This window comes from Megascapheus bottae, unplaced genomic scaffold, assembly GCF_031878675.1.
Source record: "Megascapheus bottae isolate mThoBot1 unplaced genomic scaffold, mThoBot2.hap1 H_1, whole genome shotgun sequence".
Classification (NCBI taxonomy): domain Eukaryota; kingdom Metazoa; phylum Chordata; class Mammalia; order Rodentia; family Geomyidae; genus Megascapheus; species Megascapheus bottae.
Window position 1 is genome coordinate 1,937,647 of NW_028327858.1, and position 288,358 is coordinate 2,226,004.

The following is a 288,358-nucleotide window of genomic DNA, read 5'->3' on the forward strand; positions in this document are numbered from 1 at the left end:
TCATTTTATCTGAAGTGGGGGGAAAGAAAATGAAGGCATTATAAGAATAAACATTTTGAATGTTGCCTTCGTTTGGTGCCTTTTCTTTTTATTTGTATTTTTTCCCTTGAACAGGCAAGAGGAATGGTATGATTTGGCAGTTTCCTACTAATACCATGATTACCCTGGATTACATGTTTGGGGAGAGGAAGAGGAGGTGCAGGGGAGGTTTACAGCTCAGTGACCCAATCCTCTGGTGATACACTTCACAAGAAGACATGTTTTATCAAAACAAGTTGCTCATAGGCTTTTTTTAAAAAAAAATCTTGTCCCTCATTTACTTTCGCTGTTCTCCATTAGGGAAATTGGCCTTCTGGTAATCATATTCTCAGGACTTTCTCAGAAAGTGATCCTACAAGCTTGTGGTTGGGTTGGGGAACAGAAAGCTGGAGGCAGAGATCCACTGATTTTACCGGAAGCTGCCCACTGTGGATCAGCCACTGTTCTAGGCACTGGGATTTAACAGTATCCCAATGAGTCACACCTCAGGGAGCTCACATTCTAAAGAGGGAGACAGACCTCAAGCAGAATGTTAAATGGTGCTAGGTTTTATAGGGACTATATAAGGAAGGGATGAGAAATGGGTAATCATGGGAGATAAAGCTCTAAGTAGACCAAGGAAGTCATTTCTGCAGGAGGTGAAGGAAGAAGGGTGATGTGATTATCTGGTTCAGGCTACATCAGCAACAAAGGCAAAAGCTGTTGCACACTACAGGAGCAACCTGGCCATTCCAGACGCTGAAGGAGGCTTATGTGACTGGAGCTCAGTGAGGAACCTAGCCCAATCAGAGTTTTCCCCTGCCAGGAATGAAATCAACAATACAGCATATACAATGACAAATATTTCTTTTTTATTTTTATTTCTTTTGTTTTTTTATTAAAGAATTTATTAACCTTGATTTTTACATTATATTTCGAATGACACGTTTTTTATTAAAGAATTTATTAACCTTGATTTTTACATCCTATTTCAAATGACGTGTTTAACAAACAAGTGTTTAAGAAGGGAATCTCTATATACAATCACTGGCACTTAGTTTTTAGAACATAATCAAAATTAGGCTAAGGGTTTGTATATCATAGATGCATATTAATTTATGAAATAAAACATTATGTCTATAGAGTCATCGTTATTTTTACTTTTAATGGTTTTCTTTTTTATTGTAATGTATAGAGGGATTACAGTTATATTCACCAGATAGTAGGTACATTACTTTTCAAACTTTGATACTCCTTCTCATGTACAATGACAAATATTTCTTAAGGAAATTTTCCTTGTTGGAAGAGTGGCACATTCCATAAAGTTTGAATATGACATGGAAGTATTTCAACAAATAAATCAGAAATTAAGGATTCCTAATTGACATGTATGTAAAGGGCATCATCTTTTGTCATTTCTAAAGGTATTTACATATTAAAGAACTGGAGGACAAAGACGTGAAATTGAGAAAACGTAGAAAAGAGTTAATAAGCAAGACAGCCACAGACCAATTATACTAGCAACGTTCAGATGATGCTGTAGGCAATACTGCTGTATGCTCATGCTGAGGAAGAGGGTCAATGTCCATTTGGAAGCAAAGGACAAGCTGCTAAATTGTTTGATGAGCCAACTATCAAGCAGGTAAATGGGAAAACCCTGAGAAAAAGCATTTCCTGGAGCTCTTACTGCAGTCCTGACATCAGAGAGGATTACACCGAACAAGATCCACCCATGACCAATTCATTAATGACGTAGGTCAGTTCTGAGAATACTGAAGATGAATCACTTGGAAAGAAACTATGAAATACCCCGAAAAGATAAAGTTCATATGTTTTCTTTCTTTTCTTTTCTTTTTTTTTTTGGTTGGTCGTGGGACTTGAACTCTGGGCCTGGGCGCTGTCCCTGAGTTCCTCAGCTCAAGGCTACCACCCTACCCCTTGAGCCACAGCACCACTTCCAGTTTTCTGGTGGTTAATTGGAGATAAGTCTCACGGATTTTGTGCCTGGGCTGGCTTTGAATGGTGATTCTCAGATCTCAGTCTCTTGAGTAGCTAGGATTACAGGCATGAGCCACCACACCCAGCTTATTTTCGTTTCAATTAAAAGATTTTTTTTATCTCAATTCTGAATTTTTGTCACAGCAAGGCAAAATTAACTTCTGCCAAAGGGTGCACCATCTGCCAAAAATCTGGCAGTTACATGACATTACCAATAAACATCTTGCAAAATGAGAAATATTATCAGCATATGTTTTAAATCAAATTCCCATCAGTGACATGGAAAGGCTGACTTGATTTTAATCTTTATAGAAAATAATAGCAGTGTAGAATCATTGTCTTATAAAGAAGAGATCAAAGAGCAAAACACAAGTGTCTCCATAATCCCCCACAAGTTGACCTCCCTGGAGTCTTGGTGAGCAGCAAGATGGCATCCACCAGCGGGATGGTTCAGCCAAGCCACATACTCCATGAATAAGATTTCCTAACAGAAGGCACAATCCTAAACTCAGTGCATCGGAAGCTTTGGGGTAGACAGTGCTCCTACCTCACTCTTTGGTCTCCCCGCATGCTAAGGGAAGTAAATCACCAGATCTGAGGCATCAGAGCCCTCCAGACACTCTAGCAATATTAAAAACATTACCTCAGAAACAGAGACAGAAACGAGACCTCAAGAAGAAATGGGATTTATCCAACCTGGAGGGCCAGAACAACCATGGAGCTGGCGGTTTATTATCAAAGAATTATCTTCACAGGAAAGGACTTGTAAAATGACAAGTACAAAATATTGTATATTAAACAACCTTGATCAATATCCTGAGAAAATGAAATATAGAAAATATAGCTGGATTCTTGTATCTTGTCTTTATATATCTTGGTCAGCATTTCCACAAGATTACCAAATTGTTTATGTATTTTATATTTATTAAAGTATACGTTTTTAAATGTTAAGAAGTGCCTAGAAAGTATAAAGGGAAACATTTATAAAACTATATCAGGAAGCTAATAACAACAATATTTTTCTTGATTTCCTCATATGGGGGAGAGGTTAGTCAGCTTTTTAAATTGATAATTTGTTGGTTTTATTTTAAGAATAAGAACATTGCTTTTCTAATTCCAGCCTCATTCAGTTTTCAGTGATGTTTTGAATGGTAGTTAGCAACTACTTGTGAGCTAGCTAATTTTTTATCCTTTAGCGTTTTTGATTCTTGGTCACATGTGATAATGACATCCACATCTTGTGGAAAAACACACAGAAAAAAAAGATTCAACATTCAGCCACTCACACAGAGATAAGTACTAAGATTTTAGAATTTATTTATTTCCTACATTTTTTTCTAAGGAAGAATATGGTGTTTATATGCATATAAATATAAATAGAATTTAAATTATATACATATAAAGTAAATTATATGCATATAAATATACATTAGCCCACTCTTTCACTTAAGAATATTATAAGTGCTGGGTGCTGGTGGTACACATCTGTAATCCTACCTACTCAGAAGACTGAGATCCGAGGATTGCAGTTCAAAACCAGCCTGGGCATTAAAGTCTATGAGATTCTTATTTCCAGTTAACTACCAGAAAACCAGAAGTGGCACTGTGGTTCAAAGTGATATAGTGGTAGCCTAGAGCAAAAAAGCTCAGGGACAGTGCCCAGGCCCTGAGTTCAAGCCCCACAACAGACAAAAAAAATCAATAATTAGTAATTATAATAGTAAGAGGAAGAAGAAGACAGTGCAGACAGTGAAGGGAAGGGATCACTGGAAGGAAATCAGGATTCATACAGAGCTTTCCAAACTTACACACTAGGCTTGACACACCAAGCTGTCATCTCAGACATTCTACATTGCCAAATGATCTGGAAATTGATAGGTCTGTGCAGAGCATATGAAAATCCCATTAGCTAATTAGAACCAGAGTTCTAGGTCCAAGGCCAAGGTCCCACATCCCCTTTCCAACCACTTCATATACCAAATAAAGAGATGAGTGGAAGTGATGAGCAAAGACGGAGACCTGTCATTTAGCATGTGTACTCTGTGGGATGGGGCAAGGTAAGTACTTCGGCCCACATTTGGGGAACACTGAGCTTTAGGTTAGAATAGAGGAAGAACTGAGGCAGCAAGCAAAATACCTGCATAACTACTAAACAGTTCTGGTTAGTGGGACCTGGCTGATCATTACTTTTTTGTTCTGTGTTTTAAATTGTTATTATAAGGTTGATGGACTGAGGAATAAAGTTACATAAGTCAAATAAAGAGTGCATTTCTTTTGAATAATGTCACCCTGGTTGATTAATAAGGGGCTCTGGCAATACTTGAGAGGCACAATCTGGAAAGAATGGAAAAGTAACAGTTCTTTTGCTGGTGGTCTGTTCTTCAGAGACTTCAGGGTTCCTTTCCTTGATTTAAAAGAAAATCAAATTTTCATTATTTTAAAATGTTGTATAAAGGGGTTTCATGTCAATTTAAGTGTGCAATGCATCTTGATAAGCGTCACCCCTTCCATCATTCTCCTCATTTCCACTGATCTCCTCTAGTTACCTCTGTCCATTTTCATGGATGTATGAGTATTATGTTATATTCTCCCCATAATTCTTCTCTCCATTCATCTGCCCCCTCCCCTAACTCCTCCTCAGACAAGACAAGTTTCAGGGCCAAGTGTTTGGCCTAGTGGTAGAGTGCTTGCCTAGCATGCACGAAGACCTGGGTTCAATTCCTCTGTACCACATATACAGAAAAAAGCTAGAAGTGGTGCTGTGGCTTAAGTGGAAGGACAGTGTTCAGGCCCTGGGTTCAGGGGCCAGGACTGGCCAAAAAAAGAAGACAAGTTTCAGCTTTCTGGTATTCATTTTGCCAAACTATCCTACTGAACACTCCAACCCACCTGGAACGTGTGTGAGGTCTTCTTCTTCTTTTCCCTAGCAAGCACATGTCTGTTCTCCATTTCACTAATCTTGTCATCTAAGAATACTACATATAAACTAGATGCTAGTGGCTTAAGCCTGTCATCTTAGCTACTCAAGAGACTGGGACCTGAGGCTTGTGGGTTCAGTCCTGGCGGTAGTCTCCTCTTATCTCCAATTAGCTAGTTTAAAAAAAAGCCATAATTGGAGGCATAGCTCAAGTGTTAAGAGAGAACACTAGCCTTTAACAAAAAAAACAAGGGAGAGTGGGAGGCCCTGAGTTCAAATTTCAGCATTTCCTCCCACACAAGAATGATAAATACAAATGTAGTCATATAGTATCTAAGACTGGCTCTTTTGCATCCAGTTAATTCAATAAAGACTCATCCAAATTGTTGCTTATATTGGTAGTGTGTTCCTTAGTGTTGCTGAGTAGTGTGCTGTAGAGTTGTCTGCGGCAAAGTTTGTTTAATTATTATTAAACACATCTGGTTTGTTTTGCAGTTCTCAACTACTCCAAATAAAACTGGTACATTCTTATTTGGATTTTGTGTAAACATTGTCTTAAGTTTTAATTTTGCATTTCCCTAATAGCTAATCATGCTGAATAGTTTTTCATCCTTGCGATTGATACATGCTCTTCTGTGATGTTTCTTCCTTTTTCTTGAAAACAAGATTTCATTATGTAGCTCAGTCTGGTTTCCATGTTGAGATCTTCCTGCCTCAGTCTACCAAGTATTGAGATTATATGTATATGTATCACCTTGCCCAACTCATGACATTATCTTTATGGCTTGCACATTTTATAATGAGTGTTTTTCTTGGTTTGCTGATTTTTAAGAGTTCCCTATATATTGTAGATGCTATGTCATATATATGGTTTGTGGTTGTTTTCTCATATTTTATATCTTATCTTTTCATCCTTTTAATTATTTCACAGAGCAAGTTTTAAAATTTTTATTGAGTCCAGTTTGAAATTTATCCTTTTATGAATCATATACTTGGCTAGCCCTATGTCCTAAAGATTGTCTCCAGTTATTTATATTTAGATGTGTGGTCCATGATAAATCACTTCTCAGTAAGATGTGATATGTAGCTTGATGTTCATTTCTTTGACTAATAGATGAATAATTGCTCAAGCCACGTTTTTTGGGCAGTACTTGGGTTTGAACTCAGGGCTTTAGACTTGCTAGCAGGTGTTCTATCACTTAAGCCATGCTCTCAGATCTCGAGCACTGTTTTTAAAGGCTATATTTCTTTCACTGAACTGCTTTTGTACCACTGTGGAAAATTAGGTGAGTCAGGTTTTTTGTTCTACTCATTATGAGCCTCATACTCAGTACGAGCCCATAAATCCAGTACTATAGCCTTGATTACTGTAGCCATATCATGTATTCATGTAGAATAGCCTGACTTCTTCCATTTTTCTCTTTGTTAAGATTTTGAAAGATCTTTCTAATTCCTTTGACTCTCCATATAAATTTTAGAACAAAAAATGTGTCTACAAACAAAACCTTGTTGGGGTTTTAATAGGAATTTCATTAAACAGATAATCACAAACTGGTAATGTTTTGGTCAATAGTTACATATCACCTTATTGGCCCTGGGCACTTAATGGAGCTGAAAATTTCTTTTCTTTTCTTTTTTTTTGCCAGTCTTGGGGCTTGGACTCAGGGCCTAGGCACTGTCCTCAGGCTTTCTCAAGGCTAAAGCTCTACTACTTAAGCCACAGCACCGCTTCCAGCATTTTTCTGTGTATGTGGTACCAAGGAATCGAACCAGGGCTTCATGCATGCTAGTCAAGCTCTCTACCACTAGGCCAAACTCCTGGTCCCTCTATTCCTACATTTATGGGAACTTTTTATGATGAAACATTGTTAGATTTTTATCAAGTGCTTTTATGCGTGATGTTTTTCTTTTTTCATTTATTAATATGATGGATTACACTGGTGGACTTTCAGTATTAAGCCAGCCTTGAATTCTTAAAATAAATTGTTTAGTCATGATTTATACTTTTGTATGAAATATGAATTATCTTTTCTGATATTTCTTGAAGTTTTGCATCTATTTTCATAAAGACTGTTGGCGTATACTTCCTTTACTGTGCTAATCTGTTTTACTTTTGATATTAGAATATTACTACCTCCATAAAGTGAATTGAGAAGTGTTACTTCTATTCTCTAGAAGAGATTCATTTTTATAGATGCTTTAATAGGCCACATTAATTAATTCTTTTTTAAATATTTGGTAGAAACAATATGGGGTAAATGTTTTATTTGAAGAATTTTTAAAACTATGAAGTTCAATATTTATCAATTTCATATTACACAAGACATGGTAGTTTTTAATGGAATGGCTTATTTTACATTTTCCTTTTTGTTTTTATTCTTTTTTTATTTTTTTATTTTTTATTTTTTATTTTTTTATTTTATTGTAATTAGTAAAAGGGTTACATGATATTTGCCAGATAGAAGGTGCATTATTGTTTTTATTCTTGATCTCATGCTTGTCAGGCACTTGCGCCATATACCCAGCCTTAGTCCTAGTTTTTGAGGTGAATATTTAGAGATATGTATTACAGCTATGAATTTTTCTCTTGGCACTGCTTTAACTAAATCTTTCATATTTCAGTATGTTGTATTTTCACTTCCATTCAGTACAAGATTTACTTGACTTTTAAATTTCCCTGGGGACTTTCTCTTTGTCACATGGATTGTTTAGAAAAGTGCTTAATATAAATGTGTGGAGGTTTTCTTTTTATTTCTGTTATTAATTCTTAGTTTGATTCCACTCTTGTCTGGGATGTTATTACTATGATTTTCATTCTTCTTAACTTTACTGAGATTTGTTCTTTGGACCCTATTTTGGCTCCCACAGGTACTTCAAATGATTACATTCACCTATTGGGTATTCTATAAGTACTTATTCTAGCCACTGCGAAATAGAAAATCTGAAGAATACCAGTTAAAATCATCTCAAATAAAAAGTTAGTGAAACTTTCATCTCAACCAATAAAAGTTGGGTTTGACAGTATATGCATATCTTTCCAGCTACAAAGAAAGCGCATGTAGAATTGCCATCCCAGTCAACCAGGCAAAATATGAAACCCTACTGGGAAAATAACTGAAGCAGAAAAGGGCTAGTGGCTCAAGTGGTAGAATGTCTGCCTAAGTAGAGCTAAGTCTTGAGTTGAAACCCCAGTACCACAGAAAAGAGAGGCATTTAGTATAGAAAATTAAAAGCTACAAAAATATCCATAACTCTCCTTGGTAATAACAAATAATGGTATCTCCAATTAATAAATTGTTAAAGTATGCTGTTTACCATTCCTAATCCCTTTACCCAGAGACAATTATTGGTAATATAAAAAGGTTTTGGAGAGCTAGCTGGAGATGTTATTTTGGTTTGTGTTTATACGAGTCTGTAGTTTTTGTTTTGTTTCTGGAGACTCTGAGCTGCCTTTTCTAGGACTTAATGCTGATGGTGGCAGTTCTTCATGTTTATTTTTGGTTCCACATGCTGTTCTTCAAACCCATTTCCTCTTATTCTCCCCTTAGAAACAGAAGGGCAGCAGTTTCTCACCTCTGCCTAAGATCCTTCCACAGAACTGAATCACTAATCTTATCTTTTGCTTCCCTGGATGAATCAACCAAGGGTCTCTCCTTGGCATTTCAATCTCACTGTCAAATTACTTTATCCCTTGAGGAGAAATGACCAGAAGGAAAACCTACATTTTCTAACTAGTTTATTTGGTTATTGGATCCTTAGCTCCCTGAAAGCAGAGAGCTGGATCTGAAGACTTACAGAGTTTCCTTTCCACTGGGATTCTGCACTTGCCAAAGACTTTCCTAAGCCTTACTGGCTGAATGGCTCAAGAGTGTGGCTCCTCGTAAAAGCCACCATCAAGGCAGTTCCAGGAATTTGCTGGTTACTCAGTGGTGGTGGATCAAGTGCCCAGGGCTGCGTGGGAAGAGATGCAGCTTGTCCCCCAGCTATTTCTCACACTCATCTCACATGGGTGTGAGGGACCCTTAGAAATGTGTTCCTTGGCAAATGCATTCCTTAGATATCCCCTGGGGATGTCAAAGAACGTAGGTTCCTTAGGGGCTGCTTTTACGGAGCTTGGTAGCTCTAGAGTTGGAGCCACTCCATGTTAATTTTCAAGTAGTCTTGATTCTTTCCAAGAAAGCCACTTTTAATGTGGTGGCAATGAGGTGGGGCATTTATGCACCCTGATATCTGGGAACCTGAAATAGCCCCATAACAACTTATACCTCCAGTTCGCTTCTATAGACCTGGAAAGCAGAGGTGAAAGGATTCCACTCAGTGTGACAGCGGCCAGAGACAGTCTTGTGAGCACTCCTACTCAGCAGAGGCTTGAAATGCACACAGTCCTGAGGACTACAAATTTTGGCAGGAAGTGCCCAAGACCCCATTCTTTATAAAACAAGAAGTTCACTACCCACTCTTTGTCATCTATATACTGTACCTCTTTTCTTTTTTTATAGAATGCAAATTCTGCAATTTGTTTATTAGCTTACTTACTCTGTGTTTGGAAAAGATAATTGAAAAGGAAATAAATATAGTTGGTAGTTGATGCCTTATAAGAGGTAACACGGTAGCTAACTTGATGAAGGACCAACACATCAGAGTAACAATTAGAGGTTAGCAAATCGGCCTGATTTTGCAAATAGTTGCTCTGATTGCTCTTTAAAACCCGGACTTCTGCAATCCTTATGGGGCTGTAGCATGTTTGCACAGCCTTAGCCAGATGCTTCATTTTTGTTCATTCAACAAATAGTTACTGAGAGCCCAAAAGGAGCTGTGCACTGTGTTAGGTGCTGGGGGTGTAGTCCCATCAAAAGTTTCTGGACTGAAGTGTGTTGCTTCTCTCTGGGGCAACAACACGGGATGGGGAGGGACACAGGGCCAGCCTGTAGTCCCCCCGGGAGCCGAGCGAGATGGTAAGTATCGATGACCCATCCCTCCCCCAAGTACCGGGGAAGAAAAAACCACGCTGAGTCAGAAGCAGTGTTAACCATGAAAGCACATCAGATCTCTGCTGATCTCTGCTGATCTGATCTGCTGATCTCTCATGCTCTCTTTATTGCGTCAGACAATTAGTTATACACAGTTGTGGTAGGAGAAGGTGGGAACTGGGAAGCTAGCCAATAGGAAGAGGGCCACTGTGCTACCACTAAGGGTCTGGGTGGGGCTTTCAGGTACTGGGCGGGACAGGTGCAGGAAAGCACGGGAGACCTGAGCTGCTGTGAGACCCGAGAAGCTCCGGGGGGTTCAATCGAGTCACGTACACAGAGATGCCTTAAGAGAAGTATGCAAGGAGTGAATGCCTGGACAAAGAAAGCCCTTTAATTGCCGCTGAGCCAGAATCAGGCCTCAGAGATGGAGGCCAGGCCCCAACAAAGTGATGCGCCAAGAATTCAGTGGCTGCAATGAACCATTCCTCTAAGTGTCTGTGACCTGCACAGCTCCTTATCTAATCCTTTCCTGTGTCAAAGGTGCCTGAGATGTGCCTTAATAAATAAAGCGGTGGCATTGATGTGCCAACTCTAATCTTAGACAAAAAGGGCTGGCAATTTTTGCTTTTGAAGTTGTGAGATCGCTCGTGGGTGGAATCCAGCTACTTGGCTGAAGAGGCCACGTGGAAGAGAAAACAGCGATTCCACACACTTAGTTCCAGGCGGGGCCCAGGCTCTGTTTCTGAGTTACTGAGGGGCAGTATTGGTTCTCTCAGGGTCAAGTGGAACAAGGTTTAATAAGGGAAATGCACAGAGATTTAATTTAAAATATTCTCCTCAAAGAGATCCTATGTAAGATTGGAAAATGGATGCAATTTCTAGCAGTCGTCTACCAGAAGATAATTTAATGTCACCCAAGTGAAAGGACAACGACTGAAATGTGTGACACATACTTCTCCTAAGCAGTCTATGACTCAGTTGTCTGGAATTTGCTTTGAAACCTTAATTGATCCACAGGTGACAAATTCAGAATTCCTTGTAATCATTATCCTGAGCGCTGTTAGTGGCCCAAATGGATCGATATTTCCTAAGAAGTAAACAACAAAAGCACATCACTAACATTATTAAAATAATTTACCTCAACTGTTTTCAGTACTTTTATTAAATGCTGCTATTGCCCTAACTATTAGGTATTCATGAACTCCTGGGAAATGCAGAAATGTTTGTCAGTGTATGTTGGTAAGTGTCAAAACCCAACTGGGTGACTCTTATATAATGATGAGAGGGGACCAGGTCTTGAACCATGGAGAAGAGCCAGAGCCCCCAAAGCCTTGTCTTATTCAATATGGTCTGCAGACAGCTAGGAAGGTGGCAAGGTGCTTACTGTCTTTGTCTACATTTATTTACTCAGAGATGATACTGGCCTACCTATTGGTAATTTTGACCAGCCTGGCCTGGCTAATGAAATGAAATCCAATTTATAAATAAGTAAACAAATAAACAAACATAGGCAAAACACATATGCATGCATTTATATGTTCTTTATAAAAATACTTATATAATAAACATGCATGACATGTATGTTGCTTTAAATAATTCTATGACTCACACTGTTAGTGGCCTTTTGCTGTACTTAATAGCTATGGTTTTTAATTTCTTCCTTTCTTTTTCATAATCTTTTATCTTAAACTACCTAGAATAGAATGCAGGATGACTTTGTGTTGCTGGAACAAATCTAATACTGTAGCATTATTTAAATAATCTTTTCAATTCAGATTTATAAGGAGATAGGATTTGTTAGGGGAAATTATCAATTCAGATTTATAAGGAGATAGGAATTTGTTAGAGAAAATTGTTTCTGAGATTTTGGAGGTCCTGAGGGTGAAGGCCCTGGCAGGTACACAGGGGGGAAACAGGGGGAAATGGTGGGAGTTAAGCCTGGTGGACAGAATGTGGAGACTGTTCTGAGTGAGGGAGTCCAGGCACTAATACAGATGCCTGATCCTTTCTGGCACAGAAACAGCTGGAGCAGGCCAGTTGTTTTCTGTTTTTTTCTCCTTTGCCCCTGCCTTCTTCCCTGTATTCTCTCTCGCGCGCTCTCTCTCTCTCGTTCTCCCTCCCTCCCTCCCTCCCCCCTTCCCTACCTCCTTCCTTCCCTCCCTCTCTCCCTTCCTTCCTTTTCCTTTTTTTTGAGATAGTAGCGGGTTTTAGTCCAATCTGACCTCTGAGTTGGGTAGTTGGGTTTCCTACCCCAGGTCATTCATAAGTTAAGGGAAAGAGCCAAAGGAAAAGAGAACCAGAAAAATACACCTGCGAGGACCACAGAGATAGAGCTGAGAATGTGACCACAAACCCTCTGTTCTGATGTCCCACATGGATAGACATAGGGACTAGATTTAGCTCTAGCTAGGAGCCAGGAGAAATCTACTTTAGGCAATTTCCCCAGGATTTGCCCTTAATCTTTGGTAAGTTTCCCTCTCTTCTAATCCTTTCAATAAGCTCAAATAAATAATGAACAGGAATGCCACAAGGCATATTTGGAAATATGAAATCATTCATGCATGCATGCATGTATGCAACCAACATCCATTATTATATTAATGAAGACTACACAGAGACAGCAATGGGTAACAGCAGTCTCCAGGCCTGAAGCTTCACACAGATAGAACATTAATAGCCCCAAACCCTTGCATATAAAACCCCCAAGAATGCTTTAGTAGTTCTCTTGAAAGAATTTTCCCCTTCATTTTTGTACACAGAGGTTCGACACTGAGACTATTTGCAAAACAAATAGTAGGGAGAAACAAAAACCCTCATAGAAAGTAAAACTAAAATTCTCCACAAAAATCCAGAACACAAATCTTCTCTGAAATACACTGTGACAATATAACTGAAATCCTGGTAGCCTCTGAAGAGAATTTATCTCAGTGATGAGTGGGAGATAATGTGGAAGATAATTCATTTGCCTTATGATAGTTTTAGAATCATTTAAAAGCCAAATATAAGTGACTCCTGCCTGTAATCCTAGCTACTCTGGAGGCTGAGATCTAAGGATCATAGTTCCAAGAAAGCCTGGGTAGGAAAGCCTGTGATATACTTATCTCATCTCTAATCACTCAAAAGCCAGAAGCAGAGTTAGAGCTGTGGCTCAAGTGGTAGATGGACCTTGAGCACAGCTTAGGCCCAAGTTCAAGCCCCAGGAGCAGCCCACACACAAAAGCCAAATTTAGTTATATACATACTTTCACATAATTTTGAAAATCCAACCTATAAGACTTATGACAATACCAAAAAACCCAATTAAGTTCATCTAGATCTAACATTTTTCACTCTTTATTCTGGTATCTTCTGAGTAATATGCATTCTTTGTGTTGTATTGGAACAATTTTGAGAAATTGTGTACTGGCTTCTAGTAGTAGTGAGCATCTCAGTCCCAACCCATTCCCATTCCAGGTCTACTGGTTACCCTGGAACAAGCGTTCGAATGGCTTAAGTCCTGAAATGTGTTTCCACTATATACTGAATATTGAAATAGAAATGTACTCGGTGTCCCTGTCTCCCCCCACCTCCTTTTCCCTACTGGCTGCTCTATGTCCAGACATCTGGTTAGCTCAGGACCCAGCAGCCACAGGGGCTTCCAGAAACTTACTCCAGCCTGACCCCAAAATCAGTCCAGTTGTTCAGTGCCTGAGCTGTGCCGAGTGTTCCCCCCTAACCTCTCAGCCTGCCAGTCTTAACTGTCCCAATTCTTCATCAAGACTCAGTTTTGTTATTAGTATGTCAATATAAATATTATTTACCAAGGAACCAACTTGTAACTATGATTTAATTTTCTGGGTTTGCTGAACAATTGCCTGATTCTTTCATTTCCTTGAACATGAGTAATATTCTAAAATAATTCCTTTATGCTGACTTCCTGATGGTTAGCACTATATCGCTTTATGTTGGCAACTGAATCTTCTCCTTCTGAAAACAATCTAATTTGGAGTCTTATATGTTCTTCCTTTAACATCATCTCGCTAGACTGCTGTCCACATCAGCTGAGCAGTATCCTGTCTCTTAACAGTGCTGCTCTCTCTTGGGGTGTGTTTCCCAGATCCCACAGTGAACATTTTGTTAATCCTTTGAACCACAAAGCTGCTTTTCTCCTTTTGAGATTTTTCATATCTGAGAACAGTTTTTGGCTAGTCTCACATTTGATTATTCACTTGACTAGATGAAGTATGCTACAACTCTTTCCTGCTGAGAACTTCAAGATTACATTGCTTCTACATTCTACAATTGTTTAGTATTTCTATGCCATTTAAACTCTCCTCCTTTTATGAGCTCTTCCCTTAGTGGAAGTTTTAGGAACCTCTCTCCCTTTCTCATCCATTGTAGGGCTTGAACTAAGCACCTGGGCACTGTCCCCAAGCTCTTTTTTTCTCAAGGCTAGCCTATCACTTTGAACCACAGTAACACTTCCGGTTTTCTGGTGGTTAATTGGAGATAAGCATGGATTTTTCTGTGGAGGCTGCTGTGATCCTCAGATCTCAGCCTCTTGGGTAGGTAGGATTATTACAACCATGAGCACCAGCGCCTGCGCCTGGCTAGGAATTTCTCTTTATCCTTGCTATTCTAGCATTTCTCATCAAGTCTCGGTGGTTTTTTTTTTTTTTTTTGCCAGTCCTGGGCTTGAGCTCAGGGCTTGAGCACTGTCCTTGGACTTTCTCAAGGCTAGAGCTCTACCACTTGAGCCTCAGCACCACTTCCGGCTTTTTTCTATATGTGGTACCAAGGAATCAAACCCGGGTCTTCATGCATGCTAGGCAAACACTTTAACCACTAGGCCAAACTCCTGGCCCTCGGTGGGAGTTTTTTGTTTGTTTCATGCAATGACTATTCCTGGGTCTTTTCCATCTGGAAACCTAAGTGTGGCACCATAAAATTCCGAGGCAGGGGACTTTATCATGAAGAGGCATATTTAGCTCTCACTTCTTGAAGGCCAAGAGCATGGCACTGGTATTTGCTCAACTTCTGCTGAGCCAATTTTATCCATACATGGTGGAAAAGCAGAAGAGCAAATGGATTTGTACAAAGAAATGGCATGACAAGAGAGGAAGCAAGAGTGCAAGCATAGGAAGTTGACCTGCTCTGCTCTTCTCTGCAAGAACTACCTTCAACCCTACATGGTCGGGCCCCCGTGACCAAATGACCTCTTTAGCTGTCCATGCTGTTATGTCAGGACCAGGTATTTCCATATAGGTTCTGGCAGACACAGCACACTCCAGACCACAGCACTGGCACCCCTCAGTTCTGGGGTTGTTTCTTGTATCATTTCTATTTCTTCATTCTTCATTTTGATTTTTGGTGCCAGTCCAGGAGCTTGAAGTTAGGGCCTGGGTGCTATCTCTGAGTTTTCTGCTCAAGGCTAGTACTTACCACTTGAGTAACAGCTAAACTCCCGGCTTTTTGGTAGCTAATTGAAGGTAAGAGTATCATGGACTTTCCCAACTAGACTGGCTTTGAATTGAATTCTGAAATCTAAAGTCTCAGTAGTTGAGATTACAGGTGTTAGCCACAAGTATCTGGCCTTGAAAGAGAATTTTAACTCTGTCCACTCCACCCTTCCTTTTCCAACAGAGAAATCAAGATTTTATTTTCAGTATTCCCTTTATATTCTTTATGTAATAATAATGTAATTGCTTTATGTAATCTAATGGCATCAGCAATTTTCTGACTTGAAAACTTTCAAAGTAAAGTAAGTTCACATAATTTAAAAGATTATGAATGAGCACTGTAAGAATATCAACCCTTTTTTAGCCCCCAAATCACTGTAAGGGTGGGCACCAGTGGGTTGTACCTGTAATCCTATTTACTCAGGAGGCTATGCTCTGAGGACAAAGGCAGGCTGGACCGAAAAGTCCCCATGAAACTCTTACCTCCAATTAACCACAAGAAAACCAGAAGTGGCACTCTAGTTTAAAGTGATAGAGCACAAGCTTTGAGCAGATAACCTCAGGAACAGTACCCAGGCTGTGAGTTCAAGTCCTAAGACTGTCGGGGGCGGGGGGGTGGGGGAAGAGTGCCTAAGACGATGAGAGAGAATGATGAAAAGCATGACATCAATCAAGATGCACTATATTCATAAACTGATTTGAATGCTAACTCATTTGTACAACTACTTAAAGGTAATAAAAATATAATTTAAAAAATACCTAAGACAACCAGTCCTCATACATTATTTAAATTAGAAACATCCATGCTGACATACACAAGTTCGCAGATCTCAAATTGTAACCTCAAACAGAATGCTAGAATGGAATGAAGTGGCTGTATGTAGGATGGAATCTTCTTTACAGAGACAGACCTGACTGTGATGATGAAGGCCTAGTGAGCAAGACAGCATGACGGCCATGACTAGTGCATGCTTCTCAAGATGGGGGAGGCATCAGACACCACAGGGGAAACAAAGAGCACGTTAAATGCCCTGTCCACATTGTAGCATGTAAGATATATACAGAAGCTTAAAAAACAACAACAACAACAACTACAGTTAAATGTTACAAGTACAGTACAAAATAAGGTTTCTCAGACTTGCTACTAATAATGGTATATGTGACAGATAAATCTCAAGTATGCAATAGTTCAGGATAATTGTATTTGCTGAAAAATGGCAATTTGCTAGTATATCGATACATACATGCGCACACACACCCCTACACACACACTTTGCACTTAAAAGATCTATTTAGAAGTAAATGAGGAATTCTAAAAGGAAATTATTTTTTCCAAGTCATATTAAAATGTCTATGGACAAATGTGGGTAAAATACATGGCTATATGCCAATTTTTAAAAAATAATTCTTGTCCAGATGCCCTACTGCAGATGAATGGACATATATGCAATGGATACAATATATACAATGGAATTCTACATAGCCAACAGACAAGATAAAATAATGGCATTTGCAGGGAAGTGGATGAATCTAGAGCGAATCATGTTGAGTGAGACAAGTCAAGACCAAAGGAACAGAAGGAGCATGGTATCCTTAATATGTGGCTATTAGATCCAAAGAGTACAAGGGCAAGGACTCGATAACTGCATACCCAAAGCTATGGACATGGTATTGGAAATAAAAACATAACTACATAGACATAAAAACCTATGACTCTAAAGACATAATGTTTTATTTCATAAATTAATATGTATCTATGATATAAAAACCTTAGCCTAATTTTGATTATGTTCTAAAAACTAAGTGCCAGTGTATATAGATTCTCTTCTTGAACACTTGTTTGTTAAACATGTCATTTGAAATATGATGTAAAAATCAATGTTAATAAACTCTTTAATAAAAAAAATAATAATTCTTGCACAAACTATAGTCTTCTTAAAACCAAGTTCTAAAATTAATTTCAGGAATACAAATTAGGTGATCCTAGAACAAAGAGAAAGCCAGTATTGTCACTTGCTCATTAGGGAGTCAAATTGCACTTATATGGCACTGATGTTTGTTTTCAGCACTTAGAGAACCACCATGCAGACTATAGCCTTAAAGAAAGATGGACACCAAGGAAACCCAACAGAACACGCGGCTCATGAAATTCCACAAGAGGGTAAGACAGCCTAGGCTGGATAGTATTTTAGGATAGTAAGTGTATACTATTTATGTCCACTAAGGGGCCTTGTGGCAATACTATGGATGAAATATTGAAATAAAATATGTGTCGTGTCCAGAATAGCAGTTAATGTATCTATATAAATGAATTGGTTGTTCTGTTAAATGAATTCATTCCAAGTGACAGGCTGCAATTAGATGTTGATAGCATCTATTTTCATCTGCCACAACCAATGGTCACGTATCAAGATTAATTCTCTTAGGCCTTAGTGGATACTGTTTTCTTTGTGGGCAGTCTTGAGCTTGTTTTCTTTTAAGTACCACATTAGAGGTTCTCCTGGAATCAGTCTCTGTTGGTGTGGTTTCTACTTGTGATAGAAGGCTCTCAAGCTTGGCATCTGGCTTCCTGTGACAACTGGAGAAGACTTCCTGGTGGATCCTTTGGAGCTGAATAACAGGCTGCATCTTTAAGACTTGGGAAAACCCATCTGCTTGTTCAATTAGTGCAGGTAAGGCCTACAAACAAACAAACAAACAAATAAATCTAACATTTAATCTCAGGCTAGCTTAAATGCAGAGATGGGCACAATTTATTTTCTCTTTCTTTCTTTCTCTTTCTTTCTTGTCACTCCTGGGCATTGTCCGTGGGCTTTCTCAAGGCTAGTGCTCTACCACATGAGCCACAGTACCACTTCCGGCGTTTTCTGTATATGTGGTTACCAAGGAATCGAATCTGGGTCTTTGTGCATGCCAGACAAGCACTCTAACACTAGGCCAAACTCCTGGCCCCAATACTACAAGTCATTTTTTTTTTTTTTTGTCGGTCGTGGGGCTTGAACTCTGGGCCTGGGTGCTGTCCCTGAGCTCTTCAGCTCAAGACTAACACCGTACCCCTTGAGTCAAGTCCCACTTCCCATTTTTTAGAGGTTAATTGGAGATAAGAGTCTCAGGTCCTTTTGTGCTGGGGCTGGCTTTGAACCAGGATCTTCAGATCTCAGCCTCCTGAGTAGCTACGATTACAGGTATGAGACACCACACCTGACAAATATTACAATTCTCAAATCCTAGCTTTTGGAGGTTATAAATATTCAACTTTATATATTAGTGTGAGGATTTTTTTTAACTATAAGGTAAAACCAGAAAGACATTCTTTTCCTACAATAACTAGGAATGTTCTCAGCTATTCAGGAGGCTAAGATCAGAAAGATCACAGTCCACTGCCAGCCCAAACAGAAAGATAGTGAGACACATCATAAGAGATAAGCTAGATCTGGTGGCTCATGTCTGTACATCAGCTAGCAGGGGGCTGAAGGTAGGAGTATCATAGTCTGAGACTGATGCTGGGGGAAACCATGAGACCTTATATAAAGACTAATAAAAAAGCAAAGAAACAAAAAAAAAAAAACCCAAAAAACAAAAATGTTGGAGACATGCCTCAAGTGGCAGAGTGCCTGCCTGGCAAGGATGAGCTCTCAAGTTCAAACCCTATTCCCAAAACAACACAAGCATGTCAGCACTGTTATATGAAAGGCTGAGGCAAGAGGACACAAGTTTAAGGTCAGCCTGGGCAACACAGTGAGACTTTGTCTTAAAAATAATAATAATGGGCCGGGAGTTTGGCCTAGTGGTAGCATGCTTGCCTAGCATGCACGAACACCCAGATTCGATTCCTCGGTACCACATACAGAGAAAAAAGCCAGAAATGGTGCTGAGGCTCAAGTGATAGAGCTCTAGCCTTGAGAAAGTCCAAGGACAGTGCTCAGGCCCTGAGCTCAAGCCCACGAGTGGCAAAAAAAAAAAAAAAAAAAAAAAAATCTGTTTGTTAAACATGACATTTGAAATATGTAAAAATCAGTGTTAATATTTAATAACAATATTAATAATAAAACAACCAAACCACAAGAACCTAACTGTGCTGCTGTAGCGTGTCAGAAACAACAGATGCCAAGTAAATGAATGGACATGTTGTATTCCAGTGCAGTTATATTTACAAGAACAGGGGCAAGGGGTGAATTTTAGCCTGGCCCACTATAGTTTCCCAATTCTCAATCAAAAGTGTGGTGAGTGGTGTAATGGACAATCTTCAGAAAACAACCACAAAAGAATGTTATCAGGGGCTGGGAGTTTGGCCAAGTGGTTAAAGTGCTTGCCTAGCATGCACGAAGACCCAGGTTCGATTCCTCGGTACCACATACATAGCAAAACGCCAGAAGTGGTGCTGAGGCTCAAGTGGTAGAGTGCTAGCCTTGAGAAAGTCCAAGGACAGTGCTCAGGCCCTGAGCCCAAGCCCAGGACTGGCAAAAAAAAAAAAAAAAAAAAAAAGAATGTTATCAAAAATTAACGCCAGTAGGAATTTACACTAGAAACCCCAATGTTTTCTTGCTTCTGTAAACTAAATGTCAAAATCTAAACAACTTTACTGCAACAATAGGAGGCTTCCCCAGATGCCGAAGTATGTCTTCTAAGCAGAAGGAACACAGAATATAGGTATGATACCCAGGCCTTTGAACCTAGCTGTCACCTCTGCTTCTTCATCTATATAATGGGGTAACAGTCTCTCTCACAAGGTGAGTGTAAGGAATAGATAAAGAACTACATGTGAAGTAGGTGGATGGTGCCTGATTCACACCAAGGTTCAATAAATGTCACTGTGATTACCTAAAACTGATTGATGGTCCAGGAGTTTGGCCTAGTGATAGAGTGCTTGCCTAGCAGTCATGAAGACCTAAGTTCGATTCCTTGGTACCACACATACATAGAAAAAGCTGGAAGCAGTGCTGTGGCTCTAGTGGTAGAGCTCTAGCCTTGAGAAAGCACAAGGAGAAGGGGTGCTGTGGCTCAAGGGGTAGGGTGGTAGCCTTGAGCCAAGAGTTCAGGCCCAGAGTTCATGCCCCATGTCCAACACACACACAAAAAAGAGAAAACCCAAGGACAGTGCTCAGGCCCTGAGTTCAAGCACTGAGACTAGCAAAATAAATAAATAAATAATTATTTGATCGACTGCTAACACTAAAGAACTCAAAATAACAACCAACTTTTTTTCTTTTGGATGTTTGTGGGGATTGGACTCTGGACCTGGGCGCTGTCCCTGAATTCTTCAGCTCAAAGCTCAAGGCTATCACCTTACCCCTGGGCCTGGGCATTATCTCTGAGCTTTTCAGCTCAAGGCTACTTCCCTACCCCTTGAGCCATAGCCCCCCTTCCGGTTTTCTAGTGGTTAACTGGAGACAAGGGTCTTATGGGCTTCAGTGCTGAGTTGGCTTTGAACTTAAATCCTCAGATCTCAGCCTCCTGAGTAGCTAGGATTACAGGCATGAACCACTGCATCTGGCCAACAACCAACTTTGTAAAAATAAAAGGTGAACTGCCTGGCGCATAAGTAGGTGGTAAATGGCACTCTGAATGTTGCTGTTGCTCAATAAACTCACAAATGATCTATTTAAAAGACCCCTAAGTTCCTGTCATTGTCACAGAAACACTTGGCTATTAAAGGCAGGTATTGAACCACAGTTTATCATTTTATACTTTAGCACACAGCTTTTACCTTCATGACTCCACTGATCTCCTTGGCTAGGCTTTCTCCTCTGCATTTCAAATTTTCCACACGGGAATCTGCAAGGAAACCATCAAACAGTATTTTTAGGTGTTTTCTTTCTTCTTTCTTTTCTTTTAATCCAATAGCCAATTTATAAAAGGCATTTATTTACATGCTACCTGGACACAAGCAATCTTTCAGGGCTATTCACCTTAGCTTTTTTTTTTGATCTTGAACTCTGGGCTAGGGCGCTGTTCCTGAGCTCTTTAGCTCAGGGCTACCATCCTACTCCTAGACTGGACTGGGTGTTGTCCCTGACTCTTCAGTTCAAGGCTACCTCCCTGCCTCTTGAGCCACAGCACCACTTCCCCGTTTTCTAGTGGTTAATTAGAGATGAGTCTCATGGACTTTTAGTGCCCTGGCTGGCTTTGAACCTCGATCCTCAGATCTCAAGCCTCCTGAGTAGTTAGGATTATAAGCTTAAGCCACTGCACCCAGCTCACCTTAGTTTTATGGGGCTTTTTCTTAGGCGGGGGTGGGGGGTGGGGAGGCGGGGGTGGCAGAAATTGTTGGGGGATAATGTGTTTGAACTCAGGGCCTCATGTTTATACAGGCAGGTACTCTACTGCTAATCCATGCTCCTAACCCTTTTTTATTCCAGTTTGGTTTTCCTACCACTCCACTAGGTTTTGTTTTTTTATCCAGGGCCAGTCTTTGATCCTACCTATACCTCCCATATAGCTAGTATTACAGCCATGCACCAATACATTCAGCTTTTCTATTGAGATAAAGTTTTACTCATGTTTTTCCTGGGCTGGTCTGAAACCATAATTCTCCTGATCTCTACCTCCCATTTGCCTGTGATTACAGGCATCAGCCACTGTGTCTGGCCTCATCATATTTTAAAATAAATACAAGGTACTACTTAATTACTATGAATTTTATAGAAGAAAAGCATTTTGAACATAGAATGTACTACACTCTATACAAAGCAAATCCCACTGATGAGAGATTGCTTCTCTCATCAGTGGGATTTGCTTTTAGTCTTATTTATTTTTATGCTTCTGCAATATTGGGATTTGAAGCCAGGGCCTCACACTTGACAGGCTGACACTCCCCCACCTGAGATGCATCTCCCTCCACTTTTTGCCCAGATTTTTTTTTTTTTTTTTTTTTTTTTGCCAGTCCTGGGCTTGAGCTCAGGGCCTGAGCACTGTCCTTGGACTTTTCTCAAGGCTAAAGCTCTACCACTTGAGCCTCAGCACCACTTCCGGCTTTTTTCTATGTATGTGGTACCGAGGAATCAAACCCGGGTCTTCATGCATGCTAGGCAAGCACTTTAACCACTAGGCCAAACTCCCGGCCCCTTTGCCCAGATTTTGAACCATGATTCTCTGGACTTCAGTCTCCTGAGTAGTCAGGGCTGCAGATGTGAGCCACTGGCATCCAGTTGCTTAATGTTTTTATTAATAGCGCTGATAACTATATTCACTGGTTTGTCTAAGATTCTTAGGCTATGTGCTATCAATGACTAATATAAAATGCTTCATATTTCTTTTTTTTCCTTTGGTCTTTAAACTCATATTGATGAACAATAACTGTTTTCCAACTGTTGTTCAAGTAATGATAACGTAAAAAGTGCAGAGGCTATTTTGGGCTTGTTTGTAAAATGGAATTAAGAGCCTAGAATTAGATAATTATAAACAGATTTTTCCCAACTGAATGCCTGGGGGGACATTCTAAAACTGCACCAGACATACAAGACATTTAAGTGTTCCTGATCTATGAACAAAAAATACCAGCTATAACTTCCCTACCCAAAAAATGTCTTTCAAGGGGCCAAGAGTTTGACCTAGTGGTAAAGTGCTTCCCTAGCATGCACAAAGACCTGTATTCTACTCCTTGGTACCGCATACATAGAAAGAAGCCAAACATAGTGCTGTGGATCAAGTGGTAAAGCTCTGGCCTTGAGAAAGTCCAAGGACAGTGCTCAGGCTCTGAGTTCAATGTCCAGGACTGGCAAAATAAATAAATAAATAAATAAATAAATAAATAAATAAATAAATAAATAAATAAATATTTAAAGATGTCCTTCAACTTTCTCAAAAGGGCCACTAGGGGGCACTATCAACTCCAATGAGTACCTTATTCTCTGATCTTAGAACTGAACAGTTTATGACTCTACAGGCAGGTGTCCTGAGGGTCATGATAGTGAGAATTAAAAGGTGCAAAGTGAGATGAGGGAATGGAAGGAAAGGAAAATCAGAGCATAAGAGAATTATAGGAGTAGTTAGTGCCAGATGGGCTGGAGAAAGAGAAGGGCTTAGGAGGTTGGCAGAGGAAGTGCTATATCAAAACAAGGGAATAAATCAAGAAAACAGGAACCAGGAAACATGGCCTAAACCAGGAGAGAAGTAAAGGAAATTCCCAGAATAATGATGAAAGGAGCAGACAGGATGAAAGCTTTACAGGCAGCCCAGACTGAAATAGAAGACGAATGTTCCCAGAGGATTATCTCCAAGAAAAAGGAAAGGGTCTAAATATGGGTTTGATGGATAATGTGAAGTGTTTATCACACTGAATTCTGGTGAAATGTTTGGGAAATAACCACTAACAAAGAACCAAAAGACTAAAGGTAAACAGAAAAATAAAACAATCATTCCAGAAAGGGAAAGGAAGCTGCTCAGGAAAGAAAATAAAATCTGACTATTGGAAAAGCATTACATGGGGCCAGGAATGTGGCCTAGTGGTAGAGAGAGCCTGTCTAGCATGCATGAAGCCCTGGGTTCAATTTCCCCAGTACCACATACACAGAAAAAGCCAGAAATGGTGCTGTGGCTCAGGTGGTAGAAGGTTAGCCTTGAGAAAACTCAAGGACAGTGCCCAGGCCAAGTTCAAACCCGAGGACTGGAAAAATTTTTTTCCATGGTCATAATAATCTAAGTACTGAATATTTGATTTTTTCCCCCCTCTAGTCCTGGGCTTGAACTCAGGGTGTGGGCACTGTCCTTGAACACTTTTTATACAAGGCTAGCACTCTGCCACTTGAGCCACAGCACCACTTCTGGCTTTTTCTGTGTATGTGGTTCCAAGGAATTGAACCCAGGGCTTTGTATATGCTAGGCAAGCACTCTACCACTAGGCTACACTACTGGCCCCGGATTTATTTATTTTTTTTATTTTATTTATTTTTTATTTTTTATTGTAATTAGTAAAAGGGTTACATGATATTTGCCAGATAGAAGGTGCATTAATTCACATACATTGATACCCTTTCACATGTCTTGGTACCCATTTCCTTCCCCCCCCCCACACCCCCCATCCGTCTTGGTTTTCCCCCTTTCCCTATCAAATTTATTTATTTTTTATAAGAACATGAGATATTAAAATTTTGGCTGTTGGAGTAGAGATGAAGTTCTTTGAAAAACTTGGCTATAAAAGGCAAGAGTTCAGCAGAGAGGAGTAAAGATACCATGAGCAGGCACTTTCTGTACTTGTTCACTGATAACCATAACCTACTCTTATGATAGTTGGGATTATAACACATTCACAGCCAATCTCACATAATTTTTAGCAACTCTGTAACCCTTCAAGACAAGCCTCCTTTTTTTGGGGGGAGGGGGGAGAGTCCTGGGGCTTGAATTAAGGGCCTGGGTGCTATCCCTTAGCTTTTTTGCTCATGGCTAGCCCTCTACCGTTTGAGCCATAACTCTACTTCCGGCGTGTTTTGTGTGTACGTGTGCATGTGTGGTTAACTGGAGATGAGTCTCCGGAACTTTTCTGCCTGGGTTGGCTTCAAACCATGATTCTTATATCTTAGCCTCCTGAGTAGCTATGATTACTAGTATGAACACAAGCTCAGCCTCCTATTATAAACAAAAGATAAACACTGAATCTATAGCTGACAAACATTACAACTCATATCTGCTGGAATCCAGAGTAAGCATGACATGTGATATTCTTCATATTTACATCATAAAATACTTGGTATCTCAGTTACATTGCAGATTAAATAAGCCTTCAGAGTAACCTGAAGTGGGTGGCTACCTGCAAATGTTGGAGCAGTGGCTTGGACAACACAGTAGTATTAGGAAAAAAAGAAATTGCCTGCAAGTCCTGGGCTTGTAGGTCAGTAGAGAACTGGAAATATCATTAAGTCTACTGTATAAACAATATAGATCCTGCCATCACATGTTTAGTGGAGAACAAAGGGGAAAAAAATCTCTTCAGTTAGTTTCAAGAACTTTTTTAAAAAGACAATATATAAGTAACTATTTATACTAATAAGATTACAAAAGATTAAAAACAAATGAGAATTATATATTATTGGCTGAATGCTAATTAATTAGTAGATTGCTGCAGATATTTTTTAAGTTTGCCTTTAAAAATGTGGAAGTTAAAGACTCTTGAGAACACTGCCTTCCCTAGTCACTTGCTTTCTAAAACACAAGGGAAGGAAAAAGTGGAAATGAAAGCTTGAGTAATCAGCCTAGTTTTGCTTTCAGCTCACTGCACTGACTAAACTAGGCAACATGAACTTCCAAAGCCTGCACAAATTCAGAAATTCAGCAAAAATACATGAACAGTGATTCCTTTTTACTTCCAATGGATTTTATGAATGTAGGCAAGCAAGCATGTATAACATAGGATACATAGCTTCTACTGATTTCCAAAGAGGTACTAGAGTCATGAATAGAATCACGACTGGGAAAAAGCATTGCTAGGAAAAATGGAAACAATCCCTTTTTATTTTCTGGAGAACCTTTAAGATCTACTGCAGCCACCTGCTTTGTAGCCATTTTCATAAGCATGTGACCATCACCTTCAGTGGTCTCTTACAGCACTTTCCATCACATTTTTTACCCTTCTCACCTTAACTGACCTTGGCCAGGAAACTGGCTTTTTCTCTCTACTCCTTCCATCATTTCTTGGTGGTCTTTCGTTCCATGAACACTAAAACACATTCCTGACAAAAGGATTGCTGTTCACATTCTCTCCTCTGTATGTACAGTTCTTCCTCTAGACCACAACCAGATAAATTTCTTTCTTTACTAGCACACAAAGCATTACTATCCGTGAGCACTGTCTTAACACTGAAGTCACTGGTTATCTCTGGTTATTTTTCTTCCCACTAGAATGTACCTGGCCTACTGTATTTCTGAAATCTATTTTTAAAACCATGCTTTTTGGTGGGTCATGGTAACTGATTAAACACTAGGTCCTAGGTTAATTTTTAAAGTCAAACACAGTGAAGAGTGTGATTTCAACCAACTTCACAGCCATGTGTACTCCCATCTTGGTTTATCCCATTGACTTAGGAGATCTGCGAGTGAAACCTGTGTTAAAAAGTAATTGAGGGGATGGGAGTATGGCCTAATGGTAGAGTGCTTGTCTGGAATGGACAAAGCCCTGGGTTTGTTTCCTCAGTACCATATATTCAGAAAAGGCTGGAAACAGCACTGTGGCTCAAGTGGCAGAGCACTAGCCTTGAGCAAAAAGTGTCCAAGTGACAGTGCCTAGGCCTTGAGTTCAAGCCCCAGGGCTGGCAAAAAAAAAAATGTATTTGAGAGGGAAAAAGGTTCAGAATTCAACAAAGCCACTAAGAATTGCTATTCCATGCAAATAAAAGATTTAAGGGATTCCTTCCTCTACTCTTAACCATGTAGAAATGGTATTTTTTAATGTTAAAGGCAAAAATCCAAAAAGCGTTTCAGCATTTTAAAATGTGAGCATTTATAAGTCATTTAAAAACATCTACAGCCAAACCAGAGACTGGTGGTGACTTGCACCTTCAATCCTAGTTACTCAGGAGGCTGAGACCTAAGTATCATTGCCCAAAGTCAGCCCAAGCAGGAAAAATCTATGAGCTTTTAATCTCCAATAAGCTACCAAAAAGGCCAGAAACCAAGCTGTGGCTCAAGTGGTAGAAGAGTAGCTTTGAGCAGAAGAAGCTCAGGGACAGCACTTAGGCAGAGTTCAAGTCCCAAGAACGAACGAATGAACAAAAAGAAAGAGAGGGAGGAAGGCCGGAAGAAAAGAAGGAAGGGAGGAAGGAAGAGAGGGAGAGAGGGAGGGAGGGAGGGAGAGAGGGAGAGAGGGAGAGAGGGAGAGAGGGAGGGAGGGAGGGAAGAAAAATCCACAGCTAGGTGCTGGTGACACATGCCTACAATCCTGGCTACTTCAAAGGTTGTTGTTATCTGAGGATCATAGTTTGTAGCCAGACTAGGTTAGACAAATCTGCAAAACTCATTTCTCCAACCAATCAGCCAAAAGTGAAGGTGTGACTCAAGTACAGAACAAATGAATGAGGCCAAGTGTGAGGTGGCTATAATCCTAGCTACTCAGGAGGCTGAGATCTGATGACTAGAGTTCAAAGCTAGCCCAGGCACTAAAGTCCATGAGACTCATATCTCCAATTAACCACCAGAAGTGGCCCTGTGGCTCAAGGGGTAGGGCGGTAGCCTTGAGCTGAAAAGCTCAGGGACAACACCCAGGCCCAGAGTTCAAGCCCCACAACAACAAAAAAACCCAAAAATGAACACATGAATAGAAAAGCCAAACCCAGAGTTTAAGCCCCAGCATCAGCACAAAAAAAAAAGAGGCCAGGGGCGTGGCCTAATGTTAGAATGCTTGCCTAGTATTCATGAAGCCCTGAGTTTGAATCCTTGGTATCACATACACAGAAAAGGCTGGAAGTGGCACTGTAGCTCAGGTGGTAGAGTGATAGCCTTGAGAAAGCCCAAGGATAGTGCTCAGCCCCGGAGTTCAAGTCCCAGCACTGGCAAAAGAAAAAAAAAATCCACATTATTTAGCATTGCCAATTGTTACTGGTAACTTTCAATCAGTTTTACTTGATGTGTTTTAGACAATGCATCTAAATGGAAACAGAATTAGATCCAAAGGCACAATTAACATGTTTGTAAGTCCAATTTTATGTTTGTTTGTCTTTTTATACTGTTTTATCTTGTGAACAGGAGAAACTGTGTTAGGTGATGGACTATAATGAAGAGCAACATATGAGCAAATGCTTTAATAGTATACCTTTTCCTGTAATGCAAAGGATAGTAAAATAGCAGAGGAAAAAAAAGGAGGGGAGAGGAGTATTATAATAGAAGCTAGAGATAGATGAAGTTCAGATTCCTAAGGCCAAGCTCTAGAGATTCTGTAAGCAGATTTAGAACAAGTTCTCAGAATTCTAAACAAAGAGCTAAACATGGATAATCAGTAGAAACCAGAAGCAATGAAAGGAAAAACAGCCATGATGCTACTCCTTCAGAAGAATGTCAAAAACTCACGATTATCACAAGCTGATACTTCATTTTTACCAAGAGTAAAGAATAATTTACGGGGGTAGGGGGAAGGAAATGGGGACCAAGACATGAGAAAGGGTATCAATGTCTATGAAGTAATGCACCTTCTATCTGGTGAATATAATGTAACCCTTCTATTAATTACATTTAAAAATATATGAAAAAAAAAGAATAACTTACCTGAATCTGGCTCATATTTCAGGTCCAAAGATTGTACAACAGGTTGAAACTTCTTCTAAACATAATACAAATTAAAACAGATTTAATGTAATCATTTAGTGCTTTATAAGTATTTCTTCTGGCTAGTGTAAGCAAATATACTCAAAACCAACAGTACTATTCTTTGGGGAAAATTTGTTTAGATTCTGAAATCTGCAGGGAAGGGAAGGAGGTAAGACTACAGTCTGAATTACAGCTTCAACAGTACTGCCACCTACCGCATACACTAAGAAACAGCAACATAGAAATTATAATCAGAAAAAATCAAGCAAATTAAAAGGTAGAGTGATGGAGTTTTATGTTTAAAGCACAAGATAATCCAATATAAGTGGACTGTCTTCAAAAGTTCATTTAGGGGGGCCAGGAGTTTGGCCTAGTGGTAGAGTGCTTGCCTAGCATGTACTAAGACCGGGGTTCAATTCCTCGGTACCATATACATAGAAAAAAAGCCAGAAGTGGTGCTGAGGCTCAAGTGGTAAAGCTCTAGCCTTGAGAGAGCCCAAGGACAGTGCTCAGGCTCTGAGTCCAAGCCCCAACTGGCAAAAAAAAAAAGTTCATTTAGGATGACTCCATAGACATAATGTTTTATTACACAGATTAATATGTATCTATGACATACAAACCCTCAGCCTAATTTTAATTAAGCTCTAAAATCTAAGTGCCAGTGATTGTATATAGAGATTCCCTTCTTGAATATTTGTTTGTTAAACGTCATTTGAATTATGATGTAAAAATCAATGTTAATAAATTCTTTAATTAAGAAAAAAAAAGTTCATTTAGGGACAGGCACTATGGCTCGCACCTGTAATCCTAGTTACTTGGCAGTTTAGGTCACAGTTAACTGCAGGAAAGCTCTAGTTTAAGACTAGCCTGTGCACAAAAGTTCACAAGACCCTCGTTTCAACCAATAAAAAGCTAAGAGTGGTGATGAGGGTTTGTCATCCTAAAGATACAGGAAGCCAAACAGGGAGATTGTCGTCCAGGCCAGTTTGGCCATAAATGTGAAACCACATTTTAAAAAATAATGAAGTGAGGCTGGGAATGTGGCTTAGCAGTAGAGTACTTACTTGCCTATCATGTATGAAGCCCTGGGTTCAATTCCTTGGTACCACATACATAGAAAAAGCCAGAAGGATGGTTGGGAGTTTGGCCTAGTAGTAGAGTGCTTGCCTAGCATGCACGAAGATCCGGGTTCGATTCCCCAGTACCACATGCATAGGAAAAAAAACAAGCTGGAAGTGGTGCTGAGGCTCAAGTGGTGGGAGAGCTCTAGCCTTGAGAAAGTCCAAGGACAGGGCTCAGACCCTGAGCTCAAGCCCAGGACTGGCAAAAAAAAAAAAGAAAAAAAAAAAAAAAAAGAAAAAGCCAGAAGGAGCGGTGTGGCTCAAGTGGTAGAGTGCTAGCCATGAGCAAAAGAAGCTCGGGGACAGTGCTCAGGCCCTGAGTTCATGCCCTAGGACTAGCAAAAATAAAACAAAATATTTTAACAACAATAACAAAAAATAACAAAAGTCAAATGGGTCCAAGAATGATAGAGTTCTTGCCTGGCAAGAACAAGGCCTGAATTCAAACCCCACTATTACCCCAATCCACAAAAGGTTCATTTAGGACAAGTATTAGGAGCTCAAAATTTGATTTCCACAGAAACTAAAGAAAAAAATGCAAGGCTTGCCACGCGAGGTGGCTCACACCTGTAATCCTAGCTATTCAGGAGGCTGAGCTTTGAGGATCATGGTTCAAAGCCAGTCCCCGCACTAAAGACCATGAGACTCTTATCTCCAACTAATCACTAGAAAACAAGAAGTGGCGTAGGGCAGTAGCCTTGTGCTGAAGAGCTCAGGGAAAGCACCCCAGGACCAGAGTTCAAGTCCTAACTGCTCAAAGAAAAGAAAAAAAGGAAGTGCTATAGTATTCTCATTCCACCCATTTTACCGCTCTTCTTTAAACTAGCACAGTCGTAGTGCTGTAACTTTCTTTCTTTTTTTTTTTGCCAGACCTGGGCTTGAGCTCAGGGCCTGAGCACTGTCCTTGGACTTTCTCAAGGCTAGAGCTCTACCACTTGAGCCTCAATACCACTTCCGGCTTTTTTCTATGTATGTGGTACCGAGGAATCGAACCTGGGTCTTCATGCATGCTAGGCAAGCACTTTAACCACTAGGCCAAACTCCCAGCCCCTGTAACTTTCTTTTATGTAATACTGATTTCTAGATCTTAGGGTTTGGGGGGAGGGGGTCTGGGAGAGGAGAAACAGTAAAAACTAATTACACTTTGAATGTTTTCCCTGAAGAAAATTTAAGTGGTTGGGGCATTTCTTTAAGGACTAAACAATAATTTAAAAAAAGAACTATTCTGCTTATTTATTTTTTCCCTAGAATAATACCTATTTTAGACAGATTATAAAGTTTTGACTTTTAAAGGCAAAAAGGAAGTAACTGGAAGGTTTATATGTCCAAGTATGCTAATTAAAAATCCTAAAGGCAAGCAGCATAGCATAATTTAAAAGCTGCATGTAGTTCTTACTCCAGGAGCAATGCTAGTCCTAGGAAACCTTTTCCACATTATATCCAAGGAAGACTTAGGTCTAATTTCCTTGTGAACTTACTTTTGTCATTTATACTAGTCCTAATAAGTCTAAAAAGACAAGAGTATGGCGTGGTTGGTCTTTAATTACCAATGGCAATTACAAGAAGCTGCACTGCCTGTCAAAAAGCTTACCTCGGGCCAGGAGTATGGCCTAATGGTAGAGTGCTTGCCTGGCATGCATGAAGCCCTTGGTTCAATTCCTCAGTACCACATACATAGAAAAATGCTGGAAGTGCTGCTGTGGCTCAAATGGTAGACAGCTAGCCTTGAGAAAGACCAAGGACAGTGCCCAGTCCCTGAGTTCAAGCCCCAGGACTGTTTAAAGAGAAAAAAAAAAAAAAAGATCACCCAAAGGAGCTGACTGTGTGACCTACAGAGTCAGGATTTTTAAAACAAATTATATACTATTTGTAAGGCAACTTTCAGTATTGTGAACTGGTAGGTAGATCAAACAAGTTTCTCCATTAATTTCATTAACAGGCCGGCCAAAACACAGAAATATATACAAATAATATGTTAAACACAACTGGCAAATAGAAAGGGGTAAAAGATAATTTCCTTTCCTTCCTGGTCATCATCAGTGTTCCATTTTCAGTTTTAATTTTACTAAAATCTACGTTTACTAAATACAATGGTTCAGAACAGGAAAAGTCATTTAAGAGGAGTAGTGCTGAAGCAGAAAAAGACAACATATTATCTAAATAGATATGGCTCTTACTTTACTTTTTTTTTTTTTTTTTGGTCAGTCATGGGGCTTGAACTCTGGGCCTGAGCATTGTCCCTGAGCTCTTCAGCTGAGGCTACTGCCCTGTCCCTTGAGCCACAGCGCCGCTTCCTGTTTTCTAGTGGTTAACCGGAGATAAGAACCACATGGACTTCCCTGCCCCAGCTGGCTTTGAACTGTGATCCTCAGATCTCAGCCTCCTAAGTCCCTAGGAATACAGGTGTGAGCCCCCAGTGCCCAGCTTTACTTTACTTTTTTACTGTAATAAAATGAAGACAAAAACTCAAAGGTAGATTATCTTACCAGAACTTCGTGTTGTGCCTTCAAGGTTTTGATGACACATTCAAGGATCTTTCTGGGATATTGTTTGCGTTTAGTCGCTATATCTACTATGACTTCATCAAACTGATCTTCAAGTATTTTGATGTCAGACTCTAGTTCAGAAAAAGAAATCCAAAATATTCCTTCAAACTCACTGTATTAGAATGAAATGGGATAGATATAAACCAAATGTTTTAAATGGTTAAAGAAAACAAATACAACAAGTTAACACATGACTGCACTTTGGTTATTTATTCATTTATTCTCTGATTGATCTATTTGTCTATGTGAGGTCAGGCACAACTAGACAAATACAAAGATGAATATAATATAATCTTAACAAACAATGATAATTTGATTAACAGAACCAAGAAGTATATTCCCTTGAAATTTAAGACTTTAAAAAGAAGTAAAACAGGGTCAGGAGTTTGGCCTAGTGGTAGAGTGCTTTGCCTTGCCTGCCCAAAGACCCAGGTTCAATTCCTCAGTTCCACATTCACAGAAAAAGCTGGAAATGGTGCTGTGGCTCAGATGGTAAAATTCTATCCTTGAGAAAGTCCAAGGACAGTGGTCAGGCCCTGAGTTCAAGCCCCACAACTGGCAAAAAAAAAAAAAAAAAAAAAAAAGTAAGACAGGGCTGGGAGTTTGGCCTAACGGTAGATTGCTTGCCTAGTATGCACGAAGACCAGGGTTCAATTCCTTGGTACCACATACATAGAAAAAGCTGGAAGTGGTGCTGTGGCTCAAATGGTAGAGTTCTATCCTTGAGAAAGCCCAAGGATAGTGCTCAGGTCCTCAGTTCAAGGCCCAGGACTGGCAAAAAAAAAAAAAAAAAGTAAGACAGGGACCAGTCCCTCACAATTATAATCCTAGCTACTCCAGAAGCTGAGATCTGAGGATCATGGTTCAGAGCCATTCTGGGCAGAAAAATCCAATTAACCATTAAAAAGACAGAAATGGCTTAAGTGGTAGGGTACTAGCCTTGAGCAAAAACACAGACCCTGTGTTTAAGTTCCAGGACAGACACAAAAAAGAAAAAAGATGGGGCTGGGAATTTGGCCTAGTAATAGATTGCTTGCCTAGTAAGCACCAAGACCCGGGTTTGATTCCTCGGTACCTCACATACATAGCAAAAAGCTGGAAGTGGTGCTGAGGCTCAAGTGCTGGCCTTGAGAAAGTCCAAGGACAGTGCTCAAGCCCTGAGCCCAAGCCCAGGACTGGTAAAAAAACAAACAAACAAAAAAAAAAAAAAAAAGAAAAAGAAAAAAAAGGGAGAAAGAAACAAGACAAATTCCTAAGTAGTAAAAGATGTTATCTTTTCATCTATTCCCAGCATTTGGCATGTATCCTGGCATTTAGCAGTTACCCATGGAAGAGGGTAAGAAGTCTAGTGTAGTATTCATTATCTCTCTTCACAGTAAAAGCAGGGAAAGGAACAAAGGACAGCCACTCTTTCCCTGGGCTATTGACCTATTAGATCTACAATGTGAAGAACCATGTTCCAACAGAAAGTGTGGGATCAAACAAAAAAGCAATTACAAAGTGGCTTCATGGAATAAGAATTCAATAAAGACTCAATGAAAAGCTATGCAGTTTGAAAGTACTCCCAGCAGATTCTATAAACTCCTTCTCCCTACTAATTGGTGACTATTTTGTTAATATTTAGCAATGCTGAGGCTACTATTTTTATCCTTGAATATATAAACCAAAAAAGTCAATTTTGTTGACATTGAAAAGACAAATATCTTGCTCCCAAGAACTAACAGCAAAATTTTCTGGGAACAGTATTATCTTACTGTTGAGAAGAAAAAATTATAACCACAGAGGGTTGGTTGGCAGGCTTGGAACAAGTTCAAGGGTAGAGATGGATATGTGATCATAAAGCAGTGACATCAAGCTATGCCAGTGCCCACTGACACTTCTGTAAAGGTAGCCCCATTCTGGACACTGTTACACAGGTACTGGGAACTCTGCCCCTTCTCACAATGACTCACAATGATTTACTAAACTGTTTTCTTCCTATATTGATTTAGTGTATGTGTGTGTACTGGGGTTTGAGCTCAGGGTGTGTGCATTTGTGTGTGTGTGTGTGTGTGCTGGGGTTTGAGCTCAGGGTCTAGGCACTGTACCTGAGCTTTTTTGGGTAAAAATATTTTATTTTTAAGATGGTATCTAAAAACACAACTTCATCCTTAGATTGTGCTTACAGTTTAATTTCACATTTCTAAAAATACTTCAGGGGCCGGGAGTTTGGCCTAGTGGTTAAAGTGCTTGCCTAGCATGCATGAAGACCCGGGTTCGACTCCTCGGTACCACATACATAGATAAAAGCCAGAGTGGTGCTGAGGCTCAAGTGGTAGAGCTCTAGCCTTGAGAAAGTCCAAGGACAGTGCTCAGGCCCTGAGCTCAAGCCCAGGACTGGCAAAAAAAAAAAAAATAAATAAATAAAATAAAAATACTTCACTACCCATTCTAAGAATCAGTGAGTTAAAAAAAAAAAAAAAAGCCTAACTGCCTTTATAAGGATCTACAGGAATTTTCTGGCCTGTTTCTTTTGGGGAAAATTCTAGAGTGTTTGCCAATAAACTATTAACAAAAGTAACTTTGAAGATTAATCAGATGACAATCCTGTTTAAAATATCAGATATTATTTTTGACAGTGCAAGGTACCTATTGCATCTTAGTTACATTATAATTTCAATAGTTTTATTTTAGTTTCCTCTGTTTACTTCTCTAGTATTTTTAAATGACATCAGTAGATCCTTAAAATAGCATTCAGAATAAAACTAGCTGTAAAAAATAACTCAAATTAATGACAGAAGTTTAGTCACATACCTACAAAACAATTATCTGCAGCCTCCTGCCATGCTTGCCCATTAATGCTGACATTCTCTTGCACAGATGATTCAAAAGTCTGCAATAAATTCACAGCACTTAAGTATTTAAAACTAGTTTTAAATACTGAATTAAAACATTTTGGCAAAATAATAATTTTAGTCAGACTACTGTGACTGTGACCGTATACTTGGGAAAACATAAGGAAGTTAGAATTTTGGCTCAGAGAATGCAGATCTTGGGTGGCTGCTCTATTGCTTTTAGTCTGGGGCTAGGCACAAATACTATGGAGGAAGGGCATGGCAGAGGAAAGATGTTCACCTCAGGGCAGTAAGAGGAAGGAACCAAGGTGGAAACATTATCTTTCAAAGGTAACCTCCAGAAACCTACTTTCTTCAACAAGGCCACAGGCCTCATCTTCTACAACCCTACCACCTACCAAGTTTGTTAAAAATTTCAATACATCAATGGATAAATTATTAATTAGGTCACAATTCAATTGTTCCTAGAAATACCTAGAGGTACTCTTTTTTATTTGGGGGGGGTAGGTCATGGACCTTGAATTCACCTGGGTGCTATCTCTGAGCTCTTCAGCTCAAGACTACCTTACCCTTGAGCCAAGCCCCACGTCCCATTTTCTAGAGATTAATTGGAGATAAGAGTCTCAGGTCCTTTTGTGCCGGGCTGGCTTTGAACATTGATCCTCAGATCTCAACCTCCTGAGTAGCTAGCATTACAGGTGTGAGCCACCGGCTCCTAGAGATATTCTTTATAATTTCCTCAGCACCAATTAAGTTGACAAGATTAACTATCAAAAGTTGGGCAAGGTGATTTATACTGGTAATCTCACTCAGGAGGCTGACAATAAGAAGATCCAGGTCAGCTCAGGGCAAAAGTTAATGAAACCTCCCTCATCCCAATCAATAGCTGAGTGGTGTGTGTTTGTCATCCCAACCATGAGAGAAGCATATAGGACAACAGTACAGAATGGTCCAGGGAAAAATAAAAGACCCTGTCTTCAAAAATACCTAAAGTAAAAAGAGCAAGTATGGTTGAAGTACCAGAGTAAACTCAGTGCTTTTACCTAACAAGAGCAAGGCCTTGACTTCAGCCCTCAGCACCATCAAGGGAAAAAAAAGAAAATATCACAAATAATTTCAGACATGTGACACAGGATACAAATAAAAATAGTAGACTAGCCCATTAGTATATTTACTCTTTTAAGATTTTTAAATTATTATTCTTAAGATTGCACTTGAATCATTGACTTTACCTACATCTTAGCTGGGAGTCATTATGCTGTCCACAAGAAAATTTGTAACTTAATTTTAGAATATTTCTATAAGCAATAAAAATGAACTTTTTAAAGCAAGGAAAGAATAATGCCCAACTCAGTTGAATCAGGGGTACAAAGAGTATGTATATATACTGGTGAGAGTCAACAAGACATGCTTAAAAGAAAATGAAATTATTAGCTGCATAACTGCATGTGATCCCAGCATTCAGGAGGCTGAGGCAGTCGGATCATAAGTTCAAAGCTAGATTGGGCCATACAGTATAGACTGTGGTGTCTCAAGAAAAACATGCAGAGCTCTGACTCAATGGTAGAGTGTCAGCTGAGCAATCAAACTGAGTGAGTTCAAAGTCTAAGTTCATACTCTAGGACCAGCCAAAAACAAAACAGTAAAAGCTAAAAGCTATAACTCTATAAAGGACTACACTTTTTAGAGATGTATCTAAAAGTATGTAGGATGCAATAACTCAACATTTGAGACTTGCTTAGATCTAGGCCTCGAGCAACAGCAATGTATCATTTATTTTAGACTTATTAAACCTGTTTGTTTTTTTTGCACTATTCAGATGTTCAAAGTAGGCAAAAGTCAGATCTCAGGCTGACTTCCAGTATTATACTTTCCTACAGAATTGCTCATAGGGTCTGCATGCCTGCACCGTTCACCAGCGAAGTCACTAACCCACTTCGTACTTAGCCAGTCTGAAAGGAGATGCGCTGTAAATAAAAGTCACTTAGTGTGAAACGCACGCAACGCAAGACACCCCATTCACGCGTCCACTACTACTGTGCACGCTGGAATAAAGAAAAGATTGCTTCCGTCCGTTTCCTCTGACTTTAACACCACGTCCTGTGGCTCGCCCTGCAGTTCTACTGCACCGGGCGGGCCTGAGGAATAACACCAGGAGACACCGCTATCTGTGCCCTCCCCACTCGCCATTCTCAGGCTGTTTTTACCACATACGGGGACCGCGCTAACTACCCCGAGGCCTAGCGTGGGGTCTTTCGGGAAACTTGGGGTGTGGGACAAGGCAGAGATCAACCGCGGGGCGGACGCGGCCCGTACCCACTGCAAGTCCCGCAGCGCCGGCTCCCGGATCTCCTCCGGCAGCGCGTCTCCGAGCTGCTGCACCAAGCGGCCGCACAGTGCTAGCACTTCCGCCACGGCCCGCTTGGAAGTGCAGGGCACTCGGAAGTCCTCTCGGGGAAGACACGAGGCCGAGGCCTGAAGGGCTGTCCCGGCCACGGACTCTTCGTCCAGCGGAGTAGCGGTGGCCACAAACGCGGGAAAACTCGCCATCTTCCCCGTTCGAACTATGGGCGGGGACTCCGAAAGCGGAAGGAAGAGTTCCTGGTGGTGCCAGGAGCCCGCGTCCGGCCGGAAACACAAGCCGCTACCGCCACAACGTTCCAGTTCCGGTTCCGGCTCGGGCTCGCGCTCCGGTCCCCGCTCCGGCCCGGTTCCTCGGACGTGTTTCAGGAGCTGCCACGGGGGTGGTTGGCATGGGGCTGGTGGACTGTCACTGTCACCTCTCCGCCCCGGAATTTGACAGCGTACGTGAGAGCCGAGGCGAGAATCGGGGGTGGGGTGGGCGGGGGCGGTTTCCGGTCCCTGCCTTTAAATTACCTTCTCAAAACGACCCCCGCCCCGGTCATCCTCAGGCTCTGCTCGCTGCCCCCTTTGTGACATGATGGATATCTTGTGGCACTTCAGTCATAACTAATCTTTCTTTCTGATCGCCATAAAGCTTGTGCTTGCGGTTTCTGGTTTCAGGAACCCTTCCTCCTATTCCCTCCCCCCCCCACCCCGTTTATTCCAGCCCTCAGTTTACCTGACTCCCCATCTGAGACTTGGGTCTCCAGGTCTGGTCGGGGAGAGAAGCAAACCAAGGAGTGAAGCGCAGAGAAACACACGCATACACATACTGAGTTAGCAAACCAAAGACTGATCATTGACGAGAAGTGGGCATGTATTTCAGGGGAAATTTTAGGAGATGACATTTAAGCCTGGGAAGCCAGTTAGCCAAGCAAGGGGGAGAATGTATTGGGTGAGGAAAGCAGGCAGGTTGTAGTCCCCACCCTCACTCCCACCCCTGCCCCCAGCCAGACAGCATAGAATCTGACCTAGTTACCAGGAAACTGTATGATCCTGATGAATTAGAAAAATACTGGAATGAAACTACACTGGAGCTGTTTGCAGGGGAGGGGCAACATAGAGATCTGTAATAAATTTGGATCACACAAAAAACACAATTCAAATTCATCAAAGTTTGTGTTGTTCTTAAGAAAAGCTGGTGATGGGCCGGAGTTTGGCGTAGGGGTAGAGTGCTTGCCTAGCATGCACGAAGACTAGGGTTCGATTCCTCCTTACCACATACATAGAAAAAAGGCCAGAAGTGGTGCTGTGACTCAAGTGGTAGAGCTCTAGCCTTGAGAAAGTCTAAGGACAGTGCTCAGGCCCTGAGCTCAAGCCCAGGACTGGCAAAAAAAAAAACAAAAAACAAAAAACAAAACAAAAAAAAAACAAAAAAACAATGGAAGACTCATCTCCAATTAATCACTAGATAAAGGGGAAGAGGGGCTGTGGCTCAAGTGGTAGGGTGGTAGCCTTGAGCTGAAGAGCTCAGGGACAGTGCCCAGGCCCAGAGTTCAAGCCCCTTGACCCACAAAAAAAAAAAAAAAAGCTGGTGACAAGAACAACAAAAAAACTGACAGGATCTCCATTTAAAGACCATTTTGCTACTGTGTGGGAAATGGGTGGAGGAGTGGATGCTAGGACCAATTAAGAAGCAGTTTGCAGCATAATAGTTAAGTACAGCAGGGGAGTCTGAGGGAAATAGGTATAATTTATGTATATTTATATATTATAGATGTTTTATATAAATTTTGGGCAGATATGGGGCTTGAACTCAGGGCCTGTCTTGGCACTGTCCCAGAGCATTTCTGCTCAAGGCAAACACCCAACTATTTTGAGCCTCAAAGTGCCACTTTTAGTTTCTGATGGTTAATTGGCGGTAAGAATCTTATGGACTTTCCTACCTGGGATGGCTTCAAACCTTGATCCTTAGATCTCAGCTCCCTGAATAGCTAGAATTACAGGCATGAACCACCGGCACCCAGCTTCAAGGTATATTTTAGAAATGAAACCCAGACTACCTGCTGAGGAATTGGACGTGGAAGCAAAGGTAAAGGAGATATCTAAGATGACTCGGACGTTTAGCTTATGCTGTAGGGAGGACTTGGAGCAATTTACGGAAATGAAGACCAAGAATGGATGAAAATGGGGAAGTGAGCAGGAGGGATAGTTTGTGGGGAGACAAGATTTATGTCAGGACACATTGGAAAGCCTGATCCCACCACAGTGAAGAAACTACATAAACATTTAAAAATGTGAATTATAATTTTGGGAAAATTAAAAGCTAGATATAGAAGTTGGGGATTCTATATAATGATATTTAAAATCATGAGAACAGATGAAATTATTTCAGAGATCCAGTCAAGGAGACTGGAAAATAACCACAGGGAGAATTAATGTTGTGGAAGCCAAGAACAGGAAACAGGATGAGTAGGAAAGAATAGACAAGTGAAGGATCCAGAAGCTGCTGAAGAATGGAGTAAGAGGAGGACAGAAACGTGTCCTTTATTATTTGACATTAGAGGCATCTGTTTAATGCAGTGGGAGCAAGGGCCAGGCTACTGAAAGAGTAAACAGGAGCTAGGTCAGTGGAGTCTTTACTTTCATCTACCCAGTTGCCACTCTACATTGATATACACGGCCAAAGACCAGTTACTTATTCACCTAAAACAATTGTGATTACTTATGTTTATTTTAGGATCTGGATGATGTGTTGGAAAAGGCCAAGAAAGTAAGTTAATTTCTATAAAATTGTCCTCCCTCTTTGTTTTGTTTTTGTTTTCTGCTAGTTTCAAGTTGTTTTAGCTGGATACTATGTTGTTACATCTGAATAGTATGTATAAACAAGTAGCATTTATTAAGTGGTTACTATGTGTTAGGCACTAATCTGAGTCCTTTTCTGAGAAAGCTAATATTGTGCAACTCTGTTTGATAGATGAAAGTAAGGCCTAGATACTTGTAACTAGTCCACAGACACAGAGTAGTGAAGAGATAGAGGAGATAGCTTAGTGTGAGTTCAAAACATGTTCCTGTGGCCACTGTGCTTAGTCACACTAAAGAATGGATTGGTCCATCTGGTACTTTTTAAATTCACAGCATTATGGACATCTGGGATATATACATACATATATGTATATATATGTATATAGAGATATATTTTTTTTTGGTTGTTTGGCTGTGGGGCTTGAACTCTGGGCCTGGATCCTATCCCTGAGCTCTTCAGCTCAAAGCTACCACCCTACCCCTTGAGCCACACCACCACTTTCTGTTTTCTGGCAGTTAATTGGAGATAAGAATCTCGTGGACTTTAGTGCCCAGGCTGGCTTTGAACCACGATCCTCAAATCTCAGCCTCCTGAGTAGCTAGGATTACAGACAGATCTGAGCCATCATATCTAGCTTATGTGGGATATATTATAAAAGCTTTCTCAAACACTTTTACTTATTAGAAAAAATGATCATTATTTTAGTTGTGTTCATGAAGTTAACTGCAAGTAGAGTTTTGGCTCTTCTCAGACAGTGAAAGATTCATGAAGGGTTATTAGTTTTACATATAGCCAGGTTTTACTGTGGAGGGTAATTAGGCATGTAGGCTTTTTGCCTTAATGAATTACATAGGCCTAGTGATCTTAGGCATGCAATTTAACTCTATCCAGAACTGACCTCTGATTCAATTCCTTCTGACTTCTGAATTCAATTCAGAGTCAATGAGATAGCATTATTTTCATTGAACTTAGGGTATGGACATAGTAAGTTTTTATTTAATGTGTGTATTATTTGACTCCCCCCCCTCCTCTTCCTCGCTTTCTCTTTTTCAGGCCAATATTATGGCCCTTGTGGCAGTTGCTGAACATTCAGGAGAATTTGAAAAGATCATACAACTTTCAGAAAGGTGCTACTTTTAATTAAGATTTTTGTTGTGTTTGTTGTGTAGCTCGAGCAGGTCTTGAACTCATAGACTCAAGTAATTTTCATCCGTTAACCTTTCAAATACTGGTACTGCTGTTGGCTGCCATTATTAGATTTTATGATTATAAAAAGAAGCTCCTGATAGGTCAGGAGGCATGGTTCAAGTGATAGCACAAGGTCCTGAGTTCAAACCACAGTGCTGCCAAAAGAAAAAGAGATGCTAATAAATCTAATGTTAGGTTTATAATCAAAGATCTCTACTTCATGCTTTTTGTAATTAATTGGAGATAAGAGTCTCAGGGTCTTTTCCTGCCTTGGCTAGATTTGAATTGCAGTCATTAAATCTCAGCCTTCTGCATAGCTGCCACCAGTGCAGATGCATTTTAAAAGAGAATGGAGGTGGGGGCACAACATCATAGCCCTAAAAAGAAATTCTTTTGTACATATTCAATGACACTATAGTCTCCTAGAAAACTGTTTCTGCTTTCTTAATTTATTCTGCATTTTTAGGTACAAAGGGTTCCTCCTGCCATGTTTAGGTGTTCACCCAGTGCAAGGACTTTCACCAGAAGACCAAAGAAGTGTCACATTAAAGGTAACCAGTCACACTAAACAAAAACCATTACAATTAATAACTTTTTTCCCTAGTAAACTTTCTATTTCTAATTTATATTCTAAAAAAAGTAACCCAAAAAGAGAAAAAACTCTACCTTTTTTCAAAATAATGTCTGTTGGTAGTAGAGAAAAGTTGAAATAGTCTAAAGGCTCAGAATTATAGATATCATGAAATAATTTGTAGCATCATAAAATATAATGCATTTATTAGGAAATGAGGATTATCTATTATGTTCTACCTCCCTCTTCATAATTCTCTCTTATTCTGTTTTTTTTTCCTGTTGTTTTTGTTTTGTTTTGTTTTTGCCAGTCTTGGGGCTTAAACTCAGGGCCTGGGCACTGTCCTTGGACACACTTTACTCAAGGCTAGCACTCTGCCACTTGAGCCACAGAACCACTTCCAGCTTTTTCTGTGTATGTGGTTCCAGGGAATTGAACCCAGGGCTTTGTGCATGCTAGGTGAACACATTACCACTACACCTCGCTCCCAGCCCAATTCTCTCTTATTCTGATGATCCTCAATAGAATTATTTTGCAATGCATATATTCTAAAATTAAAACCTACAAAGTAGTCTTCTTCCTTATTTGGAAAACAATGATAACCTTCGCCCCACCCCTTCCTACTCCCTCCCCGACAAAATAGTTTAAAAGTTACCCATAAGCCATTTTGCATATGTTTGTCTTTCCCTTGCCTTAGAAGCAAGCTGTGACTGGATTGATACTCTTACATGGGAAAGGTGGCATGAATAAAATCCACTGTACACAGTTCCTTCAGTAGTTAATGGACAAGCAAGACTATAAAGACAAATGAAATCAATGAAATAAAGAACAAAGCGAGCCTGGGATTATGGCTACTATAAGTTTATTACCAGTAGTACTATAAGAGAGCAGAACACAAGATGGTCCCCAAAACTCAAGTGCAGTGGTGACCACTTGGTGGCTCACTTCTCTCTTAGCCGATCCAGGAAATCCAAATCATACCTCCCATCAAAGATGCCTCCAACACAGGAGGCAATGTGTAAGTGGGAATCTTCATAAGTCATAGTTTTATAGTCTGGGTAGATGTGTGATATGCTTGTACTTAGATTTATAGATAAAGCTAGTCACAGTTATAAAAAAGATTACTGTTCCTACTTCACTGACCGGTTCAATGTATTAAATGTATGTGAAGCATACATAGCATAGGCACATAAGAAATGCTCATTGATTATTACATCTCTTCTCTTTCCATATTAACAAATATAGTTTTTTCTCTCTCAGGATTTGGATGTAGCTTTACCCATTATCGAGAATTATAAGGATCGGTTGTTGGCAATTGGAGAGGTAAAAACCCTTTAGCTGATCAAATAACTTATAATCTAGATCTGCATATGATATATGAGTAATCTTTGGTTCAGTTTTAGTGACTGTAACTGACCTGGATAATTATATTCACCTTGTTTCAGCTAACTAATAATGCGTTCATATTTTGTCAGTAAGCAAGAATATTTGGGGATGAAACTACACAAAGCCTAACATAGGCTTGTCTTAATAGGAAAAGGCCATGCTAGTAGTATTTCTAAATACTTTGCTTTTTAAAGTAAGTTTAAAGCAAGTTTAAGTAGGCTACCATTTTCAATTAAGGACCATTTTGTTTAAATTATTTATAATGGAGAACACTTTAATCAATTAGTAAAAATTCCATTTCTAATTGAAGATCAAAGATGAATAATGATTAAATTCAGAACATAGGTTACAGAATGCATCAAAAATCATATCAAAGAACTCTACTGTCCAGTGCAGTGACCATTTAAACTATGACTAATCCAGATTAAGATGTGTTTTTAAAAGTGTAAAACACAGGGGCTGGGCATTTGGCCAAGTGGTAGAGTACTTGCCTGGCATGCATGATGACTAGGGTTTGATTTCTTGGTACCACATGCATACAAAAGCCAGAAATGGTGCTGTGGCTTCAGTGGTAGAGTGCTAGCCTTGAAAAAAGCCTAAGGACAATGCTCAGGTCATGAGTTCAAGCCCCAGGACTGGCAAAAAAAGAAAAAGAAAAAAAGCACAGGGTATTGTGGCTCTCCTAACTACTCAGGAGGCTGAAATCTGAGGATTGAGGTTCAAAGCCAGCCTGGGTACTTAAGTCTATGAAACTCTTTCCTCCAGTTAACCACCAGAAAACTGGAAGTGGTGCTGTGACTCAAGAAGGCGGGTGGTAGCCTTGAGGTGAAGAGCTCAGAGACAATGGCCAGGCCCAGAGTTCAAGCCCCATGACCGACTTAAAAAAAAAAGTGTAAAACACTATGAATTTCAAAGTTTTAGTTCTCCCTCCCCAAAAGATGTAAAATAACTCAAATATTTACAATGATTACAAATTAAAGTAGTATTTTAGATCTATTGGGTTAAACATTATTAAAATTAACTTCACTTTTGTTAATTTTAATGTAACTACTGTAAAATATAAAGTTACATATAGCTTCTAGTTGTGGCTCATGTTATGTCTTTATTAGGTAGTACCTCTTTGAGAAGGGATCACTGAATCATGTCTTCTCTACTTTTTCTGTTGTAGGTTGGATTGGATTTCTCCCCCAGATTTGCTGGTACTCAAGAACAAAAGGAAGAACAAAGACAAGTTTTGATCAGACAGGTCCAGTTAGCCAAAAGACTAAACTTGCCTTTGTAGGTTAATTAATCATATTTCTATGCTAATAGTCAAAAAAGCAAATTGAGCTTGATGCTGATGGCTCATGCTTATATAATCCTAGCTACTGAGGATGGTAGTTTGAAACCAACTGTAGCAAGAAAGTCGGTGAAATTCTTATCTCCAATGAGCTACTCAGAAAAAGGGTGGAAGTGGTGCTATGGCTCAAGTACTAGAGTGCTAGCCTTGAGCACAAAAAGGCTCAGGGACAGTGCTCAGGCCCAGAGTTCAAGCCCCAAATTCAGGAGAAGGCAAATTAAATAATAGTCCAAGAGTCTTCCTGAAGTGGAGCCTTATGCCTCTTTTTCTGTGCAGTACTGTAATACATTAAAAATAATATTTTGGGGCCAGGAGTGTGACCTAGTGCATGCCTAGCTCGTACAAGCCCTGGGTTCAGTTCCTTGGTACCACATACACAGAAAAATCCGGAAGTAGTGCTGTGGCTAAAGGGCATAGTGCTAGCCTTGAGAAAGGTCAAGCTCCAGGACTGGCAAAAAAAATTTTTTAGTATTCTCAAAAGTGGTGCTGTAGCTCAATTGGTAGAGTGCTAGGCTTGAGCTGAAGAGCTCAGTGACAATGCCCAGGCCCAGAGTTCAAGCCCCACTCCCAACACACTCCCACAGAAATATAATATTTTCATAATACTTCAGGTTTAAACAGTAATTTCAACTTTAAAAGGAATTTTGTTGTTGTTAAACAGAAATGTCCACTCACGCTCAGCGGGAAGACCTACCATCAGCCTCTTATGTGAACAAGGTATTTAGGGTTTTGAGAAAAATGTGCCTATTGGTCAAATTTAACAATTCCAGTTCGGACTTCCATAGAGCAAACAGTATTTTAATTTTAATGGGGAAAGAGTACAGATGGAAATAAGCTAAAGTGATTTTGCCCATCAGACTATTGTTTACGAGGATTTTAGTATGATTATACATTTATCGGGTCAAGACAGAGCAAATGAAAACTTAAGTAATTTAAATTCTTTTTTTTTTTTTTGTATATCTGCCAGTACCAAGGCTTGAACTCAGGACTGATGTTCTCATTTGGCTTTTCTACTTAAGCCTGGTGCTTTACCACTTGAACAACATCTCCTCTTCCAGCTTTTTGCTGGTTAATTGCAGATTAGAGGTTCACAGATTTGTCTGCCTGGGCTGGCTTCAAATCTTGACTTTCAGATTTCAGGTTCCTAAGCGCCTAGCCTTACCAACATAAGTCACCTGTACTTGGCTTAAATTCCTTAATTTAAAAATTAGCATCTTAGATTCTAAATCACTTTATTAATAAGAAAAAAAAGGACAAGGAAGGGCAACAAACTGCAGTCACATTGGATCACCATTATTCTATGTGTTTTCTGGCTGTTGGTATGGATAGTAGGTGGTACAGATTGTGGCTCTCACATAAAAAGTACAGTGGATTATCATTATTCATATTTCAAAAAAATGCCACCTGTGGAAGAAATATACTTTTAAAGTTCATCTGTACATAAGGAAAACTGACAGAAATTCATGAGGGTACATACAGGTGCATATGTGTTTACAAGAGCACACATTGGTTGCTTGTGACCTAAACTGATTATGTCATTCATTGTGGTTACAGCACACTAATAGTCACACCATTGATGTAATTGACTGACCCAGGAAAGTATTTTGTTCTCAGTGATGAATACTAAACTCTTCAGAAATCACTGAAAGCGTGGGGATTTTTAATAAAAGTTTTTATTAACACTGAGTTTTTAATCATATTTCAAATGTCATATTCAACAAAAAAGTATTCAAGAAAGGAATTTCTATGTGCAATCATTGGCACATAAATTTAAGAACAGAAAATTAAAGTCTTTGTATGTCATAGATACATGTTGATCTATATATCAATATATGTCTATAGAATATATCCCATCATCGACTATATGTCCATATAGATATATATATTTGTATCTCCAAATTCATGTCAATGACCTGGAGTACCTGAGTATTGAGTCATCAGTCTTGGGTTGTTTGGACTACTACCCACATATCAAGGAGACCATGTGCTTTTTGTTCCTTTAATCTTGGCTTACCTCACTCAACAAGATTTGTTCTAGTTCCATCCACTTCCTAGCAAATGCCATTATTTTATCTTGTCTGGTGGCTATGTAGAATTCCATTGTATATATGTACCACATTTTTTTGTATCCATTCATGAAAGCGTGGTTTTTCATTCAAAGTGAGAGACTGTCCTTTAGAAGCTGGAGTTGGTAGGACTGAGAATGCAGCTCAATGGTAAAAAGCTTACCTCACATAGACCAAGCTTGTTTATGTGGTGTTGAGGATCAACTTGAATTAGTTTTTGAAACCAACTTTTCACTAATTTGTTAGTCATTTAGCTCGGTCTTCTACCATTTTTGTTTGGGAACATCAATTTAACTGCCTAAAATTCTGTTAAGAAGTGATAGTTTTGTGGGGCCGGGAGTTTGGCCTAGTGGTTAAAGTGCTTGCCTAGCATGCATGAAGACCCCGGTTCGATTCCTCGGCACCACATACATAGAAAAAAGCCGGAAGTGGTGCTGAGGCTCAAGAGGTAGAGCTCTAGCCTTGAGAAAGTCCAAGGACAGTGCTCAGGCCCTGAGCTCAAGCCCAGGACTGGTAAAAAAAAAAAAAAAAAAAAAAAAGTGATAGTTTCACAATTTACAGACTTACAGAAAAGATCTGATGGTACAGGAAGCTTAATTTAAATTGTATGATTCTATTTTAATAATTATATTCTAATGGTTGTTTATTTTTCTACTCATTGAACACTATGTACTTACACTTTAGAAGTCATAGACTCTCATTTTTATTTCCTAAAGACAAGCATCCACATAAGTTTCAGATCTCCTTTGTTGGGTTTGATTAGTGACAAACTCTTGCTAAGGAAATATGTCTTTCATTTGGGAGGTGCTGACAAGGTGTTGCTGCATGCGTTTGATGGTCGGCCATCCATAGCCATGGAAGGAGTGAGAGCTGGGTTCTTCTTCTCAATCCCGCCTTCCATCATAAGAAGTGGACAGGTAAATTCTTCCATTAAAACCTACCCAACACTTTGTAAAGTCCAATTAAAAATACAAGTGTTGAGGCCAGGAGTTTAATCTAGTGGTAGAGTGCTTGCTTAGCATGCACTAAGACCTGGGTTTGATTCCTTGGTACCACATACATAGGAAAAGCTGGAAATGGTGCTGTGGCTCAAGTGGTAGAGCACTAGTCTTGAGAAAGTCCAAGGACAGTGCTTAGTCCCTGAGTTCAAGCCCCAGGACTGGCAAAAAAATAAAAAAATGCAAGTGTTGAGCTAAGTGCCATTCTCTCTCAAAGGCTTTTCTGTCTACATTTTCTTCACTGTAAAAACATTCATAAAAAGGATATAGTAATTGGAGCTGGGCTCAGTGGTTCACGCCTGTAATCCTAGCTACTCAGGAGGCTGAAATCTGAGGATCAAGGTTCAAAGCCAACCCAGGCACAAAAAGACCTGAGACTCATCTCCAATTAACCTCTAGAAAATGGGAAGTGGGGCTTCGCTCAAGGGTAGGGTGGTAGCCTTGAGCTGAAAAGCTCAGGGACAACGTCCAGGCCCATGACCCACAAAAAAAAAAAAAAAAAAAAAAGGATATAGTAGCTGGGTGCTGATGATACAGCTACTCAGGAGGCTGAGATCTGAAGATCTGATCAAATGGTAGAGCATTAGCTCTCTGTTACTACGTCTAGCTATCTAGCTCTCCATAGCTCTTACTATACTATTCTAGTTACATTTTTATTTATTTTATTTTATTTTATTTTGCCAGTCCTGGGCTTAAGCTCAAGGCCTGAGCACTGTCCTTGGATTTTTCTCAAGGCTAGAACTCTACCACTTGAGCCTCAGCACCACTTGAGCCTTTTTCTAAGTGTGTGGTACCAAGGAATCGAACCCAGGTCTTCGTGCATACTAGGCAAGCACTTAACACTAGGCCAAACTCCAGGCCCCTCTAGTTACATTTTAAAAATTAATCTCGAGACTCTGCTGCACATAGGCACACACAAAAATTAAGTTCAATGCTTGGTGCTGGGGGCTCACATCTGTAATCCTAGCTGCTCAAGAGGCTGAGATCTGAGGATCATCATCCAAAGCCAGCCCAAGCAGAAAAGTCCATGAGACTCTTATCTCCAATTAACCACAGAAAATCAGAAGAGGTGCTGTGACTCAACGCCATAGAATACTAGACTTGAGGAAAATGCTCAGGAATAGAGCTTACGTTATGAGTTCAAGCCCTATGAGGGGAGAGGGGGAAAGAATGATAAGAAAAAATACTGAATGTGGCAGTGATGGAGAAGATGACATCTCTTCCTTGTATCAGTGAGCATATATGATATTAGATGTTTGAATGTCTTGCTTGGGTATTCTGTGTTGGCTTTTTTTTTTGCATTATAAGTTTATTATCTAAGTTGTACAGAGGAATAATCATTTAACAAATGATATATGCCTACTTTTTGTTATGGTTACTACACTTTGGTTTCCTGAAAGTTTTGGACCATATTTGTCAATGAGTGTTAATATATTTTAACATAACTAATAGTTAATAATGGAATATTGTAAATACAGTAAACATTTGGTAGCACTTGAATATTAAAACATGATTTTTAGATTCTTGCGGAATGAGGCATTTCTGATGCTTTAAATTTTATTTTCTCTAAGAAGCAGAAACTTGTGAAGCAGTTGCCTTTAACATCTATCTGCTTAGAAACAGATTCTCCTGCACTAGGGCCAGAAAAACAGGTAAGTGTTTTTCTAATTTTTAGATTAGATTGTAGCTTTCATTTGAGCTATTTTCAGTTTGGCTGTGTATTTCACTATTGTATAAATACAATTGAATCCTAATGCTTAGTTGAGGGTTCATATTAACTTAGTGTTCTTTTCTAAATAACTGTTGTCTCCAGAGGATTTGATAGGGGACATAGCCTAATTTATATACTAGTAACTGTAAGTAAAAAAAAAAGTGACAACAATCAAAAAGACTTCAGTCTTGTTAGCCATCAGCTGACTTCGTACATGACTTAATCTCTTTGAAATTTATTCATGTATAAACTGTTGATATAATAATGTCGTACTTTAAGGACTATGTTATGTATCACACAAAGGAATCTATGAGAAAGTGTGCAGCAGTAGCTGGTAGTAAGTAATCATTAAATGTCCATTCTTCTTTCAATCAGCTTCTTGTAGTGAGATTCTATTTCTTTTAGTACAAGTATTGATAAAACGATACATTTACTTATGTAGTGTAACATTTTGTAATTAGAGACCACAAAAAGTCTTATTCTAAGTTTGTTACTTTTTCATATAGCTTCTGTTCCAGATGATAATTTTCTAAATTGTAACCACATTCTCTGCTTTATTTGGTTTAGATAATGCCTTTTACACTTAATGTGCAATTTAACAAGATCTGGGACTGGTCACCAGATCTTCTTCTCCATGTTTTTTGCCAAAGAACTAGCACTAGGAATTGAGAGGTTTTTTAGAAGCAGTGGAGATTAGGTATGACTAGTAGGAAATGAGAATTACTTGTGAATGAAGTGGATATTTGATAAAGTCCCAGCTAATTATACATATTATAAAAATGTGTGAGAGAATGAATGAGAATGAGAGAATAGAAGACTGTAATGCTAGTTATTTCTATTTGAGTGTATAGAATTGCCTTCCTGTTCAATACAAAATGGAAAGGAAAGAACCTAAAGCAGTGTGTGTGTGTGTCGGTCATGGGACTTGAACTCTGGGCCTGGGCATTGTCCCTGAGCTCCTCAGCTCAAGGCTACTGTTCTAACCCTTAAGCCACAGTACCACTTCTGGTTTTCTAGTGGTTAATTGGAAATAAGTGTCTCAGCCCAGTGCCCAGGCTGGCTTTGAACTGTGATCCTCAGATCTTAGCCTCCTGACTAGCTAGGATTACAGGCATAAGCTACCATGCCCGACAGGACCTAACAATTTTTCCACTAAACAGGAATAATTGTTTAGTGTGTGTCCATCCTGGGGCTTGAACTCAGGGCCTGGGCACTGTGTCTGAGCCTTTGTGGTCAAGGCAAGTGCCCTACCATTTGAGCCACAATTCCACTCCTCGCTTTTTGGTAATTAAGAGTCTCACAGACTTTCCTGCCCAGGCTGTCTTTTCACACTTCGATCTTCCACTCAGCTTCCTGAATAGCTAATATTACACATGTGAGCCACTGATGCCTTTAGCAGAAATAAACCTTGAATACAATTGTAACTCTTTTTTTTTTGGTGCCAGTTCTGGGGCTTGAACTCAGGGCTGGGCACAGTGCTCTACTACTTAGCTACAGCTCAATTTCTGGCTTTTTAGTGGTTACTTAGAGAAAAGAGTGTCATAGACTTACCTGCCTGGGCTGGCTTTGAACCATGATCCTCAGACCTCAACCTCCTGAGTAGCTAGGATTATAGAAATGAGCCACTGGCACCAGGTGCAAGTCAATTTTATATTTATATTTTTGTCAGTTTGATATAAAAAAAGTTTGTAGCAACATACTCAATAAACATTTATATAAAATTTTCTCTGATTGTGATGGTATAATTCCAGGGCTTGTGAGCCAGATTGTGCTACATAGCATGGATCTTTCTCAAAAACACAAAGAAAAAGCCAGGCATGGTGGCTCATGCCTGTAATCCTAGCTACTCTGGAGTGCGAGATCTGAGGATTGCCGTTCAAAGCCAACCTGGGCACTAAAGTCTGTGAGACTCTTATCTCCATTTAATTACCAGAAAACCAAAAGTGACGTTGTGGCTCAGAGTGGTAGAGCACTAGCCTTAAGCTGAAGAGCTCAGGGACAGAGTCCAGGCCCTACAATTGACAAAAAAAGAAAGGGGTAGGGGGGAAGAAGGAAGGAAGGAAGGAAAAAAGAAAAAGATATACAAGTTAGAAAACAGAAAAATCATAAGCATGAAAATAAACGCATTGAAACATTACTACCGTATTATAGAAGGTAGGAATATAAGTAAAGTTCAATTGCTTGGGTGTAACTCAGCTGGACTGCTTTGTAGCTGCTTTGAACTCCTTGCCTGTTAAAAGGGATATTAATGCTAATTGTACTTATCTTAGAGCTATATTTTTTGCCTGTCCTAGAGCTTGGACTCAAGGCCTGAGCACTGTACTTGGGCTTTCTCATGGCTAGAGTTCTACCACTTGAGCCACAGCATCACTTCCAGCTTTTTCTATGTATGTGGTACTGAGGAATCAAAACCGGGTCTTAGTGCATGCTAAGCAAGCACTCTACACTAGGCCAAACTTTTTGAGGATTAAATGAAATATTCCATGAGACGTTTAGAACAAAACCTCATCTACAAAAAGCTACTAAATATAAAAAGCAACATAGACTTAGAATCTTGTAATCAATATAACAGTCATACTTTTCTCTCTCATTACCTGCCCCAATTTCAAACTAATAAAATAAAAATAAAAGCAGGGTACTGGTGGCTCATGTCTATAATCCTAGTTACTCAGGAAGCTGAGCTCTTAGGATCACAGCTTGAAGCCAGCCAGGGCAGGAAAGTCTAGGAGATTCTTATCTCCAATTAATTCCCCACCGCCACCACCACAGGAAAGCCAGAAGTGAAGCTGTGACTCAAGAGATAGAGCGCTAGCCTTGAGCAAAAAACAGAAGACATAAAATCTCAGAGACAACACCTAGTCTCCGAGTTCAAGCCCCAAGACCAGCTCAAAATAAATAAAGCAGAGCAAAAATAAGGGAAACAAAAAAATTATGTGTGCAAAAATAAAAGGGGTTCATTATCAGTTGTTATGAACCCATTTTCTTCTGTTTAGTCTCTAAGAATCTGCTTCCTTTTTGATGTTAAGATTGTAGTCTACTTTGCTCTGTTTCAGACACGGAATGAGCCCTCCAACATTTCTGTTTCCGCTGACTATATTGCCCAAGTGAAAGGAATCTCAGTGGAAGAAGTTATAGAAGTGACAACACAGAATGCATTGAAACTATTTCCCAAACTTCAATATCTGCTGCAGAAATAGCATCAAAACCACCCACTTCAGGACAGCAGTAGGAGGCAGCATTTGCAAAAAGGAAACATTATGAATCTGTATTGAAGAAGCCTATGGGAATACCAATTATAGTTTCAGATAAATTATCTTAGAGACAGGACAAGTGAAACCTTAGGTTCTGACTCTAACCTCTGCTACTTTTCACTTCTCCAAATCATGGCAGGAGACTGGGAAACACTATTGCTTGCTTTTCCTTACCCAGACCACTAAATAGAGTCACTGTACCATGTGAATCAGACAGTCACTTCTAGGAAAGAAGCTCTGCCAGATAAGGTGTATCATTCTTGTGATAAGTGGAGAGCAGGTCAAACTCTGATCCTTCACACTTGCTTAGCTTTCATAGGATTTAACCAATAAAGGGAGTGTCAGTTTCTTATGCTACCAGAAATCTCTTTTCTGAGTTTATAAAATTTTTAGTACTGACTTCTCTTTAAAAGCAAAATGTAAACGATTTTCACATTGCTCTTAAGAGTTTAACTCCTGAGGCCAATGCCTCGTATAGTCATTATTAAATAATGACATCTAAAAGTTTACTTAATAAACTGATTTTAAGTTTCAATCCAAGTTTTGTCAAAAAAATTAAAATGTAAATGGCACTATTAAAATGAGTATGACTTTCTTTGTAACAATACTTTATGTTTTCACATTTAAAAAATCTTATGTGTAAAGAGTTCTACAGTCAGGAAATGGTAGCTCATGCCTGTCATCCTAGCTTCTAAGGAAGCAGAGATTTGAGGATCAAGGTTTGAAGCTGTCCTGAGCAGGAAACTCCAGATTTTTGTCTCAATTTAGCCATCAAAAAACAAAGTGGAGCTGTGAAATGGAGTTATGACTCTGTAAAACATTAACTTTGCTTGAAAATTAGAGAATGAATTCAAACCCCATTAATGGCTTAAAAAATAATTAGTTCTGCAGGTAGATGGTTGCCCAACAATGTGAATGTACTTTATGCCATGACTCAACGCTAATGATCTTGGTCAGAGTCTAGCTTGGGAAGGCTGCCAATGTTGCCTGCATTGTCTAGCTCCAGTAGCTAGGTAGGTGGATTCTTTATGGGTCCAGTTTGGTGTCAGGAATTTGTCTTTTCAGCCTACCCACAGATGATTCAGTTTTCTGATATTTGAGGATTCTCTCCCTGGAAAGTGAACATGTCGACCTTATTCCTCCACTTTTCTTATGGCTCTGACAGATTTTTAATTAGAAGCAAAACTTATTTCCAATTAATCACTAAAAAAACAGAAGTGGAACTGTGGCTCAATGGAAGGGCAGTAGCCTTGAGCTGAGGAACTCAGGGACAACACTCAGGCCCAGAATTCAAGTCCATGACTCACAAAAAAGTAATAATAATAATAAAAGAAACAGCATCTCCTGTTGTTCAAGACTTGTTCTATAGAGCACAAAACAGGCTTGCTTAAGTTCCTGATAATAACTGTCTCCTTCAGGCAAAGGTTGGGTTGCTTACCATTAGGGACCCTGAGTTATGAGGTATATCCTGTATGTGTCCCATGTACCCCTAAGGACTTCGTGGCCTGAAAGGACTTGAAGCAGTGGGAAAAGTCAGTCCAAGCATGAGGCTTGTGCTGTACTCAGTATAGTTGTTTGGCTCTGTTAGTGCCTGTGAAACTATGGAAGGCCAGCTCTTCACAGTCCCTGAATGTAGACATGTGTATTTGCCATTTGGAAAGTGAAAACTTATTTAGGTTTGGGCTCGATATTTATTTCTCATAGTCTTTGTTTTTAAATGTAGTCCACGCTGGCCTTGAGCTGAGGACTGGAATCTTGGAATCTTGGAATCTTCCCCCTTAACTCCCTGAGTGCTGCTGGGATTTTCAGATGTGGGCTGTCCTGCCCTTGGAGTCTTTCCCACACTCTGCTATCCTAGCTGAGCCAGGGGTGTAAGCCAGGTGGCTTCTCCTGATCTGTTTCTCAATGAGAATACTTTGACTTTCTATGAATATGAGCTTTTTATGGAGACAGAGTAACCAAGTAAAAGGTGAATGTTTGATTAATGTGAAGACAAATGCCAAGAAGCAGCTTGGTTCCAGGCCCAGCAGTGCTTTGCTTGCCATATGGAATAGGCTTATTAATTACAAAAAAAGAACACAAGCTGAGTGGAAATTTGAAATGCTGCTCTCTAAGAAGCAATGAGATCAAGCCAAATATGATTCTAGCAATGCTCATTTGGAGGATGAGAAATGAAATATAACAAAACCCTCTAACTACCAGCAACATATTTAATCGCTCCAGGATGTGCAGTAGTCATCAAAACCATAGGTCTGACAAAGTAATTTAAGTAATTGATAATTACAATTTAGAAGCAAATGTTAAATTTGAGCAAGTACCAACCTTCTGACCAGTGGAATGGATCAGCATATTCCTACAATCTATAGAAATAAATGTGAACTAATACTTAACTGCCGGGGCCAGCCGGCAGCAAACCAGGGTTCGCAGATTGGGGTTCCTGAAATAGGGGGCAAGGACTAGGAAGAAATAGAAGAGAGACAGACACACAGGGTCCGGGATGTCGGGATGTCTATAGCCCAGGTAAAGACTGCCCGTTTATTGTCAACTCCAGCTTATATCCCTTCTTGAAACCAGGCAACTTCCAGCTGTTACATTCATATGGTAAATCTCAGGTAATTTAAACAGAATAAGGCCATAAAACAATAAGAAAATAAAGCCATGGTCTGATGCAAATCAAGGTACAATTTGATTCTACTCTGGCTCCCAACACTTAACTATTTTAGATTAGTAAGCAGTATGTCACTGTATATTTTAAGTCATTTCATCTTTCAAAAGCAGTGTAGTAATTCAGACCCTGTTTAAAACATCTAACTCTAAATACTACAGTGGGGTGTATGAATATGTAGTATGCTTTACATGACTCAAATTTTTGTGAGGATATAGTTAATTATTTTGCTCTTTTTTTTTTTTTTCTGGTCCTGGGGCTTGTACTCAGGACCTAAGTGTTTTTACTCAAGGCAAATGCTCTAGCGCTTGAGGCATACCTCCATTTCTGTCTTTTTGTTGGTTAATTGGAGGCAAGAGTCCCATGACTTTACTGCCCAGGAAGTTGTGGCTTCTTATTTCAAACCACAGTCCTCAAACCTTAGTGTCCTGAGTGCTAGTTTTCTTTTATAATTAGTATTTCTAAATAATTCAGGCAGACATTAAAGAACCAAAGAACCTTTATTTGTATGTTTCTGGAGATGCACTTTATCCAAATATGGCATTACCTGAAAAATAAAAAAAAATATTTAGATAACTTATTTCACAGTTTTTAGAACAACCTGAAGGGCAGAGAAGGTGGATATATTTTTGTTTGTTTCTTTGTTTTGTGGCCCTGGGGATTGAAGCTGGGTTCTCATGTGATCTCATGTGCTCAGCATGGACCATGTCACGGAGTTATATTGTACCTGCAGTTCCTGAATACTGGTTTAGAGATACAGAAACTAAGACTTAGAAACACTACATGACTACATAAGTTAATGGCAGAAACAGATTCGAACCTGTCGTCTGTTTTTAAGGCTTTACATTTAAGCATACTGTTCTCCTTTTGGCCCTGCATCTCCAAGCAGAAGACTAACGAGAGATCTCTCTGGCTAAGAAAATTCCTTCCCTAGTCTTGACATCGTTATTGACAAGAGCAAAGAGGAACCCCAGAACTCCAATTGCTTATAGCAAAATCATAACCCTCCTCCCTTAGGGTTCTTAGTACCACCTTATGACCTCAAACCTTATAGGTTTGATATACAGGGTGACTCTATTGGCAGTGGTGGAACCTTTAAGAGGTGGAGCTTAGTAGGAGGTCTTTAGGTCAGTGGAGATCTGCGCTCAAAGGGGACTGTGGGACTGTTGGCTTATCAATCTCTGTTGCTCCTTAGGAATTATTTCAGCAGTTTTTCTCTGCCATGCTCCCCCCCACCATGCCATCTTGTGCCCCAAAAGCAATTGAGTTTCCTGATCATGGAACCTGAACCTCTAAAACTATGAGTCAAATGAACCCTTTCTTTTCATTTATTGATTATCTCAGGTATTTTTTATTGTAATGGATGGTATATATATTATCTCAAGTGTTTGTCATAGTAATGGATCATCTAATCCACCGGGTTAGACCATCATAAGGTTAGACTATCAGTACTAATTTTTTTCCTCATACAGTTGTTGGGGCAGCAAAGCACCCTCCTGTCTCCCCTCCACCCCCCACACCCATGCTAACCCATGACTTATGTTTTCCATAGCATGTAATGGCCCTATCCAATAAAATCTAAACATCTTGAGGCAAGAAATTTGTTCATTATAATATTAAGCATATAGAATAATGCCTGACATAAAGTAGGCACTCATCAATAATGTTGAATAACTGAAAAACAATTTCTGAGTTGGATACTGATGGCTCATACCTATAATCCTAGCTACTCAGGAGACTGAGATCTAAGAATTATGGTTCAAAGCCAGCCTAGGCAGGAAAGTCTTTGAGATACTTATCTCCAACTAACCACCAGAAAACGAAGTGGTGCTGTGGCTCAAAGTGGTAGAGTGCTAGCCTTGAGTGAAAAAGCTCAAGGACAGTGCCCAGGTTGAGTTCAAGCACACACACATACACACACACACACACACACACACACACACACACACACACCACTAAAGCCTTCTGTCCCTCACACAGATATCTAAAGGAAGAGTAAATGTCTAAATGTCTAATACTTATTTTATGTATCCAGAAAAAATACCTTTCAACCTCTAAAGATTATTCTATAGCAACCAACTGAGATTGTGGGAAGTTCTAAGCTTGTAAGCCATTGCCCAATGCCATGACTACTGGGCTCAAAAAAGATCCACCACTACTTCTATAAAAACTATCCTAGCTGGGCGCGGTAGCTCACAACTATAATCCTAGCTACTTAGGAGGCTGAGATCAGAGGGTCAAAGTTCAAAGCCACCCCTGGCACAAAAGGACCTGAGACTCTTATCTCCAGTTAACCTCTAGAAAAGGGGAAGTGGGGCTTGGCTCAAGGGTAGGGTGGTGTAGCCTTGAGCTGAAGAGCTCAAGGACAGCACCCAGGCCCAGAGTCCAAGCCCCACAACTGACCCAAAAAAACCCTATCCTATGGGGCTGAGAGCATAACCTTGTGGTAGAGTGCTTGCCTAGCATGCCCAAAGACCAGGGTTCAATTCCTTAGTATCACATATACAGAAAAAAGCCAGCAGTGGTGCTGTGGCTCAAGTGGTAGAGCGCTAACCTTGAGGAATACCCAAGGACAGTGCTCAGGCCCTGAGCCCACGCTCTAGGACTGACACAAAACAACAACAACAAACAACTATCCTAGGCAAGCACTCTACCATCAGGCCAAATTCCTGGCCAAAGAACAAATATCCTATGGCTTGATATTTGTCCAATCAGCCAACAAACATTTTGTGAGTTCATAATGTGCCAGTGCTATTTTAGTCTGCAGATTAAGCTATCAGTACAATCCCTGCTTTCAGGGAACTTAGCATTTGTAAGGGAATGAAAAAGAAAGCAGAGTAAAGAGCAAAGCATGTTGAAATGTTACCTAGCATAGTCAGGATGGTTTCTGATAAACTGACTTTGAGCAAAGGTAGAGAAAGAAAGAGAGGGTAGGGGCAGAGACAGAGTGGTGACCAAGGGAAAGGAAGTAATATGTGCCAAGTTTTGGATGTGGGAACCGGCTTGGGCTGTCTAGAGGAGGAAGAAAGCAAAGGCCTAGTGGCTATTGTTGTTGGCCTTAACATCTATTCAGAATAAAGTAGGCACTCAAAAAAAAAAAAAAAAAAAAAAAAAAAAAGCCAGGCACTGGTGGCTCAGACTATAATCCTAGCTCAGGAGGCTAAGCTCTGAGGATAGCAATTCAAAGCCAGCCCAGGCACAAAAAGTCTGTGAGACGCTTACTTCCATTTAACCACCAGAAAACTGGAAGTGGTATTGTGGCTTAAAGTGATAGATCACTAGGCTTGAGCAAAAGAGGTCAGGAATAGCACCCAGGCCTTGAGTTCAAGTCCCTGAATTGGTACCTGTGGCTTAGGCTGTAATCCTCGCTACTTAAGAGGCTAAGATGTGAGGGTGAGGGTGTGCAGGAAAGTCTATGAGACTCATCTCTGACTAACCACCAAAAAGCTGAAAGTAGAGCTGTGACTCAAGTAGAACACAAGCCTTGAGCAAAAGAGCTCAAGGACAGTGGCCCTGAGTTCAAGCCCCTGTACTGGCCCACACATGTGTGCATGTGCACATATACACACATACACACCCTCAAAATGTATATGTACACAAGTTTCTCTGTGTCCAGGTACTTTATACTTGTGAAAATAAGAAAATAAAACCCAAATATCAGCCAGGTGCAGTAGCTCACACCTATCATCCTAGCTACTCAGGAGGCTGAGATCTGAGGATAGTGGTTCAAAGACAGGCAGGGCACTAAAAAGTCCATGAGACTCTTTATCTCCAATTAATCTCCAGAAAATTGGTAGTGTCACTGTGGCTCAAGGGGTCAGGCAATATCCTTGAGCTGAAGAGCTCAGAGACAATGCCCAGGCATAGAGTTCAAGTCCCATGACTGACAAAAAACAAAAAACCCAACTATCTCTTTTTTTGTACTTTATGAGAAGTAATGTTGAAACTAAATTTTCAAGTAGAAATTAGACAACCTTGGGGAAAGTTTTAATAATACACAGCCTTGAGTCAACAATTACCTGTATTTTGCTTAGTGATTCTCAATATTTTTGGACTCAGAATTCATTAGATTCTTAAACAGAGGACCCTACCAAGCTTTTGTTTACTATTTCTCATTCTCAGTGTTTACCATTGGAAATGAAAACAGATGTGTGTGTATGTATGTGTGCATGTGTGTGTATATGTATGTGTATGTGCATGTGTGTGTGTGTGTGTGTGTGTGTGTGTGTGTGTGTGTATGTGTGTGTGGTGCTCCTCTAGTACCACAAACCTACTGCCTTGCACATGCTAGACAAGTGCTCTACTATTGAGCTTTACCCCAAACTCCTAAAACAGAAAACAGTTTTAAAACTTCAGGAAGATAAGTCTATATTCCCTTCATGGTAAGAGTAATGATGTCAGTGAACACTATACTCATAAGAACAAATGAGAGAAGGAAGAAAATAATGTACCATTCTTGTGGAAATACTTTTGACCTCATGATCCTTCCTACCTTTTGAGTCTCACTTAGTCTCTTTGCCAACACTTGAGTCATGCTTCTAGCCTAGCTTTTAGCTGGAACTCTACCACTTGAGCTGTGCTTCTAGCCCAGCTTTTTGTTTAGTTAATTGGAATCTCACGGATTTTTCTGCCCAGTCTGGCTTCAAACTCTGATCCTTTGATCTCAGCCTCCTGAGAAGCTGGGATTACAGGTGTGAGACACACACAGCAAGTTAAGTTATATCTTTTCAAGTAACACGTTCGTGATTGTTACAGATTGAACTTACAACGGAGCATGTTGGCTTTCCATGTCAGACTGTACTACCTCCCTAGGCCATTTACTGAGCACTGAGAAAATGCAAAGTCATAGTCACATCAAAGAAGTCAAATCTCCAATGTAGGCCTTTCTTTTGTTCTTAAATTAAATCATAGTCAAGTAGATTGAATATAATCAATTATATTTATTGAATAAATACAAAAAGTTATCAGTTGTCTACCTTGGCTAAGAAACAAGTGAATACTTTCTTAGCCAAGAAATAAGTATTCACTTGTTCCTTAATATTTAAAACAGTCTTTACCTTTTCCTCTTCCTCCTCCTGCAAAATAATAACACCAACCCATATCACTACCCTCTACCCAAATGCATTTTGATTATTGCTTCTTAGGGCATTTTGGGATCTTTGTGGTAGATCATAATTATATATAATAACTTTTCCCAAAATGTGAATTCATTCTAGTTGGCTGAGAATACAGAAATCCAGCAACCAGCAATCCCCTGGAAAATGAATTATCCCATAGCTGGAGCCTGGGATCCTGCAGGCACCAGAAAGAGAGAATCTGGGCTGTTTAATCTAAACAAAATATAGGGTATATACTGACACTTTTGCCTTCAGCTAGATTGCCTTTAACCTAGTCCAGTAATCTTCAACTCCAGAAAGTCTTCCCAAGTTTTCTTATAATTCTCTCCTACAGATTGGATAGGAATTCTCCCATAATATCTTACTTTTTGATGGAAAGTGCCTTTTCTCCTTGTGAAAAGGTAGCCTCTGGTTGATCCAGGAGCTCCTGTTACTTTCAGAAGCAACTTCTTCAGTTTGGACTTGGGTATAAGGCAGACAAGTAACACTGAAATGCCTCTTTTGAACTCTCAGCAGGTTGACTTTATTGCTTCTTTCCACCAGACAGTTGGACTCACGCCTTTCATTTAGCTCTTCCAGGAGTTTTTTTCTGCTTATTTTAGGGCTTTTAATCCCCTGGCTGGTTTTGTTCTCAGATGCCATTATTCTAACAAATGGATGATAACCAAGAGTTAAAAAAAAAAATTAAAGTCCTATCGTTGCTGCTTAAATGTCAATACTCCCTACTGTACTTACCAGAGATCTTCTTTCTCTTTGCACAAAGTAGCCCCACCACCACTGCCCAATCCCCACACATCACCCCAAAGTTTTTGATTTTGTATTTTGGTTGTGGGGCTGGAAGTAGAGGCCGGGAGTTTGGCCTAGTGGTAGAGTGCTTGCCTAGCATGCACGAAGACCCAGGTTTGATTCCTTGGTACCCCATATACATAGAAAAAGCCGGAAATGGTGATGTGCCTCAAGTGGTAGAGCTCTAGCCTTGAGAAAGCCCAAGGACAGTGCTCAGGCCCTGAGATCAAGCCCAGGATTGCCCCCCTCTAAAAAAAGCTGGAAGTAGCTCTGTGGCTACTAGAGCTGGTAGAACACTAGCTTTGAGCACCCAGAAGCTTGGGAACAGTGCCCAAGTCTCAAGTTCAGGATCCAGGGCTGGCAAAAAAAAAAAATCACTGAGGCCAGGGTGGTGGCTCACCCCTGTTATTTCAGCAATTGGAAGAGAGCAGAATTGTGTTTCCTGAGCTCTAGAGCATCTCCCTGGCTGGCCTGGAACTCCCTTTGTAGCCCAGTCAAGGGACTGTGGGTTTGAGGCAAGCCCTGAGCCACATAGCAGGTTCTATCCCATCCTAGACTGCATAGCAAGTTTCAGCCAGTCTAAGCCATGTAGCAACTCTATCTCAAGAAACCAAACCAAACCAAACCAAAACACAGCTGAGACTTTCAAGAAGGGGCAACAGAGCATTAAGCCAAACTGAAGCGCTTTTGGGCATAGAGACCTGGTATGGCTGCACAGGTTGCCAGCCTGTTAAACTGGCCCTGTGTATGGCTGCTACGGGAAGGTCAATTTCCAAAGCCAGTGCTCCCAGTTTTACAGTCTCTTAGATTGGAGATAAGTTAGGTGCCTACCTCAAGTTTTTGAAGAGATCTGAAACACTAGGCCATAGTTCAATTGATAGAGGATCTGCAGAGCAAGTATGGGAAAAGAAAGGGAGGGAGGAGAGAGAAAGAAAGGAAGGAAAGGTAGGAAAGAAGGGAGGAAGGAAGGGAGGGAGGGAGAGATTGATTCAGAAAGGAGGGAGGGATGGAAGAAGAAAGAAAAAGAAGAAAATTAGGACCAGGAGTTTGACCTAGTGGTAGAGTGCTTGCCTAGCATGCATGAAGACCCGGGTTCAATTCCTCAGTACCACATAAACAGAAAAAGCTGGAAGTGGTGCTGTGGCACAAGTGGTAAAGCTCTAGCCTTGAGAAAGTCCAAGGACAGTGCCCAGGCCCTGAGCTCAAGCACCAGGACTGGAAAAATAAAAAAAGAAGAAAAATGATTTGAAAATATTAAGCATGTACACCAAACCCCATGACCAACAAAAAGAAAAAAGAATAAACACCCCCATTCAAAAAAAGGAATCCAATCTCCCTAGGCACATTATTATAAATTACCTCTAATATGCAGCAATCCGAAGTCTAAGTCCACTGGTGTTGGTGAGCCCCTGATACGTTACCCTAGTGATGGAATGTTCTCATTTGGGCCATTCCAACCCTGTTCTACCTATAGAATCCCAATTAAGACAAGACTACCAATCATATGTGCTTGGGTAAATGAGTCAACCCCCCAGTATAAGGAAATAGCCATCCTTACTTCACTGAGTGGTATGTTTGCTGTGGAGGAGATAAAAGGGGGAAGGAGCTGGGTTAAAACGAAGTGTACATCATGCCTACCCTCAATTTCTCCCACATGTTCGCATTTCTGAAGCATCTATCAGTGTCTACTGCCATTAGGGTCACTGGGACAAAGAAGTACCTCTTGGAGAGCAATCATAATCTAAGAGTTTGCTTCAGGTTCTCAGTAAATTATGGCTGCTTGTCTTTCTCTCTCCTTCCTTCCTTCCTTCCTTCCCACCCTCTCTTCCTCCCTCCCTCCTTACTTTCTTTCTTCCTTTCTCTTTATTTTTGCCAGTCCTGGGACTTGATCTCAGGGTTTGGGCCCAGTCTCTGAACTTCTTTTTGCTAGTGCTGTACTACTTGAGTCACAGTATCACTTCAGATTTTTTTTCCCCTGAGTAGTTTATTGGAGCTAAGTGGCTCAAGGACTTTCCTGCCCAACTGGCTTAGAACTGCACTCCTCAAATCTCAGCTTCCTGAGTACAGTGCATCATAGGCATGGGCCACAGGTGCTGAGCTAATTGTAGCTATTTTTATTATAATCTCAAGCTAGGTGTGGCAATCTGATCCTGAAGTTTCAGCTACCCAGGAGGTTGAGGCAGGAGGACTGCCTGGAGTCTGGGGCAAGAGCAAAATCTCATCTCAAAAAGAAAGGAGAAAGAAGAAAAGAAGAGGAGGAGGAGGAGGAGAGGAGGAGGAGGAAGAGGGGAAGAGGAAGAGGAGGAACAGGGGAAGAGGAGGAGGAGGAAGAGGAGGAGGAGAATCCATACTTCATACAGATATTTTAGTCATATATCTATTTTATTGTAAGAGGAAACCTCTTTAAGTTTTTTTTAAAAGGCCTTTGAAATTTTAGAAATACCAGAGTCAGAATTCCTTTATCTCAGCAGAATTAGTGATAAGGGAAGGCATCAGTTTACAGTGTCAGTAGATCAGTCCACTGGAGAATAAGGCAGGTTACTCTGGAGGCACACTGAACCACCCACCTGAGACAAGCCTGGCACATGGCAACCATGAGACACCATGGTTTAGAAGAACAAAGGACTTCTTGTTTTTTAATTTATCTTTTATTCTGCTTATAACAAGCCCCCCACCAGATAAAAAAGAAGGGCTATCAAGAGACCAGAAGTCCCCTGAGCACAATGCTGGCACTGGGCATTTGGGTGGCTGGGAGGTTAGACTAGATTTCCCTTTCTTCCAATCCAATAAGGAAGATTTCTGTATCAGTAGCTTCAGCTTCCCCTAAGTATAAGATGGGGCTCACGCTGATACAGAGATGTTACTGGAAAATATAGGCTGAAAAGTGTTGAACATTTTGAAATTTTCTAAAAGTAGATTAGATTTATTAATAAAGTTTTGTATGCTGTACTCGAGTTTTATTGTCATTCCTTTGCAATGTGATAATATATCATGTAAGAAATTTAATTTGGATTATCCTTAAATTTTCCTTCCTTAGGTTGAACGCTACACTATTATTTATTTATTTATTTTTCCTTTTTTTGTGGGTCATGGGGCTTGAACTCAGTCTGGGTGTTGTCCCTGAGCTCTTCAACTCAAGACTACCAACCTACCCTTGAGCCAAGCCCCACTTCCCATTTTCTAGAGGTTAACTGGAGATAAGAGTCTCAGGTTCTTTTGTGCCTGGGCTGGCTTTGAACCTTGATCCTCAGACCTCAACCTTCTGAGAGGCTTACAGGCATGAATCACCATGCCCAGTTCATGCTACACTATTCTTATTCATATTTTCTCAGACTTGCTCTGGTTTTCTACCTTCTCCAAGTCTTAACTGAAGTCTTTCTTCAGCTCCACTCTTAGGTTACAAGGATACAATAATAGATGCGTACTCTGTGGCCAACCCCCCCAAAAAATAGAATTTAAACTAAGTTTAGTTACATTTCAGAGGAAGAGAGGGGTATAATTGGACTTGTGATGTAAGTTAAAATTAATTTTGCAGTAATAGGCTGGGCATTTTCATACTACTAGTTCTTGCTCCCAAAATGGATTAATTACTGAGTTAAATGCAATATCCTGTATGGCATGTACTATTAACTGAAAGGCATGTTTAGGTACTGAGTGGTTATAAAAGATGATAGATGATCCAATCCCTAGAGTCAAGATGCTTAGATCTAAATAAGAAAACATGTAAAGAAAAAGCAGTTACATTGCCAGGAGTGGTCTTGAGAGAGCCAAAGATCTCTTGGACTCCAGTGTCGGAGAAAGACCAGAGAGGTAGGATCTATGTTGGCTTGGAACATAAAGAATAGATAGGATTCAGTTGTCAAGAGAAGATGGGTGAGCATTTGCACTCAAAGAAGACTACATGATAAGCATTGGCCCAGAGGGGTAAAGTAGACCAGAGTGGTTCAATTTCATCACCACTCTTCCACTTCAGCTGTGGTACTAGCATCTCTAGCATGCATTCTGAGCCATCTCACCAAGGGATCATGTGTACAGGCACCTTACCCAGGCTGGGAGAACCAGATGTAGTTCTGTGATGGTAGCTAATAAGTACTTATTACTGTACCAGTGATATTGATGCATGCACTGAAAACTTTTTTTTTTTGCTAGTCCTGGAGCTTGAACTCAGGGCCTGAGCACTGTCCTTGAGCTTTCTCAAGGCTAGAGCCCTACCACTTGAGCCATAGCATCATTTCCAGTTTTTTCTATGTATGTGGTACTGAGGAATTGAACCTAGATCTTCATGCATGCTAGGCAAGCACTCTACCACTTGGCCAAACTCCCGGCCCTCAAAGATGTCTTATACACTTGCGTCATGGTGTATTCAAGTAACCTGAGCACTTAGCAGGCTAAGGTAGGGACATTAAAAATTCAAGGCCAGCCTGAGCTATATAAGATTCTGTACCCCAAAAAAGTTGAAATAATTGTTTATCTTATATAAAGTGTTATAAACTTTAAAAAATGACTTAGATAATGCTGTTTTCAAGCAGTGGTGGAAAACTAACATACATTTCTAATGCTAATTATTATAAATATACTTGCATAGGAAAGAGAAGTGACACATGTTTCCTTGTGAGCTGCCTCATTTTGTAAACAATCTAGAGTTGATTAGTTTATCTGCTCTCTTATACTTGCTATACTGTTAAGTCTTCCAAATTCTTTTTTTTTTTTTTTTTTTTTTGTGGGACATAGTGCTTGAACTCGGCCTGGACACTGTCCCTGAGCTCTTCAGCTCAAGGCTACCAACCTACCCTGGAGTCAAGCCCCACTTCCCATTTTCTAGAGGTTAATTGAAGATAGGAGTCTCAGGTCCTTTTGTGCCCGGGCTGGCTTTGAACCTTGATCCTCAGATAGCAGCCTCCTAAGTAGCTAGGGTTACAGGCGTGAGCCACCATGCCCGGCTAGTCTCCCAAATTCTTGAGGTAATATTATATTATATTATATTATAATATAATATAGACCATTCATCAAATCTTTAGTAAGTATGTCTGAAGGTGTGTGTTACATTGTCTACTAAACACTTTTGCCTTCTCTTTTCTACCTCAGATTCGCCTAGCACACTAAAGTAGGTTTAGATCATTTTATTTCTATAATCAAGAATGTTCTTAAATGTTTAGAGAATGATGTTCAAGTTCACTAACTGACATTCAAAGGCTCACACAGTTTAACCCCAAACCAGTTACATGGCAGCCATCCCAGTGCTTTTCAAATGCCAGTGTGTGCTCCCTTACCTGTGTGCTCCCTTTCCAAGCTTCTGATATCTCATCACCTATGACCTTTCTCATGTGAAGGAGGTTTGTGAGATCATACAGAGAGTGTGTGCACACCAATGTTGTTTCCATTGCTTGTTCCACTCTTCAGATTAGAATGTTGACTTTCCTTATGGCCTGCCTCCATTCAGCATTTACCCTACATACAGCTTTCAAGAGCCATGTGTTTTCTCAACTCTAGCAACTACAAGCCTAAAGATTCCTCTGGGCTAGGCAGAGAGATTAGAACTCTATTTTGTTAGCCCAATCCCTTTATTGAGGTTTCATCCAATGTAACAGCAGCAGTGAATCAATAGCTGGATGTGGGGGAGCACAGGTTTATACCTGTCTCTCTGAAGCCTTTGGACTATAGTATACCTTTGTTCTAGGGCAGTCATATCACTCCAATAGCATCTTGAACCTTGGCTTCTGGATGCTGTTCAGATTTCCTATCACTGATTTGGGTGTGGTGGTGTACATCTATAATCCCAGCTACCTAAGAGTACAGAAGCAGAAGGATCATGGACAAAGTTAGGAGACCCTCTATCCAAAAATAAAAAACCAATATAAATAAAAGGGATATTGGGCCGGGAGTTTGGCCTAGTGGTAGAGTGCTTGCCTAGCATGCACGAAGACCTGGGTACGATTCTTGGTACCACATACATAGAAAGAGCTGGAAGTGGTGCTGAGGCTCAAGTGATAGAGCTCTAGCCTTGAGAAAGCCCAAGGACAGTGCTCAGGCCCTGAACTCAAGCCCAGGACTAGCAAAAAAATAAAATAAATAAATAAATAAAAATAAAAGGGATATGAGTGTGGTTTGACTGACAGAGTGCTGATCTACCAAGTATGAGGCCTTGGGTTCAATCTTCCATACCACAAAATTATTATTTTTTTTTTTTTTGCCAGTCCTGGGCTTGAGCTCAGGGCCTGAGCACTGTCCTTGAACTTTCTCAAGGCTAGAGCTCTACCACTTGAGCCTCAGCACCACTTCCGGCTTTTTTCTATGTATGTGGTACCAAGGAATCGATCCTGGGTCTTTATGCATGCTAGGTAAGCACTTTAACCACTAGGCCAAACTCCCGGCCCACAAAATTATTTTTTAAAATCTCGTTTTAAGCCAGGAATTGGTGGCTTTATGCCTGTAATCCTAGCTACTCAGGAGGTTGAGATCTGAGGATTGGGGTTCAAAGACAGCTGGACAGGAATATCTGTGAAACTTATCTCCAATGAACTACTCATAAAAAGCTGAAAATAGTTCTATGGCTCAAAGTGGTAGAGCACTAGCCTTGAACACAAAAACTCAAACAGCAACCAGGCCTGCAGACTGACTTTCTCTCTCTTTCTCTCCTCTCTCCCTCCCCCCTTTTCTCTCTTTCACTGAATTGTTAGTATTCAAATCTCTCCAACTTGACCTTCTATATTCATAGTGTAACAGTATCATCTTGAATCCTAGCCAAGTGATGCTTTCAGCAGTATCCTTTAAGACAGACTAAAGCTCATGTTATTTTATACATCCCAACATATAAAATATAGCTCAGATCTAAACCGGTTAACTATCACTAAAGTCTTCAGAGAAAGCATTCAAGGTTCAGGAATTCAAATGGCACTCCAGAGATACTGCTGATTTTGCTCTCAGAATGTACTCTGTTCTTTATGGTACTTTGTTGAAATGGACATGTGATTTTTATCTAATTCTGCTGGGTTTTAAGTTATTATTTGTGTGTGTATGTGAGTCATGGGACTTGAACTCTAGGCCTGGGTGCTGTCCCTGAGCTCTTCAGCTCAAGGCTACCACCCTACCCCTGGAACCACAGCCCCATTTCTGTTTTCTAAAGAATCTCACATTCTTTATTTTATTTTGCCAGTCCTGGGGCCTGAACTGAGGGCCTGAGCACTGTCCTTGGGCTTTCTCAAGGCTAGTGCTCTACCACTTGAGTCACAGCCCCACATGAGGCTTTTTCTGTGTATGTGATACCAAAGAATCTAACCAGGTGTTAGTGCATGCCAGGCAAGCACTCTTACCACTAGGCCAAAATCCCAGCCCGAGTCTCTTGTCCTTTAGTGCCCAGGCTGGCTTTGAACCAGGATCCTCAGATCTCAGCCTCCTGAGTAGCTAGAATTACAGGCATGAGCCACCATACCGGGCTTTAAATTGTTTGTATTATCTTCAAGTGGTTGTACAAAGAAGTTACCATTCAAGTCAACGCATCTTGATTGATGTCACCTCTTCATTGTTCTCTCCCCTCAACTTTCCTAGTTTCATAGGATATGTATTGAATAGTGACTGCACTGTCTGCCCTTGAGTTTTGTCTAATTCTTTGGTTGGAAACATCTTATTTCACTTTTCATAAATAACAGCAATGAAATCAGAAGAAATCTTAGAATTCACATAGCTCAATTTTCCATAGGGTTTAGAAATTCCATACATAACACACCTGTACTGACAGGTGTTTTTTTTAAATGTTTGCGGGGATGAGATTTATGATCGACTATCCAGATACATCTATGGGGGGGGATCCATTCACTCCTTTATCACCTTTCATGAGAAGTACCTCGTTAGACTAAGGGTCATCAGGATGAGGACACTGCCCTTTAGAAGAGATTTCCCAGAGGTTTTTCTTTTTCCTCTGCCGAGATAGCGGGAACTGTCGAGAGGCAGAGTTGAAGCCAGAGTCCCCGCTCACGCACGCGGGGCTGGGGGCCGCATTCGCCCCCGGACTTTGGGAAGCCCCTCATGATAGTGAGATGGTGACAGCCTCCGGGTCTCCCCTCATCCCAGTCCGGAGCTGTCCCATCCGTGGGCCGCCCCCCGCCCCCACTTCCCGACCCCGACTTTCAAGTGAGCCCTCACCTTCCGTGGGAGGAAAGCACCCTGTCCCGGCTTCTCGTGAGGTCCGGACGTGTACTCTTGCTCCGCCCTCCCGGCAGCTCTGCGATTGGCTCACGAGCCGGGCGAAGGCGCTCTCTGATTGGCTGATGGGATATTACCACAGAGACGTCGCGCTCCCGGGGCGGGGCTTGACCCGGAGTGACGGCTAGGCCTAGCGGAGCGCACGGAGGACGAGCGCACGGAGGACGACCCCAGGTGCCCGCTCCGGTCAGCTAGGAGAGCCAGGGTGGTAGGCCCCGGAGAGCGCGGGAGTGGGGAACCGGCAGGGCCTCGGGCTCCAGTCTTGGGGTTCCAGCGTCGGGCGGGAAGGCAGCGACCCGAGGAGGCGGCGGGAAGCCGGGTGACATGGCGCTGCCGGACGATGAGGAGGGGGCGGCGACGCCACCTGGACACCGGCTCTCCAATGGATACCTTCCGGTGCCGCGGGGTGCCCCGGCCGCCGAGGCGAGCGCCGAGGTGCCGGGCAGGCCCCAGGCCACCTGCCCGCTCCACAACGGGGGTCCTCAGGACGGCTCGGTCTCGGAAGACCTGAGCGGGCCGCCGATGCGGCTGGCCCCTGAGGAGGAGACCCGGGCCCGGCTGCTGCCCGCGGGCGCCGTGGAGGAGGCGGACCCCGGGGGCGCGGCAGCGCGGCCGCCGCGGACGGCGCTCTCGGCGCGGCGCTTCGTGGTGCTGCTCATCTTCAGCCTGTACTCGCTGGTGAACGCCTTCCAGTGGATCCAGTACAGCATCATCAGCCACGTGTTCGAGGGCTTCTACGGCGTCTCCCCGCTGCACATCGACTGGCTGTCCATGGTCTACATGCTGGCCTACGTGCCGCTCATCTTCCCCGCCACCTGGCTGCTGGATACCAGGGGTCTGCGGCTCACCGCCCTCTTGGGCTCTGGTCTCAACTCTCTGGGTGCCTGGATCAAGTGCTGCAGTGTCCAGCCCCATCTCTTCTGGGTCACCATGCTGGGCCAGGGCCTGTGCTCTGTCGCGCAGGTGTTTATCCTGGGCTTACCCTCCCGCATCGCCTCAGTGTGGTTTGGACCCACCGAGGTGTCCACAGCCTGTGCCACCGCCGTGCTGGCCAATCAGGTAAGGACTGGAGTGAGGGTGCGTCCCATGGTGAAGGGAGCAGGAAAAGCCCTAGGCCATGTGAGCTAGATGCGCTATCTATGGTGCATTTGTCTATAAAAGGACTGGAGGTGATGGGAGATAGGAATCAGTCTTAAAGACACTTTTAGATTTCTTTGTTAGGACAGCACTTTCAAACTCTCAAAAACATTTTAAAGAGACCACTTTGGTTGTCTTCCTTTAAAATTGCCTATAAATTAATTGACTGTATTGGCCTATAAGATGGGTAACATCATAGAAAATTTAGCAATACACTAAGCAGCTACACTTGTTTTGTCACCAGTGTATCCTTTGCAAAAGGGAAGTGTTGGAGTCTGGAAAATTGGTTTCTATATTGAATGTCATTGTAAACAACTCTTATTTAATTTTATCTATTAGTCAGACACAAAATGGACATGTACCAAATGATTGCTAAATAAATATTGTGGTGATAAATACTTCACAGCATCGCTGAATCCAGTTACCATTTTCTATACAACAATAAACCAATGCAAGAAGCCTGTAATCCTAGCTACTCAGGAGGCTGAGATCTGAGGATCATGGTTCAAAGCCAGCCCAGACACTAAAGAATATGAGACTCGTCTGCAATTACTCACTAGAAAACAGGAAGTGGGACTGTGGCTCAAGGGGTAAGGTGGTAGCCTTGAGCTGAAGAGCTCAAGGATAGCTCCTTAGGCCCAGAATTCAAGCTCCATTATCCATCCCATCCCCTCCCAAAAAGCAATTCATGACAAATTACTGATTATGAAATAATCTGTGGCTCAATATGCCAACCCTCAATTGAGAAATGACCTTACTTTTTGAAAATTTCTTCATAAATTCAAATGCTAGTAGTATTGCAGATGGTTTACTAGATAGAATGCTAGCGTGTGTGCTTTTTAAAATTGCAAACTAATTCTCTATAATACTTTAAGTTCTGCATGAAGTACCATGACATCTTTTGTAAATATACTGAGTGTTCATTGAGTTTGAGAAGAATCTAGTTAAAACTTGTGCACCAAAAAACTTTACCTGTCCCACTGTAACTATGGAGCAAAAGAATGCTTCTTTCCTTTTTTTTTTTTTAATAGTGTGGATAGTGGGGGTTGAACTTGGGATCTTACCTTCTGGCTTGGCTTGCTTCTTGCTTGCCTTCTTTCTTGGTTACTCCCCCTCCCCCACCCAAGACAAGCACCCCACTACTTGAGCCACACCTCTACTTCCCAGAAGGATACTTTCTTTTTTTTTTTTTTTTTTGCCAGTCCTGGGCTTGAGCTCAGGGCCTGAGCACTGTCCTTGGGTTTTCTCAAGGCTAGAGCTCTACCACTTGAGCCTCAGCACCACTTCCAGCTTTTTTATATGTATGTGGTACCGAGGAATCGAACCTGGGTCTTCATGCATGCTAGGCAAGCACTTTAACCACTAGGCCCAACTCCCAGCCCGAAGGTTACTTTCTTCAAGTCTCACTTGTGTCATTGTGTCATGATCACAGTAAGATTTATCCAGAAAACTTGAGAGGACTATTTTACATTTGTAAAATTCAGGATTAACATTTCATTGAGCAAGAATATTATCAACTCCATATCTATGCACCATCAATTTTATGGCCAGTAAATGGAAACGGTTACTCATAGGCAGACTTGCCCCTAACAGCAGACTTCTGGGTCTTCTTCCTATATTCTCCTTAGGTGTTCTCATCACTTCCTTGGTTCCATTAATTATACAGTTTGCTCATTACTTCCAAGTATGCGTTTCAACCTACTTTGTGAAGTGATCATTGATAATACTCAGAAATATTGAGCATTCATGGGCAGCCTGACAACATGCCAAGCAATATCTGTGCATTGTGTCATTTAACTTAATGCCACAAGGTAGGTACTAGGAATCTCCTTACTTGTTAGATATGAAAATTGCCACATGAAGGAAATTCTTTTTCAAAAAAGGTCGTGCAGCTGGCGAGTGGTGACTCACACTCAAGTCAACATGTCTGGTTCTTGAATGATAACCTTTTTTTTTTTTTTTTTTCCAGTCCTGGGGCTTGAACTCAGGGTCTGAGCACTGTTCTTGGGCTTTCCTCAAGGCTGACACTCTACCGCTTGAACTACAGCACCACTTCTGGCTTTTCTATGTATGTGTAGCAAGGAATCAAATCCGGTTTTCGTGCATGCTAGGCAAGCACCCCCTAAATAATAGCTTTTAACATCAAATGTGGACTGCATGTTCCTAACCAGAAGGAATCTTAAAATATAGGGTACATCATGTTATTGCTCTGCTTTGATCTTGCCATTGATTTTATGATATACTTAAAAAGTAAACTGAATTAAATACAAAACTTTACTGGGATATCTTCTTTAATTTCCTAATGACACTGAGCTGGACTTGCTTACTGGCCCTGGCAGACATTCATTCTGCCTAGATTTCTGTTCTTCCTCTTATGATTACATGATTATATCATTAATTTTATGTTTACATTTGTTTTGAATAGCCCATAGCATTTCTTGAATCCATGAAGAATTCTCTAGTGCTCTTTTATTATACCATCAAAATTTCTGTCTGCATATAGTGCTCATCGGTCTCATGTTTACAGTACTATTTACAGTGCCTGACATGTTGTAAGCTCTTCATACACAAACAGGTTTTGTCAGACTCACTAGGTACTGGACAGGTGTTTGTTTCCATGTATCTCTGCAGAGCCCACCCCTCAAAATGAACCTTGTCTTCTGGCTCACTTCTCTTTATCTCCATTGTTAGAGGCTTAACTTGGGTCACTCCCAGCACCCATGAGCAGCCCTGATGCTCTTTCTCTCTGTCCTCCACAGGCATCTGGTATATCCGTTCTGACTTGAAGGGGCACTCCTTTGCCCCTTGCAGTGGCTTCCTGCTCCCCTTAAGATTCAGTTCAGGAGCTAGGAGCATGGCCTAGTGGTAGAGTGCTTACCAAGCATGCACGAAGCCCTGGCTTTGATTCCTCAGTACCACATACACAGAAAAAGCCAGAAGTGGTGCTGTGGCTCAAGTGGTAGAGTGCTAGCCTTGAGAAAGGCCAATGACAGTGCTTAGACCAGTCCCAGGATTGGACAAAAAAAAAAAAAAAGAAGGAAGAAAAAATGAAAGATAAAGTTCAGACTTTCTAATGTGACTTGCAAGACATTTCCATATGTCTCTTGCCCACTCTTTGGCCTCATTCAGTTCTAATACCTGCCCCTACCCCTCCAACACACACACACACACACACACACACACACACACACACACACATTCTTTTTCTGCTCACAGCTAGACTTCATACCAACAGTTTCTCACAAGGTCATGTTCTCTCTGTGGCCTTTGTACATAATGTCCTGTGGTTTAGAACACTTCTCATTCACTTGGCTAATTTTGGGTTCTTTTTTAGATCTCTCCTTCTCCAGAAAGCTTGCTTGAATCCCTACTTTATGCAAGGTGGTACTACAAAATGCTGTCCTACCCAAGGTGACCGTGTGTCCCTAGTGACCTGGGCAAGTCTGGATATAAACCTACTATTTGGCCTAATTACTACTGGAGTTCATTCAGAACAGTGCTCTGGCTTACATGACAAAGGATATGAGTTTTCCTGTCCTAGAACTCTCTACATCTCTGTCGTAGTACTTTGATATAGTGTTCTTTTGTAGTTATCTGTCTCTAGTCTTTTGGAAATAAGATATTTGGCAAACATTATTTGCCTCTGCTTCCTTGATACCTTGTTTGGGACTTTTCTCTTTACCTTCATGATCCCCCAAATCCTATCCTACCATTGAAATTCCTTAATTTTTAACTTTCTCTCTTGTGATTATTTAGTCTTACATTCTTTTTTTTTTTTTTGGTGGGTCATGGGCATTGAACTCTGGGCCTGGGCCCTGTCCCTGAGGTCTTCAGCTCAATGCTACCACCCTACCCCCTGAGCCACAGCCCCACTTTCTGCTTTTTAGTGATTAATTGGAGATAAGAGTCTCATGGTCTTTAGTGCCCAGGCTGACTTTGAACCGTGATCCTCAGATCTCAGCCTCTTGAGTAGCTAGGATGACAGGTGTGAGCCACCATGCCCAGCTTTAGTCTTATATTCTTTTTTTTTTTTTTTTTTGCCAGTCCTGGGCTTGAGCTCAGGGCCTGAGCACTGTCCTTGGACTTTCTCAAGGCTAGAGCTCTACCACTTGAGCCTCAGCACCACTTCTGGCTTTTTTTTTTTTTTTTTCTATATGTGGTACCGAGGAATCGAACCCGGGTCTTCATGCATGCTAGGCAAGCACTTTAACCACTAGGCCAAACTCCTGGCCCCTTTAGTCTTATATTCTTAAGATGAATTCATATAACAAAATGAATTTTTATATTTTCAGTTCATTGGTGTTTCATTCATTTACAATATTGTGCAATTGCTATCTTTTTGGGATTCTAAAACATTTATCTACTCATGAATAAGTCCCAATATCCACTAACTCACCACTAAGTGATAGTATCTCCTATCCTTTCCGCATCTGGTAATAGCTAGTCTGCTTTCTCTCTACATGGACTTACAAGAAGAAATGGAGTTATATATTGACCTTTTGTTTCTGGCTTCTTTCACTTATACTTTCAGAGGTTACCCATGATTAGCACTATATCAGTGTTTCTTTTTTTTTTTGTACCTGAATACTGTTTCATTGTATGAATGAATATATCACATTTTATTGATTTTCCTGTTGATAAACATTTGAGTTTTGCCACATTTGAATAGTATAAATAATTCATATTCATGTATGATGTTTTTTAATATGTAGTGTTGGTTTTTGGAGTATAAAATTAGGAGCAGAATTTCTGGGTAATGTGGCAATTTATTACTTTTTTCAGGGCCTGGGCACTGTCCCTGAACTTTATTCACTCACCGTTAGTTCACTAGTACAGCACCACTTCTAATTTTCTGGCAGTTAGAGATAAGAGTCTCATGGACTTTCCTGCCAGATCTGGCTTTGAGATCCTCAGATCTCAACCTCCTGAGTAGCTAGGAATACAGGTGTGAGTTGCTGGCACCTGGCTTGTTGTTTGTTTGTTTGAAATTTTTTGTTTTAGTTTTTTGAGACAGAGTCTTAAAAATGGAGATTGTGGAGCCCACGCTGCCCTCAAACTCACAGTCCTCTTGTCTCAACTTGCCAGGTACTAAAATTATTAGTGCACACCAAAACACCTGGCTCTGTGTTAAACTTTTAAAGGAACTGCCAAACTTAGTCAATTTTTGTTCACAGTTGTATTGCCACTTTCATTACCACCAGCAGTGTACAGTACTTTTTCCTTATATAAAAACTTGTTTTGGGACCAGGAGTTTGGCCTAGTGGTAGAGTGCTTGCCTAGCATGCATGAAGACCCGGGTTTGATTCCTCGGTACCACATACATAGAAAAAAGCCAGAAATGGTGCTGTGGCTCAGGTGGCAGAGTTTTAGCTCAGGCCCTGAGCTCAAGGTCCAGGACTTGGCAAAAAAACCCAAAACCAAAACCAAAAAAAAACTTGCTTTGTTCTCATGTTATTATTAGAGCCATCCTAGCAGATAGAATCTTCTTATGATTTTTATGTTCTTTCTTTCTTTCTCTCTCTTTCTCTCTCTCTCTCTCTCGCTCTCTTTCTCTCTCTCTCTCTCTCTCTCTCTCTTTCTTTCTTTCTCTCTTTCTTTTTTTCTGTCAGTCATGGAGCTTGAACTCTGGGCCTGGGCACTGTCCCTGAGCTCATCAAGAGCTCAAGGCTAGTGCTGTACCACTTTGAGCCACAACATCATTTCTGGTTTTCTGGTGGTTAATTGAAGAGTCTCAGACTTTTATGCCTGGGAATGGCTTTGAACTGCACTCCTCAGATCTCAGCCTCCTGAGTAGCTAGGATTACAGGTATGAGCCACCATCACCCAGCTTCATTTGCATTTTTCTGATGACTTAGAATATTAAATATATCAGGGCTGGGAGTTTGGCCTAGTGGTAGAGTGCTTGCCAAAAGTGGTGCTGTGGCACAAGTGGTAGAGTTCTAGCCTTGAGAAAGCCCAAGGACAATGCTCAGGCCCTGAGTTCAAGCCCTGGGATTGGCAAAAAAAGAAAAAGAAAAAAGAATATTAAAGATCTCATATATTCTTTTTATTGTTTGTATATCTTCGGATAAATGTCTATTCAAGTCCTTTGCCCATTTAAAAACTGGGATATCTTGAAATTGAGATTTTTTTAAATTGAGTTGTAAGTCTTATTCTAGGTGCTAGTCCTTTTTCAGATTATGATTTACAAATTTTTATCCCATTTTGTAGGGTGCTTTCTCCTTTATCACATTTTACATACCTGTAGCACCCCTTTATTATTATTATTATTATTGTTATTACTATTATTAGTATAAGCATCTAAATGCTATCTGTGTCTTAGCTTCATGGTAGAATTATCAAGATAGTAAGGACTCAGTAATGTTTGTTGCAAAAGAAAGAGATCAGCAATTTCCCCTTAACAATAGCAAAAAAAATATAAAAACAGATTTTAGAGTTTATACTGCTTCTTTATGTTGCTTGAATGCCAGTATTTACTTTGTCTTCTTCCTCTAATGATAGTAGCGGTTAATAGGACTCTCTATATTACAGCTTGGAACTGCAGTTGGCTTTTTGTTACCACCTGTTCTAGTGCCCAACACACAGAATAACACAGAACTGCTGGCTAGTAACATCCGCACCATGTTTTATGGGACATCAGCTGTTGCAACATTTTTATTTATTTTAACCGCAATTGGTAAGTGCATTATTTCCTCCGATGCTTAGATAAATCCATGACAAAAGATATGAGAATAATTAACCCTGAACATTTTTTCATTGATAATATCTCAGTTGCTCTTTGCTGGTTTCATTCTTGCCATGCACGTGTTGCTCAGATAATATATAAACACTGCAACCCTAGGAATATGTTATGGTCCACTAGGTGCATTTAAATACTGGAAAGGCTTGAAGACTAATCCATTTCATTTATTTCATTACTAACTTAGCTTCCTGGTGAGTCTTGGTTTCAAACATACTCCCTATCTCCTCTCCTCATTTTTGTCTACACAGTCTACATCTTGCATGTACCTAGCCAGAAACAATCCATGTCATGCTCTGAAACAACACAGATAGGATCTCATCTTTTTTTTTTAATATTTATTAATTTTTTTTTGCCAGTCCTGGGCCTTGAACTCAGGGCCTGGGCACTGTCCTTGGGATTTCTCAGGACTAGAACTCTACCACTTGAGCCACCATTTCTGGCTTTTTTTTAATGTATGTGGTACCGAGGAATACAACCTGGGTCTTTGTGCATGCTAGGCAAGCACTCTACCACTAGGCTAAACTCCTGGCCCCTCATCTTTTTTTAAATGATAAATCCTCCCAAGAATGCCTAATTTAAAATTAACTTGCTCTGAGAAATGTTGACCAGTGAATTATTCTGGGCAGCAGCAGGCTGTTCAGCAGAATTTCAAACTGCGGCAACTACCTGCTTATTAGGCCCCTCCAGCAAGGCACAAAAGCCACCATCAGTCACTGAGTCTTCTCATCCTGGGCCTGTCTCTTGAAGCAGTCAGTCAAACTCAGCTGCAAACAGCCACCAGCAGTTTGGAAGAAGCTTTGGGAAGGTCTGCTTTTTATAGTTTTTTGTTTTTTTTTTAAGGGAATCAGTTTTGATTTCAGAGAGAAGATAGGTAAGGCATTTCCCAGTAATATATCGCTACCATAACTCAGGTATTCTGTGTGTCACAAAATGTATTTAAAAAGGAAAGGCACCATAAAACTGAAAGGCCATCTTGTTATTGTAATCAGTGAACATTTATAAATAAATGCATTCTAGTGGGAGGTTTTAGATTTATATATTACCTTTTATTATGGCTATGATAGTAATGACACATTCATATTTTATGATCTCCAGATGTGAAGTTCTCAGTTTTTAGAGAAATGTGTGCTGAAGATTCTAGAATGTTTCAGTAGAGACTGCCTGGGTAGGTGAACTGCAGGATTCAGGTAGAGGAAGCTCAGCCCAAACACTTACTTTCCCTTCAAATAATGAACAGAATGTTCTCTTAGTAGCATATAAAGTATTCCACCATGTCCAGTCTGTGGGTTGGTTTTTATGTTTTAAATTAGTTAGGGTACAGGCATTTGAAAAAGGACAATTTTCCTTGTACTGTTTCAGCAGTTTAAAAAAGCTATAAAGGTATCTATGATGGTTGTTATGGTGGAGGTGTTGTTGGTAGTATCTTTTTAAATCTACTTTTCTGGTAGCCATATTTGCTAGATGAAATAGGAAATATTATTTATGTATATTTTGCATAAATTGGCCATTGTCAATATGGATCTTGAGAAAAAGTATAAAATCCTCTTCCTTTAATTGCTTATATGTCATCACATTCCAAGTTTTTAAAAATATTATCTCCAAAGAGACAACCAATTATTATCTATAAGATACCTATTTGTATGAAATTATAATACAGTATGTATGTGCATGCAAGTTTAACCTGCTACAAATAGGCAGTCTTTATTTGTTGCAGGAAGGGAGCAAAATAAAAGATGTGGCTATTAGCATATATTCCTGTGTTTTTTAAGAAGTTAAAAGACCAAGCTATTTATATACTTAATTAATTAAGTATTCAAGACTTCCTGGTAGAAAGTTAAAGTAGAAATAAGCAAAAAGAATAGCAGCAGTGGAATAAAAGACTTAATTTCAAATTTGCCATGGTGACCTGTAATTTTAATCATAGGATGCCAAGGACAATATAAAAATAAGATAGTAGAGCTGGGAGTTTGGCATAGTGGTAGAGTGCTTGCCTAGCATGCATGAAGACCTGGGTTTGATTCCTCGGTACCACATATATAGAAAAAACTGGAAGTGGTACTGTGGCTCCAGTGGCAGAGCTCTAGCCTTGAGAAAGCCCAAGGACAGTGCTTAGGCCCTGAGTTCAAGGCTCAGGCCTGAAAAAACAAAAACAAAAACAAGATAGTATAGAGTTGTGATATGAAACTCTTATGTTGAAAATTGTGACACTTAAATGGAAAATGTTTTTGTTTCCCTTATACTTAGATAGTTGCTGAGGAGGAAACTTTCTATTATTTATAAAATTCTTACTTAATGCTTCTTACATCCTGAGAGATTATCCTACTTCCCTCTAAATTCCACCCATAAAAACTGGGAAACTCAACCGCATCTTTGTAAGATAATTTAGTTAGGCTGAAGGGTATTTTTTTTTTTTTTTGGTGTTTTCTTTTGGTTTTGGTTTTTGTCAGTTGTGGGGCTTGGACTCTGAGCCCAGGCACTGTCCTTAAGCTCTTCAGCCCACTTGAGCCATAGCGCCACTTCCCCTTTTCTGGAGGTTATTTGGAGCTAAGAGTCTTATAGACTTTCATGCCCTGGCTGGCTTTGAACTGAGATCCTCAGATCTCAGCCTTCTGAGTAGCTAGAATTACAGACTGTGAGCTACCAGCACCCAGCATAGGCTGAAGTTTTAAATGGTATCATGTTCTGAACTGGTATCCTGTAGGCTACCTAAGGTAGCCATGTAACTCTGTTCCTCTCTCTTACGGAGTTTATATGTGAATACAACCCATCTGGGACTCAGGAATAAATCCTAACTCTGCACCGCATTTCCTAGAACAACCTCTTTCTCCTTGTTGGAACTCTAGGGTAGCCTCTCAAATCAAGGTTCTTATATACCATGCTGCTGACATGGCTATAAATACATGCTCCACTGGATCTCACTTAATCCTCAGGGTCCTTTGAGAAAGGTCCTGTTATTATTTCTATTTTGTAAGGAAACAGGGCCACAGATCTGAAATACATTTAATTTTCCAATGTTGCTGTTAGTAAGCACCCAACGTCAGATTTAAGCCTAAGCAATATAATTCCGCTTATAAAATATTATACATTTAGGGGCCGGGAGTTTGGCCTAGTGGTAGAGTGCCTGCCTAGCATGCACGAGGACCCGGGTTCAATTCCTCGGTACCACATACATAGAAAAAAGCCAGAAATGGTGCTGAGGCTCAAGTGGTAGAGCTCTAACCTTGAGAAAGTCCAAGGACAGTGCTCAGGCCCTGAGCTCAAGCCCATGAGTGGCAAAAAAAAAAAAAAATATATTATACATTTAAATAGATCATTTAATATTTACTTGCCCTTACTTTCATTTTTTTTAGACATCAGTTCCTCCTGTTTTAAGCAGTAGAACACTAAAGTATATAACTTGAACTAAAGTATATCCGTTACAAAGTTCCTTCTTGCTGGACACCTGTGGGTCATACCTGTAAACGCAGCTATTCAAGAGGCTGAAATCTGAGGGTAACCGTTTGAAGCCAGCCTAGACAGGGAATCTGTGAGACTCTAGCTCCAATGAAACACCTAAACAGCTAGAAATTGAACTGTGATTCTAGTGGTAGAGCTCTTGAGCGAAAAAGCTCAGGGATAGTGCCTAGGTCCTGAATTTAAGCCCTATGATCAACACATAAAAATCCTTTCTTGAGTTGCTGAATAGATAACAGAAACCAAAAGCAGTGTCATTAAAAACATTTAATAGGGGCCAGGAGTTTGGCCTAGTGGTTAAAGTGCTTGCCTAGCATGCATGAAGACCCGGGTTCGATTCCTCGGTACCACATACATAGATAAAAGCCAGAAGTGGTGCTGAGGCTCAAGAGCTAGAGCTCTAGCCTTGAGAAAGTCCAAGGACAGTGCTCAGGCCCTGAGCTCAAGCTCAGGACTGGCAAAAAAAAAAAAAAAAAAAGCAAAAACATTTAATATAACAGTACTAAATGCAGGACATTATAACATGTATATGCAGTAGAGTTTTATATATTATAAATATTACATAAATATGTATAACATATATATTTTACTTGATGCATAAACATTTTAAGTCCTTGAGGCAAAGTCACTGATTTTTTAAAAGATAAGTATTCCTCAAAAAAACACATTTTGTGCAGTACTTAATCATCACAAAATTCTACATATTTTACGTAATAAAATGACGTTAATAATAGTTTTTTTGTGTGTTGATTGTAGGACTTGAACTTAGACCCTAGCCTCTGATCCTGAGTTTTTTCGCTCAAGACTAGAGCTATATCATTTGAGACACAGCTTCTCTCCCAGTGTTTTGGTAGTTTATTGAAAATAGAGTCTCAGATGTTTCCTGCCCAGCCTGGCTTCTCAACACAGGAGAAACAGTTGTACTATGGTCACTAAGAATCTTTTGGCTATATTGTGGATATGCCTATTGCCACTGTGGACAAAAGCAGTTTCAATAGTCAAAATGTGGGTGTGGGAGGGGAAGAGTAGGAGACCATTGTTTTTCAACTTCAAAGGAGAAAGGAAAAGCTGCCTTTCATCTTGTAAAAATAGCAACTGTAAGTAAACAAGGTCATAGACCAGTGACTTTTCTTTTTCCCTTTTTGCTTCATGTAGACTCAAATCTGACTTCACAACAGCATATAGCTGGTGGATACAGGCTTGATTTTGCCAAATCTGGCCATCTGAAACTTGAAGATAATACTTGGATTCAGAAAGTAAAGTTAATGGAGTTTAAAGACTAGTACAGATCATTTTGCTTTTTGTATGAAAATAAGAAAGAAATTTAAGATACACTAAATACCTATGATCACCTTGAAATCATAGATTTTACAGTCAAACTTTGTTTTATTACTATGAGAATTCTGTATTACCCATATAAATAAAAAGAGATCCACCTTGTCCAACTAGGAGCATGCCAGGAGACTTTCAGGAAAAAAACATCAGCCATCCTAACAGTGCAAGAACCAAGGTGAGGGACCGGGAGTTTGGCTTAGTGGTAGAGTGCTTGTCTAGCATGTATGAAGACCCAGGTTTGATTCTTTGGTACCACATACATAGAAAAAGCCAGAAGTGGTGCTGTGACTCAAGTGGTAGAGCTCTAGCCTTGAGGAAGCCCAAGAATGCTCAGGTCCTGAGTTTAAGCCCCGGGAATGGCAAAAGCAAAACAAAACAAAACAAAAAAGAAGCAAGGTGAAAGGAAGAATTATAGCAACATAAACCATTTATATATTTTAGTTCTCCGGTGTAAGGTTACTAAATATGAAATAGTTAGGAGTTATATCTCTGTAAAAATAAGTTATGTTTTAGTTATCTTGTAATAAATGTTTTGGCTAGCAAAGAACTTCCCTTTTAGCAGCAAGCAGGAGAGTTAGAGAACAAGTTATTTTGTGTAAGTTAAAAGAGTTATTCCTTTCCCAGTGATTCTCAAACCTGACTGCTCCATTGATAACACTGTGGGGGAGAGTTGTTTAATACATATTCTCATGGAGGTTTTAATTATTGAATCTTGAGTAGAATCTCAAAATCTGTGTTATTTTTAAATTCCCAAACGATTCCAGCTGACGACCAGATTTAGCTGTCCAACAACAACAAAAGAATATTAGCTTCTTTTCTTGGAAAAAATTGTTATGAAAAGAAGGAAAGGAAAAAGAGAAAAGAGAAAGCAGGAATTAAAAATTGCCACAAAAGAAAGAGAGGAACAGAGAAAGAGACTATAAGGAAAGAGAGAAGCAAGAATTATTTTATAATTATTTTAGTATTAGTGTTCTGAAACCATTTACATCTTTTTTTTCTTTCTAAATGTATCTTATTTGATCAACTCTGTGGTCATAAGATCAGATATTGATATGTCTTTAATAATCGGTGACATCTAAATTAGTGATAATAGCAACCTGGCTATGGGAAAACCTTCTATTGACCCCTGTCAAGATCACTGAATGTAAGCATCATGGAGTTAGTGATTCAGCACCTTTCTTTTTATTGTATTTAAAAGTTTGAGTGAATTAGTTTAAAGGTTTGAGGCTTACAAAAACTAGATTTTAACTGGGTGTGATGGTGCATGCCTGTAATTCCAGCTCCTCCAGAGTTAAAGGGATAAGGAATCTGAGTTTGAAGTCAGTGATATCTGATCTCAAAAACAAAATACAAATGAAGGGTTTGAAGCCTAGTTATGTGAACCTGCCAAATCTCTTGGGTTTTGGTGAGTTTCAGAGGCTGAGATGATGATATCAAACCTTTCAAGCAATGGAAATGAAAAACACACCATAAGCAACTTTCATTCTCTCTTTTAAGCTTAAACTTGAATTCTGTCCATGTCATTACTTATTGTATGAGCCAATATGCGACACATATATTAATCATATATAATCTTTTTCACATATGTTCCCAGCATTCAAAGAAAAACCTCCATATCCACCAAGTGAGGCTCAAGCAGCTCTTCCAGACAGTCCTCCTGCACAGTACTCCTATCTGAAGTCAATAAAAAACCTGTTCAAGAACATTCCTTTTGTTCTTCTGTTGATCACTTATGGTAAGTGGATTGCATTTTGTTTAGTTGTTTGTTTGTTTGTTTTGGAAGGCCAACCAATATTTATTTCATAAATTGAAACAAAGTAGGGAGAACTAGAAGACATAGAAAGGGAGGGACCGGGGAAGTGGCTCTGTGGTTCAAGTGGTAGAGCGATAGACTTGAGCTGAAGAGCTCCAGGACAGTGCCCAGGCCCAGAGTTCAAGCCCCATGACTGACCAAAAAAAAAAAAAAAAAAGAAATATAGCTGGGAGCAGTGGCTCAAGCCTGTAATCCTAGCTACTCAGGAGGCTGAGATCTGAGGATCGAGGTTCAAAGCCAGCCCAGGCACAAAAGAACCTGAGACTCCTATCCCCGATTAACCTCTAGAAAATGGGAAGTGGGGCTTGTCTCAAGGGTAGGGCAGTAGCCTTGAGCTGAAGAGCTCAGGGACAGCACCCAGGCTGAGTTCAAGCCCCATGACCCACAAAAAAAAAAAGTGGGGCCAGGAGTTTAGCCTGGTGGTAGAGTGCCTGCCTAGCATGCACAAAGACCCGGGTTCCACATACATACATACATATGTACCATATATATAGAAAAAGCCAGAAGTGGTAGAGCTCTAGCCTTGAGAAAGCCCAAGGACAGTGCTCAGGCCCTGAGTTCAAGCCCTAGGACTCAAAAAAAAAAAAAAAATAGAAAAAGGAAGAAATAGAAGGGGAAAGAGGAACTAGGCGCTGGTGGCTCACATTTGTAATCCTTGCTACTCAGGAGGCTAAGATATGAGGGTCCTGGTTTGAAGCCAGCCCAGGCAGGAAAGTCTGTGAGATTGTTATTTCCAATTGATCACATAAAAAAGCCAGATTTGGTACTGTGACTCAAGTGGTAGAGTGCTAGCCTTGGTTAAAAGGAGCCCAGAGACCATACTTAAGCCCCAGAACAGGCCAAAAAGGCGGAGGGGAGGGCGGGGGGGGGGGGGGGGGGACGTGGAGCTTAGCCTAGTGGTAGAGTGCTTGCCTAGCATGCACGAGGACCCGGGTTCAATTCCTTGGTACCACATACATAGAAAAAAGCCAGAAATGGCCTGAGGCACAAGTGGTAGAGCTCTAGCCTTGAGAAAGTCCAAGGACAGTGCTCAGGCCCTGAGTTCATGGCCCAGGACTGGCAAAAAAAAAAGGGTGGGGAGAAGAGTCTCAGAAATTTACATTTTCAACTAAGTACAAAGAAAACCAAGATGAATTTTTTTACACACTTTTATTATTATTATTTTTGTTATTATTTTTGTGATATTGAAGTTATATGCTTATAAAATAAAAGAAAAAATACATCTCAAATAGAGAAGTACTGCCTTCTTGAGTGAGTTCCCAGTGCGTAGAACAGCTTCAATGTGATACAGTTATGAGCATAGAGGGCAGGAAATTCTGTCAACAGTTCTTTTATTTCATCCTGTTGCACGCTGGCATCCATTTTGACTCCTCCATCAAAACTAAACATTAAATTTGCTGCTTGGGAGGCAGAGATTGGAGGATTGTGAGTAGAGACCATGTGTAATATGTGAGATTAAGTAAACATCAGAAAAGTAGCAATACAAGGGAAATTCCATGGCCAGTGTTTGCTGAAGGCCTACAAGATGCATTCCTGGAAGAGATAAACCAAGGTACAGGATACAAATGTCAGGAAGAACACCCCCAGAGAGTGGGTGCTGGGTTGATGTAGAGAAAAGGGAAGGGGGTAGTAACATTTTCAAGGGTAAGAGATGTGAGCCACCCGCCTCTGCACAACCCAGTTAATTTAAATGGAGAGAATAGACCACATTGCTAGAAGATGTGGGATCAAAATGATGCCAGTTAATGTTACATTGACAGACTGCAGTGGTAGATTGGATTATTGAAAAAGACAGATAGAGAGCCTGGCTAGGAAGTCAAACTGTTTATTCTCCTGAAGGAATTACAAGGAAACGGGTTAGGAAACTCCACAGAGAATCCAACAGTGTCGCCTATCACACGTGGTACATCTCTTGGCCTCGGGTCCTTTACCAGTGAGATGCAGAGTTAGGGATCCGTTTATGAGGGTGACATCACCTAGTCATTGGATGAGCATTCTCTCCCACTCCACCATGTATTTCATACACAAGATCAGAGTAGTCTCACACATAGTATACCTTGGGATCACAAAGGCATTCCTATGTCATATTGTATGGATAATAATATCCCAAACTCAAGAACCAAATGGAAGGAGCTTTTTCTGAGGTTGAACTATTTTGGGGATGGAAGGGGAATGATTCTTCAGTCTCAACTGTTAATCATGAGAGCATTATTAATCTTTTCCTATGGAAGTGCCCCATGATCTAATTGCCTTGCTTTCCATCCCACCTTGAGATTTTAGTGAATGAACCTTTGGGGATACACTCAAACAATACCCAGCCATATATAAGTTACAGTGTTCAATTCATTAGTCCACCTCCTTTTTTTCTTTTTGGTTGAGAACAGGTATTCTGTAGCCAAAGCTGTGCACAAACTCGTCTTTCTGTGACCTCTCAAGTGCTGGAACTATAGGCGTACAATGCTGTACCCATTCTAAAAGAGAAGGGAAATAGATTTTAATGTTGTCAATGAACTGCCAGCTTACATTTTCAAAATGTCCTGTAGTATTCCATATCACTTCATGAATTGGTAAAGTATGCATTTACAATTTCTTTCCTTATTATAGGTATCATGACTGGAGCATTTTATTCAGTTTCCACATTGCTAAATCAGATTATAGTGTACTATTTTCAGGTAAGTGTCTGCTTTTATCATTGCATGGTTGGCCAAGACTTTGTTGTTGTTGTTGTTGTTGTTTAGTAATGTAATTCCTATTAGTGTGATTGTAAGCCTACCACTTAGCTAGATGATAGGCGTATTTCACTGTGCCAGCTATGAAGAAGGGGTCTTGAGAACTTTTCTTTTTTTCAGCTGTCCTTTAACCATGATTCTTCAATTCTCAGCTTTCCACATAGCTAGGATTATAGGCATAAGCCACTGCTACCTGGTTTTTATGTGTCTTTTACCTGCCCGCCCAACTCTAGCCTATATAAAATCTTTCTTGTATGCTTAAATTTTTAAATTATTTCCATTTATTTATTTATTTATTCATTTATTTATTCATTTAATTATTCCTCTACTATGTAGAGGTATGATAATATGAAAAATCCACTTGAATTAGAAATATTGATTAGTTTGCTGTGCAAATTGTCTTCAGGAAAACGTGAATGCTGGAAGGATTGGGCTAACACTGGTTGTGGCTGGCATGGTGGGCTCTATTCTTTGTGGCTTATGGCTGGATCACACCAAAACATACAAGTAAGTGAGGATATATGTGTGTGTGTGTGTGTGTGTGTGTGTGTGTGTGTGTGTGTGTGTGTGTGTGTGTGTGTGTGTGTATTGTCTAACCAATTGTGTTTCTATCAAAAAGAACTTCACTTTATATTTTAAGGGATTTAAAAAGGCATTGATTACTTTATGACTTAGATTCTTTTTTGTTTGTTTGTTTTTGGCAAGATTGGAGTTTGAACTCAGAGTCTCAGCTCATACCATATCCCTTACCCTAAGATTTAAATTTTTTTTTGCCAGTCCTGGGGCTTGAACTCAGGGCCTGAGCACCATTCTTGGCTTTCTCAAGGCTAGAACTCTTACCATTTGAGCCACAGCACCATTTCCAGCTTTTTCTATGTATATGTGGTATCACGAAATTGAATCGGGTTTTTGTGCGTACTAGGCAAGCACTCTACCACTAGACCAAACTCCCGGCCCATAAGGTTTAAATTCTTAAAACCTGTAGGTTCTCTTCACTTAGCAAAAGTTTCAGTAGTCTTTGTATTTTATTTTGCTAGTCATGTTTATTTTAAGTTTAACTTCAATATCTTATGAGGATTCTTCCCTTCTAAATATACTTCTCCACACGCACTCATTTGTACATGGCTCTAGGAGATTGTAGAGTTAGTAGAAGAAGAAAAGGGGAAAAAAAGAAGGAAGAAAGGAAGGAAGGAGAGAAGGAGAGAAGGGGAAAGGGGAGAGAAAGAGAGAAAAGAGAAGGGAGGAAGGAAGAAAGAATGGAAAGAAAAGAGAACCATTTCTGAGAAGCGTGTGACTTCACAGACTTGTTCTTTTTTTATGTTGTGGACTTAGAAAACAAACAAAACGTTCTTTCCCACGAAAACATTCTTGTTGAGTGGAAGGTTTTTTTTTTTTTAAGTAAAAAAAAAAAATTTGACTGGAATGTCCCAAAACCACAGCACAGCTTATCTATAACAAACTGTATTATTGAAGAAAACAGAGACTGGTAGCCATTGGGAGGACAGGAAGGGATGTGAGAGGGGTGTCTTTTGCTGGAGGCCTTAAAAATAATAGACACATTTCTTCCTTCCTTTGTTGCTTGCTTGTTTCCTTTATTATTATTATTTTTTAGTCATGGGGCTTGAATTCAAAAGAAGTATTTCCTTCCTTTTTTCCTTCTTTTCTTTCCATTCTTTCTTTCTCCCTCCTTTCTCCTTACTCTTCTCTTTCCCCTTCTTTCCCTCTCCTTCCTTTTTCCTTCCTTCCTTTCTTCCTTCTTTTTTTTCTCTTTTCTTTCCTCAGGGACCACATGGTAATGCTACAATCACCCAGACCCATGCACAAATTAGTGTGTGTATGGAGATTTATATTTAGACAGGAAGACGCCTTATAAAATATTGAATTCACAGCCTGGGTGTTGTCCCTGAGCTCTTTTGCTCAAAACTAGTGCTTTACCACTTTGAGCCACAACTCCACTTCTGGTTTAATCATGGTTAATTGGAGATAAGAATCTTACAAACTTTACTACTCAGGCTGGCTTTGAACTGTAATCCCCAGATACTGAGCATCCTGTGTAGCCAGGATTACAGGCATTGAGTTGCCAACACCCAGGAGACCCATTTCTTTTTTTTTTTTATATATGTTTTTTATTGTAATTAATAGAAGGGTTACATTATATTCATCAAATAGACAGTGCATTACTTCACAAACATTGATACCCTTTCTCATGTCTTGGGCCCCCCACCCCTGTACCTCATCTTGTTTTCCCCCCTTCCTTATCCAATTTCAAATAACCAAATAAGCATATATACAATATATCAGATAACAAGGTAAAATATTGTAACAATATGAGATGACCAAGGGACAGCAAAAGAGATGAGAGAAAACATAGTACATTAAGGGCAACAATCACTCATTATGTGGCTTTTGTTTCTATACCCTGGAGGTCCTTTCATTTAGTGTCATCCTATATGATCTTATGTATCTAGGTTTTGTTCTATTGTAAATCTCTGCTAGGAGAGCCCAAGGTTTCTACTGATTATGACAAATAAGGGAAACCATTGAGCCTATGTTCCTTTGAGTCTGGCTCACTTCACTTAATATGATTTTTTCTAAGTCTTTCCATTTCCTTACAAATGGGGTGATGTCCTTCTTTCTAACAGCAGCATAGAATTCCATTGTATATAAATATCGCATCTTGTTGATCCACTCATCAACTGAGGGGCATCAGGGTTGGTTCCATATCTTTGCTATGGTAAATAGTGCTACAATGACCATCGTTGTGCTAGTGGATTTAGTATGTCCGTGTTTCTGGATGATTGGGTAAATGCCAAGTAGTGGAATTGCTGGGTTATAGGGGGGCTCTATGTTTATTTAGTCTTTTGAAGAACCGCCATACTGTTTTCCATAGCAGTTGAACAAGTTTGCACTCTCACCAACAGTGTAGTAGTGATCCCTCCTGACCACATCCCTGCCAGCAGGGATTTCTTGATCCTGGCCATTCTAACTGGAGTGAGGTGGAATCTTAGAGTAGTTCTGATTTGCATTTCTTTTATGGCCAGAGATGTCAAGCATTTCTTCATGTGTCTATAGGCCATTCTTATTTCTTCTTCAGAGAAGACTCTCTTTAATGGGATGGTTGTTACTTTGGAGATTAGCTTTGGAGTGATTCAATTTTTTGCGCTGTTGATATATTTTAGATATAAGGCCTTTGTTGTATGGTTAGTGAAGATCTTCTCCCACTCTGTAGGCTTTCTAGTTAGTTTGCAAGCTATGTCTTTTGCCATACAGAAGCTCTGCAGTTTAATGCAGTCTCACTTATCCAGACTTTCTCTGATTTTTTTGTGTTTCCGGGTTCTTATTAAGAAAGTTCCAATCTGTGCCAAGGAGACCTAGTGTATCTCCTATTCCTTCTTGTAAAGTTTTCAGTGTATCAGGCACATTTCTTAACAGGTTGTCCCTTGGGGCTGGGAGTTTGGCCTAGTGGTTAAAGTGCTTGCCTAGCATGCACGAAGACCCAGGTTTGATTCCTTGGTACCACATACATAGAAAAAAGCCGGAAGTGGTGCTGAGGCTCAAGTGGTAGAGCTCTAGCCTTGAGAAAGTCCAAGGACAGTGCTCATGCTCTGAGCTCAAGCCCAGGACTGGCAAAAAAAACAAAAACAAAACAAAAAAAAAAAAAACACTGTAGTTGGATGCCCATGGCATGTACCTATAATCCTAGCTACTCAAAAGGCTGAGATCTGAAGACTGGGGTTTGAAGCCAGACAGGAACCTCTTCTCTCCAATTATTCACCCAGAAAAGCTGCACTGTGGAGCTGAGGCTCAAGTGATAGAAAAAAAAAATAGGTTGTCCCTTATCTGCTTGGGAAAATGAAGGAGAGCAATCCTGTGTGAATAAATGAATGGAATAGGACAAATGAATGAATGAAATATGGACCCATGACATAAACACTTTTCAAGGCCCAAGATGCATTTATATTATTATTCTTACTCTTCCAGAAATATCTTCAATCCTAAAATGCTCCAAGATAGCACTTCCATAATTTAAGACAGCACTTGCTGTAGTTTTGTTATTATAAAATATAGATTAGAGTGAAACTTAATCAATTTATAGATGAGGGGATTAAATTTCTTCGTGGTCTGTGGACCGCTATATATTTAAGAAATTCACCAGAGAGGTATCATCTGTAGGCAGTTGTCATTCCTTCTCCCGGTTCCTGCTGGGTTGTTTTTCAGGTAGGGTTCCATAGTGTTTGCTTGGGGCTGCCTTAGATTGTGATCCTTTTCCCTGTCACTTAACACATAGCCAGGATGACAAATGCATACTGTCACACTCAGCTTGTTGACTGAAGGAGAGTCTTGCTAACACTTTTCCCCAACTGGCCTCAAACCAGGATCTCTATCTTCTGATAGCTGGATTTGAAGGCCATGGTTTAGAGGATACATTTTCCACAAACACAAAAAAATAAATTTTGAAAAAGAATTATTATTATATATAGTAGTGGCTAGCTACATTATTATTGTCATGTGTCTAAGGGAATCAGAGAAAATGCTAACAGTTTTGTTGTTTTTCTTTTAGACAGACTACTTTGATAGTTTACACTCTATCTTTTATTGGAATGGTTGTATTTACTTTCACGTTGGACCTTAAATGTATTATCATTGTGTTTATTACTGGAGGAATTCTTGGGTAAGTATTTTAGAGGAAATGATACCCTACCATGACCATTTTCAAGCATTGTTTTGTTGTTGTTTTTTAAATTAACGTTCTTTATGTTCATCTAAAAGTTGTTAATATTTTCAACTCTAAAAGATCCATTCTATACATTTAAATGTATAATACCTCAAAACTCTAATGTAATGATTGGGGTAGACTCTTGGTGAAAAATAGATAGGCCTTATTTAGTCTAAGTAACTGTTTATAAAGACAATTGACTTAGAAAGCTACAGCTAAACTTAGAAATTACTTTGCTTCCTAGTTCTTGTGACTGGACAATAGTTAACATAATAATTAACATAGTTTCACTTAGCAACTTCGAAATATTTCCTTCCTCATTGGAACAAACCTGAGATTTGGAATAATTGTATCCCCGTGTAATATTGTCTTTCTGCTGAATCTGTCTGTAATTCTGGATGTGTTCTAGTTTCTTCATGACTGGCTACCTGCCCTTGGGTTTTGAATTTGCTGTTGAAATCACTTACCCTGAATCAGAGGGTACTTCATCTGGTCTCCTTAATGCTGCCGCACAGGTAAACCTCTGATTTCTCTAAAGCAGAGAGGACCATACCATCAATGCGTCCAGTGAATAATGAGTTTGGCTGTAATTTTGGTTTATAGCAATCTTACTTTTCAATGATTGTTTCTGGAAGCCAAATCACATGCAGAAAATTAGTTAAGAAAAGTCCTGGGATCAGGAGTGTGTCCTAGCTTACCTAGCATGCACAGAGTCCTGGGTTCAATTCCTCAGTGCCCACATACACAGAAAAAGCCAGAAGTGGTGCTGTGGCTAGAATACTAGCTTTGAGAAAGCCCAAGGACAGTGCCCAGGTCCTGAGTTCAAGCCCCAAGACTGGCAAAAGAAAAGGAAAAGGAAAGTCCTTATGGAGGGGGGTGTACTTGTTTAAAGAAGCAAACTTAATACAATTTCTCTTACCGTAGATTTTTGGAATTTTGTTCACATTGGCTCAAAGAAAGCTCACAACTGAATACTACCCGAGTGCAGGGAACGGTTTCCTCTGTGTCTGGATGTTCTTAGGAATCATTCTAACAGGTCAGTTAAGGCATGTGTCTGGCAAAAACATGATGTCATGTTGTTTTCATATTTAACTTTTCTCTGTATTGCTTCTTAATGGCTAGGTAGTGTTCAAGTGCTAAGGGTTAAAAGTGAAGTCAAAAGCAGGGCACTGTTTGCTACTTGGAATATAAATCTGTCAATTCATTTTGGAGGTTTCAAATTCAGTATAATTACTCTATATAGGAACACACACACACATACATATACAACAAACAAACAAACAACAACATTGTAATGAATGTTGAAAACCTGTAACTCACTACCCAGGTGAACAGCAGATTATATACAAGAACAGAACCAGTGCAGATGATTGCTGTGGCCCCAGCAGCCCCCTGTTTCCACTTCAGGTGACTGGCCAGGAGACTCCTGTAGACCTCACAGACCCTGCACAGAGTTTGGAGACTTGCCATGGATCCCATGGCTGGAAGGCCACAGACTAGGAGCCAGCCCTAAATCTAAAGTGCTTCAGCTGGGTGCCATCTTGAAAATGGACCTACTGCTAGTGTCCCACCCTGGGATATGCCACCATCATTCTAGCCAACTCGCATGGGCACCACAGTACCACAAATCCTATGTCCACCAGAAAGTCTGAGATCCAAACTCCCACCCAGCTAATACTCCAGCTCCCAGAAAAGTCAGACTAGCTCAGAGGTAAGCCAGTGGTACCCTACACCCACATGTTCCTAAGTCTGGCTCAGCAGTGAACCAGATAGCAGTTCTACCCACTGCAGAGCCTGCAGCACCTACAGCCACCACTCCCAGCCTGTGGGCCAGGTGGGTCTCCTACCTTCAGTAAAACAATGCCATGACACAACACAGTGGAAAGCCACTAATACAACCATAGATTTGTCTGACAGGATTAGAGCTGAAGAAATTACACAGATACTCCATTGTTGAGCCCACTCAGAATCAAAGCAAACACAGTGACCCAGCTGATACTCAATACCCATAACAGGAAAAATGAAAACTAGGGAGGGGAGGAGGGGAAAGGAACAGAAGGAAAGGAAGGAGGGAAAGGGAAGGAAAGGAGAAACAGAGGGAAGGAGGAAAGAAGAAAGGCAGGAGGAAGGGAGGAAGGAAGAAAAGGGGAGGGAATGGTAGGAAGAATAGCAGAGGATCAGGAAGGGAGGAAGTTAGGAAGAGAGTTAGAGGAAAGGAGGAAAAGAGGGAAAGCAGGCAGGTAGGCTGGCTTCCTACATCTGGAAGTGAATGGTCAATAATTACTATTATGAAAACACATTAAAAAAATAAGACTCTGGGGCCGGGAGTTTGGCCTAGTGGTAGAGTGCTTGCCTAGCATGCACGAAGAACCGGGTTCGATTCCTCGGTACCACATACATAGCAAAAAGTCAGAAGTGGTGCTGTGGCTCAAGTGGTAGAGCCCTAGCCTTGAGAAAATCCAGGGACAGTGCTCAGGCCCTGAGCCCAAGCCCAGGACTGGCAAAAAATAAATAAATAAGACTCATTGGTAGAGACACAAATGAAGAAGATAACAAAATCAGACCTAGTACTTAGAGAAAACCACCAAACTGCCAAGATTATCAGTAAGGAAAGAGGAGCTAAAACTATATGAAGCAGCCAGAAAACAATGAACCACTAAAAAGCATTTAAAATAGTATAATTGATGGGCTAAAAAAGAAGAGAAAAATCATAATATACAACTAAAACCACAAAAGGTAGAAAAAGAATGGAAGACGAATCAGAATGAGCAAGACAATAAGTGGAAAACAGCATTAAATGTGGTAGGCATTGATTCAACTTCATCACTAATCCTACTTGCACCAGCTAGAAGACAGATGTAAAGTGAGTTAAAACACAAGACCCAATCATGTTATTTACAAGAAATAATGGCTTTATGGAAGAAAAATAAAGGGGTACAGAAAGATGTCTAAGGAAACACAAAACTGAATCAAGACTTTCATTTCCACTTTGCTTTATGTCTAATTCAATGACTAAACTGTCTGCAAATAAACTGTGTGTGTGTGTGTGTGTGTGTGTGTGTGTGTGTGTGTGTTACTGTGGTTTATACTCAAAGCTTCATGCTTGCTGGGCCAGCACTCTCCTGCTGAGCTCCACCTCTAGTCCTTTTGTGTTGCCTGTTTTATCTAGGGTCTTACTTTTTGTCTGGTGACATCCATGGACCTTGATCTTCATATTTCATGCTTTCCTTCACAGTGGAATGAAAACATGTGTCACTGTGCCCAGCTCCTTCCCATTGAGACGTTATCTTACAAACTGCTTTACCCAGGCTACCTTGGGGTTGTGATCCTGTTAAACTGGGCCTCCTGAGTAGCTGGGATGAGAGGTGTGTGTCACCACACTTAGCAAAAGAGTATCTTGCACACTTTCTAGCCAGGCAGGTTTTGAACTAAGGTCCTCCAGCCCTCTTTTTCCCACATAGTGACAGGCATGTCACTGTGCCCAGCTCTGGGTTGAAAAGGGATGTCAAAATTTTTTTCCCAGGTTGTCCTCAAACCACTATCATCTGAATCTTATTCTCCCAGTAGCTAGGATTTCAGGTGTAAGCCATTGTGTTCTCTATATCTTGTCATATACTTCCTTTTTAATCAATAGATAGCTTCCACTACCACTTCAGCACTAGTAATATAGACATCGCTCCCTCTAGACCTGGCTTGTATTGTATTTCACACCTGTATTGTTTGTCCAACCACAGCCTCTGCCCTGGATGTTTCACAGCATCTTATAACTCAGCCTGTCTAAAACTGAATTTATCATCTTTCTGTCACCCCTATTTCTCGTGTATTTCAGTTTCAGTAACTAGGACTGACATCCAGTTGATTGCCCAAGTGAGAAAACTCAAAGCTACCTAATTTTCCCTCTCCCCTGCCATGCATCACGTTCCATATTTTTATCAAATCCCAGACCTTCCTGCTTCTATTCTAAAATAACCTCTAAACTCTGCTCCTGAGAGCACCCTTGCCACATCTCATTGTCCATACATTCAGGCACGCCCTCTTTCTCAGCAGGATACTCTGGTGGCTAGGCTTCCTGCCTCTGGTCTTCTTGCTGACTTTCATCTCCCATGTTGCCATGGGTCAGTCCCTTTCCTTGGTGTGTAGACCTGATGGCGTCACTCCTCCGCACTGAGGCAGAGGCACACATGACATAATCTCCTACAGCCTCCCTCTCATGCTCGATCACCATGGATCCCAAACTTTTCCTGTACATGTTCTGTCCAGCCTTTTCTGAATGTTTGTTTCTTTGCCAAGGTCATCCTGGAACTGCAGTCCTCCCAGCCTCCACTTCCCTCATGGTTGGGATGACGGGTCTATGCTTCTGGGTGCACAGGTTGGTCATTGCTCAGGCTGTCCTCAAACCACAGTGCTCCCCAGATCTGTCTCCCAGCTAGTGTTCCCCTGGCTGCCCTCCCTGCTTTCCTTCTGCTGACAGGCGTTTTTCTCTCCCATGTTCTCTCTCGCCGTACCCAGTTCATACCCTCAGCATTGTAGTGGTCATTCGAGGCGGTAATTGTGTACCTATCAAGAATCCTTTGGGAAGAGTGTGCTTTTCACCTCTGTAGTGTTGATTCCTCACATCTCATCTTTGTTTATTAATGAATGATGTACTCATTAAAGTCAAGGCCTGGAGAGGAGTTTATTTGAGTTACAAGTGGGGTATCACAGTACTGGCTGGAGTGTGACCTTGTTGATTCTCCTCTGTTTCAGCATTGATCAGGTCTGATCTGAGAAGACACAATATAAATATAGGACTTGCAAATGGTGAAATTAAAGCTGTAAGTACTATTTTTTTAAAACAATTACATGAGGGGCCAGGAGTTTGGCCTAGTGGTTAAAGTGCTTGCCTAGCATGTATGAAGACCTAGGTTCAATTCCTTGGTACCACATACATAGAAAAAAGCCGGAAGTTTGGGGCCAGGAGTTTGGCCTAGTGGTTAAAGTGCTTGCCTAGCATGCATGAAGACCCGGGTTCGATTCCTCAGTACCACATACATAGAAAAAAGCCGGAAGTGGTGCTGAGGCTCAAGTGGTAGAGCTCTAGCCTTGAGAAAGTCCAAGGACAGTGCTCAGGCCCTGAGCTCAAGCCCAGGACTGGCAAAAAAAAAAAAAAACAAAAAACCAATTACATGATAGAGAAAAGGTATATAGAGTATGAAATCATTTTTATTTAAGTCAGCTATTTTTTTCTAAGTCAACTGTTGATTTATTAAAATAGCATATACAACCAGGCGCCAGTGACTCACACTTGTAAATCTAGCTATTCAAGAGGCTGAGAGCTGAGGGTGACTGTTTAAAACCAGCCTGGACAGGAAAGTTCATGTGAATCTTATTGTCAGTTAAGCACCAAAGAGCCAGAAATGGGGTCTGGGAGCTTGGCCTGGTGGTACAGTGCTTACCTAGCATGCACGAAGACCCAGGTTCGATTCCTCTCAGAACCACATACATAGAAAAAAGCAAGAAGTAGTGCTGTGGCTCAAGTGGTAGAGGTCTGGCCTTGAGAAAGCTCAAGGACAGTGCTCAGGCCCTGAGTTCAGACCCAGGACTGGCCAAAAAAAAAAAAAAAAAAAGAGCCAGAAATGAAGCTGTAGCTCAAGTGGGAGAGCATTAGCTTTAAGGTAAAAGGCTTAGGGATGGAGTCTAGACACTGAATTCATGCCCCAAGATCAGCACAAAAATAAATAAATAGATAGATAAACAGATTAATTAATTAATTAAATGGTATGTGCTGTACGTGTTTTGTATTCTAATTCTTTGTACAGGTGGCAGTTGATAGTCCTACAAATCAAAATCCCAAAGCAGTTGTATTAACCAAGCAGTCAGAATCGTCCATTTGAGGTGAAAGGAAAGACTGCTGACCCTCCATAACTGGGTAGTGCCTGGACATCTTTGGAGAGACTGTGAATGGAACAGTAAGCCTAGGGGCCGGGAGTTTGGCCTAGTGGTAGAGTGCTTGCTAGCATGCACGAAGACCCAGGTTTGATTCCTTGGTACCACAAACATAGACAAAAGCCAGAAGTGGTGCTGAGGCTCAAGTGGTAGAGCTCTAGCCTTGAGAAATCCCAAGGACAGTGCTCAGGCTCTGAGTTCAAGCCCAGGACTTGTAAGCCTAGCTTTTCTGGTGGTGGGGATGAGCAAGTACTTGGAAATTATTGTACGAACACTATAGGAGGTGTTATTGTTAATGTAAGCAATATGTTGCTTAAAATGCTTTTTCTTATATCATGTTAACCACTACCATTTATCTGGTAGTATTCCATTTTAAGTTGTATTTTGTACCTGCAAGAAAGGTTCTTGGAAATTATTTTTCCTTTCTTTTTTTTTCCTTCCTTCCTTTCTTCGTTCCTTCCTTCTTTTTTTCTTTTTGCATTACTAGGGTTTGAACTCAGGGCCTTGCAGTTGCTCAAAAGGTGCTCCACCACTTGAGCTCTATGCCCTTGTTCCTTTTCTGCTCTAATTATTTAATAGAACCTCAAATTCCCGAACCATAATCTTTCTATTTACTCTTCTCTTTTCCTTGGGACAACAGACATATGTCACTACATTCAGTTTTTATTGATTAAGATGTGGACTCACCAACTTTTTGCCCACACTGGCCTCTCAGTGTGATCCTCCTGATTTTTGCCTCCTGAGTAGCTAAGAATACAGGTGTGAGCCACTGCACTTAGCTGATTTTTACTGGTTTTTTTTTTATAACAGTGTTACAAAGTGTGTTGTAATAGCTAATATTGATGGCCACAAAAACTGATCTGATAAGATTCTGTCCATGATTCTAATCTTAAAATTAGGGCCCAGTTAAGCTGAGGGGCTCAGATATAGGTACCCCAAAAGAACTTGAATTCCTTTCCATGCCACCCTCCTATTACAGATAATGCTATATTTTTCTAGTGTGATTTGAAATATAGTAGCTTTATACCTATTGAATTTTTTTCTCTTTTATTTTTCTCAGTATGTAACTTTCTAGTAAGAAAATGTGTCATGTGTGTTTCTCTCTCTTTTCATGTGTATTTCTCTTTCTTTTCTTTATATGTATTCCCTCATATATTTGCCTTGAGAATTCTGGAGGTTAGGAAATCTATACCCCATTTAGTGGTGACCTGTTGCAATGCTAACTGTTCTAATTTAGCAGGATCATTGTATGGCTATTGTCTTTCGAGGAATACTAGGCCCAGACATGTGTCCCATCAGGTATGGGGCCCTCAGTTCTTTCCTTCCCTGAGTGTATGTGCTCACCACTCTCTAGAACAGTCGCTATTTTGCATGCATTGGGTAGGGAGAACAGGACCAAATGTATTTCCACAGTGCCTACCACTGTGTTCTGTTTACAGTGATAATTTAAACGTTGGTGATTTCTATAAAGCTAAGCTTTATAGAAAATATCTGATAGTAATCACTTTTGATCAACCATAATCTTTACATGATGCCCATGTGTGCAAAAAAGTGTACCAAGTAGTGAATACACTGAATAACAATTGAAATATAGGCTATACATACATATATATATGTTAACTTATATATATATGTTAACTTATCTGCAAATTATAATATGCTGAGGAATCCAATGACTATAAGTTATGTGAAGTCTGACACTGGAAAATGTGTGACTGAAAGGACACAGCAATGAGGCAGATCCTCTGACCGCTCAGGCTGTGTTCTGCATGTGTTCCTGTCAACAGAACTCTAGAAAGGCCATTTCACCTCGGGGCAGTATTTTCCTGACTCAGAAAAGGAATGTGTTCACTTTGATCTTAAAGATCTCCCTACCCTGGCTCCCATGCTAGTGGTGAGATGCAGGGCCTCGCAGTGCACAAATTAGGCAAAAGTTACATCCCAGCTCTTTGAGTGATCTTTAAATAAGAAAGGTTATTTATCATAGAGTAGACCAGAGCATTATATTACAAGCATTAAAATCTAGCTAGAAAAAAATCCTCTGGGTAGTTGCAACAACAATTATGATCATCACTCACTTCATGGATACAAGGGACTTGTAAAATCCACTTTTAGCTCTTATATTTTTTAAGATAATCTGCACTAGTTCAAGCAGACTATGCCCAAATCTGTAGCTTTTTCTAAACATTTTTATCATAGATGAAAGTGGCCAAAAAATATATTATGTACCCCCAAACAAAAAAACCCTGATTTTATTTTTAAATTGTCAATATTGTTTAAAATAATTATATGATTATTGCATCCCTGAGCTTTTGAACAAATTACAGTAGAAGCTGGAATGTATGTTTGTAAAGAGTATGTGCATCTGTGTTGTTTGTGTGTTTCCTTACTTAGAAAGGGGGAAAATATGTGACAATGTAAAATGAATTACCGATTTGTCTGTGTTTTGAGCAAAAGTTGTGAATAATATATAAACAAGGATCTCATATAATGTTATGTCATAACTTTGGATAATGGAGTATATAATGACCATCTGTGTATGATTTTAGGAAAGGAATTGCAGGGGCTGGGTATGTGGTTTAGTGTTAGAGTACCTGCCTATCATAGATGAGACTCTGGGTTCATTTCCTTGGTACCACATAAACACAAAATAAAATAAAAGGGAATAACAGAGTGATGTTTAAAAAAATAATAATAGGGCTGGGAGTTTGGCTTAGTGGTAGAGTGCTTGCCTAGCATGCATGAAGACCCAGGTTCTCTTCCTCGGTAACCACATACATAGAAAAAAAGCTGAAAATGGTGCTTAGGCTCAAGTGGTAGAGCCTTGAGAAAGTCCACGGACAGTGCTTAGGCCCTGAGCTCAAGCCCAGAACTGGCAAAGTAATAATAACAGTAATAGTAAAGCTTTTAGCTGGGTGCTAATGGCTCACACTTGTAATCCTAGCTATTCAAGAGGCTGAGATCTGAGCATCATGGTTCAAAAGCCAGCCCCAGCATGAAAAGTCCATGAGACTCTTATCTCCAATTAACTACCAGAAAACCAAAAGTGGTGCTGTGGCTCAAGTGATTGAGTGCTAGCCTTGAGCTGAAGAGCTCAGGGCCAGTGCCCAGTCCCAGAATTCAAGCCCCATGATCAACCAAAACAAAACAAAATTATTGCATTTTGAAACGTTGCAAATTCAACCTTTTTTAACCTAATGAGAACATTGAGGGAAACATCTTTAAAAATATGTTTTTGTATGAAAATGTGTTCAATAGCTGGAAAAAAATGCCTGTATCTTTATGTCATTACTCACATTCTATCTTTTGCCCTTTCTTACAGTTTATGTGTAAGCTTCATTATTTCATTCAAAATAAATTTATTTTTTTAATGTTAATGTTGTCTGCCTTTTCCAGAATTAGTTCTGGTTCTCATGGGGAGTAGAAAGCATTATGCAACTTCATAATGGGTGGAGGAGGGAAAGAAGTACTATATAAAACACAAGAAAACAAAATAAATGAAATATTTTGTTCATTTTAAAACAACCAGCCAGCTAGGCACAGTGGCTCATGCCTGTAATCCTAGCTACTCAGGAGGCTACAATCTGAGAATCATAGTTCAAAGCCAGCCCAGGCACTAAAAAGTCCTTGAGACTCTTATTTCCAATTAATCACCAGAAAAATGGAAGTGGCACTCTGGCTCAAGGGGTAGGGCAGTAGCCTTGAGCTTAAGAGCTCAAGGACATTGCCCAGGCCCAGAGTTAAAGTCCTATGACTGACAAAAAACAAAAAATCAAACAACAACAAAACCAACTAGGCACAATGGCTGAAGCATATATTTCCAGTTACTTGGGAGGCGGAGATCCAAAGTGTTTCAGGTGTTTTTAAAGTCTATTGTTTGTAAGTCTTTTTTTTTTTTCTTTGCCAGTCCTGGGGCATGAACTCAGGGCCTGGGCATTGTCCTTGGACACTTCTTGCTCAAGGCTAACACGCTGCCACTTGAGCCACAGCACCACTCTGGCTTTTTCTATGTATGTGGTACCAGGGAATCAAACCCAGGGCTTTGTGCATGCTAGGCAAGCATTCTTACGAGGCCCCACTCCTGGCCCCCTTTTTATTTTTTATTGTTGTTTGCTTGTTCATTTAATTTTGCTGGATCTGGGGCTGTAACTTAAGGGCTCATATTCTTGTTCCACTTTTTTTCTCTCAAGACTGGCACACTACTATTTGAACCAAGCCTCTAGTCTGGCTTTGTGCTAGTTAATTGAGGATAAGAATATTTTGTATTTGTCCACTGGAGCTGGCTCCAAACCAGGGCATCCAGATCACAGTCTCGTGAGCAGCTAGGATACAGGCGTGAGCCACCAGTGCCTAAGGATTGTATTTGAGACCTGCCTGACTATAAAAGTTCAAGATACTCCATCTGCCAGGACCTGGGAACAGTGATACGCTGTTACCCTTGCTGAGGAAGTACAATAGCTGGGCGCAGTGGCTCATGCCTATCACCTACCTCATCTGTGCTGGAAAACACAAGCAAGAGACGATCCCAGCCATAAAGTGAAACCTTACCTCAAAATTGATCAAGGCAGGAAGGTCTGGAAGTGTCACTCAGGAGTAGAGCATCTGCTTAGAAAGTGGAAGGCCTTGAATTCAATCCCCCATACCATCTCAAAAACCCAACTTGAGAGTAATATCAGCAAGATGGCAGCAAGTGTCTTCTGAAGAAGCTTGTTTCTGACAGCTGCCTGTGGACAAATGGATTTTGTGAGATCAAAAAAATCCAGTGTAGTAGTTTCAGCACCAATTGAGTGAAAAACCTGAGAGCAGGTGCACTGAAGAAGGTATGAATAGATTCACTTAACCTTGCTTCCAATTCCCCTAAGAGTGGCTCAGTGCCAAGAGAGACTCCATCATGCCCATTTCTGCCAGAAAAAAAATGAAAGTAGAAGGCACAAACACTTGCTTTCCCCAGAATTATTGGATGCTTCCCTCCAAAACAGCTTCTTATCCCAACCAGCATATTGTGTGGTTAAGTTATGTGATTGGTGTGTAACATTTCACTGTCTCAAAGGCACCCATGAGCCTTTTGAAAGTCCAAGCTTGGTATATGCCTGAAAACATGGACTTCAGAGCTGAGCACTGGTGGCTCATACCTGTGTTCTGTCTACTGAGGAGACCGAGATCTGGGTGGTGTTCATGGTTCAAAGTCTGCCCACAAATGAAAAGTCCTCCTATTAACCAGAAAAAAAAATTGACGAGAAGTATGGCTCAAGTGGTTAAGCAAAAAGTATCTTAAATTGTCCGCTGAGACCCTGGGTGTATCCATGTTCCCCAAATCTTTGTTAGGCCAGTGTCTCATTGATGGACCAATTCACCTCATTTCCTAAGCACAAGTCTGGCAGCAGTACTTGGAGACACTCATTTTCACTTTAAAAATAAAAAAAAGAAAAAAAGAAATTGCACCCTCTGTCGGTTATTTTATGAAGTGTTTCATATTAGATGAAATTTCACTTGAGAGTACGTATGGAGGTGGGAGGAGATGTGCATATTTGCTACAGATTTGAGGATATAACTGAAATAAATTGACATGCCATGGCCTCCAGCTTTACAGACACACACAGGTCAGCAAATGATGGGCCTCACACTGCCTGGACAATGTAGCATGTGTGCTATATATTGGTGGTCCACAACCTTGTGCAGGTTTTGAGTATCATGTCCTCGCAAAATAACCAGGTGGTCTGAGCCTACCCTGAGCTTAGCTGCAGGCAGCAAGTTTGTACAAGACATCAGCTCTGTAAAGGGAAGCATGCACACATGGTGTTTTTCGATGGAGGTTGCTCCCCCACGGAACCCCTCTGTTGCCCTCGGGTCATGTCGAGGCTCTCATCCTCACGCATGCTTCCCACTAGTTCTCTGTTTGCCATTTGTCCAAGATCAAGAAGTACCTTTGTGCAGGTTACTAACCTCTGAGTGGAATCTTGCTGTCTGCATGTTGGGGGTCAGGTGGGAGTGCCTCAGATGAGGTGACTGTGAGTTCCTCATGAAGCAGGTGACAGGAAGACAGTGGCTCCATCCCTACCCCTCCATCCCCACCGCCACACAGTCAAAACTGTCTAGATCTCTGGACCAAGCAGCTTCTCCAGCACATGGGACACCTGCTTTGAAACAGTCATCTAGATCCTTCCATTAAAAAAAATGCAAACAAAGCTGGGTGCTAAAAGTGCTTAGCCTACTGCTTTGTCAGAGAGAAGATGGCCTAGTATAAGGCAAGTGGCCTTTGTCCCTGGACACTCTCTTACTTGCACCCAGGCATCCCCCTCCGTTTGTGTGGAGCCTGATGAGGCTGAATCCTAAAGAATGAGTGCATTTTTCTCTTCTCCCCTACCCTGTTCCCTTTCCCAGGCTCCCCGGAAGCTTCAAGTGAACCTGGGAACCTCCAGGGCCCCTTGGTCAGTAGGGACTCATTGAAGTTTTGTGCTCTCCTGATATATCATGGAGCCTGACACCATTACCCATCTCTATCACTACCCTTCATTAGTTCCATCCTGGAGGCTCCTTCCTCCAGCTATGCCCAGTCTCCATAACATGTATTCAAGTATCTTTTAAGTACTGGAAACCACTTTCTGGGTAGACCCATTGGGTCCTATGCTAGGCCTTGTAGATTTTCTAGTGACTACCAGAAATTACTCCCTAGTCTGCTGCCTCTTCAGTCCCTATTCCTTACCACCGCCACCCTCCCTACCCCATATCCCCACTCCCCCAGTCCTTCCACCTCCCTCCAAATCTAGAAGCTGGAATGTGGTTCACCCTGTGGCCACTGGGTGGCAGTGAGAAACACTTTCTTACAGCCGGGGTCCTGGGGCTCTCCTTTCCTATGCAAGGATGTTCAGATTCTGTGCACTGAACACTTTGCTGCATCTTGTTATCTGTGTGGCTTTGGGCAACCTCCTTGAGGAGCTGAGTTTCTGATTCAGCTTGTCTGGACAAAGGCTGAAGTTTACCTTCCTGAGAAGTTGTAGGTAATGTGGCTGACGGTGGTTGGGAGGTTAGGGAGTGGGGTAGTGTCAGGAGCTTGAAACACCTTTAGACTCCTGGCAGCCCACAGATTGTGCTTGCCTAGCCTCACATAGAGAGGTAACACAACCCTGTCTGGAAGGCTCCTCTAGGAGGAATGTATTTCCCCAACATCCTTTGTCACTGAATCCCTGGAGTCCATGCCTACCAAAGGCCTCAATGGCCAAACAATCAGTCTTTCTCCAACAACAGGAGCTCAATAGCAGCAGGCATCCTGGAAACAGAACAGGAAGAGGAGAAAAGTAACAGGAGAAGGTCAGAAAGGAAGAAAGCAGAAGGAAGGAGTCCCAATACCATCCCAGACAAGATAACCACACGGCCATTGGGAATGCAGATTGTCTGAAATAAGACAGCCTGGTGTGCCAAATCTAGTTGTGTGAGTTTGGGGAAGTCTGCATGAATCCAGACGCTTCCCAATCATTTCTTCTTTCTACTGCCTGCACTGTCTTCCTTCTCCTCTTCCTCCTCCTCCTACTATTATTATTGTTGAGTTATTATTATTATTTTGCTGGGTTGTGGGGCTTGAACATAGGGCCGGGTGCTGTCCCTGAGCTTTTATGCTCCAGGCTAGTACAATACCACTTTGAGCCACAGCACCACTTCTGGTTTTCTGGTGGTTAATTAGGGATAAGAGTCTCACCGACTTTCCTTCCCAAGCTGACTTTAAACTGTGATCCTCAGATTTTAGCTTCCTGAGTAGGTATGGTTTCAGGTATGAGCCACAAAAGCTTGGCTTTGCTTTCTTTAGCCTTGTGTTTCTGTTCTATCCCAGAGGTGGGGAGGGGATCTGTTGGGCCCTCCGCTCCTAGAGTAGAGCCAGGCCTGTGGTGGGAGCTCAATAAATATCTGTAATGAATTAACAGGAAGAAGCTGCTGGTGGAACTTGGCAACAATAGCTTGTCTCCTTGCCTTCTCGAGTCACTGAATTTTACAGTCACTGGAACTCTCCGGAGGCTTCTGGTTCCTGTCTTGCTTCTCCTGAGTTCTGCCTCCCAGCCATCCCCTCTCCTTTGCTTCAGACTTAATGAAGGAGAAAGCTGGCTGAAACTGTTAGAGACCATCTCGCCTTGTAAGTCTCAAACTTGACTATATAATATTCTAGTGTGGCTCCCACTCCTGAAGATTCTAGTTTAATTAGTATGGGTTGTATTCTGAGCTCTGGAATTTTTAGTGTCTCTTCTGGTGCTTTTAATATACAACAGAATTTTAGAACTGCAGATCTGGTCCACTCATCATTTCATAACTGGAACCTTAGCGAGGGGAGGAGCATGTGTAGCAGGTGAGTGGCAGGGCTAAATTCCAGTCAGTGAGCCTTCTCCACTTTATCATCTGTTAAAATTGCAGTTGAGAGACACCTGACATTTTTTAACAAGTTCTTCCAAAGATTCATTTTATTGTTTTCCCCAGTCCTGGGGCTTGAACTCAAGGCTTGAACAGTGTCCTTGGACTTTTTCAAGGTTAGAGCTCTACCACTTGAGCCACAGTGCAACTTACAACCTTTTTTTTTTTTTGTCTTTGTGTGTCATGGGGCTTGAACTCTGGGCTTGGGTGTTGTCCCTAAGCTCTTCAGCTCAAGGCTACCACCCTACTCCTGGAGCCACAGCCACACTTCCCATTTTCTAGTCATTAATTGGAGATAAGAGTTTCACAGGGTTGGCTTTGAACAGCGATCCTCAGATCTCAATCTCCTAGTAGCTAGGATTATAGATGTGAGCCACAGCGCCTGGCTAACTTCCAGCTTTTTCTATGTATGTGGTACCAAGGAATCGAACCTGGGTATTTGTGCATATTAGGCAAGCACTCTACCACTAGGCCAAACTCCTGGCCTGAGTGAGTTCATTTTTTTTTTTTGCCAGTCTGAGGCTTGGACTCAGGGCCTGAGCACTGTCGTTGGGCTTTCTCAAGGCTAGTGCTGCTGTACCATTTGAGCCACAGCCCCACTTCCAGGTTTTTTCTATGTATATGGTACCAAGGAATTGAACCCCGGTCTTTGTGCATGCTAAGCAAACACTTTACCACTAGGCCAAACCCCCCACCCCGGAGTGAGTTCATTTTTATTTGTATTTTTGTAATGCTGATTCTGGGGCTTGAACTCAGGGCTTTTTCCTCTTGCTTGACTTTTTCACTCAAGGCTGGCACTCTGCCACTTAAGCCACTCTTCCATTTCTAGATTTGGGCTGGGTAGATGGAGTTAAGATTCGCTCAGGTTGTCTTCCCCAGCTGGCTTGGAGCCTCGCTCTCATCAGATCTCAGCCTTCTGGCTAGTTAGGATGTACAGGCATGAGCCACCAGTGCCTGACTCTCCTTCCTTCTAGTCTACTTGAGAATACCACCTCAGCTGGGGCTGGCTCCTGCCTGCTCTATGTTGTCTTCATTTACTCAGTGTCTTGGAAGAGATCCCAAGGCCTCTTCCTTGACCTCCCCCCTCTCCTGTCCTACCTCCATGTCCCTCTCTGTCCCTCACAGGTTTGTTTCTGGCCTTCCTTCTTTTACTTGACCTTCCACCCACTCTTTCTTTCCCTGGCTAACGCCCTCTACAGGTCACCCCTGCCCCATCTGCTGCTCCCAGTATGACTTGGACATCAGAGAGCCTCTTTTTCTTCCCTTCTCACCAGTGACTCCTCACCAGCTCGGCAGAGGGAGGGGGACCCTAAAGATCCCCACTGTCCTCCTCCACAGCTGGCAAATAGCGTACTTGAATCATGGCCTTGGAACACACATAATCTGCTTTTATTTATTTAAGAAACCACCCACAGCCAAAACATACCACACTGATAAGGGCTCTGGAGAAAGATGATCCAGCGTAGATAAACTGTCCCTATGCTAGCAGAACAGTAAAGAAAAAGTAAAAGGAGCCTTGTTGAAGGTGTTTGGGGGTATTTGGGGCCATCTGGAGAGTTCTAACACTCAGTAGCCCCAGCTAAACACAGACCACTGGAATTTTTGCATGCAGCTGTTAAACAAAAAGGGAAACATCCAGGGCATCATTACAAACGCTGCCACCCCCATGGGAGGCCAGGAGGCTGTTCTGTTCCTATTTTCTATGCTTGAAATCACTGCTCCTCCCAATCAGTCCTGATTATTACTCCACCCTCCGGCCACGGCCCTGGGCTCTATTGAGTGGAAGACAGCAAGCAAAGCTTCACTCGGGTCCACAGGAAGAGTTCAGACATTTCACATGAAGACGCTTAACCTTGTGTAGCAAGGATGAACACAGCCTCTGTGTGTTGTGTATGTGAATGCAAGAGCTGGGTACAAAGTGAATTTATTATTTACCAGTTATTTCCTTATGTACCATCTTTTTTTTTTAATACTGAGATTTTAAACTCAGAGCCTAGTGCTTGCTAGGTGAGTCCTCTACCAATTAGGCTGTGTACCATCTTATTTAATTGTTAAGGAACTAGGATGAGGTGGGAGTTTTTAGACCAATTTTCAAAAGAAGTAGACTTAAAAGTTACTAGGTGGTCCAAGTCTTCTCTTCACTCTGATTGTCTTTACACCAATTCTAGATGGCCAAGATATTTATTTTTATGAAGGGAGAGGTATAAAATCTTCACATAAGAAGGTTGTCCAAGCCAGGTGTGGTGGCTCACGCCTGTAATCCTAGCTACTCAGGAGGCTAAGATCTGAAGATCGCAGTTCAAATCCAGCCTGGGCACCAAACTCTGTGAGACTCATATCTCCAGTTAACCACTGGAAAACTGCAAATGGCATTGTGGCTCTAGGGATAGAGTGGTAATAAAAAGTTCAAGCCGACAAAAAAAAAAATAAAGAATGTTATCCAAAGTGATGATTTGAGACAAGGGTGGCCCAGCCTGGGCAGGAAGAGAAGATGACCGAAAAATCCTAAATCCAAAGGCAGACCAGACACTTATACCAAGACCCAAAGAACACTATGGGATAGAAGAATCCTGACAACTGATGCCACGGTTGGCAATTCTCTTGAAGAAGCTGGGCATGAGTGGCTGGTGCCTATATCTTTACTTACTTGGATGTATAAGCATTACAGGATCAAGCTTTGAGACAAGCTGGGGAAGAAAAGCTGAGTTAGAGTCAGTTCCTCACGAACACACAAAATAACGTAGCAAACAGCAGCACTTGGCTCAACGGGTGGAGCACATTCCTACATCAAGCATGAGGCCTTGGGTTCAAATCCCACTGTCACTAGGAGAAGTGGGGTAGCTTTTTTCTACTTTTCCTTTACTTCTCCATGCATAAAATCCCCCCAGAAGGCAGCATTGTGCCAGGGCCCTGAGAATGCACAAGGCAGTCTATGCTTCTCATCTGGGCCCAGATTCTTGGGAACTTGGGCTTTTCTTGTCCTTGCTGTGCTCCTTTAGGCCCCTGGATGGTGACAACTCCTGAGTCTTTACTAGCCTTGATGGTCCTTCTGTCGATAGTATTTTGAACACTTCCCTTCACTAAACCTTTTTGAGAGTTCCACCTGCTCAGCCCCTGACTGATGAGGAAGGACCTGAGTGTTCTGAATGATGCTGGAGGGAGAGCTCTGCTCAGTGGTTGGATGTAATGGAGCAGGCACCTGTCTTGCTCAGGGAAGAGTACTCAGCTCTAGTCCATGAATTTTCATAGGCCAGAGGCCCTGGCATTCTCTAAATACGTAAAGACTGGAATCTTCCTCTCGTGGGATGGTCCAGGTAGCGCTGAGACTTGAAGGTGTTGTTCCTTTCCTATCAACTGGGTATGGACCTTGGAAAACTCCCCCAGTGAAGCTTCCAAGATCTCCACCCACAGTCTCCACAGTATCTACTGTAGGTTCCTCTCTCTGATTGGTTGGTCCTGTCAGCGCCATCTTGTTAAACTCATTTCATTTGAGAAGCTTTCCCGTACATCCCAGGCCATCTCCAGGCAGGCCTTTATATGTGAATCAAGTCAGAAAAGCCTAGCTGAGGCAGAACTCAAATAAACAATCTCCAACTTAGATGGTTCAGTGGAAAGTTTTTCAATTTTAAATGAGTACAAAAGCTAGAAAGAAAAAAGACAGAAACCAAACCTGGAAGTTGTGAATGTCATTCTTTCTCCTAGGCTAGGGATGTGTGCTGCAGTACTCTCACAGTACTACTACTGGGCAATACCAGTGGGCCCATCACCCAAACCAGAAGTGGTACTGTGGCTCAAAGCGGCAGAGCACTAGCCTTGATTGGAAAAGCTCAGGGATAAAGCCGAGGCCCGGTTCAAGCCTCATGATTGTATATATACACACATACATACATATATATACATACGTATGTATATATATTCATTCATACATATGTATGCATATATACTCATTATCTTTAACCATACGAAGGAATTTCAGTTCAACCTATCAATTTATGAGTTCAAGGTACTTTCCCTTCATGGTGAGATGCTTGGAGCAGATCCCCATCCTAAAGTGAGAAGCGTTTATGATTTCAAGATGGCCACTTTCCAAGGAAGATGAGAACAAAGGGCAGAGATAGATAACAGGCCTCTCAAAAACTGCAACTGTAGACAGGGGAGTCATTTTATAGCCGGGGATCCTCTTCTCCAGGCAAAAGGAAACTGTCATCCAAGAAAGTTTTGAATTTCTGCTCCCTCTAGCCAGCTGTCCCCAAAGCACCTTAAACGCTGGACCTTCAGGAAAGGGGCTCAGGTGCTGCCATTGGTTGTTGGAAAGTTACTTTTGTTCTTTGTGATTCCCCTCCACACTCTCCTGTACAGAGGACATGTAGAGAAATAAAGGGTCATTTTGTTTGGTAGTGTTTTGTCTTGTGGTGCTGGGGATTGAATCCAGAGCTTCGTGCATGCTGAACAATGCTGTGTTGTGAAGCCACCTCCTCAGTCCAGGTGAGAATGAAAGCATCTGAATTCCCAGGCATTTCTCTGAGAGGCAAAGGTTGGAAGTAACAGGGCAGTTATGGCACCTACCTGTATCATCTTATACAAGTCACCTTCAAAACTTCACTTTCAAAAAAGTTACTTTTAGAATATGTTTCTTCCTTTGTAAAATGCTCAAATGTACCTCACAGAATTATTACTACGGACATTTGTTGTGCCCTCTGGTTATTCATTCCATCCCATTGGAAATATTCAATACCAAATTTACAAGAAAGTGGCAAGGGAAAGAATAGATCAACCACCACACACACACACACACACACACACACACACACACACACACACACACACACACACAGTTGCATATCCCTACTCTCTTCCTCTGAATACCACATGTTCCCTAAAACTAAAGTTATTCCCTGACACTGCCTTAGTACAGTCCATATCTTCAGTACCATTAGCCTAGATACAATACTCCCATCGAATCCAACCCCTATTCTCCAGTTTCCCCAGTTGGTCCAATAATATCACATTATATTTTTCATCCCCACAGGTCAAGATCTGATCTGTGATCATTTGCCACATTCTTACCTTGCCTCTTTAGACTTCTATAATCCAGAACATTTCTATAGCTTTTGCCTTCCATTTTGTTCACAGTTTAAAAGGTAGACTGTATATATGTGTATGTATGTATGTATGTATGTATGTATGGATGGATGGATGGATGGATGGATGCCAATACTGGGGCTTGAACTCAGAGCCCAGGCATTGTCCTTGGACACTTTTTGCTCAAGGCTAGCACTCTGCCACTTGAGCCATGAGGATGTGGTACCAAGGAATAGAACCCAGGGCTTCATACATGCCAAGGGCTTTACTCCCGGCCCAACAGTTTTGCGTTCTTATTTTGGATTGGCCAGACAGTTTGATTCCTGTGATGGATTCAGTCAGGATTTTACGGGAGGGATGCTGTGTCTGTAGGAAGTGATGAAGGCTTGCTGTCCGGCTTCCCAGCACCGTCATTGAGGGTGTCATTTTTGATCACCTGGACACTGTGTTGTAACATCACCACCGAAGAGAATTATACATACCCTACCCTACGTCAAAAATTCCCTCTAGATTTGGGGTCCTTCTGTAATTCTTGTTGGAACTAATCTTTATAATAATGGTTGTCAAGTGACTTTCTAGTCTCTGCATTGTGCTGTATTGCGTGCAAGAGTCTTTCCTTCTTTCCCATTTGTTTATTCACTTAGAATCAGTGCAGGCACCTGGATTTTTATTTTACCAATGGTTTGTAATTCATTACAAAGGTAATTTACTTAGTACTGAAATTGTCCTAGATTTGATCACTGGAAGCCATTTAAGCTACCTGCTGTCATTTTGTCTTTAGGATATGCCCTCAGCAATTTGAAGCAGCCACTTTCTGACATAATAAGATTAGGATAGTTAGTTTTATGTACCCATTTGCTTAGGGTAAGGCATGACCAGATCATATCCGCTGTCTCCTGTACTTAGATGTCAATGCTACTGCTTCTTGGGCGTTTTAGACTCAGGTAGAAACTGCATCATTGCCTCTGTCCCAATTCTCAGGCCTTTGCACTCACAGTAAGTTATGCAACCAGCTTTACTCATTCTCTAGGCTTCATCTAGAAATGACAGAACATGGGACTTCTTGGCCCTCATAACCATGTGAACCAAATCTATAATAAACATGCTTTCATAGCCTCTCTGTCTCTCTCTGCTCTCTGTCTCTCTCTGTCTCTCTCTGTCCCTCTGTCTCTATCTATCTATCTATCTATCTATCTATCTATCTATCTATCTATCTATCTATATGATATATATAAATATACATACATGGGGTAGGGAGTTTGGCCTAGTGGTAGAGTGCTTGCCAAGCAATCATGAAAACCCAGGTTCGGTTCCTCGGTACCACATACACAGACAAAAGCTAGAAATGGTGCTGAGGCTCAAGTGGTAGAGTTCTAGCCTTGAGAAAGTCCAAGGACAGGGGCCGGGAGTTTGGCCTAGTGGTAGAGTGCTTGCCTAGCATGCACGAAGACCCGGGTTTGATTCCTCGGTACCATATATGTAGCAAAAAGCCAGAAGTGGTGCTGTGGCTCAAGTGGTAGAGCCCTAGCCTTGAGAAAATCCAAGGACAGTGCTCAAGCCCTGAGCTCAAGCCCAGGACTGGCCAATAAATAAATAAATAAATAAATATACATATACATTCATGTGCATACATTTATGTGTGCATATATACACAGATATATACCTGTGCTTTAACATGATGAAATCACATCAATGCCTACAAATCTCAAACTACAGGGTTTTTTTTTTGCTCCTTTCTTTCCTATGTGTGCGTCCCTTCTTCTATGATAAGAACACTGAACACTGTCCCCACAATGCCATACGTTTACTCATTTGCTGTATGCTATCAGGTGTCTAAAAGACAAGATCTAGAAATTTCCCTCCATCTTCTAAGTAGCGCACAAGCCAGTCACCTGATTTCCACCAGCCTCATCCACCCACATGAAACATTGATTCAGAGTGAAATAGTAGGAAGAAATCAATTCTGTACTAACTAAGCATCTATTTTTCTGGTGATAGCGAGTCGTGGCTGAATCGTCTGGATTTTATTGAGGGTGCTTCGCACAGAAATGGTATTGGAGGTGGTGTTAAGAGCCGCAAGCCCAGTCAAGCTGGAGGCAATACAAGTTGTACGATCTCACATTCAAGGCAGCAGCAGGCATTCCTTCTGAGTCCACTTTTGCACACAGTTTTAGATAATGACCTTGATAGTGACCTTAGCCTCAAGCTCAGCTCTCATAGTTCTGGAAGTTACTCAGTATGCTTTTGTAAGTGCTTCCCCCCCCCCCCACACACACATCAGTTTTTTTTTTTTGTTTTTTGTTTTTCCAGTCCTGGGCTTGAGCTCAGGGCCTGAGCACTGTCCTTGGACTTTCTCAAGGCTAGAGCTCTACAACTGGAGCCTCAGCACCACTTCCGGTTTTTTTCTATGTATGTGGTCTCGAGGAATCGAACCCGGGTCTTCGTGCATGCTAGGCAAGCACTTTAACCACTAGGCCAAACTCCCAGCCCACATATCAATTTTATTTGTATTTTTTAGCCAGTCCTGGAACTTGAACTCAGGGCCTGAGCACTGTCCTTGGGCTTTCCCAAGGTTAGCACTCTACCACTTAAGTCACTGTACCACTTCATTCCCAGTACATCAGTTTGATTATGTAGAATTTGGTTTCATAAACTTTCCCTATCCTGGGTCATTTTACTATATTTGCTATTTGTGTGTGTGTGTGTGTGTGTGTGTGTGTGTGTGTGTGTGTGTATTGCTATATAGAAATATATATAAATATAGATATTCCTCTAAAATTTTTACTTTCATTGTTCTCATTTAGATAATTAACTTTCTTGAAGTTATGTCAACCTGTTCATTTCCCCCTGCACCTAAGGCTATGTCTTAAGATAAGAATTCTAGAATGTTCTTCTCAAAGTGTGGTCCTCGGTCCCAGTGAGGGTAAGGGGGTTGCTGAAGAGAAATATACAAGCTCAGGCTTCACTCCAGACCTGTTGAATCACAATCTGCATTTTAATGAGGCCTTAGGTAAGTAAGAGTTGAGGACAACTGTGCTAAACCCCTAAAACTGCAGCCTCAAGCAAGGATTAAGTGCTGATGCTCTACTTGGGGGATGTTAACTCAAAATAGCAAAAGCAAGAAAAAGAGAAGGGAAAGGCCAGCTGGATAGAAACACAAGGTAATGAGTTTCTGGTTTGGCTTCTGCATTCTAACGAGTATCAGGGGACACTCACTGCAGGTGGCCTGGCAGACATGCGCACTTGTCATGTGGTAAGTCTTTGGACAATTGTATGGAGGAACTGTGCCCCAGAGAAATGTGACAATGGAGGCCAGTACAGAAATTTATCCCTATAAACTTCTCATATCCTGTTTACTATTGGCTATTCCACAGGAGGTTAACCTCCATGCCTTTGCGTGTTTTATCACTCAACCCAAATCCCCAATTCTGCATGACAATCCACAACTAATGAATCCTCCCGACTTAACTTGCTGCCTCCCTGCCCTGCCACACTCAGCACAATGTTCACAGTGTCCACTCCCACACATTTCCCACACCTTACTTAAGTTGTGAAGTATCATTGGTAGGTGTAGTCTCCTTTTTTGTTGGACTATAGTCTTTTCTTTATAGTATAAGTTGTGTTACAACCCAACTCTGGTATTATCGGAGATCATAAGTGGAAAACAAACCACAAGAAAGGGTTCTTCCCTAAGTGGAAGAGTTTAGGGGGCCTGAAGGTTCAAGAAGCATATGCACGATCCATGTGTTGCTATTCAAGGTCCCTGTGCTTTTTCCTACCATGACAGCTTGTCAGGGCTATGCATTTAATCTCCTTTGCTAATCTCCTATACTGTCACCAGATTGGGGTTCATATTTAGAGTTTATCCAATGACTGGAGGACATAAAACTCTTTCTTAAAGTTTCCCGAGAGGCTCTCTATCTTTCAAAGCATTTCAGGAGTTGATAATTATCTGCTAGTTGACCTTGACTGCCACAGTGAACATGGGCACATTCAGTGTGTCATCTTCTGCCTTCTGCACAGAGCCCTTTGCTGTGGGGGGACCTGGATGACTGCATAGTGGTCAAAATGCTTTCTCCTACAGGTGCTCTTCTGAGGAGCTTTGAGCTATATCGAGCCCCAGTGTCTTGGGTCACTAGAAGGTGACCCACAGGACATCTCTTTGTGCTTGTCTTTAGATCCCTTTAGCCTGAACTTCTTGACCTTCAGGCTTTTGTTTTGGCTTCACCTTCGGGAAGGACTAGAGCATGTTCTTTGAGTGCCATGTTGGTGGAAAGGCTCTCTTGTATCTTATAGTCACCAAACACTGTCTCTAAACCCTTATGGAATGGTTTATCTCTAAACCATGTGGGGCTATCACATATCAGGGTCATTATCATCCCTTTTAATATTAGTAATCTCTATTGATCTCTGAGGGATGAACAATACAATCCCCAAATCCATTTTGAGGATTTGTTTTCTAGAGTTATCCTGGTGAAAGCAGTTGTTTTCGCTCTTGTTTCTGTAAGCATCAGGACCCAAAGTAGAGATTAAATGCAGACTGGGAAGACAGCAAGAGTAAATGAAAGGGAAAGGAGGTTGGCAATTGCAGGCAATTGACAGGCAATGCAAAGTGTGTGCCTCAAGCAGTTAACTGCTTCCTGACCAGCTATAAGGGCCAGGATGGGTTACTTAGTATGTCTGCGTTAGCCATGCAGTATATCTCTGGGCAGGCTATACTGAAAAAGCATCTCAGAACAGCCCATGAGAAGAAAGAAAGCATTTCTCGAGCAAGGCTTCCTCCCAACTCTTGCTTCTCCCTGGTCAAAATGCTTTCCATATGGAGAGAATTCCCTCCATTACTTCACCCAGCCCCTTTGAAGGCTGCTCAGAAGCCAGAGCCCATAGCCTGTAGTGTGACATTTCATCTGAATCCAGCAGTGGTTGGCTTTTAACTATGATCCTCTAGATCTCTTGTCTCCTAAGTAGCTGGGTTACAGCATGAACCACTGTTCTTGGCTTCTGGCTTGTTTTTGAGAGATTACCTCATTAACTTTTCCCTGAGTTGACCTCAAAATGCTATTCTTTTGTCTGTTTTTGCCTCCAGAGTAGCTGGTATTACAGATGAGTACCTCTATCGATCATATTTTGTTCTAGTTGGTTTTTTCCCAAGTCTAATTCATCAATGTTTTTCCCTGTTCACTGTGTATGTTTTTTTGTTTGTTTTTGCCAGTCCTGGGGCTTGAACTCAGGGCCTGAATGCTGTCCTTGGGCTTTTTCAAGGCTAGCAGTCTACCACTTGAGCCTCAGCACCACTTCCAGCTTTTTTCTCTGTATGTGGTACCGAGAAATTGAACCCAGGGCTTCATGCATGCTAGGCAAGCACTCTTACCACTAGGCCATGCTCCTGGCCCTAAAAATGTCATTTCAGCACAGGAACACAGTGTTTTTTATTATTTTTTTTTTGCCAGTCCTGGGGGTTGAACTCAGTACCTGGGCACTATCCCTTAGCTTCTTTTTGCTCAAGGATAGCACTCTGACATTTGAGCCACAGTGCCACTTCCAGCTTTTTCTGTTTGGTTCATTGGAGATAAGAGACTCATGGACTTTTCTGCCAAAGCTGGCTTGGAACTGTCATCCTCAGATTTCACCCTCCTGAATAGTTAGGATTACAGGTGTGAGTCACCAGCGTCTAGCAAACATTTAGGGGTTATTTATTTATTTATTTATTTTTGTTAGTTGTGGAGTTTGAACCAGCACAGTGTGTACTTACTTCCCTCATCAGGCCAGTCCCTGAACACCTAGGCTATGTATAACTGAGCAATTGCGTTAGGTACTCACTGTGACAAAATGCCTGACCAAACAACTTAAGGGAACACCATTTTAGCTCCCAATTTCAAGGGTTTCAGTCAATGGTTGCTGGCCGTATGTGCTTAGGCAAAACACTGTGTGGATATCTTTACCTCAAGGTGGATAGGAAGCTGAGGACAGAGCTGGAGACCAGGTATAACCTTCAAAGGCATGCCTCTTGGGATTTCCTTCAACTACACACCATTTCCTATGTTTCCAGCATTTCCCAAAATAGTGACACTAACTAGAATTAGTCATTCAATTCATGAGGCCGTGAAGAGACTTTTCATATTTCAACCACAACTGTGGTATAAACAGATGTTCATCATCACACATTTCTGGAAACTAAAAGTGTAGGATCAAGGCATTGGCAGATCTGAAAACACTCTGAAAGCACTAGGGCAAGATCTGTTTCAGGTATTTTTCCTAGCTTCTAGGAGTTCCTTGGCTGTAGCAGTAGGGTTCCAATCTTCCCATGGTGTTCTGTGCTCCTTTGGCTCTGCATCCAAAATTTCCCTTTTTATGAACACATCTATCATATTGTATTTGGAGCTCAGCCTCTTTTGTATGATCTCATCATAACTAATTACATCTGCAATGACAGTATTTCCAAATATGGTCACATTCTTCATTACTAGTGGTTAGAACTTCAACATATATATTCATATGTCAGGAGTTGGGGGAGGGGGTAAAATTCCACCCATAATTGGGTGGGTTTTCCTCTGTGCTATCAATGGAGGCAGAAGGAAACTCTGCCAATTCCCGTGTGTGCTGTGTCAATTGCTCCATCCCCAGTTTTCCTGTTCCCTTCCATACACCCATGGCTTCTTTTAAAGGTTTGTCCCTTTCCCTGGGAAATTGGGAACATTATCTTGCAGATAATGGAATAATGTTCCCAGATGTGCTAGGAACTGTTTCAAATTCTGTTTGTGTAATGGCCTCAGATACAGAGTAAGGTCCAATTCTATGTACTAGGTACTTAAGCGTTTATACAGACCTCATGTTATGGTTTGGGTCTGAAATACTCCCTCTAAAATCTAATGTGCTAAAATCTTGATTGCCAGATGGTGGTGTTTTGGGGAGTTGGATCTGGTAGAAAGAATGTTATCACTAGGGTCATGTCTTTGAAGGGAGTGTTGGGATACTAGTATCCCCTCTCTGTCTCTGTCGCTCTCTCTCCTGGAGGCCATATGGTGAGCAGCCTTATTCCAACATTTGCTTCCTACCACTATGTTCTGCCTCCCATGTTGTTATTGGTCCTAAATAGGACCAAGCAATCAGGACTGAACTCTGAAACCACGAGCCAAATCAATCTTTCCTCCTTATACAAGCTAACAAAGACAAAATACTTCATCTCATTGATGAATAAAACATGCTTGTATTGTACCTACTTTTCACGATAATTAAGACTCAGAGATGGTACTTTATCCCAAATTGTAGCATCTGCAAGTGATTGAGCTAAAAATATGGTCCATCTTAGTAGTATTTTGTGTTCCCACTTATCTTTGTGATTCTGACAACTTGAATAATGAAGTACCATTTGAACTCTGTTCTCATTCCAGGACTTCCTACTACACTGCTCTTCTGAACTAGTTATTTTTCCCCTATGAATGGAAGTGACCATGACTTCTGATATTGAGCATTCAGTTATCACACGTCCTTGTTCAAATCACAAATTGACCTTGTCCCATCACATGTATGTATAGCTATCACTTTATGAATGGAATGTTCAAGCCTCTAATCCATAGGATTTGGGTCCCCCTCAGAGTGTCACACACACAAAAAAGTAAGGGAATGAAGAACAAAATTGGCTAATGGTACAGCCCAACCCAGCTGTCAAATGCATAAGAATTCTTTTCTTTATTTACCAGTCCCGGGGCTTGAACTCAGGACCTGGGCACTGTTGTTGGGTCTTTCTCAAGGCCAGCACTCTACCACTTCCAGCTTTTTCTGTGTATGTGGTACCGAGGAATTGAAGCCAGGGCTTTGTGCATACTAGGCAATTATTCTACCACTAAGCCACCCTTCCAACCCTGCATAGGAATTTTGAACAAGAATCCTTGTGAGGCCGGGAGTTTGGCCTAGTGGTTAAAGTGCTTGCCTAGCATGCATGAAGACCCGGGTTCGATTCCTCGGTACCACATACATAGAAAAAAGTCGGAAGTGGTGCTGAGGCTCAAGTGGTAGAGCTCTAGCCTTGAGAAAGTCCAAGGACAGTGCTCAGGCCCTGAGCTCAAGCCCAGGACTGACAAAAAAAAAAAAAAAAGAATCCTTGTGACTGACAGAGTCAGCACATTTCCTTCCAGAAGCCTCCCCATTGCCTTACTGGAAAAGAAGCCAGATCTTGGCTCTGTCTTCATAGGATAATGTCATGTGGTTTTTCCACCTATCCCAATCCCTGCAAAAGAAGAAAGCAGGCAATTGGAACATTGGAGAGAAACAACAAAAGCTCTTCCACCCCATCAGCTGTCAGGGAGTTCTCAGATGCAAGAAGATAAAATAATAGCTCCATCCTGTACTTAGAATTTTTATCCAGGTAAAGTAGAACCAGACCTTGATTTTACAAGGTGACTACAGATCTTTAGACTTGGCTTGCATGGGGCAGCAGGAAGTATTTCTGAAAAAGGTGACCATTGATACTCTTTGATGTTCACTGGCTGGTGAGCATGGTGAGAGCTGTTTCCTCCTGAGGTATGATTGATACTCTTTGATGTTCACTGGCTGGTGAGCATGGTGAGAGCTGTTTCCTCCTGAGGTATGTCAGGTTGTGTTCTTGTCCTTTGTGTATAAAATCTCATTCTGAAACTCTAGAGCCCTGGACAGAAAAGGGAATAAGGAGAGAGGGATCTATTTGAGGATAAATGCAAAATGAAGAATAGTCAAGAGGAAAAAGATAGATTACTCTCCAAGATATGACTTCTGTTAATCCAGATATGAAAACTGTTGGGTGCAGATAGTTAGGTATGAACTACCTGCTCTGATCTTAGCTGCTCAAAGAGACTGAGATCTGAGGACTGAGGTTCAAAGCCAGCCAAGGTAGAACAGCCTGCAAGAGTCAGGTTTCCCTACCTGTGCCTGTGCACCGCGGAGTACTTTTTGCTTGCTTTTGTTTTTGCTTTTGTGGGATAGGTCTCACTCTGTGATCCTCTTGCTTTATCCTCCATAGTTCTGGGATGATAGGTATATATCACCACATCCAGCTACCAAGATATTCTTAACTGAAGGTTCACAGTGTGGTCATAGCAGCTTCAACTTCTCAAAGCTGGACAGCTGGCCTGGAGTTCAAAGAGAAAAAAAGTCTATTATGGCCAGGTTTCTATGTGTCCACAAGAGAGCAAGTTGGGCAACCACACAGCCTAGAACTAGGAGAACACTGGGAGAGTGAGGGTTCTACTCTATGTTTTTTTCCCCCAGGAAGAGTAGACAATGGATTTGCTCATGGTCACACAGCTCAACAAGCCACATACTTAGACGTACTGAGCCAAAGGTCAGTAATCTGGTGCTTTCCCCACCTCGTTTTGCTCTTTAATACCATAATTTTCTTTTAAAGCACTGCCTTTAAAAAGATGTTTCGTTGGTGAGTGTGGAAAGGCCATCCATCTCTGTGTCATGGTTTTGAAGCATGCTTGCAGCTTCTTCTCCAACCAAATAACTGTGGGGGCCTGGCTGGACACCTGGGCTAATTGTCAAATGTCAGGATGTTAGAGACCCTTTACTATTAACCATAACTAAGAACGGAGAATTCGAGAGGAACGTGCAGCATTTAAAAGGAAAAAAAAACCCAAACACTTAATTTTGTGCACACAGAGAAACCGCCCCTCACCAAAGCACCTGGGTGCATTCCAGGTAGGAGCAGGGGACTGCCCGGTCCTCTGCAGGGAATGCTGCTCCGGCGCCAAGCCTTCCCTAAACTCAGGGTCCCTGACTGGGGGGGGGTGGCTCTCCTGGTCCTTTGTTGCCCACACTTGCAACCCCTCACCGTGTCACGACCCGTGGGGAAACTACAAACTCCAGGGAGCTCCCAGGACCCAGCAGCTCTCTGGTTTCTCGTGGCCGCCCGGCTTCCTCTACTCCAGTCCCCGCCCACCCGGGAACCCTCAGAACCAATCAGAGCGTCCGGGGAGCTCGAGGTTGTAGAATCTCGAGCCCAGGACCCGCCCCTCTTTGTTGCGGTGGCCAATGGACGCATTCGGAACATCGGCGGCTGCCCTTGTGACTTGGTTATATGTCACAGAATAACATTCGAGAATGGGACATGGAATGAGGCGACGACCGCGGCAGTCCCTGCAACCCCGACCTCAGCCGCCGTCCCCGCCCGCCCCGAGACGCTCTGCGGTAATGAAGCCGCCCGTCCCGAGGTGGGTCCACCCCCGGCGAGCGCCGCGCGTCGCCTTCCCGCGCCCTGCGGGCAGCCGGTTCCCCTCCCACCCCCCACTCTTCCACGCCTGCCCGGCGCTGGAACTCGGCGGAAGGGGGGGCGGATGGAACGCGTTCCCCTGGAATCCCGGGCTGGAACCGCCCCGTTCGCGGGCGGGGGTCCTGGGAAAGGGGGTGGGGGAGGCTTCCCGGGCCAAGCCGGGGGCCGCCTTTGCAAGCCGGGGCTGCTGCGGCGCCGGGCGCTCACGTGTCTGCACGTTTTATTTTATTTTATTTTATTATTTATTTATTTTTTGGTTCGGCTCCCCGCTCTGCCTCCTCTGGGGATCGAGGACTGTGAGGGGCGTAGCGGGGCCCTCCGGGTTTCTCCACGCTCCCCGAGTTTGTCTTTCTTCTGCTCACCTCGTCCCCGCCCCCCCCCCCATGCCCTGCGCTCCCTCATCTCCCCCTGCCATCCTTTGCATTCCTCCTCACCCCTCGGCTTTTAGATGTATGTGAAAGGTTGTGGCAAATTCCCAGCCACCTTTCTAGGTAATCGCCAGGCTGGAAGCTGCGGTTCAGTTCCTCGGTGGTTGGTGGCGGCGGTGGTGGTGTGCGGGGTGGGGATGGAAGGGGTCTGGAGGCGTGCGAGGGGAAACCAAGGGGGTGATGCGGAGATCCCCCTCTCCCCAGCTTCCACAGCCCCACCCTCCCTCCCCGCGCTCCATCCCTCCCCACGGCCACTTAGCCCCGGTGTCTGCTGTCCCCGCTGATTTCAGGCACCGCTGGTAAGCGGGAAGCCGCCCGGCCACCCTCGCCGAGCCCCCGCGTCGCTTCCCCTCCGCGCGTCCTGCCGCCGCCGCGAGAGGCATGGAGAAGGCCGCCCTCGCGGGGCGCTGATCCCCCCGCCGCGCCCGCGCGCACACGCCCCCCGCTGCCGCCGCTGCCGCCGCGCGCCCCCGCCGCCCTGCTCGCTCTCCAACGCGCCATGACCGGCTCCGCGGCCGACACTCGCCGCTGCCCCCACCCCAAAAACGCCAAGGGCACCCGATCTCGGAGCAGCCACGCGCGGCCCGTGAGCCTCACCACCAGCGGGGGCTCGGAGGAGGAGGACAAAGACGGTGGGGTGCTGTTTCACGTTAACAAGAGCGGCTTCCCCATCGACAGCCACACCTGGGAGCGCATGTGGATGCACGTGGCCAAGGTGCATCCCAAGGGGGGCGAGATGGTGGGCGCCATCCGGAACGCCGCCTTCTTGGCAAAGGTCAGTGGCTCCCGCTGGCGAGGGCGGGAGGGGCGGTGTACCGAGCGCCTGGTAAGGCGTCTCTGGGGCGCGGGTCCCGCTGGCCACTCCAGCTCCTCCCGCCCGCGCTAGGCTTCCTGGTCAACGTTTGTCGGGACAGCTTTGGAAATTGCAGCCCTGGAACTGAGAGGTTGGGTTGGGCCGAGGTGTCTTCACTAACCAAACTCACTGATTTCCTGAAGGCCGAGTCTGCCCTGCGAAACCACCTACCGAGAACGCACGGATCCCCAAGGACCTACTCTGCTTTGAAGCGTCTCTCCCCCCCTCCACCCCGTAGCAAATGATTTATTAAGTTGTGAATGAATTTGCAGTCAGCCAGTCACTGTGAATCATTTCTAGACTTTCTGCCAGTGTTTTTTTTTTTTTCTTTCATGACAGTGACTTTCACCTCTGAAACTTGCAAAAACAGAGAACTGTCTCTTCTTAGCTTATCCTGGGATCCAAGAAAGAAAGAAAAAAAAAGGAAGAGTTTTGGCTGTGGCTTGAAAGGGACTTTCCAATGCACATAATGAATTAGTTTTTCTGGATAAAAGAAGAGAGACTTCAGGAATGATGCTTGCTTCTTTCTTTCTTTCTTTCTTTCTTTCTTTCTTTCTTTCTTTCTTTCTTTCTTTCTTTCCTTTCTTTACCTTGGAGAGAAGCCAGCTAGGCTATTGGGCTCGGAATCTAGAATGTCATTATGAAAGGAAGGGAATAGCTGCCTTCTAGAAATTTCAAAATATACACTGGGGAGAGATGCTGGGGGAGCCTGGGTGCCCAAGCATAGTGAATGGTTTCCCTTGAACACCAGGGGACACCGGTATGGCTGAAATTCTAGAAATACCCAACCTGTGTCCTCGAAGGCCATCTGGTATAGTCCTGCGCCTGATGACAGCTGAGCCTCTGACCCTGACAGCCAAAAGGATGCATGTGCCCTTGGGATGTGACAGAGTCGCAACTTTCTGCTGTATCAGTCAGTGTTTTCTTACTCTGCTGGTCAAAGAAGTCTTCATTATTCCCAACTAGAAGCTTGTCTGCTTGAACGCCCAGTGTGATTATCCTTGCTCAGCTCTCCTTCAACACCAGCAGCTCAGTTTCTGGTTTGCAGTTCTGATTTCAGAATTTTTCTTTACTTTTGCATAAGCAGCCCCAGCCCTTAAATTTGGAAGAGGTGGCCTCTGGGAACAGGGGTCATTATTGACTCTCTGACTTATGTCCTCAGCTCCATTCCTGCCTTTCATTGTGGATTCTTCCTGCTTCCATTCTGTCTTGTATGTGGAAGCCCTTATCCATGTGGGAACCATGAAATCACAGCATTAATTCTCTTTTCTTGGAGACTGTTAGGCCATCCCAGATGGCCTTGCCAGATTTGAATGTGGAGGAAATTTTTTCTTTGCATGTGTATGTATGAGGTTAATGGAATTTGAACTCAGAGCCTCATGCTTAGGTCTTTTGCTCAAGGCTGGTGTTCTACCACAGGAGTCACAGCTCTGCATTTAGAAGCCTTTTTCTTAGACTAGACACCTACCACACACTTACATTCATACATTTCACCATTAATCCTGGTGTTGCTCTTTGAATCAGGACACAGCATATCAGCTTTCTTTGCTGCTCAAACTGATACTGACCACTACGAGATAATTGTTCTTCTGATAGAAGGAATTCAGAGTAAAAGTCAAGGGAGTAAATTCTAGTCCTGGCTGTGCTACATCTGGTTTTGCAGCCAGGTCATTCATTTAAGATCACAGGGTTTGCTTTTCTTATCTGTGAAATGAGAGTAGACCAGATTTTCTCCAATGTTCTTTCTAACATGCTATAACAGTAGATCTGCAACTCTCTGGATCTCTAATGCTGAACTGTCTAGCAGTCTGCTAAATTATGAGCCCTCAAAATTGTGTCATTTCTGTCATTCTGCATCTTACTTTAGTCTTCTTTGTCCACAGGTAGCACCTTTCACCCTTTCCTGTGTCACAGTTCCTAGACCAACAGACTGTCTTCTCTTCGCCATGTCCGAGGATTATTGTTAGTCTATCATCAATTCCCTAAAACAAACACATAGGTAACACAATATTCTCAAAGTTGCCTGAGTAGTTTAGAACATAGAACTTCTGCTTCTGAAACCTGTACCTGATATGTTCAGTATTATACCTGAATGCTGTGTTCTTAAACAAGGATGTTCCTAGCCAAGTATAGTGGCTACTGCCTATAATCCCGGTAGCTTGAGAGGTAGAAACAGGAGAGCCATGAGTTCAAGTGAAGCTTGGGATATAAGACTCTTCCTCAAAATCAAATATAATGTCCTCTGTCTAATACAGTATCACATCATACTGTACTTTCACAGTAGCCCCGAAGTCACATGACAACTGCTACTCAGCCAGATATTCTCCTGCCCAAAGGTTGGCAGTTGGACTTTTGAATCTACATACAAACATAAATATTTTGTTCTCTTAGATTGCAACTTAGTAATTGGCTTTCTACCTCCAACACCATCATGGCATTTCCTTGGCCTCCACTTTCCCCAAATGTTGGCTCCAAACCAGGTCCAGACATGGAAATGGTTCCCAAAGCTCCTGTGTCCAGAGGCTTCATCTCTGACACAGGGCTGGTCCTAGATTCAACTTGGTAGACTTTCCTCAGTGGCCAAGTCTTCTTCACCTTCTTCACAAATCAGCTTTTTCTGAGGAATTTGTACAGAAGATAAGCCATAACCAATTTATGGTTTTTTTTTTTTTGCCAGCATTGCTCTCTGCATCTCAGAATGTCCTTGCTAGCCAGAAAGGTGGGAAATAATATTTTATAGTAGCTTTCATTTGCATTATTACTTTGAATATTATTTCAAATATTTATTCACTCTTCCCATTCTGTTGTGAATCATCCTTTTGTGGCCTTTTCCTTTGCTGTGGTAAAGCAGATGTAACACTGAATTTACTGTTTGAATGAGTTGGAGTTGTATAGTTGTTCTAGTTAAGATCTTGAATGTCCCCCAAAGGCCCATATGTTGAAGACTCCATCCCCAGCTTTCTTGAGAGACGGTAGAACCTTTCAGAGGTGTTGTGTTATCAGGATGTGTCCCTCTCTGAAGTATTGGGGACACATCCATTCACCAAGAGGTGAGTGTCTACCATGAGGCCTTGTGTCGCCCATACTCTTTTTTTTTTTTTTTTAATGGTTGGTCGTGGGACTTGAACTCTGGGCCCGGGCGTTGTCCCTGAGCTCTTCTGCTTAAGGGTACCGCCTTACCCCAGCACATATTCTTGCTATATGCCAACTAGAAGTCTAAAAGGCAACAGGATCAAATTACCATGGAAAAAAGATGCAGGGAGGAAAGGAGAGAGAGAGAGACGGGGAGGGGGGAGAAAGAGAGAAGGGGGGAGAGAAAGAGAGAGAGGGAATGAGACAGAGACAGAGAGGAGAAGAGAGGAAAGGTAAAAAGTGAGAGGAGGCTAGAGGGAGACCCAGGAAAAGGTGCTGGGCATTGTGGCTGGCCAGAGCCAAAAACTACTCAGTTGAGGAGGAACTAGGATGAGTTCCTGAAGAAATATCCATGGTTTCTTGTGTGTGTGTGTGTGTGTGTGTGTGTGTGTGTGTGTGTGTGTGTGTGTGTTGGTTTTGTGGTTCATGTGTTTGTGTCTCATTCTCACATTTCTTCTAAATTAGGAAATATTTCACACGTAATGATCTTAGCTGTACCCGGGTGCAAACGTGTGAGCTCTGGCCACTGGAGACTTTGCTGAAGGCAGGAACGCAGCCTGAGCCTGCCCTCTGCACTTTCACTCCTACAGCTCTCTCCCTCTCTCCCCTTGTCCAGGCCTGGAATGATCTTGTCTATACTGCCCAGCCTGAGCTTATAAGAGGATCTCTCTACCACACACGATTCGGGTGCTTAGAGCCTGGATCCTATGCTGTATATTTTTTCAGAGCAGAAGTAACAAAACACTCTGCTTTTTCTCAGACTGATAGTTTCTGGGCCTCTTGCTGCCTCCCAGCTCCTTGCCTATCCTTCTCTTTCCCACATGGCAATACCAGCTACATGCCCGTGCTTCCTCATATCCCTTCTTTTTGTTTTCTTCTGACAGCTCATTCAGAGTTGGCAAGAACAGAGTGGAAGAGAGATGGGCCTCAACAGTCTCCCCTGGGATTTTTCTTTTATTTAGTTTGATTTCTTTTTTCTTTTTTCTGTCAGCCATGGGGCTTGAACTTAAGCCCTGGGCATTGCCCCTGAGCTTTTTTGCTCAAGGCTAGTGCTCTGCAACGGTGAGCCACAGCGCTATTTCCAGTTTCTGGCGGTTAGTTGGAGATAAGAATCCCACAGACTTTTCCTGCTTAGACTGGTGTTGAACATTCATCCTCAGATTTTAGCCTCCTGAATAGCTAGGACTGCAGGCTTGAGCCACTGATGCCACTGTCATTTTTTCCCCCTTATATTTTAAGTAGCTCTGGGGGTTGAACCAAAGGTCTTATGCTCTGTAGGGCAAGTATTCTACCACTACTTGAGCCATACCTCTAACCTTGTGTTATTCTTGTTCCTCTTGAATTATCATCTTTTGCCCACTCCCCTCCCTCTTCTTTCCTCCCCAGTAAGTCTCTCTGGGTCCCTCCCTCAGGTCACAGGCATAGTATCTGTGTGGAGGTTCATCATCTTTTCCCTCTGGATTCTACCTCAGTGAGCTAGACTATTTACAAGGCAGGAGGTGATGGCCTTGAGAGGAGGAATCATAGAAAATCAAAGTTGAGTTTCAGGTAGTAACTGGTACAATGCAACAGGGAAATAGCCTAGGGAGAGATATTCAATAGGGGAAAAGACAAAGAGTATGCTTTAAGTTTTTCCTAGAAAGGCCAAACCAATTTATGTACATTACTGAATTCAGTACTGCAGGAAAGCATCGTGCCAGCACTGGGTATCTGCATTTCAGGATGCCCTTACCAACAGAAAAGGTGGGAAATGATAGTTTACAGTAGCTTTCATTTGTATTAAATTATTACTTTGAACATTTTTTTCAAGCATGTAGTCACTGTATTCTGTCATGAATCATGGTTTTGTGGCCTTTTCCCTTGTTGTGAAATTCATGTAACACTAAACTTAGTGTTTGAACCATTTGAAGTTGTATAGTTGATCTACTGCAGTTCTTCATTGATCCCCAGAGAGGCCCATGTGTGGAAGACTCTGCCCCAGCCTATGGGGTGGTGGTGGAAGTTTTCAGAGATGGAGCTCAAGAAAAGATGGTAGGTCATTGGAGTGTGTCCTTGAAGTAGCTATTGGTATTTTGTCACTGTGATTGAGAGTTTGCTAATGCAACAATTCTACATCCTGAGGACATTCACATTACTGTGCTTGTTTTACCATCACCCTTTTCTAGGATTTTTCATCACCTGACATTAGTTCAAATTAAGCACTAACTTCATAAGCTGCTTCCTGCCTGGTCCCCTTACAACTATGCTTAAAGAGACTTTCTGTCTCTTTAAATCTGACAATTCTAGGAATCTCATTTAACAGGAATTATACAATATGTGCTCTCTTATGATGGTGCATTTCACTTAGTAAAATATGGTTATGGTGCATCCACATGTTAGTGTGTCCCCAAATGTTTTTCCTTTTGAAGGCTAATATTCCATGATGTATGTATATCACATTTTGTTTATGTATTTTATCTCTCCATAGATGAAATAACTTGGGTTGTTTCTACCTTTAGAGAAACATTGAGGCATCAAGACTTTGTGGGAATTCTTCAGAAATTAAGAATATTAATCCATTGTCACCACATGTCCCTAGCGGGAAGCTGAAATTCCTATTTCCATTAGCATGAGCAAGCACCTTCATGTATGAAGCTCTCGAGCTAAGTGTTCAGGAACTCGGGGCCCCTGTTCAGGTTGTTTTCCAGTTTTTGAAAGGGGAATGGAAACATTCCTGATCTTAGACCACTGAGACAGTGAGCGAGGAATAACAACACAGCTTCCCCCCACTGATCTCCTGTGGCCAGGCTCCACACTGCCGGCTTTAATAGAGCGCCTCACATTTCTCACAGCTGAGGGGCCTGAGGTAGGTGATAGTATTCTTATTTTACTGAGAAGAAAGTAGAGGCCTAGAAGGGTTATGGAGCTTAACTGAGGTATACAGCTTGTAGAAGACAGAGCAGGGATTAGAACTTAGCCCTGTGTACCTCATCGTAATACTCCAAGAAGCCCACCAGTAGAAACACTGGCAGCCCAGGACTCTGGTCAAATGCTTCCCTGTGAGAACCCCAGCCAGCTTAGATGTTAGGGTGCGTGGTAGCCGATGACATCAACCCCTCTGCAGTCTGCTCGTCTCCCTACTGAGGCCTTGAATGGGGAATGTATACATTTGTCCTCCTAGCTGGGAGCAAATGTGGCCATATCTCCATTGCTCCATTCACAGCCAAGCTAAGGTAACCGTGCAGCTGTTTTATAAAGCCCTTGGGCGCCGTTAGGTTGCTATTCTCAGATCAGCAGCTGCCTGCAACCACTACCCCCCCTCCCCGCACCACTATGTGTTCTGTAGACCCCATGACCTTATGACCTTGAGGGGAGTTGAAAGAATGTGGCGGTTAGGCCCTCGGCAGGCTCTGATCATAGTTATTGGCTAGGCAGGGTAGGCTCTGCACCCTTCAGATTTCCCCACACTAAGGCTTTTCTGTGTAGCCCCATGCATAGCTTAATAAGCTGTCATTTTTTCCTCTCTTCCTTCTGTACTTCCTGATTCTGTCTTCCTGATTCTCCCTCCCTGTAGAGGGATTTTGGTAAGGTATTTGTTCCCATCTGACCTTTCTTCTGTCTGTGAACTTTCTGGCACATTCTTACACAGAATTCCAGATATAGGTAGCCCCATCTATGGATGTTGTGGCAACATTAAGATAAGCTTGATAATTACTACATTTTGGGGGCAGAAGTACAAAGACACATTGTGAGTGAGTCAGTGTGTGTGTGTGTGTATAGAGTCATTTGGGAGAGCAGAATGTTTCTGTGTGAACATTTGCTCCCATGACTCTCCCAGCCAGAAATGTGACTTATTTGTGTTGAGGTGTTATAAAGAAAGTGTGGCATGCAGAACAGTTGTGTCTGTGTGTCACCCCCCCACCATGCGTTGATATAGAAAATGTAACTAGTTTCCTTTCCACTGAAGGGAAGCGGTAGCTGCTGTGAATGGAGAGCTCGAAGCTATGCTGGTCTAGAAACAATGAGAGGAAATGCAGGTCAAAGAATGGCGTAAGGGGTACAAGTATGAAAAGTCTTCTTTTCATGCTTAAGGGCAGTGTGCTCTCAGCTTACTCACAGAGCTTATGCCTGGAGAGCTACTGAGAGAGCCAGAAACATACTTAGGCAGCATCTGATTTTGCTGACCATCAAGCTGTGCAGGGCTGTACCCAGCCTTAGCTGCTTCCCTTCCTATTTGCTAGGGACTAATCCCAGAGGCCTCACTGGCCCTGTTTTCCCCAAGGAAAGGACTAATCTTCCTTTGAGCCCTTTCTGCTGCTCCCTAAGATGCTAATAATGCTTGGAGGAGCCTCTCTCCCTTCTAGCTACACCACGACTAAGCTGCCCTGTCACCAGTGACTCATCTCACAGACAGAGGTCAGGAGACTGAGACACATACGGGAGGAATAAACAAAAGCAGACAGAAAAGCCCAAATGTACATACAACAGAGTGAAATGAAATCATGCTTGTCTGGGTTCCCTCTCTTCCTAGGAGTGGTTTGACTGTGTGTTGACCAAGAGGCAGAGGGGTTATTAAAGTTGACGTGGTTGCACTGAGGTTAAAAGAGTAAGAGTCCTCATGAGTCTGAAGTACTACAGAAAGTCAAGGAAAGAAGAGGAATCGTTCCTAATCCACTTAGGGAAGAAGCCCAATGGGCACTGCATGAAGAATGGTGCCTGAGAGCAAATGTTTAGGGCATCACTGGCCTTGTACTCTATGCAAATGATGCCCTAGAGTTGAGCACAGAAAATGAGGGGTGGGGCATTGTTAACCATGCACCAAAATGTGTCACACAATAAAAACAGGAGAACTCAAGAAGTACCTCTATGTCTGTTCTAGGCCAGGATCCATGGGGACACACCATAGGTTTTGGTCCTAGGACTTAAAGAATCACTTCAGCTCCCATGAGGGAGGCAAGCTGTGTTACTAAAAGAACTATAAGATACCTCTACCCAAACTATTGCATGTATAGTGGGGGTTCAGATATCCTGAGAGTACCTCCTTGATAAAAGAAAAAAGAAAAGAAAGGAACAAAAACATCTCTTTCTTTATTTCTTCACAGCCTTCAATACCCCAGGTTCCAAACTACAGGCTATCAATGACCATGCCAGATTGGCTCCAGGCGATCCAGACTTACATGAAGACACTACAGTATCCTTCCAGCCGGGATCTGAGCAGACCTGGGCAGGGGTAGGCATGGTGATTGCAAGCCTGATGGCATGTCTGTCCCCAGCCAAGCAGCCAAAACTCTCGAAGGTTGGGGAGGCCAGGCATGGAGGAACACTCTTGGGTCAGAGCCTGGAAGGATGTAATTGCATTTACTAGGCCTTTCTCCCTTCTAGCAGAGTGAAAATGAGGGCAGCAAGGAAGAAGTGAGGCAGGTAGTCTGCCTTTTGCCCCTCTGGCTTCTCTTTTTCCATCCCTGCCTCTGACCTGTCCTGTATTCTCCCTGAAGTGTCCTCTTTGTCTGGTTTTCTCTTCCACTTCCTTCCTCTTGACCGTCCTTATTCCCTAACTCTTCTTCTCTGTTGAATATCTTTTCTTTCTATTGGTCTATACTGTTCTTCTACTTCCTTCTCACTTGTTGGACTTTGGATCTTAAGATACCTACCTGGTATACTGCCTTTGGCTCTCCCAGAAACCCAGACTGATGACTTTGCCGAGGAACTGTGGGCCCAGGCTGAGCTGAGACTAGCTAGCTTCTTCCCTTTCTTCTCCAGGGTCCTCAGGCTGCTTATGGTTAAGGTTAGATCAGTTCTAGAGCTCACACAGACTAAATATAGTAGGAACATGGGAAGAAGTGATGATCCACTCTCTTCTTGTGGTATTTTATCAGGGATAGGAGTCAGATAGGGAATAGACCAAGAACATTGTCCAAGAAGTCAGTATTCTGTTGACTCCCCTTCCTCCATAAAGACATAAAACGACCTACAAGACTCAGGCATATTGGCTTCTATTAGTCCATTTCTGTCCAGCCTTGAACAACAGAAGGATTTCACTGAGCATGTACTATCTACCCTGAAAGAGCCCCTTCCTCTCCATGCTATAGGCAACAATGAATCTTTCCTGGGGGTATCCTCTGAAAGGACCGAGTATTACACCTCCTCTTCATCAAGGTAACTACTACCAGATAGGAATGACACCAATTTGTGTTCATTCAGGTAGTGAGATGAAGGGAATTGTCACTTGCCCTGCAGGACAGCATCTGGGTGTGCTGCATATGAGAAATATAAGGCAATATGAGGAGAGGGCAGTGAGAAACTTCAGAGTGAGGCTCTAGTTATCGGAGGTGAGACTCTACCTGGTCCAGAGGCATAAACTTAAGCCAGAATAGATCTGGGCTCCAAGGGCTGTCTTTTTCTGATGTGACTTGTGATACAAGTTAGAATGGCTCTCACTTCTTTCTAGGACTTGATCTTCCCAAGGGTCACCTTGAAAGAGATTTAAGAGAATGAGTCTCCCTGCGAGCAAATTTGCATATATTTTACGTATCATTTCCTCACCCTGCCTTAATTCTGCAACCTTTACTTAGCCAAGTTTTCAGTTTTTGAAAGAATCTGGTTTTAACTCTTCCTTTCTTCTGACCCATTATTGGCTTAGATCACTGGGCAAGCCCAGGAAACTGTGGGTGCCTGGCTGCTATCAGTTATCGGGCCTTTGGAGCCATCACTTAGGGAGGCAGAGGACAGGCTCTTTGCTTTTTGATCTGATATATTTCATTGCTTTATGACTCTCTACTACCTTGGCCTGGACATGGGTGTCAGGGTCCAGAGGCTTCCTGGGGCCAGAACTGATAATAGACATGATACTCAGCTATTCGTGGAGTTCATTGTGTGTGTGTGTGTGTGTGTGTGTGTGTGTGTGTGCATGTGTGTGCACGCATGCACGTGTGTTGGTACTGGGGCATGAACTCAGGCCAGAGCTTTTGTCTCTTAGCTTTTTTGCTCAAGGGTGGCACTCTGTCACTTGAGATACACCTCTACATCTGGCTTTTTGGTGGCTAATTGGAGATGCGTCTCACGGACTTTCCAGGCTGGCTTTGAACATTGATCCTCAGCTCTCAGCCTCTTGAGTAGCTAGGTATGACAGACATGAGCCACTGGTACCTGGGTCACAGCTGTATTGTTAATAGTCTTACTATTATTATCCTGCCCTGCCTCTTACCATGGAGCCTCCAATTTGGTAATCAGAGATGGAGGACTCTGAATAGCATCCAGGTTTAAGAATTATTTTCTGAATTCACAGTCTCCAAGGTGTGCCTAGAAATTACTTTTGAGCTCTGGAGATGACAATTACCTATGCCCATATTTGAGAAGCCAACTTTGTCTGTCCTGGAGATTAGGGAGTCCTGTAGCAACCTCAACTGATGAGGGACACAGCGAATCTCTTGTACCCGGCCCTGGGCTGCAGCAGCTCTGGCTATCCAAGCTCATGCCTCATTAGCACCCTTCCAACACTTGCTTTGTTGTTGTTGCTTTTGTTTTGGTTTTCTTGTATATTTGGGATCCATTGCAGAGCCTTACACATACTAGACAAACACTACTATGCTTCATCCCCAGTCTCTACATGCATATTTTTCTATAGGATTTTGTTTGAGGCAAAAGCACAAAACACAAAAAGGGCAGAAAAATCAAGATCCCATGTCAGAAAACAAGGCATCAGGGAATTTTCAAAATGACCTGGTGCAGGCTTTAAGTACCAGAGAACTGGGCAATCAATTCAAATCCAGGATGTGGTTAATGGTGCTGTCTTTTCAGATTAGTCAAGTGTCAGTCTAGACATGAAGTGATGTTGCCACAGTAAGTTCTTCTGTGGAATCTGCTGTTGAAAATCCTTACTGTTGTTCATCTTTCTATTCATCCCATCCATCCATCTATCCACCCCTTTCCACCTTTCTGTCCATCTTTTTCTTTTCTTTGTTTTTGCCAGTCCTGGCTTGAACTCTGGGCCTGAACACTGTCCTTGGGTTTTCTCAAGGCTAGAGCTCTACCACTTGAGCCACAGCACCCCTTCTGGCTTTTCTATGTATGTGGTAACTGAGGAATCGAACCCAGGTCTTTGTGCATGATAGGCAAGCACTCAACCACTAGGCCAAACTCCCGGCCTCTCTGTCCATCTTTTTACTCATTTATTACTCTTTCCATCCATCAGTTTACTCACCTATTTCTCATCTATTAATAAAAGATGCCAACTGTGGCTTCTTCCAGGCTTTCTAGGCAATCTAAAGATAATGAAAGGATGGTCCCAACTCTCAAAGAGCTCATAATGTATAGGTGAATTAATATATGCATTCAGCTAAGCACAATACAGAATAGATTGACAAATGCTGTTATAAAGTTTCAAGGTACTTTGGGGGCCTCAAGTAGAAACCAGACGGTGAGGACTTAGAGGAAGAGCCACCTTCTGGCTCCCGGCCACTTTTGCAACACCTTGTTGCGAACACCCAGTTCCTTACCCTCCTTGAGACATGGTGGTGAATATTTTCCTTTGCTAGATGAACGGGACTTGGAATTTTCTGTCACTTTCCCTTTACATACCTCACACAGATACAATCATACAGGAACCCAGTTCTTTGAAATTAGGAAAATGAGACCGCTGAGTGGGTAAGTGGTGCATGACCTGTGGACCCGATGACCTCTCTCCTACCTGAAAGCTGCTGACTCCTTCTTCCAACCTTTAACCTTATGTCCCAGTGCTCAAAGATCTGGTTCATTGAGGGCAGAGAGGAAGGAGCATGCCCAGGACTGGGTTGGAGGTGGGGCTGAGGATTGGGCCCTTTTGACTGAGCAGAAGACTAAGTCTTTTGCTCTATGAGATCTCCTTTACTGGTCCCATTGTGTGCCCCCCTGTTCCAGAGGCAATGGAAGGATGCTTTGGAACACTGGCGCTCTCTCTAGGATGTGTATCTTGGAGAGTAGAGTGGAGGATTGAAGATTTTAGTTTAGCTAGGCGCAGATATGCTTTTTATGTGTTCCTATGAAGCAGGGTCTCCCTTCTCCCTTTATATTCCTGCATGATGCCAAATGTGGAGACAAGCACGCTGACGGACAGATAGATGGGCTAATTGAATAGGTAAACAAGGCCTGAGGTTCTCTGTTGTGTTCTCTCCTACAGGTTAATGGAAACAGCGAAAGAAATGACCCGTGAATCATTGCCTATCAAATGCCTTGAGGCTGTCATCCTGGGCATGTATCCTTTGAGTTATGTGTGCTCAAGTTTTCTGTATAGATGGTGACCGTACTATGGGTACCAGTGTGTCTCATGTCTTATATCCACAGAAATGATGCTTATTATCTCCTTGGAGGGACGTGTCAAACTCTGCTAGCATTCCTATTTGGTTAAGTCAAGTGGTTACTCCACTTTCTTAGTTGTAGCATCTGTCGGGAGCAGCCATCAGCCAGTAACTACACAGATTCCTTTAGTCACATGGAGAATTCTAATTTAGAGCCTGGATGTAAGCCTTAATTAATCTGACATTGCCCCAGGAACGGTAGGTATTCCAGGGGAAGAGGGAAAGCAAAAGGGCTAGCAACCAAATCCATCTTCAGGAGACAGGGAAGAACAGATGGTGGAAGAGACTGAACATTGGAAGTGGGTCTTAGCTCAATGGGACAGAGCTGACACACAGGTTGATCAACCCTACTTTCTGTTCCATTTTCTGGCTTTTTGGCCTGAGAGGACTATTGCCAAGAACAACGGAGTCACTTATTGATGGTGATGACAGTTAAACATGATTGGCTAGAAGAGCAGAGAAACTACAAGTCTCCTAGAAGGGAGAGTGGCCAAGGTAAAACAGTAAGACCTGAGCTCTGGAGATAGTCCCAGGTGGAGCAAGTTGGATATGTGAGCACTGTGTTGAGAAGAGACTTTCAATGGAAGCAGAAGAGTGGGGTCAGATATAGTCTCTAGAGAGTAGCTTTCTGAAAGACACACCAAAAATAAAAGACTGATTGGAGAAAGCTGGAACTGACTCTGCAAAGCTCACCCGGCGCTGTTAGAGGAGAGGGTGGTGATGCTTGAACCGAGACCCTGGCCATGGGTATGGATTTGAGAGAATGTTTTCAACCTGTCGAGGAGAAGATGGAATGTATAGGACTTAGAGACCAGCTAGCTGCTGAAGTTGATACCTTAACAAATGCAGATTTCCTGACTTGGCCATAGTCTGTGGAAGATGGGTCTGAGAAATGAAGGTGGCAGAGAGGTGACAGATACTTCATTGGAGACTTGAATTATGACAGTAGTAATAAAGGTGGAGGGAAGGGATGGAGGCCTATCAGTGCCACTGTGGACTGATGAGCTTTGAAGAGTTAAAGGGGAAAGCGGTGGCCTTCCACTCCTAGCTCGTATAATAGTGTCACAGTCCAAGAGAAGGACTTGAAGGGGAGGATCAAATTTATGGGGATATGAATTCAGATTTGGGTTATAATGAATTTGAGCATTTATTGAATTTGGAATATCAGGATGGAATCTTTGCAGTGTGGAGCACACGTAAATCTATATAGGAAATGCAAAATTGTGAGTGGTTGGGGAAGGTTGTGCGAATGGGGGAGAGGTTGTGCTTTATGTTCAAGAAGAGTTGAAACTGATCAAAGATGAAATCTGAGTAATTCTAGTTAGATATAAAGAGTCCATGAAAACAACTGAGGAAGGAAATTCAAAGAGGTAGAAGGAAGACAAGGAGACAAAGGAAGGATAGATTATTGAGAGTTAGACTAGGAACAAATAGAGCTGACTGGTCTTTTTTCTTTATCTCCCGGGCAGTTTTTGTTGTTGTTGTTTGAGTTGCTGGGGATTGAACCAAGAGTCTTGAGCATGCTATGCAAGCATTCTAACCCTGAGCTAGACTTCAGGTCCCAAAGCTTCATGCTTCATTGGGCCTTTGTGTATGCCCGTGTGTGTGTGTGTGTGTGTGTGTGTGTGTGTGTGTGTGTGTGTGTGTTTTCTAAGAATGGTGCCCAGGGTCTCTCATACAACTACTGGACATTTCCATGGGACAGGGAGTTTCTGTTTCTTTTCTGCCTTCTGCAGAGCACTCAAAGGCCTGGTGTAGATAAGACTGTTTATAGGTGCTTGCAAAGTGGAAACTTAAAACTCACTGAAGCCCCTCTCTATCTGTCCTGTATGTCTCTTCTCTGCTTCCCACAAAGGAAAAGAAGCATGTGCTTGGGGAGCTTAGCAGGAGGCCAGTGCTGGCTGGGGTCTGGCAACAAATGGCTCAGGGCCCTAAGTCTTTTTTTTTTTTTTTTGCCAGTCCTGGGCTTGAGCTCAGGGCGTGAGCACTGTCCTTGGACTTTCTCAAGGCTAGAGCTCTACCACTTGAGCCTCAGCACCACTTCTGGCTTTTTTGTATGTATGTGGTACCAAGGAATCAAACCTGGGTCTTTGCGCATGCTAGGCAAGCACTTTAACCACTAGGCCAAGCTCCCGGCCCCAGCCCTAAGTCTTGAGTGGCAGGAATCAGCCACAGCTGTTTAGCAGAGTCTCTTGTAAGTTTAATGGTGTGAACAGCCCAGGGATCCGCTAGTAGAAATCAAAGAGCCCAGGCCAAGCCCTTTGCTGGGTAGATGAACTAACCTCAGTCGCTTTGTTGCTGGACATCTGAATGTACATAGACATATATAGGTCATCTTGTTCTGCACAGTTCTGTACATCTAAGCATCATGTCACTAGTTTTAGCTGTGACCTTTGGGGATTGTGGAGAATAGATCATGATCCTGCCTCTGGGTCTGTGCTCTTGGTTTTCCTTTGTTCTTACCCATGTGACTTTTCAGAAAAGGCCAGGGAGAGTAGGAGAGATGCAGTGCACACTGCTGAACTCAGGGAAACCTGAGTCTTGAACACAGACCTAAATTTAAAAAGTCACAACACCTTTGTCCTCTCTTTGCTCTGTGTCAGCATCCTTGTGTCCCTTCAGGGAAAGTGAAAGATGAATTGAGACATCCTTTGAATTGTTTGCAGAACCTGTCATGGGTCCTAGGAACTTGGCAGTACCTTGAATCTGCTCAGTCTGCCTGTGTGGAAGCTACATCCATTTGCCTCCTTCCTGGTTTGCTCCTTTGACTTCAGCCCAGAGTTTGGGATTTGTCTGTGATGAGCCCCTTTCATGCATACGTTTACATACGATACATAGATTTGGGTCTTCAAATTATTTTCTCGACAATTTGCTGACCATGGTGAGCCTTGCTCATCACTAAAGTAGCCTGTTTTATTAAAACAACAGCTACATCATGAGAGGCAGAAATCTGGGTGCTGGCTCATTTTCCATGGGCTTTGGATGCTGTTGCTCTCTTTCCCTAAGAAAACCTCAGGCTGCTTTCTAACCTTGTCCTTCCTCACTCTTCCTTCCTGGGCCTCAAGGCTTTACTGATTGCTGTGATGAGAGTATAAATCCTGTATATCAGTATCTTGTTAACTGTACTGTCCCTTAAGACAGATTCCCATATTGCAGTCTGTCCTCCTTGTAGGGGTGAGGAAACTTTCCCTGCCAAAGGAAGCCATTTCTATATGTATCGCAAGCCATGCAAAATTCTTTAATATAGGCATATAGTCAAGGAGAGGTGTACATATCTGATCCATCATAGGTTGAATAGTTTCATGACCTTTTATGGCCCACAGCCCAGATGTTCTTTCATCCCTGCTAGAGAATGCTGGGTTTGCCTCTCTCACAGCCTATGTTTTTATTATTTTATTGTAGTAAACATGGCATCAACTGTACCCTTGCAGTTCAGTGATATTAACATTTATAATGCTGTGTGCTGAGTCAAAGCCAAGATGATTGTCAAGAGGCTGCTACCAAATACAATTGTGCTGGTGCAAGGGGAAGAAAGTCAGGTGACGTGGGCTGGGATAGAGTAGCCTTGGGTTTAGGTGTGGAGGCTGTCTTCTGTGCTAACCCAGGCTCCTGCACTGGTGTGGCAGGGTCACGTGAGCAGCTGATAAGGCACACACACGACTCCCTGCCTCCTCTCTTGACCACTAGTCAGCACATGCATCACATCTCTATTGCCTTGATTATGGGTTTCATTTCTCAACTGGGTCATCTCATAGGCCTTCCTGGCATTTCCACACATAGAAGTATGAGCACATAATTTTGAATGCACGAAAAAAAGGAAGGAAGGAAGGAGAGAGGGAGGGGAAGAGAGGGAGAAAGAGAAAAGAAAGAAACAAAGAAGTAAAGTTGGAAGGCTGGGATTGTGCTATGTGGCTCAGGCAAAACAACAAGACCTTATCTCCAAAACCAATCTAAAAAGCAGTAGGGCCGGAGGTACAGGCCAAGTGATAAAATGCTTGCCAGGCAATTGTGATACTCTGGGCTCAAACTGCAGTTCAACCCAAAGCCTGAATAATCTAAGTGTGGTAGCATGTGCTTGTAATTCTAGAACTCAGGAGGTTTAGGAAGGAGAATTGTGAGTTTGACCAGCCTGAGCTATATAGTGAGGCCCTAACTCAAAAGGGAAGAAAAAGATTCAACAACAAAAGTCTTACGTGGCTCCCAATGACTTGTAGATAAATAAGGAAAAAGTGACTTGTGGCTTTTTTATTTTGCATTTAATAACTAAAGAAGATTGCGTGTTTTCCCTTTGTCCTTGTTAATTTGGTTTCGATGTGCATTAGGCGGGGAACACTGAGAAGACCTCAAATGAATCTCCTAGAAAAGGATTCATCTGGAAAGGTGAGATATGAGCCTTCTCAAGGCATCCCTGGGAGATTCTGTCCCTTTTGGCAGCCCACACTCTTTTCAAGGCCTTTTGTGTTTTCCTTGACTCAGACTATTTGAGATACTTAACCAATGGACAGCCTTCCATCGAGCGATTCCCCATCAGCTTTAAAACCTACTTCTCAGGAAACTACTTTCACCATGTTGTGCTGGGAATTTATTGTAATGGCCACTATGGCTCACTGGGCATGAGCCGAAGGGCTGAGCTGATGGACAAGCCATTGACCTTTCGGACTCTGAGTGACCTTGTCTTTGATTTTGAAGACTCCTACAAGAAATACCTTCACACAGTGAAGAAGGTCAAGATTGGGCTTTATGTCCCCCACGAGCCTCATAGCTTCCAGCCTATTGAGTGGAAGCAGCTAGTCCTCAATGTCTCAAAGATGTTGAGGGCTGACATCAAGAAGGAGTTGGAGAAATATGCCAGGGATATGAGAATGAAGGTAAGTACTGGAATCACAAAAAAGTGATATGTGAGAGCTCTTTCCATTTCTCTTCCTCCCTCCCCTTCGTTTTCCAGGTCCTACATTCCTCTGACTCATCTTGTTTAGTGGTCACCCAGCAAAAGTAAAAAATATCCCACATTTTTTATTATTTTAATGAGCTTAAATTATCTATGCAGAGAGAATTTCATTGTTACATTTCCACACATTTACAATATATTCCAATCAGTTTCACTCCCTCTGTGATTCTATCTTGTCCCTTTCCCCCCACTTTCCCAAAACATTTTCAATGTTCTATTTTCAGGGTTGCAAAACATCTGTTTTGGCCATATTCATCCTCCTTGTTAGCCCATCCTGTCCCACTAATACACTACCCAACAGAACTTATTTCTCTTTTCCATTCCCCCATATCCCAAGACATTTATTGTCGTCATCGTTGTCAATATCATCATCATCATCATCATCATCATCATCATCATCATCATCATCATCATTTTGTTGGTAGTTGGGCTTGAATTCAGGGCCTGGGGGCTGTGCCTGAGCTTTTTTGCTCAAGGATATAGCTCTACCACTTTGAGCCCAGGCTGCCCTTATGGATTTCTGGTGATTAAATGGAGATAAGAGTCTCACACATGAGGGCCAGGAGTTTGGCCTAGTGGTAGAGTGCTTGCCTAGCATGCATGAAGACCCGGGTTCAATTCCTTGGTACCACATACTTGGAAAAAGCCGGAAGTGGTGCTGAGGTTCTAGTGGTAGAGCTCTAGCCTTGAGAAAGTCCAAGGACAGTGCTCAGGCCCTGAGCTTAAGCCCAAGACTGGCAAAAAAAAAAAAAAAAAAAGAGTCTCACACATGAGCCACCAGCACCAACCTAAGCCATTTTTTCTTAAATCTTTTTTCTCCCCTATAACAATTTTCCCTTTTGATCTCCACAATTTCAGCCTACTTTGGATTGAACATGAGGCTGTTTTTCTTGCCCTTGTTCCCTAAATAGTACAGAATGGCAGTGACTTAGGTGGAATTTACTTGGTGTTAGGTCTTGTGGTGGTCTAGAGAGGATTTAAAGAATATAGGAGGACATAGATAATAGGCAAAGACTGTACCATTTTTTATGAGACTTGAGTATCCTTGGAGTTGGGTATCCATGAGGGATTTCTAGAACTAATCCCCTGTAAAGATCCTGAGAGACAACTGAACTTCAAATCCAACAGCTAACACAATCTTCGACATTATAATTAAAACAATATCTTGATCCTCAATTCCTTCTTTAAAGTCAGATCTAAATGGTAGTTCTTTTGAACTGGGCATCTAGTTTTGTTTTATCTTTACAGTGGAATGACCAATCATTCCAGAGTGCCTGGATGTGAGGGGCTTTCCAGAACATGAGCTGTACTAAAAGCAGAAAAGGCCCCAGAAAACCAGGATGAGTGGTTTCCTCTGCTTTAGGATTCTGTTTCAGAGTCTCATTATATTACCGTTCTGTATTTTAACATACAAAGCCCTTGACTTAAAATTCAAACCTGGAGTCACAATTGCAGATGAGAACATTCACTAACCTGGCCCAACTCCTGCTCAAGTGCTTTTCACTGCCACAGTATCACAATACTGGCTTGTTCTTATGACTTCCATGACTTGCCAAATGGCTAAGAGAAAGCTGGTGTACACTGCAGACCCAGGGGGTAGGGTTCTTGGTTATGATTAGCACCTGGGAACTTGTCTTCATTCTGTGGGACCTGGTGTGGAGGTTTTGATAAATTGAGGCCACACTGCCATGGTGTGAGATGGGAGTCATAGTAGGCTAGTTCAGGAGGCTGTATAGATGAGACTTTGCCCTAATGAGGAGAGAGACTTCTAAGCAACCAAACATGGTCCTAGGAAGCGGAAGCTCTGGGCTCATCTCCCATCTCTGCTGTGGAAAAAAGACCCAGTGTGACAGTCATCCTCCAGAAAGCGGTATCCTTGCTTCTTCCGGTGCAGAATTGTTCCTGCTCAGTGCTGTCTTTTATTTTTATTTTTATTTTTGGAAGAGAGGTGAGAGGAGGTTGGTTCTAGACAGGTATTCTACTACTTGAGCCATGTCCCCAGCCCCTGCTCAGTGCTTTCTAAATCACAAGATTGTGGCTGGACTGAGAGCTAGGAGGCTGGGTGGTAGGAAAATGGAAGGAACTCTGTGAATAACTCGTTATGTCTTCTTTAGATCTTGAAACCTGCAAGTGCCCACTCACCGACCCAAGTGAGAAGCCGGGGAAAATCCCTGTCCCCTCGAAGGAGACAAGCAAGCCCCTCAAGAAGGCTTGGCAGACGAGATAAGTCGTGAGTCCTATTTTTCCTCTTCTCCAATGCAAGGAGCCATGAAGCTTCAGCTATGAATCTTGGAATAGGCCAAAGGCCCATCATCCCGTGAGGCCCAGTCCCTGACTGTATGGATGCTTTTAGTGGCTTTCTGTCCCTCCTTCTCCTCCCCCCTACAGCTGGAGCTACACCCAGCCTTGAATTCCGTTCCACTTTTGCACTTGTCTGAATAATCCCTTCAGAGAGGAGGATCCGTGTCACTGGGTTGACACAAGAGTCAGCTGAGTGGGAGGCAAGAACTATGACTTCACCAGAATCAATTAGGATCAAGTTTCCAGAGCGAGATGGGGCTCTCCCATGCCTCCACCCTATCCCTTCTCCTCCTCTGTGTTTTTAAGGAGTTTTTAAAGGGCTTTTCCCACAGAGTAGTCAAGTTTCCTCCTGTAATTCTTTGCTTGCTCCTTCCTTCCTCTCTGCTTCCCTTCCCTTCCCTTAACCCTTCCCTCCCTCTTTCTTTCTTTGCCCTCCCTTCCTTCCTTCCTTCCTTCCTTCCTTCCTTCCTTCCTTCCTTCCTTCCTTCCTTCCTTCTCTCTTGTGCTGGTGTTGGGGCTTGAACTCAGGGCCTGGGGACTGTCCCTGAGTTTATTTCTTGCTTAAGGCTAGTGCTTTACCACTTGAGCCACAGCTCCACTTCTGGTTGTTGTTGCTGTTTGTGATTAATCTAAGATTATAGGATTCACAGACTTCCCTGCCTATGGTGGCTTCGAACAGTGAACCTCAGATTTCAGCCTCCTGAATGGCTAGGATTATAGACATGAGCTACAGGAGCCTGCCTCCCACTGTGGCTCTTAAAGAGAAAGCAGATGAATACTGAGTTATCATCTCTCGTTCCTGCGAATTCAGACCAACTCCTTCCTAACTCTGGCCTCCATTCCCAGTAGATCTTCACTGCGGGCATTTCCAGTGGCTCCCAAGTGAGGGCTGCTGTGGAAGAGCAAGCTAGGCATCTAGGAGCCTTGCTCCCATACCATGTGGTGGTGCGGTGCTGCTCAGGAGGCCAGGGCGGGAGGACTGCTGAGCTAGTGAGTTAGAGACCAGCCTGGGCAACACAGAGAATCTGTGTCAGAGCGAAAAAGAGATGGATGCTGATGGTTCACACCTGGCTACTTGGGAGATCAAGACCCAGAAGTAAAAAGTTGGTCCAGGCAGAAAAAAGTCCTTGAAACTCCCTCTCCAAAATGATCAACACAAACCAGGGCTGGAGGTATGGTTTGAGTGGTAGAGTACCAGTTGAGCAAGTGCCAGCCTCTGAGTTCAAACCCCATAACAGGAAGGAAGGAAGGGAGGAAGGAAGGAATGACCACTGAGAAGCACACTTGTGGTCTGAGGTTCATTTAGGCATAATTCATCAGCACACGGCTTTTGTGGTTTATCTTTCTGTTTTGCTTCTTGCCTCCATTATCTTCATGGTAGCTTATGGTTCTGGTGGGCTCTGCTCATTGTGATGGAGCCCTTCAGAGTTCCAGAGTTAATAAATCCCACTGCAAGATAAAATTTCCCTTCCCTATAGGGCTACAAGCTGGACAAATTCCTGCTCCTTTCAGTCAGGGAGGGTATGCATGCCCAGGCATCTGGATGAGTGAGTAGAGGCTGTTCAATGAAGTCATATGGAGAATCTGATCCCATTTGTTGTATCAAAGATATAATGAATGGGCCAAAGAAGTCATTATCCCTGGAATCCTAAGCAAGAACAACTCCTCAGAACAACTCCTTGGTGTAAAAAAGGTAGAGGGGAATGTAGGAAAGAGAAAGAAAAGTAGGAAGGAAAAACAGACCACTCAACTGATGTGCATGAGCTGTTCTGTTGTCCTGGCTTTTCTCATTAACTACCTGTTACTCAGAATCCCCTGGGGTGCCTGAAGAAACCAAGGTGGAATGGTGGGCCTTGTCAGGAAAGATGGTGTAGGGCTGAGGGAGCCAAGAGCTGCTCTCAGCCCTGCAGATCAGACAAGGTCAGCGTTTGTAGAGCTGAGGGGTTCTGACTCATGGAAAGAAAGGTGACATCACAGAGCCTTCAAGTGGTACCCTGGAATCTTAAATCGAGGCCTGTGGCTCTTGGACGTTGGCCAGAGCCTTCTGCCTAGAGAGGGCTTGAGAAATGGAAGGACCCAGGGCAGGAGAATCTCTTTAGAGCTGAATCTGTCTTGGCAAAGCCTCTCTGTTTACATAGCAACTGTCATCTGTGCATCCTGTCAGCTGTGCTGCCATCCTGAGAGGCAAAGAATGTAAGGGAGGAGGGAGACATGCCTTGAATGAGGGTGACAGGTGTGAATGAACCCCCTTCTCTATCCAACTGCTTCTCCTACTTTGCCTCAGTGGCCTTCCTATGGGCCAAAATGGCAAATTGGGACCTGCTTACCGTGCCCCAATTCCCTTCTCCCTCCCAAGCAGCCCCTCCACCCCCCTCAGAGTTGACAAGAGAGGAAAGGCCTGTCTCTTTTACCTGTGAGTACTGAGCCATCAGCAATTGGCAGCTTGCTGGTCCTGGTGTGTGAGGGTGAGGGTGTGTGTGTACATTGCCAACCGAGCAGAGGAGAAGCTGAGGGCACTGGAGGGCCTTAGAAGCTGTTTTTCCTCTTAATTTTGTTTTCCTTTGGCAGTACTGGGTATTTGATCAGGGCTTAGCAGCACTTGCTAGGCAGGCATTCTGCCACTTAACTCATGCCTCTACCCCCTTTCCTTTCTATTTTTTGATATGGTCTTGTCCACCCTTCCCCCGGCAGACCTGGATCACTATACCCTATATAGCTTCCTGTATGGCCCGAATGACCATACCCAGCTATTGGTTGAGATGAAGGTGGGGGGCTCTCAAACTTTTTGCTTGGGTTAGCCTTGAACTATATTCCTCCTGTTCTCCACCTCCCAAGTCCCTGGGATTACAGTAGTTTAAACCCTTACTCACACAGATGCACACCAACTTGTGTTTCAGCCCCAGGATGCAGTGTTGTATAAAGTCTTCAACATGTTGCCATTCTTTTCTGGTTCCAAGGTTTCTTGTGGCTTCATTGGCTACTGGCCGCATTGAGCACAGAGGTTGCTTCTGTGCATGAAGCACCTGATGTGCCACTTATGAAAGGGGTACTTTCTACGGACTGTACCCATGATGCTGTCCTCCACAGCCACCCTCCCCCTTATAGCTGCTGTCCAGTTGGCTCCTGGGGTATGGAACTGAAATTAGGATTAAGGGTTGGGAGAGACTGGATAAGGAGCCCTGGAGCAGTTCACTTTAGCTCACTCTGGCTGCATTACCATGACAGTAGACACATCTGGCGTCACCCTTGTGTGCTGAGATAGGTCTCATTCCTCCTACAAAGTGACTCAAAGGAAATCTTTCCCCAAACAGACTGTGGTTCAAGAGCCCAGGAGAGAAAAATCCTTTGATTTCTTTGCCCTTGTTTGGACTGGGGAGGGGCTTGGAGAAATGCACTGTTCAGTGTAAAATAATAGGCCAGGATTTGATGAGAGGATCTGGGCAAGCACAGACCTGGTTGAATCATCATCTTGGTTCTTGTGTTCCTTAAAAATAACCTCTGACAAGGTTCTAATTATAAAATAAGGAGCACTGGGAAGAGGTCTCTGCATGCCCAGTAGCTCAGCCAGCCCTGGCCCTGAGATGCGCTGGCTGCTGAGCACACTTCCTAGCTGGGCTCTGGGGCAGGTGGTATACTGAGATCACCCACTGCTGCCCTTTGCCATGCCAGAAAACGACAGCCATCGTTGCTGTGAAAGGGGTTTCATCTTTTGGGCTTTGTTCGCTTACTGCCAGAATTAGCCTTTTTCTTCCCCTGGGTACCTAAGGAGGAGGAGGTCGGTGTGGGAACACCAAGGAAGAAGGAAACCTAGTCTCTTTGCTTTGTGAGTGTACAAGCTGTTTGTTATAGAATCACTTTCAGCTTAGTGTAGGCAGTTCCTATACAGGTTTCAAGGCTAAAACTTGTATGTAAAAAAACCCCAAAAGCCCTCTTCCTGTTAGCTCTTAAATTTAGCAAAGTAACATGAACTCCTAGCTTAGCACTTAGTTAAAATATTGCATGATCACAGGAGCATATGAAGCCCAATCTTCCATTTACATATCAAAGAGAACTCAACTAAGGTTTATTGAATAGGTATTCAGTAGTGGGCCCTGCTCTTAAATTATTCAGTTTCCAAGACAGACCCATGGGTGGTGATTGGTAGGATACCTTAACAGGTGTACATAGGAAACAGTACTTAGGAAGTACTGGATTTTGAGTGTCAGAAATTGGAAAATGCTGCATGGTACTTGGTACCATAGGCTGGACTTAAAGGATGACAAGACATAGGGAAAGACTTTTCAATGCATAGGCAGTGTGAGCAGGGTGTGGAGGCAGGAGAGGCCATGGTGTTCTAAAGATTGGTGAGAGCTCACCTTAATTTGGTGGAAGGGGATGGATGCACTCTGCCCTGTGGTTAAGGCATGGGCCCTGTGTGTGTGTGTGTGTGTGTGTGTGTGTGTGTGTGTGTGTGTGTGTGTGTGTGTGTGCAGGTACTGGTGCTTTTACTTGGGGCCTGGGTGCTATACCTGAACTCTTGTGCTCACACTAATACTCTTCTACCTTGTGAGCCACAGCTCCACATCTGGCATTTCGTGGTTAACTCATGGACTCTTCCTGCCCTGGATGGTTTCCAATCTTGATCTTTAGATCTCAGCCTCTTGAATAGCTAGGATTACAGGTGTGAGCCTTGGGCTCTAGATTCTGAGGTTCAGTTCTTGCTAACCGTGCAACTTTGCTTTGAGCAAATCCCCTAACCTCAGTGGCTCTTTTACAAAAGAGACACATGTTGGGCCGGGAGTTTGGCCTAGTGGTAGAATGCCTGCCTAGCATGCATGAAGATCCGGGTTCAATTCCTTGGTACCACATATATACATAGAAAAAAGCTGGAAGTGGTGCTTAGGTTCAAGTGGTAGAGCTCTGGCCTCGAGAAAATCTAAGGACAGTGCTCAGGCCCTGAGCTCAAGCCTAGGACTGGCCAAAAAAAAGTGGAGGGGGGGGCATGTCAATGTAAACCTTTTATTTAGTACAATGTGGCACAAGGTAAGCACCTAATAATAAAAACTATTTATAGTGGCAATTTCTGGCTACCCAAGAATCACGAGGGGAATGGGTGTGAATGTTAAGCAAAGGCCTAGAAAAAGGAGGCCAAAGACTCCCAAATTAGACCTTCTCTATTTTCAGATGTGTCAATAGCAGAACACAGATAAAAGGGTGAAGTCTAAGGAACACAAAGAATTATGGAGTACAGTGAAGATTCTGTTTCTCAGGTATGAGGGTCGTTAGCCCTGAGAAATAGAAAATTTTTCCTATGAGAAAAAACAGGCGAGTGGCCCCCAAAATGGCTTCTCCAAGTAGCCTGTGCCCAGTCAGTTACAGTGATCCCAGTGAGGCCACACTGAAGTGACCAGTGGGCAAGCTTTGTCCTCTTCTTGACCTACCTTGATCCTGAACTGCACAGACTTCTCAGAAGGTATTGCTAGGCACAGGGCTGACAGAGAACATAGGCCAGGTCAGATAGACTCCAACACCTCAAGAAAAATACTAAGCTAGTGTCTCATTGGCAGTATTTTTCATAGGGGTGTGATTTGATGTTGAGGAAGCTGCCAGACCCAGGAAAAAAGAAAAGCTGAAGTCAGGCACCAGTGGTCATACCTATGATTCTAGCTATTCAGGAGGCTGGGATCTGAGCAGTCAAATCCAAGGAATTATTATTTCCAATTAACCAGTGAGAAGTAGAAATGTGGTTCATGTGGTAGAGTACTGTTTGATTAACAGTGCTAGCTTCAGAGTTTAAGTCCCTATACTGAGGGGGCGGGGAATAAAAGAAACGAAAAGGTTCTGGGGCTAGAGCTGTAGCTCAGTGGTGCAAAGTATGTTTAAGGCCTTAGGTTCAATCCCTAGCATATACTATGCATACATGTGTAGGCATACACATGTTTCACATTCTAGGGTGAATCAGTTGGTAGGTGCTACAAGAATTATGGAACAAAGAAGTCTCTTGATAAGCACAAGAATGATTTAATTTTCAGGGAAGAGTATGAGATTTACTATGTCCTACATAGATTGCAGGGTTATAAGGAAGAAAACTGACTACTTGGTGTGACTCCTAGCTGGTACTGTGGTGCTGGCCAGTAATTCTAGGGCTGCTTCTTCCTGTGCTGTCTTTAGTGACTCCCTGGAGGTCAGAGCGCCTCCCCCGCACCCTCACTTCCACATTCCCTTCAGGAGGAATGCACAAGGACAAGGAAAAACAAAGAGGAAAGGAAGAGCTGAATGGAGTCTTTTGAAGCAGTATTCTGAATGTCACTCCCTACTTCCATAATCTAATTTGCTACAAGTTAATGGGCCCGGCTTGGCTGCAGGCAAGCTGGGAAATGCAGTTTATAGTCTAAGCACCATATATTCAGCTAAAGATCAGGGGTAGGGTCAATAAAGAATATGAGAATGGATATTGAGGGACAACGGACTCTGTCAACCATAGATCATTCAAGTTAGCACCAGCTAACTTGAATAAGAAATCTGTACTTCCAAAGTAACCATACCAAAAAGGCAGTGCAGACATCATAACTGCTTTAGGAAATGACCTGTGTTTAATCCTATTTCTAAAGCAAGGAGTATATAGAAGTGCTTCAGGCATATCTTTTTTTCAGATGAGCTTTTTATCGTTGAATTTTCTAGAAGTAGAGCCCACCAGGGAGGTGAGAAGTTGACATACCTTTTTAGCAGCCTTGTGCTGTTGCTAATGTATGGGCAGTGTGCTCGCAGGAAGAAAGTAATTAGCTGAAAGATGACACCATTAAGCAGGGAGATAAAACAGAGATTTCATTTGGGGCTTTTGGCCAAATAAGACACATAAAGACCCTTTATGACTGGCTTGTGGTTCTCTCCCTAGGAGTGTGCTGATGACTGGGACAGAAACAAAAGTCTGACTCTTACAGGAACACTGTGTTCCCTTTAGCTGTTAACTTAAGGGGGGTAGGGGGTCTCCCATTCCCCTGTGAGTCCATTCTTCCAGGCTTGTCAGCAGTGGCCCCAAAAGGGAGTGGGGAATCTCCTAGGAATGACTGGACCTCAAGGTTGGAAGTTTTTCTTCTTTTTGTTGGTTATGGGGGTTGAACTCTGGGCCTGGGCGCTGTCCCTGAGCTCTTTAGCTCAAGGCCTATCCCTGGAGTCACAGCACCACTTCCAGTTTTCTAGTGGTTAATTGTAGATAAGAGTCTCATGGTCTTCAGTGCCCAGGTTGGCTTTGAACTGAGATCCTCAGATCTCAGCTTCCTGAGTAGCTGGGATTACAGGGATGAGCCACTGCACCTGGCTAAGGTGGGAAGTTTTACACATGTGGGATGTCTACCAGCAAATAGCTATACTTTCAATATTACGGGTGTGTCCCAGGAATCATGAGAAAAAAATCCTGTAGAAATGAGTCATATGATCAGGTTCATAAACCCCAGGGAATACAATGCCACTGAATATGACTAGCTGTTTTAGTAGGGCTTAGTAGTACATTGGGGAGTCATCCTTGACCTCTTCTGAGAGAATGAACATGGACTGGATGATCAGTATTCCATCTGAGAGCAAGAGTGACAGAGAACTAGAATCTGTTGCTTGGGACCTGCCATTTACTGAGCTGAGCTGAGCTGAGCTGAGCTGAGCTGAGCTGAGCTGAACTGATAGAAGTTAACTGTTCATTTCTGAGTGAAATGGACTCCTTTCAGGTCAAAGGGAAAGCATTTGTAGTTAGATATTCTTTCAGAGATATAAACGAAGCAGCTTACCACTGGGTGCTGGTGGCTCATGCCTCTGTAATACCAGCCACTTGAATGGCTGAGACACCAGAATTGTAAGTCAAGACCAGCCTAGATAGAAAATTTGGTGAGACTATATCTCAATGGAAGGGATGCAGTCTTATCTTCCTAGCTATAGTAGGAAGCCAAAAATAAGCAAATCATAATCCAAGTCTGTGCTTGGGCACGAAGTGAGATCTTCTTTGAAAAATCAGCAGTACAAAAAAGGAGCTGGAGGCATGGATCAGCAGAATGCCTGCCTAGCAATCACAAGATCTGAGCTCAAACCCCAGTCCTACCTACTACCTCCCCCACAAAAACAAAAAACTCCTTATATTTTCATTTTTAAGCATGTAAGAAGAATCACAAATAATTTAAAAACATGCCATTATTTTCATGTAACAGTGTCTAGATCTGAAAATTCTAGATTAGAGCTTACTACATAAACCGAATATCCTAAATTTCGTGTAGTATTATTGGTTATCTTTTATTCAAACTGGTAAGAGGCTCAATAGAAAATGGAAAATAAGTTAAACTGTAAAAATCCATAGGCACAGGGCTATGTTGTAAACTAATTTAGGAAATGTCTTTAATGAAAACTGATGATGTATTACTAAGAAATCTTTATAATACTTTAAAAGTACTCCTGAATTTTTTTTTTTTGGGTGGTTAATTGGAGATGAGTCTTATGGACTTTCCTGTCTGAGCTGGTTTCAAATCATGATCCTCCCTTCTCAGCCTCTTGAGCAGCTAGGATTACTGTCCTGAGTCACTGGTGGCTGGCTTAAAGTATTTTCTAAGTACTTCCTACATTACTTCTACATAAATGCTTAGTAGTTTTCTATTGGTATTTTAGAAAATATTTGAGAGGTGCTTTGCCACTGGATGTCTTTTCTATTGAAAAGTGACATGCTTTTCCAGTCGTATTCTACCTCTACTAAGAGGTTTCTCCCAGAAACTGTTACCTCAGTCCCCTTGTAAGTTCTGGGCTTCTCCAGGAAGGTAGTGTTGCAGGGGGAATTTTGGCTGCATTGTGGAGTATATTAGACTCTTGCAAGGTATACAGATACTGGATTTCAAAATGTTTTCGTGCCACCTAGTTTAGGCTTAACGCTGAACAGTGAAAATATTTAAATCTATTAGTGTGTCCCTGAAAACTTCTCAATACAGACTTGAGAACAAGTAGAGTTGGCTTAGGCAAGTCTGGTGGTGGGGGTGGTGGTATTGTGTATGTGTGAGCATAGGGAACGAGACAGGTTAACAACTGAGTAGAATTCCCTAGGTTTTTTGTTTTTTGTTTTTTTTAAAAAGGCTAATGCATTACCTTTTTGCCCCATTCCTCTCTCCATAACGGTCTTTTATCCTTAGGCCTGCTCTACCTGAAAAGAAAATGGCTGACCTCAGTCCTCTGAACGAAGTGGGCTATCAAATCCGAATCTAGTAGCCAAGCCACACTGGCCGACGAGAGGGTTTCTGTGGTGCTTCTTTCTGCACTTTACCCAACATCTTCAGGAGGAATTGGAACTATTTATTAAGAGCTTGAGACTTTTATTTTTAAGGATTCATCTGAAAGTAGAATCTGAGTGAATGGGAACACAATTAGCTTCAAAAAACAAAACAAAAACAAAAACAACAACAAGAAACTCCTAAAGAGGTGACCACAAGGCTAAAGACATCAGCCCACGGGGTTTGCACTGTTTCCTTCACTCCAGATCTCAAGGGTAACAAGCATTGACTTTAATTTCCTTTTTTTTTTTTTTCCCATTTGCCTACTTTTATTTGCTTTGGATATTGTGCTTCATCAGTAGTCAATGTTCATAAAGTTCTCTCCCTTTTTTTTGGTATAGTAAGGTAACTCAGTCAGTATTACCTTCTTTTTCAGCAATAATGAAAGTAAAGATAGGCAGGTTTTTTTTTTAAGCAGTTAATATTACCTCAGCATTTTTACATCAGATATGAAAATTTAATGACATTTCGATTTTTAATATTCTATTTGTATTGTTTCCCCAGTATTTCCCATGGGGAATCTTCATAGTTTTTTTTTTTTTCTGGTGCACATGATAAGATTTAAAGTATTATATGCAAATGTTTTACTAAAGAGCACTGAAATTCTTCTGGCAATACGGGACCCATTTTTAGGATCTTATAGTTACTTAATCTTTTTAAAAGTATTCAATGACAGCGATCTTTTTGTTCTTTCAAAACTAAGCACTTCAGAAGCTAGTCTACATTCTGTCATTATGTTTAAACTTTGTGGAGTCATAGCTAGCCAAAAGTTAGCAGGATGTTATCTGACAGTCAGAGAGGCAGATACTAAGACCAAGGCAGCAAGTTCTAAGAAGAAGACAATTTTTCTGTTCACATTTCAACTGTTTGTACAGATCAAGCTTTGATTCTGAAGGACTCACAGATAAAGATGTGTTCTGATGTCTTATATTAAGGCCAAAAGTGATAGGATGTAGGATATGATGATTCTCCAGTACCTTGCTTTTAGGTACCACTTCATGAAATTTAAGAAATATTGGAAAATAAAATGAATTATAAAAAGTGGACCCTTTTTCTCAATGGAAAAATCTTCCAGTACAGTGTTATACCTTATGGTGTGATCTATGAAGTTACACTAACTCCTGGGTGCAGACCACACAGGGTAACTAAAGGCATATAAGTATCAAGAAGAGAGCTTCTAGTTCTTCTGTTTCATTTGCTTTATCTCTGCAAACATGCCAACTCACAGGACCAAAGGACATATTTAAGTTAAATCTGCTATTTCACAAAATTGTTTGGCCGCTGGAATAGTTACAGGAAGGTGGTTAAAAAAGAAAACTTTGGGGGTGACAAGGAAAGCAAAAGGACTTATTATCCGTTAGCTGGGTGCACCAGAGTTCATTCTAACCTAAAAATCAGTTGTATTAGTGAATACAACATTTTCTTAAAGGAAATACTATTTCCTTTAGTGAACAGGGCCGTTAGAGTCCTAGTCACTTAAATGAAAATGCAACTTAGATTTAAAATTCTGAAGTTAAGTCACTTCCTTTTGAAGTATTATAGTTTAAAATGGGTTTATCAGGAAGTGGGGCATAGCTCATGGTAGAGTGCATGCATAGCATGTTCAAGGTCCTGAGTTTGCTGTTCAGTATTCCATCATTCCTAAAAAAACGTTATCTTTGTACATCTTGCACGGTAAACACCTCTCAGCCTCCTGGCCACATGCATTTAAGCGTTCAGAGTAGCTAGTGAATATTTTCATCCTTATTCTGAAACAATACCCACTTGGCCATTTGTCTTGCTTATTCATCTGAAATTTAACAATATCCATTAAGTACAATAAATAAAATGCCCCAACCTATGACCATGAGAGCACTTGCCAAGTATCAACTGAGGAGTGATGACTGCATCTAAAACACAGAATGTCAGATGACTGCATTGCCTCTTATTTCTAACACAAAAGGGAAAAGGAATATAAAATTGTTCCTAGTAGTCTAATGTATAATTTTAAATCTGCCAACTGGCTTAATTAGCAACTTAATTTCTTCCACACTTACTTTGAGGTGTTTAAATTCAGCTTCCAAAGCAATGATTAAGTCACCAAAACACTTTAAAAAGTGCGGTTGACACTGTATTTTGTTGTTGATATGCTACTTTCCAGAAGACATAGGAAAATCAATAAGCTTCTAAATTCTAATGCAGTAATTAAAACATTTAACATGGGGGGCGGGAGTTTGGCCTAGTGGTTAAAGTGCTTGCCTAGCATGCATGAAGACCCAGGTTCGATTCCTCAGTACCACATACATAGAAAAAAGCCGGAAGTGGTGCTGAGGCTCAAGTGGTAGAGCTCTAGCCTTGAGAAAAAACCCAAGGACAGTGCTCAGGCCCTGAGCTCAAGCCCAGGACTGGCAAAAAAAAAAAAAACAAAAAAAACCCCCATTTAACATGGAAAAAATAAAACTCACATTTTACCATTTACAACTGAATTTAAGAACTCAAATTCTAGTAAAATTATGAAATAATTTAGAATCTAATTTTTAAAAAATTGCAAGAGAAAGTTTATGTGTAGGATTCCCATGGCAATAAAAGCAAAGTTTAAATGAATGACAGAAAATTTGATTTGAGAATATACATTGTGCTGTTTTGAGTATACTTTATTTTAGAAAGTGGTATTTAGTGATACTTACTATTTTCTATACTCACAGAAATCATGAACATCTCACTTTTTCTAAGTCAATTATTTCATAAGGATTTTATTAATAGATATTGATAACAGAACTTTGGAAATCTTAATTCAGTATTCTTACTATACCCAAGGCTTTTGTAAACTATAGTTTTATGTACAATCTTGTACAGTTTTTTTGACATACAATTCAGAATCTTGTTTATTCTCTTGAAATTTGTTCTGGCCAATACATTTTTTTTTAAATCTTTGAGAATAATTGTGATTGTTTTAGTGGGTATTTTTCTAAGTCAATGAAAACTTGTACAATGGTATTTTAGAGAATGCCAGATAAATGCATGTTTCAAGTTACGGTTTTCTCATCACTTGTATGTTTATATACCGCATGGACTTTAATAAAAATCATTCTGGAAACTTAAAGAGTTGTGTTTCTTCTAAAATCCAAAAGTGGTCAGGTTTAAAAATTTGTTTTTGTTGTCTTCTTACTACATACTTGACCTAAGTGAACAAATTTATCATTCTCTTACCTTTCCTCTTTTGTAATTTTTAGACTATATAAATAGTACTTCATTTCAGCATATCTCAGTTCAATTGTGTTTTAGTTTTCCCTAAATAATAAAGGCTATAAAATGAAATGAAGGAAGTAGCACTGTGGCTCAAATGGTAGAGTGCTAGCCTTCAAATGGTAGAGTGCTAGCCTTGAGCTGAAAGGCTCAGGGACAGTGCCTACGCCCAGAGTTCAAGCTCCATCACTAACAAAACAACAAAAAAACACATCCTTCTCCCCGATGAAATGAAATTGTTTAAGACCAGGAAACAGGTCAGCTTATACACTTTAAACATTTACCACAAACCTTCACACACAGATGTATAACAGTTTATTACAAAATTTACAGGTCTTAACAGTTTATTACAAAATTTACAGGTACAAAGTACAAATGATCTGATGCCTGTTTCCTTAACCACTTACATTCTTTTCTTTTCCTTGTCTCCCTCCCTTCCTCCTCACTTCCATCCACAACAGATTAAAGAGGTTGTTGACTTCCAAAAAAGGACAAATTTCAAATTTGCATATTATATTCAGAAGAAAAAGTATAATGAGGCCAGAGGTTTATTATGTCACAATTCTGTGTTTAAAGCTTGGATAGTGTAACATTTAAGATTTATTTTCTGTGTTAACCAGATTTTTTTGTCAAGTCTCCAGTAACTGACAATAGAAATTGAAAACAGAAGTATGTATTTATTTAACTTAAAAGTTATTTTTATCCACTGTCTTCTGGTCCATTAAATAATCCTTCATCTGATAAGCTAACATAGAAAGCAATTTACAGATCAACTATATCAAAGTAAAGCACATGAAACAAGTCTAAATTTATAATACATTAATCAGAATATAAAAAATTAAATTTATACAGGTTTTCAAGAATGATCTCTTTATAATAAAACCATTTGCTAATAAATTCATTCAATACAGAATGGTTATTAATCAACAAATCATTTTTCTTTCCCTACTACTATAAAGGGGCAATTGGACTATCATTGTAATTTGATGATGACTAGAGCTACGACTCAAAGATATATAATAGTCCACAAACTACTTCTGAAAAAATGTGGACAATCTTGGAACTAGTTAATATTGTAAACAAAAATTTTAAAAAGTGGAGAAATATTTAACTGTATTCACCCAGAACTATTTTTTAGATAGCTTCATAAACCATTGCCTCTTCTGAGGCTTTTGCTTCTTTTATTTAAAAATAATTATAGTAAGTGATTTAGTACAAAAGTTTTATTTTTCTGAGACTAGGACTTGAATTCATTATCTGACACTTGTGCTCTTTAGCTGGCACTCTATCTCCTCAATCACAACTCCAAACCTTAGTATAAAACTTTATAAAGTTGAATATTACTGCTGTTTTCTAAGATAAAACATTCTATTAATAAAAGCCACTGTGAAAACTTTATTTATAATTTGGTGCAAAATGACTACTTAGAAAAAATGTAATTCCTGATCCTACTATCTAAAGAACAGAGGAAACTTCCACATTTTATACTCTGATTTATTTATTTATTTGCCAGTCCTGGGCCTTGAACTTGGGGCCTGAGCACTGTCCTTGGTCTTTCTCAAGGCTAGAGCTCTACCACTTGAATCACAGCACAATTTCCAGCTTTTTCAATACCTGTGGTACTGAGGAATTGAACCTGGGTCTTTGCATGCTAGGCAAGCACTCTACCACTAGGCCAAACTCCAGGCCCCGATTTTTTATTTTTTACAAATACTTGTCAACAGCCAACTACCAGATTTATGAGTTCTGCTTCTAACACTTCATAAAAACTGTTAAGTACCATCTCATGTGAGTGTATCACTAAAAAACATTTGAGAAATGAATCATTTAAAGCAACAGTGAAAACAACAAAAGAGCTTTAAGACTTCATGCTGGTATCTCCCAGTAGTTTTACTACTTTGTCAAACTTCTGGGAATAACAAAAGTAATCTCAGAGCTGCCACTGTGTTCTAAAGACAATTTTCCGAATAAATTTCTGCTGAAATGTTTCAGTAAAAATAAAAGTATTCCCCAACCCAGGGATCTTTTTTTGGAACTAAACAGAAAAAAAGAAAAGCCTGCCAGAGCAAGGCACAACCCAAGTCTCTGACTTTCTTGGGCCACTGCTGTCTGCTACAGCTAGCAAGAATGGGCTTACATGAAGAATCTTGTTTTCCTACCAACAAAATACAGGCACAAAACATTGCTCAGGGCAGTATAAAGATGGATAAAGCATTTTTTTCTTAAAAGCATTATCAAACCCTTCAAACATTAAAAAAGATGGACATCTATTAAAGACCTAATGATTTCTGAGATGAACGAATGAGGACTTTATAAACGTCATGTTCTCCCATTGAAATCAGGCCTTCTGAAAAGGAAAATACTGTGGCTCGCAAAACTCAGAAACTTTGGATCCTTTATAAAGCTTCTCAAAACCATGAAGTAAACTTCTTTACCCAGAAGACTAAAGAAGATTCATTACACTGAAACACCATTGTTAATGTTACTAGGATTCAGAATAAAAAATATTTAATCTCTTTGATAATAAAGAGTATTTAGATCTCAACTATCAGTAAAAATATTTTCACTATTGAAAAAATATTGTAAACTTGTTTCTTCTGATATGTTCCAAGCATTTAACACAATTTCAGAAAACCCACAGCATAAAAATAAACATGCAAACCTTTAAGAACTTTACTACATTCTTTGAAAATATAAATTTAAAAGAAAATGATAAAGAAGAATCAAAGCTCAAGTCTGAACTTAGCCAATAAAGGCAGATGATCTGAGGAGTTGTTTTCATTGGGAAGTCCATTTACAGTCCATAAGTCTTGTTCTGTGAGAAGTGATAATCTACCTAGAAGTTTCAAGCCACCAACCAAAGCAGTTTCTGCTCCTACATTAAAGAAACACACACTTGGTGAAACTGTCCCCAGGTCATGGTAAACTAATCATATAAATCCTGTCTTCAAAGTGAGGAAATAGAACTTCATACTTTTTTTTTTTTGGTAGGTCATGAGGCTTGAACTTAGCCTGGGCACGGTCCCTGAGCTTTTCAGCTCAAGGCTACCACCCTATCCTTGAGCCAAGCCCCACTTACATTTTCTAGAGGCTAACTGGAGATAAGAGTCTCAGGTTCTTTTGTGCCCAGGCTGGCTTTGAACCTAGGTCCTTAGATCTCAGCCTCGTGAGTAGCTAGGATTATAGGTGTGAGCACCGTGCCCAGCTAACTTTATACTTCTTTAGAACACGTAATTTGCATGTTTTAAAAACATGGTTAAGGTTTTGAATCATAGACTAATTATAATTTCCAACAGTTTATGATGTTATTTCTATGTCAGGTATGTTTTTTATTTCCATTTCTGCAAAATATTTGGGAAAAATATTGGAATATACAAACATGTTAAGATTAATTTGAGACTCCCTAAATATTTGTCTATGGTTAATTTTGTAAAACTAAACAGATTCAACCATAGTCACTGGGAAGTTCATGAGGTGATTGGAGAATAATATAATTCAGTTCCAGTTCCTTCTAAAGGGAACAGAAGTATTCTCTCAGGCATCTGAAATGCTGATCCATAACATTCTCCTGCCACCTAGTGCACTGTCATAGGCATAACAACTTCAGTAACTTCTGTGCAATGTAATTTTTTTTTTTGGTCAGTCCTGGGACTTGAACTCAGGGCCTGAGCACTGTCCTTAGGCTTTCTCAAGACTAGAGCTACAGCACCACTTCCAGCTTTTTCTAAGTATGTGGTACTGAGGAATTGAATCCAGGTCTTTGTGCATGCTAGGCAAGCACTCTACCACTAAGCCAAACTCCTGGCCCTCTACAGTATATTTTATAAAGCCTGGGTTAGGGGAAGGAGTCTTATCTCTAGAAGGCAATACTAATAACGTAATCCCCAAAAGGAAATAGGGGAAGACGAGGTAGCACATATAGACAGAAAGGGAAAATCAGAGAAAAAGGGCTGCCCATAGGTAAGATTCCAAATTTCTGCAAAAGATTTTTGGATTATTCTGGATTATTATTTTGGGCTTTTAAAAGATATTTTGGATTATTTTTAGATCATTTTCTTCTCCATTTAAAATCATTCTGGTTAGTGTGTACAACTGACCTTATTTGAGTCATACAAAGAAAAAGTCATAGTCATATTACAAACTTTTCTTCCTCAGAAAGTTCCAATATTCCAGTGTTAACATAGCCTGTTCTACAATGAAGGCAGCATGCCTTAGTAAAACTTCACCACAAAACTGTATGACCACTCTTAATGTGTTTTTATCGCAAAAAAAAAAATCTAAGGTTATAGCAAATAAAAATGAACAGCTGTGTGCATGTGATCATGCTTATTGATATGAACTCCAAGAAATAGAAATGAGGCTTTTTGTTTGCTTGTTTCCTTCTTCTTTTTCTTTGGTTTATTCCATTTTGTTGCTGCTTTTGATTTTTGTACCTTTTGTCTGGTATATGAGTTTATCTGATTTGGGGAGGGGAAGGGGAAGCACAGGACAAAAGGTGAAGCAATTCAGTAGTGCTACTTACTAGACACTATGTAGGAAATGAACTATACTACTTAATGGGGAGGGAATCCAGAAGGGGAAAACGTGGGAGAGAATGAGGGAGGGAACAGGAAGAAGAAATGTACTTATGACTTGACTTATGTAACTACAATCCCTCTGTACATCACATTTGTAATAAAATTTTATAAAAGAAGTACAAAAGATAACTCAGGAACTGACTGGAACTGGATGGTAGAACCAAGGATATAATAGGCAATAATTTGCTTTACTACCTCTCTCTGATATATGCAGGCAGTTATCTGACCCATTAATATATACTGCCCATTTGTCTACTTACAACATCTCTAATTTCCTTTTGTTTTTCCTCCTTTTTGTTGATCATGGGCTTGAACTTGGGGCCTAGGCACTGTCCCTGAGCTTTTTCACTTTCAGCCACAGCATCACTTCTGATTTTCTGGTCGTAATTGGAGATAAGTCTGACCAACTTTCCTATTCAGGCTGGCCTTGAACCTTGAGCCTCAGATCTCGGTCTCCTGAGTAGCTAGGATCATAGCTGTGATATCTAATTTCTGGCTCCAATTTTTAAATCCAGAACTACTTCTAGATGTTAGCTAATTTACTCAACTGCAGCCTTGGTTCTGGCCACTGTGCTCTCCAGCATAACTAAGATTATATAGTTTTTATTTACCTGGCTGCCCAGCAGTGACTTCCTTTTTTGCAGAGTAAAAAATGTAATCTACAGTTATGGCACTTCGAGAATGGCAGGTGGTCACTTCTGGAATTCCAGTGTCAGGAAAGTAATGTGAATAAACAGAAGACAAGCTGAAATGGTGCTGTAAATGTGAAGATACTCTAAATCAAGAAGAAAAAGTAATTAGTATCCATCAGGTTTTTCATGACTTCCATACATTTGTTCTATTTAAAGTAACTGTCCTTCAATTTCTAGATTATGACACACTCTACTTGTACTATATCTTAAGATAGCTTCTTACAGAAGCTTATATTTTATTTTTGCAACAAATATAGGTGACATTATGAATGGGTAGAGGGCTTAAAAATCATGTCTGTTAACATAATTTTAAGCATCACTTATGCCATACAAATTTTGACCATTTAAAAAATTCACCAAATGATAACCAAGCATCTACTAAGTTCTAGGCATCCTTTTAGGTGCTGAGGAAATACTAAAAAATCTCTGGCCATTGCTTTAATAAAGTCATGTTTATTATCTCTTAACTTCCAACTTATAGTTTTGTTTTTTCTTTATTTTGTTGATACTGAGATTTGAACTAAAAGCTTTGAGTTTGCTAGGCAGGTCTGCAACTACTTGAGCCATATTCCAGGACTTAGCAACTTTTGATATCAGATGACTTTCCTTTACTTATAGTATTATTAAATGTAAATAAATCTGGTTGCTGAAATCTGAGGATCATAGTTCAAAGCCAGATAGGCAGGAAAGACCATGAGACTCCTACCTCCAATGAACCACCAAAAAGCTAGAAGTGGAGTTGTTGTTCAAGTGATAACAGTCCTATCCTTAAGCAAAAGAAGCTCAAGAACAGTGTCTACCTCCTGAGTCTAAGCCCCAGCACAGACTGATATACACACAGAAATTTCAACTAAGGCCAGGTGAAGTGGTACATGTCCATAATCTAAGAGCTTGTGAAGCTGAGCCAGGAGGATCTTGTCAGTTTGACTCCAGCCTGAGCTATATTGTGAGACTGTCTTACTATAAACATATAAAAAAGTAAAATAGATATCTTTCAAATTGCTGTATTACTGTGACTTTTTTTTCTTTTTTTTCTGGTTTTGGTCGGTCATGGGGCTTGAACTCTGGGCCTGGGCGCTGTCCCTGAGCTCTTCAGCTCAAAGCTACCACCCTACCTCTGGGCCTGGGTGTTGTCCCTGAGCAGTTCAGTGCCACTTCTCATTTTCTAGTGGTTAATTGGAGATAAGAGTCTCACATGGACTTTAGTGCTAGGACGGGCTTTGTACCAGGATCCTCAGATCTCAGCCTCCTGGGTAGCTAGGATTACAGGTGTGAGCAACTGCACTAGCTTGAAAAATTTTGTTTATAGACAACAGCTATACATATAAATACACTATGCGTGCGCGCGCGTTGTGTGTTTGTGTGTGGTACTGGGGCTTAAACTTAGATTTTTGAGGAACTGAACACAGGAAATACTGAATTTCTTATGCAAAAACAAACATCTCAAAAACAGCACAGTCAGGACAGGAATTTTTGTCATGACTTAAGGTCCAGTACTCCCTATTATCATCTTCATTTTGATCCAAATATTTGAGAAATAATTTTCTACTCCACACAGTCAGGGAAAGTATTGCTGCTCTCCAGAACTCACTTTTCTGTTACCAGGACGTCAGTTTCCCTCAGCTGTGCTTGTGTCATCTCACCATCTGAAAGAAAAGAGAGAAATGTGTTGATTCTACTGGCATAAAGTTCACTTCTACTTTGACTTGGTTTAGCCTTGGTTTAGCGGACTAGAAATGACGCTGAAGATGTATCTAGTTTAGACAGATGCTGAATTAAATATTTTATCCTCCAGTCTAGACTGGGAAAAATAAAAACAATTCTAAGGCAACATGCAAGTAGGTCATGCATAGGCAATTATGGAAGTTCATAGCTACACATAGATATGAATATTCACATCTGAGATACTATCCCTTTGAAATTTAGTTTTGTCTTCAAAGGGAGCATTATTACCCAGCCGACTGACAAAATGTACTGCAAACACTTACCTGTCTTTTCTACTTTTGGTACCTGCTGTACCTCATACACACAGCTCTGTGAGATACCTAGGTTTGGGGGCCAAATGGGCATAGATAAAATTCTTTGTCCCCGTGAAGATTGTTCCTGGCCAGATACCTAAACAAAATTTCAACAGGTATCTTAAGTGAACAGACTTTTATTTATGTATTAAAAAATTAATGTCTTAAAGGTAATTAAAATTACCTTTTATTCACTATAAGACTGTGCTTATCATGTTCAAATATAGTTCAGAAAGTGCTTATCATTTTCATGAAAATGATAGTGTTCTGACGTATACTTTTCTTAATTTGAACTAATATTGCCTTTCCCTTTTGCTAGCAGGTATATAGTTCTTATATTAAATAGTAAATGTGTAAAAAAAATCTTGTAAAATTTAAAACTATCATCCAAGGAAATTTTGGCTTCCAATAAAGATTAAATCATCTAAATTAGGCAGAGGAAAACATAATGACAATAATGTGGGTGAATTATGCTAAAGAACTAGAACAGCTATTATTGTGTAAAGGAAAATTTATATTACTATTTTGCTAACCATATTGCCCACATCCAGCATTTAAAATTCTACCCTGCTACCTTGTAAACACTAAGCTATCCATGTCTGTCAGTGCTTTTCTTTTTCCATTTTTAAAAATTTGTATTTATTTATTTTTGCTGACTGCTAATACTAAGCAGATGAAAAAAGATGAAACAAAGCCAAATGTATAAGTTACTTATGATGAGGTACAGGTAAGATAAAGTAGTGGGTTGTTAAGGTTTTTGAACACCACATAATGACTAGCCTCACAGTTTGATGAACAGAGCAACCACCTAAGAATGATGAAGTAAGCACTTACCTTTCCTATGGCAAGTCCTTCATAGTTCAATTTCCCTTCTTTTATGAAACTATAGAGTGGAGAACCAGGAACAGAATTAAAGTCACCACACATAACAACAGGACAGAAGCTGCCATCTTTTTGATGGGCAACACTGGAAATTTCTGCCAACAGCATTGCCAACTGGGTAAGTTTAATATCGCCTCGCCTTGGATTATACAATAGATGTGTATTAGCTACACAGATGGAAGAAGTAGCAGCACGTGGAATTTTAGGCTGTAGGAGTAAAACTAATCCTATATTATCTCTGTCCAATAGAGGAATATCAGGACGGTAGAATTCCACTGGATTCACTGATAAAAGTGAAAATTTGGAGTGCTTGAAACAAATGGCACAGCCATCAGGTTTCCTTCCTGTCCGCATCTTATATTCACAATGATAACCTATAAAAGAGAAATGGATTTCAAAGAATGTACTGTTTATAACACACATTTGTCAAACTACAGCTCTGATAATATTTTTGGACAATGTTTAATGAAGTGTACTTTGCACAATGCAACAGGATGTATTAAGTCCTGGAATAAATACAAACCAAAAGACTAGGCCTACGACTGGAGCTAGGGAAGTAGTTCAGTGGTCTAGAACATTTGCTTAGTATGAGTAAGCTTCTGGGCTTGATCCCTACCACTAGAGGAAGAAAAAAGGACAGGAAAGAAAATGGAAAATATCCTACTTTCTCTCTGTGCTTTTGCTTCTCTCTCTTCTGTGTTTTTAGAAGCAGTCTTCCTATGCAGTCTAAGCTGGCCTCAAACTCCTGATCTACCACTGGATTATCCATTTTTCCCCCCAGTCCTGGGGCTTGAACTCAGGAACTGAGCACTGTCCTTGGGCTTTCTCAAGGCTAGACCTCTACCACTTGAGCCACAGCACCACTTCTGGCTTTTTCTATGCATGTGGTAACTGAGGAATCAAAACCAGTCTTGGTGCATATGAGGCAAGCACTCTTCCGCTAGGCTCAATTCCCATTTTTTTTTTTTTTTTTCCAGTCCTGGGCTTGAGCTCAGGGCCTGAGCACTGTCCTTGGACTTTCTCAAGGCTAGAGCTCTACCACTTGAGCCTCAGCACCATTTCTGGCTTTTTTCTATGCATGTGGTGCCGAGGAATCGAACCCGGGTCTTCATGCATGCTAGGCAAGCACTTTAACCACTAGGCCAAACTCCCGGCCCCGTCAATTCCCATTTTTGAGCTAGGCAAAATTTTTTGTGATGGTGCATATCTGTCATCCCAATACTCAGGAAATGGAGACAGGAAGATCAAATCTAATAATAGTGTAGGTCATATGGCAAAACCACCTCAGAAACAAAGCAAAATGCATACACATGAATCTAACAGGTCTTTTTAATGGCCGACTTAAGTCCTTAAAATGGATGAGTATTATGACTCTTTCAGTTCCAACATAGAAAAACTCAGTGTGACAATGACTGTAAGATCTTATAACTTTTCCTCCTCACTCCATTTCAAACTTGGCTTCACTCTGGCCTTTTACCACATTTTAATATCAGAGTCATGTTTTCTCTGCATCTGGAATGCTCTAGGTACACCTCTTCCTTCACTTCTCCAAGTCTTTGCTGAAATATCACTTTGTCTAATTATTCTGTTTAAAATACTTTCCTGATTCTTTTCCAGAAAAGGATCATTACTTATTATATTATTCACTTACTTGTTTTATTGTCAGCTTTTCTCCACTAGCATGTACATTCCACAAGGCAGATGACCTCTTTACCTGTTTGGCTAACTGCTCGAATTCACTGCCTCACACAATGCATAGTCAGTGGTAGGGATTCAAAGAATACTTGCTGAATGAATGCAGATTTCTCAAATCTGTGTGACCACAGAAGACTTATCTCTAAAAGAGTTTCTTCACGTATGTCTGTAGTTTTTATCCACAAGGTACTGGTTGACTCTGCTGTTATGACAAGGTAAGCAAATGGATCTTGATCTCATAGAGCATCTTAGAGGTCTAGTGGTGGGCAGAACCACTTAGCAATTGTGAGAAAGGAAACTATTAAAAAAAAGGATTTTGAAGACGCGGTGGTTCACGCCTTTAATCCTAGCTACTTGGGAGGCTGAGATCTAAGGATCAAGGTTCAAGGCCAGCCCAGGCACAAAAGGACCTAAACTCTATTTCCAATTACTCTCTAGAAAATGGGAAGTGGGGCTTGGCTCAAGGTTAGGGCAACAGCCTTGAGGTGAAGAGCTCACTGACAATGTCCAGGTCTAGGCCTAGGGGTGGGGCAGTAGCCTTGAGCTGAAGAGCTCAGGGACAGCACCCAGGCTGAGTTCAAGCCCCATGACCAACAACAACCCCCCCACACACACACACAAACAAAGAGGATTTTGAATTAAAATTATGTACCCACAGAAATTTTCCAACTGAAATACCTCATTCTTGTTTTGACCTTTAAAAAAGAAGTATCAGTTTCAAAATTAAGATTTTTAGGTCACTTATGTCACCCATTTTCTTTAGCAAGCTATGTAGGAGCACATAAATTTAGCTAGGGGGAGTGACAGAGGGGAGATTAAGTGAAAAACACTGTAAACATGCATAAAAATGTCATATAGCCTCTGCAACTAGTACATACTAATTTTTTTAAAAAGTGAATTTGGCTAAAACAGGTTATATTGTACCCAGTGACTCCAAACTTGGCCTGATTTCTGTTCCATAATGGTCTTCTTGAACTTCTTGCAAACAAAGAACCTTGAGAGATTAAAAAAAAAATGGCTCAAATTAAAACATATAGGCACAAATAGAATTTTTTGTGCTTTCTTTCATCTTTAAAAAACAGGATTCCAAAATTCCAAAACAAAGGACAGTTCAAATAAAACAATATGTTTTTTTAAAAAAAACTATACATGGATCTCGTTAATGGTTTCAAATATGACCAATCTTACAATTTCTGACGTTTAGTCACATGGCACTCTTTTTGTATCTTAAATATCTTCCCCCCAATTTTTCTTTTACTAGTGCTGGGGCTTGAACTCAGTGCCTTGTGCTCTTACTTGCCTTTTGTGCTCATACCTGGCACTGTCACTTGAGCCATTCTTCCAGTTCTCCAAAGAAATATTTTTAACTTATAAGGTTATCTATCCAGAATTTACATGGACATTAGTACTAATCTTTTGAGTATTATGAGACTGTAAGAATAGCAGAGAAGTGAATATAACCAAAGTAAATTATACTTTATGGAAAAATCATAAGGAAATTCTTCACTTTGCATAATTTATGCTAATAAAAAGAATTAGAGATTTATCTGAATATTATCATTTAGACAAGAGCTTTGCATTACTGAAACAATCCCAACCTCAAAATAATTGAAATCCTTCAGATTCTTTTCAGTGAAAAATCAGATGACAGTTTTTATCCATACCAAAAGCACAGAAATCATGAATGTTATGAAATACTGTTCCCCCTTTGTTCTTTAACATCTTCCTTCTTATTCCACAAATGTACAAATAAAATATTTACCAACTTTTATGTGAAGGAAAAAATTTTGATGATTATGTTGTACTTACATCTGCATCCAAGTGTTTAATTTCTTTCAGAATATTGGGAAACCTAAAACTCCAATGTAATACTGGTCGTCGACAGTGTCTGTAAAGGTGAGAATTATCTTCGAGTAAATCTTGTGAAAGTATATTATAGGACATCACCGAAAAGTCAAACTTGTTCTCGCTGTCTTCAAATTTGGGGTCACCATTTTTATCTCCCAAGATGCTCGATTTTTCTTTATGATGGTTACAAATATATTCCCAATTCCTTTTTATTCTACCTGTTAAAATATATTGGACAAAATATGAAGACTTAATAAAGAGACTATATAGTTCCCTGTATATATGTTAGTTCTTGCTTTTATTTTAAACAATTGCTAGTCTATCAGTAAAATATTTTTGCCAAAGAAGTGGTAACACTACAAGGTTGTCAGTAAAATGACAGCCTCACCAAGGATTATGCAGTTTTAAAGGGATCAAGTAAATCATCCTGGAGATCTGAGTATGTGCCACAAAGGGGTATGGTTTTTCATTTCTCTGTGGTTAAGAAGGTACTCTATCATAGACATATTTAGTGGCTTAATAACCACCATAATGTAGCCATGTCAAAGCTAGCTTTTCAATGGAATGATTTAACATTACATTTTATTTTCTACTAGGAAGATAAGATCATCACATGATCTCAACTTTTAGAAAGACTGCTAAGCTCAGAATTCTGATTTACATACAAATGAAGGTTGTAGAATGGCAATATATAAAAACAGTATTTAATGTTTAAAACATCAAAGTGGAACAACTCAAAATAAAGAAATCCTTTTAGAGTGAGGATGTTGAAAAGTATGATATTGTTCAAGATGTATTATACTTATAAACTTGAATAGCAACCCTTTTGTACATCTACCTAAAGATAATATTTTAAAAATTATAAATCACTGGCACAGTTACAATATGTAAATTACTTGTAAAGTGAACTTGATCTTGTGTAATAAATGCTACCTGAATCTTTAAAAAATTCTTGTAATGTAAGCCAAACTATATGTTATATACAACTGTTACAGAATGCTAGTGAATGATAATGAATGATGAATCAGCATACAACAAGCAGGAATTTCTCACTGTTTATATTCTGCAAAGGCATCACACACTCTTAAAAAATGATGAAATGAGGATAGAAAAGCATGAACGACTATATAGGTAGTCTTTGAAATGACTACCGTGTGTGTGTGTGTGTGTGTGTGTGTGTGTGTGTTTATATACACACATGCACCTTTGATGTATCCCATACCCCACCATTAAAAGGATGTTACTGCCATGGAAGCGTGAAGAAAAACACGATGTTTATTTGCGAACCTATGAGCTCAAGAGGAGAAAATATAATACTAATGAGAGGAAAATAGATTTAGACACGAAAAGCCAAGCATGAATGCATTATATGAAAATTTTCAGCTCTGTATGTCTTCCTTGACCTATAAAAAGATTTTCATTTCTTTAGGATTACATTTTTTTTTGTCAGTTGTGGGACTTGAACTCTGGGCCTGTGTGCTGTCCCTGAGCTCTTCAGCTCAAGGCTAATGCCCTACCCTTGAGCCATAGCACCACTTCTGTTTTTCTGGTGATTAATTGGAGATAAGTGTCTCATAGACTTTAGTGCCCAGGCTGGCTCTGAACCTCTGTCTTCAGATTTCAGCCTCCTGAGTAGCTAGGATTACAGGCGTGAGCCACTGTGCCCAGCTCTAAAATCTTATCACTAAAAAATTAAGGTTAAATTGTGATGGGGTAAAAAAAAAATGAAAAGAAAATATATGATTTTTTAAAAAGTTATCCGAGTCACAAGATTGTGGAAGACTTTTCCAAATATACAATGATACTGTGTTTATAATCAATATATAAATAAGCTATATACAACTGCCACTAAGTAATACATTTAAGACATCCTATAACAAATAATTTTGCTTTCCTCATTATTTAACTGATAACTTTTTCACTAAAGGAAAAGAAATTTTGACCAGATGATAGAAGATAACTGTATAACTACTGACATCTGAATGGAATAAGGGAGAAGACTGATGACGCTATGAAAGTACTGCGAGAAGGGTAAGGAAAAAAGGTGGAGGGAAACAAAACCAAATAAAAGTGTTCAACTGTTACAGAATTTTGCTTAGTCCCTGTCTGCCCAGGTAAGAAAGTATCACAGTTCCCTGTACTTAACATGAAGAACAAAAGCTCAGCACTAAGACTTCACAGACCTACTTTAAGATTTGTGGAAAACCACTAAAGATTACCAAATTGAAGATTATTTATGTTATATTAGCCACAATTCAATCCTTTTTATTTTTGGTTGAGGGGCTTGAACTCAGGGCCTGGATGCTCTCCCTGAGTGCTTTTTGCTCAAGGGTACTTTTTTATTACTTAAGCCATAGCATCACTTTCAGTTTTCTGGTGGTTAATTGTACATAAGAGTCTCATGGACTTTTCTGCCCAGCTGGCTTTGAACTGGGACCCTCAAGATCTCAGCCTCCCGAATAGCTAAGTGCTACCAGTGCCTGGCTCGTAAATCAATCTTTAACCTACATAACATAAAAGTCTCCATCAAGTAAGCTACCATCATAAGTAAAAGCACTATCCTATTATGACTGCCATATTAAAATATGAGATGAAAGTCTAAAAAAGTGCTTATTGTTCCTTATATAACATGCACATACAGCAGCATATAAATATATTAAGATTTTTATGGTCCTACAAATGAGTGTAGAAATGAATTGCTTTTGGCATTCCACTTTTTAAATAACCAGGATCAGGATTATCTAGTAAATACAGTGACTTTCAAACTCCTATAGCTTACAGAATTCTTTGACATTATAGCTTTTTTTTTTTTTTTTTGGCAGTCCTGGGCTTGAGCTCAGGGCCTGAGCACTGTCCTTGGACTTTCTCAAGGCTAGAGCTCTACCACTTGAGCCTCAGCACCACTTCTGGCTTTTTTGTATGTATGTGGTACCAAGGAATCGAACCCAAGTCTTTGTGCATGCTAGGCATGCACTTTAACCACTAGACCAAACTCCCGGCCCGACATTATTGCTTTTGATGTTAAGGCTTACTGCCCATTTCTAGCATGTCAGGGCTATGACTAGGATAAAGGGGTAAATAAACATTTTATCCTGACTGCATTTGCATAATGTGTTCAGTGGTAGGGTTCCTTGGAAGACAATTTCAAAACTGACAGTGAATAGTCTTTGGCCTTCATATACTTCACAACATAAATTCACACTGCAAAAACTTATATACCTTCCATGTCAGGAGGAACAAGGTGATCACAGCAGAGAAGATAGATGAATCAAAGAAAGTAAGCAATAGGCCTGATCAGTTTTTTTGGGCTGCCTAATTAAAAAGTCACAATTGTGTCACACAAATCCTTCAAATACCACTTTAAAGTGATAGGCAAGTTAGAATGTAGTTTTCTTGATTGGAAAGTATTAGTGAAATATCAGAAGTCACAAATATGGCTTAACGAAGAGCTTTTCCTTATTCACAATACCTAGGAAGAATGGATATATAAAGAGTCAGGTTTCAATAAATGATTATTAGTATGTCAATGTTAACCCAATCCATGAAAGGGAAAACATCATCACAATTTTCTGCGTACCTACTATGATAGTTTCATATTAAATACTTTGACATACATCATTTTACCCTCAATAGACTTTCAAAGTGGGTGTTCTTTTACAATATAGGAAACCAAAGAGAAAAAGAGGTTAATTAGCCCCTCCCTCCAATTCACACAACCAATGGTAGAGTATAAATGTAGACAGAGGGTATTTCTTAAGTCCACGTTTATGTCATTATTATAGCTCCATCTGAGAACAAAACACACTTGTAAGAGGACAAAGGAAGAGCATATCAGATCTGATGCACATATCAGAACCTTTGTAGAAATACAAAGGAATGTGAGCATATCATATAGACCAGGACTTACATATAGCAGATAATTACTCTTAGGCTTTAATTTTAATGCCTTTAAATATATCTTTTATTCATTCTAATAAACACTTGTTTATCTCCAAATGTTGGAGTTAAATTACACATTTACTTTTAGGGATAAGGAGAAAATGGTACGATGATTTTAAAACTACTTAGCTCTTCAGCTGAACCATATGTCCAGCCCTTTTCTGTTCTGGTTATTTTACACACAGTCTGACTTCCTTGTGGGCAGGTGCCTAAACAGTGATGCATGCTCTTCAGGCATCCGTCATTGGTAGGATGACAAGTATGTACCACCACATCCAGTTTTCCTCCAGCGAGTAGAGTTTCATAGACTTTTCTGACTGGGCTGACCTGGAACCATGATCCTATCAATTTCGGCCACCTACACAGAGTAGGAAGCCAGCCTCCAGCTACAGGTTGAGATGGGGTCTTGTGAACTTTTCTGCCCAGGCTGGTCTCAAGCAGCATCCTCCTCTTCTCAGTAGCTAAGATTATAGGCGTGAGGCTCTGGGGCCCAGCACATTTTAAATTTTGAGTGTTTTGAATGTTGTTTTATATGTTTATTCTTTTTTTTTATTGTCAGGGTAATATATAGAGGGGTTATGGTTACATTCGTCAGGTAGTGGGTGCTATGTTTGTCTATTCTAACTAGGTTCTTTGTACCTATGTAGCAACAAATTATTCATTTGCTTGAAAATTAGTTTAAAAACTCTACCTGGAACCCATTTGACGCCTGTGGACTACTTTCTGGCAACAAAAGCAGAAGGAACCAAAGGGTACACTAACTCAGTCTTGTAGCTCTGACTTTTGGGACATTGACTCTTAGTATCTTCCTTTAACAAATTTACATGACAATTCTCTATATATTAACACTTCAAACATCTTCAAAGAAATTATTTTCACTGAAAACTTCCAAATACAAGACATAATTTTTGGGGTTGGAGTTAGCTGGGGATATGGGAGGTGGCAGCATAGAGAAAGCCTCATGATTTGTTCAGAATAAAAGAATATGAAAAAAAATAGATATCAATTTAAAAAACATTCTTAACATTAAATATCCTTTCTAAAAGACAACATTTTGACAGACTCAATATTTTATCTATAGTGCCCAACTTGACAAATATAGATGTAAGAAATGAAAATCTTATTTTTGAAGAAAATTTGTTCATTTATAATTATTTCTACTGAATTTTTTTATCTTATACAAAAAGTTACAATTACAGATAAAAGCACAAAATCACATTTTTGTAGCTCTCTGACTTACAAGAATACATCTATCAGTTTCAAAATCATCAAAGGACTTTTGTTTCATTTCAAAAATAATGGATGTGAAAGTCGTTCTAAAACTCAATATTTTCATCTATTTCGCCATTCTTTTTCAACCTTATTTTGTCTATAATCACTTTTACTTTTACGGTCAGAAATGCAGTACAAAATAAAAAGACTTCATTAAAAAAAAAAGATTCATTTTTTTCCTAAAAGAAAATTAAGACCTCTAATGATTTTAAGGATTAGCTATGAAAGCTTAATTTCTCATTCATGTCTATTTCCTCACCAACACAAGATTTATACCTTTACCTTGGAGTCTTCTTCGTTTGGATGAGGGCTCATCTCCCTCAGAGTTCATGATGGAACTAGAGAGATGAATCCAGGATGTCTGGGTCAGCTGGTCAGGTCTCCAATTATACTGATACTGAGTCCTAGACTCAAACAAACAAGGTGGTCTCCATTTTAGTGAAAAATGCCTACTACTCAAGTATGGGTATGGAACACGAGAATAATGTCCAGGCCACCTCATACAACTAGAAAAATGTCGGTTCCAGCAACATTTTTGCAGATTCTCCCATGGTGTGGTCCAGTCTCTGCCCAGAGTCTTCGGGTGATGGGGAAACATGGGGTATCTAAAAGAAATAAATATACATTTTAAGGCACTGCTTTTTGTTCAGCTATAGTACACAAAACTTTAATGTTTCCTCAAGCAAGAGAGCATCTAATATTTAAAATCTGACTTCTAAATCTGAAAGGTGAAAGGAAAAGTAACCAGTAGTACCAGTACTTCAATATTTTCCCACTTAAACAGCCAAGAGAATGTCACTTTGGTTCTCCAAACCTGAGACCCCTCAAAAAGTCCACACTCCAACTGAGAGCTTAACCACCTATCAAGCTTGTATTCAGAGTAGTTTTCTAGCACCACAAAATGCAATGGAAAAACAAAATCCACAGCAAGTATAATATATAAACACATTTTAGACTACACTTAAAGTGAAACTGTATTCCAACTTGATTTGGAGAAAAACATATCTGAATAGTTTCTCTTGCTAATCAATGAGTGCACATTTTATTTGTCCATTATTTATTTACTTAATTTTTGGGCATTCTTCTTGAAGAAAATCAAAGAGAGTAGCAATTATTTACTAGGACACCAAAACTCTTCACTTTAAAAGCATTTTGATTGCATACATGCAGTTTATTAAGTCTCATTCCGTTCTATAAATTTAATTGTAAATTTTTAATGGGATGATATGGGAACTCTACCTTATTCTATGGCAACTGCAAAGCGATTTTTTATCACAGATTATGTTATTGACATATAAAACTTGGACTACAATACTTATTTTCTGCATTTGCAGTTATTTAACTAGATGCTTTTATTGTTGTTGTTGTAACCGGGCTGGCTCAGGTTATAATCGAATTAATTTTTAGTACCAGATGGAACCCAGGAGTTCAACATGCTGCTGCTACCACTGCTGTCACTGCTGCCGCTGCTGCTGCTGCTGCTACTACTACTACTACTGGGGCTTGAATTTAGGACAGATGCAGCTGGTACACCTTAGCCACTCTGCCCTAGACATTGTTACTCATTTTAATTCCGGTCTCTTCACAAGTGCCTAACTCAGTGCACTAACATACTCGGCTCACAGATGGTACTCAGGACTGAACTGCCATCAAGATCCACACGACTTATGTAACAGAACGGCGTGGTTTCCCGATTCAACCTTTTCATCGGTAATAGGCAGGTCCGTGTCTTCAAGGTTTATAAGGGAAACATACACAAGATTGCGCGGGTGCCCTCCAAGGGCGACGCTGAAAGTAACCAGCACCCCTCGCAGTGCTTTCAAATAAAAAAATAGATGTATACAAAGTCGGTCAATGGAAAGAAAAAAGACACCCGGTAAACAACACGGACAAAACAGGAACTTGGAAGAAAACCATACAAGTTGGCCTACAAGGAGCCCAAGTTGAGAAGACACCACCGTCACCGTAGCCATCCACAGCCCGCGCCTCCCTCCAGGGCCGGCCGGCCGCTCCTCCGGCGGAACGCCGGCGGGCCGGGGCTCCGGGACTCTAGGTCCGCCAGTCGAGGCTCGAGTTCCCCAGAAGGCCGGCGCCGCGCTCGAGCCGGGCCTCCTCAGCGTCCCGCCGGCCGCGGCCCGGGTTTACCTATCCCCCGGGTGGTCCCAGGCGCTTCCCGACACCACCGCCGCCCGACCCTCCGCCTCCGCCTTCCTCCTCCCGGCCCGCCCCGCCCCGGGTGAACCCGGGCCGCCCGCCCCTTCCTCCTCCCTCTGGGCCCCTGCGTTACTGACCGGCCTCTCCCCACTACACAGCGGCCGTAGCCTCTCCTCATGTAACGCCACGCTTCCATCTTCCACCGCCGCGCGTTTTCCAGGCCCCGCGATCCACCTCGGCCTCTACAACACCTCCGGCATCACCGGGTCTCCATCAAGCCAAGCTGGACTGCAACGCATTCTGGGAGATGTAGTCCCGCCCGCCAAGTCTCCATCCTGCCAGTGAGATTCCCTGAATTCTTCAGCCGAGAATCGCGTTGAAGGGGCATGCGCAGAGTGTGTGACGCAGGAGTAGCCATTTTGGCGTAGGGCAAAGTTCCCCGCGATCTGTCTTGAAGAAGCCGAGAAAGGAGCAGGGCGCGTGGCTCACGCCTGTGAGTTTGGCCTAGTGGTAGAGTGCTGGCCTAGCCTGCGCAAAGCCCTGGCGTCAATGCCCCGGAACCACCTACACAGGAAAAGCGCTGTGGCTCAAGTGGCAGCTTGCTCGCCTTGGGCAAGAAGTGTCTAGGGACTGTGCCCAGACCCTGAGTTCAAGCCCCCCACTGGCAAGATAAATAAATAAATAAAGACCAAAAAAAAAAAAAAAAGAAAAAGAAAAACAATAAAATGGAGAGAGAAGATGGGCAAAGGTACTAGAAAACTGGACAGTTGCTTTCATGGGTTCTTTGGTAGCTCAGGTGGTGGTTTCCTGAGACTTTTTTCCTGTTCTAATTCTGGAAAATACTCTCCCTCCCATGCATAGTTGATTTTCCTTGTTTGCAGTATTTGGGTTCTATTAATGCTGTTTCCTAGAGGGAAGCATAAGGCTAGGTTCCTCTGAGTTGTGTGTGCTGTTGGTCCTGGGGCTTGAACTCTGGGCCCGGGCACTGTCCCTGAGCTCTTTGGCTCGAGGCTAATGCTCTATTCCTTGAGCCACAGAGCCACTCCCAGTTTTCTAGTGGTTAATTGGAGATAAGACTCTCATGGACTTTTGTGTCTGGGCTGGCTTTGAACTGTGATCCTCAGATCTCAGCCTCCTGAGTAGTTAGGAACAGGCGTGAGCCACCAGCGTCTGGCTTCCTTTGAGTTGTTTGTTTTTTTTTGTCGATCATTGGGACTTGAACTCTGGGCCTGGGCGTTGTCCCTGAACTCTAGCTCAAGGCTAGCATACAACCACTCCTCTGAGTTTTTAATCAACCAATCAATACATAATTGTGTTTTAGTGTTTTGGTTTAATTTTTTTCTTAGATATTGTTACTTTAACATTGAGCTCAAGGTCAACAATCAGTACTATAAACCATACCTAACCACAGTTAACTCAAAATTAACATGTATTTCCTCAAAGCTAGGAACACTTGACAGTACTTTACTTGACAACCTTTTTTTCTTTTGTGCTAGTGGCACTGGGGCATGAACTCAGGTTTGTGCTCTGACTTGTGCTTTTTTTTGGCGAAGGCTGTTGTTCTACCATTTGAACCAAAACTCCACTTGGCATTCTGCTGGTTAATTAGAGTCTCTTGGATTTATCTGCTCCAGCAAACTTCAACCCTAGTTGCTCAAATCTAAGCCTAAACCTGCTAGGATTACAATGTGTGAGCCACCAGTATCCAGCTTGGGGACTCTCCTCCTTTTAACAACATTATCAATAAATGCAGAAAGGTGGCAATAAGTAGGCTATGAGGACAGTTGTTTACAATATGAGGGCTGAAAAAGAAGGAAGTGTCTTCTTTAGCTTCATCTAGGAAGAAGCACATAACACAATGGAGAAAATCTAAAGATGTTACTCTGCACTGTAAAAATTGATTTGGGGATTGCAGATAAATGTCAGTGAGTAGGCAATCCTCCATAATAGTGAGGATTGTTTCTGATTTATACTACTCTATTTTCTGACTGTGCTGGCAGCTTTGCTGTTTATTACATTTATCAGTACTGTTCTATATGTGTGTCCACAATGACATAAGTACTTTGTGAGCAAAGGCCATGACACAATATTTTCAAAATTTTAACCTAGTAATACCAAGGGAAACATTTCTTGGCTAAGAATTTTTTTTCTTAATTTAAGGCATTAATGTCTACATATGCCCAAAACATAGCCAATTTGAGTATTATAATTTGAGAGTAGATATGAGCAGGAAGATGGAACACACATAGGGTAAGGCATATTGGTAGGAGAATGGAACTTTTATGCCCTCTCTTTCCCACAACTCTCCAGACATCTACATGTTGTTCAGCCATCTGGAAACGCTTTGAACCATATTCTTTTCCTTTCTTTTTTAAATGGAGGTTTCATAGGCATAATCTTTGGATCACTTTTCATTAGCTCAGCCTTCAGCATCTCTCCTCTCACCTGAGGTGCAATGACAAAACAGTTCTAATTCAGAAATCATGTTTATTCATGCTATCCAGGAGTGCCAGCAACAAGTCATCTCATTAGCATACAAAAAAGATATTTAGCACTTAAGCAATTCCAGGTTTTATCAGCTGCATGCTAAGAAGCAAGTACAAGGATCAAATACATATTTATTTTCATAAATCATAACGTTTGCCTGGAAATGGATAAAGACAAAATTGTAAATCAGAATGTTACAACAGTGAAATGGAAAGATTCCTAAGGTTCAATTATCATTGGATTTCAGCATTCACTCTGACACTTCCCAGCTGTAGTATTAGGCAAATATATTACCTCTTTGATCATAGTTACCTCATCTGTAAAGTAGCATTGATAATACTTGTTTAGCAAAATATTGTGAAAATAAGTAAGGTGACAGATGTAAAGAAGCATGTTTGTGAAAACATATACCTGGCTAATTAGCATTTTTTTGAATAGAAAATACACATCAACAGAACTTTATGTAGACCCTTGGGAACATAGTACAGAAAAATTAAAAGCAGAAGACAAAAGTATAAAAAATCAAAATATAGTATAATTTCAATACATAGGGGAAGTATTTCTCAGATGTTTGTAAGAATGCTTTTGTAGAGTAATGCATTTTGAACTACTGATAGAAGTAAATTTCTCTTCTTGAAGAAACCAGATATCATGAAATAAGTCCCCAGGTTATGATGTGCATACATGCTCACTGCATTCATTTGTAATTTTGGGGCATACAAATTACTTTGGTCATTTTGTTCTGATAAAATGGGATTTGGTAATATGCACATGGAAGACTAAATTAAAAAAAATAGAACGAAAATACAATGTCAAGTGTCCCTTAACTTCCACACATGTTCATATATTTCATTCTCCAGATTCTGAAAACTGTTTCTATAGAGCCTATCACCTCTCTCAACAAAAATATCTCAGGTTGTCATGGTGACATAGTTCTTTCCCTTGTACAATTCTTGATTCTGTACAGTAGTATCCTAATTCTTCATGTCTCTAGAATACTTCCTTTCTTTTTACAAACTGTTTCTAGTTCTTTCAGCCAGCCTAATATTACATCTGGTCTTCCTAATGGCTTAGCAAATGAAAGCCTCAAGTTGGAAGGAGAATTTAATTAATGGTCTTACAATAGTTAGCAAAATGTCAATAAAGCAAATGAAGTCCCTTATGAGTAGCTATTCTGCAGTAATCCTTGATGAAAACAAGGTGTACACCACTACATCCAGACATGGATTGCAGTCTTGGAAATGTATTTTTTACCTGGGCTGGCTATGGACCATGACCTCTAATTGATGCCTGCTTCCTAAGTAGGTAGGATTACAGGTTTCAGTCACTATGCTTGGCTGGTTTAATATATTTGAAACAGGCCACTTAAAATCATTGTATTTTAAGGCCATTATCTGGGCTTCCTGTGGATGTAATTTTGTTAACTTTTCCCCCCTGCTTATGAGCCATATTTTCTTTCCTTTCCTTCCTTCCTTCCTTCTCTCTCTCTCTTTCCTTCCTTCCTTCCTTCTCTTTTTCTTTCCTTCCTTCCTTCTTTCTCTCTCTCCCTTTCTTCCTTCCTTTTCTCTCTCTTTCTCTCCTTCCTTCCTTCCTTCCTTCCTTCCTTCCTTCCTTCCTATCTTCTTTCTTTCATGGGGCTTGAATTCAGCCTGGGCTCTGTCCCTGAGCTCTTCGGCTTAAGGCTACTCCCTCACCCTTGAGCCAAGCCCCATTTCCCAGTTTTCTAGAGGTTAATTGTAGATAAGAGTCTCAGGTCCTTTTGTGTCTGAGCTGGCTTTGAACCTTGATCCTCAGATCTCAGCCTCCTGAGTAGCTAGGATTATAGGTGTGAGCTACCGAACCGGCATCTTTTCTTGTGTGTGTTTCTTGATACCTGGGATTAAGCCCAGGCTCTCATGCTTGCTAGACAAGTACTCACCACTGGAGTTATGCATCTAGCACATTTTTTATGAGAAATTCTTGCTAACTGGGCCAAGGTTGGCTTTAAATTCTCAATTGTAATGTCTCTGTGCCTTGATTAGGTGAGAGTGCAATGCACCACTAAACCCAACTTACTTCTTGGAGATATGTTTGCCTACACACACAGATGTCATAACTTCTTTGGTGGAAAGTAGACACTGAATTCGATAATGTAACAGTTCTGCTAGTTCTTTTCCCTCATTGTTGTAGTAGTGACTTTTATGAAAACAAAGGGCTTTAGAATATGGACTTGTGAGAGTTTGAGGCTAGCTGGGCAGAAAAGCTCAAAAACTCATTCTTAATCCAGGACTATGCCTGAACTGTAATACAAAGAATCAAGGAGGGAGGGAACGAGAGATTGATTTTTTCCTCTGGAGATTTTTTTTTTGGGTGCTAAGTTTACTATGAATGGCATAAATTTTAAGGTTGGCCTCGCACTGGAATGGTTTTTTTTTTTTTTTGACTGCTAGAGGGCGTGTGGTGCGTGTCTCGCTACGCAGGTGTGACAGAGAGGGACAAGGGTGCGTCTGCAAGAGTTTAAAGTTGCTGCGAGTAATTAAAACGACAGGGTCTGAGTAGCGACGGAAAGATGCTGGCTGGGTAGCTTTGCCATCCCTGCAGGATTTCCCACAAGTTGGTGTGTGTGGGGGGGGATGGGGACCGAAGCTCTCACCGGGGAGGCTGGGACAGCTCAGTCTAGGCGACGCAGCTAGCGCCCAAGGACACCTAGGAGACGAGGCCCGGGTCCCCGCAGTGATGGAGTGCGGCGCGGCCCTCAGATCCCCGCGAGGTGGCCGAAACCTTAACCCCGAACCTCTTCTGTCCGGCGGGGCGGGACCTCAACCCGACCCGGAAGCGTCTCCGATGACCCGGAAGCAGATCTGCATTGCGCTGGCGCCGCGGTGGAGGAGCCGCCGCCCCCTCGCCGCTGGGCTGCTGCGCGGAGACACCCTGGGGACCGCCGTGTCTCGGGGCTGCCCCCATGAGCCCGGGCTGGCAGCCGCGGCCGAGGCGGAGGGAGGATGACCTCTCCTCGGGGGCACAGTGCCGACCTGGCCCGTTTCTACACTGTCACCGAACCCCAGCGACACCCGAGGGGCTACACGGTGTATAAGGTCACCGCCCGGGTGAGTCCTGGGGTTGGACCGGAGCAGTTCCCCGAGGTGGGGACCCGAAGCTCAGGGGAGCGGCTCCGGGCGTGGCGGAGCCAGCCACGGAGCCGGAGCCCTGGGAGCCTCCGAGCGCGCTCGGGGACAGGACCGCGTCGGAGATGGGGGTTCAGGAAGGCTGGATGTGGGGGTGCCCGGGTCGCAGGGGAGCAGCCGGCGGCGGGGTCCCCGTTCCGGGATGGGGCGTTGGTGGATGGTTTTAAATCGATGACTCAGCCTCGGTCCCTTTAGGACTTTCTCTCCGAGCAACATTTGCAGAAGTGACTTGGCTTGCTCCGGAGGGATATAATGCGCGCTTCAAGATGTTTATGCATCGTCTGGCTTATGCAATAGAAGGTAGTCGTCCTCCCAGCTTCTGATTCGGCGACAGGTTTGCGCTGAGGGCCGGTTTTGGCCTCCAGGTTTAGATCTCTATGTGTGGAGGCTATGTCTGAGTGTTTCGAGGCTTTCAGTGGGAAACTTAGGAGAAAATGTGCTGCAGGTGTCTTGGCGCATTTAAAAGTTGTGAAGGAGTCTTCTATGAATGGATGTAAGTTTTAGTATCATTTTGTGTGTGTGTGTGTGTGTGTGTGTGTGTGTGTGTGTGTGTGCACACAGCCACTATCTGGTGCTGGGGTTTGAGTTAAGGAACCGGGTGCCATCCCATAGCCATAGCTTTTTGCTCAAAGCTGGCCCTCTACCATTTGGGTCACATCTCTACTTCAACTCTTTGCTGGTTAATTGGAGGTAAGAATCACACAGATTTCCTGCCCAGACTTGGCCTGAAACCGTGATTTTTCAAATCTCAGCCTCCTGAGTACTAGGATTAGAGCCTTGACTCCCAGCAATTGGTACATTTTGTTTGTATTTCCATGTTCATCTGTAGTTTGGAAGACTGCATCCCTCTTCTACGAAAGCAAAGGTAATAATGTTAGATAAGTGTACACTTAACTGTGTCATTTGTGTTCATTATGCAAGGCATTTTGTATACATCACTCAATGTCATCCTCATTTTTTTTTTTTTTTTGCCAGTCCTGGGCTTGAATTCAGGGCCTGGATACCGTCCTTGGGGTTTCTCAAGGCTAGTGCTCTACCACTTGAGCCACATCACCACTTCTGGCCTTTTCTTTGTATATGGTACCAAGGAATTGAAGCCAGGGCTTCATGCATGCTAGGCAAGCGCTCTACCACTAGGCCATTCTCTCTGCCTGTTATCCTCATGTTGATGATCAGGACACAGAGATTCAAAGAAATTAGTAATTAGCCCCCTTTTTTTTTCCTGTAAGTTATGTTTATTTATTGTGTAAACTTGGGTCCAAGATGACACTGTTTTAACCATCTTAGGAACAATTGTTGGCTAAGTATTTTTTTTAAGAATTTATTAACATTGATTTTTGCATCATATTTCAAATGACGTGTTTAACAAACAAGTATTCAAGAAGGGAATCTCTATATACAATTACAGGCACTTAGTTTTTAGAACATAATCAAAATTAGGCTAAGGGTTTGTATATCATAGATACGTATTAATCAATATAATAAAACATGTCTATAGAGTCATAAGTTTTTATGTCTATGTAGTTGTGTTTATATTTCCTGTACCATGTCCATATCATTGAGTCCTCACTCTTGCTAATTAGCCTGTTTTTATATATGCAAGGCAGTAATAGATCTGGGCTATGGGATCAGCTCTGCTGAGCTCCAAGATACCTAAAATGTGATGAATTAACTGTATTGTCATTACTTTTAAAAGGAGAGTTGTACAGATTATATAGTATTATACATCTAGAAAATGTGGTATGTGTGATAGCTTGGGAAATAGGTTATGAATGGAACTTGAAGATTAAGTAGATTTTAGATGAGCTTTGTGGGTGTGCCAGTGGCACATGGCCTATGGAAATGATATGAGGTGGTAGGGTTGAGTAAGTTTTTTAAAGAAAAGAACACTAGGTCTAGTTATTATGGATTGCTTTTCTGAGAACTCCCAGTTTGCAAGTAAGGTTATTGTATAGGTAAAGTGTTAGTTTTAGGTTGTCTAAGAAATTTTATGAGATTAAAAGGTGTCTTTCTTTTTTTTTTTTGATTTTGATGGATTGTGGGATTGAAGTCTGTGTCTGAGCATTGTCCCTGAGCTTTTCAGCTCAAGGCTAGTGCTCCACCACTTGAGCCACAGCGCTACATCCTAAGAGGTCTTTCTTATACCACTTTTGAAACTTTTCTAGTCATGGGACCTTCAAAAAAAAGTAGACAAGTTTCCTGCCATATGATTTTCACAATTAGGAACATATTGAACAAAGATAATTTTTATGTAACACTATTTAATTATTGCAATATTAACCATAACTATATTGTATTAATATACTCATATGCCTCTGTGTCGTGGTAGATGTAGAGTAGGTCTCTGTCATTGCTAGTTGTTTCCTCATGTCAACTGAGGCAATATTTGGTACATGTGGCTGTGAGAAATTGTTGAATGTCTTCCTTTCCCTTCTAAGCAGCCCAGTCAAATGACTGCTTAGTTGCAGGTACTGAGTGCTAAAAGGGCTGCAAGGATGAAGAGAGCCCTGGGCCTTTCTTCTTCAGGTCACTGCAGTAGAACAATTGACTGTACTTGAAAAAGGGCAGTAGAGCAGGAAAGGGTTAAGTGCCCCAGATGCTACAGAAAAGAGCTGTGGGAAATGAGAAGACAGAGATTGTTCCTGGCTAAAAGGATCAGAGAATATGTACCAATTAAGACAGGTAGTGAAAGATGGAAGATGCTATAAAAGGAGAGGGCATTGAAGGTAGAAGAAAGGAATAGAGCCTACAAAGACTAGGGGTAAGGAAGGTATGGAACCTCAGTTGGAAACACGGAGTATCACAATTATTCATGTTCTTTGAAAAAGGAACGGGTAACCTCATTCAGACCTTCAATCTCTTAAATCATGGGCTATAGTATTTGCTAAATAGACTTTTATGATATTATAAATTACAGGATTAGAAAGCCCGTTTTCTTAGGACTAACCAAATGGAGGTAATACACATGCAACATATTGCATTAGTTGTTTAACTTGAAAATTGTGTATACTGACTTTTTTTCTCCCTATAACTGTTTAGGTTTTTTTTTTTCTGCTTATGTCTCAGATTTCATTTTTAAGATTTGAAGGTTAACATAGATATATATTTTAAAGGTAACTGTGCCTAATATTATCAAAAAAGTAACATTTGTTATGTTTCGAGTCTTAAGGAGAAAAACATCTTTTCTCATGAGAATTAAATCAGGTAAGTAGTACTCCTTTGAGAACTTCATGAGATAAAATTAGGAACGTTTTCTGTATGTTTCCTTTCCTGCTTCTGATTTTATTTTAGCTGTTGAGAACAGTTTCTATATTCTTTTTTTTATTGTAATTAGTAAAAGGGTTACATGATATTTGCCAGATAGAAAGTGCATTAATTCACATACATTGATACCCTTTCACATGTCTTGGTACCCATTTCTTTTTTTTTTTTTTTTTTTTTGTGGGTCTTGGGGCTTGAACTCTGGGCCTGGGCGTTCTCCCTGAGCTCTTCAGCTCTACCCCTTGAACCACAGGCCCATTTCCCCTTTTCTAGTGATTAATTGGAGGTAAGAGTCTCATGGTCTTTAGTATCTTTAGTGCCCATACTGGCTTTGAACCTCGATCCTCAGATTTCAGCCTCCCGTGTAGCTAGGATTACATGTGTGAGCCACTGTCTGGCTCCTTTGTCCTTTTTGCACAGTTTTGGAACCTGGCAGGTTCAGCTGACTTTGTGGTTAATTACAAGCATGCTAACAGATTTCCTAGTTAAACTGTTGCATTTTAATTTTAGAATAAAATTTTAATTCTAAAATAATATTTTTTCTTTTATTTAGTAGAACCTAAGATTTACAGAAGTTTCCAGATAAGCTATACAGAAAAGTTGCCAAACTTTCTTCTTTTTTTGTCTGTCCTGGGGCTTGACCTCCGGACCTGGGCGCTGACCTCTTTGTGTTCTAGACTTGTGCTTACCACTTGAACCACAGCACCACTTCTAGCTTTTTCTGAATAGTTTATTGAAGATAAGAATCTCACAGATTTTCTTGCTTGGGCTGGCTTCGAACTGTGATCCTCAGATCTCAGTCTCTTGAGTTGCTAGGATTCCAGGCATGAGTCACTGGTGCCCTGCTTCATCTTTGTTTTTATCTAGAATGAGTATCCTTATTTAGAATTAGAATATTTCTGCTATGAATTTTCTTTTGATTTTCTAGTTGAAAGAGACATATTTAAAAAAGACTATCACTGGAGCTGGGGGTGTAGCTTAGTGGTAGAGTGCTTGCCTAGCATTCACAAAGCCCTGGATTTGACTCCTGGGTACCACATACCCAGAAAAATCCAGAAGTGGTGCTGTGGCTCAAGTGGCAAGAGTGCAAGCCTTGAGCAAAAAGTGTCCAAGGACAGTGCCCAGGCCCTGAGTTCAAGCCCTAGGAATAACAAACAAAAAAACTATCAGTAGTGTTTCTGTTTTCATCATGTGAAATTTGCAGAATTTTCATATTTTTATATAGATTTCTCAACATTAGGTGAAGAAATTAAATGATATGTATTCATTTTAAAAAGACAGTGCTGGCCGGGAGTTTGGCCTAGTGGTTAAAGTGCTTGCCTAGCATGCATGAAGACCCAGCTCCGATTCCTCGGTACCACACACATAGAAAAAAGTCGAAGTGGTGCTGAGGCTCAAGTGGTAGAGCTCTAGCCTTGAGAAAAGTCCAAGGACAGTGCTCACGCCCTGAGCTCAAGCCCAGGACTGGCAAAAAAAAAAAAAAAAAAAAAAAAAAAAAAAGACAGTGCTGCCTTAAGACTACAGAATTGTTAATAGTTATATTGCTTTTCTTTTTTTTTACTTTTTCTCATTTTATTTTTTATTATCGAGGTGATGTATAGAAGGGTTACAATTACATTCACCAGATAGTAGGTGTATCACTTCTCACACATTGTTGATACCCCTTTTTATGTTTGTTACTAGTTTATTATTATTATTATTATTATTATTATTATTAAATTTATTTTTGCCAGTCCTGGCCGTGGGCTCAGTGTCTGAGCACTATCCTTGGGTTTTCTCAAGGCTAGAGCTCTACCACAGTACCACAGCACCACTTCTGCCTTTTTTCTATGTATGTGGTACCGAGGAATCAAACCCAGGTCTTTCTGCAAGTGAGGCAAGCCTACTACCACTAGGCTAAACTCCTAGCCCATTACTAGATATATTTTATGATAGAATCTTGCTTTCTGCATGGGTGCCTAGATGGACTGTGATGTGCTCTTTTTTTGGTCAAGGCTAGTGCTCTACCACTTTGAGCACATCTCCTCTTCTGGTTTTCTGGTGATTAATTAGAGATAAAAGTCTCTTGGACTCTCCTGTCCTGTCTGGCTTCGGATCACGATTCTCAAATCTCAGCCAACTGAGTAGCTAGATTTACAGGTGTAAACAGCCAGCATCTGGCTAATCTACCTGTTTTTTTTCCTGCCATATCTGGTGTTAACAAGCATGGGTCACACACTCAGTAATGGTTAAGAAGATACCTTGTGAATTTTTCTTGCCTAGTTTTGCCTTAAACTGGTCTCTGCCTCTCTGGTAGCTAGGACTTCAGGTATGAGCTATGAACACCTGGAAACTCTGGAAACTTGTACAGAATTTAAATTTTATAGTCATAGCACATATAATTTTAGTTACAGACATACAGGATATGTCACAGACACATGGCATGTGAGGTCCAGAGTTCAAATAAAAAATTAATGTGGGAAAGTAACTTTAGCAAACATTTCAGTATTTAGAGGTAATACTTTCTTTTCTTGAGTTTTTTTTTTTTTTTTTTTTTTTTGCCAGTCCTGGGCCTTGAGCTCAGGGCCTGAGCACTGTCCTTGGGCTTTCCCAAGGCTAGAGCTCTACCACTTGAGCCACAGCATCATTTCTGGCTTTTTTGCTATGTATGGTGGTTCCAAGGAATTGAACCCAGGTCTTCCTGCATGCTAGGCAAGCATGCTACCACTAGGCTAAACTCCTGGTCCAATTTTGGGATGTTTTAATAATGTTGAAAGCTGTAATTTCGTACTGCCTTTTTTTGTTGTTGTCACTGTAGACTGGGATAGATTGGGTGGCTTAAGCAGAAAACATTTGTTGTTCACAGCTCTGGAAGCTGGAAAGGGGCCCACTTCTGTACTGAAGATGGTCACTTTCTTGTGTTATCCTCTAATGGGGGGGTGGTGGAAGGGAGTGGGGAGGTTAGAGAGTAAGAAAAAAAAAATGAGAGGGCCAGGAGCATGGCCTAATGGTAGAGTGCTCACCTAGCATGCACAAATCCCTGGATTCAATTCCCTGGAACCACATACACAGAAAAAGCCAGAAGTGGTGCTGTGTCTCAAGTATCAGAGTGCTAGCCTTGTGCAAAAAGTGTCCAAGGACAGTGCCCAGGCCCTGAGTTCAAGCCCCAGGACTGCCAAAAAGCAAACAAAAGAAGACAAAACAACAACAACAAAAAAACAGAAAAAGAGAGAAAGAGAGAGTATCTATATTTTTCTATAAGGACACTAATGGTAATTACTTCTCAGAGCCCTTACTTTCAGACATTGCTGCATTGAGGATTAGAACTTCAGCATATGAATTTTTGGAAAATTTAGACATTCAATTAATAGACCTTATTTTCTACCTATTGCATGAAAATTCAGTCAGCTAAATGTGTAAAATTTGTCCACTGCCTTATCTTACATAAGAGTTCTTCTGCTTTAGAGAACTATAACATGTTCTATAATTTCTAATTATGATTTGTGTAGATGTTGTCTCTTAGGTGTGAACTGTCTGGTGCAGACTTCCTGGCTCTGATATCTGTGATATGAGCAGAGGCAGAAGGGCTGCACACATTGTGATAGCATTCTTAACTGTGTTCCCACTTTTTGTTGGTGCTGCATTAAATAAATAATGATGATAGGGATAATAAACAATGTGATAAAACATGGAAGGTCTAGACAACTTTGGGAAATGGTGTACAGTATATCATCCTTTTAGAGATATATAGACTTTTTTTTTTTTTTGCCAGTCCTGAGGCTTGAACTCAGTGTCTAGGCCCTGTCGATGAGCTTCAGGGCTCTATCACTTGAGCCACAGCACCATTTCCAGCTTTTGTGTATGTGGTTCTAAGGAATTGAACCCAGGGCTTTGTGCATACTAGGCAAGCACTAGGCCATATTCTAGGCCCCTAGACATTTCATTGTAGTAAATTTTTTGAGGAACTATGCTGCAAAATTTTTTTTCTTAAGTAAATATAAACTGATGCTGATTATTGGCCCTTCTCTGGTTTTGATGAGTATTGTTATTTCATGAAAATGATTTGTGACTAGTACAGTTGATAGTACATGATAATATAATTTTCTATACCAAGAATTAAAAATAAAAATTAAAAAAATTCGCTATACCAAGAAAAATTTCAAGGTATGCTTAATAGTTGCTGAGCTAGTCATAATTCATGTTTGTAGAGGAACTATATTGTCATTATTATTATTAATTTTTTTTTGTTGGTTGTGGGACTTGAACTCTTGGCCTTGGTGTTATCCCTGAGCTCTTCAGCCGTCCCTTCAATTACAGTTCCACTTCTAGTTTTCTGGTGGTTAATTTGAAGGGGAATCTCACAGACTTTTTAGTGCCGGGGCTGGCTTTAAACCACAATTCTCAGATCTTAGCTTTCTGGGTAGCTAAGATTACAGGTGTGAACCATCGTGCCCCATGGTCCTTATTAATTTTTTTTAAAGTTTTATTTTTTGGTGGTACTGGGATTTGAACTAAAAGCCTGTACTTGCTAGGCAGTTATTCTACTACGTTAGCCATCACTTTAACCCTTATTTGTGTTAGTAATCGTTTTGAATTGGATTTCCATTTCTTGCCAGGGCCAGTGTTGAACTATGATCTGTGACATGGTCATTAATTTGAAGTATAAGGACTCAGTAGTTCAAATTTCAACTCTGTTGGATTTTATTGGCCAACGTTTTTGGACGTTCATTTGGAAAAAACCCCCAAAACCCAAAACATTACTACTAGCAATCTAGTGAATTTATAATGGTTTTGTTTTACAGTTACTACTTACTACATGATTACTATCATAATTGTAAAAATATTTAGGTCTGAGGCTAGGCCTGTGTCACATGCCTGTAATTCCAGTCATTGGTAGGTAGAGATTTGGGAGGATTGAGCTTCAAGACTAGCTTGGGGAACAAATTAGCTAGCTTCCATCTCAGTGTATAAATTGGGCCTGGTGTCACTTATCTCTAATCCTAGATACTCTAGAGATTCTAGCTATGCTGGTAATGAAGAAAACAATGTAAAGTCAAATGGTTATTACAAATGATTTCCAGGAGTGGTATATCTTAAGGGAATCCAAAATATGACATCAAACTAAGAAATAATTTCTCCTGTCACCTAAAGGTCACTTGCATGTGTTCAGGGAGATTAAATTCAGGAAATCTTTTGTGGTTTCAAAGTAATAGAGTCTGTAAAAATGTCAGCTGTATTTGAATAAACTTTACTCTGAGTTGGTGGGTTGGTTATTAGTTGATTGATTATTCATGGCTTTTTATCAGAAAATTTTACAAGATGTACTTATAGGAGGGAAAATAAACCACTTAAATCTGTGAAATAATAATTGTGTCCATATTTAATTATATGAAAAGGGTGGTGAGGGGGAGGGGAGGAAAAGGAGATGAGGAGGGTGGAAGGAGAGAAAGTAGGAAGGGATAGAGGGAGAGAGAGAGAGAGAGACTGATATTTGAAAGAAATAGTTAAAATGAATTATTTGAATAATAACATGATTGTTACCTCTTCTTCTAAATATGTATTGTTGAATATTGTGGTCCTAAGCCACATATGGGTGTGTGTGTATAGGTGTGTGTGTGTGTGTGTGTGTGTGTGTGTGTGTGTGTGGTGGTCCTGGGTATTGAACTCAGGGCTTGTGCATAGTCCCTGAGCTTTTTCTGTTCAAAGTTAGTGCTCTATCATTTGAGTCACAGTTCATCTTTCAACTTTTTGGTGGTTAATTGGAGATAAGAATGTCATAGACTTTCCTGCCCAGGCTGGATTTGAACCATGATCTTCAGAGCTCAGCCTCCTGAGTAGTTAGGAAGTGGAGCTATGGTTCAAGTGATAGCTAGTCTTGAGTGCAAGAGGCACAAGGACAGTGCCCAGGCCCTGAGTTCAAGCCCCATGTCTGACAAAAAAAAAAAAAAGAAAAAGAAAAAATTCATTAAGCTGCTTGTACATTTAGTAACTCATTTTTTTTTTTTTGGTGGGTCACAGGGCTTGTACTCTGCCTGGACATTGTCCCTGAGCTCTTCAGCTCAAGGCTACCACCCTACCCTTGAGCCAAGCCCCATTTCCCATTTTCTAGAGGTTAATTGGAGATAAGAGTCTCAGGTCCTTTTGTGCTGGGGTTAGCTTTGAACTTCGATCCTCAGATCTCAGCCTCCTGAGTAGCTAGGATTACAGGTGTGAGCCACCTCGCCCGGCTAGATTCATTAACTCTTTATGCTTCTTATTTATATGTAGGCTATGAAGTGGGTAGACATCTAAAAAGCAAGAATGGAGTATGGAGTTATTCTTTAATACATGGAATTAATTTTAGTTGCTTTTTTCCCTTAACTTTTAATATTTCAGATAGTCAAATTATATAGCTGGATATTTAGTAACCTTAATAGTACTTATTTTTCTTTTGTACAAATTTAGTTTTTGTATAAATACTATTAAAAGTAATTATATATAACATCTTAAATTTTGATAATGCTTAGATATTTCTGTTATATGTTTTGTTTCAGGTTGTTTCACGAAGAAATCCAGAGGATGTTCAGGAGGTAACCTGTTTACCCGTATGAAAATTTCATGTTATACATTAGATAAAAATTTAATGAAATATTTTATTGGAGAGACAACCTGAATTATTTGTCAGTCTTTGTGTTTGTTGGAGATGGCCTTCAGCATACAGTAGCTGAAGAGCCCACTTTACTATCTACTAAGTAGATGTTAAGTTTTTGTAGGTATTAGGTTATATAGAAAGAATTTGAGGAATTATAGTACTTTTTAATAGTTATGATTATACTTGAAACTAATACTGCTAAGATTTCAGTTTTAGTTAAGGGCCACTACCCATTTGAGTATCATACATAGTATTATTTTAAAAGATCATAATCTTTAAATGGACTAGTAGTCTCTTTCTTGAAAACTGCTTCTGTTTCTTTTTAACTTTTTAAATTAGCTCTTTTACATTGCTTTCTTTCCCTCCTATTTCCTTCTCTCCAAGATGATACCAGCTTGCTATATCTTCCCTTAAACCTGTGCAGTTCTCTGTATGTATTCTGTCCGTGTTAATATATCTTTAGGAGTCCTTACGGAAGAGATTGTTTCTTGTATTGTTTCTTGGTTTATGTTCATTTTCAGCCCTGTTCATTTTCATTAAGACTCTCCCCCTCACTCACATGTTTAAAATTGTGCTGTAATTTAACAGTCTTGATTGTGCAACAGCGTTATTTCTCCCAATTAAATTCAAATATCTTATGTGGGGTATACACTTTCTTTTTAGACATAGGCTTCACTCTCTTCACTGAACATAAATGGCTAGATTCAACTAAGTTGATTGTTACTGGTTGGTGTATGCGTTTTCCCTCCACCAGGTTTTGAAAATATTTTAAATTTATATGTTACCATTTCTTGATGTATCTGATCTGATACTTACTTTTGTCTTTATTTTTAAAATGTACAATAAAAGGCATATGTAAAATTGGGGTTTGAGATTCTCTTTCCCAGTGGGAAAGAAGAAGGGCAAATATTGTAATATTATTTTGAAAGAAAAAGATGTATATACCAGTAAAAGTAGTTCCTACCATTGATTAAGTAGTCTAGTTACATACCAATTGAGTATATGAATTATTCTTTAGAATTCTGATTATGAATTATTAGCCAATACAAGTCTATTGCATTTTTGAAAATCAGTAGCTCTTTTAATATTGGACCTAGGTTGTATTTCTTTTGACTGAATTGTCTGATTGCTGTGTTGTGGTTTGTAGCTTGATGTTCCCCTTTTCCAGGGAGACTCCTGAACCTATTTATCCATGAATACACTCTCTGCCATTTCCTTAATCCTCTTTTGGGGGAAACTCTTTTGTAATAACAACTGGTGGTGAACCATTCATCAGAAAACTCTTGTAAGTGTCTTTAGTTAGACAATTGCATGATCCTTTGTTAGAAGTGATATAAGTTTTTATGAAATGTCTTCTAATTGGCTTCTTAAAAGAATAACTTGAAATTATAGCAGTACTCTTTTTAGTTTCTTATTAATTTAAACATTCTCATTCTCATTTAGGACAAGAATTCACTATTTAAAACTTGATTTCCATTTTTTTCCTTTTATCTAATTCAGTTACTTATTACTTTATAATATAGTCAGCCTTCGTAGGGATATCGAGGACTATATAATTTGTGCGTGTGTGTGTGTGTGTGTGTGTGTGTGTGTGTGTGTGTATCCTGTAGCTTGAACTCAGGGCCTGGGTGCTTCATTTTTTGCTCAAGGCTTTTTTTGGTGGTTAATTGGAGAGGAAAGTATCATAGACTTTCCTTCTCCAGGATGGCTTTGAACCACAACCCTCAATCTTATCGTCTTGAATAGCTCGGATTACAGGCACAAGCCATCAGTGCCCACACGGTGCCAACAAAATTAGGACTATAATAATACGTTTTTCTTAAAACTAGAGGAGTGTTGCTGTTTTTCCTTTATGTGTATTTTGGCATATCCTACCAGTTCTCATTATTTTCTATGAACAATGCTGAAAAATACTTATGTGGAGTAAAACATTTAAGATTATCTACTAGGATTCTAGGGTTCCTTTTTAAAAAAAATTTAGAAAATTCTCACTAAATTTTGTTTTATAAGAAAAAATGTGAGCCATATATCTGTGACTCATGCTATTCAGTAAGCTGGAACCTGGAGGATCACAGCTGAAGGCCAGCCCAGAAAAGTCAGATTTTTTTTCTTTTTAGATTTTTCTTTAAAATTCAAGGTTGGAGCCTTGTGCAGTGGCTCGCACCATAATCCTAGCTACTCAGGAGGGTGAAATCTGAGGATCAAGGATCAAAGATAGCCGGGACACAAAAGGACCTGAGATGCTTATCTCCAGTTAACCTCTAGAAAATGGGAAGTGGGGCTTGGCTCAAGGGTAGAGTAGTAGCCTTGAGCTGAAGAGCTCAGGGACAGCATCCAGGCCTAGTTCAAGCCCCATGACCCACAAAAATAAATAAATAAAATAAATAAATAAAATGCAAGATTGGGAACTCAAGTGATAGACTTCCAACCATGAGTGAGCAAGTGAAGTGAGAGAACAAGACTGAGTTCAAGCCTCATTATTGGAGCTTGAACACACACACACACACACACACACACACACACACACACACACACATACACACACATACACACAGAGCAAACATTACAAACAAAACATCAACATGAATGGCTGTAGGATATAGCCACAATTAATCTGTGGCTTTGTGCTGGTAGATTGTCTAGCACATGAGCAGCTTGTGCAAGGCTGAAGGATATGGAGCTGCACACTCACTTTCCTAGCTTTTAAAATAGTAACCTTATAATCATTTCTTACATGTAGCTTATTTCACAAATGAAATGTGGGAAAGGGAATTAACTGCAATAGAACATTCTATATATTATTCTTAAAATATCTACAGTTTGTATCTTTTTATAAATAAAATAGTTTTAGGAAATAGGTACATACTTGGAAATGTAAAGACTGTAAAAAAGAGGGAAAATAGTATTATTATGTGCCGGGACTGTAAGCTTAGTGGTAGAGTGCTTGCCTAGCACGCACAAAGCCCTGGGTTCGATTCCTCAGCACCACATACACAGGAAAAGCTGGAAGTGGTGCTGTAGCTCAAGTGGCAGAACACTAACCTTGAGTAAAAAGTGTCCAAGGACACCCCAGGATTGACCGCAAAAAAGAAATAGTATGATCATAATGTTTATTGGAAGAAAAGGTGATCTGGCAAATTTCTTAAATACTAAATGAATATAAAGACAATGAATTGAGTAATTTTGTTATAGGGATCTAAAATCTTTTGATATCATTAAATATAACTACATGGGAACGAAACATACTGTATGTAAAAGTATCTAAGGGAATATTTTTAATGAGACAATTGAGTTTTTATTAGATTTGTGGTCTGTGTGTAATTGTCACTGAATATTTCCTTAATACATTTCCTTTATAGTGACATTAGTGAGTAAGAAATTTATACAGGTTTGATTCACTAATGCAGGAGATGTTACCCAATAGGAAAGCATCAGATAAATTTTGCATATGTCTTTGGGCACTTTTTTTTTTTTTTTTGGTGGGGCATGGGACTTGAACTCAGACTAGGCGTTGTCCCTGAGCTCTTCAAATCAAGGCTACCGTCCTACCTTTGGGCCTGGGTGTTGTCCCTGAGCTCTTTAGCTCAAGGCCTCTGCCCTACACTTGAGCCAAGCCCCACTTCCCTTTTTCTGGAAGTTAATTGGAGATAAGAGTCTCAGGTCCTTTTGTGCCCAGGCTGGCTTTGAACCTTGATCCTCAGCTCTCACATTCCTGAGTAGTTAGGATTATAGGTATGAGCCACCACACCTGGCAGGTACTTTTTGTAGTCCCAAGATAAGCATTAATACTTCTTGATGGAAATATATTTTTACTCTTTTTTTCATTTTGAAAACTTCTAGGACACTTTTAACATTTAATTAAAAAGAGTGAGAACAGCTGAGTCCTGGTGGCTCTCGCCTATAATCCTAGCTACTTAGGAGGCCAAGGTCTGAGGATCAAGGTTCAAAGCCAGCTCAAGCAGGAAAGTTCATGAGACTCTTATTTTCAGGGGCCAGGAGTTTGGTCTAGTGGTAAAGTGCTTGCCTAAGCAGGGAGTTTGGTCTAGTGGTAGAGTGCTTGCCTAGCAGGCATGAAGACCCGGGTTCAATTCCTTGGTACCACATACATAGAAAAGTCAGAATTGGTGCTGTGGCTCAAGTGGTAGAGCACTAACCTTGAGGAAAGCTCAAGGACAGTGCTCATGCCCTGAGTTCAGTCCCTAAGACTGGCAAAAAAAAAAAAAAAAAGAGACTCATCACCAATTTACCATGGGTGGGGAGGGTGGGGGTGGGGGGGGGGAGGGGAAAGGCAGATAGTAGAAAAAAGGAGATAGTAGAATGATAGCCTTGAGCAAAAAAATGCTCATGGACAGTGCCCAGGCCCTGAGGTTAAGTGGTAGAACTGGCACACACACACACACACACACACACACACACACACACACATAAAGTGAGAAGTAATGGAGGCAGTAGATGTAATGGTTTGGTAACGCATGTTTTGGTCAAACAGCCTTGGTGTTGCCAAGTGGTGCAAGTGAGAAGATGAGGGCCAGGTAAGGAAGCACCGATCTCCATGTTCTTATGCTACCTATTGGTATGGCAAATTCTGTACATGTTTAGATATTCTGATATTTTAATTATTACTATGATTACATTGTTAAACTTTCCCCTTAAGTTATTTTTCCTTTATTTAAAACTGACCCTAACTAGGGTTACAGGTATAGATGACTCAGGTAGCAGAGTGCTTGCCTACTAAGCATAAAACCCTGAGTTCAAACTCTGTTATTGCCAAAAGGAAAAATGAAAAGCAAAAAAGCTTGATATGGGCTTGTGGCTCATGCTTGTAATCCTACCCCCTGAGGAAGCTAAGGTCTGGAAGACTGAAAATTCAAAACCAATTTGGTAAACAGGTGTGAGGACCTCAGTTTAAATTCCAGTACTGGCAGGGAAGCATCTTAAAAACGACTCTACCTAGAATACCAGTTTCTTTGTAAATCTAATTATCTCTGTAATCTGCAATTTTTTGAATAGCTTTTATGTTTAACTTTTGGTATTTAACCTATTTCATAATGTCACTGGCTTTATTACATAAGACTTGGCTTTCATAAGCTATCACCCTTCCTAATCCTTTGACAATGTAGTACTACTATAAATTGGTATATTTAAAAAATATAGCTGGGCATGGTGGCTCACGCCTGTAATCCTGGCTACTCAGGAGGCTGAAATCTGAGGATCACAGTTCAAAGCCAGCCTGGGCACTAAAGACTCATCCCCAATTAATCACTAGAAAACTGGAAATGGTGTTGTGGCTCAAGGGGTAGAATAGGGTGGTAGCCTTGAGCTGAAGAGCTCAGGGACAGTGCCAAGGCTCAGAGTTCAAGCCCCATGACCGACAAAAAAAATCTATATATAGATATAAGAACTTTTCCCTCACAACGGAATTCTGTTCATATGTCAAGATCAGAAATTATAGAGAAGCAAAAAACCAAACCAAAACAATAAAAACAAATAAAATCATGTGCTGAGTTACTATTTCTATTCTTGTCTTGAGACCTTTTACTTTTGACACTTTGGGTTCAACTCCCAACTCAGTAGATCCTCCTTGTTCTGACTTTTCCTGATGCAGTTGGTTCTTTGCTATCCGCATTTGTTTTGTACAGTTTTGTTTTAAAATCAAAGAGCTTCCATCCTCTGGGCCACCTCAGCACAGGATCTTCTGCAACACTGGTTTCCTCTTCCTCACTTCAGCCTAGTCCTATAGTGTTAATAGTTTTTTCCCATCACTCCACTGTTAATTTCCTCATTATACTGAAATGTCTCCTGAGTGGTTACCACCTGTATGCAGATGGTTTTGGAATGACCACAAACCTATCTAGCCAAATGTCTACAGCTGAACTTTATCTTTTTTTGTTTTTGGCCAATCTTAGGAGTTGAAGTCAAGGCTAGGCTCTGTCCCTGAGCTTTTTTGCTCAAGGCTGGCGCTCTACCACTTTGAACAATAGTTCCACTTCTGATTTTCTGGTGGTTAGAACCCAGGGCTTTGTGCATGGTAGGTAGGCTGGCACTCTAGCATTAGGCCACACTCGTAGCCCAGCTATTTTTTTTGAATGCTCCAGGCCCAATGATGTTCTGCCTTGAAAGTTTACTTTTTTTTTTTTTTTTGGTAGTTTTAAATACTTATGTCCTAAAATATAATCTTGTTTTTGAAGAAGAGTCCACGGACTGTTGAGAAAAAAATATAGTTTTGAAGCTGTTGGATAGAATATTCTTCAGCTATCTGCTAAGTCCATTTGTTCTATATTACAATTTAGCTATTAATTTTTTTAGCCATTTTGATAATATTTGGTCCTTTGATCCATAAAAATAGGAAGTCCTACCATTTGGACCTTCTTAAGGTCTTTTAGAATTTCTTTAGTGCATTATAGTTGTCATTATAGGGACCTTCAGCATCTTTGCTTAAGTTTGTGCTTAGCTATTATACTTTGTTTTTGGAAACTGTTGTGAATATCTGTCCTGACTTCTTTTTTAGCAAGTTCATTAATAGTGTAATGAAAAATTATGAATTTGTATTTTTTGGGGTGCTTTTATAGCTCCCCCCGAGAAATAAGGACTTAACTTAAGGGCCTTGCACTTGCCAAGCAAGAGCTCTTCCACTGAACTAAATCCCTGAATCCCCGGATCTTTTATTTTTTATTTAAAGAATTTATTAACGTTGATTTTTATATCATATTTCAAATGACATGTTTAACAAGTATTCAAGAAGGGAATCTCTATATACAATTTTTTTTAATTTTTTTTTTTTTTTTAGATCCTGCTACTTCGCTGAAACTGTCAGATACAAATCAGAGTCTTTTGGTGGAAACTTTTGTTTTTTTTTTGTTTTTGCCAGTCCTGGGACTTGAACTCAGGGCCTGGGCACTGTTCTTGAGCTTCTTTTGCTCAGGGCTAGGACTCTACCATTTGCACCATAGTACCACTTCTGACCTTTTCTGTTTATGTGGTACTGAGGAATCAAACCCAGGGCTTTGTGCATGATAGGCAAGCACTCTACCAGCAGGCCGCACTCCTGGCCTGACTTTTGTTGTTTTAAAACTATAGGATCAAATCACCTGTAACAGGGATATTATAACTTTTTCTTATTTGCTATCATTTTTCTTTCTTTCTTTCTCTTTGACTATTACTCTGGCTAAGATTTCAATCACTATATTGAGTAACTAGGTAAGAATGGACATTCTTGCCTTGTTTCCAATTTTTGATGAAATGCATGTTGTTTTTTTACTGTTCAGTATAATGTTTACTAACAGTTTGTCATGTAGATTTTATTTTGTGATAGTACTGGGCCTTTTACGCTTGGTCTGTTTTTTCACCTCTCAGCTCTCAGCTGGTACTCTCTTATGTGAGCCAGGCCTATGCCTCTGGCTCCTCCCACACCCCAACTCTCCCCTCCTGCTTGTCTGAGTTGTGAGGATTTGTGTGCCTGGGGCTGGCTTTGAACTATCATTTTTTTTCTTATCTTTTTTTTAATCTTTGGGCCAGTCAGTCCTGTGGCTTAAACTCAGGGCCTGGGCACTGTCCTTGGACCCTTTTTGATCAAGGCTAGCGCTGTGCCACTTGAGCCACAGCACTACTTCCACCTTTTTCTTTGTATATGGCACCGAGGAGTTGAACTCAGGGCTTTATGCATGCTAGGTGAGCTCTCTACCATGAGACCACACCCCTAGTCCCTGAACCATGATTCTGAGTAGCTATAATTGTCAGACTTTTTCTTCATCTGTTGAAATAGTTATGCCATTTTTGTTCTTTATTCTAGATATGTGCTTTGTAAGGTTTATTGATTGCAGCATTGATGGAATAAGACTAACTTGATCATAGTGTGTGATCTTTGCTTTTTCTGACTGTCTCTTTCTTTTCACTTGATTAGCTAAAACTGTTACATTTCCATTCATTTACAATATATTCAGATCAGTCTTACTCCTATTACTGTCCCTTTCCCCCCTCTCCCTTTCTTAAAACAATTTCAGTTGATGTCCTTGTTCAATTTTAGTAGGTGTAATTTATTTTATTATTATGTAGTTGCACAAGATTGAAAGAATTTCATGAATGATGTTTATATCTATATTCATAAAAGAAATTGGTCTTTAGTGTCCTTTTTTGTTGTTGCTGCTATGTTTTCCATTTTTGTATAAGTGTAGTATTGGAATTGTAGAACAAATATGGATACATTCCTTCTTTTCTATTTTAGATAATAGTTTGAAGAATATGGTGTTAATTCTTTATAGTTTGAATAGAATTTAGCTGTGAATCTATTTAATCATGGAATTTTCTTTAATGGGAATTTCTATTACTGCTTTAATTTTATTTGCTTATTATAGATAATATTACATTTTTTTTCTATCCTGTTGGTCAGATTTTGGTAGCCCATTCAAATGCAGAGAATGATTCATTACTTCTAGGATTTCTAATGTACTTGAGTGTAATTTTTGAAAATGTTTCCTAATGATTTTCCAGAATTCCGTGGCATCCATTGTCAGGTTCCCTTTTTATCACTTAAATTTTAAAATTTGGGTTTTTCTCTTCCATTTAGTTTGTTTGGCTATGACCTGGCCAATCTTTTTAGTCTTTTCAAGGACTGAACACTTCTTTCTTTCCTTCCTTCCTTCCTTCCTTCCTTCCTTCCTTCCTTCCTTCCTTCCTTCCTTCCTTCCTTCCCCTTTTCCTTTCCTTTTCCTTTTCCTTTTCCTTTCTTCTAGTCCTGGACTTGAGCTCTGGGCCTGAGCACTGTCCTTGGACTTTCTCAAGGCCAGAGCTCTACCCACTTGAGCCTCAGCACCACTTCGGGTTTTTTTCTATGTATGTGTACCAAGGAATCGAACCTGGGTCTTCGTTCATGCTAGGCAAGCTCTCTACCACTAGGCCAAACTCCCAGCCCGAAGGACTGAACATTTCTGTCCATACTTTTAACATCTATTTCATTAACTTCAACTAACTCTGTCTCCTTTCTATTTTTTTTTTTTTTTTTTGGGCCAGTCCTAGGCTTGAGCTCAGGGGTTGAGCACTGTCCTTGGACTTTCTCAAACCTAAAACTCTAGTTGAGCCTCAGCACCATTTCCGGCTTTTTTCTATGTATGTGGTACCGAGGAATCGAACCTGGATCTTCGTGCATGCGAGGCAAGTACTCTACCACTAGGCCAAACTCCCGGCCCCAATTTTATTTTATTTTATTTTATTTTTTTATTTTTATTTTTTGCCAGTCCTGGGCTTGAGCTCAGGGCCTGAGCTCTGTCCTTGGACTCTCAAGGCTAGAGCTCTACCACTTGAGCCTCAGCACCATTTCCGGCTTTTTTCTATGTATGTGGTACCGTGGAATCGAACCCGGGTCTTTGTGCATGCTAGGCAAGCACTTGAACCACTAAGCCAAACTCCAGGCCCTATTTTATTTATTTATTTATTTATTTATTTATTTTTGCCAGTCCTGGGCTTGAGGTCAGGGCCTGAGCACTGTCTTTGGACTTTCTCAAGGCTAGAACTCTACTACTTGAGCCTCATTACCACTTCTGGCTATTTTCTATGTATGTGGTACCTAGGGAACCAGGGTCTTTGTGCATGCTAAGCAACATTCTACCACTAGGCAAAACTCCCAGCCCTCCTTTCTTTTATTTTTACAAAGTGCTGCTGTGTGTCATTAGGTTATTGATTTGAGATCTGAAGTATTTTCTTTCTTTTTTCCTCCTACCCTCACTTCCTTCCTCTCTCTTCCTCTTTCCTCTCTCTCTTCCTCTCTCCTCTCCCTCTCCTCTCCCTCTCCTCTCCCTCTCCTCTCCTCTCCTCTCCTCTCCTCTCCCTCTCCCTTTCCCTCTCCCTCTCCTCTCCTCTCCTCTCCCTCTCCTCTCCTCTCCCTCTCCCTCTCTCCCTCTCCCTCTCTCCCTCTCCTCTCCCTCTCCTCTCCTCTCCTCTCCTCTCCTCTCCTCTCCTCTCCTCTCCTCTCCTCTCCCTCTCCTCTCCTCTCCCTCTCCCTCTCCTCTCCTCTCCCTTTCCTTCTCTCCCTCTCCCTCTCCCTCTCCCCTCCTCTCCTCTCCTCTCCTCTCCCTCTCCCTCTCCCTCTCCCTCTTTCCCTCTCCCTCTTTCCCTCTCCCTCTCCCTCTCCCTCTCCTCTCCTCTCCTCTCCTCTCTTCTCCTCTCCTCTCCTCTCCTCTCCTCTCCTCTCCCTCTCCCTCTCCCTCTCCCTCTCCTCTCCTCTCCTCTCCCTCTCCCTTTCCTCTCTCTGTTTGTTTCTTGCTTGCTTGGCTTGCTTGCTTGCTTACTCAAGGCTTGTGCTCTGACCTTTAGCTCTTTTGCTCAAGACTGGTCCTGCTACCTGAGCCACACCTCTACTTCTGGTTAATTGGAGAGAGGAGCCTCATGGACCTTTTTTTTTTTTTTTTTTTTAACCTAGATGTTCAGATCTTGGTCTCCTGAGTAGCTAGCTAGGGATGTGCCACTGGCACTTGGCATGCCTTCCTCATTTCTGGGTAAGATTCCTTTAAGTATTTCCTGCATTTCTGTTATAGTGCTTATGAAATGCTTTAGTTTGTGCCTACTTTGAAAAGCCTTTATTTCCCCACCAATTCTGAAGGATACATTTGCTAGATACAGTAATCTTGTTTGACAATTACTTAGTATTAGAGCACAAAATACATTATTTCATACTTTCTTGGGTTTTAGGGTTTCTTCTGGGAGATTAGATATAATATTGAGTTTGCCTTTGTAATGAAGTTGGGTGCTGTCCCTTATCTTTTTGATCAAGGCTAGTGCTCTACCACTTGAGCCACAGCTTCACCTTTAGCTTTTTGGTGGTTAATTGGAGATCATAGTCCCTTGGACTTTCTTGCCCAAGCTGGCCTCAAGTGAATCCTCAGATCTTTGTGGAGCCACTGGTGCCCAGCTTAGTAAATCGGTATTTTTTTTTTTCAATTTCAGTTTAGGTATTCTTCCTTAGTTTTGTAGTATTAGCCTTTTGCCTTTTAATTGTAATGTGAGCTGGAGAGTTGCTTTTTTTTTTTTTTTTTTTTGTCGGTCGTCGGACTTGAACTCTGGGCCTTGGCATTGTCCCTGAGCTCTTCAGATTAAGGCTACCGCCCTACCCCCTTGGCCTGGGCGCTTTTCCTGAGCTCTTCAGCTCAAGGCTAGCGCTGTACCACTTGAACCACAGTGCCACTTCCAGTTGTCTGGTGGTTAAATGAAGATAAGAGTCTCACAGACTTTTTAGTGCCTGGGTTGGCTTTGAACTACGATTCTCAGGTCTCAGCCTCCTGAGTAGCTAGGATACAGGCATGTGCCATTGCTCCTGACTGGAGAGTTGCTTTTATAGTCATGTATGTTTGACATTCTAAATGTCTCCTGAACTTGGATGTCTGTATCTTTCTCTAGATTTGGGAAATTGTCTCCTATAGTTTCATGAATAAGTTTTCTATGCATTTTGTTCATAAGTCTGTTGTTCTTCCACATGGATTCTTAAGTTTGATTTTTCTGTCATGTCTCAGAGATGTTGAAAGTTATGATCATGATTACTTATTTCCTCCTGTCTCCTGAATGTAATATTTCTTCATCCTTACCTTTAATCTCTGTTGTTCTTCCCTTCTTTGCTTAATTTAAAATGTATAGGTATTACTTTCCTCTTTGTGTTTTATTGGAAACATCTTTGGGGTCATTGATTCTTTTTTTTTTGGGTGGTATTAGAGATTTGAATTCAGGTCCTTGTGCTCATAGAATACCTTGTAGGTATTCTACTTGAGCAATGTCCCCAGCCCTTTATGGATCATGTCTAAAATTATATTCTATATTTTATATTTTCTTTGGCATTTCAGCCATTTTAGTACTTTTAGATTCAATTACTAAGTTATGAACTTTTCTAGAAATCACTTGCTTTGCTTAAAAGTCTTTTTTTTTTTAATTATGGATCTTCTAACCAGACATCCTTTTCTTGGAGTTACTCCTTACTATGACTCAGAAATGAGGAAACAAGTAGTAATGACAGAATCAATTAAAAAATGTGTATATTTAAGTATATCTGTAGTAGAAAATGGAACCATAAGGTAAGGAAAGAACATTAGATTACTTATGGGATAACTCCTAGTGAGGAGTTAAATATTATGAAAGATATTAATAAAATAAAGGGGGACAGGTCAAAGAAAATAGAAAGTAAGATGGGAAAGGGGAAGTAAAGTATATGGATTTAAGTTATAAGGAAGAAAATGAGGAAAAATAATGAAATAGGATAAAGTATCAAAACAAACAGACACAAAACACTTGTTCTTCCTGAAGAAGCTCTCACCAGTTGAGGCTGAGAGACCCCATAGTTGAGGCCCCCTTGCCTCAGAGACATACTTGTTCATGTTTGGCGTGGGGAAACTCCCAAATGGAGACTGCTTTCCATCAGAAGCCTGTGACCCTCTGAGTATAGAATGCAGTGAAACCAAAGCAAAATGTGCTGGAGGGGCAAGGCACTGGGTGCTGAGAGGTCCTGTGTTCCTTACCATGCGGTTAGTTATCTGTCATAGCACCCTCTACCCCCACTTGTATTGTCACACACTGGTCTCTGAATTTTGGTTGCTCCTTCCCTAATGTAATCACCATTGACTTCCCTCTTTGATACAGTGCATACTTCCTACCCAAGTAGATCAGAGTCCATAAATCCTGAGTCCAAGTCTCCACCAGTTTCCTAGGCCAATGCTGATTCTGGTTGCTCACTTGACTAGTGGAAAAGAGAAAGTCTTTGGGGTTTGGAGATGTAAAAATTCAGAATCTTCTCTCTCTATGGTTGACTGTAAGACCTCTCCTAATACAATTCAACACTGTAATACCAGCAGTAAGCCAGAGTACATGGGGCCTTCCTTCCACATCTGATTGCTACATGGATTGCAGTTCTCTGGTCTTAAACCACATTATATAGTACCAGCCTGTGTACCTTGCAGCTCTTTGTACTTGCTTCCTTACAGTACCTAGTACTCTGTTAGCGTCTGTTGTTTCTTTTACATGTCTAATGTTCATTTGGTCTGTGTCTGCTATGTATTGTTTCCCTTCCTTTCTTTTTTATGCCACTCACTTCTGTCAACAACAGAGTTCTTGATGCTTTGTTTTAGAGATCTGGAAAGTGCTGGGTACCTCTAATCCTCTTTGTTTTCAATCTCTAGCAGGTATCACTTAAACAGCATCTATTTACCTGCTTAATAATTGATCATTACCACTGCCACATTTTGTATATGAAACATTTATAATTTATTACAAATGAAGTGATGAGTTTTCAGAATGAAAGGAACTAAAAAAAGTCATTGTCTCCATTGATGTCAGGGCTATGTGTCAATCCTTACTTTTGAAAAAAAGTTAAATAGTTCAAACTGATGAAAGCAAACCTCTTGTTACTTGATTAATATAGATGGCTATTTTGTTTTTGTTTTTGTGTTGTTCTTAGGGCTTGAAATCAAGGCCTTGGTGCTGTTCCTAAATTTCTTTGGCACAAAGCTACTATTATACTACTTGATTGAGCCACAGCACTACTTCTGGCCTTTTCTGAGTAGTTTATTAGATATTAGAGTCTCATGGGCTTTCCTGCCCTGATGGCTTGAACTGTGATCCTCAGATCTTAGCTTTACTACTCAGTACCCAGTTTTTAAAAGTATATATATGTATTAATTTTGATTATTTTTCTGGCCAATATTGACATTGTCCCCAGAAACTTTACAACTATAGTGAGATTTTAAAACAAGTTACAAAGTTCATGTTAACTACTTGTTATGGAGCCATTTACTTAGTTTTACACATTTTATATATCCTTTTTTTTTTTTTTTTTTTTTGATTTTTTTTTTTGCCAGTCCTGGGCTTGAGCTCAGGGCCTGAGCACTGTCCTTGGACTTTCTCAAGGCTAGAGTTCTACCACTGGAGCCTCAGCACCACTTCCGGCTTTTTTCTATGTATGTGGTAGCGAGGAATCGAACCCGGGTCTTCATGCATGCTAGGCAAGCACTTTAACCACTAGGCCAAACTCCTGGCCCTTTATATATCCTTTAAGTGCATATTGTATATGTCCTTTGTGTTTAAAGATTGCTTGAATTAGTTACTTTACGTTTGTAAGCATGCTATTTTGAAAGTCATTTTTGGCATCTAACTCATTTCCGGGCCAATAGTAATTGGTTTTGGAATGATTAGATGACATTTTATATTATGTGGATCTTCTTTGTGCCAAGTTGAACATTTTTCTAGTTACAAATGAAATTGTACTTGTTTAAAATGAAATTTAAGTCAAAACAGAGGAGTATCCTTTATACTTTAAAGCAGGTTTCAGTTCATTTCGGACAGTTACTCTTCTTAGTTAGAAAGTATGTTTGCTTTGCATGGTAATTCTGAACGCTTTAGTGAAAAATTATTTGTGGCTTAGATATTAGAGCTTAAATGGTTTTGCTCTACAATATACGTTTCTTTTTCTTTCTTTAGATAATTGTTTGGAAGAGATATAGTGATTTTAAGAAACTACACAAAGAACTATGGCAGATTCACAAAAACTTATTTCGACATTCAGAATTGTTTCCTCCATTTGCTAAAGGAATAGTGTTTGGTAAGTGATTGTTTTGAAAGTATAATTTCAAAAAAGGCATTAGCTAACATTTTGATTAGTCATGGGTCCAGACTATTATTACTTTTATTGATGAATAAATCTATTGTTTCTTAGATTTGCACATACTGTATTAAATTTCTTTTGTACTCGCAGTCTTTTTTGTTTTTTGCTAGACCCAGGGCTTGGACTCAGGGCTTGAGCGCTGTCCTTGAGCTTTCTCAAGGCTAGAGCTCTACACTTGAGCCACAACATCACTTCTAACTTTTTCTGTGTATGTGGTGCCAGGAATTGAACCTGGGTCTTCGTGCATGCTAGGCAAGTACTCTACCACTAGGCAAAATTGCCTGCTCTTCCATTCTTTTTTGCTTTTTTTTTTTTTTTTGACAAAAGGAAGAATCCAGTGGGAGACTGAATGCTGGCCATTGGTGTCTCATGAAAGTAGTATATAAATACTTTGTAGTATCCACGGAGTCCATGGATTGTTCTTTATGCCAATAAAAATCAGTCTTATTTTAATAGCTACATAGTTTCTACTACTTGTGGTTACATACAAAAGTTCTATTCTTTGTATAATTTATTAACTAAACTTTACTGATACATTATTTTCAATTTTTTTCTGTTTCATATACTACTGTGGTTTTTATATATTACTGTGCAATATATTTAATTATGATAAAGTTGTTGGAAACAGAATTGTTCAGTCAAAGGTCATGCATACTTTGGACTTTTTTTTTGTCAGTCCTGGGCTTGGGTTCAGGGCCTGAGCACTGTGCTTGGGTTTTCTCAAGGCTAGAGCTCTACCACTTGAGCCACAGCACCATTTCTGGCTTTTTTTCTATGTATGTGGTACTGAGGAATTGAACCTGGGTCTTTGTTCATGCTAGGCAAGCACTCTGCCACTAGGCCAAACTCCCAGCCTCCCGGGTCATTTTTTGATTACCTTGGTAATCCTGAATAAAAGCCCCATCTCAAGATCTGCAAGGATTCTGTTTTCTTTTCCTCTTGTTTTTTAATTGTCAGGGTAATGTATAGAAGGGTTACAGTTACATTCATCAGGTAGTGGGTGCATTACTTCTGGAACACTGATACACTTTCTCATGTTTTTGTCCCCATTTCTCTCCCCTTACCCCCTCCCAATCATCTTGTTTTCCCTCTTCTCTTTCCTATTTCAAACAAACAAACAAACATAACAGTTAACAAAGTCAGATATAGTAACCACATGAAATTAACAATAAGGGGAAAAAAAGAGAAAAGAAATAACTGCACATAGTACATTGAGAATAACAATCACAAAGATAAACCTTTTGTTTCCATATCCTAGAGTTCATTTTGCATTCTCATCCTATATGACCATAGCTTTTGAGCTATTGTAATCCTTTGCTAGGAGAGTCCTAGATTTGTACTAATTATTACAAATGAAGGAAACCATTGAGCCTATGTTCCTTTGGATCTGGCTTACTTCACTTAATATGATTTTTTCCAAGTCTTTCCATTTCCTTACAAATGGGGCAATGTCATTCTTTCTGATGGCAGCATAGAATTCCATTGTGTATAAGTACCACATCTTCTTGATCATTCATCTACTGAGGGGCAATTGGGTTGGTTCCGTATCTTAGCCATGGTAAATAGTGCTGCAATGAACATCATTGTGCTAGTAGGTTTAGTATGCCCTTGTTTCTGGACATTTGGGTAAATGCCAAGGAGTGGGATTGTTGTGAGGAATCACCATACTGCTTTCCAGAGTGGTTGAACAAGTTTATATACTCCCACCAGTAGCGCTCCCTTCTGGCCACATCCTAGCCTTTTGATTTGCATTTCTTTTATGGCCAGAGATGTGGAACATTTCTTCATGTGTCTATAGGCCATTCTTATTTCCTCTTCAGAGAAGTCTCTCTTTAAGGCTTTAGCCTACCTTTTAATGGGATGGTTGTTTATTTGAGGATTTGTTTTGGATAGATTCAATTTTTTGAGCTGTAGTGTATCTCCTATTCCTTCTTGTAAAGTTTTGAGGGTATCTGCTTTTACCTCAAGGTCTTTGATCCATTTGAAATTAATTTTGGTGCAGGGTGAAATATAAGGATCCAACTCTAGTTTTCTACAGGTGCTTAGCCAATTCTGCCAGCACCATTTATTGAAGAGGCTGTCTTTCTTCCATCCTACTATTTATTTATTTATTTATTTTTTATTTTGGTTCCCTGCAAGGATTCTTACTACCAAATAATACAACATTTGCAGGTTCAAGGGCTTAGGACTTGATGTTTTTGGGGAGACATATTTTGGACTATAAAACACTGAGTATTTTTCTTTTCTTTCTTGTGACCAGCTAGTAAGTAACCTTTGTGGAGAAGCTTTTTAAGGTTATGCTTTTCTAACAGAATTGTCCCTTATGTTTGGCCTCCACTAATGTGCTTGCATGAAAGAATGTTTGTGTGAAGTTTCTGAAATGATGCGTTTTCAATTTTGACATCTCCATATTTACTATTACTTTCTTCTCTCTTTATGGATCTACGTAGCTATAATCTTTATATCCATGTACCTATCTGTGCATTTAGATATCTGGACCTATGTATATATCTACATATTTATCTATTGATATCTATCTATAAAATCTGTATTGGTGTGTCTGTTCATCTAGACCTTATTGATTTGGACTTGCACACATTTTCTTTTTTTTTGCTTGTCAAAATGGTTTCTTTTATTTGAGACACAAAAATGCAAAATCGCTGAGATATCAAACATTTCCCGACCAGCTACGATACTGTACCTATGTACAAAAGATCTGATGATAAATGTTCACACATATAAAAATACAATATGCACAACTTATGTACAGTACATATGCAAAATGTATGGCATCAAACATGACAGGGGACTCATCTCAGGGCGCAAACCATGCACAAAGGCATCATGGTTTTTCTTTTTTAAAAAACAACAAAAGGCAAGCCGCGTGCCGGTGGCTCACGTCTGTCATCCCAGTCACTCAGGAAGCTGAGATCTGAGGATCACAGTTTGAAGCCAGCCCAAGCAGGAAAATTCGTAACACTCATCTCCAATTAATTACGGAAAAGGCTGGAAGTGGAGCTGTGGCTCAAGTGGTAGAATGCCAGCCTTGAGCAAAAAAGCTCAGAGACAGTGCTCAGGCCCTGAGTTCAAGCCCCAGGACAGGCACAAAGCAACAACAAAAACCAACACAAGGCAATACATGAATGGACCCGGATTGCCATTGACTAGTTGATTCAGTGAACAGGGCTCTGCGGATGAATACTTTCTCCCTTTTTTCATGAAGTGAGATGCTAAGACATTATGTGACAATGAGAACAAGGAAATGCCTGTCACACTGCATTTCTACTGCAAGCAAGGTAAGAACGCCAATCTTGGTATACCCAGAAAGGAGAACTGCACTGCTGTCGAATGTGTCTTCTTCACCCAGCAGAACCCGGCACACTGTACATGAACTGGGAAGAGAAGTATCTACATCTTGTGGAAATCCTCACCGTATGTGGGTAATACCTTTTTTTGGACTGATTTTATTTTATTTTTTGAGATCTCATTCGTCTCAGATTGTAGTTACACAGTGCCTCCTTTTGGCAAATACTTGGCAACGCCTTTGGTTCCGCTGAAGCATATTGCATTACTACTGGTTGCTAGAGTCAAGTACTTTTGGTAGACCCTAATGAGCGTCTCTCCTGGCTGTGTGGCACAGGGCGCAGAGGTAATGCTCGGGTTTGGTGGCTCTACGCTTTGTTAAAACTTTGTCAGGCAGTTGGCATAGAGTTTGGCCACACGCTGTGGCTGTGCCAGCCTCTCCAGTGCCATCAAACCTCATCTGGACAGCACCTGGCAGGTCTGAGATGGCCACCCTGCCATCTAGAGTGGTGACACCTTTTCATTCTGGCTGGGCGCGGTGGTGGCGCTTTTGTAAACATGTTCAGCTTTGTGAATTTCGGGCGGGACGTGGGGGAGGGCCTGCCCAGGTACAGGGATTGTCACTGCACAGATGAAAATGTCGCCAGAAAGAGTGCTGCCTGAGCCTGGGGAGAGGGTTTGAGTCCCGAAGTAAGAATGAGGGTTCCTTTCCAGTTCTGGCTGAAATGAGCTGGGATCTCTCCTGGCGCGGGGTGCTGTGAGCTGCGCGCCTTGGTGACCTTAACCTTCCAGTTAGTGTTGTGTTCTCCCGGGCAGGGGTGTTCGAGCTTGGACATGTCCACTGCCAGCGCTGCCCTCTGGGTTTCTCCCATCCCCAGAGGTGTCTCAAACTCCTGGTAGACTGGTAGCTTCTGGCCAGCGACGGTGGAAGGGCCAGGCACGGAGGAGAGGGGCTCCCCTCACACACCCGGCCTCGTCGAGGCTGGTGGGGGGCTGTCTGCCTCGGGACAGCTGTCCAGGCGCGTAGTGGGTGGTCAGGCCCGAGTTAGCGTGGAGGCAGGAGGGGACTCACTGCGTGGTCCTCCTGTGGCCGTGGCTTCGCCGTCTCAGGCCAGCAGGGCCCGGGGCCACACAGCCTCTGAGAGAAAAGTCCCCAGGTCGGGAGGCGGGTGCGTGCGTGGCAGGTCCTGTACAGTAGGTGCACATTTCAGGAAAGCCCAAGAAGTGCGCCAGGGCAGCCACCGGTTTCCAGGACCTTGCGGACGGCACCGTAGTGCAATCCTTGCCTTTCTCCCCCCAGGCGGAATCCTGGCCCAGCCACCAAGTTTGAACCCAGTGGGCCCCAGGTGGAAGGGCTGCGCATGCGGGTGTGGCTCTGGTGGTGTCCCGGGGGTCGCCTGTGCGCACGCGGGTGGGGGTGGAGAGGGCGCCGGGTCAGGGCTGGGCAGCAGGATGGGCTGGCGTCTTCACCGCCCGCCTCTGCTCTTGGGGATATAGAGAGCAAGGGTCCCTCGACGGAGCCTGGTAAGAAGGGGGTTATCGTTGCACACATTTTTTGTTCCTCGTAGTTTAGAATTCATTAATGTGCCCAATTTTGATGCTCAAGTCCCCTATCTCTAAGCAGTATTTTTACCTAGTTCTGTGTTTTTGTAACTTCTGTCATATTCTTTCTTTTGTATTTCAGTACTTTCTAATTTTTAGGAGTAACAAGATATTTAGTGTTCATCTTGAATTCTACTCCTTCCTTAGGATTTGCCATTGCTTTGAGAATTGTAGTTGTTTTTGTGGGAAGTGGTATTAGAGCTTCTGCCAGTTAATAATTTATTGCATTTTGGCTCCACATCAGTCATTATTACCTTATGGCTCCTCCTTTTCCATTGGTGAGCTCATCTAGTAGAGGGATACTGAGGGAAGTAGGTTTTGGTATGTCTGTTTCTCTTGCTTTGAGCTGCCACTGGGGTGTGTGTGTGTGTGTGTGTGTGTGTGTGTGTGTGTGTGTGTGTGTTACAGGTCCTCATCCTCTTCCAAATTTTGTTGTTGACTCCTCCCTCTCATCCCTGACACTGCTGGCACCACAGCAGAGAGTTCCATACTGTGATTCTTTGCCCACTAACTTTGGCATTCCTACTAGGACAGCTGTGATGGGAGCAATGTAGCTAACTGCTCTCATCTAGTGACTGCAGCCACAGTGTCTTCACTGAATTTTAAGTCATGGCTAGAACACTCCTCTTTGAAGTACTTTGTTTAGTTTTCCCCCTCAACCTCAAGCAGTCTTTGAGTTGTCTTTTATTATCTTTTCAGTACTAAATCCTGTGCATGGTTAATAATTCTGTAAGATATTGCCTATCCTAATTGCTCAATGGATTCCATTTTTGGGCTGGATTCTGCCTTCTGTAGAGACCATGTGTGGACAGTAGGTATACTCATTGCAATTTACTTCTAAGTTCTTTCAGCAGCTAGTTAGGAAGCAAGTATTTATGTACATGCATGTATACAATACAATGGTTATATATAATCCACTTAAATACTAACCTGCACATGTTTATATACATGTGTTTATCCATAATCATAGGTATACATATTTTAGGAGTGTTAGTTGTATATGTGAGGTGTGTGTGTGTGTGTGTGTGTGTGTGTGTGTGTGTCTTCATATACTGTTTTTCCATCCATGAAAATGTATACTTCCTGAGCTCATTGTGGACAAATACATAAGTATTACTATACAAATTTTAAGTGTCAAGGGTGTAGGATCATAGCTTCAGGGTCTAGGACTAATAATTAAGAATAGAGGATATAAGTAGTCTTCAACCTTTCTCTTCTGTGAAATATCTTACAAGACTATTCTATCTAATCAAGATGAGGATAATGGCTGGATTAATGCTGAAGTTCAGGGCACAGATGTTCAGGCATGTGTTGATATGGTGTAAGTCTGGGTCTCAGTTATATCATCCACAATCTTTCTATTCTACAACTTCTAAATCATTATGGCTTAGGCAAGTGCTGTGAAGCCCAGGCAACACAAATCCATGAAGAACACATTGGATGGGAATTTACTTTTTGTTAAACAAGTTTGTATGTTCTGTTGTATGTTTAGTTTTCCACTTTCCCCAACTTTGTTGTTTTTTTTGTTGTTTTTTCTTTTCTTGAATTACAAGTGGTTTTGGAAAATGATTATTGTAGATTAAAAAGTCTTATTCTCTAGAAAATTTTATCAGAAGATGCTTCATTTTACTTTTCTTTCAAAAGAATAAGTATCTTTCCTGAGGTCATTTACCAGATAATCCATCATTTTCCTAATGAAATTGAAATGACAGTTTTCTTTTTTTTTTTTTGCCAGTCCTGGGCTTGGGCTCAGGGCCTGAGCACTGTCCTTGGATTTTCTCAAGGCTAGAGCTCTACCACTTGAGCCTCAGCACCACTTCCGGCTTTTTTCTATGTATGTGGTACCGAGGAATCGAACCCGGGTCTTCATGCATGCTAGGCAAGCACTTTAACCACTATGCCAAACTCCTGGCCAGAAATGACAGTTTTCTTATGTTTAACTTTTGTTATGTTTAACTTTTTATGTAGTAGCTATTAGCAGATTTTTCTTTCTGTAGCATTTATTGTCCATTTACATGTAAATAGTTCTGTATCATGTTGATAATTTGTGCTTTGTAACTATATTCTGTTAACTTTTCCTATCAACATTGTTAAGCTTTGAAATGGAAGGCTCTGGAGGGATATTGGGATAGGGTGGATGATGGCTTATCTTATCTCCTCTGTACCTCGGAGCTGTTTTTTTTTTTTCTTGTTCATGTTGTGTTGTTGCTTTGACCACACACTAGTTCACAGTAACTTGGCAAGTTTGTAGGCCTAACCAGTTTGTGACCACCATAGAAAGGACACTAAGCCACTTCAGGTGTATAGGAGTGCAAGTTTATAAATGATTCTTGTATGTCTGGGCTTTTTTTGTGTGTACCTACCCTCAGATTTGCCAGAATCTTCAGCTTTGTTCCCTGTGCTCCCTTGGCATAATGCTATAGACTGAATAGCTGGTTGCCTTGTTGGTAAGTGGTCTCCTGGGGCCCCTCCTGAATCTGCATGTCTCCCAGCCATGGCTAGCCCTTACATCAGCAACGTTCCTCATGACCTCCCTGGTGCAGACTGCATACCCTAGGCCTTTGATTGCCTTGGCTCCAAGTGGGATTCTCACATCATTATTCTGTAGGCCCACTTGCAAGTCTTGGCTTGCTCCAACTCTGGAGGGACTTTTTTTGCTTTTATTTTCTTTTGTGTTAGTTTGGGGATTTAAACTCAGGGCCTTGATGCTGTCCTGGGGCTCTTTAGTTCAGTGCTAGCATTCCATCACTTTGAGCCATAGCTCTACTTCTGGTTTTCTGGAGGTTAATTGTAGATAAAGACTCATGGCCTTTCCTGTCTGGGCAGGCTTTGAAGCATGATCTTGAGATCTTAGTCTCCTGAGTAGCTAGGATTACAGGTATGAGCCACCAGTGCCTGGCTCTTCTTTTTTTGACAAGTGTAGACTACCTCTGTTCTGAGGAACTCAGTAAACAAACTTCTTTCCCACTTAATGGCTGCAAGTATACCTTCTCCTCAGATATCTGATTCATCTTCAGGAAGTTGAATACTTTCATGAACTTATTAGTTATTTTTTCATCTTTCTCATTACTATCATGAAAAATGATTCTGTAGTAGGCTTTGTTAGGAAAAATGGAGGAGAATAGAAAAGGAATAGGCTGGATTTGATCATCAACAGGCGAGGACTGTTTATTGAGGAACAGCGAGGTGTACTGAACTTCCCACAGGATTGGAGGTTGTCCTTCTGCCTGGGACGGGACCTGGGGTTATATGGGGTCTAAACAAGGCGGACAGAAGTTAATGCAAAGCCACTGGGTCAAGGGAGGTGTGAGCTTCCACGTTGGGCCCACAATGGGGTATTTCCAGCTAGGCTTAGGCAGATCACCCTGCTGGAGTCAGGCTGTCTGTCTTTGGCTGCTTGCCTGGTTGGTGTCTGTATGCACCTAGGGAACACAGGATGGGACTCAATCCTTCAGGCTTTCTATCTTCACATTATACAGTGTGTTTTTTGTTTTTTTTTGGTCAGTTGTGTGGCTTGAACTCTGGACTGGGGCGCTGTCCCTGAGCTCTTTATTTCAAGGCTAGCAATCTATCCCTTGAGCCACAGCACTACTTCCTATGGAGTGGTTTTGATACTCTTGTTGATTTAGGAAAAGTTTTGAATGCTCGTAGGAAAATTTTTGAATACTTTCCCATTGACCTTTAGCTGGGAGACTGAGCTTCACACTTGTTCAGGAGACTGAGCTTCATGCTTGCTCAAGAAGTTCTGTATGTTTCACAACTCTGAGATTTTGAGACCATAGGCAGAGCATCTCAAATAGTAAAGTCCAGTGCCCTTTGTCTCCTTCCATTCTCCTGTCCTTCCCTTTAACCTCCATTTTCTTTCCCCTTTTCCCTTTCTTACCCCTTCTTATCCCTTGAAATTCGTTTTTTTTTTTTTTTTTTTTTTGCCAGTCCCAGGCTTGAGCTCAGGGCCTGAGCACTATCCTTGGGCTTTCTCAAGGCTTGAGCCATAGCGTCACTTCTGGCTTTTTTTTTTTTTTTTTTTTTTTTTTTTTTTGTGGGTCATCATGGTGCTTAAACTTGGCCTGGGTTCTATTCCTAAGCTCTTCACTCAAGGCTACCACCCTACCCCTGGGCTTGGGTGTTGTCCCTGAGCTCTTCAGCTCAAGGCTGCCCCCCTACCCCTGAGCCAAGCCCTACTTCTCGTTTTCTAGAGGTTAATTGGAGATAAGAGTCTCAGGTCCTTTTGTATTTGGGCTGGCTTTGAACCTTCATCCTCAGATCTCAGCCTTCTGAGTAGGCATGAGCCACTGGGCCCGGCTGACTTCTGGCTTTTTCTGTGTATGTGGTACCAAGGAATCGAACCTGGGTGCTTCATGCATGCCAGGTGAGCACTCACCAGTAGGCCAAACTCCTGGACCCCCTGAAATCTGTTTAATGTTTGAAGATAGTCAGCTTGGCTTCTTAAACAATAAGGTTGTCACTGGGTAAAAGGGTGTGCTTCTATGTCTCTCCACATGTTTCCATATTATAATTTTGAAGTTTATTATTCATCTTAATAAGTGAGCAATCCATCTCTTTCAGTAAATGGTATAGTCCATTTGTAATACTTGGTAACTGTAATGAACCCTATAGACAGCAGCTGTGGTTGTGTAGTGAGAATTGTGGGTTAATCATCCATCTTTTCACTGCTATCACATATTTAGCAAGCAGACTTAAGCAGCAAAGGAGTCTTAGCTTTCAGAATCATTGAGATATAGTGTTCTGGTGGTATAAGTGAAAAAGAACATAGTTTTGGTAATCAGATCTGGTTGAAATCTTCTGTCCAATAACTGTAGCTCATGCTTGTCACATGCAAGTTAGTATTAGCTGTTGTCAGTTGCTCGGTTGTTATCTGCCCTATCCTCTCTTGTGTCTCTTTTTGTTCTGCACTGCTGTACTGTGAAGTTTCTGGTTAGAATATTTTCTTTTCTACCATTACTCCATGTATCCTGTTAGAGTTAGTTGTTCCCCACCCCCAGTTCTGCAGCTCATTAATATAGCACATACTTTCCACCATTAAAAAAAACTTGTGCCTTAGTTTTCTGTAATATTTTGAAAAACCACTTAAAATGGTGAAGTGTGTGATATTGCTGTGCTTTTTACTTTGCAGTTTTCTTAGCCTACATTACAGTCAGTTTGATACTTTCTGTGAGACGAATACTAACTGATAATCTAAGAGTTGGACTAAACAATTGTATGTGAAAATGTCTTACCAACATTCAAATTGCAGAAGCCATTACAAATTCTATGAGAACCACTTTTTTGCTTGTGAAGCAGAACTCACTGGCTCTGTGTGCCCTTTTCTCACATGCTTGCTGTCATGTGTGTGATAGTGCCACACACAGATTTAGCATAAAAGCTTTTATTTCAAGCCGAGGTATTTGACCCCACTGATAATACAGATACTGTCATAATTTCCTTTCTTGATTTGCTTTTCAATTAAAAAACAGTAGAAAGAGAAAATTATGTGAGTAACGACAATATTAAATTACTGTGGTAACTCATTCGAGTTCTTTAAAATTCTCATTTCCAATTTAATGTTACAGTACCAGCATCATAAGAAGTAAATTTCTTACGCTGCCATTTATTTCTCAGTTGACTCCTCCACCTCCTGTTTTATCAGAAACATCATTTTTCTTTCTTGCTGATGCTAACTGTAGAGTCTAGATAGGACTTGAGGAGTTTGCTGGTATAGTAAGCACTACAGATAGGCAGTAGTAGGCTTGCTGCTGCTTTGTGGCTGTGTTGGGTTGTTCTTGCTGCTAAGTGTTGGTTCTTATTTTTATTCTAGGTAGATTTGATAAAACTGTTATTGAAGAGAGAAGACAGTGTGCTGAAGACCTGCTGCAGTTCTCTGCCAATATTCCTGCTCTGTACAACAGTAAGCAGCTTGAAGACTTTTTCAAGGTTTGTAGGCTTTCTGACATATCTTAATGTCTTACTAATACTTTCATATTCATTTTTTGAATTTTTTCTGGTTGTACACTTCACTTTGGAATATAGATCCATTTGCAGTTTTTGTAGTTATACTAATTTGTATAAAGATATGCACAGTGATTGCACAGTTTTAGAGAGGTAGGTCACTGAATGTTTTAAATTTCATGACAAGTAATCTTTTCATTCTAAGTTCTTTACCTTTTTTATTGCTTTGAAATAGGGTCTCACTTTTTAAGCTAAGGTTGGCTTTGAACTATCAGTTCTTCTGAGTGCTGGGATTACAGTTGTTCTTTTTTTTTAAAATCATTTTTAATAATAGTTTTCTTAAGGTAGGTGCCAGATGCTCATTCCTATAATCCCAGTTACTCAGGTTGACAGAAATCTGAGGATTACACTTTAAAGACAGCCTGGGTAGACAGATCTTTGAGACTATGTCCAGTTAACCCCCATACACTGGTTTTCTAAGTTATAATTTATTTTGTACTAGCATCTATTCAAATTGCTAGTTAATATTGTATTTTGCCACTACATTTTACCTCTTGCATTTTGTTGGCTTGCTAGAAAAAAGTTAGGTGATTGTTTCATAGTTGACTTTTTTCTCCTTCTTTGACAGACTATATAAATTTGTATAAATTTAATTTGTAAGCTGGGTGCGATGGCTTACGCCTGTAATCCTACCTACTCAGGAGGCTGAGATCTGAGGATCAAGGTTCAAAGCCAGCCTGGGCACAAAAGGACCTGAGACTCTTATCTCTAATTAACCTCTAGAAAAGGGGATAGTGGGACTTGGCTCAAGGGTAGGGTGGGTGGTAGCCTTGAGCTGAATTGCTCTGGGACAATGGCCAGGCCCAGAGGCAGGATGGTATTTTTAGCTGAAGAGCCCCATGACACCCCCCCCCCCCCCCCCGCAAAAAATAATAATTTATAGACTAAAAAAATAGCTGTATATGACCCAAAGGAGCCTTTTGTTTTCATTTTGGTAAAGTGTATTTTATTAATTTTTTTTCCTTTTTGACTAATCCAAAGTCATGCAGATTTCTCCAACTTTTTTTCTAAATCTTTTAGTCTTAGGTCTCTGGTCCATTTTTTGTGAATTTTTTTTTTGTATGATGTGAAGTAGTAATTTAAATTCACCATCTGACACATGAATATCTGACTCAGCGATACTTGTTTAATAGACTATCCTTTCTGCTATTGAATTGTGTTAGCATTATTGCTGAAAATAAATTATAAATGTAATGGCTATTTCTGGATTGTTAATGTATTGTTTTCATCTACTAGAATATTCTTATACAGTTTGTACTAGCATACTATCTTATAAAACTATCAGACTGTAGATTTATAAGTTTTGTTTGTCAATTTTATTATACTATTTTTTTGTTTTTTGTTCATGGGGCTTGAACTGGGCCTGGGTACTGTCCCTGAGCTCTTCAGCTCAAGGCTACTACTCACCGTGCCAGCTACTAAATTTTTTAACTCATAATTTAGTGCTTTAATTTCCAGAAATCTTCAACGTTAACTTGTTCATCACTATAACTTTGAGAGAAAATATAAAAATTACATATCTCATAAAAGGACTTTTAGCCAGAATATATTCTTACAACGCAGCAAAACAAATAATAAGTCAAAAAATACATGGATTTTACTAGACATTTCACTAAAGAAGATATAGGAACAAGCCCAGGAAATCATTAGCCAGTAGAAACTTCAGTTAACACAAAAGTGAGAGACCACTACACACTTGCTACATTGGTTACAATGACACAGTCAGACAGTACCAAGTTCTGGCAGGGTTATTCATGTACTGCTGGGTAATCTTAAGTAGTAGTCACTTTGGAAAACAGTTGGCTAGGGGCTTGACACAGTGGTAGAATGCTCACATAGCAAGCACAAGTCACTGAGTTCAATCCTCAGTTCTATTAAAAATAAAATAATAAGACCTAGCAGTTTCACTCTTCAAAATCTACCCAAGAATAACAAAAACCATTTTACACAAAGATGTATACACTGTGTTTCCAGCCACATTAGTCAGAAGTACCAAGAACTATAAACAATACAGAAGCCCATAGTCAGTGGATTTTTTAGCAAGTGCATATATATATACATATTATACACCCATATATACACATTCACATACATATATGCATATGTACACACATATACACATGCATATACATATATACATATGTACACACATATATGTATATACATATATGTATAGTTGACTTTGAACCATGATCTTCAGATCTCAGCCTTCTGAGTAGGATTATAGGCAGGAACTAGTGGTGCCTGGCCTAGCCTGGTGGCATGTGTGAATTTGTGTGACTGTGTGAATACTGTTTACAACTTCTTTTTTTTTTGCCGGTCCTGGGCTTGAGCTTAGGGCCTGAGCACTGTCCTTGACTTTCTCAAGGCTAGAGCTCTACCACTTGAGCCTCAGCACCACTTTGGGCTTTTTTCTTTGTATGTGGTACTGAGGAATTGAACCCAGGTCTTTGTGCATGCTAGGCAGGCACTCTACCACTAGGCCAAACTCCTGGCCCTTGTTCACAACTTGTATAAAGCAAAATTCTGCTTAACAATAATGTCTTTTTATTTTGCAAGAGCACAACCATTCTCATAGAAAGAAATAGCTGCCAAAGAACAGAGCCAAGAACTAAATACTACTTTATCAATTTGAGTTGGCCTTTTTTATGTTTAGCTTCTGATAAATTTAGCATAATTTGAAGAGTAATGAAAAATTAAGTAAAAGTCAGTCATTAGAGAGTATTGCAAATTATTTTTGGCCAGTTCTGGGGTTTGAACTCGGGGCCTGAACACTGTCCTTGCACTTTTTCCTCAAGGCTAGCAGTCTACCACTTGAGCCACAGCACCATCTCTGGCTTTTCTATGTATGTGGTACTGAGGGATCAAATCTGGGTCTTAGTGCATGTTAGACAAGTATTATACCACTAGGCCAAACTCCCTGCCCCCATTACAAACTTTTAATATTTCTGTTCTTTTACTCAAAATCATAAGTTTACAATGTCCTCTCAGTGTCTTTTAAAATATCAACTTTCTTCAATAAACTAGATAATAAAAATAAGTTACCAATTATTACTATTATTATTATTATTATTTTGGTGAAAGTTACTTGTAAAGATCCACTACTACTAGGGAAATTAAATAACCGACTATATTAAATCCCTTCCTCCTCTCCCTCCCCTCTTTCCTCCTTCCCTTCCCTCCTTCCTTAATTTCTTTTAAGAACCAAAGTTTGTTTTCATGTATTTTTGCTTATTTTTGTTTTGTATTTCATTAGGTTTTACTTTGAACTTCATTATTTTTTTCATTTTTCTTTCTTTGGATTTAACACTTATTAATTCCATAGGTGATTTGAGACTGTTATTGTCTAATACAGACATTTACAGAAACACATTTTCTTCTGAGCACTGTTCAGAGAATTGTATTTTTTATGTGTGTTTTGTTCTTATTTTTATGCTGTTCAGTGTATTTTGTTGTTTTGAAATCTCTCTCAATCTAGGGCTACTGAGAAATAAAAGTTATTTATTTCCAAATATTTTTGGATTTTCTTGTTTCTTTTATTATCGACTTCTAATTTTGTTTTCATGTGATTAAAGTACATAGTTTGTATGATTTTAATTTCCTTATGTTGATTAGCATATGATATATCCAGGAGAATGTTTCATGTGTACTTGAGAGGAATATATATTCTTTTATTAGGCAGAATATCTCTGATTAGAGATAGCGAGTTCTTTATGCTAAGTGAAAAGGAATTTGCCATCCTGGCAGTTAGGTTTGGGGCATAAAACTCTTTGGTGGAAGACAGAAAGAAGGATATTAAGTATCAGAAGAGTTGCTTTATGAATTATTTGTAATTGCTTAAGGATTAGAAGTACTGTTGTCTATGATTGAAGCCTTCAGTTGTAAAAAAACCATATCACACACGCACAAAATCACACCACCACTTGCCTAATGTAACCTTTCTCTAGTTGCATGTAGCCAAAGAGAAAGTATCTTTAGAGGCCTGAGTTTGTAAATTTACATAAATAATAAAAATGATGGTCACATGGAGAAATGTTTTGCCTCTGTGATTTATATGTTTAAAACTTCATCTCTTCACTAAAAATATCTTAAGTTTCTTTTATCTGTCATGTACAAGTGGGTCCTAAGCCTAAAATGACTTCTTGCTCACTGAGGTGTTAGGTGATATGTTGTCATTTATGATTTGATAAAATCCAATAAATTCCTAATGGACTTATCATTTTTCCCTAACCAAAACAACTGTTTTCTGAGGACACTCAATGATATCTAGCTGATGGGTTCTTTTCTTCATTTTTGGAGGTACTCAGGTTTGAATTAGAATTTCACACTGGCTAAGCAGGCACTCATCACTTGGTTATATTCAAGATAAGGTTTCTTTTCTGGACCTGCCAGAACTGTGTGATTCTCCTATTTATGCTTACCTTTGTTGCTTGGATGACAGGTATGTGCTACTGTACCCAGCCCTTAGTAGAGAGGAAGTCTTTTGAACTTGTTTATCCAAGTTTTCCTGGGGAACCATGATTCCCCTCTCTGTTACCCAGATTTCTAAGATTACTGGCTTGAACCTGTCCCAGTTTGTCTTTGTGAATGATAGATTTAAAGTACTATACTTTCATTAAAAGTCATATATTATTGTAAACATTTTAAATAATAGTTACTTTTAGAGCAGCTTAGGTTAAAAGAATAATTAAGCAAAAAGTATTGTATTCTCATATGCTGCTTCTGCTGCCTCATATCCTCTTGCGCTGGTGTGGTATGCTTGTAATAGTTGATGAACCTATGTTGATTTACTTACTGATTCTTTTAAAAGAGTAGTATTCTACTTTGATAGGTTAGTTTTTTTCTTTCGTTTTCTTTCTTTTTTTTCTCTCCCTCCCTTTCTTTCTTTTCCTTCCTTCCTTCCTTCCTTCCTTCCTTCCTTCCTTCCTTCCTTCCTTCCTTTCCTTCCTTCTTCTTTTTCCTTCTCTTTTTGTGGGTCATGGGGCTTGAACTCAGCCTGGGCACTGTCCCTGAGCTCTTCAGCTTAAGGCTCCTGCCTTACCCTGGAGCCAAACCCCATTTCCCTTTTTCTGGAGGTTAATTGGAGATAAGTCTCAGGTCCTTTTGTCCCTGGGCTGACTTTGAACCTTGATCCTCAGATCTCAGCCTCCTGAGTAGCTAGGATTACAGGCGTAAGACACCCGCCCTAGGTTCTGATAGATTAGTTTCTATAGTCTGTATACATCCCTGCTTAAGGTAAGTAATGTTTACTGCTGATATTTTATGCCTTTTATAACAAGGAAACACAACTGTTTTCATCATTTTAGGGTGGCATAATTAATGATGGTTCTGAATTAATTGGTCCAGCTGAAGCTTACTCAGATTCCATTGTTGATATCTTTGCTGAGTGTAGTACAGAAGGTAAGAGACTTAAATTTCTTCTTCTTGTCAAAGATTTTACAGGTTGCAAATTATAGTGTGTTTTACTTATTCTGAGATACTTCTTTTTCTTTCACTGACATGAGGTGCACTCATTTGGGTAGATATTTCAAATGAATGAATGAATTAATTTGCCAGTCCTGGGCTTGAGCTCAGGGCTGGAGCACTGTCGTTGGACTTTCTCAAGGCTAGAACTCTACCACTTGAGCCTCAGCACCACTTCTGCCTTTTTTCTATGTATGTGGTACTGAGGAATTGAACCCGGGTCTTCGTGCATGCTAGGCAACCACTCTACCACTAGGCCAAACTCCCGGCTCTGGTATCTCACATTTAATTGGCAGCTTTTTTCTTTCCTAGTCGTATATACAGTAATGATTTAGCTTACCATTAATGGCATTCTAGATTTGATGGAAGTTTTGAGCTTAGTAAAACTTTTTTGTTTTTGGTCCTAGACCAGGACTTGAACTTGGTACCTGATGCTTTTGCTCATTGGCTAGCACTCTACCAACTGAATCATGCCTCCAACACCAAGTTAAGACATTTTTATATATTAGGCAGTACAACTTATTGTATACTGAGTTATCAGCATTTTATTTTTATTTTATTTTTGTTTTTGCCAGTCCTGGGGACTGAACTCAGGGCCTGAACACTGTCCTTGGGCTTTCCTCAAAGCTAGTGCTCTACCAATTGAGCCACAGCACCACTTTTGGCTTTTCTATGTATGTTGTACCAATGAATCAAATCTAGGTCTTTTTGCATGCCAGGCAAGCACTCTACCAGTAGGCCCAACTCCCGGCCCAGCATTTGACGTTCAGATATTCCCGATTGGCTTTAAAAACAGAGTCATTTACCTCGAAAGAACAAGCCTAAGGCAATTTTAGTGTGTTTGATATGATTTCTAATTACATGAGTCTAAACCAAAGTAATTTGCTTTTAATCTTACTAATTCAAGAACGCTCATTCTCTTTTGTTCCCTTTGCAAGTGAGTTTTGAATTTATAATATGATTTTTAATACATGTATTTCCATAACTATATTTTTTCTATAATGGTTTTCTTTCTGGGAAGATTATGGAACTAAAAATAAAAGAGTGATTGGAGGAGGACAGAAAAAGTGATTATTTAGAAACAAAATAGATTTATTAAAGTTGGCTAGTATGGCTTATTAGAGGTAAATTAATAGAGTAAGCATACTTAAAGGTTATTGCAGAAGACATTGCTTTATGATCATTACATGAAAAGTGGCTATAGTGCTGTGTTTGTGATGGTGTACTTCAGATGTCATACATCAACAACCATATTGGTTCTTTCCTTTCTTGACTTGGTAGGAGCAGCAAGTTGGTATCTGTTGTTTTGGTAGACGAACTTGCACTCCCTTTTTCTGTTGGTGTTACCACTTTGAGAAGTGGTTGGTTAGCTTTTGCTCCTTTTCCTTGTGCTTTACATTGACTTAAAAGCAGATCCATTCATTGAAACCTGGTGTGGAATGCAAGGAGGCTATATGCCTAGGGGTCAATATTTCAAGCCCTCAATACCTTTGACTCCCTCCTGATTCCTCCAGAGTCATATCAGAACATTACTGACAGTAACTGTAATTTATAATCTATATGTTTTTTGGAAAAAGTATCTATTCTCTGTGACCTGATGTACTGTGAGAATTCGTTTAGATTTAATATGTGATTTGGCGTCACATATTGCTTGTGATGCCATAGTGCTCTTAATTCCAGAACTGGTTTCTTGGGAAAGTATCCTCTTTTTCTGATCTGTTGGATGCCTCAGTTTCTTGGCTTCTGGGGAAGGAATATGTTTTCTACTTGTAAAATGTACTGATTTCATGGCATTGAATTAACAAAAAAAAGTAGGAAAGGAGATAGAAAGGAGAAGGTTCAGCAAGAACTTAGGACCTTATTTTTGCTAGATAGGCACTCTTCTGCTTGAACCATACCTCCACCCCCCAAAAAAAGACACGTTTTCCTTGGAAGGTGTTATATTTTAGGAATGAAACTTTTGCCATTAACAACATTTTTTTTTCTAATGGGAATAGAACTCAGTGGCTAGTTTATGCTGAATAAGTGTTCTTCTGCAAACTCACATTGCTAGCCTTCAAGTTTATGAGAGGAATCAAGGGTAATCTGACAAGGCCTTATATAATATTGGCATTTTATTCTGTCAGTGAAGTTTAGTTTTTCACCTGTGCACTCTGCACCATGAAGTATGGATACCAAGAAGCCATGAATACTGTTAATGCTATTTTTACCCTCTCTTTAGACTAAGCCAGGCTTAGTAATCCTGATGAAAGAAATCTTATTGACTCATACTGAAAAGTGACTGTCAAGAGAGTTTGCAAATTCACTGTTATTTACATGGGGAAATGAATTTTTTAAAATATAATTTTATTGTTATATTATTAAGGTGTTGTACACAGGGGTTACCATTTCATAAGTCAGGTAATGAGTATGAGAAATGATTTTTAAATAATTATGAGATTTTTCTGCCATAGTGGGAATTTGGAAGATTTTCTTCATAACCAAAAGCCCTGGGAAACCTACAGGCAACCAAGGGAGAGAACTGTTAGTAGCAAAAGATCAGGAAAGCTGGAAGTCAGCCAGAATTCATAGGTATGTGGTGAAATGGAGGGTTTAAGAGAGATTGTGGTGGCTAATGTGGTTTGGATTTAAAGCCAAAATATAAAATAGTTTGCTCCTTAACTCTTTCTCTGAGTGCAGAATTTTAAATGGTGCTTCAAAAGTAGATCTGTTTTTCTTACTTGTGAGTTAGTTTGCACTTAGAACAAGCCAGAAGGGTAAAAACTTAATATATTGTCTGCTGTTTCAAGTTCATTCAGTTGCAGTTAGAATGATAGCATGTATTAAGACTGTTATTTAACTCACAGTTTGGGGATGCTGAAAGTCTAAAATTGAGTGAACCTTTTTTTTTTTTTTTTGCACTAGTATCCGGGCTTGAACCCAGAGCCTTGTGCTCTCACTTGCCTTTTTTGCTTTCAGCTGATGCGTTATCACTTAAGCCACACGCCAGATCGGATTTTTAATTGGAGTAAGAGTCTTGTGGATTTGTTTACTTGGACTGTCTGGACCAAGATCCTCAGATCTCAGCTTTCTGCGTAGCTGGAATTATAGGCATGAGCCACCAACATCCAGCTTGAGTGACCCATCTCTTTGGCCCTCCCTCTCATATATACTCCATCACAGCATGGTGTAGGAAAAGGGAGGTGGGGATAGCTATGTGCAGAAGAGATCAGATGATAAGAGAAAAAGCCAGACATGGGGGGGAGAGGTCATTCTTTTTATAGCTACCCACTCTCGGGAACCAGTCACGTTCCACAAGAATCATATACAAAGGTAATGTCTCCAGTGCTCTAATTATCCAGGAAGTCTCGGTCCTTACTGATTCCACCCCCTTTACACCAGTGCACTGGGAACCAAAATCACAACTAAATTGTAGCATGTGACAAGTTTAGTACTTCTCATTGTATAGTGGTAGGGTTAAGTGAAATGCAACATACAAGTCCTAGTTTGTTTTGAATGAAAGTTCTAAAGGAAACATGAAAATCTGGGATTTGTGTTTTTGTTTTAGACGTATGCTTATTTTATATTGCAGTAGAGAAACTGCTTTTTGAGTTAATAAAATCAGTATCTTGGTGTTAAATGGAAAACTTTCATTCATTCTTATGTATTTTTAAAATAGTTATTATAAAGGTGATGTAACGATAGATTACAGTTTTGTATGTCAAGCAATGAATGCATTTCTTTTGGGACAGTGTTACCCTTTCCATCTTTCTCTAACAGTTTTCCCCTTCTTTCCTCACCCACAAGTTGTATATAGTTTATTTTCCAAATAGTTTCTACTGGGTACTACTGTTAGATTTGTTTACCCCCTGTCCCCCCATTTTTGTGCTCCTCTTACTCCGCAAAGACAGAAAAGCAAACAAACCAGGAAAGAAACAGGAAAAAAACCTCTCTTATTTCCATTTCCTAAAGTTCATTTTCATTTATTTATTTTTGGTTATGCACATACACATATACACAATCTTTTATTGTACAAAGAGTTTCAATTCAAGTTGTCAATTTGTGAATACAGTGAATGTTGATCTTGCCCTTTCCATCCTTTTTCCTCCCCTGGGAACTTTGATTTATTATGGAATTGAAAAGATGTGAAATTATTTATCAGGATTTTAGATAAAACATTGACATGTTTTTCCATTTCTTAAAATGAAATACTGGTTATTCTTTATCTCCTTTGTTGATAGCAATTAAACTGAATTTTTCCAAAGATGAAAGGCAAGCTAATTGATTGTCTCCCTCTTACTTTCATTTTAAACTTGTATATTTTTGTTTGAATGAAACTTACTCATGAGGTTGCTGTGACACTGGAAACCTGCCTAGAGTGGTTCATGAGACCTACGTTTCTGACATGTTTCCTTCAGCTGTTGGCCTGTTTGAAGGATGCAGGTTGCTTTACTGCTCTGCTGGCCTTTGATGTTCGTCTGGCTCATCTGGCAACCTGTGTCATTTCCTCTTCCTAATACATTACTTGACTTCCTTTGCAGTTTAGAGAGGGATATTTTCCAGGTTCATGCAGCCAGAGAAAATAATTAGATGGTCGTAACCACAAGTACAAATTGGGAGATTAGCCTCCTTATTTTTTTTTAAATATGTAGCAGATTTTAAGAGCGAATATTCTTAAATATGTCTTGGAATAGCAAAAATCTGCTTCTTTGGGGAGTTGTTAATTATGAATGAAGACTTCTCCATGTGCTCATTGTAACAGTTCTAGAGACTATGAAGGATCTATGGAGTCTTTAGTTAGCATTTTAGAGTAAATGAAGTGTGTGTGTGTGTGTGTGTGTGTGTGTGTGTCTGTCTGTCTATCTATCTATCTATCTATCTATCTGTCTATCTATCTGTCTGTCTGTCTTTTTTGTTTGTTTGTTGTTTGCCAGTCCTGGGTCTTGAAGTCAAGGCCTGGGAGCTAACCCCAACCTTTTTTTTTTTTTTTGCTCAAAACTAGTGCTCTACCACTTGCACCACAGCACCATTTCTGGCTTTTTCTGAGTAGTTTATTGGAAGAAAGAGTATCAAGAACATTCTTCCCAGGCTGGCTTTGAGCTGTGATCTATAGATCTCAGTCTCCAGCTGGTGCCTGGTTGAAAGTGTATATTTTGAAGCAAATATTACTGAATTCAGTAAGGGATTCATTAAGATTACATTGTGCTGAAGATTTATGTTATTTGGTGGTAAGGTGATAATTATTTCCTATTTATAAAGAAGCATGAAGATTGCAGACTGCTAAATTGAATAGTATTGATTTGTGTTTCAAACATTGGACTGGAAAAATGTGTAGTTACTTAACTGATAAAAATCATCTAACCAAAATAAACTAAAACCATTCTCTTTATTATTTAAGTTATTATTTAAGTTACTTAATAATCTAAATCTTTTTTTTTTTTTTCTTTTGGCTAGTCCTGGGGTTTGAATTCTGGCCTGGGTGCTGTCCCTGAGATTTTGTGTACGAGGCCAATGCTCTACTACTTGAACCACAGTTCCATTTCTGGTTAATTGGAAATAAGAGTCTCATGGATTTTACTGCCCAGGATGAGTTCCGATCTCAGCCTCCTAAGTAGCTAGAATCATAGGCATGAGCCACCAGTACCTGGCTTCTGAGTCTGTTTTTTTAAAGGCTGATTTAGAAAGGCCAACTTTAAAAGTGTGTTGTTTTCTGACTGGCTAACTTTAAAAGTCTTGTGTTTTCTGGGCTAATTCTTTTCATTTCTTTCTTTGGTGGGTTGTGGGGCCTAAACTCTGGGCCTGGGTGCTGTCCCTGAGCTCTTCAGCTCAAGGCTACTGCCCTACTCCTTGAGCCACAGCCCCACTTCCAGTTTTCTAATGATTATCTGGAGATAAGAGTCTTACATTCTTTAGTGCCTGGGCTGGCTTTGAACTGTGATTCTCAGATCTGAGCCTCTTGAATAGCTAGGATTATAGGTGTGAGCCATTGTGCCTGGCTGGGTTGATTCTTTTCTACTACGTAAGTTTATTCAGTGCAAGTTAACCAGACAGAATGTGGAAAATCGGAACAATTTACATTTGAACCAGATCTTTTATTCTGCAAATGACCACAAGGTGACACTATAGGCTTTGTAAATCTTACGGATTAGTCTAAATTCTCGTGTTAGAATATTGCATACTCAGCTTGAAGAAATTATTTTTTCTCTTAGGTATTTATTTATTTTAGGTACTTATTTATGTGATGATTTTTTTTTGACAGCCCTGGGGTTTGAACTCAGGGCATAGGCACTGTCCTTCGGCTTTCTCAAGGCTAGCACTCTACCACTTGAGTCACAAGCACTACTTCCCGCTTTTTCTGTATGTGGTATACATACTTCTTATCAAATGAATTTTCTTCTATAATAAATAGGTCATTTTCCTCAAGATAAGTGCAAATGAGTATGTGTCAGTGTGTGCATGATGCACACCAGGCAGATGATAAATATTGACTCTTAAAAACTCTAGTGGTCTGAGTGTAATATTGGATATTAGATGTTTAGGAGCTAGGTAGGATAAATAACAATATTCATGATGTAGTAATCAAGGTTTAAAAGTAGAAGGAACATTCAAAATAATATAAATTCTTATTTTCCACTAAGAAACAGGAGTTTTGTAGAGGTTAAGCCATGCATTTTGTAATGAGATTCAGTTTTTGGAAGAGATATACTTAGAATAGAAAGCTAGCATTGTGTAAGTTCCTTGTATGCTGATAATATAATAGAATTGAAACCCTGGAGCCCAGACAAGGTTATGGAAGTAGCAGAATAAGATCACTGGACACTAAACATAGTGGTGCATTCCTATAATCCTAGCACTTAGAAGGCTGAGGCAGGAAAATCAAAGGTTGAAGGCCAGCTTGAATTATATAGCAAGGCCCCATGTCAAAAGATCCTGTCTAAAGAAACCAGAGTAAAGAAATGAAAACACAAATGAAAATTTTTATTGGGTAGAAAGGAAAGCCAAGTAATAGAGCTTTATTGTTTATGAGATAAAACAGTATTAGGCTGTAAATATTAATATGTTTGTTTTCTGAGCTCATTCTTTCTTTTTTTTTCAGAGATATACAAAGGTTATCCTGACATTCTTTTTAATAAATTTTCATGGGTGAAGCGTACACATGCATGGTGAAATAAGCCTGTGGTCCTAGACTATAGTGTTGTCAGGAGAATTGTGAGTCCATCTCTATCCTGGGCTATATTGGGAGAGCCAATCTGGAAAAAAATGAGAAATATCACAAGAAAGATTCTTAATAACAACATTAATTCATGAGTAGACATCAAGTGCAGGAATCTTAACTAGCATTAAGCCATATATTTAGATAGTTATTTGAAAGCACATTAGTAAGAGCTCAATACTTAATGGAAACTAATCTTAATGTCTTCTACCTCCAGGCAGCCTCAATGTGCTGACTAGCTAGCTAGCTTGCTTTATGTGTGAAGTGTGAATCATTGGTACTAAGACAAGTAGAAATTTCCATTGATTGACTATGGCAATATTTGAACCTCAAGAGTTCAGTGAATGCTATCAGCTAATAGTAACAAAGCCATGTATTTTATATATAGTCACCCATGACAGCCCACCTGTTTTTCTATAGATCGGTCTCTTTTGACACATGGTCTTCAAATGTGGATTTCTGATAGCTTGTTGAATAAAGATTTTTTTTTTTTTCCTGTGGGCAGCTCAACCTTTCTCCCTGAGGCCTATCTTTCAGAGATGGTGTTCTAGAAAGATTTTGCTATACTGCCCTACTCTGAACAGTTCAAAGCACTGAGGTGAGGGTAGGGAGGGGAACTGGGATGCTAAATAAGCCCTGAATGTCTGTAGCTGCTTTTTAACAAGTCACCTGGGGCCCTCTAATAGCCCTGAGACTGTAATCTTTGTGATATGAACCTGGAGGCCGAATGCTTGCCAGGGACTTTTGACCCTAGTATCACTTTCAAAAAGGCTTAGATTTTTGACTTGATGATGTTGGTGAAGGATGTACTTTTTACTCTTGTGATGGCCTAAAGGACTTGTATGAGGATAGATTGACTTCAGGTTGGCTTAACTTTTGACAAACAGCCTTAATATTGTATCAAGTATCCATGGTTGCTTTATCCAGTATTTTTCCTGATTATTTAAATAGAAAACTCATTATATGCCTATTATTCCTTATATCTTACCTCTTAACTTTTTGGGGGGTTTTAGTTTTTATTTCGTGTGATCTTTTCGTGTAGTTTTATATGAAAAGTCATATTGTGGGATCACCATTAGAAGTTGGACAAATACTGTATTAAACAGATGTGTTAAGTCTGCAGAATAAATAGACCAGGTACTATTTTTGTGAAGTCATAAATATGAAGGATAGGGAGTATAGCTCAGTGGTTCAGTATTGCTCAAAAATGAGATTCATTACCATAGTGGTGAATGTTGTACCCGAATTCCTAGAACCCCGAAAAGACCACCAGAGGCCACAGTCAAAGCTAAAAAGCAAGCATCGTTTATTATGAGTCTAAACTCGGACCTCCGCATACCCGTAGCCAGCAACACTAAGAGGTCCTGAACAAGGATTTTACACAGCTTTTATAGGGGAATTCCATAGTTAAAATCACCTGATTGGCTGTTTGGTAACTCAAACCGCTGGTCGCTTTAAGATTAATCAGAGCTCAGGTCTCTAACCACTGAGCATCAAGCTGTTGCCACCTGGGGTTCAAGTACATGGGCCCTGGGCAAAGGGTGGAAGGGGTCATTCCCACAGAACATGGGACAATCTTGGCACAACAGTGAAGAGTTTTAAAATGTGTGTTAGTCAGGTTTCCATCATGGTGACCAAATACGAGACAAACGCCTTCTTAGGAGGAAAGGTTAATTTTGCTCATGATTTCAGAGATTTAAGTCCATGGTCAGTTGGCTTAATTGCTTTTGAGCCTGTGAATAGACAGCATGATCATGGTGGACATCTCATGGAAGGGAAGCAAAGAGGGAAGTGGAAGAGGCCAGGGCTTCAAAGAATATTGAAAGACACATTGAATATTCAAGGACAAATTCCCAGTGACCTAACTGCCTTCAAGTTGGCCTCACCTCTAAAGGTTCCACTGTTTCCCACTGTCCCAGCTAATGGGGGACCTTTCATATCCAATGTCACCTTTGGGCTGGAGGATGTAGCTCAGTGGTAGAGTGCTACCTAGCATATGTGAAGTCCTCTGTTTATTATCCAGGACTGTGAAAAAAACAAAATTGAGGAAAGTTCTTAGCATGTTGTGGAGAATACTTAATAAGGGAATTTGGAAATTAACTAAATATGGAAAAGATAGACATCAGTAAATACTGGAAGATGATTAGGTTTTGTAGCATATGATTGAAGAGATGTATGGTGTTAAGCTTCTCAGGCATGGTAAAAATGCAGCCTAATAGAGGAAGAGGAAAAAAAAGAAGGTTTTTTTTTTTTGGTCAGTCATGGGGCTTGAACTCTGGGCCTGGGAGCTGTCCCTGAGCTCTTTAGCTCAAGGCTAATAATGCCATGCCCCTTGAGCCACAGCACTACTTCTGGGTTTCTCATGGTTAATTGGAGATACAGTCTCACAGAGTCGAACTTTTTTTCCTGGATTGACCTTGAATTATAATCCTTTTTTTCTTAGTCCCCTAGGTAGCTAAGTTATAGGTATGAACCACTGATATCTCCCCTTTTGTTGGTTGTAGGGCTTGAACTCTGGGCCTGAATGTTGTCCCTGAGCTCTTCAGCTCAAGGGTACCACCCTACCTTGAGCCACAACATCACTTCTGGTTTTCTGGTGGTTAATTAGAGATAAGAGTCTTGTGGACTTTAATGCCCTTGCTAGCTTTGAACCTCTATCCTCTGATCTCAACCTCCTGAATAGCTAGGATTACAGGTTTACAGGTGTGAGCCACTGCGCCTGGCTCTTTTTCTTTCTTTTTTTTTGTTAAAGTTAGGAATCCCTGGTATTGGCCACAGGATGATCTATATAGGCTTATATTGTAAATTATTTAAAATTAGGCCTATGCAACTTTATTTTCAAATCCCCGGTTTTAGCCTTTATAAGATCTCCCTTTGATATATGTTAATAGGGTAATTGATTGGCACATGAATGAAGCCTTGGTTTTGACATCTCTACTCCCATGGCTATATAGATATCACACATATACCTATGTGTTATTTTCTTTCAACCAGAACAACGTATGACAGTAGTGTTTAAAATCAGGTATGAAGAGCTAGTTAGTTTCCTTTAAGCCAGACAGTAATAAGATTTGTAAAACTGTAAAACAGTACCTTTCTCTAAATAAATTTTTTTTGGTTTGGAAAATAGTTATTTTTTGTAAAATTTGTTAATATATCATAGTCCTTGATGCTATACATTTAAAATTGTCTTAATACCCATAAAGTATTGGTGAATATTTATAGATACAGTCTATAAAAATCTTTGTGGAGTCCTTAATCATTAAGAATGTGAAGGGAGATCTTGAGACTGGAAATTTTGCGAACTTATTTTGAATCATGCACATGTATTGTGAAATCAGTTATATGAAATCGGGGAACTAATTTCAGAAGCATCTACTATTCATTTTTCTGTCTGAGAACTACTAGGGTGCAGATATTCTTCAAAGCTGTTTCGTACTGTGTAGAAGGGGTTGAAACAAAAATTTTATTACATTTGATTCATTTAAAGACCTTAAATAGCATTCATTTCTCAGATATGAACGGTTCTCTGAAGGGACACCTCTGAAGACACGTTATTTATTCATATAATTATTATGTAGTCATAAGTTATCATTTCATGGGAGTTGTGTTTTTCATGTATTAACCATTTCTCATATAAAACTGCATAATAAGTAAATGATTGAGGTATCCTTTCTTGATCACACAATTTAGAGTTGAGATTTAAGCACATTTTTTGGTTTTATTCTTTTCTCTTATTATACTGTTTGTGTGTGTATGCTTTAAATTCTTTTTTTAGGGCTCTTTTTTTTTAGGTTGATTGTGGAACTTGAACTCTGGGCCTGGGCACTATTCCTGAGCTCTTCAGCTCAAGGCTAGCACCCTACCCCTTGAGCCACAGCACTACTTCCAGTTTTCTAGCAGTTAATTGGAGCTAAAGAGTCTCATGGACTTTAGTTCCTGGACTGGCTTTGAACCGTGATCCTCAGATCTCAACCTGAGTAGCTAGGATTATAGGCGTGAGCCACCGTGCCCAGCCTTGTGTTTTAAATTTTTATAGCTGCATTCATATGGAACAGTTTCCCATAAAAGAGTTTATAAGATCTTGGGTAAAGGTTGACAAGGCTAAAAACTTGTTTTTTTGGTGATTAAGACAAGGAAATTTTCTTCCAGAGTTATAAGAATGCAAAAGTGAATGAAATAAATCGAAAGAAAGGAATTACAGTCCTCTTTTTTTTTTGCCATTCCCGGGGCTTGAACTCAGGGCCTATGCACTGTATTTGTGCTTTCCTCAAGGCTAGAGCTCTACCACTTGAGCCACAACACCATTTCCAGTTTTTTTTCTATGTATGTGGTATGGAGGAATTGAACCTGGGTCTTTGTGCATGCTAGGCAAGCACTCTACCACTAGGCCAAACTCTCGGCCAATTATAGTCCTCTTGATTGGTTAATATAAAAATGAATAATTTTGTGACTTGTGTTTTTGTGGTTGATGCTCAAATTAATAACTGTTTACTATTGTCATATTTCCAGGATTCTCCAGTGACAGTGATCTGCTATCTCTTACTGTTGATGCTGATTCTCTTGCCGAGTTAGATGATGGAATGGCTTCCAATCAAAACTCTCCCATTAGAACTTTTGGTCTCAATCTGTCTTCAGATTCTTCGGCACTAGGAGCTGTTGCTTCTGACAGTGAACCAAACAAGGCAGAAGAACGGGAGAGTCGTAGCCTCTTTCCTGGCAGTTTAAAGCCTAGGCTTGGCAAGAGAGATTATTTGGAGAAAGCAGGAGAATTAATAAAGCTAGCTTTAAAAAAGGAAGAGGAAGATGACTATGAAGCTGCTTCTGATTTTTATAGGAAGGGAGTCGATCTACTTCTGGAAGGTGTCCAAGGTACAATTTAAACTATGTTAATATGTATACTAATGTACATGTATATTACCTACATGCTCTTATATTGATTTCTGGAAAAGTGTGTACGTGTAACTCTGCCTTCTGTGCAACAAGACTGAAGATAAAAAAATTACTGAACCTTAAATGACATTATCACCAGTTGATCAGTTAATCTACAAAAACAGTATTCTTCTTATCCATAAGTCTTTAAAGTCTTTACGAATAATAATCTTTCCCTTGACTTGTCTTTCGTGTTTACAAACAGCATTCAGAGAGATTCTCCAGTGAGTTTATGATCAGTGGCCTGAGGAGACAAAAGTGAGCTTTTAAATGGAAGAAGTAAGAAGACTTTGTGTTTTCATTTTTCTTTGGTGGCAGTAATTTTCTACTAAGTATTGTAGATGAGTATGGAGAATTTAGTGTAACTGAATGTCTTATAAGTTGAACTTATCCCGTCCTTATTATTTTTTAAAGATCAGCTTTTGTTTTCTACCTTTTCCTAATAGAAGCAGAATGATAGTTTCTATAGTTCTATGACTTTCTGGGTACTGTAATTCAAAGTTGATGGTTTTCTTTATAGGAAAATCATTTTCATTTTGGCTCTGTGGTCTTTGTCAGTGTCATTTAGGTTACCATAGCTTCTTGAATTATAGTTTATAGTTCAGTAGTCCCTCTTACTCTAACTGGCATCTGACAATCTAAAACTTTGTTTCACTCTTCCCAGAGCTTGGCAATCAGTTTTGCAATGTGCTATAAGGACCTTGAATTTACCTGGCTATGGATTTTGACCAATTCTCTTGCTTTTCACCTTCACTGCCGTTCCATAGCTTCTTAGTACTCTCAAGCTTGTGAAGACGTACTCTGCCACTTGAGCCAGGCAACTGTCTTGATGTTTCTAACTCAAGAAACTTCCATGTTCTTTCTAACTTTAAATATTTATAATTATTATCGTCTCTGTGGGTGTCCATCCTTTGGGATTTTGCTTTAAATTCTACTGATATCATGTTAAAGGAGTTTCAGAAAGGAGCCTAGCTCAATGAATGTGTTCAATTTCTATCTTTAAATGGACATGCAGATGTTTTAGTTCTAAACCTATTTTGGTAGACCTGTAGATTAAAAGTCTTAATGCTCTGTGTGTATAGCAATAAAAAGAGATAGAGTCTTGATTTTTTTGGTTAGTAATTATTCTTAGTAAAGTTGCTCATATAATCACTTGGAATCTGTTACACAGTTTTAAATAGTTGATCCCAATGATAATCTTCCATTAAATTTGTCATTATATAACTTTAACTATCACTTTTGTTGTAATTGGTCGCGTGGCTTGAACTCTGGGCCCAGATGCTGTCCCTGAGCTCTTCAACTCAAGGCTACCACCCTACCCCTAGAGCCACAGCACCCCTTCTGGGTGAGATAAGAGTCTCACAGACTCTAATGCCCTGGCTGGCTTTGAACTATGATCCTCAGATCTCAGCCTCTTGAGTATTACAGACATGAGCCACTGTGCCTGGCTTTTTTTGGTCAGTCATGGGGCTGGACTCTGGGCCTGGATACTGTCCCTGAGCTCTTCAGCTCAAGGCTAGCACTCTACCACTTGAACCACATCACCACTTCTGGTTTTTCTGGACATTAATTGGAGATAGAAGTCTCACGATCTTTTGTGCCAAGGCTGGCTTTGAACCATGATCCTCAGATCTCAGTCCCCAGAGTAGCTAGGATTACAGGCATGAGCCACCAGTTCCCATCTTAACTGTATCACATTTAACATTTCTATTTGAGAAACAAATTTGGAATTCATTTGTTTCCATAATTTGATTGTCTTCTCTTCTTCTCTCTCTGTCTCTCTGTTTCTTTGTCTCTGTCTCTTTGTCTCTGTCTGTCTGTCTATCTGTCTCTCTCTGTCTTGCTAGTCCTGGAGTTTGAACTCTGGGATTGGGTGCTGTCTCTGAGCTCCTTTTTGCTCAAAGCTAGCATGCTTCTGTCTGAGCCACAACTTCAGTTCTTGCTTTTTCTGTGATTAATTGGAGATAACTTTCATGGATTTTCCTGCCTGGGCTGGCTTCAAACTGTAATTTTCAGACCTCAGACTCCTGAGTAACTAGGATTATAGGCACCCAGTTTTCTTGGTCATTTTCTTATTTTTTTTTTTCAAAGTTTGTTTTTTAGGGGCTGGGAGTCTAGACTAGTGGTAGAGTGCTTGCCTAGCATGCACGAAGCTGTGAGTTCGATTCTTCAGTACCCTACACACAGAAAAAGCTGGAAGTGATGCTATTGCTCAAGTGGCAGATCACTAGCTTTGAGCAAAAATTGTTCAAGGACACCGTCTAGACCCTGAGGTCAAGCTCCAGCACTGGCAAAAAAAAAATGTTTTTCACAGTCTCGGGGTGTTTGCTAGTGGATATTCTGGTCTGTAAAGGTCTACTCATTTTTGTTCTTTGCTTTCAGGATTTGAAATGAGGATGAGTTGCAAAGAAAATCTAGTCTGCTGTTCCCCCTCCTTTTTTTTTTTTTTGCATAGTTATGTGCTAAAACTTAGTAGGTGTTTAGTTGACATAATAAAGCATTTAATGTGGCATCTTTTTATCTAAAAATTATTTGCATTTAATCTTAGCACACTTCATAATGTTACCACATGATGGCAGTAGAGAAATAAAAATCGTCGCTTCAATAACAATATATATGCAGATAATAGCATATTTGCAGATAAACAAAAATTTTCTTTAGTTACTTTGCTAATTACTTCTGTACTAGAATTTGATACCATACTTGCCAAACCCATGTCTTAGAGGGAATGTTAGCCATTTAAACATGTTTATGTGTAATGTATGTCTTCCTTCTGAAACCACAGTGTATGGTCTAGTTCTGGTTTGGGTTTTTTTGCCAATGTGTCATTGAATCCAGAGAGTTCATAATTGACTTACTACTTTTAGTCTTATTGTTTATTAACAGTGTGATTGATTTTATTCAGACAACCTAAGGGAACCCCTTGGTTCATAATCACAGAATTCTAATTCCTTTAAATTCCAACTTCCCTTCCTTCCTTCCTTCCTTCCTTCTTCCCTCCCTCCTTTCCTTTCTTCTTTTTCGTTATTTTCCTTTTTTTTGTCAGTCCTGGGGCTTGAACTCAGGGCCTGGGAGACTATCCTTGGCCTTTCTCAAGGCTAGCACCCTACCACTTGAGCCACAGCACCGCTTCTGGATTTTCAAGGATTCAAACCCAGAGTTTCATGCATGCTAAGTACTCTACCACTAGGCCACACTCCTGGCCCATAAATTTCTTCTTTTTTCTTTTTCTTAAAACTCAACTGCCATCTTCTAATTGTAATTTTTAAACCAGTATGTAAAAAAACCCTCTTTCTAGTCATATATAATCTTAGCACATGCTGTAATCTTAGCATTTAGGAGGCTGAAGCAGTAGGATTGCATATTCTACCCAAGTAAAACCCAGATAACTGACTGTCTGTCTGACTGTCTGACTATTCCTACCTATCCATCTAGAGGGTGTGTGTGTGTGTGTGTGTGTGTGTGTGTGTGTGTGTGTGTGTGTGTGTGTGTTATACATTATGTATTTCATTGCAGAAAAAATGTAAAGTCAAAGCAGAGTCTCTGGTCTGTTGATTCTATGTAAAAATATGCTAGTTAACTACTTAACAGACATATGGACATTGTTTACTAATTTGTGGGAAAATTGAGGCTCTAGATTGTGAATTTGGTATGTATGCTCGGAAAAAATGCTTCCTTGGGGAAAGTTTGTTCCAGGGTAACCAAACTGTTAGTGAATTGTGGTAAGGATCAGTACTATTGGTGAATTATGTATATTTAACCATTTTTGTAACAGTTGTTCTAGTAGCCTTGGCTTAGACCAGCATGCTTTATAATAAAATGCTTATTTCTAGCTATTGAGAATTTAAAGAAAAGATAATAGAACTACCTGAGGGTTTTATAAAGATATTCTTTTGGGTTGGGAAATTTTATAATTTTACTACTGACCTACTCATTCTAGCTCAGGTTAGTGACTTGGTGTTTTTCTTGCATAACTTGTGTTTACACAACTGAGACAGGATGCACACTGAAGTAGCAGTTGTCTTTGCAGATCCAGAGGAGGAAAAAGTGTGCTTTGCACGAGCTAAATTGGAATTTTGTTTTGATCCTGACTCTTCTTATTCCCTTAGTTTAGAAATGATTCTTGAGATAAAGAAGATGCCATCTACTCTTCTAAATTCTCAGGTTTTTGTCCAGAAATCAAGGTCAAAGAAATCAACTTGAATTGTTGAAGAGAAGGTTATAGTTCATATTAACCTTCCATGGACATTTGTTTCTTTATTACTGTTAGTGGCTGATATGAATAATCTCTATTCTCCAGGTAGTCTTACTGGAATAGTTGTGATAGTGTAGAGTAGCAAATGGTTTACATAAAGGTATTAATGGAATGTTTAAATAACAACTTGTTATCTACTATATGCTCGTCCCTGTTCAAGGTCTTCTTCTTATGTTATTTTTAATTTTTAAAGCAACCCTAAAAGCTGAATTATGGCTGGTCATACTGGATTTTGTCTAAGGGTACCAAATTTTAGAGGTTGCAAACATTTAATATAATGATTCTAAAAGCTTGGCACCTACTTAGCAAGAATAATTATTTAAAACAGGAAGCCACCAGATGGTGAATATTGTTAGTAACACCCATCTGTGGACTACATTATGAATTACAGAATTGATTTGAGAACTGGTTTGTATACTTTGTTCCAGGTGCCAAAACTGATGGCATGCTGTGTTTGTAAGGTAGATATTGTAGTTCCCATTTTACAGGTAGAGGAAAGAAAGATATAAATTTGCTCAAAGACATGGCTGGTAAGAGTTGAGCTAAATTTTTTAATCTTAAATGTAGCTAAATCCACATTTCCTTTTCTTTTCACTGTGCCATATTACTTTTGACACATTTTCCTCCTAATTAAATTAGCCTTTTTTAAATGAAGAAACACCACATCTGAACTGTCAGTTATTAAAAACTTTACATATTTTTTTTACTAGCTCTCATTTGTGTGCTTACTCAACTATCTATCCAGTTGATTATTTCACAAGTATTTATTACTTCTAGGTACCAGGTACTATGATATGGAATATCAAATTTTTTTACTTATAAAAACATAATATTTAGTGATGGCCCCTCTAAAGGCCATAACATGCTAGTGTGGCCCATGATTATGTCTTATGTATCTATGTGAAATATTTTATAGATTTGCTGCCATATCTGTTGCTTTTTAAAAATTTTAAAATAAAATTATTGTTATTATTAAGATTGTGTGCAAAGGGGTTATCACTTCAGAATTCAAGTAATGTACATGCTTGTTTCTTGGACACTGTTATCCTTTCCTTTGCTTTTCTTCAGTTTCCCTGTCTTGTACATGCCCACAAGTTGATCTGTGGCTGTGTGTGTGTGTGGGGGGGGGTGTTTGTGTGTTGGTCATGAGATTTGGACTCTGGGCCTGGGTGCTGGGTGCTGTCCCTGAGCTCTTCTGCCTTACTCCTACCCCTTGGGGCAAAGTGCCACTCCCAGTTTTCTAGTGGTTAATTAGAGATAAGGGTCTCAAGGTTGTTAGTGGTCTTTAGTGCCCTGGCTGGCTTTGAACTGTAATCCTCAGATCTCAGCCTCCTGAGCCTTTTTTTTTTGCCAGTTCTTGGGCTTGAACTCAGGGGCTGGGTACCGTCTTTGGACACTCTTCCCTTAGGGCTAGTTCTCTGCCCCTTGAGCCACAGCTCTACTTTTGGCTTTTTCTGTGTATGTGGAGTGCTAGGTGAGCACTCCACCCCTAGGTCACACTCCCAGCCTGATCTGTTGCTTTTTATTTGACTTGTTGCCATTGTTTTAAAATTCTAATCCTATGTAGGAGGTATGGCTCAGGTTGTAGAGAACCAGCTAATGAGTGAAAACAAGCCTCGGTTTGAGTTCTAATCTTGGACAAATGAAAAGAAAACTATTTCCCCCATTTCTTTTTCAAACCTGTTTGTTTCTCCTCTTCTTTTTGTTTCCATTGAGGTGTCTTGTATGCTATATGAATAAAATTTGATGAAAAGCCTGTTGGATTTTGTTAATGTTACTTTTCTTTGCAAATTTTCCTTGTCATTTCTGACTGATGAGAGATTACTTCTGATGTTCATATTCAACTTAGAGATGCAAAACATCTTTTGCTATTTTTATTCTGGTAAGTAGTCTAGCATTATGAAGCTACTTTTCAAAGCTTACCCTTGCCTAGATAGATATGTTCTAGGCCCTTCGTGATGTCTATACATGTTTCAAAAACTATGGGCTTATTGAAAAGGGAAAAAAATCCTATCTTTTATTCTACTTAAGGACCTTTGGAATTTATTTATTTTTTGTGGGTCATGGGGCTTGAACTTGGCCTGGGCACTGTCCCTGAGTTCTTAAGCTCAAGGCTACTACCCTACCCTGGAACTAAGCCCTACTTTCTGTTTTCTAGAGGTTATTTGGAGATAAGAGTAAGGTTCTTGGGGCCGGGAGTTTGGCCTGGTGGTTAAAGTGCTTGCCTAGCATGCATGAAGACCCGGGTTCGATTCCTCGGTACCACATACATAGAAAAAAGCTGGAAGTGGTGCTGAGGCTCAAGTGGTAGAGCTCTAGCCTTGAGAAAGTCCAAGGACAGTGCTCAGGCCCTGAGCTCAAGCCCAGGACTGGCAAAAAAAAAAAAAAAAAAGAGTAAGGTTCTTTTGTGCTGAGCTGACTATGTACTAGATATCAGCCTCCTGAGTAGCTAGGATTACAGGAGTGAGCCACCATGCCTGGCTTGGAATTTTTTTTTTTGCCAGTTTTGGGTCTTGAACTTAGTGCTGGGCACTGTCCTTGGGCTTTCTCAAGGCTAGAGCTCTACCACTTGAGCCACAGCATCACTCTGGCTTTTTTTCTATGTATGTGGTACCAAGGAATGGAGTCGAGGTTCTAGGACTTGAAGTCAGAGCCTGGGTGCTGCCCAAGAGGTTTTGTGCTTAGGGCTAACATTCTATCACTTGAGCTACAGCTCCAGAGGTATGAGCCACCAGTACCTTGGCATGTCCCTTTTTTTCCCATATATTTTTTATTGTAATTAATAGAAGGGTTACATGATATTTGCCAGATAGATGGTACATTAATTCCCATACATTGATACCCTTTTACATGTCTTGGCATGTCCCTTTTAATGTGAAAGTTGAGATCTTTTCAAAGAAGAGCACTATTAACTTGTACATATATAAATGGTAGTCTTGTCAGATTAATCTTATCTTTTGTGTTCTGTTTCTCAATTCCTTCCAACCCATTTATTTACTTACTTACTTACTTACTTATTTACTTACTTATATATGTATGTATGTATGTATGTATATATGTATGTATGTATGTATTTATTTATTTAATTGTGGGTCATGGGGCTTGAACTGGCCCGGGCCTGGTGGCTGTCTCTGAGCTCTTCAGCTCAAGGCCACCGCCCTACCCCTGGGCCTGGGCGTTGTCCCAGAGTTCTTCAGCTCAAGGCTATTGCTCTACCCTTGAGCCAAGCCCCACTTCCCTTTTCTGGGGGTTAATTGGAGAAAAGAGTCTCAGGTTCTTTTGTGCCCAGGCTGGCTTTGAACCTTAATCCTCAGATCTCAGCCTCCTAAGTAGCTAGGATTACAGGCGTGAGTCACTGCTCACTGCGTCCAGCTACAACCCTCTTATTTTTAACAGATTTTAAGGAGTTTGCTTCTGCCATTTTCATACATAGATATGTAATGTATTTCAATATTATTTGTATTTTACTATTATTTGTCCTCCATCATTCTCTTCCCTTTCCTCCCTCTCATTCTCCTCAACAGTCCCACAATTGCATGCCTTTTTTTTTTCCTCCATTAAAACTTTTTTTTTTTTGCCAGTCCTTGGGCTTGAACTCAGGGCCTGGGCACTGTCCTTGGATACTTGAGCCACAGCACCATTTCCAGCTTTTTATGGTATGTGGTATGGAGAAATCGAAGCTAGTACTTTTTGCATGCTAGGTGAGCACTCTACTACTAGGCTATGCTCCCGGCCATCTCCATTAAAACTTTTTTTTTGAACTCTGGGCCAGAGTACTGTTCTGGGACTTTTTCAAGGCTAGAGCTCTACCACTTGAGCCACAGCATCACTCCAATCACTCCAGTTTTTTCTATGTCTGTGGTCCAGAGGAATCGAACCCCAGTCTTCATGCAAGTACTCTACCAGTAGGCCAAACTCCTGGCCCCTCTATTGAAACTTTTTTTTCAAATTTTTTTTTTGTGTGATTAATGGAAGGGTTACATTATATTCACTAGATAGAAGGTGCATTACTTCATGAACATTGATACCCTTTCTCATGACATGGTCCCCATTTCCCTCCTACCCTCCCCCTGCTTATCTTGATTTTCCCTTCTTCTCTATCCAATTTCAATTAAGCACATATAAAATATAGCAGATAACAAGGTGAAATATTGTAACAATATGCGATAACCAAGGGATGGCAAAAGAGATGAGAGATAACATAGTACATTAAGGACAACAGTCACTTATTATATAGCTTTTGTTTTCCTTATCCTGGAGGTCCTTACATTTAGTGTCATACTATTTAAAACTTTTAATTCAAATAATCAGAGGATATTATGGGGACTAGTAGGAAGGAGCAAAGGGAAGGAGATGGGTTCTTGGAGCTTGGGGAAGAAAAGATCAACATCTTTACAATGATAATTTTATTTACTGATTGTTTATGATAGATGGGACCTATAAGATAGTGAAATGACTTTGGGACCTATATGATAGTGAATGACAGTTATAGACTGTCTGAATTACGAAGACCAGTGTTTCATATTTTATTATTCAATATACTCTAGGAGTGCTTTTCTCCTCCTTTAAGTCTCTTATGCCTCCTTTTTTTTCTCTCCTCAAAAATGTTTCCTCTTTTATGTCTTGTCTGCAGGTTTGGGATAGGGCTTTCAGAGTTCTGTTGTAGTTTGGTTTAATTCTCTCTTTACAGATAATCTCTCATGGTATTTATTGTGTCCTAGCAATGCTGAAAATGTGGCTCATATGCAAATTTGTCTTGCTATTTTTTTTTTTTTTTTGCCATTCTTGTGTTTGAGTTCAGAGCCTGAGCACTGTCCCTGGGATTTCTCTACCACTTGAGAGCCTCAGCACCACTTCTGACTTTTTTCTACGTATGTTGTACCAAGGAATTGAACCCTGGTCTTTGTGCATGCTACGCAAGCATTCTGCCACGAGGCCAAACTCCCGGTCTGATTTGTCTTGCTATTTTTTTTTTTTTAAGAATTTATTAACTTTGATTTTTACATCATATTTTAAATGATAAGTTTAACATACATGTGTTCAAGGAGGGAATCTCTATTTACAATCATTTGTCTTGCTATTTTTAAGAGGTCAAGTAGGGAGACGACATTTAGTGGTTACCATCATCCTGTGGGCCTATGTGTCCACTTAGTTGCTATTTGAATGTTTTAACATCTTTACTCAATTGTGATATATATATATACACACACACACACACACACACACACGTATATGTGTGTATATACATGTGTATATCATATGCATCACATATAATATGTATCTTTTTTTTTTTTGCCAGTCCTGGGCTTGAGCTCAGGGCCTGAGCACTGTCCTTGGACTTTCTCAAGGCTAGAGCTCTACCACTTGAGCCTCAGCACCACTTCTGGCTTTTTTCTATGTATGTGGTACTGAGGAATTGAACTTGTGTCTTCGTGCATGCTAGGCAAGCACTCTACCACTAGGCCAAACTCCCAACCCCTGTATCATTTTTTTTTTTTTTTTTTTTTTTTTGCCAGTTCTGGGCTTGAGCTCAGGGCCTGAGCACTGTTCCTTGGACTTTCTCAAGGCTAGAGCTCTACCACTTGAGCCTCAGCACCACTTCCGGCTTTTTTCTATATGTGGTACCGAGGAATTGAACCCGGGTCTTCATGCATGCTAGGCAAGCATTTTAACCACTGGGCCAAACTCCCGGCCCCTGCCCCTGTATCATTCTTTTATAGTATACACACATATATGTTATATACATGATACATATTTAGAAAATCCTTTTTTTTTTTTCAACAGTACTGGGGCTTGAACTCAGGGCCTGGGTACTGTCCTTGAGCTTTCTTAAGGCTAGTACTCTACCACTTGAGCCACAGTACCACTTACCACTTCCAGCTTTTTTTTCTGTGTATGTGGTACTGAGGAGTCGAACCGGGGGCTTTGTGCATGCTAGGCAAGCACTCTACCATTATGCTACATTCCTGACCCCTAGAAAATCCTTTTTATTTAATTGCTAATGTTTATTCATGACATACATATGTATGTTCATGTTTTACCTTATGTGTATTTTGATGAATTTTTAAATTAAGTTGTGACTTTAATGAGGTTTATTTTTATATTTACTTATTAATTATTATTATTTTTTGTTGGTCATGGGGCTTGAACTCTGGGCTTGGGCATTGTCCATGAGCTCTTCAGCTTAAGCTACTGCCCTACCCCTGGAGCCTCAGTGCCACTTCAGGTTTTCTGGTAGTTAATTGGAGATAAGAGTCTTCTGGTCTTCAATGCCTGGGCTGGCTTTGAACCATGATCCTCAGATCTTAGCCTCCTGAGTAGTTAGGATTACAAATATGAGCTATGGAGCTTGACTCATGTTGTGGTTCACTCTTGTACTTTATCACCATGCAATTATTGTACTTAACATATAGAAGGACAATTCTAGAGAGAGGTTTAAATAGTGGGTTTAAATATAGGAGCTTAAAACCAACTATTAAAATTGCACATCTATCAAAGGAGATACACCTTTTTCTAACTTAGGTAAATTTTATTTTTTGGGTTATTGTGTATTTCATACAAATTTATTAAATGGAAATACATTTCTATTTATCTCACCATCTCCCTCTCTGCCCTGTTTTTGCTTTGGGGGTAGAACACAGAGCTCTTGCAGGTTGAGCAAGTACACTGTGATAAGACTGCATTCCCAGCTCTGTTGGATTTTTCTTGAGATTAATAATTTGTTATATTTTGTTTACTCCTAATCAGTCATATTTAGGAATTAATTAGTTTTATTAATTTAATGTTAAGAAGAGTCAATTCTTGGGTCAGGAGTTTGGCCTAGTGGTAGGTGCTTGCCTAGCATGCACGAAGACCTGGGTTTGATTCCTTGGTACCACATATATAGAAAAAAGCTGGAAGTGATGCTGAGGCCCAAGTGGTAGAGCTCTAGCCTTGAGAAAGTCCAAGGACAGTGCTTAGGCCCTAAGCTCAAGCCCAGGACTGGCAAAAAAAAAAAAAAAAAAAGAAGGGTCAATTCTTAAAAAACTTGTTATGTTTTTTATTTTATGATTTCTTTCCCTTTCTTCCATTTATTCTATTTATTTGTTTATTTATTATTTATTTTTTATGGGTCATGGGGCTTGAATTCAGCCTAGACCTTAAGCGCTGTCCCAGAGCTCTTCAGCTCAAGGCTACTACCCTACCCTTGAGCCAAGCCCCACTTCCCATTTTCTAGAGGGTAGTTGGAGGTTAGAGTCTCAGGTCCTTTTGTGCCCAGGCTGGCTTTTGATCCTCAGATCTCAGCCTCCTGAGTAACGAGGATTACAGGCGTGAGCCACTGTGCCCAGCTTTTGTAAGTTTTTCTGCAGATTATAGTAATAAGAATTTTGCCTTAAAATTTGCTGCTTACAGTAATTCTTAATCTTAATTCTAGTATTATGTCAAACTTATTTAGTGTATCTCTTCCATTTCCATTTTTTGTTCTTACTGTGTGAGACTCATCCTTACATAAGCTTAGACTAAGTTGTATCCATATTAGTTATTATATTTGATGGTTTTCACAGGTGTCTGAGCTTCCATTGAGTTTTTTTCCCCATTCTTTTTTAATGCTTAATTTTATTTTTACTTGGTAATGCTCACTTGCCTATCTTTAAATTTAACCATTCTTTGTTGCCGCAGCCCAGTCTGCTATTGTGAAGTTTTTAATTCCAGACTTCCTATTTGTTGTTGTTTTAATAATGTTTCCTTATTGTCAACCTGTATTTGGCAGTTCATTGTCTGTGTACTTAAAAATGTTCCTTCAACATAGTTTCATTTAGTTTTTAAACATATTTGTAAGTTGTTTTCATTCTTTGTCTGCTCAATGTACACCTGGGTCCACTCAGAGATAGCTTTTGTGGACTGATCATTTGTTTGTCTTTATGTACGGACCATATTTTTACTGTTTATTTCCATGTTTTCTATGTCTCATTTTCTTGTTATTGTTCAAAATTCAAAATTTTAGATACTATAGCAACTTCAGATTCTGTCTCTTCCCCATTCCTCGGGGGTAGTAGTTATTGTTGTCTTTGGGTTTTGGAGTCCATCAGCCAGAGGTTGTTTGAAGGGTGTGCTTCAACACTGTGAGCGGAATGTAGTTGGTCCTCACATCTGCTACTACTACTCTATTGTACTAGGGATAGAGGGCAAATAGGAGTAAAGTACTTGTAGACCACTGTTATTTTACTGCAGTTCAACAACTTGTATAAATATTTTTGTGTGTCTCTATATATAGTTGATGTTTTTATAAATTTAGTTTTATCTAGGGAGAGATTTTGCCAAATATCTCACTATGAGATTCTAAAAGTGCCACCTTGTGCCTTCTCTTTTATTACTCACATTCTTACTTGATTCTAATCCATTCTTTCTTATCCAACAGCTGATGTGGTCTTTTAAAAATGAAAACTAGTATGATATTTCCTTCTGTTAAAAACTTTGAAAGGTATAGACAGAGGGAGTCCTTTAACTTTCCTTATGTAATAGCAGTCAAGAGGAAACGTTGTTCTTTACTATTCCAAGGTCAGAGAATATGGACCTTCATTTGACATAATAGAGCAAGGGGACTTGGGGGTAAAAAGAAAAGAAGGAATAGTCACAAAACATCAGGATGTTTAAGACAGTGAAATGATTTTATGTAAAACTTTAATAGTGGATATGTCGTTGTATAATGTCAGCATCTGTATAGCTGTGTGATAGAGTAAAGCTTAATATAAACTTATCAATTATAGTTAATAGCAATGTATCTATATTAGTTCATTACTTATTGCTTGTTTATGTCACATAGAGTCAAGATGTTAAGGAAACTGCTATTTAATAGCAATGTATCTATATTAGTTCATTACTTATTGCTTGTTTATGTCACATAGAGTCAAGATGTTAAGGAAACTGCTTGAGATAGAGTGATGTGTGAAAGAAACTCTTGATATAGTCTACTTAGTTCTAATAATTAAAGCTGTACTAAAAGTAGACTTAATTATATGACATTATCATCTCAGTAATAGCCTAATCATTTGGAAGCTACTCTTCCTTTTTGCCTTTTCCCCAGTGGAGGCATAGGGTGGACTGGGACTGGGACTGGGACTATGAGCTGTCTGTTCATGCCCAACTTGGGGATGACCCAGTGTTAAAGGAAAGGGTGCACCTGTAGTTGAGGCTCCTAGATTGCTAAGAATTAATTGGAAAGTGACTGGGAGGGAATAGTCTGGTAGAACAAATGTGAACCAAGACTGAAGGTCACAGCAGCAGATAGGCTTTCCTGAGAAAGTCCTGGTAGTAAGCAGAAGCCAGTGGGCCTGTGAAGTGCTCTATTTTGCATCTTAGTACAAATGTGCTTCAGCATGTGTGAAGACATCTCATATAAGGGGATGGGAATATCAAGCAGAAAACCCATTGCTTTTAGGATGAAATGCAGCCACCATGGCCTGCAAAGCTGTGTGTGGTTTGCCTTCTGCTTTCCTCATCATCTTGAATCACTTCCCTTCATTTGTGCTTTGTTAGCCATAGTGACCTTCTTTTACCTCCTGGTCCTAGGGTAGAACTTTCCTGGAGCTGTGCATGAAGTGCTAATGACACCTCAGTGGACGGATCTCCTTGCTCACATTTGGCATTTCTTTCTTTCTTTTTCTTTTGGGGGGGGGGGTCATGGGGCTTGAACTAGGCCTAGGTTCTGTCTTGAGCTCTTCAGCTCAAGACTACTACCCTACCCTTGAGCCAAGCCCCACTTCTCTTTTTCTGGAGTTTAATTGGAGATAAGAGTCTCAGGTCCTTTTGTGCCTGGGCTGGCTTTGAACCTTGATCCTCAGGTCTCAGCCTCTGGAGTAGCTAGGATTACAGGTGTGAGCCGCTGTGCCCCACATTTTGCATTTCTTTAAGGAAGCCTTTCCTTACTTCTGTTCAGACCAGAATAAATTTCCTGGCCTTCGTTGTTCATGTTTTTTCTTCAAGTTCTTACCATGTTTACAGTAAAATGATGTATTTCTCTTGCCATTATTTATTGAATAAATGTCTCATTTATCTATAGTATTTCCAAAGGAAGGAATTTGCTTATTTATTACTATATGTTTTAGCATAGTGCCTAGTATACAGGAAAGTCTCTGTAAACATTTTTAAAGGAAGCTGGGTGCCACTGGCTCATGCCTATAATCCTAGCTATTCAGGAGCCTGAGATCTGGTTGAAGTTTGAATCCAGCCCAGATAGAAAAGTCTACCAGACTCTTATCTCCAATTAACCTCCTGAAAAGAGGAAGTGGAGGTATAATTCAAAGTGATAGAGCACTTTCCTTGAGTGAAAAAGCTCAGGTACAGTGCCCAAGCTCTGAGTTCAAGCCCTATGACTGAAAAAAAGAATTAAAGGGGAGAATGACTATGTACTATATATAAATGGGTCCTATTCAAGGAGAAAAAGAAAGCACATAGGAAGGACTTCTTGGGGAGATTATAATAAATAGTAGAATTCTAAATATTTTTCTAATTACCAGTTAGTAGTCAATAAAGATAACTATTGAAAATATCAAATATATATGTAAAATGCCTCCTGCCTGTTATTTCAGTATTCTGTACAGGTATGAAGATATGTATGCTTAATATTTGGCAATGTGTAGATTTTGGTCATTTGAAATGGCATTAATTATATACACTGTTATATTTGTAGCTGTTTAAGTAGTGGGTTCAGTATTGAAACTTGTTGCTAATCTGACCTTGAATTTGACAGTCTTCTGATTTGTTCCCATTCCTTGGTTTTGTGTTGTGTGTTTCCTTTTTTACTACTCTTGAAACTAGGGCTTCTTTCCTGCTTGGATCAGACATCATGCTTAAGTACCTCTAAATAAGCATGTGATCTGAAGCCCAGGGTTAGAAACTGAGAAACTCATTTGATTTCCTATAATATTTTCTAATCTTTGTGGGAAGAGATGGGGTAGGACAATAGTTAATATTCAAGAAAAACTATTAAATTAATTTTAATATATTTAAGAATGGAGTAGTTCAGTTAAGAAAGATTTATGTCGAATTAACTAAGTGAACTTGGATTTATAATGTCTAATTCTTACAGTTTCTAAAAATGTGAGTATGGAAACAGAAAATATTGTTCCCTGAAAGGTTTTTTTTTTTTTTTCTTCTTTTTGGCCAGTCCTGGGGCTTGAACTCAGGGACTGACCTTGGGCTCTCTTAAAGACAGAGCTCTACCACTTGAGCGACAACACTACTTTTGGCCTTTTCTATATATGTGGTACTGAGGAACCAAACCCAGGTCTTCGTGCATGCTATGCAAGCACTATACCACTAGGCCAAACCTCTGGCCGAGTTTTCCCCGGTTCTGGGGGCTTGAACTTTGGGCCTGGATGCTGTCCCTGAGATTCTCTTTGCTCAAGGTGAGCTCTCTACAGCATCACTTCTGACTTTTTTGAGTAGTTTATTAGGGATGATAATCTTATGGAGTTTCCTACCCAGGCTGACTGTGAACCTCTATTCTCAGATCTCAGGCTCAGATCACAGGCATGAGCCACTGTTGCCCAGCTTCCCTGAGTTCTTTATTACCTGTTATCTAAGGTTTTTTTGCTATAACTAATCACCACAGATTTTAAAAATAATTTTTATTAGCTCTCTCTATATATACCAAGTGGCTTCAACTCAACATGTCAATTCATGAGTGTAGTGCATCTTGACCAGTGTCACCCCTTCTATGATTGTCTTTATCCCTGTTAACTCTCTATTCCCTCGTACTCTCTGGTTCCATTTTCAAATATGTACATCCAGTGTTATGACTGTATTCTTACTACTGATATTTTAAAAAATGTTCATTAGTTTTTAAGGAGGAACAATAGAAAAAAATAGAGTATAGAGTTGTACTTCTTCCTTACTCCTACATTTTGGCTATAGACACAGAGAACTTTAGAGATCAGTACCCTGGGCCATCAGAAATCTGTCTGGAATGATGACTGGTGCACAATATTTATATAATAATAGTAATAACAGTGTACTGGTAATTTCTCATGTAGTCCAAACTCTAATAGAATAAATTGAATTTGAAGAACAGTACATTAGGGATATCCCCTCTATATGCACTGGAAGAATCTTAGGATGTTGGAGCATTCTGGTATAAAATATATTTCTTACTGGGTTACCACTGAAGAAAGAATGTCTAGATCGTAGTTTACTGATATATGCCTCTTGAATTGTTGGCTGTTATGGTGACAACATTTATGTTGAGAATTTCATGTTTTAATGACAAAAATGTTTACTGGAAATTATAGCTTGGAAAAAGAGAAGCACTTTCCTGTTTTAGCAAAAAGCTAGGTAAAGCATTGATGTGGGATAAAGTAGCTGTGGAGTTTTATATTCATATTGTATGAACAGTAAACAGAGCATCTAAAATAACCACTTGCACATTGCAACAAACACATCATCATTTGCTTAAAAAAGAGTTATAATTACAGTTGACGAAGCATGGCCACCATAAAAATGCATTAGTTTGGCTTGACACATTAATTACCTGTTTTTGCAGATGTTTTTATGTATTGTTGTGTGAACAGTTTACAAAATAATTACAGGAAAGTCATATGGAAAATAAACTAAGTGGGTGTTTTCTCATCTAAATATTTTCATTCATGTGAATCTGTGTGAGGCACAGCTGCTGTGTGGCAGAGGCAGAGGGATAGATGAGAATCTCTGAAGGTTTTTATTAGACCATCTCTAGCATTACTAGCAGCACATTTTTATATCTTTAGTAGCAGTTTAAAAACATTAAATTGAGAGGGCTGATTTGGATCAGAAAAAAATGTTATCCATGAGTAAACTAAACCTAATGAAATTAAAAAGCAAAACAAAACAAGCCCACAAATGGAAAACTACTATTATTTGAGTACTCACACATTATTAGGCACTTGAGAAAAACCTATTTTGTAGTTAAGTTGTACAGTAGTAATACATAGGCCATAGTTTATATTTTTGTAATTAAACCTTGTCATGTAGAAATTGTCTGGAATTAAAGTTTTCCTGTTCTTCCTTGAGAAGTATTGAAATGTAAACCCACTTTTTTTCAGCAGTTTACAGTGTGGTCTCAAAAGTGAGTGTCACTGTGTATTCATGCTTTACGTTTTTTTTTTTTTTTTTTTTTTTTTTTTGTTGACAGTCTTGGGCTTAAGCTCAGGGCCTGAGCACTGTCCTTGGATTTTTCTCAAGGCTAGAGCTCTACCACTTGAACCTTAGAACCACTTCTGGCTTTTTCTAAGTATGTGGTACCAAGGAATCGAACCTGGGTCTTCGTGCATGCTAGGCAAGCACTCTACCACTAGGCTAAACTCCCAGCCCCGCATGCTTTACTTTTATAAGCTAATAAGAAATATATCTTTCAAAATTGTGATTACAAACAGGATAAAGACAAGTTCTAGACTTCATCTTATTTACAGACTAATTACTTAGAGTATGTAGGCTATTTTCCCTTGATTCTTTTATAATAGCTTTTTCAAAATGTTATTTTGAAATGTGAATTCTCTTTTTAGTCCAATCATTCCATGTCTGGACTGTGTTCCTTTAATGTGCATTACAGCTGCATCAGTCAGTGATGAAGACAATAATTAAACAGACATTCCCTGATGTGCATTTTATATAACAATTGAAAGTGAGAGACACTAAGTTATACAAGGAGGTAATTAAGATATTCCTAGATATAAAAGCATAATAGACCCCTCTTTACCTTGATTTTATTTTCCATGGCTACAGTTATATATGGTCAACCCTGTTCTGAAAATAATTGAAAATTTGAGAAATTTACAATTCCTGAGTTTTAAATTGTGTACTATATTGGGTAACATGATGAAATCTGGTGCCATTCTGCTCTATCTTGTGTCATCCCATCTAGGACACAATCGTTCTTTCATTTGGCATATCTGTGTTGTATACCTACAAAACAGTCCCTTAATGTCTGTCTTGCCTATCAGATTGACTGTCCTGGTACTTGTATATAGGATTTGGTATTCTGAGGTTTAGGCATCCACTTGGCCTGTTGGAGCCTAGCCCCTGCAGATGGCTGTGGAGAAGGAATTACTGTGTTAGATTTTGTAGTGGTGATAGAGAGCAATCCACTTCTCTTTTCATTTAACAGAATCTCTCCCTTTGACTAAATTTTATTGCATGGTCTTCTACTTGTAATGTTCTGTGACAACATGGAGACAACCATGTGTTTGGAATCTACTTGGTGATCCTTAGGTATCTTTCCTTAAGAGAGAAGGTGATGCCAGGAGTAAATGGTGTTGAGAACTTCCTTTTTTTTGTGCTCATCCTAGAGCTTGAACTGAGGCCTGGGCTTTATCCCTGAGTTGCTCAGGCTAGTGCTCTACCAACTGAGCCCTAGCTCCATTCTTCTTCTCCTCCTCTTCTCTCCTCCTTCCCTCCCTCCTTCCCTATTTCCCTCCCTCCCTCCCCTCTCCCCCCTCTCTCTTGCTGTAGTTTATTTGAGCTAAGAATCTCACAAACTATTGCCTTGGATAACTTTGAATAATGATTCTCAGAGCTTATCTTTCTGAGTAGCTAGGGTTATAGGACTGAGCCACTGGGGGAAAATTTCTATATTCCTGTAATTGGCTTTAAATATAACATGGTAGGAATATTTAGTAATCCATTGGTTGAACTGTTTCAATGTGGAGATAAACCTTTTCATGTTAAAGCTGACTGAAGGAAGATGAAATGGAGTCTACTCTACATTTTAGTTTACATGTACACTATGTCAACTTATTAATGCAAAGGATGCATTTAATAAAGCATATGAAACTTTTAGGATGTGGATGATGACTACTCATAATCAGTAATTCTGCTGATATCTTTACCTGATTGCAAAGGGAAAATGTGACTCAGTATCATATAAACAAGAAAGTTACTGGACCCATGTTTATTTCACTTCTTCAAGCAAGTCTCTCGCAGCTGTGAGTGACAGAGCCCTCTTTAGGGTTTAAACTTCCTATAAGACAGGCAAACCTTTCTCTAGAGATTCATTTCTGAATTTTCCATGATCATACTTTTTACAAAGTAACATTTTTGTCCTGTAGTTTCAATTATGATTCTTTTTTCCCTCAGTATTTCCCATTTGTTTAAAAAATTTTTGGTATTCTCATTTTTTGAAAGTCATTTGACTTGGGAACATCAGGGAAACAGAAAGCTGCTGTTATTATTCTTTGGACAAGAGGGTATTATCAAGGACCAAGGATATGGCTTTCTTGGCATGTATACAGCTCTGGGTTCAAATGAAAACTCCCTTTTTATCATCTTCAAGGCTAGCCTGGGCTATATAAGATACTGAGGTTTTTTTTTTTTTTTTTTTTTTTTAATAAGGCCAGGAGTTTGGCCTAGTGGTAGAGTGCTTACCTACCATGCACAAAGACCCAGGTTTGATTCCTTGGTACCACATACATAGAAAAAAGCTGGAAGTGGTTCTGAGGCTCAAGTGGTAGAGCTCTAGCCTTGAGAAAGTTCAAGAACAGTGCTCAGGCCCTGAGCTCAAGCCCAGGACTGGCAAAAACAAAAACAAACAACAACAAAAAACTGACAAGCAAATATTCGAAGAGTGGCTTGACAGTGTTATCTCAAAAGAAATTTATGAAAGTCTTTTGCCTGATTTAAAATTGTAAAACATGGGAAAAGTAAGTTACTGAGCAGAAATTGTTGAATCTGTAGGCATTTAACACTATGATCTAGTGGCACTTGTTTTCATTCATTATTACTGATAGTAGAAAAATTGCTAAGTACCATTGAAAGCATTCAATTGAGGCAATAACCTGAGCATGAATATTATTGTAGCATTTGCTTTTACTATCCTTTGATGACTTTTTGAACTTCTAGCAGTCTCATAATGATTGGGTTTGGAAAACCATGAATAGTAGCTAAATGCAAATATAAGGAGAGTCCCTAACTGACCAGTTCATGTTCTACACAGAGAGCTGATGGCTTTGGCATTGTGGTAGATATGTAGAACCATAAATTATTGTTTATCTCAAGGTTGCCTTTTGTTATCAGAACACTTAGCATAAAGCAAAAATTGCAGGCTATACCTGAAAAGAACAAAACACATTAAATATAATAAATCAGCACTTAAAAAAAAATCTGTGGCTACCAAGGCCATTTTGAACAGAAGTATTCTTTTATGTGACTGAAGTTGTTGTATTTTTAAAGCAAAGAAAAGGAGAAAGCAACAAGAAATAAATCTCATCCCAGCCTCTCCAGATTGGTTGGGATGTTCTAGTGTGGTAAGGCTTGAACTAAGCCCAGCCTGGAAAGTCTTTGAGGAGCAGAGAAATAGAGATGAAAGTATATGATGTGACTAGTAGAATCTTATGTGGAGATTAAGTTCCATGTATCCAAAGTGTCCTTAAAATTTCCCAAGAAAGGTAGATATAGACATCATGTCTTTCAAGAAATCTAAATTGGCCAGTTCTTTATCTAGTTTTGTTTTTCTTTTTTTCTGAACCAATAATGTTTACAATATTCTTTTTAATGAATAAGATATAAGATATAAGAGTTTCTGAAACAGATTTTTTTTTTATTCCCTGAATAAAAATGTCTTTTTGCTCTCATGTGGGTAAATAAATGAGCAAAGAGCCTTGTTTCCTAAGCAAATTCCTGGGTAACAAAGTTATGTGAGGGTCAGCTTTCTCTTGCCTCTTCTATCTTTTCCTCATTGACACTATTATGGCACTTTTTTTTTTTAACAAAATTATATAAAGACAGTGAGTCTCTTTTAGGGCAGCCATGTCACTTTTGGGCTCAGTACTTCTGTATTCCTTTTCTGTAGTGAGATGTATACTTCTTTGAAGCTCTTATTTTCCTTCATGTTTTTCTGTCATCTAAGCTCTCTCCTTTGATTCTACTCTGCTATTTTGTCTAATAGGCACAGATTTTTGTATCTATTTTTTTTCCATCTTCTGTTGCCTAACTCATCTGTACTTGTCCCAGCTCTGTATTTTCCTGTTCTTACCCAAGCAATAGAATCAAGAATATCTAGTTCAGTTTTATTTTATTTTATTTTTTGAGGACAGGGATTAAATAGGGAGACCCTGTTCCAGAATTTCAAGTGCTTAGACTCTGGTGGTGTGCTGCCACAAGGCCAAAATCAGTCTCTCTTATTTATATTTAAAGTTGGTTTAGAGACTGCACTAGTGCTTTATGTCTGTAATCCTAGTTATTCAGGAGGATGAGAAATGAGGATCACGGTTTGGAGCCAACTTGGGCAGGAAAGTGCTTGAAACTCTTATCTCCAGTTAAGCAACTCAAGTGGTAGAGCACTAGCTGGGTGCCCTGGCCCTGAGTTCAAGCTTCTAATACTAGCATGTGCACTCGAGCGCACACGCGCGCGCGCGCACACACACACACACACACACACACACACACACACCCCAGCAGCTTTCCTAAAGTGTCATAAAAGACTTTAGTATTACTTAGCTTTTTATGAGAGAAGTGATTTAAAAGGAGGAAATATTCATTTTCATGGTTTCAGAGTTTTTAGTCTAAGGTTGACTAGATCTATGGATGACTTCTTGGATAAGTTTAGAATCTCCATATTCTACTGTAATGAGTTATTTGACTTGTGACTTAAAGTCAGAACTGGTGTCCAGAGAACTACAAAATAGTCCAGTGTTTCTAGAAAGTTTAATGACTTTGAGATTTTTTTTCTTATATATTACTCACTTTCATATCCTATTGCTGCATAGACCACACACTTATATTATGTACATCCTCGTTCCTGATCAGAAATTAGAAGCTGAGATAAGGTTATTATAGTCTGTATAAGATATATCTCATAATGTATTTAACTCTTGATATTTCTCGAGTCCTCTAGAATCTATATATATATATATATACACATACATACATATATATGTATCTATCCTCTCTATGTCTATGTAAGAGGTAACATTAATTTGGCTACTTAACTGGAGGCTGATTAAACTCACAATGATCCTCTGTAGGCTTGAGATCTACTAGTTGCTCAGGCCAAGAAACCAAGAACCTCAGAACAATAGTGACTAATGATACTGTCCTAGTCTAAGGCTGGAAGCTCCCAGAGGAGTCAGGCACTGGTATGAGGCTGATGGTTTTCACATTCAAAAGCAGAGATTTTAGTATCTGCTGACCTTGGGAGAGGAAAGCAGAACAAATAAAAGCATCAACAAATACCTACTCAAGAGTAATTGAATTTGTGCAGACAAACAAGCTGGCTTTTTGGGGGGCGGGGTAGGTTGTGGGGTTTGAACTCAGGGCTTGGGTGCTGTCCCTGAACTTTACAGCTCAAGGCTCTACCACAGAGCCACAGTGCCACGTCTGGTTTTCAGGTGGTTATTTGGAGATAGTCTTATGGTCTTTTGTGTCTGGGCTGGCTTTGAACCTCAATCCTCAGATCTCAGCCTCCTGAGCTAGGATTATAGACATGAGCTACTGGTGTCCAGGCTTTGTTGGCTTTTTGTTCTGCCTGGCTTTCAGTTAATTGGCGGGGGGTGGGGGGGTGGGTGCTGTCCCTTTTCAGGGTAGGTCTTCTCTACTCAGTTCACTTCCCATATTCTGAAAATCATCTTTGGAAACCCCTCTCTGACATACTCAGAGGTATGCTTTACTTAGTTTTTAGGTATCAGTCTAGTCGATTTGACAATTAAAATTAATCTCATTGTTATTAAGTAATGGGAACAGTTTTCTCCCATGATTGTGGATGCCCAATGGAAATTATTCCTTTATCTGAATAATGTAGAAATATAGAGAGACTCTTCAAAGGTATTGGTTTAACTTCAGTAGAATTTAAGTTATTTACCCACTTTGCAGAACAGTGAAGTTTCTGGCTATGCCTTTGAAGATATGATAGATATATGAGCTAGCTACCTTGGTAACTTAGTTTTCCTTGAATAGGAGTCATTATGGACTCCATTTGTGAACATGCATGTGAGTAAGTACATGTATGTTTTACAGTGAAGATCCGCTATTGTCGGGGTTTTTAGCACTCTTTGCCCCCTGACCAGCAGGAAGGGCAAAGAGAACACGCCCTGACTAAGACGAGACCGAGAAGGCTGGCCGCCTTCACCCGGCCCTCCCTTTCTATAAGAAACCAAGGATATTAGAGTGAATTAAACTTTCTAATTTATACTTTTGTGGTTTTTGAGACTTTCTCTGTGTAGCCCAAGCTGTCTTTTATTTTATATTTTATTTTATTTTTTACTTGTCCTGGGGCTTGAACTCAGGGCTGGAGCTCTAACACTTGAGCCACAGCATTACTTCCGGCTGTTTCTGTGTATGTGATATGGAGGAATCGAACCCAACCTAGGTCTTCATGCATGCCACACAGGTACTCTACCACTAGCCAAAACTCCTGGCCCTTTTATTTTATATTTATTTATTTATTTTATTCCTTTTGTGGGTCATGGGGCTTGAACTTGGCCTGGGCGCTGTCCCTGAGCTCTTCAGCTCAAGGCTACCACTCTACCCCTGGGACTGGGCATTGTCCCTGGGCCCTTCAGCTCAGGACTACTGCCATACCCTTCAGCCAAGTCCCACTTCCCGTTTTCTAGAGGTTAGTTGGAGTCTGAGGTCCTTTTTATGCCTGGGCTGGCTTTGAACCTTGATCCTCAGATCTCAGCCTCCTGTGTAGCTAGGATTATAGGCGTGAACCACTGAACCCTGACTATTTATTTGTTTTTAATTAAGTTTTACTGTAAAGATGCCAAGCTGGTTTTTAATTCTTCATTGTCCTAGCTTAACTTCCCAACTCCTGAGATTACAAATGTATTGTCGACACATCTAGTACAAACAGGTTTTTTCCCCCCCTTTTGGACCAGTCCGGGAGCTTGAACTCAAGACCAGGGTGATGTCCCTAAGTTTTTGCCCTGTGGCTAGTACGCTACCACTTGAGTCACAGCTCAGCCTTGCTTCTGGCTTTTTGGTGGTTAATGGAAATAAGAGTCTCACAGGCTTTATGTCTTGGGCTGGCTTTGAACCATGATCCTCAGATTTTTGCCTCCTGATTATCTAGGATTACAGGTATGAGGCACTGGTCCCTGGCTCAGCTTTAACATTTTTTTTTATTAGAGAATTTATTAATGTTGATTTTTACATCATATTTTAAATGACAAGTTTAGCAAACAAGTGTTGAAGGAGGGACTCTCTATTTACAATCACTGGGACTTAGTATTTAGAACTTAATCACAATTAGGCTAAGGGTTTGTATATCATAGAAGCTTTAACATTTTTAAAGCCACACTTTACCAGTGATTAGATCTGGTAGAATTGTCTTGGAAATATGTAGGTTTACCTTTGCTTCCTGGTACTGATGGACCTCAGTAGATGTGCAAAAAGCAGGTCTTTGTGAGGGATAGTTTTCATCTTTGCTTGTCGTTAAGCAGCATTGTCAATGAACTCCTTTCAAGGGACTGTAAGGGAAGACTCATAGCATCTATCGATCTCCCTATCCATCTTTGAATTACTTAATTAAAAAAGTTGCCCGGTATTTCCATTTCTTGGTTGTAGTTTTGATGGAAGTAGTCCCACCATCATTAGCAGGAATCTATTTCAGCTGATTGTTCGTTGTTTCTCTGCTACTATGGAAACTGCCTACAAAGTGGCAGAAAAGTCAAAAGTTTAAAATGCAGTGATTTGGTTACAAAGTATGGTTAAAACTATTTTAAATCATAACTAGGTGTTCTACAAATAGGCAGTTTGACTTGACATTTGCCTTATAATTTTAAGGTAAATTTATTTATTTTTGAATAGAGCAAATTTGAAGCTTTACCATACTGAATCAGAAAGCAAAAGTGCCACCGTTTCTATTGCAGGTTGAGTGAAAGGTGATCTCAGGATTTTAAATGGAGGTTTAGGTTAGGCCATGAAAGGCAGAACCTGAAATGTGAAGAACCGTTTGTAATAGGAATAACTGTCCAAGACTGTAAGCCATAAAACATAGATTTGGGAGTGTGTCAACATGGTGAGTAGTGGTTATCTATGCGGCATGCTTTATCTTCAAAGTATGTTATAGATTTTTATAATTTATTTCCACTTACAACTGAGTAGAAAAGCCTCCTAAAGAGCTGGAAGTTTGGCCTAGTGGTTAAAGTGCTTGCCTAGCATGCACGAAGACCTGGGTTCGATTCCTTGGTACCACATATATAGAAAAAGCCAGAAGTGGTGCTGAGGCTCAAGTGGTAGAGTTCTAGCCTTGAGAAAGTCCAAGGACAGTGCTCAAGCCCTGAGTTCAAGCCCAGGACTGGCAAAAAAAAAAAAAAAAAAGAAAAAGAAAAAGAAAAGCCTCCTAAAACTTTAGGTTCAGAAAAATTTTAGAGCAGAGGTAGAGCATACTATTATAATAATTATATTGCAATTATGGTAATGAGGAACAGGAATCATCAAATATGTATTATTCCTCAATTAATAAGCAATGGAAGCCAGGCTCCTAGTACCTTACACCTGTAATCCTAGCTACTTAGGATGCTGAGATCTGAGGATCATGGTTCAAAGTTAGTTTGGACAGGAATGTCTATGAGACTTTTTTTTTTTTTGGTTCGTCGTGGGACTTGAACTCTGGGCCTGAGCACTGTCCCTGAGCTCTTCAGCTGAAGGCTACCACCCTGTTCCTTGAGCCACTTGTGAGACTCTTATCTCCAGTTATCAGCAAAAAAAGCAAAAAACCCCAAAACCCAAACAGAAGTGGAACTGTGGCTTAAGTGGAAGAGTACTAGTCTTGAGCAAATGAAGCTCAGAGGCAGTGTCCAGATGCTGAGTTAAAAATACCAGGACTGGCACACATACACAAAAACAATAGAAATCCTCTAGGAGGAATATTCTTCATAAATAATATTTATGTGTTACATTTTATTTTATTTTATTGTTGGGGCAATATATAGAGGGGTTACAGTTACATTTGCCAGGCAGTAGGTGGATGACTTCTTGAACATTGATGCCCCTTCTAATGTTTTTGTCTCCCTTTTCTTCCTTCAACCCCCTCCCAATCTTCTTGTTTTTCCCCCTTCCCTTCCCTATTTCAAATAAACAAATAAATGCATATATAATATACCAGGGAACAAAGTCAGATATAGTAACCACATGAGATTAACCAAAAGGAGAAAAAGAGAGAAAAGAAATAACATAGTACATTAAGAACAACAGTCACACAAGGTAAAGCTCTTGTTTTCATATCCTAGAGTTCATTTTGTTGTCTCATCCTATATGACCTTACATGCACAGCTTTTGAATTATTGTGATCCTCTGCTAGGAGGGTCCTATATGTGTACTAATTATTACAAATGAGGAAAACCATTGAGCCTATGTTCCTTTGGTTACTTTTGAAGGAGAGAAGAAATACAATAACATAAAAGTTGTGAAAACTATTTAGAAAAGTTGCAAAATTGCAACTTCATTTCACGAAATGAAGTTAATTTTCAGATTAAATTAAAAAAATGTTTACTTTTTTTTGGTCCTAGGATTGAACTCGGGACTGGGCATCACTCCTGAGCTCTTCAGCTCAAGGCTACTGTCCTACCCCTTGTACCACAGTGCCATTTCTGATTTTCTGGTGGTTAATTGGAGATTAGTCTTACCAACTTTTTTAGTTCCCCGGGCTGGCTTTGAACCATGATCCTCGCATCTCAGCCTCCTGAGAAGCTAGGATTATAGGCATGAGCCACCACTCAGCATGTGTTTACTTTTTACAAGACCAGGCTTTGTTTTTTACCACTTAGGAGAGTCAAGCCCTAGGCGACGAGAGGCTGTGAAGAGGAGAACTGCAGAGTACCTCATGCGGGCAGAGAGTATTTCTACCCTCTATAGACAACCTCAGCCTGATGATGGATCTCAGGTAGGTCTGATGTTTTGCTTTTATTTTCTTTAGCCCTTTCCCTCTGTCTCTGTGTTCTGTCATGTACACATGCACACTCTTTCTGATTTTACTTCTATTCAGAATATGTGAAAATTTTATTCTTTGTAATTTTTCTGTAATTCTTTTATTGGTAGAAAAAAACATTATGGCAAAATAACAAGTTAGAATAAAATGAGACTTTCCTTTCTCCTTTTCTGAACCTTCATTAGTCCCTGTCTATATCCTTAGTTTCTCCATCAATAAGATGATAGTAATTATCAGACTTGTCTGTATTTGCACTTAGGATTCTTATGTAGTACCTGTATCATTTTATTGTTTCATGCTAAAACTTACTATGTATAAGTCCTCCAAGGCTCTGCTGTCAGTCACCAGAAGCTATAAAGGCATAGTTCTGACAGTCTTATTCAGCCCCTTGTATAAGGCAGATAAGTGCTTAAAATTGAAAACATTACAGTTTATTATAGTTTATATCTATCTGAATTTGGTAAATTTCTGGAAATAACTTTTCATTTATTCTTCCTTTATATAAAATGCAGGGTTTTTTTTTGAGAAGGAAAAAAAAAGTATTTTTTAAATTGATCCATGAGGCATGTAGGGTTGCTTATATCTGGCTGTTAAGTGAAGAGGGAGCCTCGTTAGATAAGCCTGGCTTCAAATTCTGTCTTCTTTCTCAGTCGCCTATGTGCTAGGATGACAGGCACGCACTACTATGTCCAGCTATTCAAGGAGATACTTAACACCACTCCTTAGTATCAGCTTCTGTATCTAAATAATGAGCTAATAATGCTTTCTTATTGCATAGTTATTAAGATCTTTCACTCATGCCACAAATCCACCACTTTTTGCTTTAGTTATTCTTTAGATAGAATTTCACTTTTTCCTTCCTTCCTTCCTTCCCTCCCTCCCTCCCTCCCTCCCTCCGTGCCTCTCTCTCTCTCTCTCTCTCTCTCTCTCTCTCTCTCTCTCTCTCTCTCTCTCTCTCTCTCTCTTTCTTTCTTTCAAGTCTAAGCTGGCTTGGGCTGAGCTCCTACTAAATATTCGTCATATAATTGCTGGGATAATAGATATATACCACTATGCTCATATTGTTTGTAGAAATGGAGTCCCAATAACTGTTTTGCCTGAGCTGGTCTTGAATCTCAGTCTTCAGCGTCTATACTTCCCAAGTAGCTGGGATTTACAGTTATAAGCCATCGTATTTGGCGAAATTTATCTTTTTGAACAATTTTTAAGCATTTTTTATTTAATTCCCATTTTTTCATGAATTGGGCACGCTTTTTTTTGTTTGTTTGTTTTTGTTTGTTTGTTTTTGCCAGTCTGGGCTTGAGCTCAGGGCCTGAGCACTGTCCTTGGACTTTCTCAAGGCTAGAGCTCTACCACTTGAGCTACAGCACCACTTCTGGCTGTTTTCTATGTATGTGGTACTGAGGAATTGAACCTGGGCCTTGGTGAATCCTAGGCAAGCACTCTACCACTAGGTCAAACTCCTGGCCCCAGGGCACCCTCTTTTTATCCTTACTTTCACTGACAAAAAAAAAAAAGCATTAAATAACATGAGCCCTGTTAACTGAAACTTGTTATATTAAATTCACCTTGTACTGTATATAACTATCCCACATCTTAGGAATTCCCTAACATTAACTTTGAATGTTCTAATTTTGTTTATTCATTTACTCCCCAACCTATACAACTCTCTTACAATGTCTGGAAGGCCCTTCTTTGGAGTCATAAGTGAAAAAGTATATAAAACCTACTGTATAGTTTTGACCCATAGGATAGAATCATGAAATAGGTCAGTCAAAATTCCTCTTCTTGTTCTAACTTCTACTGAAAATAAAGCTAAAGCAATCTAGTATTAGAAAGCTGTTTATAGCAAGGTGTGGGGGCTCACGCCTATAATCCTAGCTACTCAGGAGGCTGAGATCTGAGGATCGAGGTTCAAAGCCAGCCCAGGTACTAAACAATGAGAGACTCTTATTTCCAATTAATCACTAAAAAAACAAAAACAAAACAAACCAAAAAACCCCGGAAGTGAGAATGTGGCTTAAGGGGTGGGGTAGTAGCCTTGAGCTGGAGAGCTCAATGACAGCACCCAAACCCAGAATTCAAGCCTGTGACCCACAAAAGAAAAAAAGAAAAAAAAAAGAAAGCTGCTTATTTTATATTATGTATTAGTCTACCATGAAGACTGTGTAGCCTCAAAGAATATATACTTTGGAGCTGTATTAAAGCTGTATTAAAGTCCCTGTTGTTGCAAAGTTTATAGCATAATTGAAGATACAAATATCTCTATAGTTGATTAACTGAAAGAGACTGGTAAGAGCCAACAGAATAGTATGAAATTATATTAGAAGGGGTGGAATGTATTGGATCTGATCTGTAGCTTTTTCTTTTCTTTCTTTTATTGGGGGGAGGGGAGTGGTTGAAGTTAGGGATTGAGTGCTGCCCTGAGCTTTTTGCTCAAGACTAGAATTCTACCACTTGAACCACAGCTCCACTTCTGGCTTTTTGGTGCTTAACTGGAGATAAGAATCTCATGGACTTTCCTGCTTGGGCTGGCCTTGAACTTCTATAGATCTCTGCCTCCTGGGTAGCTAGGATTACAGGCATGTGCCACTGGTGTCTGGCACTGTCTTTTCTTCTTTAGCTCTTCTGCAAGGAGACTAGAAGTGAGAGTAGGAGTGATATTTCTCTTTTTTCTTAAATACTTCGTATTTTTTATTTTCTGTATTACTCTACTTAGGCTTTCCCTATTAGGACTAATCTTTCCTCTCCCTCCTCCTTTCTTCTTTTCCCTTTTTGAGAATGCCCTTTTGTGCTTTATTTACTTTTAGAGTCTCACATGTTTCTTCAGGACCAGCTTCAGACTGTGATCCTCCTACCTGCACCTCTCATGTAACTGGTATTACTAGTATGTATCACCATTCTAGGCTTACTTTTTGCCAGGACTGGCCTGCAGCCATGATCTTCCCAATCTCTGCCCCTTGAGTATCTAGATTACAGACATATGCCACCAAGTATGACTTTATCTTCTTCTTAATGGTTTAAGTTACATGCCTTAAGAGGTTCATTCATAATTAGCTTAGCAGTTTTTTTTTTCTAAGTCCTGGGCTTGAGCTCAGGGCCTGAGTACTGTCTTTGGACTTTCTCAAGGCTAGCTCTACCACTTGAGCCTCAGCACCACTTCCAGCTTTTTTTTCTATGTATGTGATACCAAGGAATCGAATCCGGGTCTTTGTGCATGCTAGGCAAGCATTCTACCACTAGGCCAAACTCCTGGCCCAAGAATTGACTCTTCTGAGTGTGTGTGTGTGTGTGTGTGTCTGTCTGTCTTTCTGTCTGCCTGCCTGCCTGCCTATCTGTATGATTGTTGAGCTTTTGCTTTTATTGAATTTTAGAGACTCATGGCAAATATTGACATTCTAAACTTCCCAAACATGTTAATATTCTTTGTAAAAAGAGGGAAAAGAAGAAAAAAAAACAATCCTCTGCCCTTTCCTTTTTTTCATTAGTTCATTACTAAAGGCTCCAAGAAAATTTGAAGAGCAGATTTCAGATAAAATGGAAATGATCTTTGTTTGAAGTAAAAGTGAAATCTTAACTGGAGACAAGCTTTCTTTCTTCCTTCCTTTCTTTTTTTTAATTGTAGGTGACTTTAAATAATTTAAGAATAATAAAGGGGAATTTCCTTGGGAAAGATTTATACTAACATATATGCTATTTTTGGTTGTAGAACTTTTAAAGTAAATATGAGTAAAATTTAGAAAAAGAAACATTAAATTATCTAAATGCCGGACATAAAAGTTTGTAGCTTTTAAAGTAACAATACATTGTGATGCAGTTACAAGGCACGAATGAAAGTGAAAGTGTAGAGAATATGTCTTTTCTGTAGACTGTTTTGTAGACTTTGAGCACAATTGCTATAATACAGAGAATGCTTTTCTTTTTATTTTGTTGGTATTGAGGTTTGATTTCAAGACTCTCATTCTTGCCAGGGAGATGCTCTCTTCAGGATCCATGCCATCACTGCACACATTTGGACCTTGGTCTGCCTATTTTTGGCTTTCTCATGTCTCTGGGATAATAGGCAACACCACTGTATCTAGCTTTCCTTCAAGAACATGGAGTCTCATGGACCTCTCTGTTTAGGCTAGCCTATGACAGAGATCCTCCCGATCTCAGCCTCTTACAGGCTTAGAATGACAGGTATACACCACACTGCCTAACTGTGGTTTGGGGAAGGTTCTTGTGAATGTTCCTGCTCAGGCTGGCCTCACACTGTGATCCTTCCAATCTTAGCCTTTCAAGCAGCTAGGATTATAGGCATGAGCCACAAATGTCTAGCTTAAGTATCCTTTTCTTTTTTGCCAGTCCTGAGGCTTGAACTCAGGGCCTTAGCACTGTCCTTGGGCTTTTCTCAAGGCTAGTGCTCTACCACTTGAGTCACAGCACCACTTCCAGCCTTTTCTGTGTATGTGGTACTGAGGAATCGAACCCGGGGCTTCATGCATGCTAGTCAAGCACTCTGCCAGTAGTTTAAACTCCTAGTCCTTACATGTCCTTTTCTATTACACATTTCAGTCGCTGTATTTCTCCATTCTTTTTTATTTTATTTTATTTTTTCCATATATTTTTATTGTAATTAAATGTAAGGGTTACATTATATTCACCAAATAGAAGGTGCGGTGCATTACTTCAGAAACATGGATACCCTTTCACATGTCTTGGTCCCCATTTCCCTCCCCCATCCCCGTTGTATTTCTCCATTCTTTTTTAACAAATATTTAAAATGTAGGATTGTTTCAATCTCAGGGAGACATGGGCTAAGCAGAAATGGCGGTAAGGCAGTGTAAGTCAGTGATGGGCCTCCAGTTAAGTGTCAGGTGTGCAAAGTGATCCAGGTGAGTCTAGGAATATTGCTTATTAGGGTTGTAACTTGCCAAGGACAGCCTTTGCAAAACCAAAAATCTGCAGAAGAATCCAAACTCAGGAGCTCTAGTATATTTGGATATTAGAGTTTAGATGGTTAATTTTTGTTGTTTTTGTTTTTCCCTTGAGTTTGGGTTATTGATAACTTTTTTGGTAGTGGTTTTTTTTTGCCAGTCCTGGGCTTGAGCTCAGGGCCTGAGCACTGTCCTTGCACTTTCTCAAGGCTAGAGCTCTACCACTTGAGCCTCAGCACCACTTCCGGCTTTTTTCTATGTATGTGGTAACGAGGAATTAAATAATTAAACCCGGGTCTTTGTGCATGCTAGGCAAGCACTCTACCACTAGGCCAGGGATGTGAGGATGATCTGGCTGCGACATCTGTCACCCCATTGATCGCCAGGGTTGATTCAGCTGATCTGGCTGGCTAGGCAGGTCTCCCCTTCCTCCCTCACCGCTCCATGTGCGTCCCTCCCAAAGCTGTGCACTCAGTCGAAGAGGACGACCATCCCTGATAGAGGAGGACCGGTCTTCGGTCAAGGGTATACGAGTAGCTGTGCTCCCCTGCTAGAACCTCCAAACAAGCTCTCTCAAGGTAGTGTATCTTTTTTTAAAGCCTACATTACTTACTTGCTCTTCTCCAAGAGTGATGACTCTCTCTCAAGCTGTTTGAGGAGGAGTAACTAGTCCTATTCCAAATGGAGTTAGGGAAGCAGCATCATCAGCCTCACTTGGAAAGGTTAGGTGTTCACGTCAGAGCTGTGGCATCAGCATCTCCATTGAATAACATCCTCCATCGATATGCCTATATATTAAAGCTTGAGAAGTACTGAGCTACTGAGCCAGCATTTGGAGGATTGGAGATACTGCCCAGTGAAAGTGGATAATTAGTGAAGAAGAATGGATATTTGTTGTTTGGCTTTTTAAAAAAAAACTTAATTTTTTTTTTTTTGGTCCTTTCTGTTTTGGTACTGGGAATTGAACCCAGGACATTGTACTTGCTAGGCAAGCACTTTGCCACTGAGCTACATCCTAGCCCAAGAACGCATATTTGGACAATTGAAAGGGCAACTTAACAGAAGCAAGTAAACAACCATTGATAACCAGAATCTCCAGATAGGAACAAGATAAGCTTCACCTTTTAGATAACTGGGTGTTTACTAGTATACTAAGTCTAGTTCCTAGATAATATTTGTAAAGAGCTCGATACTTAGTAGTTGCATGGTGGTATAGAATTGACGTAGGTGGTGGCTAGGGATTTGAGTGTGTGGACGTGCCCCCGTTGAGTCATCATAACATCTTGTCTCATTGCTCTTCTAACCACATGTTCAGTTTTAATGCAGATGAATATAATCAGTCTTTCCTAGGTTTAGTCTAAATGAAAGAACCTTACTTTTTTTCATCAAAGAAGTCAGCTATGATCTTAGATTATTTAGCTTTGTTTCTTCTTAGTTTTCCGCATGTGCATGGGAAAAACCCAAGAACGTTGGACTTGATCTCCAAACTGTCTCTGTTCTTAAAATTCTGTGGATTTATGTTTCTTTCTGCCATCTGAAGAAAGGAATAGATCCATAGGGCCCTAGGAAATCTAAATGCTTCTAGGTATGAGAATTACACGATTTTTTAAATTGATCTTATTTCATGATCTACCTTTGTTCCTTTCTCTGATCTTAAGCATTTATAGAAGTTTGAATAGATAGAAGTTAATGATCATATTGTCTTTGGTCTTTCCCTATTACTGTTTTACCATTCCCATCTTTTACCCATTCCTTCCCTATTACTGTTTTACCATTCCCATCTTTTACCCATTCCTTCCATTACCATTTTCACTGGGTTATTTCTTTTACAAGCCCTTATTTAAATCTGGAGCTTATGGTGTAGACTTTCCTTCTTGCTATTAAGGCCTGTGAAAACTGACTGATTTGATTTTCTTCCCTTCATTACTTTGAAATAGTTTCCCACTGGGCAAATACCTTTTCAAGCCTGTGTATAGTACTGTCATCTTACTAACTTTATTTACAGGTAGCATTTAAAATCAACCTTTGTCCCTTTCTTTCCTTGCATTATGTGAGAAAAAGGGAGGAAAGATTTCTTTTGTCTCCCAGTGAGGTTTTAATATAAAGACACTTGGCTTCATTGTTTTTGGACCTAGTGGAGAGGAAATGGTGGAGTAAAGCTGCTCATCTTTTACCCCAGATGAAAGGAAGGAAGGGAGAAAGGGAGCAATGGGAGATAAGAGGAGAGAGTTGGAAAGAGGAGAAGGGAGGGAAGGAGGGAGAGAGGGAGGAAAGAAGTAATGAAACCCCTTTTATAAGTGTGTGTCTAAAGTTCTGCCTCTTCTACCTGCACATAACAATTATTTAATAATTACATCTGAAAGTTGTAGTTCAAAGATTATGGGGCTTCTTTGCTGTGTGCTGAAATCAGTGTTTAGCTTGCTAAATGTAAAAACAAGCAAACAAAAAATTGACAATTAGAATGACTACTTTTAGAAAACTTCAGTTGTAATTTACCTCAACAATCTTTCTCTCTATCTTCCTTCCCTTTCTGCTTTTTCTTCCTTGGTGCTTTCTTTTACACCTTTCAACTCACCACCTACGAACAGCATGCTGGGCACTGTGACTAGCAGGATGAATGTGGACACATCCTTTCTGCAAGGAGCTCTGTAGTGTGGTGGTGGTCCTGTCTTAGGAGTTCTCCCATCTTGAATATTTGTCTTTTACTCACAGAGGAAATGTTTCCCCTTTACTCTAATAGGCTTTTGATAATAAGGTCTTCTCTAAGTATGTAATGTATCATTTTTCACAGCCTTGCCATTTTAAGAGAAGAATTAACAATAGTACTTTAGTTGAAAATGTTAAATGGAAATGGTTTTAGAATGTCTCTAATTGACAGGAGGGGAAAAACTAAAATCAACAATTGGAGTTCAGTATTTCTTATTTTAACTGTGTGGTGTACTGAAATATTTTTCTGTGTTCACTGAACTTTTCTGTCATTTTGTTTTTTGGGGAGTGTCTGTTTTGTAGCTAACAAGTTGTCTTTCACATCATAGATAGCAAAATATTTGGAGAATTTTTTTTCTTTTGTGAATCACCACTTAATTTCCATTCTCATAATTACTGATTATATTATGGAAATTCTTAATTTTTCACAATTGTTGCTAATTTTTCTTGTTGAACTTGAAGTTGTCACTTCCTCTTAAAATATATGATTTATTTTTATGAAGTAACATGAAAGGACTATTGTGAGAATGACTTGTGTCTCTTTTTACAAGTCTATGCATTAATTCATTTTACTTTCTCCCTTCTATATTATTTTAATCTGTCAAGGGTGAATATAAGGTTGTCATTGTTAGCAGGAGTTATGCATTTGTTACAAAGCTTCACAATAGCTGTTTATAGTCTTAAATTGAATTATTGCTCTATAAACTATCAGCTCATTAATTTTTCTTTTTAAAACTTTGTTTTCGATGTTATGCTTTATTTACTTGCAACTTTTTCTTGCCTTTTCTTTTTGATTTCCTTTATTTATTTATTTTTTTCATTTTACATTACAGACAAATAGAAACTTTCTCCTTTTATCTTTCCCTTCTCTGATTTATGATAAATTTAGTTTCCTTTGGCCTGGCATTTGCTTCAGCAGGCAGTCTTCCTTCAAGTACCTCCCTGATTGATGTGTAATCTTTGATATCTTCCATTAGCCTCCAGGATCACTAAGTTCAAGGCCCCCTTGGAACCTAAGGAGCCCTGCCGAGGAGCTGAAGGCCTTCAGAGTCCTTGGGGTGATTGACAAGGTAATTCTTCAGTGTCTCTTCAAGAGTTCAGTCATAAATTGACTACATGCTGACACTCTGTCTTTGAAGCTTTGGATCTTAAGGATATGAAACAAAAGGAGAAAATGACTCAAATGCATCTGCACTTTAAAATAACAAAAGCAGAAAAGAAAAAGCTTTTATCTAAGCAATTCATGTAAGGTCATGCAAAATATATTTGAGCACAAGGAGAAGGTGCATATCTGTTGGCATTCAGTTGAGTAAGGGGTTTTATTTTATGAAAGTGTTATAATATGGAAAAGTATGTAAACTTGTGATCAACATTTTACTCTTTTTTGGGGGGGTTGTTGTTTTATTTTTTTGTGCCCATCATGGGAATTGAACTGGGGGTCTGGGCTCTGTCCCTGGGTTTTTACTCAAGACTAAGACTCTTATTACTTGAGTCACAACTTTTTGGCGCAAAATTAGTCTCACAAACTTTCTTGCCCATTCTAGCTTAGAACTTGGACCCTCAGATCTCACCTTCCCGAGTAATTAGGATTACAGGTATGAGCCACTATCACCTGGTTAGGTATAGGTATTTTATTTTATTTTATTTTTTGCCAGTCCTGGGCTTGAGCTCAGGGCCTGAGCACTGTCCTTGGACTTCCTCAAGGCTAGAGCTCTATCATTTGAGCCTCAACACCACTTCCGTTTTTTTTCTATGCATGTGGTACCGAGGAATTGAACCCAGGTCTTTGTGCATGCTAAGCAAGCACTCTACCACTAGGCCAAATTCCTGGCCTAGGTGTAGGCATTTTAATGGTTAAAAAGAAAGGGAATGTTCCTTAATAACTACCAGTTATTGAGCACCTACTATGTGGCATTCCTAAATTAGACATTTTACAAAAACAGTTTATTTAATCCTCATATTACTATAATTTTTATTTTGTCAGGCAAGTGATATTAAAACACATGAGCAGACTTATCCAAAAGCCAGAGAGTTAATATATGGGGGTGCCATGATTTCAACCTTGATCCTTGTTGACTCCAAAATCTGTGCGTTCCTACTACACTGGTTCTCCTCTACACACACACACACACACACACACACACACACACACACACACACTCACTCACACACACATTTTTATGAATGGAATAAAATTACATGAACAGAAATGTCTGCCAATGAGTACATGGAAGTTTGGTGATAACTCAGATTAACAAAAGTTAATATTTTATAATTAACTATCAGATAGTTTACAAGTATAATTTTAAAACTACAGGCTATAAAGCTGAATTTTCAGTATAGTTGATCATCAAAGAAAGTCTTATATAATAATATTAATGTATGAGTTGATTTAGGTCTTTGTCACCACCAGACATCCCTTTCTGAAGTACTTTAGTACTCATTTGTAATTTAATGTTCATTGAGTACTTCCATGTTACAACTGGACAATATGCAATGCATCTCAAACAATTTAGATAATGTCATAGTATGAAATATTCAAAGGGGACATTAAGTCAATATTCCCTGAAACTGGTAGTGTTTTGTTCTTATGAGCACTAATTTTTCTTCCTTCTCTCCCCTCTTGCCCTTCCCCCCCACTCCTTCTTGCTTGCTTGCTTGTTTGTTTGTTTTTTTTTGTTTGTCATGGGGCTTGAACTCTAGGCCTGAGTGCGGTCCCTGAGCTCTTCAGTTGAAGACTACCACTCTACTCCTGGGCTTGTGCCTTGTCCCTGAGCTCTTCAGCTCAAGGCTACCGCCCTACTCCTTGAGCCACAGTGCCACTTCCAGTTTTCTAGTGGTTAATTGGAGATGAGTCTCATGGAATTAAGTTCCCAGGCTGGCTTTGAACCATGATCCTCCGATCTCAGCCTCCTGAGTATCTGGGATTTACAGGCATGAGCCACCATGCCCGACCCAACTTTTTTTTTTTTTTTTTGCCAGTCCTGGGACCTTAACTCAGGGACTGAGCACTGTCCTTGGACACTTTTGCTCAAGGCTAGCGCTCTGCCACTTGAGCCACAGCGCCACTGCTGGCTTTTTCTGAGTACATGGTACTGAGAAATCAAACCCAGGGCTTTGTGCATTCTACTTCTACCACTAAGCTATGTTCCTGGCCCCCAAGTACTATTTATTTTTTTCAAATAAATTTATCAAAACAATGTTTAACCTTAATCTACTAAGTGGTAAGACTCGTTTGTGTGAGAGCCTGAAATATTTCCTCAAGCATGTTTTCTCTAGCTGCTTCAGTGTGGAGAACATTCTGTTTGCATTCTTTCTTTTTTTGTTTTGTTTCAGACAGGGTCTAACTATGTGATAGAGGTTGGCCTTGAACTCAGAGGTCTCCTGCCTCAGCTTTTCAAATACTGGGATTACAATTGTGTGCCAGCAGGCCTGGCTAAGTCTTTCTGATGTTTAGTGTCTTTTTTTCTTTTTTCTGTAAGCTTCAAGTCACCTTGAATCTCACATGTTTGCAAAATATGGGATTTTGACAATGAATTCCTAAATTCTATGCTAACACATAATTTATTACTACTTTGTTAAACAGGGAAGAATGTTTAGCACTTAGCAGATGCCATTTTCTAAGTAGAGATAAGGAGCTATGTATTTTGGAATTAATAAACTTTGAAAATAGTCTTTAACATATCCATTTGTAAAAATATAAGTAGATAAATTAAAAAATATAATTTGTTATTTAAGATGGTTTCTACTGTACTGAGGAATACCTTACATTTAGGTTTTAGAAACGTGGAGTTTAGAAGAGAAGTATTAAAAAAAACTTTAAAAACCCATGCCAGATGCTGGTGGGTTATGCCTATAATCCTAGCTACTCAAGAGACTGAAATCTGAGGATTGGGGTTCAAAGCCAACCCAGGCAGGAAAGTCCAAGACTCTTATCTCCAATTAACCATCAGAAAACCAGAAATGGCTCTGTGGTTCAAAGTTCTAGCCTTGAGAAAAGAGCTCAAGGACAGAACCTAGGCCCAGATTGAGAACAAAACAAGAAAAAAAAGCCCGGAAGGGGGATGGAAATGGGGACAAAAACATGAGAAGGGGTATCAGTGTGCAAGAAGTAATGCACCTACTACCTGACAAATGTAACTGTAACCCCTCTTTACATTTTCCGTACAATAAAATAAAAAGAAATAAAAAAGCCCAGAAAATATATAGAATACTTTAACTTTCATACATGTTTCTCTGATTCTGTTTCATTATTATATTGTTCATTATTAATTATGTTGAGTATTGGCTATTAACATAGGAAAATGTAATTCTGTATGGAAGTACTTACAGAAAAGGGTTTTTATGAAGTTTAAAGTAGAAAGGAAATAAAGCAAACTGATTCATCGATATCTAAGCTGTAAGTTCCATGAAAATTATATTGTGCTTATTTCTGAATTCATTTTTAATATTTAAAATAAAACTTGGAACAAAGTGACTATTCTCTAAGTATTTGATAAATGAATGGAGTTTTATAATAATCTCAAAATTATTATCTACAGAGTGACACCCACTGGTATACTAAGAGACTGCTACATAATGCCTTTATACAATAATATTGTCTTTACTTAGAGGGACAATAATTCCATAGTTTTGTATTGGTTTAGTTTTCAAACAGAAGTAAATTACTTTCTGCTCCTGAATTGGGATTATAAAATCCTTTATTGACATAGTTATGTAACAAGGAATTGAAGATTAGGGCTGTTGGGATATAAATAAACTGGTATGCATTCAGTTGTAAGAATCATCAGGCTGGGGAAGAATGATGAAAAGGGAGGACATCATTCAAGATGCATTTTATTCACAGACTTAGTGTTTGAATGGTAACTCCTTTGTACAACTACTTAAAGGTTATAAAAATATAATTTATAAAAGAATGGAAGAGCTCCACATTAAGTGTTCTGCCTGATAAAATCATGTGTTTCTTTGGAATTGGGTCCAGTCTGTCTTGGACATTGCCAAGTTGGTGATGTATTGATTGACATTAAAATGTCTTGTGTTCACTATTATTATAAATGAGCTTTTTTTCCCCCTTTTTCTTTCCGGATGGTGTTGTACTTTGAACTCAGAGCTTCATATTTGTTCAGCATGAACTCTGTCACTTGAGCAGGTTAACTGACTACCATAAGTGCTGTGTAATAAAGAGTACTATGTGGATATATTTGCTGCTGTTAGAGACTTCTTTAGTTTTCAGTCACTGTATGCTGTTTAAAGCATATTAAGAGCACATCTATTATAAGAATGAAAATATCAAACCAGGCTATGAATGGAGAGTAAATCAGTTCACATCAGCTTAGAGTATTAGTTTTTTTGCTAGCAAATGCAAATAAGAACCCAAAGCTAGGTATAATAGAATATAGTTTCTTTTGAATTAATTTTCATCTGAATTTAACAGTGTCAGGTCATCATGTCAAATTACTTCAGAATTCAAACCAGAGAAATAGAATAAATAGATTTACTATGCAATTTTGAATGGCTGAGCTGAACTTGAGCCTGTAACTTTAGAGTTTTAACCTCTCGTTAGCATAATGTCTTTATGGCCTTGGGCCAATTCTTCACAAAAAACGGAAAACCAACAAAATGATGATGACAAAGGTACAGAGATCTAGCTTTTCAAGCATTTGGATCTGAGAAGAGCTTCCTAAGTGGTTGTTTTTCCTAGCTCTTTAGTAATTCTGTTTTAAACCCAATTTCTTTGTCTTTTATATTCTGCCTTTCTCTGTGTTTATATCTAGTCTCCTTACAAAGGCTTGCCATGTCCTTTGGAAGCAGGCTTTATAAAGTAATAGATACATAGGCTTAGGGTTTGAAAAATTATATGTGATAGGTATATTGTTTACTAAATCATTCATCAAAATCCAAGTAAGAAACATCACTGAGGGATGCATCACCTTCATTGTCATTTGGCTCATAGGAATGTAAGAGATTTTACATTCATGTTTGTAGTTGAGATAATTGTTCCCTGTGTTATTTACTGGCAAATTATCTGTATTTTATATTGCTATAGGTCAGGAGTAGATTTAATTATTTGTCCCATTGTACAGGGGCTTGGCCTAGAGACTTGTAGATGAAAAACAGATTAGCATCTATCAGTCTGTGTATCTGTGTGTGTGTGTGTGTGTGTGTGTGTGTGTGTGTGTGTCTGTCTATCTGTCTATCTATCCATCTATTTTAATCTATCTGTTAGATTTTGAGAGTCTTTCTCACTCAAGGCTGGCCTTAGGCCATATCTGGTTAAAAAGCATTTTTAAAATTTTGGTTCGTTTTTTTTTGTCGGTCACAGGGCATGAATTCTGAGCCTGGGCTGCTGTCCCTGATCTTTTCAGCTCAAGGCTAGCCTCTACCACTTGAACCATAGTGCCATTTCCAGCTTTCTGGTAGTTAATTGGAGATAAAGAGTCTCCTGGATTTTAATGCCTGGGCTGACATTGAACCGTGATCCTCAGATCTCAGCCTCCTGAGTAGCTGGGATTACAGGCAAAAGCCACTGGTGCCTGGCTACATGTTTTTTCATTCACTCATTTATTTATTTATTTATTTATTTATTTATTTATTTATTTATTTATATTGTCTAAGTAATGTATAGAAGGGTTACAGTTGCATTCACTAGATAATAGGTGCATTACTTCTCACACATTGATACCCTCCTGGCTACATTTTTTTATTTTAATTTTTTTTTTGCTAGTCCTGCCTTGAACTCGGGGCCTGAGTACTGCCCTTGGGCTTTCTCAAGGCTAGAGCTCTACCACTTGAGCCACAGCACCACTTCCGCCTTTTTATGTATGTGGTAATCGAGGAATCCAAAATGGGTCTTAGTGCATGCTAGGCAAGCACTCTACCACTAGGCCAAACTCCTGGCCCTAAAAAGCATTTTTTTAAGACATTATTTAGAATAGTTTCAGGTTTACAGCAAAATTAAGAGGAAAAATACAGAGATTTCCTCCATTCTCACTCCCCCACCCACCATGCACCAGTATCAAAAACCCCCACCAGAGGGATGCATTTACTACATTAGATGAACCCACTTTAATTAAACTCATTATCATCAAAGACCTGAGACTTTTGCCTTCAGGATACTTCATAGGAGTTTTATCTAAGCAAGTGAAAGCTCACTTAGCACCTGCCAGCTTTCTCTTGTCTCTGACAGAATACTTGAGATAATCAAATCAAAAGGGGGCCAGGCTTGTTTTGGTTCATGTTTTCTGAAGGTTCAGTCCATGATCTCGTGAACCTGTTATTTTGGGGTGGTGGAGGCTCAGTACATTATAGCAGCTGTACACAGTGGAAGAGAACTGTTTAGCTCATGTGAGAATATGTTTAGCACTGTAAAAAACGGCACAACTGTCTTCCCTTTTGTACCATTTTATATTCCCACTAGCACTGAAGGAGAGTAGCTATTGCTCTGTCTATATCTTAGTCAGAATCTCATATTGTCCATGTTGTAGATTTTGGTCATTCTAATGAATGTATAGTTAAATCTTACTATTTTTAATTTATCTTTTTCTCTGATAACATACAATATTGAACATCTTATTATATTTGCTATATGTTCTTTGGTAGGCATCTGTTTACTCTTTAGCACATTTAAAAAATTCAGTTAGAATTATAATCAATATGTAACAATTATATGTATTTATTGGATACAATGTAGTATGATATTTCAGTGCTTGTATACAGTATTTAATAATCAAATCAGGGTAATGGATTAACCATTTCTACCACTTGCATTGATGCAACAGTTAGTAGTATATTCTTTGGTATCTTTTTCAGATAGCCTCTTACATTTTTGCTTAGGGTTGGCCTCAAATAATAGTCTTCCTACCTGTGATTCTCAAATAGTTAGGTACAGGTGTATACTACCATGTCAGCTACTTTGTTGTAATGAGTCTCATTGTTTTTTCTCCTGGTTGGGCCTTGAACTCTAATCCTCGTAATATCTGCCTCCTAAACAACTGATATTACATGCATGTACCACTATGCCCAGTGTGCCCATTTCAACATCAGGTTATTTATTCTCTTGTTTCTTTAGGGGGAGGGCAGTACTGGGGTTTGAATTTGTAACCTAGATTCCCTTAGCCTTTTCACTCAATACTGGTGCTCAACCAGTATTGAGTACAGCTACAGCTGTACTGCTGGTTTTTTTTTTTTTCTGGTTAATTGGAGATGAGTCTCAGACTTTTCTGCCTGAGCTGACTTCAAGTTGTGATTCTCAGATCACAGCCTCCCAAGTAACTTAGTATTATAGGCATGAATTACCAGCATGCAGCTGTTTTCTTATTGTTGCGTTTTAAGAGTTCTTTGTATATTTTGGATAGCAGTGTTTGATCAGATGTGTATTTTATAGATCTATTCTTCAAGAGTATGGCTTCTTTTCATGTTTTCTTGATATTGTCTTTGACAGGTCTTCTCATGCAGGTTGTGGCTTTGATGTTGCATTCCAGGAGTCATTGTTATACTCACAGTCATCTAGGTCTCTTTCCACGTCATTTTGTGGGACTTGAGAGTTTTTTTTTTCCCCCTGCATGTCTATGAATCACTGTGATTAACTTTTGTTAGGGGTTTAGGTTTTTTGTTTAGCTCTACCTTTTTACATGTAATTATTGTTGTTCCGACTGCATTTGTTGGCCATTTCTGTATATCTTTTGCTTCTTTATCAAAGAACAGTTGGATAAATTTATGTGTGTCTCTGTGCTACTTTGTGTAACTGTGATAAGATACCTGAAAGCTTACAGGAGGCAGGTTTTATTTTGGCTTGTGGTTTAAGCCCATGATTATTTGGCCCCCATGCTGTGGTCTGTGGTGAGGCAGAGCATCAGCATAATGAGGGCATGGTGGGGCAGAGTTGCCTATACTCATAGCAGCCAGGAAGCAGTGATATGGCAGCAGGAGCTAGGAATAAGATGTATCTCTACTTGTCATCACTTCCCTAATAATGCTATCAAATTATGAACCAAATTGTGAATGGACTTAACCATTTATGAAGTCAGAGTCCTCATCTGCTCACTCTCCCAAAAGCACTATTAGTTGGCAGCCACACTTTCTTTTTTTTCCAGTCCTGGGTTTGGGCTCAGGGCCTGAGCACTGTACTTAGGTATTCTCAAGGCTTGAGCTTCACCACTTGAGCTGGAATACCCTTCTGGCTTTTTTTAATGCATGTGTTACCGAGGAATACAACACAGGTCTTCAAGGACTCTACCAAACTCTCGGCTCCAAGCAGCCACACTTGTAACATGTAAGTCTTTAGTGTCATGTAACATGTAAGTCATTTCAGTGTCAAATCATAACAGTCCCTGGGGTCTGTATTCTGTTTCATCAGTCTGTTGTTTATCTGTTTGTCTTTGTGTATATGTTTGTGTGTGCATGTGGTGGTAGGAATGAAGCTACAATCTCATAGCAGCTAACAACTATTCTACTACTGCTTGCTTGTTCTTTAGCAGTACCACATCATGTTGCTTGTTGTAGCTTTGTAGTAAGTCTTGGAGTTGTGTAGTGTTGGACTTTCAACTTTTTTCTTCTTCAATAATGTGTTGACTCTTCAAGATCTTTGGCATTTCTTTTTTTTTTTTTTTTTCCCAGTACTGGGCTTGAGCTCAGGGCCTGAGCACTGTCGTTGGATTTTTCTCAAGGCTAGAGCTCTACCACTTGAGCCTCAGCACCATTTCTGGCTTTTTTCTATGTATGTGGTACCTAGGAATCGAACCCGGGTCTTTGTGCATGCTAGGCAAGCACTCTACCACTAAGCCAAACTCCCGGCCCGATCTTTGGCATTTCTATATAAGCTATAGACTCAGTTTGCTGCTATCTGGTGCAGAAACATTTAACACTTTTATCTTCTCTGATTCCTTTTTTTTTTTTTTTTGCTAGTCCTGGGCTTGAGCTCAGGGCCTGAGCACTGTCCTTGGACTTTCTCAAGGCTAGAGCTCTACCACTTGAGCCTCAGCACCATTTCCAGCTTTTTTCTATGTATGCGGTACTGAGGAATCGAACCCGAGTCTTCGTGCATGCTAGGCAAGCACTCTACCACTAAGCCAAACTGCTGGCTATCTTCTCTGATTCTAACATTAGTTTGTCAGAGACAAACTTTGCCAATCATATTTCACTTCTCTCTGGAGGAATGAAACAATGTAGGCATGATTAGCTTTGACGTTGGAGTAAATTTTATTTTCACACCTGTTTTAGAAGTATCCAGATACACAATATTGAAATATCATGATTTATAGTAGATTGTTAACATTTCTTGAGAGATAAGTTATTCAGATAATGTTTGCTTTATTTTTGCCAGGCCGGGTACTTGAACTTGGGGCTTGGGCCTTGTCCCTGAGCCTTATTTTTTGTGCTCAAGGCTAGCACTTTACCACCTGAGCCACAGTGCCACTTCTGGCTTTTTCTGAGGAGTTTGTTAGAGATAAGAATCTCATGGATTTTGACTCTGGGCTAGTTTTGAAATCATGATCCTTAGATCTCAGCCTACTGAGTAGCTGGGATTACAGGCATGAACCTCCAGTACCCAACATGATGATTATTCAGGTTACTGAGTATTCACAAGTGTAATTGATTTCGTCTGGGACGTTCACATACACAATACAGTATTATGTTACATTATAGAAAGTATATATAATACTACTCAAAGGTTATGGTTGGATTATTTAAGTTTAAATAGGGGAGAGGACATGAGCCTTAATATGACAGGTGTTTTTTTTTTTTTTTTTTTTTGGTCGTCCTGGGGCTTGAATTCTGGGCCTTGAATTCTGGGGCCTTAGCTCTTCAGCTCAAAACTACCACCCTACCTCTGTACATGGGCATTGTCTCTGAGCTCTTCTGCTCAAGGCTACTACCCTACCCCCTAAGCCACAGTGCCACTTCCAATTTGTAAGCGTCTCTTGGCCTTTAGTGCCTGGGATGGTTTTGAACCATGATCCTCAGATTGCAACCTCCTGAATAGCTAGGATTATAGGCGAGAACCACCTCACCTGGCTATTATGACAGGATTTTTTTTTTTTTGAGTTTGGGAGTGGAGTGCATAAATGTTTTAATAATGCCTTCATTTTATTTCTTTATTTTTGCTTTTTTTTTTTTTTCCCCAGTCCTAGGGCTCAGGGTCTGAGCACTGTCCTTGGACACTTTGCTCAAGGCTAGTATTTTGCCACCTGAGCCACAGCGCCACTTCCAGCTTTCTCGGTGTATGTGGTACCGAGGAATTGAACTCAGGGCTTCGTGAATGCGAGGTGAGCACTCTACCACTAGGCTATGCTCCCAGCCCAATGCCTTCATTTTAAATTATAATAAATCATCTATGAAACTGAAAGCTTTCAAAAAACATCTGGATTAAGATTTGACTGAACCCGAACTAAATGTTATCTGTTGCCATTTTAAATCAGGATTTAAGATGCTTTCTGTATAATTTTCTGCAAACATTTTATATACCAGTTTTCGTCCATATTTCAAACACTTTTTGGAAAAGTAGAAAGCAAAGTTGATGAAGCACAAGGAAATTTCATACTGCTGAAAGTCTTTTTAAGATGAATATATTTCAGGCATTTAGTATTCCAATTGAATAAAGCTAAGTTTTTGAGGTCTTTGTTTTTGTAAGCCACTGTAGCATATTGCTTTTTTATATGAAATAGTGTGGTGAATGTGATCATATCCTTTTTAATTTTGGGCCCAGGCTGGTCTTGAAGTTTCAGTCTTCTAAGTGCTGAGATTATAGGCATGTACCATTGTGACAGGCTATGTGACATTTCTGAGTAGCCAGGCATCATGCTTTTAACTGTCATTTTGTACATTTTGTTAAACTTACCTCCAAGTATCTTCTCCTTTCCTAACATTTGGAATATAGATGTGGTTTTATCCAGAAATTCAAGCATTTCCAAATAAAATACTTTGTTTTTATGACTGAATAAACAACATATGCCGTTCAGAGACTACTTAGGCCCCTTAAATTTTTATATTTCATTTTACTCAGCACATGTTTATTTTGCATAAGATTGCAGGTGATTTTTAGTGTTTTTTTTTTTTAAAGAAAAGTAATCACACAATGACTTAAGTATTTCTCTTGCCTTTCTGTTGAGCTGTCAGCGTCTCCAGTGACCTTGGGTGCTTTTTCTGTGGGATGACTGATGGTTACTGACGCTGCTGTGCATTTTCTGGTAGTTTGCCTACTGCCTGCCTCTGGGTTCATCATCCCCCTTATGCTGACTTAGGCAGTATTTCTTCAGTCTCTTATCTTGGGGCTTTGATGCATATGTTCTGAAGGTGGCCACAGTGACTTTGGGTAGCAGCAGATGGTAAACCTTCAGGCTGCCACCGGCTAAACTGGTGTTAAGTTGGAAAGTTAACGTTTGATGAAGAATCAGTAGTGCATATGAAAGAGCTTTCACTGCTGAAATATCTTTTAATTAAAAAATTAGCATACTAAAACCTTTCAAATGTTTGAGCATTTAAAGAAAATTAAAATCAGTTGTTTTCTTATAGATAAAATATTTACTGGCTCAGTTTTATTACTTGTTCTTCTTAACCTGATTCATTTTCCTTTGTCCCCAACCTACTTTTGCAGTAGTTAAGACAACTAAAATAATTAGATAAATTGAAATGGAGAGGTTTTAAGGAGTTACCATGTTTGGACAGACATTTAAACTACACTTAAAATTATGCTATTTTGAATTTTAATTATTAAAATAGTATAGATTTTGAGTACTGCATTCTTAGTAGGTTGTATTTATTGTCATGTATCATTGAAAATATTTTTGGATTAAAGAGAAACATGAAGAAAAGGGGTGACATTGATCAAGACCTATTGTATTCATAGGCTGACATGTTTAATCAAAAAGAAAAGAGAAAGCAAATAAAGTTAAAAAAAGATATCTTATTTGGTTCCAGGTTGGAGTTGTCAAACTTCATTTCTCAAAGATGTTTCTTTGATTGGTTCATGGCCTGCTGTGAGGGATGTCTCTACATAGTCTTTCTCATTGCTGCTCTTCATCCAGCACCTTCTGGTGGGCTGATGCTGTGGGCTCATTATTGTTTGCTTTGGGAGTTGTAGACAGTTGTACAAGGAACATTGTTAGCCTTAAAATGCCAAAAAAAGAGACGTAGAACCTAGTAGAATTATACACTAAAGGTCACCTGATATTCTGTCTTGTTTTCTGGTAGTTGGATTTCTGTCGGATGCCTTGTGAAAAGAAGGTGATGAATTAGTGATTAAAAATAGGAATATATTTTAAGTATCCTATATAAAGTGGGATAGGTTTATGGCTGAAAATATGAATAATTTTTGATTATCATTGTGCGGTACTAGGGGAGGCTAGTAAAATTACCTGCTGTAGTTTTTGTTGTTCAGAACTCTGTACAGGAGGTGACCATCACCAATTCTTATAATATTATAAGCAAGAGGCTAGTTAACAACTTACCTGATGCTTGTGAAGTGTGGACTGTTTTGGAAAGAGTAGAGCAAGAATCTCATATTGTTACAGTTTTCACTTTGTTATCTGATATATTGGATTTATTTGTATTTGGTTATTTGAAATTGGATAGGGAAGGGGGGAAAACCAAGACTGGGGGGGGTGGAGGGGAGGGTAATGGGGACCAAGACATGTGAAAGGGTATCAATATATGTGAATTAATGCACCTTCTATCTGGCAAATATCATGTGACCCTTTTATTAATTACAATAAAAAAACAACAAAAAAAGAATAATTTTATTCATCTGAAACTATGTTGAGAAAAACTGTCTTATTTGCAAAATTGTAAATTTTCTGTGGCTTACTCTGTTGATTCCATCCTATCTGGGATGTTTGTATATGTATGATTTTCCAGTCTTCCAGTTGAAGACTCATTCATATTATATCCAACAAACATGAACAGTGACACCATCAAGGGACAGTGTGAGTTTGTCCTATATGACAGCCCTTAACTACAATTGTCCTAGAGTCCTGTGAAATGCCACTGGAGAGACAGACTTTTCCTTAAATTACACAGGTAATCATTCTTTTTAAAAGAATTAGCTGAAATCCTTTTCAGAGAATTTCTAAAATTCCAGTGTCAACATCTAATTACCTGAAAAAAAGTTCACGAATGGGCCAACATTCCCATGGCAGAGTATTTTCCATATTTTTGTAACATAGGCAGTAGAGAAATGTGTTTCTTTTCATCTTGTCAAATTTATTCTTTTACATGTTTAAAAAATCATACTTGATTATTTTGGTATACTTTCTTTCCTTTCTTAGTAAAGGTAGTATCTTGTAAAATATTAGGTTTTCCCTGTTTCGGTTAACAGCAAAAGCAAAACTAAGCACCCCACCTCCCACCCAGGGCTAAAAAGCTTCCACAAGCCTTCAGACCTGTAATCAAATGCAGCTTTTCTTACTACTGCTATGAAAGAACAGTGGGCAAGGTTCTCGACAGACAAGGCTACTCCTAAAGGAATGAGTTGCCTACTTTTCTTTTTTTCTCTAATTTAGGGGCATTCTGTATATTGATGTGGGTGAAAATGGAGTAATCTCTTTTGTTAGACCATATGCTAATATAGTGCTGATAAATAAGAGTGAAAAAATGAAAGGGAGAAATACATTAATTGTACTCTTTCAGTAAGGTGTGCCATCTAAGGCAATTATTTCTTGACGGTTTTAGTTCTAGTGCTTGTTTTATCATGAAATAAAAGGTGAATTTAGGAGTCTTTTATTGGAAAGACAATTGTATCAAATTAGTACAAATTAGATTTTTGTCTTTAAAAAGGTGAGCAAACCCATGAGCAGTTTATAAATTGATGTGTTCTAGCTCACAAATGAAAAAAATCCTGTTTGAGGGTTAAAGAAGCTATTATTTTGTCCTTTGTGCTGACAGTTTCATTACAGATTGGCCTACTGTTGGCATTAAAAAAATGTTTGGCTCCTTATGATCTTTGTGTATGCAACTATAATATTAATACAGCACCATAGCACTGTTCATTAAGAAATGACTTTAAATGAGGTTGAAGCGTGTAAATTTGGAAAGATACAGATGTTAAATGCAGTCGTTTTTCTTTGTGTACAGCCGTATGGCTAATAATTTCCAAGTGGCTAAAGCTCTTGTTAGCAGGAGTGTTGGTGTGTTAAGAATGGCTCTATAAATAACTTTAAGAACTCAAGTTGAAGGTGCTTCTTTTAAAGACTATTGTTAACTAAACATTATTGCCAAACAGATGGAAAGCATTCACCAGCCTGATGTTTTTAGGTCTAATTATATTATCACCAGCCCTGTACGGCTCAGTTGAAGAGGTGTATCCAGAGGCCAATTTATAATCATTTAGCCAACACCTGTTTGGGAGAAATTGACAGTCAAAGGGCACATTTAAAAAAAATCACATATGTTCTTGTGTTTATTGCCTCAATGTGAACATTGTCTAGTTGCAAACAAACTTGGTAGGAGAAGAAAGTACATGTAAACAGCACAGCACTTTCCAGCTTTGTTTATCCATCTTAATTTTGTCTTTTTATCTGATCTGCATCATGCTTCCAGGCTAAATGAGACCAGTAAAGGGATATCATTCCTGATTTATGCATGAGTATCTTGTTCAGTCAATTTTAAGAGGCTTCTGGTAGGAAAAGTTCTTGGATTGTATAGCTTTCATACCTTTTACCTTGAGAGTTGGGAATGTCAGGCCCATGTCCTATATGAGAACCTCAAAATCATTTGGTATATAACAGAACAGACCTATATGCTTCTTACCAGCTTTGTGTGGGCTGCCTGCCTGAACTGATAATTTTGTGTGGCCTGTGGATGCTGTTATAATATCCAAATGACCCTTAGCAGTCAAGAGATTTTCTACTGGATATGGGTTTTATTTCATACAGATATATTTTACTCAACATGACCAGTTTTATGGTGATTGACTTAAAAGAGTCACAAGTTGTTATAAAAATAAATGAACATGGTAGCAAAGGGGGTGGGGCAGAAAGGGAGGAAAGAAAGGTGAACAAAAGCTATCATCGTACTCAGTGTATATTGTACAGAAAATGAACCTACAACTTGTGGGCAGGGATGGGAGGAGGAAACTGGGGGAAAGCGAAAAAAGGGGTGACAGCGTTCAAAGAAGAGCAGTACTCATTATCACTTATGAAATGGTAACCCTTCCTGTCCAACACATAATAATAAAATTTTATTAAAAAACAAACTCAAAACCAGTGGAGCTCTGGTCCTTTCAGAGTGTTCAACTCTTCTAAATAAAAAAAAAATGAATGTTGTGTTAGTTGAAATCCCTTTGTACAAGTACATCAAAATAATAAAATTTAAAAGCAAACGAGACATAAGGCATCCTAAATTTCTTTACAGACATAACAGATTGTCATTGAGTTCTCCTTTACAGAGAGGACCATAGTGCCTCCATATACATTCACTAAATTAATCTAACTTTTAAGGCCCATGTTCTGTGAATGTAATTTCCTAACTTTGAGGGTTCAAGAATTGTACAGTTAGAATGGCCATGATCAAGAAATCCAATAACCACAGATGCTGGCAGGGATCTAGCCAGGAGGGATCACTACTACACTGCTGGTGGGAGTATAAACTCCTTCATGCACTGTGGAAAGCAGTATGGCAATTCCTCAAAAGACTAAACATAGAGCTCCCCTATGACCCAGCAATTCCACTACTTGGCATTTACCCAATCGCCCATAAACAAGGACATACTAAAGCCACAAGCACAATGATGTTCATTGCAGCACTATTCACCATAGCAAAGATATGGAACCAACCCAGATGCCCTTCAATAGTTGATTGGATCAAGAAGATATGGTATTTATACACAGTGGAATTCTGTGCTGCCATCAGAAAGAACAACATTGCCCCATTTGTAAGGAAATGGAAAGACTTGGAAAGAAATCATATTAAGTGAAGTAAGCCAGACCCAAAGGAACCTATATAGGCTCAATGGTTTCTCTCATTTGTAAAAATTAGTACACATCTAGGACTCTCCTAGCAGATGATTACAGTAGCTCAAAACCTAGGTACATAAGGTCATATAGGATAAGACTAAATGAAAAGACCTCTAGGATGTGGAAACAAGAGATTTATCTTATGTGATTGTTATTCTTAATGTACTATATTACTTCTCTTTTTTTGCCCTTTGGTTAATCTCATATTGTTACTGTATCTGACTTGGTTACCTGGTATATTGTATATACATTTATTTGATTATTTGATATAGGAAAGGGAAGGGGGAAACAAGATGATTGGGAGGGGGTTGGGGGAAGGAAATGGGGACAAAAACATGAGAAGTAATGTACCTACTATCTGGTGAATGTAACTGTAACCCTTCTACACATTACCCCGACAAAAAATAAAATTAAAGAAAAAAGAATTGTGGTAAATATAGCACAGAGCATAAATAAAGAGAAAATTATGTCTCTCCTGTCTGAAAATAATTGAAGTAGAAACCTTTCATTGTAGTGTTTTTCTCCTCTTCCGATAAATTATAGTTTTGTAGATCAGAGCTGTGAAACAAGTCTCTGTGGGCTAAAAGCCAGGTACTGTTAAGTCTGGTTTCCTTACTGGAGAGTTAGGTAGCTTTTGGATTCGTGTGTTTGCATGGTGAGTTGTGTTATTCGGTTCTACTGGCAGGGGAACAGGTTCTTTGTTTTATTTTTGGTAAGTACATGGCTTTTGGGATGAGGAAGAGATGTATTCAGGAGGCACCTGTGGTAATATTATAGTGCAACGAAAGAAAAGTCAAAGATGAAGTCACTGTTTCTTCAAATTCACCTGTCTAAAATGGGATGTACCATCTTTTCTGCTTATTTGTAACATTCTTTTATTTTTTCCCAGCTAAACATTTCATTTATTTTTATTTGGTTGTTTATTTATTGGTCTTTGACTTTTTTCTTTCCTTTCACCATCACGATTGCCAGAAGCTCCGTAGAGAGGGAAAAGTCCTGATTTGTGGTTTGTTGATTCCTGGGCTAAAATTCTGACTACATCCCTTGGCTAATTCAGACTGTGGTTGTTTTTGCGCCACTCTTAACAAATTTGAAAAGTAACAACAGACTGGCTGGCCTTGGCCTAAAATATTTATTACTATCTGGCTCTTTGCAGAAAAATTTTGCCAGCCTTTGATATAGTGTGTAGAAATAATAAAAAAAAAATGAATCTGGCAGGGTGACTTCTGTTCTCTCCTTGTAGCCATTGAGGCGAGGGAGACAGAGTGTGAGATCATGAAGGGCCCTGAGGTCATTTCATGGAGTTGAGCCTTTCCCCTCAGGGTGATATGTGAATGTTGTGATCTAACTTTTGTTTTAAAAAAGAACACCTTACAAAACCTAGATACATAAGGCCATATACAATGACTAAATGAAAGGACCTCCAGGATATAGAAACAAAAGCCACATAATGAGTGATTGTTGTCCTTAACAGACTGTGTTATCTTTAATCTCTTTTGCTGTTCCTTGGTTATCCCATATTGTTACAGTATTTACCTTGTTATCTGATATAGTGTATACATGTTTATTTGGTTATTTGAAATAGGATAGGGAAGGGGGGGGAACAAGATGAGCGGGGGTGAGAGGAGGGAAATGGTGATCAAGACATGAGAAAGGGTATCAGTGTATATGAAGTAATGCACCTTCTATCTGGTGAATATAATGTAGCCCTTCTATTAATTACAATAAAAATATATGAAAAAAATTAAAAGAAAGAACACCTTGACTCCTATTTTGAAAATCCACCATAGGGCAACTTGTAGGAAAGGTAACGAGTTGGGAGGCCATTGTTAGCAGGTAGATAAGAGTTGGTCTCTATTTGGTACAAAGAGTGAAAAAGGGCCCAAATCTGAGAGGTAGTACCAAAAGGAGGCCTGAGGTGCCAGCTAGAGCTTCAGTTACTAAGAATTTTAGGAAGGAAGGTAAGACTTGAGCAGTTTGTTTTTGTTACTTCCATGTTCCATGAGGAAATATTCTTTGTGTGAGACATTTCCTTCACTTTTCAGAAATACATTTAAAATATATTTAAGAAACAATAATATTTCTAAATTATGGCATTTTAAGAAAAGAAAATCATAATAAAATTTTTGAAGAGTATTTTTGATTCTATTAACAGATTTAAAAAGAACCATTCAGATACTAATAAGTGGTTAGTTTTACCCCTAACTCTGTTTCCAAAAGCCAAGAGTCAGTATTTTATTATATTATCATTAAATTATTGCCTATATCTTTTATATAGGTTTTACTTGTAATGGACACAAGGACAGACCAGACATTCATTTTGAAAGTAAGTACAATATGTATTTTTAGTGTATTTAGAACTTACTTTCAAATGATGCTTTTGAAAGAAAGAAAGGGTATTTAATATTGTTGCATGGGTGTTTTGAATGTACTTTTAGATTTGTGGCTGTCTGCATATGTATTTTTTACTCCCTTTCCATCACAGTTGATAGACATGCTGTACCATACATTTTTTTTTCTGGATTTTTTTTTTTTTTTTTGCCACTCCTGGGCTTGATTTGTAAGAACTAGCATTTTGTTACAAGTATATCAGAAAGTATTATCTACATCCTCTTCTATATACATTCAATTTTAATTCATATCTAAATGAATAAGATACAAAACAATTTCATAATTTTGAAATTGTTTTTAGGATGGATTGTGATAGTACATATCTAAAAATATCCCAATTTAAGCATTTCCATAGCATCCAGAAAGTGACTTGCTGAATTTCATATTTCTTTTTCTGATACTTTCTCTTTTGTTGATTAGACATGATAATAGGTTACATAGACATGTATTGAAATACATTTGTCTTTAAGAATACTGACACTTGGGTACCAAGACATGTGAAAGGGTATCAGTGTATGTGAATTAATGCACCTTCTATCTGGCAAATATCATGTAACCCTTTTACTAATTACAATTTAAAAAAAAGACATTTAAAGATGAAAACAAAACAAAAAAAAGAATACTGACACTTTCCCAGTTTTAAAAATCAGTGTGTGACCCAGAGAATTCACATAGCTTGTTTTTTGGAGATTATAAATAATCCTGAGTCTGGTATTCTAGTATTTTAAACTTGCTGTTTTAATCTAGAAATACCTTTTATGTCTCAGGAGTTTCAATGGATTATACAATGTTTCCTGCTTTAAAGATGTACATAAGTAAAATAAAACTTAAAAGGTCACAGAGAAATACTGTGTGTCATCCTGATGACTTAGTTTGAGAGCATCTCTAATAAAAACAGTGACCCACGTAATTGATTTTAATGGCAGCTCTGTGGCATCTTCCCTTCTCTGGATTCACGCCAGATGCCATCAGCAGAGCCTCCAGGGACCGAGGGGCATAGAGCAGCAGATGAGTGGTTTCTCTGAAGCCTGGAGTAACTCGGATAGATTAGTTTGGTTGATAAACACAGAGCACAGCAGGCTCCAAAGGCAACTGAGGGTACAACTGACCTTTTTGTTCTCTGTCAGGGTCTAAGGAAAAGCAGTGAATACAGCAGGAACAGAAAGACCATCATCCCCCGCTGTGTGCCCAACATGGTGTGTCTGCACAAGTACATCATCTCTGAGGAGTCTGTATTTCTTGTGCTGCAGCATGCAGAAGGTTGGTTTATAGTTTAGATTGTTTATGAAGAGAAGAATGTCACCTGCTTTTCTTTCCAGTTTCAGTAGTGTTCATTCTCTTGTCATTTCATGAGCACATAAAATATGTGAAACCCATCAAAGGGAACGGTTTTCTTACTTCTCTCCTCTACTTCCCTACTTTGAGTTGTGAGGGCAAAGGAAAGCCCAGGTGATAGCACGTTTCATAAGGACCAACTGTTCTTAGATAGACTGTCCTTCCTTACTTTCTCGTAGATATCATCTAATATTATGATGAAGGCTTTAATGTGAATACATGCTGAGAGAGCTAGATTCCATTTAAGGGATTTTTATTTTGTTCTCTGTTCTTTGCTAAAAAAGATACGTTTATGTCAGATGACTAAAATGAAAGGCATCCCCTGAAGAATTAATTAATTATCCCCTTTTCATAGATGGTGAGGGTGTTTGCTTAACATTTGACATTACCTAGTTATTCTGATCTGAGTTTTTATGAATACAGCCATTGGCATCACATATGGGTACAAAGCAGAGGCACAGGGCTCTGCCTTCAAGCTGTTTGTGAAATTTTGGTTCCCTAGCAGAGGGAACAGGTGGCCCAAAATACTATGCTTTATTTGGGCTGGCCTGTTAACACTTGAATTTTATTAAGAATGACTATATACAGCATATATGTATGTGTACCTATATGCATATAAATTCACTTATATATTGACTTTTGGTACTTTAGAGGTATTCCTAA

The 288,358-nt window shown here is 40.1% G+C and overlaps 7 protein-coding genes, 1 long non-coding RNA gene and 1 pseudogene across 24 annotated transcripts in view; 5 read left to right on the forward strand and 4 right to left on the reverse strand.

Moving 5' to 3' along the window:
- Positions 1-2,434: 2,434 nt before the first annotated feature.
- LOC150038987 (alpha-ketoglutarate dehydrogenase component 4 pseudogene) lies at positions 2,435-8,516 on the forward strand (annotated as a pseudogene).
- Positions 8,517-17,055: 8,539 nt separating this feature from the next.
- LOC150038988 (kinetochore-associated protein NSL1 homolog) lies at positions 17,056-37,844 on the reverse strand. Its single transcript, XM_090328078.1, has 6 exons — positions 37,389-37,844; positions 35,032-35,110; positions 32,179-32,309; positions 28,530-28,584; positions 21,049-21,116; positions 17,056-18,020 (listed from the first exon to the last, which is right to left on the reverse strand). Exons 1-6 carry the CDS (start codon positions 37,620-37,622, stop codon positions 17,742-17,744), a joined length of 846 nt encoding a protein of 281 aa, XP_090184204.1. The 5' UTR covers positions 37,623-37,844; the 3' UTR covers positions 17,056-17,741.
- Positions 37,618-53,297, forward strand: LOC150038989 (deoxyribonuclease TATDN3-like). The gene is given in 10 exon segments (XM_090328079.1): positions 37,618-37,876; positions 40,156-40,188; positions 41,275-41,348; positions 41,876-41,960; positions 43,241-43,303; positions 44,535-44,644; positions 45,367-45,422; positions 47,576-47,688; positions 49,341-49,421; positions 52,534-53,297. Coding segments are annotated over 10 exon segments (885 nt in total). The 5' UTR covers positions 37,618-37,825; the 3' UTR covers positions 52,753-53,297.
- Positions 53,298-55,877: 2,580 nt separating this feature from the next.
- LOC150038990 (spermatogenesis-associated protein 45-like) lies at positions 55,878-69,523 on the reverse strand. 4 transcript variants are annotated; one of them, XM_090328167.1, is made up of 4 exons: positions 69,439-69,523; positions 62,131-62,185; positions 60,879-61,159; positions 55,878-55,943 (listed from the first exon to the last, which is right to left on the reverse strand). In XM_090328167.1, the coding sequence occupies exons 3-4, from the start codon at positions 61,153-61,155 to the stop codon at positions 55,924-55,926; spliced, it is 297 nt and encodes a 98-aa protein (XP_090184293.1). In that variant the 5' UTR covers positions 61,156-61,159; positions 62,131-62,185; positions 69,439-69,523; the 3' UTR covers positions 55,878-55,923. The 4 variants fall into 4 exon arrangements, with proteins under 4 accessions (XP_090184293.1, XP_090184290.1, XP_090184291.1 ...); XM_090328164.1 differs by lacking the exon at positions 69,439-69,523 and adding an exon at positions 62,659-62,712; XM_090328165.1 differs by lacking the exon at positions 62,131-62,185 and having other exon boundaries at positions 69,439-69,515.
- A 102-nt stretch (positions 69,524-69,625) lies between these two features.
- On the forward strand, positions 69,626-100,726 carry LOC150038991 (choline/ethanolamine transporter FLVCR1-like). Its single transcript, XM_090328162.1, has 10 exons — positions 69,626-70,557; positions 77,167-77,311; positions 83,760-83,900; positions 86,583-86,650; positions 87,114-87,214; positions 91,269-91,379; positions 91,834-91,939; positions 92,349-92,460; positions 96,171-96,238; positions 97,223-100,726. The coding sequence occupies exons 1-10, from the start codon at positions 69,823-69,825 to the stop codon at positions 97,295-97,297; spliced, it is 1,662 nt and encodes a 553-aa protein (XP_090184288.1). The 5' UTR covers positions 69,626-69,822; the 3' UTR covers positions 97,298-100,726.
- Positions 100,727-119,196: 18,470 nt separating this feature from the next.
- Positions 119,197-120,724, reverse strand: LOC150038992 (uncharacterized). Its single transcript, XR_016534569.1, has 3 exons — positions 120,634-120,724; positions 119,724-119,929; positions 119,197-119,469 (listed from the first exon to the last, which is right to left on the reverse strand). It is a non-coding gene; the product is annotated as an uncharacterized LOC150038992 (long non-coding RNA).
- A 247-nt stretch (positions 120,725-120,971) lies between these two features.
- LOC150038993 (tubulinyl-Tyr carboxypeptidase 2) lies at positions 120,972-162,822 on the forward strand. 5 transcript variants are annotated; one of them, XR_016534573.1, is made up of 8 exons: positions 121,999-122,274; positions 130,566-130,654; positions 134,050-134,106; positions 134,618-134,692; positions 139,282-139,663; positions 141,858-141,973; positions 151,179-151,531; positions 162,718-162,806. XR_016534573.1 is itself a non-coding variant. In XM_090328146.1 (7 exons), the coding sequence occupies exons 2-7, from the start codon at positions 130,602-130,604 to the stop codon at positions 151,249-151,251; spliced, it is 756 nt and encodes a 251-aa protein (XP_090184272.1). In that variant the 5' UTR covers positions 120,972-121,012; positions 130,566-130,601; the 3' UTR covers positions 151,252-153,720. The 5 variants fall into 5 exon arrangements, 4 of the variants coding, with proteins under 4 accessions (XP_090184272.1, XP_090184271.1, XP_090184269.1 ...); XM_090328146.1 differs by lacking the exons at positions 121,999-122,274; positions 162,718-162,806 and adding an exon at positions 120,972-121,012 and having other exon boundaries at positions 151,179-153,720; XM_090328145.1 differs by lacking the exon at positions 151,179-151,531 and having other exon boundaries at positions 162,718-162,822.
- Positions 154,840-173,938, reverse strand: LOC150038994 (RNA 2',3'-cyclic phosphatase ANGEL2). Of its 5 annotated transcripts, none has more exons than XM_090328138.1 (9): positions 173,756-173,937; positions 171,747-172,069; positions 166,215-166,471; positions 165,330-165,399; positions 162,663-163,084; positions 161,799-161,925; positions 161,402-161,456; positions 159,730-159,893; positions 154,840-157,416 (listed from the first exon to the last, which is right to left on the reverse strand). In XM_090328138.1, exons 1-9 carry the CDS (start codon positions 173,812-173,814, stop codon positions 157,265-157,267), a joined length of 1,629 nt encoding a protein of 542 aa, XP_090184264.1. In that variant the 5' UTR covers positions 173,815-173,937; the 3' UTR covers positions 154,840-157,264. The 5 variants fall into 5 exon arrangements, with proteins under 5 accessions (XP_090184264.1, XP_090184265.1, XP_090184266.1 ...); XM_090328139.1 differs by lacking the exon at positions 173,756-173,937 and adding an exon at positions 173,610-173,660; XM_090328140.1 differs by lacking the exon at positions 173,756-173,937 and adding an exon at positions 173,396-173,448.
- A 5,038-nt stretch (positions 173,939-178,976) lies between these two features.
- LOC150038995 (inactive ribosomal protein S6 kinase delta-1-like) overlaps positions 178,977-288,358 on the forward strand; it is a 152,286-nt gene continuing 42,904 nt past the window's right edge. For 5 of the 6 annotated variants that reach the window (XR_016534575.1, XR_016534574.1, XM_090328150.1 and 2 more), the window contains exons 1-10: positions 178,977-179,191; positions 189,043-189,078; positions 203,586-203,706; positions 214,490-214,605; positions 219,987-220,080; positions 231,848-232,207; positions 259,238-259,353; positions 268,001-268,093; positions 286,248-286,295; positions 287,488-287,620. Coding sequence is in view for 4 of the 6 variants with exons in the window: in XM_090328150.1 (XP_090184276.1) it covers positions 179,087-179,191; positions 189,043-189,078; positions 203,586-203,706; positions 214,490-214,605; positions 219,987-220,080; positions 231,848-232,207; positions 259,238-259,353; positions 268,001-268,093; positions 286,248-286,295; positions 287,488-287,620 (1,222 nt within the window). In the remaining 2 variants the exon portion in view is untranslated. Of the gene's footprint in view, positions 179,192-189,042; positions 189,079-203,585; positions 203,707-214,489; positions 214,606-219,986; positions 220,081-231,847; positions 232,208-259,237; positions 259,354-268,000; positions 268,094-276,133; positions 276,295-286,247; positions 286,296-287,487; positions 287,621-288,358 lie in introns of those variants that run through there. The other variant, XM_090328153.1, reaches the window with a different exon arrangement.

What these genes read in the sequence shown, in the direction of transcription:
- LOC150038990 (XM_090328167.1), bottom strand. Translation starts at nt 61,155, where the DNA reads ATGGCATCTGAGAACAAAACCAGCCAGGGGATTAAAAGCCCTAAAATA. An exon ending in AAGGCACTTTCCATCAAAAA is followed by an intron (nt 55,944 to 60,878) that starts GTAAGATATTAT and finishes TTTATTTTTCAG; the next exon opens with GTAATGCCATATTTGGATAA.
- LOC150038994 (XM_090328138.1), bottom strand. Translation starts at nt 173,814, where the DNA reads ATGGAAGCGTGGCGTTACATGAGGAGAGGCTACGGCCGCTGTGTAGTG. An exon ending in CAAACGAAGAAGACTCCAAG is followed by an intron (nt 166,472 to 171,746) that starts GTAAAGGTATAA and finishes ATATTTTAACAG; the next exon opens with GTAGAATAAAAAGGAATTGG. An exon ending in AAGGACTTGCCATAGGAAAG is followed by an intron (nt 161,926 to 162,662) that starts GTAAGTGCTTAC and finishes AATTTTGTTTAG; the next exon opens with GTATCTGGCCAGGAACAATC.
- LOC150038991 (XM_090328162.1), top strand. Translation starts at nt 69,823, where the DNA reads ATGGCGCTGCCGGACGATGAGGAGGGGGCGGCGACGCCACCTGGACAC. An exon ending in CCGCCGTGCTGGCCAATCAG is followed by an intron (nt 70,558 to 77,166) that starts GTAAGGACTGGA and finishes TCTATATTACAG; the next exon opens with CTTGGAACTGCAGTTGGCTT. An exon ending in TCCTTAATGCTGCCGCACAG is followed by an intron (nt 91,940 to 92,348) that starts GTAAACCTCTGA and finishes CTCTTACCGTAG; the next exon opens with ATTTTTGGAATTTTGTTCAC.
- LOC150038988 (XM_090328078.1), bottom strand. Translation starts at nt 37,622, where the DNA reads ATGGCGAGTTTTCCCGCGTTTGTGGCCACCGCTACTCCGCTGGACGAA. An exon ending in CGCTGCGGGACTTGCAGTGG is followed by an intron (nt 35,111 to 37,388) that starts GTACGGGCCGCG and finishes AATTTATTGCAG; the next exon opens with ACTTTTGAATCATCTGTGCA. An exon ending in GAAATATGAGCCAGATTCAG is followed by an intron (nt 21,117 to 28,529) that starts GTAAGTTATTCT and finishes GTTTCCTTGCAG; the next exon opens with ATTCCCGTGTGGAAAATTTG.
- LOC150038993 (XM_090328143.1), top strand. Translation starts at nt 121,999, where the DNA reads ATGACCGGCTCCGCGGCCGACACTCGCCGCTGCCCCCACCCCAAAAAC. An exon ending in ACGCCGCCTTCTTGGCAAAG is followed by an intron (nt 122,275 to 130,565) that starts GTCAGTGGCTCC and finishes ATTTCTTCACAG; the next exon opens with CCTTCAATACCCCAGGTTCC. An exon ending in CCAGGGATATGAGAATGAAG is followed by an intron (nt 139,664 to 141,857) that starts GTAAGTACTGGA and finishes TGTCTTCTTTAG; the next exon opens with ATCTTGAAACCTGCAAGTGC.